At 41.0% G+C, this 260,912-nt stretch overlaps 4 protein-coding genes across 6 annotated transcripts; 1 reads left to right on the top strand and 3 right to left on the bottom strand.

Moving 5' to 3' along the window:
- Nucleotides 1–57,545: 57,545 nt before the first annotated feature.
- On the bottom strand, nucleotides 57,546–57,932 carry LOC138080468 (gem-associated protein 7). The gene has a single exon (XM_068973495.1). The coding sequence runs from the start codon at nucleotides 57,930–57,932 to the stop codon at nucleotides 57,546–57,548; it is 387 nt and encodes a 128-aa protein (XP_068829596.1).
- Nucleotides 57,933–92,101: 34,169 nt separating this feature from the next.
- Nucleotides 92,102–224,479, top strand: ROCK2 (Rho associated coiled-coil containing protein kinase 2). Its single transcript, XM_068981314.1, has 33 exons — nucleotides 92,102–92,242; nucleotides 137,486–137,567; nucleotides 139,534–139,634; nucleotides 153,820–153,957; nucleotides 164,105–164,365; nucleotides 171,407–171,551; nucleotides 174,104–174,242; nucleotides 176,307–176,398; nucleotides 177,239–177,398; nucleotides 178,894–178,954; nucleotides 179,544–179,555; nucleotides 183,623–183,702; nucleotides 183,862–183,910; nucleotides 184,486–184,621; nucleotides 184,715–184,806; nucleotides 185,027–185,273; nucleotides 185,665–185,771; nucleotides 188,756–188,915; nucleotides 190,661–190,821; nucleotides 191,179–191,363; nucleotides 197,943–198,012; nucleotides 198,720–198,823; nucleotides 200,825–201,011; nucleotides 203,427–203,520; nucleotides 203,616–203,710; nucleotides 204,770–204,949; nucleotides 205,463–205,631; nucleotides 208,036–208,106; nucleotides 209,184–209,272; nucleotides 209,945–210,023; nucleotides 211,242–211,503; nucleotides 211,589–211,802; nucleotides 221,203–224,479. Exons 1-33 carry the CDS (start codon nucleotides 92,102–92,104, stop codon nucleotides 221,204–221,206), a joined length of 4,167 nt encoding a protein of 1,388 aa, XP_068837415.1. The 3' UTR covers nucleotides 221,207–224,479.
- A 1,736-nt stretch (nucleotides 224,480–226,215) lies between these two features.
- Nucleotides 226,216–237,944, bottom strand: SLC66A3 (solute carrier family 66 member 3). 2 transcript variants are annotated; one of them, XM_068976911.1, is made up of 7 exons: nucleotides 237,725–237,944; nucleotides 234,805–234,887; nucleotides 234,659–234,728; nucleotides 231,271–231,328; nucleotides 229,691–229,811; nucleotides 228,878–228,919; nucleotides 226,216–227,196 (listed from the first exon to the last, which is right to left on the bottom strand). In XM_068976911.1, exons 1-7 carry the CDS (start codon nucleotides 237,862–237,864, stop codon nucleotides 227,105–227,107), a joined length of 606 nt encoding a protein of 201 aa, XP_068833012.1. In that variant the 5' UTR covers nucleotides 237,865–237,944; the 3' UTR covers nucleotides 226,216–227,104. The 2 variants fall into 2 exon arrangements, with proteins under 2 accessions (XP_068833012.1, XP_068833023.1); XM_068976922.1 differs by lacking the exon at nucleotides 228,878–228,919.
- Nucleotides 237,945–250,689: 12,745 nt separating this feature from the next.
- CIMIP5 (ciliary microtubule inner protein 5) lies at nucleotides 250,690–256,137 on the bottom strand. 2 transcript variants are annotated; one of them, XM_068987951.1, is made up of 3 exons: nucleotides 255,896–256,137; nucleotides 253,523–253,562; nucleotides 250,690–250,881 (listed from the first exon to the last, which is right to left on the bottom strand). In XM_068987951.1, the coding sequence occupies exons 1-3, from the start codon at nucleotides 256,135–256,137 to the stop codon at nucleotides 250,690–250,692; spliced, it is 474 nt and encodes a 157-aa protein (XP_068844052.1). The 2 variants fall into 2 exon arrangements, with proteins under 2 accessions (XP_068844052.1, XP_068844061.1); XM_068987960.1 differs by lacking the exon at nucleotides 253,523–253,562 and having other exon boundaries at nucleotides 250,860–250,881.
- Nucleotides 256,138–260,912: the final 4,775 nt, after the last annotated feature.

The raw sequence follows: 260,912 nt of genomic DNA, 5'->3' as shown, positions 1-260,912 counted from the left end.
TGTGGGTTGCTTCTGAGCAGTAAAGTTTAACTGTCAAATCTGTTCGTTGGCGATTAGCATCATGGGAGTCGAACAGGAATTTGTGTAATGATTGCCACCTAGTGGAGGGTTAACAGTTGTCAGATCTCTTGTTTCCAGTTAAGCAGATACTGCTTGAGAATGAATAGCATTGACTTTAAATTTTCAGAGCCCATTCTTGTTGATACAGTCAATTCATACTATTGCATATTAAGATTTAAATGAAATAACTTGGGAAGAAAGAAGTTACAACTGTTAAGGAATCAGCATTATATGCTAGAGTGTCCTTATTCTCTGTCCTTGCCATAATCTAGTCTGCAGACGTCTTATCTTCACACCTCTCAGAGCATCTCATTGGTCCATGCATTGGATCTATTGAACAGAAAGTAACAAATGCCTTAGATGTTTTCAGTAAGATATATTTGTTCTGAAAATGGTACCACACGCACTTAATACCAAGTATCCTATCAAGCAGGGTCCAGTAGAAAAACCACGGTAGGTATTGCTTCAGAGGGAGTTAATACAAGGAGGCTGAAGTAGCAAAAAGGGATCTCGAGGTAGCCAATAGTAATAGTTCAGGCAGCAGGTGCCACCCCCCAGGATGAAGTAGCATTCCCATAACGTGGGAGCCCACAGAAGAGGTCTTCACATCTCTGGAGGAGATGCCACACCAGTGCTCTGCTGAAGGAGACACCCAGCTAGGGAATGGTGCTCGAGTCTGATCGGGGAAGGACACTGGCGCACACACTATTAATGGGGCTACAGCCACTAGTGCTGGCCCTTCTGAGAGGCCACCATGGCTGGTGCTGGAGTGACCAAAGGCATCTGCAAACGAGCCACACAACGCTCTGTCACTGCAGGGATGCTGACAGGAGCTAGAAAAAGGGAAGTCTCTTCTCTCCTCCTGCCGCCATCCGTTCTCCCACCACTGCCTCCTTCTCAGCACCCAGCCAGTCCTCAGGGAAGGAAGGGCCATGGGGTCTGCAGGACCCAGCCCCAGGGGGGACAGAACAGTGTAGAAGGGTGGGCTTGGATCTAGGAGAGGAAACTTCCTACTGTAATGGCCCCAAGGTGTGGCAGCCCCAGCCCTGCCCTTGGCCAGCTATGGCCTAAGAGAAACCACCCAGTTAATCTCACCTGGAGGCTAACTGTAAAATTCCACCAAACCGTTGACCCTTGAGTAACACAAATCCAGTTACATGTGGATTTTTTCAACAAATACTGCAGGATAACATGATGGCAGGTTGGTCGAACCCACAGATGCAGAACTCACAGGGGAACCACAAACAGGAAAACAGACTATAAAGTTGTATGTGGTGGCTCAGTGGTAGAGAAACTGCCTGCCAAAGCAGGAGACCTGCCAATCAGTTTGATCCCGGATCCAGGAAGGTCCCACATGCCTCTGAGCAACTAAGCCCATTGATATTCAGTTGCTAAGTTGTGTCTGATTCTGCAGCCCCGTGGATTGCAGCACGCCAGGCCTCCCTGTCCTTTATCATCTCCCAGAGCTTGCTCGAATTCATGTCCATTGAATTGGTGATGTCATCCAACCATCTCGTCCTCTGTCGTCCCCTTTTCTTCCTGCCTTTAATCTTTCCCAGCATCAGGGTCTTTTCCAGTGGGTCAGCTGTTTGCATCAGGTGGCCAAAGGATTGGAGCTTCAGCTTCAGCAGCAGTCCTTCCAGTGAATATTCAGGGTTGATTTCCTTTAGGACTGACTGGTTTGATTTCTTTGCTGTCCAAGGGACTCTCAAGAGTCTTTTCCACTAAGCCCATATGCCACAACTCTGAGCCTGTGCTCTAGAGCCTGGGAGCCACCACTACTGAGCCCGTGTGTGGCAACTCCTGAAGCCCGTGAGTCCTAGAGCCGTTCTCCACAACAGCAGAAGTCACTGCAATGAGAAGCCCAAGCACCACGACTAGAGAGTAGCCCCCACTCTCCGCAACTAGAGAAAAGCCCGCACGGCAGTGAAGACCCAGCACAGCCAAAAAGAAAAAGTTATTTTCAACTGCACAGGGTGGGCGTCCCTAAGGCCCCACATTGTTCAAGGGGTTGCTCTAGTTCTCATTGCCTATGATTCTAAATTGATTCCCGAGTCTCAGATGACCTCAGTGACCCTCAGTCCAAGCAAATGGCTGTGATAAGGGTAGTTTCTGGGAGATCTGCATTCTGATGGTGTGTGATGGTAAGAAGGTTTGAACTTGTGTAAAGTACAAGCCAGTCCCATTGGGAGCTGTCATCTCCCTCCTTCATCTCCACTCTCCTTTACTGAGATGAGGACAAGGATTCGCCGCGATGATTCATGGCTCGTCTCCAAGGTTACCTTACTTTCTCTGTTGTCGGTGCAGGAACTGTGGGGAAGGCAGGTAAATACCTAGTTCTCTTCTATTAGCCTGAAACTCTGCTGAGAGGAGGTAAAACCTTACAGTCATTTTAAAACCCGGGATTGGTATCTACAAAGGTGGCCACTTCAGCTGTTTACACTGCCCTGAAGTGTGGGGCCACGAATGCAGCCCACAGGTCTATGCGCTGAGCGTGTTCCAACACAGAGCTACTCTGCTCATGAATGGAGCAGCCATGTGGTTGGGCTGGGAGGCACGGCCCAGCATTTTTGCAGCATTTCAGTCCTGAACCATAGGTGCTGCGTAGGCGAAAAGAAAAGCAAACCATCCACCCCACATTAGACTGGTAACTGATCTTCTTTGCTTATTTTTCTCGAATTTACTCTAGGTGTTCCCAAAGGCAGCTGTTGTAATGGAAAAATAAAGAACAAGCATGAAATTGATGGGGTGGGGGGAATTATTTTCAGATTTAGCCAGAGTTCCGTGAGGCTTCTTACCGTTAAGTGTCTTTTGTTGCCTATAATCAATTTATTTATGAAGAGAGAATTTCAAATCCCAGAGTGCAAGTTTTACTCATCTTTTTGTCCTGCTTTATTCCTCCAGGGTCAATCAGCCTCTTTTTGATCATGGTTTCTTTCTTTTTTAACAACTTAAATTCTTTATTTAAATTGCTCAAACGTTAGGAAGGAGATACACATGCCACAAAAGCTCTCTTAAAAATACACTCTTATCTACTCATCTAATTGCCTTATACTTTTGACTTCTCCTTTTTTATAATTTTTTAAATTTATTTTTAATTGAAGGATACCTGCTTTACAATATTGTGTGTTGGTTTCTGCCATACATCAACGTGAATCAGCTATAGGTATACACATGTCCCCTCCCTCTTGAACCTCCTTCCCACCTCCCACCCCATCCCACCCTCTAGGATGTCACAGAGCACCAGTTTGAGCTCCCTGATCACCATTTCTTTACACTAAAAAGTGAATGGATCTTCTGAAATATGCACCAATGGCATTCTTAATTTAAATGAGGTTCCATCAATATTGCAGCTTCCTTGGTGGCTCAGAAAGTTAAGGATCTGCCTGTAATGTGGAAGACCTGGGTTCAATCCCTGTGTCAGGAATATCCCCCTGAAGAAGGGAATGGCACCCCACTCCAGTATTCTTGCCTGGGAAATCCTGGACAGAGAAACCTACCGGGCTGCAGTCCATGGGGTCACAAAGAGTCAGACACGACTGAGCGACTAACACACTTCCATCAGTACTGGGAGCAGGGGAAAACAAAAAGCTCATTCAAGACAAATCTAAGAATCATAATGGATATGAGTTGTCTTCAAACTTTTCATTATTTTTAAGCATTGGTCACAGAGAAATTATGTTGCTATTAAAAGCTGAATATGACAATAACAGGAAATTATGACATATTAAGAAATAAATGGATGTTCAATAAAGGTGAACTGCAGGCAGGGATCTATAAAAGACTGAACATTTCAGAGTCCTCCTGAGACCAGCTCTGTTACAGGCATTTGAAAGATAAAAACCAACAGGACTTGGTCCCTGCCTTTACCCACAGCACTGGGAGAGAGCTGCAAACAAGTGACCACCACCCAGGAAACAGAGGAAGGGGTGAGCATTAAACAGGTAAGAATTAAACAGGCTGACTTGAAGGACAACTGGAGGTCCCCAGACAGAGCAAGAGGAGGAACATTCCAGATGAGGCAACAATGTGTGCAAAGGCAGACAGAGAGGTCAAAGGACAGCAAGGATGATGTTCAACCTTCAATGCACACACAGATGCTTCCCGGACAACACTTACCTCACTCCCCTGCAATACGCTCTTCCACGGGTTTCATTTTTTTTGAAGAGTTCATCATTCTCAAGCTACAGTTTGAAAAACACTATGATAGAGCCTCCATGATGCTCTAGTCCCTGGAGAATAAAGGGCCGCCATTCCTCACCAATTAGCGGTGAGGTCAGGCTAGGATTTTAGAAAGACAATAGCACAGTAATCCTAGTGAGAGCCCCTTAGAGTCAGGAAGACTGGAATCTGTTTCCATTCCGCAGACATGTGTTGCACATCGTGCAAGTGCTAGATACATGCAGACAACCAGGCAAGGTCTCCACCTTCTAAAAGGGGGATAAAGGGGGCTTGAACCCAGGATCTTCCACTTAATGGCAGAGGCCTATAAGTCCTTTACTTAACCTCTCTGAGTTCAAGGTGATTACTCATTAACATGGTTGGCCTGAGGTGGGGAACATGGCACCTGGCTTAGAATAAGCATTCAGTAACTATCAGGTTGTTAGTTCTAAAAGGTCTTGTAGATCTTCATAGAAACATTCAGTTTCAGCTTCTTCAGCATTGCTGGTCGGGGCATAGGCTTGGATTACCAGTTTGCCTCAGAAACCAACAGAGATCATTCTGTTGTTTTTGAGACTGCATCCAAGTACTACATTTCGGACTCTTTTGTTGACCGTATGGCTACTCCATTTCTTCTAAGGGATTCTTGCCCACAGTAGTAGATAGAATGGTCTAATGCAAAAATGCAAAGAGCTGACTCATTTGAAAAGACTCTGATGCTGGGAAAGATTGAAGACAGGAGGAGAAGGGGACGACAGAGGATGAGATGGGTGGATGGCATCACCGACTCAATGGACATGAGTTTGGGTAAACTCCAGGAGTCGGTGATGGACAGGGAGGCCTGGTGTGCTGCCGTCCATGGGATCACAAAGAGTCAGACATGACTGAGCGACTGAACTGAACTGAAGTGAAGTGAAATACCAGGTTTCTCCCTGCTGGTGCGAAGGGGGCTTGAGGAGAGAAGTGACGACTGGCAAGGAAACAAGATTTTTTTTTTTAATGTGTTTTACTGAAGTACAGTTGATTTACAGTGTTGTATTAAATTCTCCTGTACAGCAAAGTGATTCAGCTATACATATATTTCCTTTTCATATTCTTTTCCATTATGGTTTATCCCAGGATATTGAATATAGTTTCCTTCACTCTACAATAGGACCTTGGTGTTTATCTATTCTATATATAATAGCTTGCATCTGCTTATTCCAAACCCCCCAACCCATCCCTCCCCCTTGGCAACAACAAGTCTGTGCTTTATGTCTGCAAATCCGTTTGTTTCATAGATAAGTTCATTTGTGCCATAGTTTAGATTCCACACGTAAGTTGATCTCATATGGTATTTGTCTTTCCCTGTCCGACTCACTTCACTTAATGAGACAGTCCATCCATGTTGCTACAAATGGTATTATTTAATTCTTTTTAATGACTGAGAAGTATTCCATTGTGTAGATGTACTATGTCTTCTTTATCCATTCATCTGTCGATGGACATTTAGAGTAAAACAAGATTACTTTCATTTTCTTCTTCAGCCATTCTAGAAAATGTATAGGTTATATTGAAGTTATGGACTAGGGTGTTTCGCTTTTAATAACTTTGATAAAATTTCCAGAGAAAGTAAAAGTCGCTCAGTTGTATCCGACTCTTTGTGACCCTATGGACTGCAGCCTGCCAGGGTCCTCTGTCCGTGGAATTCTCCAGGCAAGAATACTGGAGTGGGTAGCCATTTCCTTCTCAAAAGTGGCTTGGAATTGCATTGAAACACACATATTTGTTTAGTCTGGGTTCAAAGTTTGGTCCTAGTAGTCAATAGGAAAGATGAAAAGATGTATCCAAAAAGGACAATAAAAATGTATAGGGTTTTGTATGAGGATTAAATGAGTTAGTGCTTCTACATACTTACTTTTGAAGCATTTGTAATGTACAGAACTGGCACATAGTAAATACTTTATAAGTATTTGATAAATTGAAAAATCTAATGGAAATGAGGTGGATCTGAATTCTGCTTTGAGACAGTAACTGATCAGATATTTAGGTTTGAATCTGTATCAGTCCACCAGAGGGGCTCCTTGCATGGTAGGGGGCACATTGCTGTTTCCAGAGGACCCTTGTCTGATCCATGTGCAGGCATAGTGGTGGATAGAGGAATCCAAAGCATCCCAGCCTTCTAAGATCAGATTATTATTGCAACAAACACTCCAGCCACAGCCAAATGAGTTCTAACTCCCAGAGAAATTGATGGGGATGCACAGATTTTATCTTCCATTAAGAAAGGGAGGCCCTGGAGAAGGAAATGGCAACCCACTCCAGTATGCTTCCCTGGAAAATCCCATGGACAGAGGAGCCTGGCAGGCTGCAGTCCATGGGGTGGCAAAGAGTTGGACACAACTTAGCGACTGAGCACAAGAAAGAGAGAAGTTACAACACTTTCGCTATTCGTTTCCTAAGACGGTCACAGGGTTGTTGTCTTCAGGATTTAGTGTCCAGTGATCCTAGCTGTCCTTGCCTGTGTATCAATTCTGTTAAGAAGTGGAGAGCTTGGAGCTGAGTGTGGGTAATTCACACAGCCAGCTGTGACTATGTTGTCCCCGAGGGCATGTCTTTCCTCTGTGGGCTGAGCCTCCTTACAGTCCTAGAGGCCGCAGTCACGCAGTGTGGAGGCTTCTGATTATGCCCAGGGCTTTCTCAGTCCCATCTACAGTTTACCCGCATGGCCCTCCTGGCCAGCCATCCTCCGGAGCAGGGAGGAGGTTGTGCTGGTTCAGTTGCCTTGGTCCACAAGGCCTGGGCTCCCAGACTTTGAAGTCTTCAGTGGACCGTCTTCAGAAATCTCCAAGGAATTTTGTGCTCCTTTAGGGAAGGAGAACCATTCAGAACAGACCTCTGTCAAGGTGAGCTGATTGCAATGTTCTTGGGTCCAAATGGGAAGCCCATGAGAGGCAGGACAAGTGAGGACCTGAGAGGGCCATTCCTCATCTCACTGTAGCTGACTCGTGCAAGATGGTGGAGGTGCAGACCTGGAAGGCCACGGAGTCCCAGGGAGGTCCGATCTGCAAGCCTATTCACAGAGCAGCAGGGGTGGGGGGCATGGCAGGTAGGGGTTTCATGTCCAAAGGCCTCAAGGTTGCTCTGTCCTCTGGGTAATGGCACAAAGCCAGCCTTTCCGTAAAGCTGTTTCCATGCCCTGGAGTGGAGAATAAGATGGAAAATGTGAGCAGGAGCAGTCAAATTTGATGAAGAAAATGATGAAAGGAAACTTCCCGCCAAGAAAAGATGGTACAACTCTGGGCTCTGAGTAATTTTCAAGAGAAAAACATCCCTTTCCCAATAATATAAGGAGAAGTCATGTTTCAAGTTTTAAAAACAATTACAAGGAAATGAACACCTGACACCAAAACATGTGAATACTTATCCTAGTGATCAAGTTCAGGCTGTTATTACTAGGCTAATAATTTCTTGTGAATACACAGGAGTGAAAGCACTATGAATTACACTGATTCAATTTCTTCTTTTATTTTTTTTTAGATGTAATGAATTTTTTCACATATTTGTCTCTCCGAAATATACATAAAGCTCCTGAAAATAAAATCCTAAATAGAGTGAACTGTACCAAACTTTTCCCATCAATCCCCATCAGTCATTTTATGCCCCCTTGCCTAAAGATAGGACACTGAAAGATGAACTCCCCAGGTCAGTAGGTGCCCAATATGCTGCTGGAGATCAGTGGAGAAATCACTCCAGAAACAATGAAGGGATGGAGCCAAAGCAAAAACAACACCCAGTTGCGGATGTGACTGGTGATAGAAGCAAGGTCTGATGCTATAAAGAGCAATATTGCATAGAAATTTGAAATGTTAGGTTCATGAATCAAGGCAAATTGGAAGTGGTCAAACAGGATGTGGCAAGAGTGAACACTGACATTCTAGGAATCAGTGAACTAAGATGGACTGGAATGGGTGAATTTAACTCAGATGACCATTATATTTACTACTGTGGGCAGGAATCCCTTAGAAGAAATGGAGTAGCCATCATAGTCAACAAAAGAGTCCGAAATGCAGTACTTGGATACAATCTCAAAAACGACAGAATGACCTCTGTTCGTTTCCAAGGCAAACCATTCAATATCACCATTCAAACCAACTCTATGCCCCGACCCATAACGCTGAAGAAGCTGAAGTTGAATGGTTCTATGAAGACCTACAAGACCTTCTAGAATTAACACCCAAAAAAGATGTCCTTTTCATTATAGGGGACTGGAATGCAAAAGTAGGAAGTCAAGAAACACCTGGAGTAACAGGAAAATTGGCCTTGGAATATGGAATGAAGCAGGACAAAGGCTAATAGAGTTTTGCCAAGAGAATGCACCAATCATAGGAAACACTCTCTTCCAACAACACAAGAGAAGACTCTACACATGGACATCACCAGATGGTACACCAAAATCAGATAGATTATATCCTTTGCAGCCAGAGATGGAGAAGCTCTATACAGTCAACAAAAACAAGACTAGAAGCTGACTGTGCCTCAGATCATGAACTCCTTATTGCCAAATTCAGACTTAAATTGAAGAAAATGGAAAAAACCACTAGACCATTCAAGTGTGACCTAAATCAAATCCCTTACGATTATACAATGGAAGTGAGAAATAAGGGCCTAGATTTGATTGATAGAGTGCCTGATGAACTATGGACAGAGGTTCGTGACATTGTACAGGAGACAGGGATCAAGACCATCCCAAAGAAAAAGAAATGCAAAGAAGCAAAATGGCTGTCTGGGGAGGCCTTACAAATAGCTGTGAGAAGAGAAGCAAAAAGCAAAGGAGAAAAGGAAAGATATAACCATTTGAAGGTGGAGTTCCAAAGAATAGCAAGGAGAGATAAGAAAGCCTTTCTCAGCGATCAATGCAAAGAAATAGAGGAAAACAATAGAATGGGAAAGAGTAGAGATCTCTTCAAGAAAATTAGAGATAACAAGGGAATATTTCATGCAAAGATGGTCTCAATAAAGGACAGAAATGGTAGGGACCTAACAGAAACAGAAGATATTAAGAAGAGGTGGCAAGAATACTCAGAAGAACTATCCAAAAAAGATCTTCAAGACCCAGATAATCACAATGATGTCATCACTCACCTAGAGCCAGACATCCTGGAATGTGAAGTCAAGTGGGCCTTAGGAAGCATCACTTTGAACAAATCTAGTGGAGGTGATGGAATTCCAGTTGAGCTATTTCAAATTCTAAAAGATGATGCTGTGAAAGTGCTGCACTCAATATGTCAGCAAATTTGGAAAACTCAGCAGTGGCCACAGGACTGGAAAAGGTCAGTTTTCATTCCAATCCCAAAGAAAGGCAATGCCAAAGAATGTTCAAACTACCACACAATTGCACTCATCTCACACTCTAGTAAAGTAATGCTCAAAATTCTCCAAGCCAGGCACCACCAATATGTGAACCGTGAACTTCCACATGTTCAAGCTGGTTTGAAAAGGCAGAGGAACCAGAAGTTAAATTGTCAACATCCACTGAATCATCGAAAAAGCAAGAGAGTTTCAGAAAAAACATCTATTTCTGCTTTTTGACTATGCCAAAGTCTTTGACTGTGCGGATCACAATAAACTGTGGAAAATTCTGAAAGAGATGGGAACACCCGGCCACCTGACCTGCCTCCTGAGAAACCTGTATGCAGGTCAGAAAGCAGCAGTTAGAACTGGACATGGAACAACAGACTGGTTCCAAATAGGAAAAGGAGTACGTCAAGGCTGTATATTGTCACCCTACTTATTTAACTTCTATGCAGAGTACATCATGAGAAACGCTGGGCTGGAGGAAACGGAAGCTGGAATCAAGATTGCTGGGAGAAATGTCAATAACCTCAGATATGCAGATGACACCACCCTTATGGCAGAAAGTGAAGAGGAACTAAAAAGCCTCTTGATGAAAGTGAAAGTGAGAGTGAAAAACTTGGCTTAAAGCTCAACGTTCAGAAAACGAAGATCATGGCATCTCGCCCCATCACTTCATGGCAAATAGAAGGGGAAGCAATGGAAACAGTGGCTAACTTTATTTTTTGGGCTCCAAAATCACTGCATATGGTGATTGCAGCCATGAAATTAAAAGACGCTTACTCCTTGGAAGGAAAGTTATGACCAAGCTAGACAGCATATTAAAAAGCAGAGACATTATTTTGTCAACAAAAGTCCATCTAGTCAAGGCTATGGCTTTTCCAGTAGTCATTTATGGATGTGAGAGTTGGACTATAAAGAAAGCTGAGTGCCGAAGAATTGATGCTTTTGAACTGTGGTGTTGGAGAAGACTCTTGAGAGTCCGTTGGACTGCAAGGAGATCCACCCAGTCCATCCTAAAGGAGATCAGTCTTGGGTGTTCATTGGAAGGACTGATGTTGAAGCTGAAACTCCAATACTTTAGCCACCTGATGTGAAGAGCTGACTCATTTGAAAAGACCCTGATGCTGGGAAAGCTTGAGGGCAGGAGGAGAAGTGGATAACAGAGGATGAGATGGCTTGATGGCATCACTGACTCTATGGACATGAGTTTGAGTGAACTCCGGGAGATGGTGATGGACAGAGAGGCCTGGCGTGCTGTGATTTTGGGGTCGCAAAGAGTCGGATATGACTGAGCAACTGAACTAAACTGAACTGAACTGCCTTAAAGAATGACCCTTCAATCATTCTACAAAACAGAAACCGTTGTTTACAAAAATGCTTCTCCCATGCAAGTACTAACCAGGCCAGACCCTGCTGAGCTTCCAAGATCAGAGGAAATCGGGAGTGTTCAGGGAACTATGGCCATAGACCAAAAGTACTTCTAATTTCTCAGTGACAATGATCTTAGGAAGGGTAATCAATCAACCATCTCTAAGGCACAGAACAGGAAGCAGAAGGTATTGTCCAAAGTACCAAATGTCTCTGTTCCTTCATATCAGAAAAGGAGTCTGGTCTTGATTGGTCTAATGTGTGCATAAATCACATTAAGATGAAAGCAAGTTAGTCACCATTTTGGTTCTTTGGTTTCAGCAGACCTTGTGTTTCTCATACAGTTATGAATTTCAGTGACAGAAGCTGAATCTCCAATTCATACGGGACCAAAAAATCTTTGTATACAGTGGGAGCTGTCTTTTATCTTGGTTTGAACCTTACTCTTTGAAACTTCGCCACCCAACACAGTAGCCACTGGCCACATGGGGATATTTAAATCTAAATGGTAATTCGTTTAAAATCAAATAAAGGGGAATCAATTCCTGAGTCACACTGGCCACATTTCAAGGGCTTACTGGTCATGTGTGGCTGGTATCTCACACATTTGTTAGCACGGGGAGAGATCATTTCTGTTGCACAGAAAGTTCTAGTAAACAACACTGAAGTAAACTTTTATTAACCTCCAAAAAAAGGGGGGGGGCGCTTAATAGACTGTTACTAAGCTTAAACAATTATATTTGGTATTTAAAATGTTTAATCAAGAAATGTTTCATTGTCAAAGATTAATTATAGTGGTTCTAATAAAAGGCAAAGCTATTAAAGCAGTTAAGCTGATTTATCTCATGGCATAGTTATCAATAAGGCATATTCAGCATTAATTTTAGGGTATCCACAAATGTGGAATGCATGTAAATGAAATATAAACTCAACACCTAGCTTGCCTGAAGCATGATTCATTAGCAGCTGTGAAGCATCAGGGTTTTGAATACCAAGGTCAGGTAAATCCAGTCCCGCAAAAGTGGCATGACCATTTCACTAAACTCACATTGCTTTTTATATCTCACATTGCTTTTTAAATCTCTACTTGTTTTTCCTCAAAAAAAAAAAAAGAGGGAAAAAGAAATTATATGTATTATGAGCTGGAAATAATATATATTAGAATTCTGAGGAATTGAACTTTGCCTCTTCCTGTGAGTATAACAAACCTGGTCAATACTTTCTCTTATCTATAATGGTATCTTTTATCTTTTTCCAGAATGCATCACAGTCCATATAAAAGCACCAAGGGGGCCAATTAGTGTTTAGGTGAGGAGAAACAGAAGTACCACAGCTTATAGACCGTGGGGCCTCTTATATGAGAACACTTACCTGACACTTTGACCAAGGGTCATATAAAGGGATTCAACATGATTATTTTAAAAATACATTTTACTCAAATGTTATTGCTTTATTCTAAGAGCAACATATGGTTGTAGCAAAAAGTTTGGAAAATGCAGAGACACATAAAAAATCATCCACATTTCTCCCTAGTTTTATCTCTATCCATCTATCTTTGTGCATGAAGTCAAAACATTCTAAATAAAATTTTCAGTCAGACTAATGAACTTTCAAACTCAAAAAGTTCAAAATAGAAAAAAAAAGTATCACTTCAATTAAATACTCTTACAAGAAAATGTTTAAAAATTTCATTAAGAAACATTTTTTGAATAAGGTCACCAATATTTTAATTGACATCAGTATCTCATTCTTCCAACATAAGCTGTTTCAGACAGTCACTATTATGTGGGACAATCTAACCTAAGATGATGTAAAATTCCATGTTAATACAATCTAGAGTTTAATAACTTTTTAGCCCTAGGGGAAAAAATGAGAAGACACTGTGGGCCTAAGTGTGAGAATATGGGATCAGTAATTGACTGGAAAGAGATATTCCAAGGAATGTTGGAAACTTTCTGTGGTGACAGAAATGTTCTCTATGTTGGGACTTCCCCGGTGGTCCAGTGACTAAACTCTGCCTTCCAATGCAGAGAGCGAGGGTTCTATCCCTGGTCGGGAAACTAAGGGCTCACAAACTGCTGGATGTGGCCAGATTTGTGTCATGGGGGGTGAAGAACATCCACTCTTTCATCTACAGAAATATTCTCTATGCTGTATTGTTTAGTGGTGACAGTGTATACAATTGCTAAAGCCCATTGAAACTGCACATTTAAGATCTGTTTGTTGTTGTTAATAAAAACAAATTTTTCAAGATTCTTAACCTTTCCACCATTTATGGTTTATTCCAAAGAAAATGAAATACTTGGGTTATATACTTAACAAAATGTGTACAGGTTCTATATGTGGAAAATTACAAAATGCTGATGTGAAAAATCGAAGACCTAAATAAATAAACTTTCAAATGATCTTCCTAAATGGCAGGCTTTGCACCTGGATTCTACCCAAGCCCAAGCAGGGAATCCAGGCAGCTGAGTCAGCCACAGACCACATGGCAGGAGAAAAACCAACCCTGGGAAACAGGCTCATGGTGACTTTCACAGAGTTTGGAATCCATACGTTAAACTGATTTTTCATTTTGTAAGATATCTTTACACTTGTCTATTTATTTTAAAAAATATTTATTTATGGCTGCACTGCATCTTCGTTGCTGTGCACAGGCTTTCTCTAGCTGTGGCATGTAGGGGCTACTCTTCATTGTGGTTCATGGGCTTCTCATTGCAGGGGCTTCTCATTGCAGCGGCTTCTCTTGTTGCAAAGCACGGGCTCTAGAGTGTGGGCTCAGTAATTGTGGCATACACTGGCTTAACTGCCCCGTGGCACGTGGAATCTTCCCAGAGCAGGGACGAAACCCACGTATCCTGCACTGGGAGGTGATTCCTAACCAGTGGATCACCAAGAAGTCCACATTTGTCTGTTTCTTAAACAACTCTGGCTGACGTAAATGGTAGGATAGTTAAAATGTTAGTGTTAGGATAGTTGAAATGTTGATGTTAGGATAGTTAAAGACGTGCTCATACTGGTCAGAATGGCCATCATCAAAAAACTGACAAATACAGGAGAGGGTGTGGAGAAAAGGGAACCTTCCTACACTCTTGGTGGAGATGTAAATTGGTACAACACTATGGAGATTCCTTAAAAAACTAAAAATAGAGCTACCATGTGACCTAGCAGTCCCACTCTTGGGCATAAATCTGGAGAAGACCATAATTAGAAAAGATACATGCACCCCAATGTGCATTGTAGCACTATTTCAATAATCAGGACATAAAAGCAACCTAAATATCCATTGACAGATGAATGAGTAAAATGTGGTACATATAAACAGTGGAATATTACTCAGCTATAAAAAAGAGTGAAATAGTGCCACTTACAGCAACAAGGATGGACCTAGAGATTGTTATACTGAATGAAGTAAGACGGAGAAAGACAAATATCAGGAGATACCACTTATATGTGAACTATTTTAAAATGGTGCAAACAAACCTATTTATAAAACAGAAATAGAATCACAGATGTAAAAAACAAACTTATGGTTACCAAGGGGGGGAAATAGGTGGGAGGGATAAATTGGGAAATTGGGATTGATCTATACACACTACTATATATAAAATAGATAACTAGTAAAGACCTATCGTATAGCATAGGGAACTCTACTCAGTACTCTATAATGACCTTTAAGGGGATAGACTCTGAAAAGGAGTGAATATATATACATATTTAACTGATTCACTTGGCTGTACAGCAGAAACACAACATTTTAAATTAACTACACTCCAATAAAAATTAATTTTAAAATGTATTCATGGTGAAAAACATCAGACTTAGAAGAAAGATAGAAATCTTGCTTAGTTAGAAGCCTTTAAACATTTGTTTCCACTTAACATATGGTGACTTAGTCAATCATGTAATCTGGTGAAGAAAGAAAAGAACGTGACACTCACTTGCTATTTATAACAAGGCAATATATTTCTTAGTACTTGTCAGCTTTTTAAGTAGCTGAACATCATGTCCAGTACTTTGCAAAATTCTTCCAGATCCTCTACTGACAGCTTCAGTAGAAATGTCACCACAAGCCTACTCGGTTGCAGTGAGACAGGTTCTCATTTTGTATTTCACCTTGGAAATATATTTACAATCCTGGCAAAGAATCATTCTTCTCCATCGCACTGCAGGACTTAATTTGGTAAAAAAGGAAAATTGGATTGTAGGTAAATATTGTATGTCATTTCGGCAGTGAATTGTAGCAATTTCAGCTACACCTTGGTCTGTTGTGCTCTTATGAATCATTTTACATTTAAGCAACTGTTATAATTATTATCCATGTATAATAATAACTATGTTTATTGAGTACTTGCCATGTGCCAGTCACTGGAAACAGAGACATAAATAGTTGAATCCTCACATTATCTTGTCAGATAGGTATCATCGCCCTCATTTTAGAGATGAGAGAGAAGGGGCTCAAGAGGGTTAAGTGAATGCCTGCCCAGGGCCACACAGCTAAACATTATGAGAACCAGGACTTGGACCTGAGACAGTGTGATTCACAGTCCCAGGCTCCCTTTAGAGACAGAGTGATCTCCTTGCTGGGTATGTGTTTTGAGGTTCTAGAATTCTTTTGGTTCATGCTATAAGCATGAGAAACTGTCTCAAGTTTTGGATGATGCTTTAGAAGTTGGAGCAAATGTTCACTATCAAACCACTCTAGTATTTGGTTCCATTTGTTCTACTACTGATCAAAGCTCTCTTTTCTTGACCAGTATATATGAGTATGAATATGTACAGTGTAACGATACCACGTAAAAAGAAGCAATCTGACTAAAACAGTAGGCTGTTGTAACATTGGTATTGCAATTCACTAATAAGGCTGTCTTAGCTGGGCAGTAAATCCTTGGAACTGTAGTTGGAAGTCTCTTGTTATATTGTATCAGTTCAGTTCAGTTCAGTCCCTCAGTGGTGTCGGACTCTTTGTGACCCCATGAACCACATACACCGGGCCTCCCTGTCCGTCACCATCTCCTGGAGTCCACTCAAACCCATGCCCATTGTGTCAGTGATGCCATCCAACCATCTCATCCTCTGTCGTCTCCTTCTCCTTCTGCCCTCAATCTTTCCCAGCATCAGGGTCTTTTCAAATGAGTCAGCTCTTCACATCAGCTGGCCAAAGTATTGGAGTTTCAGTTTCAACATCAATCCCTCCAATGAACACCCAAGACTAATCTCCTTTAGGATGGACTGGTTGTATCTCCTTGCAGTCCAAGGGACTCTCAAGAGTCTTCTCCAACACCACAGTTCAAAAGCATCAATTCTTCGGCACTCAGCTTTCTTTATAGTCCAACTCTCACATCCATACGTGACCACTGGAAAAACCATAGCCTTGACTAGACGGACCTTTGTTGGCAAAGTAATGTCTCTGCTTTTTAATATGCTGTCTAGCTTGGTCATAACTTTCCTTCCAAGGAGTAAGCCTCTTTTAATTTCATGGCTGCAATCACCATATGCAGTGATTTTGGAGCTCAGAAAAATAAAGTCAGCCACTGTTTCCACTGTTTCCCCATCTATTTGCCATGAAGTGATAGGACTGGATGCCATGATCTTCGTTTTCTGAATGTTGAGCTTTAAGCCAACTTTTTCACTCTCCACTTTCACTTTCATCAAGAGGCTTTTTAGTTCTTCTTCACTTTCTGCCATAAGGTGTTGTCATCTGCATATTTGAGGTTATTGATATTTCTCCCAGGCAATCTTGATTTCAGCTTCTGCTTCCTCCAGCCCAGCATTTCGCATGATGTACTCTGCATATAAGTTAAATAAGCAGGGTGACAATATACAGCCTTGACATACTCCTTTTCCTATTTGGAACCAGTCTGTTGTTCCATGTCCAGTTCTAACTGTTGCTTCCTGACCTGCATACAGGTTTCTCAAGAGGTAGGTCAGGTGGTCTGGTATTCCCATCTCTGTCAGAATTTCCCACAGTTTATTGTGATCCACACAGTTAAAGGCTTTGGGATAGTCAATAAAGCAGAAACAGATGTTTTTCTGGAACTCTCTTGCTTTTCCCATGATCCAGCAGATGTTGGCAATTTGACCTCTGGTTCCACTGCCTTTTTTAAAACCAGCTTGAACATCTGGAAGTTCACAGTTCATGTATTGCTGAAGCCTGGCTTGGAGAATTTTGAGCACTACTTTACTAGAGTGTGAGATGAGAGCAATTGTGCGGTAGTTTGAGCATTCTTTGGCATTGCCTTTCTTTGGGATTGGAATGAAAACTGACCTTTTCCAGTCCTGTGGCTACTGCTGAGTTTTCCACATTTGCTGGCATATTGAGTGCAGCACTTTCACAGCATCATCTTTTAGAATTTGAAATAGCTCAACTGGAATTCCATCACCTCCACTAGATTTGTTCAAAGTGATGCTTCCTAAGGCCCACTTGACTTCACATTCCAGGATGTCTGGCTCTAGGTGAGTGATGACATCATTGTGATTATCTGGGTCTTGAAGATCTTTTTTGCATAGTTCTTCTGAGTATTCTTGCCACCTCTTCTTAATATCTTCTGCTTCTGTTAGGTCCCTACCATTTCTGTCCTTTATTGAGACCATCTTTGCATGAAATGTTCCCTTGTTATCTGTAATTTTCTTGAAGAGATCTCTACTCTTTCCCATTCTGTTGTTTTCCTCTATTTCTTTGCATTGATCGCTGAGGAAGGCTTTCTTATCTCTCCTTGCTATTCTTTGGAACTCCACCTTCAAATGGTTATATCTTTCCTTTTCTCCTTTGCTTTTCGCTTCCCTTCTTTTCACAGCTACTTGTAAGTCCTCCTCAGACAGCCATTTTGTGTTTTTGCACATTCTTGGGCTTATATTGTATATATACATATAAAATATATGTATGAATAGAAAATTTTGTATCTATACATACAGTGATCTAAACAGTTACTCCAGAATACATATACATAAAAAAATATATATACATGTATATATATGTGTATATGTGTGTATATACATATGTATATGTATGTACATATACATGCATATATATATACAACCAATCCATTCTGAAGAAGATCAGCCCTGGGATTTCTTTGGAAGGAATGATGCTAAAGTTGAAACTCCAGTACTTTGGCCACCTCATGCGAAGAGTTGACTCATTGGAAAAGACTCTGATACTGGGAGGGATTGGAGGCAGGAGGAGAAGGGGACGACAGAGACTGAGGTGGCTGGATGGCATCACTGACTCAATGGATGTGAGTCTGAGTGAACTCTGGGGGTTGGTGATGGACAGGGAGGCCTGGCATGCTGTGATTCATGGGGTCGCAAAGAGTCGGACACGACTGAGCGACTCAACTGAACTGAATACATGCATATGTTATATATACATGTATATGTATGTGTATACACATGTATATATACATGCATATGTGTGTGTATATATACATGTAATATATATATATTTTTAATGTATCTGTATTCTGGGGTAACTAGGTCTTGATTCAGAAATCTAGATATTTATTTTTATATGTCTTATTATATATATATATAAAATGATCTAAACAGAATACATATACATAATATATATACATACATACATATGTTTATATATTCTGAGGTAACTGTTTAGATCATTATATATATAATGAGTGTCTAAATGTATATGTATATACGTGTAAATGTATTCTGTGGTAACTATTTAGGTCTTGATTTCAGAAATCTAGAATATTTATTTTTATATTCAATTTGAGAATTTTATTTGAACTATTTTAAACAGACTTACCTGAAATAATCTGTCATAGAAAATTTAGAAAGCTAGTAATACTTTGAAATATGATCATTTTACTTATTAACTCTTCACATTGTATTAACTTTCCATCTTATAAAAATATGCAATATAGGATTTTTTTTTAATGAGTTAAGGAAACTGGGGCAAAGGATAAATAAGGGTAGAAAAACTGAAATGAAACCAGGAGAGAGGTTAGTACACAGAATACCTGCTATAAAGTGTGTGTCATTCATGGCATCTCATTTTAAAAATAAAACAGTACAGCTCACTTTCCTAAAAATGTGGCTCCTTGATCAAGAATCTCCATCTATTTTTTTTTCAGCAGTGGAATGTCTTGTCCTTTTTTATACTTTGTTCTTTCTACCCTGCCATAGGAAATATTCCACTCGATTTTTGTCCTTTTTTTTTTTGTAATAGGCAAATTTCCACAGCAGTTGAGATAATGAAAAATCATTGGACCTTTTTTAAAAAGTGATCACAAGGAGCATTTGAGGATTCATTTGTCAAGTTAGTTGGAACCTCTTATGTAGGCAAGCTCATGTTTCCAATTTGGGACTCAGAACAAGCCATCAGCTGTGTAGAATTCTCAGATCTGCTTGACGTCAGCCCTGAGACCGCGGTATCTTTAGCAGCTCAACGTGTAGCATGACGCCAGCTGGATGAGCCATCCCCATGGAAAACAGCTCACTTGGCATATGTTTATGGGCCATAGTTTGGCAGCGGTATCAAAACCTTTCTTCTAGAAATTGCTATGACCAGTACACATAGTGGACAGATCTGAAAGAGAGGATTTAAAACTTTCCAATTCTCCCTTTCCTGTGAGGATTATGGGGTATACGCTATTAACACCATGACTTGCAAAGTGAAAGCATTGATAGCATTCTTTACATCAATATTTTAAGTAGATGAGTTGAAAATGATAAAATGAAATGTAAATGCCTCTACATAGAACTTCAAAATGTTTTAGATGAAATGTGAAGTGTGCATTATTTTCACTTTGTGCCATGATAAACATGAAAAAAAAATAATGAATTCTCCCACGTGTCCTGTCTTGTATTTGCCGTGGTATGCCATATGCTCAGTCATTTCAGTCGTGTCTGACTCTCTGGTACCCCATGGACTGTAGCCCACCAGACTCATCTGTCCATGGGATTCTCCAGGCAAGAATACTGGAGGGGGTTGCCATGTCCTCCTCCAGGGGGTCTTCCCGACCCAGGGATAGAACCTGTGTCTCCTGTATTGCAGGCGGATGCTTTACCATTGAGCCACCAGGGATGCCCCAACCAGAAATAAACCCCCTTTTCCGCCTGCAATGTCTCTCTAGTGCCCTCTTCCGATAAAGAGTAATATGGTGCCAGCTGACAATATTTAAAGGGCCCAGATGGGTTTTCACAGAGCAGACAAAAAGGATGATTTTGAAGTTCACTCTGAACAAAATTGCTAGCTCTGCCAGATCCATGAGTAGTCTCAAAGAGCCCTCATCTGTTATACCAGAACCACCCAAGGGGCTTGGGTAATCCCTGGACTCCAGATGGAACTGACAAACTGAATTAGAATGGAGGAAGGGAGACAAGAATCTGTATTTTAAACTTCTATCCCAGATAGCCTTATGTACACTAAAGTTTAAGATCCAGCAGCTCATTGAGGATGGAGATATTTTGATTCACTGATGTTTCCTTGGCTCTAAGCTCAATATCTGTCCTTATTAAGTGTTGCTTTAGACAGCGTGGTTCCTGGGTTTGTTGGTTGGTTGGTTTGTTGAGAGAGTTGACGCAAACTCAGCCAGGTGTAATTGGCCATAAGCCATACCCCCAGCCATACTTTAATGATATTTGGTAATAAGTATGTCCCTTCAGTATTGGTGAAACTCAAAGGTGGCAAATCCTCTCTAGAATGGTAGGTGATTTTTTTCCAAAGATGGCTGCAACAATTCCATCATACACGTTCTCCTACAAGGCAGCCTTGCCAGCCCTCCATCCAGAGGCAGGCTCTTTGTTCCCTGCCCTTGGATCTAGGCAGGCTTGTGACTTGCCTGTAACCAATGGGAAATGAAACTGATGATGTAAGACTTCCAAGGCTAATTTAAAGAGGCAATGCAGCTACTTCTTGTTCTCCAGGACACTCGCTTTTGGAGCCGAGTCTGCACGTAAGAAGTTTCCACACTGTGAGGAAGCCCAAGTCACATGGAAAGGCCACATGTGGATTCTCCAATCAACAGCCCCAGCTGACATCCCACCCACTCAACAGCCAGATGGACCACCAGCCATGTCAGCATCCAGCCCACAGCTGCTGAGTCACTTTCCCAGGCATCATGAGGCTCCAGAGCCATCCCACTGCCTTGTTGGAATGTCTGACCCCAGAATCCATAAGAGTAGTTATTTTAATTTTTTTGGGGGGGGGAGGGGGTGGGGGATCATTTGTCATACAGCAGTAGTAACTGCAACAAATTATAAAGCTCTTCTGGATCCCTGACAATCTTATCCTACAACTCACATGCACTGAAATGCGTGAACTTATATAGGAAGTCTTCCCTCTAATGGTACTGTTTTAGTACTCTTGCCTGGAAAATCTCATGGACGGAGGAGACTGGTAGGCTGCAGTCCATGGGGGTCGCTGAGGGTCAGACACGACTCAGTGACTTCACCTTCACTTTTCACTTTCATGCATCGGAGAAGGAAATGGCAACCCACTCCAGCGTTCTTGCCTGGAGAATCCCAGGGACGGCGGAGCCTGGTGGGCTGCCGTCTATGGGGTCGCACAGTGTTGGACACGACTGAAGTGACTTAGCAGCAGCAGCAATGATCTTCTTTCCCTTCTGCTGGGTATCATTATGGAAAAGAAAGCCCAAAATTTCTAAACTTGCTATATTGGCTAATGGTTTTATTTGAAGTGCTTAAAAAAAAAAACAAACCACTATTTCAGAATTGTGTCACAAGTTTTGTTACTTTATCAATGTAAAGAAAACTTAATAAAGCAGCATGATAAAGTAAAACAAAGTCATTTAAAATTACATTCCAATCTAAAAAAGGAAAGTACTAAATAATTGTGCCATAGTAGTATCAGGAATTGGGTCAAACAATGTTTATCGAGCCTCTCAGTTTGGAAAGTCAAATGAAATCAAGGTAAGAGGAAAGAATTAGGGATCCACAGAGCTTGAGTTCGAAAATAAGTTCATCCCTCTATTGTCTTGGCTGTCTTGAACACGTTACTTAACCTCTCTGACCTTGAGTTTCGTCATCTCTAACGCAAGATTAGATAATAACCTTCCTGGCCCACAGGACTGTTTTGCTGCTCAAGTGAGGGGATAAGAGATGTGACAGCACTTGGTGAAGCAGTGAGACAAAATACAAACCAGTAAGGTTTCCTTCCACTAAGGACTCCTTCAGAGAAAGGAGACAAAAATTAAACTGCAATCTTATCTAGGCAGTGTAGAACAGTAGAGGGGAAAGGAAAGCAAAAAACCAAACCAGCTGTCCTCTCGACATTCTCTTTCTTGAACTGCAATGCCCCTAGCAGGCCCAAGTGTCCATAGCTACAGGTCCTCAGGATAAGGGGCCCAGGGCTCTGACATCAGGGCCACCTCACTGTCCTTCCCCCCAAATCCTCTTTACACTGGATGTGCCACTGCTTGACTCTGAGAAGCTCACCCTCTGGGGCTGAAATGTTTCGTTCCCTCACTTCAGAAACAAGCAGTGGCTTCGGTTGCAAAGACATGTCTCCAATTCTGATTCCTAAGATAAGCTGCCAGTCTCCTCTGAGGCTTAGACCTCTTGCTGCTGTTATGTCCCAACCTCAGCAGCCTCGCCTGAGTTGCTGTTCCCTGAATTCAAAGTTAACGTTTCAAGTTTACACTTGTCTGTCAGAAAGGCCCCTTAGAGACCGACCAACTCTACCACTTCACAAATGAGGAAACCGGGGCCCAGGAGAGGAGTCGGCTCCCAGCCCAGTGTCAGGACATCTTGCAGAACCGAGCTCCTCATTCCAGAAACAGTTTCTTCCGGGTGTTCCTGTGTCGAGCGCGTGTTCCAGACTCGCAACTCCAGCTGCCAGCCTGACGTCTCCAGATGGATGAATAAGAAGTTTCCTCAACTTAACTTGTCCAAGCAAAACTCCTGATTCTGCCCACCCTCTCCAGCGGGTGCTTCCCCTGGTCTATCAAGCTCAGCTGATTGTCCAGATACCCGGACCAAAATCCCAGGAGTCATACTTAATAGCTTTCTTGCTCTCTTTTCCCACAGCCAGCTCACTAGCTAACTCCTAAGGCTTTATCCTCAAAATACATCCAGAATATATCCATTTCTTCCTACTGAGATGACTACCTGCGAGCCTCCATCACCTCTTATTATTAAGCTTCCTGACTAGATTCTCTGCCTCCTTGAGTATTTCTCCTTAAGAAACATGTTCTCCTTGAGCATTTCCTCCACACAGTAGAGTGTGAAATTTTCAAACCATAAATCAGATTGCGTCACTCCCCTACTCTCAGGGCTCCAAAATCTTCTCATTTCATAAAAATTCCACTCCATATTCTAACTCGTTCAGTCGCTGTCGTGTCCTACTTTTTGTGACCGCGTGGACTGCAGCACGTCAGGCTCCCCTGTCCTTCGCTGTCTCCTGGAGTTGGCTCAGATTCATGCCCATTGAGTCAGTAATGCTATCTAACCATCTCATCCTCTGCTGCCTGCTTCTCCTTTTGCCTTCAATCTTTCCCAGCATCAGGGTCTTTTCCAATGAGTCAGCTCTTCTAATCAGGTGGACAAAGAATTGGAGCTTCAGCATCAGTCCTTCCCCTGAATATTCAGTGTTGATTTCCTTTAGGATGGACTGGTTTGATCTCCTTGCAGTCCAAGGGACTCTCAAGAGTCTTCTCCAGCACCACAATTTGAAGGCATCAGTTCTATAAGATCCTACAGAATGGATCTTGCCTACATCCCTACTTCTTGGACCTCATCTCCCATTACTGTGCCCTTAACTCTCTCTGTTCTGGACCCTCCTGCTGTTCCTGGCACACACTGAGCTCATTCCAGCCCCAGGGCATTTGCCTTTGTTGTTTATGCCCCTGAAAGGCTCTCCACCCACATCTTGGGTGAGATTGTTGTCTTACTTTATCCGGGTTCTGACTGAACAGAACTTGACTACTCTCTAAGAAAGAGTAACCACCTACCCCATTACTCCAACCCTGTATCCTGCTTTACTTTTTTAAGTAGTACTATCTCCACCTGAAATTATATTATACAGTTCTTCATGTTCTTGTTTATTGTGTGTCTTCCACATCGGTGCTTACGTTCCACCAGGCCAAGATTAGCCTGTCTTGGTCCTCACTTTATCCAGGTGCCTAAAACAAGACCTGCCACGTATCGGTCACATGTAAGAAGGCCTGCCTATCATAGTATTTATTGAATGGATCAGCAAACTAGCATATACAATTTGAAACACTCCAAAGCTTCTTCAGAAAAAAAATAGCGTGTGAATTTATCACACCGTGAGTACATGTTTGATTTCTTAGCGCAAGGATCTCACAGAAGCAATTTTATCTGTGATGAATCTCCCAAAGGGTCATGATGCTTACAAAGAAAAGAGATAAGAGAATATTTAGAAATGCATTTTGTGCAAGGAACTCACTACCTGGGCCCTGGAATTCCTGTTTGAGACCTTGTTCTCCTGTGGCAGATTTATGTTCTTACAGGCTCAATCCCAGGTGCTTTTCCAGGATGTGCAGTTCCCAGCAGAAGGATGGTCAGTTCCAGCCAGCTGAAGCGTTCCATCTGTGAAACATGAGTAAATCTCTCCAGAATCCATTTTCACAGCAGACCTCCAAGAATTCCCTGGCAGGAAAGACTTAGACCTGCAGGGGGAGCTGATGGCATATGTCCATTCTGGAAAGCCTTGGCAAACTGGGGTTCAGCAAACTGAATCATCCCTGCAAGTGGGATGATGAAAGAGACCATAGAATTTTTTTTTTATAAATATTCAAGATGTTCTCTTACTCCTGCCAGAGTCTGAGAGATTGAAAGATTCTTTAGATTTAAAATGCCAAGTGGTCCAATTGGGTTCATAAAACCCATGCAATGTAAGGTTTTATCTGGACTCTGGGACCACTTCCTCTTTGCACATAGACATCCTTTTCCACTTTGTCCATAAACATGACTAAGGTGATGGCTCCAAATGATGGGTAAGAATTCCCCATAAACACACTTACTAAGATTCTGCCTGGAAAAGCACAAAGACAGCTCTCCTCATAATACAGAAACCGTGTGGGAGAGAATCCCAGAAGTTTGCTTCATGCACCAGGAGAACAAAACAATGTGACCTTCCATGTCAGCGATCTCAAATTACTAAACAAAATGGAAATGATTCTATTAATAGTTTATTTATGACAGTATCACTAGGTCAGAATTAAGTCTCAAATGTTGCTTCTGGTTTCACAGTGGCAACCTCACTTTCACTAAGCTAGTCTTTTTGTGAATTTTTTTAAAATTCATTTTTATCTGACGGATAATTGCAGCACTATTTTGTGTGTGTGTGGATTTTAAAGCCTCCACTTGTTCTCGGACTACAACCCGTCAGGGCAACCCCTGAAAATGAAAACAAGTCTTATCCCCCCTCTTCCCCTGCCTCCCAACAAGGACCATTATAGTCAGAAAGAAAAAGGGTGCAGTTCATCCTGGTCTGGAGCTCTGTGTTAGCTCTGGAATTGTGTCCTCACTCCTCCATGTGCAGGGGCTGGAGGAGGGTTTTGCTAGACAGCCATGGATCATTCCATCTTCCAAAGGCAGATCTTTGAGTCTTCACTGTATGGCTTCATTTTCTTTCATTTCCTGTGCAATTTTGTGAATTCCTGAACTTCTTGCTTAAAGTCTTAAAACCAAAAACGTAGTCCATAAAAAATGAACTTTAAAGATGGTTTATCCCTCAGGACTTCCCTGATGGGTCAGTGGTAAAGAATCTGCCTGCCAATGCAGGGGACATGGGTTCGACCTCTCTCTGGGAAGATCCCTTATGCAGTTGGGCATCTAAGCCCTGCGCCACAACCACCGGAGCCTGCTCGCCTAGAGCCGTGCTCCGCAACAAGAGAAGCCACTTCAGTGAGAAGCCTGTGCACCCCAGCTAGAGAGTAGCTCCCCTGCAACGCAACTAGAGAAAGCCCGAATGCAGCAGGGAAGACCCAGTGTAGCCATAACTAACTAAATAAATAAAATTTAAAAAGGCTTGTTTAATCCCTCCTTCTCTATCCATAGATGACACCATATCTGATGTGTTTGAATCCTGGCAAGCTACAAACTAAGGACATATGTAAATTGTAATGTGTCTTCACCTGTGTCCCCACCTGCCCAAACCAGAAAATCCAAACTCCTTCCCTCACTCCCCTCTTCAAGTTCCATATTTACCTAATATTTTCTTACATGATTAACTGCTCTGAAAGATGTGCCGACAGCTAACATCAAACATTAAAAGACAACCCTTGGGGCATCTCCAGGCCTTGGTCCTCCCTGATGGTCTGATGGCCATCACCTGCCCAGAAGAAGGTTGAGTTCTGCCCAGAATGTTTGTGCTTACCCCATATTCCCCACAGTTGAATTCTTCACACTGCTGCCATCACGCATTGCTGAATCTTAAATTTGGATCTCTAACTCTCATCTAAATTTGTCTTCATAATCTTACATTGCACAGCAGCCTTGAGACAAAAAAGTTATTTATATGCCAAACACTGCCTCTCATGTCCCAATCCATTAAAATGCAATTGAAATCACCAAATCTTTCAGCATGTATCTTAGAGGCTTCTAAGTTAAGCAAGGTTAATGTAGTCAGTTCTTAACTAAAAAGTGATTTTTCCTCAGGCTCCAGAACAAGCATTCATCAAAAGCTCCTGGCTGATTTCCAAGAAAATTGATTTAATTCCAGTAATAGGTCATTCAATTAAGGACTGAAACTGTGAGTTTAACCAAATAGGAAATGTCAATCTAGAATCCCAATATGCTGGTCAATTCCGAAGGTGCTCCCAGGACCAAGGTCACAAGTTCAGGTCTGAAGAGCACACGTTATCTGGATGCTATGCATGCTTGCCAAAAGCAGAAGAGAATTCACAAGAATATTCAGAGTTGGGATATGCTTAAATAAAAATGTTATCTGTTCACTGAAAAGGAAAGTTACATGAAATCAACTGTACACACAAAAAATAAAAACAAAAAAAGAAATCAACTGTACAGATAAATGTATGCTATGCTGTGCTTAGTCACTCAGTCGTGTCTGACTCTTGGCCACCCCATGGACTATAGCCCACCAGGCTCCTCTGTCCATGGGGACTCTCCAGGCAAGAATACTGGAGTGGGTTGCCATGCCCTCCATTAATTTTTCTTCACAGGTGGCACTAGTGGTAAAGAGCCTGCCTGCCAACGCAGGAGACATAAGAGACGCAGGGTGGGCAAGATCGCCTGGAGGAGGAAATGGCAACCCACTCCAGAATTCCTGCCTGCGGAATCCCATGGGCAGAGGAGCCTGGCAGGATACAGTCCATAGGGCTGTAAAGAGTCTGACATGATTGAAGCAACTTGGCATGCACGCATCCATTAATTTTTCTTAAACTTTAGACATCAGCAAGTAGTGGTTCTTTAATCCCCAGAAAGCTGTTATTCAATCAACAGTATATTTTACAACCTCCAACATCTTAGAATGGAAGAAACAAACTTACCAGCCCCCTCCCAATTGCATTCCCTGGTCCATTGAATCAGTTCTCCTCCTCCTTGAGTTTCTTTTACGTTCCCTGACAGATGAGCAGAGAAACACAGGTGCTTGTGCTGAAGACCACAGTGAAAGCCCCATTCATCTCTGCAGCCGGGGGCTTCCTGTCTCCCCTTGACATGCCCACTGCCTTGTCTGGGGCCCCCATGCCCATAGGAACCCAACGAGCTCCAACCTTAACTGTTTAAATACTTGGCCATCCCTTCAGAGTTTGCCTGATGGCTCAACTGGTAAAGAATCTGCCTGCAATCTGGGAGACACAGCAGATGCAGGTTCAATCCCAGGGTTAGGAAGATCCTCTGGAGGAAATGGTAGCCCACTGTGGCCTGAAAAACCCCATGCACAGAGGAGCCTGGGGGTTGCAAAGAGTTGGACGTGTCTGAGTGACTAAGCTCATAGCCCTTTAAGAATTCATTTGGAGAAAAGGATCCACAGCTAAATTTTTAAGAAACCAGCAGACTAATTTGTCTCTCATGTCATTTTCATTCGCATGTTTTCTGACTTGCTAACTATATTCTGCTTTTAATTTGAATTGAAAGAAAAAAAAATTTTTTTTTCTTTATTTCATATGAAGGGACTGAATAGGGGAGCTGGTAGAAGACTTAGCTAGGAATAGAATGCTCCCAGCTCTTTTCCAGTGGCTTGAGCTCCATCTAAGGACAGTTACATCCGAATCCCAGGGGAAAGCTCAGCTCAGATGTGTGTGTGTCAAGTCGCTTAGTCAAGTCTGACTCTTTGTGATCCTGTGGACTGTAGCCAGCCAGGCTCCTCCATCCATGGGATTCTCCAGACAAGAATACCGGAGTGGGTTGCCTTTTTTGCCTCCAGGTAATCTTGCAACCCAAGATCGAACCCGTGTCTTATGTCTCCTGTATTGACAGGCAGAATCTTTACCATTTGCAAAGCCATCGACTCAGATATAGGTATCAATATTTTAAAAAAAGCAAAAACCCACAACTCTCTAAGTGATTCTAGTGTGAATCCAGGCTGAGAACCACTGATTTAGTGGAAAAAAATTAGACTCTGAGTCTAGAGACTCAGAGACCTGGAGTCTAAGTCTCTGTCATTCACTCGAGCAAAGCACTTGCTTCTTTGGGCCCAAGTTTCTTTTTTTAAAAAGAAATTTAGAAATTTCTTAAGAATTTAGAAAGAATTTCTTGGAATTTAGAAAGATGGTAACAATAACCCTGTATGTGAGACAGCAAAAGAGACACAGATGTAAAGAACAGACTTTTAGACTCTGTGGGAGAAGGCGAGGGTGGGATGATTTGAGAAAATAGCGTTGAAACATGTGTATTATCATATGTGAAATAGATCGCCAGTCCAAGTTCGATGCATGAGACAGGGCACTCAGGGCTGGTGCACTGGGATGACCCTAGGGATGGGATGGGGAGAGAGGTGGGAGGAGGGTTCAGGATGGGGGACACATGTACACACATGGCTGATTCATGTCAATGTATGGCGAAAACCACTGCTGCTGTTGCTAAGTCGCTTCAGTCATGTCTGACTCTGTGCAACCCCATAGACGGCAGACCACCAGGTTTCCCTGTCCCTGGGATTCTCCAGGCAAGAACACTGGAGTGGGTTGCCATTTCCTTCTCCAATGCATGAAAGTAGAAAGTGAAAGTGAAGTCACTCAGTCATGTCGGACTCTTAGCAAACCCCTGGACTGCAGCCTACCAGGATTTTTCCAGCCATCCATGGATTTTCCAGGCAAGAGTACTGGAGTGGGATGCCATCGCCTTCTCTGCAAAAACCACCACAATACTGTAAAGTAACTAGCCTCCAATTAAAATAAATAAATTAATTTTAAAAATTAAAAAAAATAAAATGAAAAGATTTTTTATGTTGATTTTTTTAGTCTTTACTGAATTTGTTACAATATTGCTTCTGTTTCCTGTTTTGGTGTTTCAGCTGCAGGAATGTGGGATCTTAGTTCTCCCACCAGGGATCAAACTTGCCTCCCCTGCCTTGGAAGGCAACATCTTAACAACTGCACCACCTGGGAGGTTCTTGGACCCAGTTTTCATATCTGCAAAATAAAGGCTGTGGACTGGAAAATCACTCAGTCCTTGCAGATGTGACACATGCTAATGGCAAGTTTCTGTCATTGTGTACATGGCTGTTTCATTTTAATGCTTATTAGAATCGCACTTCGGACTAAAACCACCAAAGTAAATCACAACCATAAAATGGACCTTACTTCCAAGTGAACCAACCCTTCCTTTCTTCTCCCCAGCATTGCAGCTTTGATGCTGTAGTCCCATCTCCTTTGAATTCCTCCTCCCTAAAGGCATCCATGGCATTGCATTCACTAGAAGGCACAACCCAAATCTTAAGTAAGGGATCAGAGGCACGCTGACCAGAAGTGAAGGAGGGAAATGCAAAGGGACAGAGGCATTACCTTAGAGGAGAATTTCTTTGGGGTAAATGGAAGTACGAGACAAGCGAGGGGTTAGAGTCCTAACATCTCCCAGATGTTCAGCAGCAGATGAAATAGGCATGTAGGGAAGAGAGGTAGTTTGAGCTATGAATGTCATACACCTAGTATTTTGGGTTCCCCTTGTGGCTCAACTTGGAAGAAAAATTATGACCTTGGAAGAAAAGTTATGACCCACCTAGATAGCATATTCAAAAGCAGAGACATTACTTTGCCAACTAAGGTCCGTCTAGTCAAGGCTATGGTTTTTCCTGTGGTCATGTATGGATGTGAGAGTTGGACTGTGAAGAAGGCTGAGCGCCAAAGAATGGATGCTTTTGAAGTGTGGTGTTGGAGAAGACTCTTGAGAGTCCCTTGGACTGCAAGGAGATCCAACCAGTCCATTCTGAAGGAGATCAACCCTGGGATTTCTTTGGAAGGAATGATGCTAAAGCCGAAACTCCAGTACTTTGGCCACCTCATGCAAAGAGTTGACTCATTGGAAAAGACTCTGATGCTGGGAGGGATTGGGGGCAGGAGGAGAAGGGGACGACCGAGGATGAGGTGGCTGGATGGCAACACTGACTCGATGGACGTGAGTCTGAGTAAACTCTGGGAGATGGTGATGGACAGGGAGGCCTGGCGTGCTGTGATTCATGGGGTCGCAAAGAGTCGGACATGACTGAGCGACTGAACTGAACTGAACTGTGGCTCAATGGGTAAAGAATCTGCCTGTAATGTGGGAGACCTGGGTTTTATCCCTGGGTTGGGAAGATCCCCTGGAGAAGGGAGAGGCTACCCACTCCAGTATTCTGGCCTGGAGAATTCCATGGATTATATAGTCCATGGGGTGGCATACAGTCGGACACAACTGGGCAACTTTCACCTTTTCACTTTAGTATTTTGAATCTGTAGAGTTTGAAGCACCAAAGTTTATATTACTGCATCTTGAAAGGTGGGGTCTTAAAGACCTCTGAGATTCTTTGAGATCTTTCACTCATGCTAAAGGCAAACTCTATGATGCTATATGCAGATGTCTGATGACAATGGAAAATTAGATGTGCACTCATGGCAGGGGAGGCGTTATCAGGTTGATGGAATCTCCTCGTGGGCTTTGACTTCCTTGTCAATTCCTTCATCCGCGACACGTTCATTCTTCATCGTTCATCCCCCTTTCCTCTCAGTTTCCAAAACTCTGTATCTGGCGTTGCTTTTTGGCATTTTTTTTCTACCTTGTATTTTTTCTCCAGAGGATGTTAGGTGAATGAATGAAATAAGAAAACGTAAGAGGGAATTCCCTACTGGTCCAGTGGCTAGGACTCCATATTCCCAATGTAGGGGGCCTGTGTTTAATCCTTGGTCAGGGAACTAGATCCCACATGCTGCAACTAAGGGTTCACATGCCACAACTAAAGATCTTGCATGCCACATCTAAGACCCAAATAAATAAATATATAACAATTAAAAAGAAAATAAAGTATTAGAGACACAACTTGTGACAAGTGGCCTCAGTAGGAAGAAATCAGCAGCAAGGACATGATGGGACCACCTTCCAGATTCAAATAGAGAACATAAATAAATTGGATTATGTCCCCCAAAGGGCTTCCCAGGTGATACTAATGGTAAAGAACCCACTTGCCAATGCAGGAGATGTAAGAGACCCGGGTTCAATCCCTGGGTTGGGAAGATCCCCTGGAGGAGGGCATGGCAACCCACTCCAGTATTCTTCCCTGGAGAATCGCATGGACAGAGGAGCCTGGTGGGCTACAGTCCATGGGGTTGCAAAGAGTTGGATATGGCTAAAACAACTTAGCATGCATCCATGCATGTCCTCCAAAAAGGCCTCCCTGTTCGCCCCTGCAACAGTCAGGCCACTGCTCAGCCCAGAAACAAAATGTCCCCAAAGCATCAGTCTCCTGACGACTTACTCCTTTCCAACACTATGCCATTAAAAGCACTTGAAAGTGAAAATCGTCAATTCAGAGGTGAAGCTCAGGGTTTCAAATACACTGTACAGCGAATTTCCTTTTTTCTCCTTTAACTTGGCCATCAGGATAGCTGAGAGTTGGGATAATTCATTAGGGTTTCATGCTGTCCCTTATTTTTGTCCTTCTGAATCAAGAAAGCAGTGTGAGAATAGTTAATCATGTAAGTTTGCAGTCAGAGTGTCTTTACATCCTGGCACAGTACCCTCCTCTCTGAGCAAGTCTCTTTGCTTTTTTTGAGCCGAATCTATACGGCAGGGGCATGGGGGGGTGTGTGTTATAAGGCCTCCCTGCCATGTCCTTCTTTCTGTTATTTTCCTCCCCTGAAGAACTCTGTCCTGTCAGATACCAAGGGGAGTCCCTCCACTTTAAGAGGAGGCTTTTGGTGTAGTATTTCTTTTCGTTTCTTTGACTCCAGGCCATGCAATATTTCTTTTTCTCTTTTTCACTCCAGGCCACACCACTTGGAAGATGCCTGGAGAAGGGAATGGCTACCCACTCCAGTATTCTTACCTGGAGAATTCCATGGACAGAGGAGCCTGGAGGGCTACGGTCCACGGGGTCACAAAGAGTTGGACACGACTGAGCAACTAACACTTTCACTTTCTTTTTCATGCCACTCGGCTTGTGGGATCTTAGTTCCCCAACCAGGGACTGAACCAGAGCCTCAGCAGTGAAAGCACTGAGTCCTAACCACTGGGACACCAGGGAATTCCCTACGGCAGTATTTCTTATATTGAAAGTTCTCAATAAATGAGCTGTTCAAATTTTTAAGGTGGTCACAGCTGAGGAGCTCTCAGGATTGAGGGCCCAGCAATGCCCACAAAGGCCCCAGCACTGCCAACAGGAAAGCTGGAGGAGATGGTTTAACTGGTGTAAGTTGCCTGTGGGTTTTGGTCAGTGGAGTGGGTTGAATAGTGTCTTCCCTCAAAATTCATGCTGTCTGGACCCTCAGAATGTGATCTTATTTGACATTAGAGTCTTTGCAGATATAATTAGTTAGGTATCTCATGATGAAATTATCCTAGATTTAAGAAAGAAAGAAAGTGAAGTCACTCAGTCACGTCTGACTCTTTGCGACCCCATGGACTGTAGCCTACCAGGCTCCTCCATCCATGGGATCTTTCCAGGCAAGCGTACTGGAGTGCGGTGCCATTCCCTTCTCCAGGGGGATATTCCTGACCCAGGGATCGAACCCAGGTCTCCCGCATTGTAGGCAAATGCTTTACCATCTGAGCCACCAGGGAAGTCCTAGATTTAGGAGGGACACTAAATCCAATGACTGGTGTCCTATGAGAGAGACGAGAGGACACAGAGAGGTGGAGGGCAGGAAGCCACGTGGAGACAGAGGCAGAGGTGAGCGTTGTACTGGTACAGCCGAGTAAAGCCTGGAGCCACACGAAGAAGGAAGAGGCAAGAAAGCTTCCTCCCCTAGAACCTCCAGCGGGAGTATGACCCTGTTGACACCTGGATTTAGCACTTCCAGACTATGTGAGAATTAAAATTTTTATTGTTTTAAGCCACCCAGTTTGTGGTATTTTGTTTGACAGTCCTAGGAAACAAGTACAGTCAGTCTCTGCTTCTTCACTGGAGCATTCTGGCTTTGTCTTCCATTTGCTGTAACATTGGACCCATGACCATCTAAACAGCAGATGCTAATGGGTTAAATGAACACCTGGTACCTGAGAAGGGATTTGAGGAAGCAGGGGACAACCTCCCATGTGAAAGTTGCTCAGCTGTGTCCGACTCTTTGCCAGCCCAGGGACTACATAGTCCATGGAATTCTCCAGGCCAGCATATTGCAGGGGGTAAGGCAATGGCAACCCACTCCAGTGCTCTTGCCTGGAAAATTCCATGGATGGAGGAGCCTGGTAGGCTGCAGTCCATGGGGTCGCAAAGAGTCACACACAACTGAGCGGCTTCACTTTCACTTTCCACTTTCACTTTTCACTTTCATGCATTGGAGAAGGAAATGGCAACCCACTCCAGTATTCTTGCCTGGAGAATCCCAGGGACAGCAGAGCCTGGTGGGCTGCCGTCTATGGGGTCGCATAGAATCGGACCCGACTGAAACGACTTAGCAGCAGCAACAGCAGCCTTTCCCTTCTCCAGGGGATCTTCCCAACCCAGGGATCGAAGCCAGGTCTCCTGCATTGCAGGCGGATTCTTTACCAGCTGAGCACAAGGGAAACCTCCCACGACACCCGCACAAACACTGCCTGCAGAATTAGGAGCAAATTTCTTAGCGTGTCCTTCACAACTTGTATGACCCAACACAGACCAATGATCTTTCCAGGGTTGGTTCGGTAGGAATATGGCTCATCCCACATCCAGCTGCCTTGAACTGTTCAGCTACCATAAACGTATCCTCGTCCTTTCCCCTATCATCGATCCAAACCTACACATCCTCAAGTTTTAGGTTATTAGCCACCTCCTCCAGGAAGCACACCTTATTTTATTCTGTATTGGTAAGGATGATTTTGATAGGAAGTTCAAGAGACCCAAGTCAAACTGATGTCAGCAAGAAGAGGAATTTATTGTCTCCTGTGATCAAAACATCCAAAATAAAAATGGTGTTAAGTAAGGGATATTATGATGATTTGGGGACTTGTTTCTCTCCCTTCACTCAACGTCTGCCTTCAACCTCATCTGAAGGCTGACTCACCTGAGGTACAAAACAGCTTTCAGCTGTTTTGGAAGGAAGAAGACCCAGCTTCAACAACAACAAAAAAATGCACCATTTCTAGCTGAAAGTTTGAGCTTCACTCTGATTGGTCTGCCTTAGAGCACATAATTACCCCGAGCCAATCACTGTGCTCAGGAAAATGGAGTGTGCTGATTGGCTAAGCTGGTCCTGCGTTGGACCGCTGAAGCTGGGGGCAAGCATTTACTTGCCTGGAACCACGTGTCTCTGGAAAGAGCAGGAAGAGTGGGTGCTGGGAGACGTTCCAGTGCCCATCACGTGCACCCCCTCTTCTAAGTGCCTAATACATTCGTCAGTAGTTCTGGTAAGGCACTAATCGTCCTTTTCACATATTTTATTCCACTCTCTGTTCCCCCCGGAAAACTCCTTGGGACCAGGGACTGTGTCTTCTTCATCTAATTCATGCATTGGAGAAGGAAATGGCAACCCACCCCAGTGTTCTTGCCTGAAGAATCCCAGGGATGGGGGAGCATGGTGGGCTGCCCTCTGTGGGGTCGCACAGAGTCGGGCACGCCTGAAGCGACTTAGCAGCACCACCACCATCTCTTTAGGTCTCAAGTTTGCTCATTCGCATGGTTGGTGCCCAGTAAAGTTTTGTTGAAGTGAATTACATTTTGAAAAAAAATTTTTTCGGAGTTGTTTTCATACTTTCAGATTCCCAAAGGATCCTGTTACGTTGTTTTCCGCACATTGATTAATCCCTTTTTCAGTAAGCAAGTCTAATGGCAGCCACGTTAAAAGCTCTCACGTGCTGTAACCTGATACATTTAGAACATTTTAGTCATTTTAAAAACTGAAGTCGGATGTCCTCTGCATTTTTTGTGTGTGAATGTGTGGAATAGTTATAAATAGACATGGAAAAACATCAGGGTTGTGTGAAATCAGTGGTGGTGGGGGGGAAGCCCTGGATTCAGACCCCCAAATATAGCCTGCTGACAATTTGCCACACGCATTTTTTTTTTCCACTTAGTTCATCATTTCAAACATTCTGAGCAACCATCCTGAATATTTGTTCAACAGTATATTTTTTTCCACTTTGTCTTTTGGCCAAATGTGTGGCTTTTTCTTTAAACAAGGATGAGAATCTCAGGCGCAGATAAATATATACCCCGGCACTTTGCTATAATAGGGCTCTCTATAGGGGATCCTGTCTCCGGTCCATGGGATTGGTTTAAACCTGGAAGTCTCTAGAAGGCCTCCACCTCATACTCCTGCCCCCATAGTTGCTCCTGAAGAGAGGTCTCAGGGAGTGGACCACAGTGTTTTCTGTTAAATAGAACCAGACAGAGAATTGCTCTTGAAGAGTCTCTCGACAGAGATGAACTCCAGGGTGCCTTCCTTTCCGAGCTGTCTGGTGACTGCCTCAGAATGTCACCTATGCTTCTCTTTCTCTCTCGCTTGCCAAAGCCCACCCAGCTTTCCAAGGCCAGCCTCACTGCTGGATTACAGCTAATGGTTATGTCTGACTATAGTCAACTGGGACATTTCCTGTCCGTGTCCAAAAGGTTCACTGGACCACAGAGTTTGAGATCAAAAAACACTTTCCCATGGTTTGTTCTCTAGTTGCTTAGTCGTGTCTGACTCCTTGCGACCCCATGGACTGTATGTAGCCCACCAGGCTCCTCTGTCCATGGGATTCTCCACCAAGAATACTGGAGTGGGTTGCCATTTCCTTCTCCAGGGCATCTTCCAGACCCAAGGATCGAACACACATCTCCTGCATTGGTAGGTGAGTTCTTTACCACTGAGCCACCTGGGAAGCCCCAAGGGGACCATGTAATTAATGAGGGTTTAGATTCCTAGGCTAGACCATAGAAACCCATGGAACCCAGATGTGCCAGTGATATCATACGTGAAACTTTGGGGTCAGCTTTGCAGAGGAAATAGATGGCTGATTCACTGTTGTTTTTTTCTGTAGCTTCAGGAATACTGACTTCTGATTTCAAATAACGTGGGGCAGAGATCTCTTTATCACACGGAGGCCACTGATTAAGCTTGCTAATCCTTGTGTCCCTCCCTTGTCAGCTGGTGGAGGGGGTGAGCTGGAAAGACAGGACAGTGGAAAGACTTGATGGATGAAGAGGCTGGACAGGGGCAGCAGGAGAAGCCCTCAGGGATGTGCTGCTGTCATGAAATGGGCACAGAAAACCAGCCCCGTGCCCAGTAGGACAATCCTAGCCCACCTGGTCATGCATCCTCCAGTAGCTATTTTCTTTCTGCCAGGAGCGGCCTGAGTCCACACCAGCTATCACTGAGTCAGACCCCATCCACTCTCTCCTCCCTGGAGACAGACCTTGGTGCTCACGTGGCTTCAGCCACAGCCCCGGGCTCTGCTCTCAGCAGACAGCCTAGAGGCTGCAAGGGCCAGGCAGGGTCTGCTGGGGAGAGAAAGCTCCAAGGGGCTGCAGTGCAGCCTTGGGCCCTCTGTGGACATTTGTCAAAATGCGGTGGCAACAGCTCTGTGAATTGTATGTCTCTGGTCACCGAGTCTCATCTTTCAGCAGCACAGAACTTTGTGACAAAGGACACCAGCCTTACCAGAGACTGGACTCAGTCACTGCTCCGGTGCTCGAGAGGAGAGAAAGGGATCAGGAGTTCTCTGGGTAGGAAGAATGTTACTATTATTGTTATGGTGGCGCTACTGGTAAAGAACCCGCCTGCCAGTGCAGAAGACCTAAGAGATGTGGGCTCTATCCCCAGGTCGGGAAGACCCCCTGGAGGAGGAAATGGCAACCCACTCCAGTATTCTTGCCTGGAGAATCCCATGGATAGAGGAGCCTGGAGGTCTACAGCCCATGGGTCATAAATAGTCGGATACCACTGAAGCGACTTAGCATACATGTTACCTTTACTAAATCTAGTAATAGAGTTACTATCATATTTTTTCCCAGAGTATTTTCACCTATATTGACTAATTTAATTCTTACAATATCCTTCTGAAGTAGGAGCTATTATACTCCCATTTAACAGATGGAGAAACTGAGGCTCAGAAAGGATTGCAGACGCCATAGGGTCACACAGGAGATCAGACATATTTCTTAGACTAAAAGGGATGGTATTGTAGGGATAATAGTAACAGCCATATCATCTTGGCTCCCAGCAGGAAACAGATGGCATGCTTCAAAGAGGTGATTCATGGGAGTGTAATAAAGGGACTGTTTACAAAGGTATAAGCAGAGTCATCGAAATCAGGATGGACAAATGAAGATCCTGGGCCAGCAAGAGCAGGAAAGCCCCTGCCACCCATGGGCCTGGAGGGACAGAGGGGGGGATTACTGGATCTCAGTGAGAGCTGTGCCTGCAGGAGTGTGGCCAAGCCTGAGAAATGAATACCCTATCGCTCTGTCCTCTCACCACCTCCCATTTCCTGTGGGTGTCTCCCGTGGCCAAACCCAACTGGAAGCCAGAGAGCAACTACACCCAGGGATGCAGTATATGAGTTCAGCTTCCCACAACTGACAGCCTGTGTCCACGTGCTTGTGTGGGGACAGATGCAGTGCTGTCTCCTGGAAGAGAAGGGGGCAGGCAGTGGGCAGGGGCCAGGAGCAACTTCTGCCTCACAACGTATTCTACTTGAAACTCCTAGGAGTCTGAGAATTCTAAATTTGAACCTGGCCTTGCAGGTTATCATGGGTCTTCCCTGGTGGCTCAGATAGTAAAGAATCTGCCTACAATGCAGGAGACCTGGGTTTGATCCCTGGGTCAGGAAAATCCCCTGGAAAAGGAAATGGCAACCCATTTCAGTGTTCTTGCCTGGGGGAAATCCCATGGACTTAGGAGCCTGGAGGGCTACAGTCCACATGGTCTCAAAGAGTCTGATGTGACTGAGCAACTAACTTTTGAAGGTTATCAAGGTAGCAGGATGAAAGACGAGCCACTCTGTTGGCGTGATTGATAATTTTCAAGTATCTATTTCAAACACAAGAACGTGGACTTGTCCTGGGCTGCAGAAATGTGAGGAGTAAGCCAAGAGACACATTTTGTTCGAGTTCGTGGATATATTAACATGTTTCGAAAACACGTCCTTTCTGGGGAAAAGTGGCTCCCAGGCATCCTCTGAGCATCTGCTGTGTGAATCCCACCGAGACAAGGTTGCAAGGCTAAAAGCTGTACTGTGGAATGAACACATGCTGGCTGCAAGAATGTGGGGCTGCGGAGAAGCAACAAGTCGGAATAAGTCCAGGGGAAACTCTTCCAATCATGAATAGGTAAGATGGCAAGTGGAGAATTTTCTCTTCGTTGACGTCTACTCAAAACTATCCATAATAAAAAACAAACTTGGATCAGCTGTGCTATGGAACCACCTGATTCGATTTTATCATCTCTCTATAGAAAATGTTATTATAAAATACGAAGAGGCGATCCAAGCATATGCAGCCCAAAAAACTAGGAATAAGCAGTATCGAAGCAGATAAGTTAATTAATAAAATATGTTATTGTTCTGGATTTTGTGATGTTTGTAGTGTTGGGTTTTTTTTTTAATTGTCATTTGTTGCAACTTCCTTCTCCTAAGTAAACATTTCCTTTCACATTCAATTTGGGGTTTGTAAATTTGTATTCTTCTTCTTAAAAAGGCCTCTCCCAACTGAATCAGTTGCAGGCCCCACAAAACCTGGACCCCTTCCTGAATGAATATTAAGATCATGAGCCCGCGTTTCATTTCATCCCATCTGTGGAGTGGGCAGGATTGCCCCTGTTTTACAGCAAAGAAGACGCAAGGCCAAGGATGAAGTTGCTTACTCATTCTGCCTCTGAAGGCCTTTCTCTCTGGATTCTGGGATCTTCAGTCTCCTTGACTCTGCCTGTTTGTTGATTTCTCTGACGGTTTCTACCACCCAATTTCCGTGGGGAGAGGCAGAGGGGGACTAAATTGGAAGACAAGGCCTCTCGGAATCACCCTCTGCTTGGAGGGCTCTGCGTGGCCCTGTGACCGAGGGCGGGGAGCTGGGTGCGGCAGGAACTGGACCAAACAAACAGCTTGAGCGGAGGATGAAACACTCCAGACCAGGGCCCCAGGACCTCAGTTAACTGCTGGTGTGGCTTAACCCTGGCATCGCAGAGGCACGGAGGAGGCTGGTGGAGGACCGCCTGTCCGTGCTTCCTCATTTCCTGAAACCGTCCGGCCCTTCACAGAGAGGTCCTTGCTGAGTACAGCCGGGCCTGCCTCGGGTGCAGGCCGCTCAGTGAAACACCTGATTTGGGATTCATCTCTGGCTGTGGGCCCCTGGACACTCTTTTGGACAGTCGGGGTTGTTGAGAGTTACAAAAGCATTGCCTCTTAGAGCAGAAAGAAACTGCAAGGCACAGATTGTGGTGACTCTCGGCTCCAGTCTGATGGAATGGAGAGCCAGTGAGGAAAATAGACTGGCTTCTACCAAAAGCTATTTATTTTTACTTTTTTAGCCCTGCAGCTCTCAGGTTCTTAGTTCCCTGACTGGAGATTGAACCCGTACTCCCTGCAATGGAGGGGCTGGATTCTAAACACTGGACCGCCAAGGAATTCCTCCCAAAGCTAAGTATATCCAACTGAAACACTGTCTTTTGGCTTAGATTGGGTCCTTTTTCCTTTCTTTCTTTCTTTTTACTTCATTTGTTGTTAAAATCTGTATGAAATGATGGCGATCATGATATTTGCCAGCATTTCTTGAGTGTTGCCATTGTGCTGGGTTTTGTGCTAAAAGCTCCCAGGCAGTTTATCTCATTTATCACCACAAGGACCTTAAGAGATAGATGCTATTATATTTTTTATTCCATACATATTTTTATATAACTTTAAATCAATTTTTGCCATTAAAAATTTTTTAAAGCATTTCAAAATATTTTTCCATCCTTTATTTTTCATTGTCCTTGATTTCCTATGACCAAATTTTTATTTGTTGAAGTTGAGTTGATTTACAATGTTGTGTAAATTTCTGCTGTATAACAGTGATTCAGTTATAAAATATCCATTCTTTTTTTAATATTCTTTCCCATTATGATTTATCCTAGGGTGTTGAATATAGTTCTCTGTGCTATAAGGTAGGACCCAGTCGTCTATCCATTCTGTATATGAAAGCTTATATTTGCTAGCCCCAACCTCCTACTCCATCCCTCTCCCAACTCCCTCCTCCTTGGCAACCACAAATCTGTTCTCTATGTCCGTGAGTCATTTTCTATTTCGTAGGTAGGTTCTACTGTGTCATATTTTAGATTCCACATATAAGTTGTATCATATGGTATTTGTCTTTCTCTGTTTGACTTACTTAGTATGATAATCTCCAGGTTGATAATCCATCTTGCTGCAAATGGCATTATTTCATTCCTTTTTATGGCTAAGTAGTATTCCATTGTACACATATACCACATTTTCTTTATCCATTCATCTGTCAATGGACATTTAGGCTGTTTCCATGTCTTGGTATTGTAAATAGTGCTGCTATGAACAAAGGCAAGGGGATGGTGGTGCATGTATCTTTTTGAATTAGAGTTTTGTCTGGATGTATGCCCAGGAGTGGGATTTCTGGGTCATATCGTAATCTTCTTTTTAGTTTTCTGAGGAACCTCCATACTGTTCTCCATAGAGGCTGCACCAGCTTACATTCCCACCAACAGTGCAGGAGAGTTCCCTTCTCTCCACATCCTTTCCATCATTTATTATTTGATGAGTTTTTAATGATGGACATTCTTACCCTTGTGAGGTCACCTTCATTGTAGCTTTGATTTGCATTTCTCTAATAATTAGTAGTATTGGGTAGATAGGTGCTATTATTAATCCAATTATACTCCCAAAGAAACTGAGACGTGGAGATCAAGTCGGCACATGTCCTGCAGGAGGATGTCCTGGGGTTGGGACCTGAGCTTGGTGCTCTGGTTTCATTGCACGCACTTCATCATCACACCATCTTTCCTCTGGAGATGAAACAGAGTTTTTAAATGTTCATGAATCCACCTGCAATGCAAGAGACCCAGGAAACGTGCATTTGATCCCTAGGTCTGGAATATCCCCGGGTCAGGAAGATCCCCTAGAGGAGGGCATGCCAACCGACTCCAATATTCTTGCCTGGAGAATCCCAGGGACATAGGAGCCTGGCAGGTTCATGGGGTCGCAATGAGTCGGACACAACTGAAGCGACTGAGCATGTCCTTATCTTGCAAAACACAAGTCTGGCAGACTAGGTTGGAGCCTCATGTTTTTAAAGAACTTGCAATGATCGGGAAATCTGCACGTTTGAGAGCCTCCGAGCTCGCCCACACACTTTATTTGACAGGTACAAGGGAAACACAGTTGAGTTACCCAATGTCACCCAGCAGGTTGGAAGCAAAATTAGACAAAGAGAAGACCTGGCTGGACAGGTTTTCAACATTTGTGAGACACAAAAAGTTGGGAATTTCCTTTGAACTGGACAATGGCTGACTAAAGGCAAGGCAGCCTCTAGAAATAAATTCAGAAGACTATTCTTGTAACCTGTGCTCCCCAGGGACATCCTGGCTTTGACACTGTATCTCTGTGCAGCTCCAAGAATGCTTCCACATTCCTCAATTCCCAGCTCGGGTTCCTACTGACGTGGCTTCGTAGGCAACAAAGAAGTGTCTGGAGGCATGTTGTCCCCACTCGCTTGTCAGGGACCTCCTGCCACTCTAGCAGCAGCTGTCTCCATGGTGAAGGTGAGAGGAAAGAGAGAGCTTAGATGGTTTCCCTGGCAACAGCAAGGGAGAGCTTGTTTCCTTGGTGATGATGAAGAAGGTGAGGCAGTCAGGCTCAGAGTATCCATCCCCTCCCTAGCTCCCACCCTGCACGGGTCACACCCAGGGCTTCCTGGATTAGGGCCTTGCAGGGCAATTATGACAATCTGATAAATGGTAGGTTGTCCAGGTCAGGCTCTGGGTCCTGACAGACTTGGTTTGGGACCACAAATTATTTCATCCTCTAAGCTCAGTGGCCACATCTGTAAAATGGGGCTAATAATAGGACCAGCTTTCTTTGGGTTGTGAGGAAATAAATCGAAATGCCAGTAAAATTTAACCATTATTTTTACATAGCAACTAATGATTGCCACACACTAATAACCATAATTATTACAATGCAGAGAGGGAGGCAAGTTGGATTTAATGAGGGCATTTTAAAGTTGAGGAGGCTGGAGCTCAAGGAGGAAGAGGGACTCTGCCTGAGTGCCAGTGTGGTTAAGAGTGAAAAGACCCAATGCAATTTCCACTCCCCACCACATCATGTACAGGGGACACACTGACCCCTAGTTTGGCCTGCCCCCCTCCCCTGCCTCAGTCAGAGACCCTGAAATCAAAGCATCCAGGCCCTCTTCCTTCCCCGTGTCCCTCATGGTTTGCACCATAGGTCTGGACCGAGTCAACACAAGCATCTGGATGATTGTCAAAGCAATTAATATGCACAAAACAGGAATAGTAAATTAATTTAGTGAAGTCTTCCCATCCCATAAATTACTGGGAATCAGTCTAGACTAAAGTCTGGACTGCTGATGACTGACGAAATGTTTCAGCGTTTCTTTGAATGGTTTTGGCAAAGCATAGCCCTTAATGGCATTCCTGAATCATACAATGCATGAAATATTAAGGTTTTACTTGTGTAATCTATTAGTTATTTAGACGGTGATACATTGTTCTGGGAAGACTACTGGCTTTAGAATGAACCAGATTTGGAATCAAATTCTAAATTATATTTTTTTAAAAAAGAAACTGAAGAGACCAAAAAAAAAAAAATCTAAATTCTGCTAGTTATGACCCATGCGCTTTTGGAAGACTTAATTAACTTTCTGAAGCATCAGTTTCCTGTTTTTTTTTTTTTAATGGGCATATAGTAATGTCTCCTGATTAAGTTGTGAAATTTAGAGATAATATCTATATAACACCTGGTATATAGCAGTCAGGCTTCCCTGGTGGTAAAGAATCCACCTGCCAGTGTGAGATCCAGATTTGATCCCTGGATTGGGAAGATACCTTGGAGAAGGAAATGGCAACCCATTCCAGTATTCTTGCCTGGGAAACCCCATGGACAGAGAGGAGCCTGGTGGGCTACAATCCATGGGGTTGCAAAGAGTCAGAAACGACTTAGCGACTGAACAACAACAACATACAGCGGTCATTCAACTGCTGATAACCTTCCTTCCTTCCTTCCTTTCTTTTCTTCCTTCCTTTCTTTTCTTCTTTTGAAGAATAGTTGTTCATCTGACAATATTGTATACTTGTTAAATGGCAATGTCGTGTTCATTTCTGCTTACAGCTAAGTGGTTCAGTTATACATATATGTGTTACATATATATGTTTTATATACATTTACCACCAGGGAAGACCTGATGTGAAGAGCTGACTCATTTGAAAAGACCCTGATGCTGGGAAAGATTGAGGGCAGGAGGAAAAGGGGACGACAGAGGATGAGATGGTTGGATGGCATCACTGACTCAATGGACATGAGTTTGGGTAAACTCCGGGAGTTGGTGATGGACAGAGAGGCCTGGCATGCTGTGGTTCATGAGGTCACAAAGAGTCGGACACGACTGAGTGACTGAACTGAACTGATATATATATATATATATGTATAAAACAGCAAAGTGATTCTGTTATATATACATACAAATAGGCTTTACTGGTGGCTCAGATGGTAAAGAATCTGCCTGCAATGCAGGAGACTTTGGTTCGATCCCTGGGTTGGGAAGATCTGCTGGAGAAGGAAATGGCAACCCACTCCAGTATTCTTCCCTGGAGAATTCCATGGACAGAGACGCCTGGCAGGCTACAGTCCATGGGGTTGCAAAGAATCGGACCCAACTGAGTGATTGACATATATATTCTTTTTTATATTCTTTCTCCATATGGTTTATCACAGGATATTGAATATAGCTCCTTGTGCTATACAGTAGGACCTTGCTATATATCCATTGTCTATATATACTAGTTTGCATCTGAGAGCCTTTCTTACTGAACAGAGAGTCCCATCGTATTTCAGTTTGTTGTATGTTCACCTCTCTTGTTAGTCCTCTGTTAGGCTATATGCTCTTGAAGGCAAGACTGTGCCTTAGAGGGTTCTCCACCAAGGTGAGATCAGGAAGGGTTTGCTTGGTTTCCTCAGATGCAATACAGGAGGAATAATGGGGCTTAATGAATATAGCCAGCAGCTTAACCATCATTACCCAGGTCCAATAGCAAAGTGAACTGCCTAGCTATTTAGTCACAGCATGATCTCCAAAGCTGGTTAGGGGTGCCAACTTTTGGGCTGTCAGTCATGTCCATAGGGGTAGGTTTCTACAGTATTTGGTTTGGACTACACAATCCTCCTTGGTGTCCTTGCCTAATTGCATCAGGAGTTAATATTGGACAAAAATCTTCATGTAAAATTGTATCTCCCAGGAATTTGGGATTGGGTCCAGGAGAGTTCAGTTAGCATCATGGTATTAATATCTTGATGTGGTTAAGTAGAAATCCCAGAATGGACAACTGGCAATTTGCCATCATGAGACACTTAATCCAGAATGCACACGTTAACACATATGCAAAAGCATGTGTTTACACACATGTCCACGCACTGATGTGCAGATGCAGAATTCGGGGACATAACAGTCATGCCCCTGATCCCTGTCTGGGTCCTGGCTGTGTTTCTGACCTTAGGTTTGGTGTTTGGTTTCGGTTGTTATCGTTGCTAAACTAGGTCATCATTTCTGCTTCTAGCAACCAGAGAATCCTAAGCAATCCCATTCAGCAAGGACACAATGCTTGGAGGGCAGGGCACGTGCGGTGATACCCTGACGGGTCCAGTTAACCCAGGTCCACTCCTCAGAACTGAATTTAAATTCCCACCTGCTCAGCAAATGGGTCATAAACTTTTTTCATCTTGATCCCCCTCAAGGCAAAAAGACACCAGTTTTTAAGAGCCTCAGCAGTTGACTTCCCTTCGTTATTGTCTTTCCCAGATGCCAGAGAAGCTTGCTCCCTTCTGGGGGCAGAAGAGACTTGGAAAGATGACGTGCAGCCACATGCCTGTGCCCAGGCGAGGTCTGCTAGCTGAATTCATCCCTGTGGAGGTGGTAAGCGATGCTTTCCTCCGTGCCGGAAGCAGTCCAATGACAGCCCCCAAAGCCCACAAAATTGCCCCAGGGAGTGAATTCAGAAGCACTTGAGAGAATCCCAAGGTGGGAAGCCAGGGCCACACTAAAGGTTGTGTGGTTGTATAGCATGGAGAAGACGAGGCTCTGGGATGGGGGCCCTGGGGTGGGTCCCCAGGAAAGCAGACTCCGTGGAGGGTGCAGACGGGAGGTTTGTTGAGAGGTGTTATGGGACCATCCCCTGAGGAGGGAAGGGGAAGGAAGCCAGGCTGGGCAGGGGGAGAAGGTTAGGCCCAGCTACCACCCTGTCAGCCCCACAGGGAGCACGGGAGACAGGGTGGCCTTCACAGTTGTTTCCCATGGGACTGAGCTGACCCAGCCCTTTTACTTTCCCCCATTGAGTGTAGCCACCACGAAAAGGGTATGACCTTGGACTAACCAGCACTGTGCAGCTGAGGTGAACATAGCACCCTCAGCAGCTGGGGAAGCAACTCCTGTGGTGCAAGGCTCTAGGTAGCACATCACGGCATCAGCCGTAGGGACACCCACTGCAGAGGACAGACCAGGAACCAATCAGAGGAAGTGCCTGGAAGCAAGATTCTAGAGCAGCATCCTGTGCTGGGGGCTCAGCTGCTCATCCTCCGAACCCGTATTTATGAAACACCAGGGGGCTCTGAACCCATATTTATGAAGCACCTGCATGTGCAGCCCCGGTCCTTACAGAGCACAGCCTAGCAATGCCAACAGAGACGCAGCATCTTCCTGTGTGACAGGCACTAGCCAAGAGCCGCGTGGGAGCTCAAGGTTTAACTGAACCAAGAAATAAAATTCTAACAAGTAGAACTGTCACTAAGATTGACTAGGCAGCGATGAAACAGGGAAAAGAAAAAATGGACGCTGACCTGGGAGGCAGGAAACCTGGATCCAGGGAAATCCTTGGTGGTCCAGGGGTTAGGACTTGGTGCTCTCAGGGCCGGGGCCTGGGTTCGAACTCTGAGCAGGGGACTAGGATCCTGCAAGGTCAGTGGCACGTATTTGAACCCAGCCTCTGAGCTGTGTGAGCTTGGTGAAGTCTCTAAGCCTCTCTGAGCTAAATCTGAAAATAGCAATCATAGCACCTGCTTTAGAGGGCTGATGCGACATTAAAAAGCTGACACGTGGCTGGCTCTACCCGCGACAAACAGCCAGGATGCAGAGAAGTTTAGCTGGCTGGCCTACTTGCTCTGATAACCACTCAGCCATGATGAATATTGTAAAAGTTATTGTTCCAACCAGAAGGGCCATAAACTGTTTTTTATAACCTAATGAAGGCCAGATGCCAGGCAGAGAACCAGAGAACCAACGTTCAGTCCTGAAACCCTTGGAACACCCCAGTCGCTCACTGTCTGATGATTTCCATTACCCATGTTCCAGGGACAGGAAAGATTTATATACGTTATTTGGGGCTCTGGTTCAAGTCTGGCCATGCTCTACTGGGACTTAGTCATTCTGACACTGGCCAGACAGCATCCCTGTGAATGCGAAATTGGGTAAGCAGCTACTATAAGTAATTCCGACACACACACAGAGAAAGTCTTACAATAGACAGATTTTCACAGATAACCATCTGTAAACCAGCAGAGGCTCAAAAAAAAAAAAAAACCAACAACAACAGCAACAACTCTTCTTGAGGATGAGACAGAACCATCGACAGCCCAGATAATTAGGAGAAGAGAAATCGTCTTTGCCACCCAAGCTTGCAGAGAGTGGGAGGCAGCAGAATATTTTTATTCCTGATGACCTAAAATACAATGTCATAAACAGAACAGTTGGAAGATCCTAGGACTAACAGCCTTATTTTTCCCCCATTTTTTTCTTGTGGTGAAATTTACATAACATAAAATTTACCGTCTTAACTGCTTTTCAGTGTACAGTTCAGTGGTTTTGAATACATGGATAATATTGTGCTATCATCACCACCATCCATCTCCGGAACTCTTTTCATCTTGCCAAGTTTTAACTCTACATATATTAAACAACTCTCCATTCTCTCCTTCCCCTCAGCCCCTGGAAAGTACCATTTAACAGCCTTATTTTACAGCTGTTAAAAGAAGGAAAACAAGGCCCAGAGAGGGTCAGCAACTTGTCAAAGACACACAGGCCATCTGTGGCTGCTTGAGGACTCTACCCAGATTCTGGGCATCTCGGTTCATATATGCTATTGTTGCTCAGTTGCCCAGTCGTGTCTGATTCTTTGTGACCCCATGGATCGCAGCTTGCCAGGCTTCTCTGTCCTCCGCTGTCTCCCAAGTTCTGCTCAGATTCATGTCCATTGAGTTGGTGATGTCATCTCACTGTCTCATCCTCCACCTCCCCCGTCTAGGTTTGTCACAGCTTTCCTTCTGAGTAGCAAGCATCTTTCAGTTCTCTTAGTTCATATCGTGTGCCTGTGTGCTATGTTGCTTCAGTCATGTCCATCCGACTCTTTGTGACTGTATGGACTATGGCCCACCGGGCTCCTCTGTCCATGAGATTCTCCAGGCCAGAATACTGGAGTGGGTTGCCATGCCTTCGGATTTTCCAGACCCAGGGATTGAAACTGCGTCTCTTGGGTCTCCTGCATTGGCATTGGTAGTGGCAGGCAGGTTCTTTACCACTAGTGCCACCTGGGAAGCCCCTTAGTTCATATTACTGCTCTGTATTTTCTCATGGTGGTGGAGCCGAAGGTACAGGGTGTGCTTGGCAGTTGCCAGCAATGCCAAACCTGAAAGCACCCCCATACCCTAACTACCATCCTATGTTATTTCTAGCTTTGTAAGCAGGAAAGAGAGGGTGCTAAATCGCTTCAGTCATGTCTGACTCCTTGCGACCCCGGTCCATGGGATTCTCTAGGCAAGAATACTGGATTGGGTTGTTATGCCCTCCTCCAGGGGAGCTTTCTGACCCAAGGATCAAACCCTTGTGTCTTGTGTCTCCTGCATTGGCAGGTGGGTTCTTTACCACTGGTGCCACCTGGGAAGCCCCAGGGAAGAGAGATGGGGATGAAAAATCTAGAGCAAGAACCAGGATGGCAGCTACCTTAGTTTCTTACAACTGCTATGACAAAGTAACACACGTTGATGGACTTAGACAACAGAAATGTATTGTCTCACAGTTCTGGAGGCTGGAAGCCTAAAATCATTGTATTAGCTGGGCTGGTTCCTTTTCAGAGCTGTGAGGGAGCATCTATTCCAGCTATTTGAGCTCCATCCTCAGTTTACAGGCAGCAATCTTCATCTCCATCAGGTAGCCACCTTGTGAGTCTGCTCCCCAATTTCCTCCTTTCATAAAGACACCGGGCAATTTGGGTTAAGGGCCACTCAACACCAGTATGACCTCATCCTAGTTAATTACATCTGCAATGACCCTATTTCCAAATTCACATTCTGAGATGCTAGGGTGTTAAGGCTTCAGCACATGAACTGGTGGGAAGGGGGCACATAATTCAACTCATAGTAGAGGCCCTCTCCTTTATGAGCTTATCTAGAGAGGCCAGTAGACCCACAAGCTGATGAACTCAGACATAGACTCTCATATATTTGGCAACAGAACTCATGACATCATGAATCAACAAGAAAAGCACGATCTAGTCAATAAATAACCTGAGTAACTAAGCAATTTCACTCCTAGGCATGCACACAAATCTAGTTAGTAAATGTGACACAGAGTTTTATATGAGTGCGTTCATTGCGGCATTGTTCAGAGTGCCCCAGGAGAATGAGTATGTGGGTGGTTGTAACGAGCTGATATGTGGCCCTCAAAGTTCATGTGTTAACATCTTCACCCAGCACCCCAGAATGTGCCTGTATTTGGAGATAGTCCGTAAAGAAGTAGTTAATTTAAAATGAGATCATGAGAGTGGCCCTAGTCCAATGTGACTGGTGTTCTTATAAGAAGGGAATATTTGGACCAATAAAGGGACACCAGGCATGTGCATAAGCAGAAAAAAAGAGGACATAGGGAGGAGACAGCCGTCCACAAACCAAGGAGAGCGGCCTCAGAAGAAACTGACCTTGTCAACATCTTGACCTAGGACTCAGCCTCCAGAACTGTGAGAGGAGAAGTGTCTGTGGTCTAAGCTGCCCAGTCTGCAGTGCTTTGTTATGGAAGCCCCAGCAAACTAATACAGTGGTATAAGTATTAAAATATCACTAGTACTGATAAACACCAAATTCGAGATGGTGATTACCCCGTGAGAAAGGAAGCAGGATGTGAGAGGGAGGAGTACTCAGGAAGCTTGGGCTATCTCTAACCATTTTACAAACTGAATAATTCATTTACAACGTTGTGTTAGTTTCAGCTTCATATTTTATGGATAATATTAATGTGTTAACATATTAACATGTTAATCTTTCATATTCTTTTCCATTATGGGTTATTACAATATATTGACTATAGTTCCCTGTGGTATACAGTAGGTCCTTGCTGTTTATCTATTTTACATATAGTAGTGTGTATCTGTTAATCCCAGACTTCTAGTTTATTCCCTTCCCCCAATCCCTTTCGGTAACCATAAGTTTGTTTCCTATGTCCATGAGCCTGTTTCTGTTTTGTAAATAAGTTCATTTGTATCATTTTGAAGATTCTACACTCAAATTATATCGTATGATGCTTGTCTTTCTCTGTCTGACTTATTGCACTTGGTGTGATAATCCCTAGGTCCATGTATGTGGCTGCGGATGGCATTTTTTCATAGTTTTTAATGGCTGAGTAATACTCCACTGTATACATATATATATATATCTTTATCCACTCATCTGTTGATGGACATCTAGGTTGTTCCCATGTCCTGACTATTGTAAATAGTGCTGCTATGAACATTGGGATACATGTATCTTTTAGAATTAGAGTTTTCCCTGGATAAATGCCCAGAAGTGGAATTGCAGGATTATTTGGTAGTTCTATTTTTACTCTGTTGAGGAACCTCCATATGGTTCTCACCGTAGTGGCTACACCAGTTTACATTCCCACCAACAGTGTCAGAGGATTCCTTTTTCTCCTATCTCCAGCACTTATTATTTGTAGACTTTTTAAAGATGGCCGTTCTGATTAGTGTGAGGTGATTGCAGTGTTTTATTCTTTAAGCTGCATGGTGGGTGCCTGGATGTTGTTATAATATTCTAATTTAATTTATTTAATTTAGTGTTGCATTATTTTAAGTCCACAAGAATAGCAAGTGTGAGAGACAGCTGAGTACTCCCTCATTTCAGAGCAGCCTAGCACACAGAGGACTCAGTGTGTTACCCCAGGGGAGCCTCTTCTCTCTGACCTCAGTTTCTCTACCTGTAAAATTAGAAGAATGAATTAATACAGTGCTTTTCAAAGTGTGTTCCCCAGGATACTAATTCCATGAGGTTTTAAATATGTATTCTATATCACATAAAGGTTACCTGGTCAAATAATTTTAGGAAGGGTTACCAAAGTGTCTACCCACTCCAGTATTCTTGCCTGGAGAATTCCTGGACAGAGGACCCTGGTGGGCTACAGTACATGGGGTCACAAAGAATCGGACATGACTGAGTGAGTAACGTTTTTCAACCAAATATAAAATCACATTATTTTTTTGCAGAAATTTCAATGCTTTTTAATCATGAATAACCAACATGGGCTATGCATACCACGAAGTACCACACTCTTTTCAAAGACTAATGATCAACTGCTTTTCTATTCATTCACCCAAGAAGTGATGTCCACAGTGGGTTCTAAAGGAACAGCAGTCATTTTTTTCATGAGTTATTTTGTGTAAATAAACACATTTGAGAAATTTAAATGATACAATGACAGACCAATAGCTTTGTGCATAACAGACCCTGTTGAGTATGGTCTGGGGCCTCCTTATATACAAAAGAGACTTTCCTGAAAATATGTTTGCTGTGATGAGTAGAAAAATATTTATTTTTAAAACACTAAGCTAAAAAATGAATCAAATGCAAACTAAACCATCTCAAATTAACTATGAGTTTAACTGTACATTTAAAAAGAAATCCATCAAGGTTTTCTTTTTAAGTTTTTACTGTATTACACACACATAAAAGGGCACAAGATAAATGTATGGCTTAGGCAATATCCATCACTCGGGTCAAGAAAGGGAACGTGGCCAGAACCTTGATGGGTCCTTGCAGTAGAGCCACGCTGAGGGCTCTGCTATGGTTCTGGGATGTACAGACAAGGCAATATTTTCAGCTGGTTCTTCCTGTACTTCTAAGACCACAGGTACATCAAAGGCAGAAGTACCTTCCTTAAATTATGATGCTCCCTGTGACCTCTGCCTTCTTGGAAATGGCCTATGACCATCATCGGTTTGAACAGCATCCATGAGTCTTGTGTGATCATGGTGGAAACCATGGTCCATTCCAAAGCCCAGGGTCTCTTTCACAGGGACGCTCAGAGGAAGCTTTAGCAGGAGCTTCATTCCGGGAAAACATCGGGCTCTTGCAAATTAATTTGTATGCATTCTTTTGTCAGGAAAAGAAAACTGTGTAACTCATAACATCCTCCCTTCATTTTAGCTGCCAGGAAATTTAGGCCCAAACTCCTTATAGTAATCAGCTTTTTTATTACTGTCGTTTAGTTGCTAAGTCTTGTCCAACGCCTTGTGACCCCATGGACTGTAGCCCGCCAGACTCCTCTGCCCGTGGGATTTCCCAGGCAAGAATACTGAAGTAGGTTGCCATTTCCTACTTCAAGGGATCTTCTTGACCCAGGGATCGAACCCACGTCACCTGCATTGGCAGGCAGATTCTTTCCCGCTGAGCCACCAGATAAGTCCCCATCAGCGTTTAGGACTGCTGATTTTAGGATTGTTGGTGTCAGAGCCAGGAGGCTGCTTAGAGAGCATGCGGTATCATGCATACAGATGGGGAGGTCAAGTTCCCTACGATGTCACTGAGCTGCTCCCAGGTGACCAGTCCCCCTGCTCCCCTGATAGAGTTTATTCCTAGGTGTGTCACTCTGCATCATTAATCCTGGGAAGCTCCTTTGAATCTGACCAGAAGTACAGGGCTTGCAGTTGTCAGAACTGAACCAAACGAGCACAAAGGTGGTCTTCCCCTACCTAAGATACGGCTGAGCTTTAAAGGAATTTAAATTTCATGCCTCCCCTGACAATTTGACAATTTATTTTCTAATCCCTGCTTCTCAACTACTAGTCTTAGGAGTGAGGGTCAGGGCATACAAATTTTTTTCAATCTAATGCTCGATAAGAATAAGGATGATGTAGTGAGTTCTTCAAGAAGCTAAACTCATTCATTTCTTTCTTTTTTTTGTTTTTAAAATATCTTTTATTTGGCTTCCCTGGTGGCTCAGTGGTAGAGAAGCCACCTGCCAATGCAGGAGGTACAGGTTCAATCCCTGGTCGGGGAAGATCCCACATGCTGCAGGGCAGCTAAGCGCATGGGCCGTAACTACTGAGCCTGTGCTCTAGAGCCTGGGAACCACAACTGCTGAGCCTTTATGCTGCAACTACTGAAGCCCACACACCCTAGAGCTGTACTCTGCAACAAGAGAAGCGACTGCAGTGAGAAGCCACTGCTTGCTGCAGTGGAAGAAAAGCTTGTGCAGCAACAAAGCCCCAACACAGCCAAAAAAAAAAAAAAAAAAAGCAAAAATTTAAAAATGCCTTTTATTTTACGAAATGGTGGCCCTGCAAATTGTTTCCTGGCTCTTTTAAGGCAAAATGAAATGTTGTTAACCTCACATCAGTTCCCTCCTCCTCCATTTTTTAAAAATAATTTTTTGTGATGTGTAAAATTCACAAGTCTGTGAGCCCTTGTTCTAACAGCCCCTGACCAGCTGGACTGCCCACACGTGTCTGGAGGGGAGCCAAGACCTCAAGGCCCGGTGTGAACGCCTCTTTCCCATTTCACTGCGAGGTCTTCCCACTAAACCCTCCATTTTACTCTTGCTGCACTGGGTTACTGTCCACTCCTGTGACGCTCGTAGCCTTGGGACCCCTCTGGGCCTTCAAGATGGAGTTCCTCCTGCCCAGAATATCCTTTTTCCCTCCACCTCCCAGGCCCAGCTTCACGAGATCCCTTGGCGCTGTTAAAAAAGCTATAAATGTTTGCAACCCGGTGGAGAGTGAGGTAACCCCACAGCTTCTGGGGAGCTTTCCTCCCACGGAAACTTTCCAGAAGCTCCTGCTGGATGTCCAGCCTCTTTGCCTCCAGCACACGGCATTTTGTGCTCACCTTGTGCACAGCTGTGTCAGGGTCACACATGTCCTGTGAAGATCTGTGTACTCGAGGGCAGGGACCCTGTCTTACTCTTCTGTATATTCCCTGTGGGCCAGGTCAGTCTCTCGGGCACAGTACACACCCATTGCATGTTTATGGGACAAAAAGGTGAGTGACTTGATGAGCCCAGCCCTGGAAGGAGGCACAGGGCAGGATGGGGGATGGGTGACCTGTCTCTTTGGACTTTCTGCCCAGGGTCAGCGAGGAGAGACAGTACAACAGGCACCTGTGGGTGAGAGGGAACAGGCAACAAGAGCAGACAAGAACCACATCCTTCCCTGCCTGGGTAAGGAGCCTAATGAAAATGGATGATCATTTATAGAAGTCTGATCTGAGCCAAGCACCTTTGATATAGTATTGCATTTGTTCCCCATTTCAACCAAAGTTAGAAATCTGGGACTCAGAAAGATAAAATAACTTGTCCAGGGTTGTGCTGTTAATGAGTGGCTTAATTAGGGGGAGTGGAGAAGGAAATGACAAGCCACTCCAGTATTCTTGCCTGGAAAATCCCATGGACAGAGGACACTGGTAGGCTACAGTCCATGGGGTCACAAAGAGTTGGACATGACAGCAATTTCACTTTAATTAAGGGGAGGAGACAATAGACTGAAGTTTGTGTCACCTCCCGGCCCCCCGCCCCCCGAAAAATGCATATGTTAAAAACCCAGCTCCCAGTGTGACGGTACTTGGAGGTGTAGCCTTTGGGAAGTGACGAAGTCATGAGGGTGGAACTCCCAGGAATGGGATTAGTGCCTAATTCAGAGGTCTTTCCCTGGTGGCTCAGAGGTTAAAGTGTCTGCCTGCAATGCGGGAGACCCAGGTTCGATTCCTGGGTCGGGAAGATCCTCTGGAGAAGGAAATGGCAGCCCACTCCAGTATTCTTGCCTGGAAAATCCCATGGATGGAGGAGCCTGGTAGGCTACAGTCCACGGGGTCGCAAAGAGTTGGACATGACTGAGCGACTTCACTTTCACTTTCAAAGACCCCAGACAGCTCTCTCACCCTTCTGCAATGTCAGGACACAGCAAGATGTTAGCTTTCTGGACTTTCTGGGTGGTGCAGTGAATAAGAATCTGCCCACCAATGCAGGGGACACAGGTTCCATCCCTGGTCTGGGAAGATCCCATGTGCCACGAGGCAACTTAGACTGCATGCCACAATGACAGAGCCCACGTGCTGCAACTGCCAAAGCCCGAGTGCCTAGAGCCCGTACTCTGCAATAAGAGAAGCCGCTCCAGTGAGAAGCCCACTCACCACAATGAAGGGGGGCCCCCAAGTGCCACAGCGAGGGAAAGCCCTTGCAGGAACGAAGATGCAACTGAAAAGTAAGTCGTCGTTATTCAGTCGCTCAGTCGCTTCTGACTCTTTGCGGCCCTATGGACTGCAGCATGCCAGGCCTCCCTATCCCTCACCATGTCCCAGAGCTTGCTCAAACCCATATCCACTAAAAAAAGAAAAATAAAAGATAGTCTTCTTCTAAAAACCAGGAAGCAGATACGCCAGTGCCTTGATCGCAGACTCCTCAGCTTTCAGAACCATAACAAATAAATGTTTGTTGTTTAAATCTCTCAGTCTATGATATTTTTGTTATTGGAGCCCAGACTCACTAAGACACAGAGACTCAATCTGACTGATGTTAAAAGCTGTTCTCATTCCCCCTTTTGCAGGGGAAGAGCTAGCCTGGGACGGTACAGCACCCACGCCTAGGAAACACAGGCCGCACCCGCCTTCTCCCTCCTCAGAGCGCTGACCATTTGGAGGAAGGGACATTTTATCACAGCAGACAATGTCACCGTGTAATAAACACAGTTATTTTGGACACCCCAAGTCTTGGAAAAGTAAAGGGAGGAAGAGAAGCTTAGTTAAGCCTGGGTTTATTTTTGTGAATAGGAGAGTGACAGCCGTAGAAATATTACAGAGAGTTCAGAGAGTCTCAGAAAGGGAAATACTTGGTGCTTTATCACTCGACCCACAAACTCCAGCAGAGTGCTAATCTTTGATGGATTCTGTCTGCTTAACAGGCAAACTAATAGTAAAAGTGTTGTGGGGTGGGGAGCATGTCCACACGTGACACATCAAATGCCCCACCCCTGAGCTGAAGCCCAAGTCTGCATAAGCCCTTTTTGGGTGGCTTCATACATGGAGCGCAGTTAAAGGAGTCACCTGCGTCTGTGGCCCAGCAGCAGAGGAGGGGGATGTACTGTTCTCCAGGAAAGTGGGTAGGCCGGATCTTCATAACCGGCAAGTGAGTTTGGCTTTCAGCAGACCCAGGTTCCTACCTTATGAAGCTTTCTCATCTCCTTAAATGTTCCTTTCTTAATAACTCAAAAAGTGAAAAAAGTCACTCAGTCATATCTGACTCTTTGGAACCCCATGGACTGTAGTCCTCCAGGCTCCCCTGTCCATAGAATTTTCCAGGCAAGAATACTGGAGTGGGTGTCCATTTCCTTCTCTAAAGGATCTTCCGGACCCAGGGATTGAACCTGTGTCTCCCGCACTGCAGGCAGATTCATTGCCTGCTGAGCTATCAGGGAAGTTCCAAAGCATGGGCAATAATCATGCATATTAATATTACTAAGTAAATATTAGTGAGCATCTACTGGGGAAGTCTGGGGCAGAAGTCAACCTCGCAGGTCAGAGGGCCCCTTGCTGTTCTCCTCTGACATTGGTTTCACTTGGGACATGCTAGTCTACCCAAGAGCCCTCCATACCAGGTGGAAAGGGCCCTACTCCCCCCAGCAGTTTTCCAGGTCACTCTTGGAATAGTCTCACCCCTGTAGGTGCCCTGCAGACTAGCTGGTGGGCTGGCTTTGCCAAGTCAGAGTTCCCCTGGGGTTCACCATCTAAGCGAGGCCACTCAGGACCTGCCCTGCCTTGCCCTCTTGTCTTTGTCTCTCCAGATAGCAGCTGGGAGGATTTTCCATTTAAAAAATTTATTTCACAGTTCTAATAGGTCATTATGTTACACAAATTTAAGCCTGGCTGGATGGCATCACTGACTCGATGGATGTGAGTCTGAGTGAACTCTGGGAGTTGGTGATGGACAGGGAGGCCTGGCGTGCTGCGATTCATGGGGTCGCAAAGAGTCGGACACGACTGAGCGACTGAACTGAACTGAACTGAATAGAAAATTCTGTTACAAGAAGAGAGAGGGATATTTCAGAGAACCAAAGGGTCTCAAGAGCGGCTGGAATCAGAAACAAGAAAGCTGTTGGAACTGTCCTTCAGGTGCGGGAGGTGACTGGGGGACAGTTCCATCATGTGCTCTGTGACAAGCATCTTTTTTTTTTTTTTTTCTGAGATAACTGATTCCTTGGCAGGAGGGAAGCATTGGGGAATATTTCCAGGGTGGCTGAACTTTGCACCCTCTTCAACAGACAATTTCCCATTAGGTAATCTGCTATCCTTTATTCCCTCCCTCTGTCCCAAATCTTCAAGAACTGGCATGGGGCCCATATATCTGTAGAGTTGAGAGTTCTGTGAGGTAGAGCATTCCTTTCAACAGGATGTAGAACCCATGGGTTTGCAGAAGTTTACTGACTACACCCTGGATGTCCAGAGATGTCAGAGTTGCTTGGAGCTTGGTGCGAATTTCCAAGGGGGTTCTGAACTCTCTGGGGCCCAGAGGTCCAAGCTCAGGAACATATGGAGGCCTGGGAGACTGTAGCTACGCCCAAGGCAGAAAGATGAACATGATGAAGTCTTTATGGCTTGAAGGTGTATGAGATAATGTCACTACACCAGAGCAGTGCTTCAGCCTGCACGCCTATTGGAGTCTGCAGCTGCGACACGTAGAAATTGGCCACGTCCAGGTCGGTGGCTCCGAAGTGGGCAATCACCTGTACACCCTCGTGCAAAGTGAAGCACACCTGGCGCCCCACCATGGCCAGCAGGCTGCGGAGGTAGCGCTCCCGAAGGGAGGCTCGAGCCTGCTGTTCCCGGAATTCCCGAGATTCTGGAGGCTCCAGGACTTCAGGGACTTCCGGTTTCAGGGGGGCTCTGCGTCCATCGGGAGCAAAGCCTCGGTTTGAGCCATCAGGACCCCGGGGGAGCGGGAGCACAGGCACAGGAGTGGCCAGCGGAGTCTGCATCATCCTGGCATATGTTTGAGAAGGCCCAGGATATCTGCAAAGTGTTAAAAGTACCTCCTCAGAAGATATTCCTTGTAAAGACTTCAGAGTAACTCATACAGAGATGACTGGGATTGTCTTTTTTCTTGTGAGGCTCTTCCTGTCTCGGCAGCTCAACTTTCAGCTCCTTGCAAGAAAGGATCCCCGGGCGCAGGGATGTCTCCGCTGCTGCGTTGGGAGTGCAGTCCCTCCCCGATGCAGGTGTTCGGGGACTAGAACTTCCCAGCAGTCGGTGCTGCCAGCGCGGATCCGCCGCTTCCCGCCGCTCGGGGTCTTACACGCGGGTGGGCGTCCCGTGCTGGGACCATGGAGCCGGATCTTGCTCGCGACCCACCACTCTGAGATTCACGGCGGCTGGCGCCCCTACTTCCGCCGGGGCTCCAGCTGCAGAGGCCCGGGCAGGCCGCTCTGTGACAAGCATCTTATCATTTTTGCATCCGGCTCTCACAGTTGCCTCAGGCCTGTTGTTGTCGGGGCTCCCTTTCAAAGGCCCAGCAGAGGCTGGGCAGCATTTCTGAGTCAAGGTGAAAAACTTAGAATATTCTTCTGGCCCAGCTTGGGTCATTGGTCCGTCTCTAGTCCAGTTAACTGAAGCTTGTGTGAGGCACGGTTATTCCGTGAGCTTCCTGTGAGGCAGGGTGAGTTCTTAGAGTAAAGGGGCTTTGTTGGTGAGGCAGGCACCCCCAAAGGCCGTCCAAACAGCCTGTGACGTTATACAGAAAGGATACGTTGCACCTAGTGCTCGGTTTTAAAATATGGAGTGTAACACCCACCTCTCTGAATTTTTGTGAGAACATGAGTCACACACACCAGGACTCAGTCAAGTCTAAAGGGCTGGTGGAGGCTGGTGAAATCCCATCAGGGAAGTCTCCACGGCCAGCCTGGTGCTGACCCTCCCAGAACCAGTTGTGAGCATCTCAGTGGCCCTGAGCGTGGGGGTGAGGAGTGGGGAGTTCCTCGCAGAGTAGCCCCCGTGAGCCCCTCACACGCTTCTGGCTGAGAGGCAGTATCCAGCCCTGCCAGAGTCAAAGGCGAGTGGTGCCAACCCCACCACATCCACTCCCTTGGAGAGGCTCCAGGCTGTGCCCAGGTTGTCTCTGAAACACCAACCGTCAAGCAGTCCCCTATGGAGATGCGCTCCATGCAGAAGCCCAGCCCAGCATAAATAGGCCTCTTTATTCTCCTGCCTTCACATGAAGAAAAAAAGCCCAGCAGAACTGGGGAAGAAGGACATTCCAGAAATGCCACAGAGAGACCTCTGTGAGCGCTGCGCTGTGTCTGCGGCAGGAAGCACTTCATGGGAGAGGCTGGAGCTACGGGAGGAGCCCGCTCCCCCAGGCTCCCAGGGGGACCCAAGAGCAAGGGCAGGGGGCTCCAGGCCTGTCTGCCTCCCCGCAGGTCATGTTTCCTCTCCTGTGAGACAGTGGAGTTTTGCCATTGCGTGTTGTCCTGAGATCCTAGCGGGGGGGGGAATGGCTGGGATTATGTTTAAACAAACTCGTTCACAGAATCCTCATCCAAGTGTATCAAGAATAAAGTCCTGCAAAACTGAGTCTCGTTGGTGTAAAAACTAGTGATTCGAGATACAGAATAAACTGAATAAAGTTTGTCTTTATTTATTTTTAAAATTTTAATTATTTTCTTAACACCAAAATCATTTTGTATTGGGGTATAGCAGATTAACAACATTGCGATAGTTTCAGGTGAAGGCTTGTCTTTATTTTTACGTAGAAGAAAGTATGAAAGGATAAAGTCTGCCTCTAACTCCAGACTTACTGCTCAGCAGGAAAGGAGAAATTTTTTTGGTTCCACAGCTACTGAGGCCTGCCCTGGTGAAACCCAATTGTAAAAAAGGAGATCCCTCAAGGCAGGTCCACCCTTGGCTGGGCAGTTGTCAAGTCCTCCTGGCTGACTGAAGCTCAAGGTCATGATCTCTTTTGGTTTGAGAAAGTAAAGGCGAAACCTCAGCAAATAAAAATTTTCCAGAATATGGACAAACTAAACACACACACACAGCCCTCAGACACTCTCGATCCTAATGAGCTGTATTTCTTCGGCTTGTTTCTCACCTAATAATTGGCGTGTTGATTTGTACCGACTGACATCATTTAGGTGTGAGGTTCAGGCTGGGAACAGCTGCTCCCGGGGCCACTGCTTTGCTTCCTTCCAATCACAGAAAACAGGGTCGGAAGTTTGGGTTTATTGTTAAGAGGTCGCAGAGGCGGACACACGGTTGTGTGTGCCGGGGCTGCCTATTTCAGGAATGGGATTTCTGAGTCACCAACTGAATTAGACACAGGTGTTCTCGGCATTGCTGGGGGCCCTGTCCCTTCAGGCTCTGCTGTGTGCGGGTCTTAGGGAGGACGAGAACTTGAGAGGGTCTGGACTGGGAGGGAAGCACACAGGCACTCTTTAGATGAGGCCCCCACAAAGCGGCATCTTTGTAAGGAATTAGTTGAGGTCATTCCTTGGCCAGGTCTGGTTTCTCAGCCTGGTCCCAGAAGCTTCTACTCTCTGATATATAAGGTAGCTGACTTATTTCAATGTTGTTGCTGATACAGAGTCCTAGTTCACAAATTGCAAGATTATTATAGAAAAATATTTGCTTCTATTTATTATTCAGATGCGCTGGGTCTTAGTTGTGGTACTCATAGCTGTACAGAGCATCCTTAGTTGCAGCATGTGAACATGTGGGATCTTAGTTCCCTGACCAGGGATTGAACCTGGGTCCCTGCATTGGAAGCTTGGAGTCTCAGCCATTAGACCACCAGGGAAGTCCCTGTGCTCATTTTTGAATTACCCTTTGTGTTAGTTCTCTTTTCTATCCCCAGACCCTCAAGTTAAAGCTTTTAGAGAGCAAGGACAAATTCATCTTTGAAATCCCCAAGTGGCAGGAAGGAGTATGGATGGCCATCACCAAACCTTCATGGGTTAACCTCCCAGAGGCTGGGACTCCAGCTGCCCCACGACCCCTACCTGGACACACACGCCCGTGGAATGTACGAATACTTCCAAACACCCTTTTACACATCATGGTGTTGAGCGGCAGGGTGAGAGACAGGAAGCAGCAGTAGAAATCCAGAAATGCACAGCTTTCTTGAGCTGAAGCATCAAATGTGTCAAGGAGAGGACAGACTGTAGACAGTAGAATTCCAGGAAAGGAGAAAGCCACAGAGGCTCTGAATCTGATTCAACGGGCAGATTCCCCTCAGTGCAAGGCCAGGGGGCGCTGCGGAGTTCTGGGTGCAAATATGGCTGAGGGTGTGGAACGTTAAATGAGTCTTCATTCATTAGGTACTGTGATGGCCTGCTATGTGCCCAGCACTGGGCTAGGTACTGCGAATGTAATGGAGAATGGGGCACAGTCCAAAGCGCTTTTAAACACAGATGAGTTCATTACTAAAGTCTCTAGGGCTGTAGCAGTCAGTGCAAGGTACACATGGAGGTTAGGTTAAGGAGGGGACAGCCCAAGTGGGGTCGAAGGTCAAGCTGGAGGAGGACTGGCCAGAGGAGGAAGGACATTCCAAACATGGAGAACAGCATGCAAAAGGCTGCAAGACCCAGGGCTTGAATGTGGGCCTAGAAGTTTACGAAAGTCTGCCATTACAGGGGCTGGCACTGGGGCCCATCTGCCAGATCGAGCTGTGGGATCCCTGAGACAGTCTCCTGGGTGGGATGCAGAGCATTTTAGGGAGCAGCCTTCCTGGGGTGACAGACACTCTGCACCCAGCCCGGAATGGAGGAGGTGAGTAAGAAATCTCACTGATGAGAGCAGGGAAACCTGGAGGAAAAGCTTCACCCACAGCTAGTCTGAGGACAGACCAGGGACTCTGCCCCTGGTTCTGGAAGTTCAGGCTCGTGAAGGAGGAAGGTGAGCAGGCAGTAGGCTTGTTCCCTTGGCAAATGGAGGCCCAGACACCATAGGACGGTTGCGGATCAGATTCGGTTTCAAAGGTTAACTGCATTACCATATGGCTGGCACTGCCTTCAGACCAGGAATGACTGGGATGCAGGGACAGCCTCCAGCAGTGGGGGGAGATCCCCTCCTTCTTCTGGGACAGCTCCCTGCCATCCTGAGCCTTCAAATACCACCGTCTAAGAGGCCGATGGCTCCGTGGGGCCAACTGCAGGGCCTGGCAGCGGACAACACGCAACAGATGTTTGTACTTGAAAGTGAACGAAGGGCAGAGTACAAGGGCACACCCGTCCGCCCTGTTCTCTCCTGGAACCTGCTCTGGGCAGAAACACAGGGGGCCACAGTGGAGGGAGAACCGGACCAGTGGTAGAAGACCCAGGCCCGGGCCACTAGTTATTTGCATGACCCTCAGCCTGTCACTTTCCCTCCCAGAGTCTGTTTTGTCCGTGACATAGCATGGTTTGACGTCCCTGGTGGCTCAGACGATAAAGTGTCTGCCTACAATGCAGGAGACCCAGGTTCAATCCCTGGGTCGGGAAGATCTCCTGAAGCAGGCAATGACAACCCACTCCAGTATTCTTGCCTGGAAAATCCCATGGACAGAGGAGCATGGTAAGCTACAGTTCATGGGGTCACAAAGAGTCGAACACAGCTGAGCAACTTCACTTTCACTTTAGCATGGTTTGGTATCTGGCTGCCTGGCTCAAGTCATATATGATGTCTAGCTGATACACGACAATGCATATGTATACTTTGTAACCGTAAAGAGAAGGTGGACTCTGTTGAAGGATTTCCAAATATCCACTGTCTCCAGTTCAGGACCGTGGTCACTATCATTGCTGCTGCTAAGTCGCTTCAGTCTGTCCGACTCTGTGTGACCCCATAGACGGCAGCCCACCAGGCTCCCCTGTCCCTGGGATTCTCCAGGCAAGAACACTGGAGTGGTTTGCCATTTCCTTCTCCAATGCATGAAAGTAAAAAGTGAAAGTGAAGTTGCTCAGTTGTGTCTGACTCTTAGCGACCCTATGGACTGCAGCCTACCAGGCTCCTCCATCCATGGGATTTTCCAGGCAAGAGTTCTGGAGTGGGGTGCCATTGCCTTCTCTGGGTCACTGTCATTAGTGGGTGGGAAAGAGCAGGCAGCGTTCTTTCCGGAGAGAAGCAGTGCATGCCCTCCCTGCTGGCCGAGGAAGCTGACTCAAGGCACCAACGAGCATCAGAGAGAAGTCACAGTTGTGAGTCCCTAGAGGGTCATGCTCCCGGCTCTTCCCTACTTATGCAGGTAACCAGAAACCGCATTAAGCCCTGACATCAAGGGCGGAGCTCCCTGGGGTCAAAGTCAGAGAGAAACTTGGAACCCTGGAACGCAAGGACTAGGAGGGACTTTTGGCTCAGATTCAGTCAACATTTGTTCAGTATCACCGATACACACCCGGCACCAGGCCAGGTGATCTATAGCCATTAAATGGTGTCCATGACAACCTGGGATGACGCATCATTGTTATCTCCATTTCATGAGTTCAGCTGAGCTACATGGCTGGTCCAAGTGCCTCTAGCTGCACCTTCTACCCATCTGGATCCTCTTATTGCCTAGGTTTCTTCACAAATGTCAGCTCCTCTGAGACACCTTCTGTGTTTCTTCTCTCCCACAGCACCTGGATCTTATACATCATTACGTACATAATGACTTTGTAACCACACGTTTCTTTGTGTGTTGCTTTTTTTTTTTAACATCTGCCTTTCTAGTTAGACTGTAAACACAGGAACCAGAACTTTACTTTGGGCACCAGGACTGTCATAGAGCTTCAGGGGCATTCATGAAAACACACAAGCTACCAGAATAAACACAGATGTTAACAACTTACACATTGTTTGATTTTTAAAATTCTTTCCTTTGTCATTCTTCACCACTCTTCTTTCTAGATATGAGATGAGAAAAGATATTTTGGGTGGGACTCTTCAGTAAGGCCGTAAAAGTTCCCATTATCTTTCTCATATTGAAACCACTGAGCATCTGGCTGCAAAGTAAGACCAAGGTCTTCCAGCCAATCCCCGGATTCACAACTGTCTCTGCCCATCTCAAATGGGTTTCCCTGGTGGCACAGGGGTAAAGAATCTGCCTGCCAAGCAGGAGAAGCAGGTTCAATCCCTGGGTCAGGAAGATCCCCTGGAGAAAGAAATAGTAACCCACTCCAGTGTTCTTGCCTGGGAAATCCCATGGACAGAGGAGCCTCGAAGGCTACAGTCCCCGGGGTTGCAAAGAATTGAACACAGTTGAGTGACTAAACAACAACAAAAACAATATACCGTCTGAATTTACATATCAACATCTCATAATTTACATGGTCCCCAAAGCCTTGTGGGCACTCAAAGAATTCATCATGACTGTGGAGTAAGCCAATTAAACTTCCTTACCTATGTAAGACACATAGATCATGGCTGTTTCAGCGCTGGTGGAGAAGCTCAGTTTGTCTAGATAAATATTCAACTTGAACAGATTCAGCCAAAGCTCAGACCAGGCTGTCATTAATGTCTTAAATGTGCACTCAGGTTAACTGCACCATTTCCTGGCTGGAAATGCTGTCTTTCCTCTTCTATTCCAACCCCAGTCCTGGGAGTTACCAGAGACAACCACTAAGCTCTGACACGAACTCTGGCACACTAGGAGGCTTAGTACCTGCTGCCTTCCTTCCTTTCTCCATTTGCCAAGGAGGCCTTGGTCCTGGTCTTCTCCACCCAGCCTCCCTGCCCCCAGGTACATCCCATTCTCTGAACTCCCATGTCCCTAACTCCTCCCCCTGCAACTGGCTGGAAGCTCACAAACTCTGAACTGAGTCACTTCTCCTCTGAGAATGTGGGTCTCTAAATCCAGAGAATGAGCTTCTTACAAACAGGGATTCAGACTTGTTATCCTGGTCCCCAAAGAACACTGATTTCTGGACTGGCTTTGCAGGGACTCAGTTCAGTTCAGTTGCTCAGTCATGTCCGACTCCTTGCGACCCCATAAATTGCAGCATGCCAGGCCTCCCTGTCCATCACAAACTCCCGGAGTTCACTCAGACTCACGTCCATCGAGTCAGTGATGCCATCCAGCCATCTCATCCTCTGTCATCCTCTTCTCCTCCTGCCCTCAATCCCTCCCAGCATCAGACTCTTTTCCAATGAGTCAACTCTTCACATGACGTGACCAAAGTATTGGAGCTTCAGCTTTAGCATCATTCCCTCCAAAGAAATCCCAGGGCTGATCTCCTTCAGAGTGGACTGGTTGGATCTCCTTGCAGTACAAGGGACTCTCAAGAGTCTTCTCCAACACCACAGTTCAAAAGCATCCATTCTTCGGTGCTCAGCCTTCTTCACAGTCCAACTCTCAAATCCATACATGACCACAGGAAAAACCATAGCCTTGACTAGACGGAACTTAGTCGGCAAAGTAATGTCTCTGCTTTGGAATATGCTGTCTAGGTTGGTCATAACTTTTCTTCCAAGGAGTAAGCGTCTTTTAATTTCATGGCTGCAGTCACCATCTGCAGTGATTTGGGAGCCCCCCACAATAAAGTCTGACACTGTTTCCACTGTTTCCCCATCTATTTGCCATGAAGCGATGGGACTGGATGCCATGATCTTCATTTTCTGAATGTTGAGCTTTAAGACAACTTTTTCAGTCTCCTCTTTCACTTTCATCAAGAGGCTTTTTAGTTCCTCTTCACTTTCTGCCATAAGGGTGGTGTCATCTGCATATCTGAGGTTTTTGATATTTCTCCCGGCAATCTTGATTCCAGCTTGTGTTTCTTTCAGTCCAGCGTTTCTCATATGTACTCTGCATATAAGTTGAATAATCAGGGTGACAATATACAGCCTTGACGTACTCCTTTTCCTATTTGGAACCAGTCTGTTGTTCCATGTCCAGTTCTAACTGCTGCTTCCTGACCTGCATACAGATTTCTCAGGAGGCAGGTCAGGTGGTCTGGTATTCCCATCTCTGTCAGAATTTCCCACAGTTTATTGTGAGCCACACAGTCAAAGGCTTTGGCATAGTCAATGAAGCAGAAATAGATGTTTTTCTGGAACTCTCTTGGTTTTTCCATGATCCAGCAGATGTTGGCAATTTGATCTCTGGTTCCTCTGCCTTTTCTAAAACCAGCTTGAACATTAGGAAGTTCACAGTTCATGTAATGCTGAAGTCTGGCTTGGAGAACTTTGAGCATTACTTTACTAGCATGTGAGATGAGTGCAATTGTCCAGTAGTTTGAGCATTCTTTGGCATTGCCTTTCTTTGGAATTGGAATGAAAACTGACCTTTTCCAGTCCTGTGGCCACTGCTGAGTTTTCCAAATTTGCTGGCATATTGAGTGCAGCACTTTCATAGCATCATCTTTCAGGATTTGAAATAGCTCACCTGGAATTCCATCACCTCCACTAGCTTTGTTCGTAGTGATGCTTCCTAAGGCCCACTTGACTTCTCATTCCAGGATGTCTGGCTCTAGGTGAGTGATCACACCATCGTGATTATCCGGGTTGTGAAGATCTTTTTTGTACAGTTCTTCTGTGTATTCTTGCCACTTCTTCTTAATATCTTCTGCTTCTGTTAGATCCAGACCATTTCTGTCATTTATCAAGCCCATCTTTGCATGAAATGTTCCCTTGGTATCTCTAATTTTCTTGAAGAGATCTCTAGTCTTCCCATTCTGTTCTGTTCCTCTATTTCTTTGCATTGATTGCTGAAGAAGGCTTTCTTATCTCTTCTTGCTATTCTTTGGAAGTCTGCATTCAGATGCTTATATCTTTCCTTTTCTCCTTTGTTTTTTGTTTCTCTTCTTTTCACAGGTATTTGTAAGGCCTCCCCAGACAGCCATTTTGCTTTTTTGCATTTCTTTTCCATGGGGATGGTCTTGATCCCTGTCTCCTGTACAATGTCACGAACCTCATTCCATAGTTCATCAGGCACTCTATCTATCAGATCTAGGCCCTTAAATCTATTTCTCACTTCCACTGTATAATCATAAGGGATTTGATTTAGGTCATACCTGAATGGTCTAGCAGTGTTCCCTACTTTCTTCAATTTAAGTCTGAATTTGTTAATAAGGAGTTCATGATCTGAGCCGCAGTCAGCTCCTGGTCTTGTTTTTGTCGACTGTATAGAGCTTCTCCATCTTTGGCTGCAAAGAATATAATCAATCAGTGTTGACCATCTGGTGATGTCCATGTGTAGAGTCTTCTCTTGTGTTGTTGGAAGAGGGTGTTTTCTATGACCAGTGCATTTTCTTGGCAAAACTCTATTAGTCTTTGCCCTGCTTCATTCCGCATTCCAAGGCCAAATTTGCCTGTTGCTCCAGGTGTTTCTTGACTTCCTACTTTTGCGTTCCAGTCCCCTATAATGAAAAGGACATCTTTTTGGGGTGTTAGTTCTAAAAGGTCTTGTAGGTCTTCATAGAACCGTTCAACTTCAGCTTCTTCAGCGTTACTGGTTGGGGCATAGACTTGGATAACTGTGATATTGAATGGTTTGCCTTGGAAACGAACAGAGATCATTTTGTCGTTTTTGAGATTGCATCCAAGTACTGCATTTTGGACTCTTGTTGACCATGATGGCTACTCCATTTCTTCTGAGGGATTCCTGCCCGCAGTAGTAGATATAATGGTCATGTGAGTTAAATTCACCCATTCCAGTCCATTTTAGTTTGCTGATTCTTTTGCTTCCTAAATAAGGGCAAGGCCTTAGAGGCTTTTGGAGAAGGGAATGGCAACCCACTCCAGTATTCAGGACAGAGGAGCCTGGCGGGCTGCAGTCTATGGGATCGCAAAGAGTCAGACACGACTGAGCAACTTTCAGTTCAGTTCAGCTAGGGCCTTTTAAAGACCAAGGCAAAATGGATGGAGAACAGGCTAGGAAAGCATGTAAACATGAATCGGTCTTTCCTTCTTCCAGTTCTGAATTGGGTTCTGTGACCCAATCCTTCTAACTCCCAGGCTCCCTTCTAAGGGGACAGCATGGGCCTGTTGGGGAGTGGCGGGAAGTGGGGTGAGATGCTTAGAACTTTATGACTAGAGTTGAATCATGGTGGGAAAATAGCGCCGAAGAATGGATGCTTTTGAACTGTGGTGTTGAAGAAGACTCTTGAGACTCCCTTGGACTGCAAGGAGATCCAACCAGTCCATTCTAAAGGAGATCAGCCCTGGGATTTCTTTGGAAGGAATGATGCTAAAGCTGAAACTCCAGTACTTTGGCCACCTCATGTGAAGAGTTGACTCATTGGAAAAGAGTCTGATGCTGGGAGGGATTGGGGGCAGGAAGAAAAGGGGACGACAGAGGATGAGATGGCTGGATGGCATCACTGACTCGATGGACGTGAGTCTGCGTGAACTCCGGGAGTTGGTGATGGACAGGGAGGCCTGGCATGCTGCGATTCATGGGGTCGCAAAAAGTCGGATATGATTGAGCGACTGAACTGAACTGAACTGGAACAAAAACTAAATTAGGATGTGATGAGAGTTGAAACGGAGAGCAGAATTCTGTCCAAGGGTTTCCTTTCATGAAACCAAAAGTGTTTTTAAAACTCAGAAAGTCAGAAGTCAGTCTCTCACTGAAGTGTTAGACAAGATAGGATAAGAAAAGCAGAAACGACGACTGAGAGAGACTTGTGAGCCTGAAGCTCATTTTTATGGGTGTGGACTTGGGATCTGGGAGGCTCAGCCCACTTTGATGACTGGCAATCTGAGGATGCCCGCAGTAGCCGCCCAGTTTCCCTTGGCTCACTGGTGTCCAGACAAATAAGGAACAAAGCCATGGACAAACAGAGGTACCTATTTCCTGTTTCATGAAAACTGTACAAGTGCCTTTTCTCTCCCAGAATCTCTCTCACAGTCTGTCCAGGGCCCAGCCCCTGGCCCTCGGCCAACTTGCAAGATTCCATTTCAGTCTGGAGTTTGAAATTTGTCATGTGTTGACGTTTTCGGCCAAACGGCTTAGGAGCGCTCATGTCCGGAATCCACCAAGTCTGCATTTTGCAAAACTGCCCTCTCTTCACAAGGTGCTGTCTCAATTTTCGTGGAGAGTAGCTGAACATAGCAAGAAACTTCAAACTAGAAATTACCCGATTTTTCCCTGGGAGCTTCTGCCGGGAGACAGCAGGGCCCAGGCTGCAAACACAGGAACTTATTCATTAATCTCACTCCAAGTCTACAAATTGGTTCCTTTTTCACAACAGGGAGCACATTTCAGTGAGCCCTCTTTTGTCTTTCAAATCAGATATACAAATAAGCTGATAGCAATTTTTAAAAATACAAAAAAGAATCTCCAATTATGAGAGCTCCCTGGGCTTGAGTTCCTGCCTCATTGAGGAAATGGATTTGAAATGCCAGAGAGGAAACAAGGAGGTCAACTTTCATGTCTATTTTAGTTTTCCAGTGAAGTCCCATTTCCTTTTGACTTTGTATAAACAGAAAGAAGACAGTTGTTAGTTTGGTTATTGCAGATAACCCATGTCTTTAAAGGGAATGTAATTTATCTAAATGGGGATCTAATAAATGACTCAACTTTTCCAAAATACAATTTCTCAGCTAATAATGAGGATAATAGCAGGTATCATTTTATTGAGCAGTAACTACGTAACAGACACTTAGCATACATTAGAAATATTGTTGACTGGCTCTACTATTGCTGTTTCACCCAGACTGAAAATCTACTGCAAAGAAATAAAATCGATTTTGCAACAAGTGTGTGTGTGTGTGTGTGTGTGTGTGTGTGTGTGTGTGTGTGTGCTGCAGCTGAAGCAAAGTGAATATCAATAAACATGGGAGCAGATGAATAAAATGTTATTTCCAAATCATGAAAAAATTATGCAGGTATTAAAATGAGACCTTCACCAGATGCCTAGAGTGGATTTCCAGAATATATTGTTGCGTAAGAAAATGATGCATAAAATTGTGTGTAATATGATCCCCTGGAGTAGGAAATGGCAAATAGTATTCTTGCCTGGGAAATCCCATGGACAGAGGAGCCTGGTGTGCTATAGTCCATGGAGTCACAAAGAGTCAGACACGACTAAGAAACTAAACAATGATCTCTTTCTACAAATGACCAAAAACCTTTCACACAAGGACTTATATTCACTCAAGTGTACTTGAAAAGTGAAAGGGAAAGTTGCTAAGTTGTGTCCAACTCTTTGCGACCCCATGGACTATAGCCCGCCAGGTTCCTCTGTCCATGGGATTCTCCAGGCAAGAATACTAGAGTGGGTAGCCATGCCCTTCTCCAGGGGATCTTCCCAACCCGGCGATTGAACCCAGGTCTCCTGCATTACACGTGGATTCTTTACTGTCTGAGCCACCAGGGAAGCCCAGTGTACCTATCAATATGCTTTTATTATTGTATAATCATGAAGAAAAATACAGAGGGTATCTTCCAGGTTGTCAACATAGTGGTGTGTGATGGGCCAATGGCCTGGGTTTGAAGAGGAGCTATGATTTGAGAAGTGCTGAGCCAAGTGGGATTTCTTTGGAAGGAATGATGCTAAAGCTGAAGCTCCAATACTTTGGCCACCTCATGTGAAGAGTTGCCTCATTGGAAAAGACTCTGATGCTGGGAGGGATTGGGGGCAGGAGGAGAAGGGGACGACAGAGGATGAGATGGCTGGATGGCATCACCGACTCGATGGACGTGAGTTTGAGTGAACTCCGGGAGTTGGTGATGGACAGGGAGGCCTGGCGTGCTGCGATTCATGGGGTCGCAAAGAGTCGGATACGACTGAGAGACTGAACTGAACTGAACTGAACTGAGCTAAGTGGGAAGGAGAAGTTAAAACAAAGGAAAAGGAAATAAAGGACTCCACTTTAAGAAAATCCCCCTTTATATTTAATATAATCATGTATATGTATTTACATAAAATTATTCATGTCAGTTATAAGTAATGAAAATATTAGAAAAATAGAAATATTAATAGGATTGAATTTTTCTCAATAATGTTCTGAAATACTGGAGTAGGTAGCCATTCCTTTCTCCAGGGAATCTTCCCAACCCAGGGATTGAACCCAGGTCTTCCCCATTGGAGGCAGATTCTTTACCATCTGAGCCACCAGGGAAGCCCTCTGAAATACTACTTTTCTCATTTTATAGTTGATAAGATGATGATCTGATTTGCCAAACGCGATCTGATACCAAAGCCTAAAATCTTTTCCTGAAAACATGATGCACAGTTAGTGTGGAAAAAAAAAATTCAAATATGATTCTAAAGTAAAATGAAGATGGTAAACTCACTAAAAGCCAGAAACACTGCTGTTATAATTTAGGGAAACAGCTCTCCAGACATTTCTCTGTGCATATCTACCCTTTTAACATATCTCCCCAAATACACCAACATCACTCTCTGTTGAGGTTATGGTGCCAAAGCCCTGAAGGAAATGGACGTTTCCACTGTCAGTCATTCTGGAAAGTGGACCATCCTGGGCAGGAAATAAGGCTGGTCTTGGGCTGAAGGAGGAGGCAACAGGCCCAGGACCTTCTCTGGGAGGCTTGAAGGATGGGGTCTCTGTGGTGGGAACTGCAGGTAGCCAGCCCCCAGCGATATGCATGGTGTTGAGTAGGATGTACCATGGTCTCCACCCTCCAGAAGAGTTGTCCCCACCACCGCCCTGCACCCACGCCCCCACAGCAGTGAAAGAAATTAGGAATGACATTTTGGATGGGAGGAGGATGGTTCCCCACCTTGAGGTCAGGGAGGATGCTGTCCCTAGGCAGAGCAGACAGCTGGCATTCGAGTCATTCCCAACATGGCCCCACCAGTCCTTGGTCACACCTCCTGAGACGTAATCTTCTGCTAACGTGTATAGAAGGGGCTGATCCGCAAGAGCTGGCACAATGGTCGCCTCGTGGCTGCGGGAGGCCTCTTCCGGAAGTGACAGGGGCAGGAGAGTGCCCCCACTCCCTTTGCTCCTGGGGAGACACTGAGATGAAAGAGCAGACCACCATGGAGGCAGCGAGTAGGGTCCAGAAGACATGCAGCTGCTGCAGAAGGGACCCTGGTGCTTCCCCCAGCTGCCCAGGGATGGTCACTGATCTAGAAAGACATGGACCCCCTGTGTTGGCCACTGCGGCGAGACCACCCTGGTGGCCGTATGCAGAAGTCAGTCGTTCCCTGAGAAGGGGCGCGGCCTCAAAGGACACAGTCAAGTTCATGCTCTTTGGGAGGTGGCAGCAAGGACATGCCTGTGAGGACTGACTCACTCACCAGGGACAGGTCTTGAGAGATATTTGGGTCAGTTATACATGGAATCTAAAAACGCTGAACTCATAGAAATAGAGAGTAGAATGGTGGTTACCAGGGGCTGGGGGTGGGATGACCAGGGAGATGCTGGTCAAAGGATAGAAACTTGGAGTTAGAAGATGGGTAAGTTCTGAGGACTTGACGCATATATGGCCATCATTGCTACCTAGACTGTATTAGATACTTGAAAGCTACTAAAAGACCAGATCTTAAATGTTCTTATCACAAAAAACAAAGGACAATCATGTGAGGTGATGGAGGTGTCAACTAACTCTAGGGAGGTAATCACATTGTAATAACAAGTATATCAAATCAACACGGTGTACCTTAAATGTACACAGTATTATATACCAATTTAAAAAAAGGAAATATATTGAGACATGAATCTCAAAGATAGAATCTTTCTTTTAATCTGGGCGGGTGGAGGCCCCTAGCCATTAACATTTGAATTTTCAGGAAGGGTAACATCTTTGTATACCAAGCTGGTGAAGTGGGAAATGTCAATTGCACAGATACTGATATACACATCAGTATATCACACACTGCCCTACCTAAAATCCACCGGTGAGTGACTTCCCTTGGGACAAAGCCCAAATTGTGCAATGCAGACTCTGCCACAGGCTCACTGATGTCTCCTAGCTCCTTCCTTAGGTCTCCAGACCTTCACACATGCTTCTGCTTCTGTTTGAACCACTTCCCACTCCAACCACCTAAATAGTTTCTATTCACCTTTCGAGAGTCAGCTTAAAAATGTCACCTCCCCTGGGAAGCCCTCCTTCAGCCATCCTCTCAGATTAGATTCAGTCCTCCTGTTTGCGGTTCTTATAATCAGAGCATTTATCACTCTTTATGGACATGTTTCACTCCAGTAGAGATTCTGTCCTATTTGTTATTGCATCCCATGGTTTCGTATACTAGTTTTGTCGTTCAGTTGCTAAGTCGTGTCTGCCTCTTTGTGACCCCATGGATGGCAGCAGGCTATCTGGTGAATGTTTGAATGATGAAGGTAAACAATTTTACACAAAGGGATCATGTTCTGTTATTGTCCTGCTTACATTCAGTGATGCTGTAAGTCTGTCCTGAGCATGGCATTCAAGCCTTTTATTGTACTTACTAACCCTCGTCAGCTTTATCCTATCTTGCTTTCCATTCCCTGAATATTCTTCCCTCTACAGTGCTCAGCACACATTAGGTACACAATCAGTGCTTATTAAACTGCCCAAGTGAGGTGCTTTTGGACCTTTTCACAGTCTTTCCTGTTTTAATGACATGTCTTTCTACAACCCCTGCCTGGCTACCCCTCACCTGCCCTCTGACATTCGGCTGACATACATCTCGGCTTGAAACTGTCTCCATTGCTTCCAGAGTAAATCAGACTTCATTCTGTGATCCCTCACACCCTGCTCCTGTCTCCTCATGGCTCTCAATATGGACAACAAAGATGTGTTTATGAAACTGGTTTGCCAACTCGGCTCGGATCACTGATGGTCCTGACGCCATGTCCTTGACCAACTTCCCTCTCCAGCATCTCACACCGTGTTTGCCACATAAGTTGAGCAAGCATTTGTTGAAGGAATGAATGAATGAATGGAGAAAATGGATAGTTTTGCATTTAGAAAACTACCAGGTTAGACTGCACGATCGATTGGAACCCATCCCAATTTACTGCTACAGATTTGCAGAGCCTGTCAGTTGTGATCAGAATCAGAGAAATCATCCCAGCCTGCTAGAGTTGGGTAGAATCCTTTTTTGGTACATGATGAAATTGAGTCCTGAAATGTGAAGGTCATACAGAAAATTACATAAGAAGTAAAGTGGCCAAGGTATGGAGATTGATACCTGTGCATTTCAAGAGATCTGATGTCACCTCTACTGCTAGTGACAGGTAATGCACATTTTACTTCTTAATAAAATAATGATTATTTTAAAAACTGAATGGTGCTTTACGGCTTACCAAGTCCTGTTCAAAAAAAAAAAAAAAAAAACCTCTGAGTGAGGTATTTGTGGTTAAATAACTTGCCAAGATCATTCAGCTCTTCAGCAATGGATCCAGGGCTTGCACTCAAATTTCCTGGCTCTACGTCCAGTACACTTTCCAGGATACAATCAATCTGCCTCCAACATCACAATAAATGGTGGTTAAATATTGATTCTAGACTCACTCATGGGAAACACTAGCATTCTTAATCAATACCATCACTTCCTACTTCTAAGAATTTTCTGAAGGAGGCACAGAACAGACTTGTCAAATCTTTACACAAGACAGCTGGTAAAATCTAAGGTAGGCTACCAGAAGAACCAGAATGCTGCGTGTGTGTGTGTGTGCGTGTGCGTGTGTGCGTGCGTGCTTGTAAGTATGTGTATAGGAGCGCACATGTGTCTCACAAGCATGTCAGTGACTCTGCATGCGGAATACTTGGTATTTAGGGCACTGAAAATTGTGAACATGAACAAAATAAGCAAATCCCCAATATATAATGTCTGCATAGAGTATGACCTTAATAAATACTTGCCGATTAATTAATGTGCCTATGTTGATAAATTCTCATATAATTTTTCTGCATTTAGCCAGTATTTTTATAGAATGACTTTTTAAAATTTAAATGTGTTTTCCAAATAACTAAGTCTGCTCATTTATGCTTTCATTCAATAAAGAATGAATGCCTACTAGGTGCCAGACACGTGGTCCATCCACAGCAAGGCAGTGAAACAGACAAACCCTTACTCTTGTGGAGTTTACCTTCTTGTGGGACAGGAGAGAAGGCTCATAACCAAACAGTATTATTATATACTACATTAAGTGACAGCCAGTATGAAGAAAACTATGCTAAGAAAAGGAATTCAGGCGTGCCAGGGGTGAGTGGGCTGCAATTGAAACTAAGGTTCAGGAAAGTGACAATTGAACAAAGCCCCAAGAACAAGAGGAATAAACTGTGAGGATCTCTTGGGGGAAACTCTTAAATTTTTGAACAGATAATTATAATTTTGCAAGGAATTTTTTCCCCCAAATAGCTTACACTTCACTCTTCTAAGAGAAGATAGAGCAGATCACCTGTGCGTGTGTGTGCGCGCGCATGCGTGGGTGTGATAATTCAGCAGTTCTGTGACTATCAGTTCCGGACGATCATGTAACAAAGTCCAGAGAGGCTGAGACTTGACATTCAGAGGACTCTTTGCCCCTCCACCCAATGGCCCCAAGTCTGTTTCTCTTTCACACTGATTCTCTGTCACCCAGTCAGCTTTTGCATTCTGCTGACTCAGGCAGTCTCTCTACATCACCACCCCCAACATTTCATCTGCTGTTTCTAAGCTGTTTGCTTGTGAGGGTTGGTTCCAGAAGAAAAAGACTTGAGCAGAAGCTTAACGTTTAATGTTGGCGCTTTATGACATCTGCTCTGCCTGTTCCCATGGGACCTGTTGTGCCGACTTCTTTGCTCTCAATTTCCTCTCTGACTGTCTCAGTGCCAGAGAATTAAACTCCTCATTTGAGAAATACTGCTCATTAAGGCCTCATTTTCTTTCTGTTTAGAGCTCAGAACCGTTTTCTTTCTGATTTCAACAGATTATCTTAATATGAGGGAAGATGTAGCCAAGACAGACTCAGATGGAGCCATGTCTGCGGGGAAGATTCCCAGGAAATGATCTCAAAGGTGGAGACCCAGAGTCATGCAGGACAGGAGCTGTTTTCATTCCTGGTGGCTCAGTGGTAAAGAATCTACCTGCCAATGCAGGAGATACAGGAGACAAATTTGATTTCTGGATTGGGAAGACCCCCACTCCAGTACTCTTGCCTGGAAAATCCCATGGACAGAGGAGCCTGGCAGGCTAGAGTCCCTGGGGTCACAAAGAGTTGGACATGACTGAGTGACTAAGCATACATTCAAGCCTCTTGTACACAACTGGCGATACTGTTTGAAAAATTAATTACTGGCACATAGCTTCTTATACATAGCTATCAAGAAAAGTCCTTCAAGAGAAATTCATGAAAAGTCCTGTGAGTAATAAATTACACAGAGTATGAGTAATAAATTCTTAGTATGGACCTTGGGGAGTGTCTTTAAAAGAGATGGCATTTGAATAAAGCTCTGAAAGATGAGAAGATTCTCAAGGTAAATAAAGGGAGAAGGTTTTCCAGATTGAGGGAACAGCATGGACAAAGTCATGGGTGGGGGAGGGGGATGCATAGTTTATGGACCAAAAAATGAGAGGATAATTAGTCAAATTTACCTTTCCAAGAGCTTTTAAGCTGAAACCTATCCTTCAGAAAATTCCTGCTGAAGATGCTGGGTTTTTTTCCCCTATTCTTTCTCCAAGTTTATACTTTTGCAACATTCATGTACACAAAAATCATCAACTATAAATTAATAATTCATTGGCCCTGGACTTTAGAGTAGACAGAGGAGATGTAGGAAGTGGGGCTGAGAGTTACCGGGGACCAGACGGGGTCTTGAACGGGTCTCTCTCCTTGGGGACATCCTGGAGCCCTGGGAGTCTGCAGGAGGCAGCGAGACACACCAGACTGCCTTCTCTAGACTCAGGTAATGCGGCCTGGGTTTCCAAGGACTGCCTTGCAGGATGGGGGCCTCTTGGGGATACACTACTGCTACTCAATAAGGGGGTGTCACCAATGCCTTTGAGCTGGAGAATAACCTCAACCACGGAGGAGCCCCCTGTGAGCCTCATCGTATGGGCAATGGCCACAAGGCCACCCCAAGGATCACCTACCAGACGTGATGAGCCCTGCTCCCAGCAGTGGCAGTGAGACAGGCCCATGACCCATTCACAGAGGCCCAGTCTGACTGCAGGCTGGTGCTCTTGGTCTCCTGCAAAACCCATGCAGGGTTCAGAGTTGGGCAGCTGTCATAGCTTCGAAGCTCCAGGGGGCCACACAGGGGTAAGAGGTCAGGTAACCAGAAACCAAAGTGGTACAAGTACCCTTGTGCCCTCCCAGGAATGCTGTTCTCAACAGAGGGGAAAGAGAGCTGGGGGTTCAGGGCCTGCCTGGGCAGGAGAGACTTCGAGAACCCACCTTTGCATCTATATGACATGTAGGGAGACTGAGATCACAGAATGAAGAGCCACGCCCAAACTCCCACGGCTGGCCACATTTTCAAATAACTCCATTTATTTTATGGTAGTTTTGGATTGTTATTCTTGTCAGTTTTCATAAGTTTTTCCAGGCGTTTTGACTTCATGTCTAGGATCCCTCAAGGTAATATTCTTGCTCAAGGTCCAATACATTTTTTTTTTTCTGGATTTTGACACTTCTTCAATAATTTTAAAAAGTCACTGTCTTTTGATTATCTTGACTTCAACTTTCCTAACAGATTTTTAAATGAAAGTAGCAGTCATGGAATTAAAAGACACTTGCTCCTTAGAAGGAAAGCTATGACAAACCTAGACAGCACTTAATAAGAGACATCACTTTGCCGACAAAGGTCTGTATAGTCAAAGCTATGGTTTTTCCAGTAGCCATGTATGGATGTAAGAGTTGGACCATTAAGAAGACTGAGCACCAAAGAATTGATGTTTTCGAATTGTGGTGCTGGAGAAGACTCTTGAGAGTCTCTTGGACTGCAAGGAGATCAAACCAGTCAATCCTAAAGGAAATCAACCCTGAATATTCACTGGAAGGACTAATGCTTAAGCAGAAGCTCCAATACTTTGGCCACCTGATGTGAAGAGCCTACTCACTGGAAAAATTGAGGGCAAGAGGGGAAGCGGGTGACAGAGGTTGAGAGTATTGGATGGCATCACCCGACTCAGTGGACATGAGTTTGGGCAAACTCTGGGAGATAGTGAAGGACAAGGAAACCTGGTATGCTGTAGTCAATGGGGTTGCAAAGAGTCGGAACAACTTAGTGATTGAACAACAACAACAAGGATAATAACAGGAATGAAATTTTTGCCAAGATATGAACAGTGCCAGAAATATCCCTTACAAATGGTTTCCTCATCTAACACATTTTTCCTCAAAGAAAGGAATCACGAAAGGGAGAAGATAGCTGCCATCAGGAGATGAAGACAAGGTCGCTGGCTGATGGCAGTTGAGAGGCTTGAGAGGAGGAAACTAGGATCCTAGTTCTCTTCTGGCTTCAGGGGCCTTGAGGAAGTCAGAATCCTTCCTTTTACAGTGTTAGTTCCTCAGCCTGATGTCCCAGGACCCTTATGACCCCACGAGCAACTTCTGTTCCAGTCACGTGTTTATTTTGGCCATCAGAACTGATCGACCTCTCTCCTTATAATCCCCTCTAGTCTCTGCTCATTTCGCTGTGTCCTTCTGCTGCTCCAGTTCTTACTATACTGTTCAGGTCCCTGCATCTGCCCTGGGTGCTTCCTTAATTTCTTCAATTCAAATTGTCACATGTTTGTCTGGAATGCTTAGTATCGATAGGATATTCAAGTTGGATGGCCCCTTAGAAGTTATGAACACAATTCTTTTGTTTCATAGGAGAGGAAATAGAGGCATGGCATGGGGAAATAATTTTCCTGTGATCACACAATTAGCAAATGGAAAAATTGATTCAGTTTTTCTGATTCTTGACTTATGTCCATTGTATGATAACACAAGAGTTAATACTATCTATTACATTCATTTGCCCTTTAATAAGAATTATAATCAATATTTTATAGCTAATACATTAGCATCTTGTCATTAATTCTCATAGGTATTCATCTATTCATTCATCCATCCATCCATCCACCCATCCATCCATCCATCCATCCATCCATCCATTCATTTTTTCAAGTAGCCAGCATTTATTGAGAGCCCATGTTCAAGTATGGTACTAGATACTGAAAGTGAAAGTGTTAGTCACTCAGTCCTATCTGACTCTTTGTGACCCCATAGACTATGTAGCTCACCAGGCTTCTCTGCCCATGGAATTCTCCAGGCAAGAATACTGGACAAGGTTGCCATTTCCTTCCCCAAGGGATCTTCCTGACCTAGGGATTGAACCCATGTCTCCCACATTGCAGGCAGACTCTTTACCAACTGAGCCAACAGGGAAGTACTAAGTATTATTATTATTTTCATTTCAGAGGGGAAGACTCTGATGCTCTAAGAAGTTCCATGTCATGTTCTAATTTTCTGAATGAGTTGAGTCTCAACAGGAAACAGAATTGTTTCAAGTTGTTTCTAGGAAGGAACTCTCTCCAGAGGCGTAGATAGGATTAAAGGAAGGCAAGGCATACTGCGGCTCCCAGGTATGAGCAACACTGAGAAGCTAGGGCCCCAGGGCAGGGAGAGGACCCAGTGTTTCTGGATCCCAGTGAGAAGGGGATGTAGTGTTTGGGAGATGGGGCTGCAGGTGTCAGGTGTGGAGCTGCTGCCAGAGGACATGTCAGTGAGAAGGGGAAGAAACCTTGTCCTTCATTTCAATCTCTTCCCAGTGATGCCTTTTGATCAAACCCAACCTGAAGAAAGACAACAGGGGAGCCCAAGGGAGGTGGTCCTTAGAGGTCAGGCCCTGGAGCACAGAGCAGGGTGAACAAGCGAGGCATCCAGCCTAATAACCATGTGGAAAGTGGGTGAGCTGGAATGTCAGCTCTGCCTTCAGATGTCAGATCCTGTGCTTTCTTCTGTACCATAGGCTTGCTTGCATTTATGCCCTTGTGTGTTCATTCATCAGTCAACCCTTTGTTCAGGTAATAAACAAGCTGAGAGCTTACTCCTTAATAAACCATATGTGTATGTCCCATTTCCCTCCAAATCACTTCCTGTCAAGCTTCCCAGTCATAGTCCATGAGGCACAGTAGGCATTCCACCCATTTTGTTGATGAATAAAGAGCTCCACTAAGGACCATTGAAGAAGGCAATGGCACCCCACTCCAGTACTCTTGCCTGGAAAATCCCATGGATGGAGGAGCCTGGTAGGCTGCAGTCCATGGGGTCGCTAAGAGTCGGACACGACTGAGCGACTTCACTTCACTTAAGAACAGTAATGAACCGCACTAAAGGATGGTGCCCCAGAGTAAGCCTTAAGCCCACTCTCATTCTCTGAGGCATGGGGAGGGGATGCTGATGCACTCATCATATCGTCTTGGAATGAGAAGGTGGATTGTATTTGAGAGCTAATGCTTCTGATGCTCTGGGAATTCGCACCCCTTCTGACAACACAAAGTTGCAATGCCCGTGTCTTGCTGTCAAAGCATCTCCACTTTGCTGAGCTCCTCCCAGCTCTCAGCTCTGGCTGTGAAATCTCAGCACTGCTTCTTCGAGGGTTGTGGTGAAGCAGATGAAAGCAGAGCTTGCCCTCCCTTCAGACTTGTGGCTCACACCTCTTGGTTGGGGTGATCCGGTGATATATGTCAAGGTTTGAACGGCTTCCCCTTACAGGTCCTGTTGGGCTGCAGCGAACAGTGAACATGTGTAAACAGCCCAGCCCTGTTTAAACACTGTCAGTGAGAATGTCAACAAGAGATGGAAAGATCTGAAGACTGTGGTCATTGGCATTCGGCTTCTGGTAGTTGCCATTATATATATATATATATATTTTTTTTTTTTTTTTTCTGGAAAAGTGCAAAAGAATCACAAAGGATGATCCTATCACTTGCTTATGTTTTTTTTCAAATTCATCTACCTTTATGTACTTTAAGGTAAATTTAAAGTGCTTAGATGCAATAATTAATCTTGGTTACTTCCTTGGAGGAGCCTAGTAAAATCTGGAGGTCATCCTTGATACCTCTCTTTCTCTCCTCGTCCACACCCAGAGTGCAAGCCGGGAATATCTCAGGATATAAGAGAACAGAGTTTGGATGTGTATTAGGATCACATTTGTAGAGTCCCCTCACATACATTGTTTTCCACTGGACTCAACTCTGTGGAGTAGCTTTGACAGATGAGGAAGCGGAGTTCAGCAAGTTTGAGTGATTTGTCCAAGATCACATAACCCATAGATGGTGGTGCTAAGCCCTGAGCCCAGGACTCGTGAGTACAACTTCAGCTTCTCCCACGGGCTCTGCTGTTCAAGATAAGGGAGAAAAATTGGCCCTCTTTCCAACGGTGATCAGAACAAGGATCGATCTGACCAGGTGCTTTTAGATTCATCTGCTTTCAAGAATTACTACCAAAACTACTTAGAAAAATGGCCACAAAGAACCCTGCAAACACTGAAAGTGGACAGGTAGAAGAAAACTCTTGAAACCTGAGTGGGCTAAATTTCAGGGTTCTGCACAAGTAAGTGCTTCCTCTCTACCCACTGTGGGCCTGTGACCTTCCTCGTGTCACTTTTAATGAACCACACTGCTGGTGGCTTAACTATGGGCCTGGCTGTCATGAAATGCTTTTATTTGTTAAATAGAAAGAGACTTTTCTCCTTGACCCTCTTCTTCTCAGCCCAGTTTTCCCCAGCTCTAATTACTTTTAGACTTCATTAAAATTATTTCTTTCTCATGAACTTTCTCTGATCCCCATCTGGACTAGGCTCTCCTGCTTGTTATAATTCTCTTCACACTTTACAGTTTTTCTTTGTAGCACTTATCACATTTGCAATTGCTTGTTCATTTGCATTGCCATTTGTATCCTATCCATCCCTTCTATTAGATCATAAACCTAATAAAGGCCCACAGGGAATATTTCTCTGCTGATTACTATTGTGTAACCAGCACATAAATGTCTTCATTGAATGAATAAATTAATCAGTGAAAGAAATAATGCCTGACATCCAGTCAGTTCTGATGGGTGGGAAAGAATCAGTCTTTCAGGATGCTGAATGGTGTGGGAGCCTTATTTGTTCCCCATAGGAGAGAAACTGAAGCTCAAAGAGGTAAGTTAATTTGTCTGAGGTCACACAGCTAGAAAGGGACAGAGTTTGGTCTGGGATAAGGTTTCTCCAACTCTACTGCAGGTCCCAACCATTCATTGCCTGTCTGAAGATGTAGCTTTGAGCTGTTTGTGCTTCCAGCCACACAGTTCTGACTCCTTGTGGGCCCACTTCCTCTGGGTTCACTTCACAAAGGCCCCAAATTCATCTGGAGGCCAAAGCAGCAAACGGAATATTTCAAGGGCAACTTAGACATCAAAGTGCCACTCTAAAGGCCAGGAAGTTTAAAGTGGTTCCTTATTTCACAGTAAGACTGGCTTTTATGAAAGCTAAGTGTTATCCCTGTATTCTAAAAACTGATCACTTTAACTACAGTTTTCTCCTTTGTATGCTTTGTGAGTTTTTAATTACTCATGATCATAAACCACTTAATTACAAATGGTGGCCTGTGGATTATGAAACAGCTCTCAGACGGGCCTCCTTCCACTTTGCTTTATCATATTGTTGCTGAGTCCCAAGTCTCTCCCCCATCATACCCATAATTGCTGAAAAGACCCCTAATGCCCATCACAGAGGGCCACAGATCCAGGGGATGGCACCTTGTGCCAGCATCTTCAATGACAGCAAGTCCTGGAGGACAGTAGTGGTATATGTGGCATTGCACAGCACATTAGTACAGACTCTAGGCCTTCAGGGAAGCCAAGGAAAAAGAGATCTCTGCTCTCTTTCTCACCACTCATACCTCTGCTCTCTGTCATTACTTGCTTTCTCATTTATTGATCTCACACTTAATCACACAAGTTCCTGTTTTGTTTGGAGGACTGTCCTCTTTTTCTATTTACAAACCCTAATGAACCTTGAGGACCCAGGTCACAAGCAACCTACATGTCCTGACCCCCTTGCTAGAAGATATCTCTTGCTCCAAGATCCTCTGTATTCTGTTAGCATATTATCGGTGAATATTTTCAGTCACTAATCTTTCTTGAATTACAATTATCTGTGGGGTTTTTTTTTTAATGGATACATTCGTTTAGTCATTTGGTCATTAAACACTGAGTACCAGTTCAATCACTAGTTCTTTATTTCTTTGGCTGTACTGGGTCTTAGCTGCAGCATGCAGGATCTTCCATCTTTGTTGCAGCATGTGAGATCTTTAGCTGTGGCATGTGGGATCCAGTTCCCTGACCAGGGATTGAACCCAGGCCCTCTGCATTGGGAGCGTAGAGTCTTAGCCACTGAACCACCAGAGAAGTCCCTCAGTGACTGATTCTCAAATGCAAACTCTACATAGGAAGAATCCATACTCAGTTCCTTTTTGTATCTGACAAAGAACCAGCACAATACTCCAGTTACATTTAGGAGAAAACAGGACATAGGAAGGTGGACTGGGAGGAAAAGGAAGGGAAGCTGCCATCCAGGGTGGCAGTGATGGGAAAGAAAAAAAAAAAAGACTGGGAAGTAGAGGATAGGGCAGGTGGAACGGCAAGAGCAGAACTCAGAAGTGGGGATGCAATGGTGACTTCTGTGAACAACACATCCCATATGGTTTATAGTTTGCTGGATCAAAGTGTTTGGAGAATGAAATGGTAGGAAAGCAGTCTTCATATGGTGGATGGTAAATGATGAGAAATCACCAATATACTTTGGACACAAAAAAGACCCATTTGGTGGGGTGGTGGGGTGTTAAAAACACTGAAAAAGAAATAGACATATTGTTCTTTTCATGTATGTGAAACAAGCACTTTGCTAAATATTTTGTTAAAAGCCACAGGGGACCCAGAGCTCAGGAAGAGTTAAGCTCTTCATTCAAGGAACAGAAGGGCTTAGTGAAGGATGGTTGGAAGCTTGGTGGGTGGAGAAAGGAAGGAAGAATGACATTCCGCCTGAATGGAAACTGGCTTACCCAAAGAGCGAAGAGAGGAGTCAGAATGTTCAGTCTGAGAAGAAGAGAAACCATAGGAGACAAGTCTGGCAGGGAACGTTGTGGACAACTTGCACAAAGACCTGGGTTTCAGACTGAGGATTTCATGCATAATCATGGAGGATCCAATGAAGGTTTGGGAAGGGAAATCACATAAAACACCCTAGGGATGCAGAGAATGGGGTGGCCAAATGTGACATCAAATTCTCCTGCCAAACTGGAATCCAAGCTGAGCTTTCCAGGATCCCAGATATTTCTTGAAACCACTCTTTTCAAACATATATATTTGTGTCTACGTGACTTATGTCTGTGTGACTCAAGTATACCTTCGAGCTGTGACCAGCTTGTTCTCCTCTGAGAATTTTTCATAGTTTACTGCTGAATAATAATCTGTCCTGGACGCATCTAATATCTTTCATCTGGAGATCTTAAGGAGACTTAATGACAACCAAGCTTCATTATTTCTGTTTCGCTTATGAGGAGACTGACTCACAGAGGAGTACTGCAATTTTCTCATTCACACTGGGAGTTACGACCAGAACTATGAATGAAACTTAGGATGAAACCCTGTTTTATAAACCATTAAACCCTGCATCCTTTATAGGAATGGAGTTTGCAAAAATAATGATACCTTTGTATCAAGAGTTCATCCCTTTATTCTGTTATTAAATCTTGGCTTATGTGAGGCAGAAGCATCTAGCTACAATGCCAGCTTGTGTACTGTACATGCTGTTGTTCTGACATGAAGCAGGACAGGAAAGGGATGTGTTTTGGTGACGCCTAGACCATTGAGAGCTCATTGTTTTCATTTATCTATTCACTTATAACTTCACTTATTCATTCCATTATCATATATCTGAGTTCCTATTACATCACCTGGAAAACGAGCGTAGTAATACAATCATTAGCGAAAGGCTGTTTTGAGAAGTAAGATAATTTCTACAAAGCACATTGCGTAGTACATAGTAAGCCCTTATACATAATGATAATTACTCTCATTAAACAAGTAATTGCAAGTGCCACATGGAAAGACAAAACACACACACACACACACACACACACAACATCCTTTTACAATCCTATTTATCTGTGGAGAGAGGAAGGTTGCATCTAAAGGGTGGCTTAATTCCTGGGGAAGAGATGGCCTCAAATTAAAAACAGAGCAGATGGGTCTCAGATCGACCCAAGGAGACATGTTCACTCAGTCTGGAATGTGAAGTATCAGACGAGCTAGGAAGTCATTGCTGGGTAGTGGAGGTTAAATTCTACTGTTAACCCAACCACTTAAGAGATGGGCTAGGAATGAAGAGACAGAGAGAGAAACACAGACAAAATTCATATGAAAGAGAGGGGAGCAAGGCCTACAGATCAAGCTAGCTGTGGCAGCTTATTCAAAAAGCCTTATACCATAAGGCTTATACCAATGCCTTATTTACAAACAGGTCAGCCCTAGAGTCTCTGTGTTTACTCTCCTATTATCCTTCCTTCTTCTTCTTCTAAGTCACTTCAGTCGTGTCCGACTTTGTGCGACCCAATAGACAGCAGCCCACCAGGCTCTGCCGTCCCTGGGATTCTCCAGGCAAAAATATTGTAGTGGGTTGCCATTTCCTTCTCCAATGCATGAAAGTGAAAAGTGAAAGGGAAGTCACTCAGTCATGTCTGACTCTTAGCGACCCCATGGACTGCAGCCTACCAGGCTCCTCCATCCATGGGATTTTCCAGGCAAGAGTATTGGAGTGGGGTGCCATTGCCTTCTCTGATTATCCTTCCTTAGTACTGCATTAAAGTTTTTGTCTCACCTGTGTTCAGGGCACATCCAAGAGAGCATTAAAAAGGAAGCAGTCAAGGTGGGACAGAGTCACAGAGCAGCAAAAATCTCTCCGAGAAGAGCAAGCCCAAGGAGACCCTCTTTCTGTGGATCATTTGGAACGTGATGAGTTTGATATTATTAGGAAACTGCCATTTCCTTATAGTTATTACAATTTCAGGCCTCTGTGTGCCCTAAAAGTTGGAATTAAAAATCTTTCCCAATCCAGACACAAAACCCAGGAGCTGTAGAGAAAAATATTGGTAGATGTGACTTCATAAAAGGTAAACATTTAATGAGACAAAAAACACCAACATCAAAACTGAATAACAGGCAACAGACTGGAAGAAAATAATTGCAAACTGTAATTTTAACATATTTTAACATTATAACAGGAGGAATATCTATAAAGCATAAAAGCTCCTATAAATCAGTAAGAAAAAGACAAATCCAAAGGACAAAGGATATAAATAGGTAATTTCAGAAGAACTAGAAAGACAAAATGCTCATCTTCAGTAGTAATTCTATGCCATCCGTGTTCCTGCTCAGTTATGTCGGACTTTTTTTGACCCCATGGACTGTAGCCCGTCAGGCTCCTCTGAATATGGGATTGTCCACGCAATAATACTGAAGTGGATTGCCGTTTCCTCCTCCAGGGGATCTTCCCAACCCAAGGACTGAACCTGCGTCAGTAGTAATTCAGTTCAGTCAGTTCAGTTGCTCAGTCATGTCCAACTCTCTGCGACCCCAAGGACTGCAGCATGCCAGGGTTCCCAGTCCATCACCAACTCCTAGAGCTTGCTCAAACTTATGTCCATTGAGTCAGTGATGCCATCCAACCATCTCATCCTCTGTCATCCCCTTCTCCTCCTGCCCTCAATCTTTCCCAGCATCAAGGTCTTTTCAAATGAGTCAGTTCTTTGCATCAGGTGGCCAAAGTTGTGGAGTTTCAGCTTCAACATCAGTCCTTCCAATGAACGCCCAAGACTGATCTCCTTTAGGATGGACTGGTTGGATCTCCTTGGAGTCCAACGGACTCTCAAGAGTCTTCTCCAACACCACAGTTCAAAAGCATAATTCTTCGGTGCTCAGGTTTCTTTATAGTCCAATTTTCACATCCATACATGGCCACTGGAAAAACCATAGCCTTGACAAGATGGACCTTTGTTGGCAAAGTAATGTATTTGCTTTTTAATATGCTGTCTAGGTTGGTCATAACTTTCCTTCCAAGGAGTAAGCATCTTTTAGTTTCATGGCTGCAATCACCATCTGCAGTGATTTTGGAGCCCAGAAAAATAAACTCAGCCACTGTTTCCACTCTTTTCTCCTCTATTTCCCATGAAGTGATGGGACTGGATGCCATGATCTTCGTTTTCTGAATGTTGAGCTTTAAGCCAACTTTTTCACTCTCCTCTTTCACTTTCATCAAGAGGCTCTTTAGTTCTTCTTCACTTTCTGCCATCAGGGTGGTGTCATCTGCATATCTGAGGTTATTGATATTTCTCCTGGCAATCTTGATGCCAGCTTGTGCTTCCTCCAGATCAGTGTTTCTCATGATGTACTCTGCACATAAGTTAAATAAGTAGGGTGGCAATATACAGCCTTGACGTACTCCTTTTCCTATTTGGAACCAGTCTGTTTTTCCATGAGTGGTTCTAACTGTTGCTTCCTGACCTGCATACAGATTTCTCAGGAGGCAGGTCAGGTGGTCTGGTATTCCCATCTCTTTCAGAATTTCCCACAGTTTATTGTGAGCCACACAGTCAAAGGCTTTGGCATAGTTAATAAAGCAGAAATAGATGTTTTTTCTGGAACTCTCTTGCTTTTTTGATGATCCAGTGGATGTTGGTACTATTTATAGTATGCCTACCCCTTCATACAATTTCACTTTCAGGAATCTATGCTATTTAAATATGTCTACATCAAGGCAAAAATAGAAGGATGTTCACTGCAACAATGTTTGTGACACTGAGAAAACACTAATCAACTCTCACATTTTGGGGGGCCAGCATTATTCTAAGTGTTTCATAGCAAACATGATGAGGAAACTGAGACACAGCTAGTGTGTGGTAGTGGCAGCACCCAAGCAATCTGTTTCTAGAGTCTGTTCTTAACCCTTATGCCCTCTTTGTTGTTGTTTAGTCACTAAGTCATGTCTGACATTTTGTGACCGCATGGACTGCAGCACACCAGGCTTCCCTGTCCTTCACTAACTCCCAGAGTTTGCTCAAACTCATGTCCATTGAGTCAGTGATGCTATACAACCATCTCTTCTTCTGTCACCCCTCTCTCCCATCCTCAATCTTTCCCAGCGTCAGGGTCTTTTCCAATGAGTCGGCTCTTTGCATCAGGCGGCCAAAATGTTGGAAAGTGTTGGAACTTCAGCTTCAACGTCAGTCCTCCCAATGAGTATTCAGGGTAGACTTCCTCTAGGATTGACTGATTTGATCTCCTTGTAGTCCAAGGGACTCTCAAGAGTCTTCTCCAACACCACAATTCGAAAGCATCAATTCTTTGGCGATCAGCCTTCTTTTTGGTTCAACTCTCACATCCATACATGACTACAGGAAAAATCATAACTTTGAGGACGTGGACTTTTGTTGGCAAAGTGACGTCTCTGCTTTTTAGGTTTGTCATAGTTTTCCTTCCAAGGAGCAAGTGTCTTTTAATTTCATGGCTGCAGTCACCATCTGCAGTGATTCAGCAGCCTAAGAAATGAAAATCTTTCACTACTTTCACATTTTCCCCTTCTATTTGCCATGAAGTGATGGGACTGGATGCCATAATCTTAGTTTTTTGAATGTTGAGTTTTAAGTCAGCTTTTTCACTCCCCTCTTTCACCCTTATCAACAGACTCTTTAGTTCCTCTTCACTTTCTGCCATTAGAGTAGTATCATCTGTATATCTGAGGTGGTTGATTTTTCTCCTGGCAATCTTGATTCCAGCTTTTGATTTATCCAGCTTGGCATTTCTCATGATGTACTCTGTATGTAAGTTAAATAAGCTGGGTGACAATATACAGCCTTGATGTACTTCTTTTCCAATTTTGAACTAGTATGTTGTCCCAGTCTGGTTTTAACTGTTGCTTCTTGACCCGCATACAGGTTTTTCAGGAGACAGGTAACTGCTGCTAAGTCGCTTCAGTCGTGTCCGACTCTGTGCAACCCCATAGATGGCAGCCCACGAGGCTCCCCTGTCCCTGGGATTCTCCAGGCAAGGATACTGGAGTGGGTTGCCATTTTCTTCTTGTATTCCCTTTTCTTTAAGAATTTTCCAGTTTGTTGTGATCTACAGAGTCAAAGGCTTTAGCGTAGTCAATGAAGCAGAAGTAGACTTTTTCTGAATTCCCTTGCATATGCCCTCTCATCCACACTACGGAACACAGAATAGCTAGTTAAACAGAACCAGGCCAACCTCTGTGACAGATCTGAAGATGTCTCTAGGACATACGACTAAAGGGAAAATATCAATGGCAAAACACTGTGATATGGTGTAATACCGTATACATGGGCAAGACATACACATAGGTATATACAAATACGTATGTATGAGAATGGATTAAGGCCTGGAATAATAAGAGAATGTGTGTAGAGAGATTTGGGAGTGTCATTTTTCAAGATATGTTCTATCTAGTTGTGGTTTGTGTGAACTTTTACAAGAATGTATTTGTGCTCTCTTGGTAAAATAATTATTGTACTGAAATAAACAAATAAGAAATAAAGAAATAAAAAAGATTTAATTCCTATCAAGGGATTAGTCTTTTCTTCCACATAGACAATGGTAGAGGTAGTGGATAAAAATCTTCTATACTGTGGCTTTTTCTAGTCTATGTAAATGACCCTATGTAAAAGGTGCCTCTTCTCTATATCTTGTTGATCATTATGTTTTTCTTTTTAAGTAAGGTTTTCATGCCTGGTATTTGGGGTCACGGCTTTCTGTTAGTCCACCAAGTGTCATAAAAATATATGGCCAGTCACTGAAAAATTAACTTGAAAATTGAGAACCATATGGTGTTCCTTCTGCTTTGCCTATTCTATTGTGATCAGGTAAAAGGATTGGTAATCAAGGATTATCTCATTATTTTGCTTCAGTGCAAAAGCAGGTGGAGTGTCCAGCTCACTCTGACCTCTTGGTGTGGTCTGTGGAGGTATAAATGAGTCACTTAGCATACACAGTGAAAGGACTGACCTTTGACCAGAAGTCAGTGTTATTATCTGACAGGAAAAAGCTGTATTGGATCCTCCAGGATCTCTTCCTGCCTCATCCAGGTGAGGGTGGCTTTAACACAGAAGGAAAGATGACGCTCCTAGAAAACTCACTGACTTAAAATGCTTTTACAAGGTTAGGCCTTTAGAACTAGGTTGCTCTTCTCTGGGCTTCTGACATGCCAATGAGAGAGGTTCTTAAAATTCTTACTATTTATCAGATATCAGAGTGCAGATTTTTGGAGTGGCCCCTGTATCCTAGTATAGTTTTTCAATTTTTGAAATTTAAATGTTCTCTTAAGCATCTTTTAGAAAGGAAAAAAGATCGCATTTACTTAAAAACAACTGTATTCACCTCCTCTTCATAAGGCTGCTCATTTTAGTTTTGAGTGGTGTGTACAAATTATTTTTTTAACTTCGTTGTTTTATTTAACCTTATTTCCAATACATCTTTTCATGTACTTGCCAAAATTTGACGTGCTTGACTTGAATCCTGTATACCTGCCAGGATTCCTTCTGTTAATGTGACAGAGCTTGTTTGGATTATTCCCCAAGCGTTGGACAACTGGGTCCCTTCCCAGGTTTTGGTCATTATGGACATTCTGAACAGCCCTGCTGTAAACATCTTTATGCAAGTTCTCCCCCCACCCTCCTTGGGATCATTTCCTTAGAAATGGACTTCCTTAAATGGGTTTACTGGGTCAAAGGGGCTCAATGAACAGCTTTACAGCTCTTGGCACATATTTTTCAGATTGCGCCCTGGGTGGATCTGACCAATGGCTCAGGCCGGAGAAGGCAGGAATGTGGACAAGCGGCGGCCCCTCTGACCGCCCCTCTTCCGCCACACCCCCACCCCCCACCCCCCGCAAAAAGCCCAAGAGCTCGAGGTCTGCGGATGGAAAGCAGTTTTTCTATGGCCCCTCTCGTTCTTTTCGTGGTCGGGTGTTCAAGCCCAGCTGGGGAGAACGACAATTAAGGGAGGCGCAGCGAGGTGTTGGGCAGTCCCGGGACGCCTGCCCTAGGGCGGGGGGGTGGAAACAAGAAGCGCTTCCAGGCCCTCCTGCCGCAGGACTCGCATTCCACCCGCCCGTTCCTCGTCCCGTTTTCGAGTCCTAGGCACGCCCTCCCAGCCCTTCCACTACCATCCCCGTGGCCCAGGCGGGCCCCTCGCGAGCGCGGAGCTCCACACGCGAGGGCAGCCACCGAGCGGCCGCTATTATTCCGGCGCGGGTGATGCAAGGCAGCGCATAGCTGCGCGCTGAGTCAGCTGAGCCAGGCGGGGGCGGGGGCGGGGGGCGCCGAGCCGCCCATCCCCCCAACCCCCACCCCGGCCTCTGGGCCCCGCGTCGGGCGCAGGCGGGTGACCTCGGGGCGCCGGTGGGGGTGGGTGCGGTGGGCCTCCGAGTACGCGGGGTCGGTCGCCCGGGCAGGGACCGGCGGGAGCTGAGGGAGCGGGCGCCGGTAGGGTGCACCCTCCCCTCCCCTCAGCTGGAGCTCGCGGGTCCAGCAAGGCGGTGACCGCGCGCCGCCCGACCGTTTACCCTGTGAAAATCAACAAGGGGAGGGGGACACAGAAAAGGAAGGAGGCTGAAAAAGGAGAAATGCGAAGCCAAGCAGACAGGAGGAAACGATAAAAAAAAAAAACCCACACGAGGAAACGGGCGTGAGGAGGCGGAGGCCGGCGGGCGGCGGCGGCGGCGCGCGGGGGGCGGGGCCGGGAGCGCGCGGGGCGGGGCGGGGCGAGCGCGGGGGCGCGCCGCCAGCCGCGGCCCGAGGGGCTTGTGGGTAGTGGCTGCGCGCGGCCGGAGACGGGCGCCGCGCGGGAGTGTGTGAGGGGCACGGGCGTGTGGGGCGCGGGCGGCCGCCGGCGGTCATGGGAGCCGGCTGGCCGCGGCCGTAGTTGTCTGGAACCGGGGCTTCACCTTCCCGGAGACCCCAGAGGGCGGGACAGCCCCCGGGGGGCCCGGTGGTGGCGGCGCCACTTCCCCGCTCCCGCCCTCGGAGTCCTGAGGGAGCTCGCGGCGGAGGAGTGGACCGGGCGGCGCGAATCTGACTGAGGGGCGGGGACGCCGTCTGCTCCGCGCTGCTCCCGGGGCCGGGCGGGCCTCCCACAGCCCCAAGGCCCCGGGGCGCTGAGCTCCAGGCGCGCGGTGGGCCCGGGCGGAGCCCCGGCCGGAGCCGGTGGTTCGAGGGCGGCGGTAGGCCCCGAGGCCAGCCGGGCCGGAGCGCGGGGAGCCGAGTGCGGGCCTGGCGGCGGCATGAGCCGGCCCCCGCCGACGGGGAAGATGCCCGGCGCCCCCGAGGCCGTGTCGGGGGACGGCGCGGGCGCGAGCCGCCAGAGGAAGCTGGAGGCGCTGATCCGAGACCCTCGCTCGCCCATTAACGTGGAGAGCTTGCTGGTATGTGGCCGGGGGCCCGGGAGCCCTCCCTGATGACCGCTCGAACCGTAGATTGCCCCGACTGCCCACCCCTCTGTGCCCACCCAGCAGTGGCGGCGGGCGGCGGGGGGGAGGTCTCGCCCCACCCTGCCCAGCTTCCCGGCAGCTGGGCCCCGGGTTGGGGAGACCAGACAGTTCTGCGACCGAGTTCCGGGAGTAGAGAGACCCACCTTGGATTCTTCCCTTCTGCCTCCTGGAGCTGGTGTCACCCGCGGCTGCCCGGGTCTTGGAGCGCTGGGAGGAAGCACCCCTCTTTTTCTTCCCCCCTGCCCTGTGGGTCTGGGGTCGGGGGTCGGGTGGGGAGACCTGCTGTCCATCAGACCTCAGGCTAGCCCATCTGAAAGAGCGTCATGCTGCCTGGGGACGCGCGTCAGAGCAAGAGAAACCCGGTGGCTGTCCCTACGGGAAGTCCCTACCTGGGGTACATGACAAAGAGTTCAGTCTGAAATCTGGTAACACACAGCCTGAAGTTTCCATGTTTTCAGTTGTCTATGAACATTAATCGTTACAATTCAGTGCATTTCAATTTCTGTAAGTTTAATTTCCGCGATTATTGCCCAGGAGCTGTAGAATTCACTTGAATTGTAGTGTACTATCAGTCTCTCCTTTTCATTGTTTCTTTTTCCTGAGATGGCCTTGGAGATCCTAATTAATAGCCACGTAAAGCCTGCCAGTTGGCTTTGTTTAAGAAAGGAACAAGATTGATCAGAAATGCACTGTAGAATGCTTATTTATTTCTTGCTTTTGTTAGGATAGACTGTTGTATTTTACAGACTCTTTGATTAGTATGCAATAGAGATGCATTTATGGGAAAAGGTAGGGGGTGTAGGTTTTTACCTTGGGGAGCAGAAGAAAGTGAAAAAGATGTGCTGGATGTTAAATTAACTCTGGACAACTAGAATTCCGGTAGGTGATCCTTGGATCCTTTAGGTATTTTCTTCCAGAATGCCTGTTATACTCCCTGACAGGAGAAATCTATTGACTATATGATGAGAAAAACTCTCTTCCCTTTCCAGTGACTGACTGACTTTCCTTCAGAAGCTGTTATCCTTTGAGGTTTCTGGAATCATTTGCGGAGTGACTCAGTACCCTTTGGCCAAAGTGCAGGAACTGACTAAAGAGTGTCTTTCTGTACAGTGCACAGAATGCAGTGATGTACTGTGTCAGACGTGTTTGACATTTTCTTTTACTGATTTTCCTGTCAGTGTGTTGTTCATGTTTTCATGGGAGCATGACACTCTCATAGTGTTTCAAAGTCTTCGATTGGGGATAGGGTTGGTTGCATGAAGGGCATAGCTTTTCCCAGACCAGAGCAGAGACTCTGGGCTTCACTCCCAGCATTTTCACTTTGGTATTTTGCTAGCAAAACTCTGACCTAAGGCCAGAAAGTTCAGTTAAAAATAGTACAGCAAATCTCAAGTATTCATCAGGTTCATATTCAACCTCAGATAGAAATTTTTTGCACTTTCATCTCTTAGGCTTTACTGATGTTAATTATTAGGGTCATTATGAGCTTGAGCCTAAGCTATTTATGATCATACATTCTTTTTTTATTAAAGTGTTTTCTAAATTATTAAAATGAAGGCTGCTTTTTAAAAAATGAAGCATTACACAGGCTCAGTAAACTGCCTGGTCCATTCATTTATTGAGTGCCTAGGTCAGCCAAGACACTTTACACCTTTATTAAGGTAACATACTGCTAGTAGGACATCACATGCTGCTGACTGGACAGATTTCATCTTAGCTGTTTTTAGCTGATTAACTGTTATGGTTCTGGGTTGCAGTAAATCTTATCAGGCCCAAAATTGTCCTTTACTCTTTGAGGTTGCTGGTGTTTCTACTGTAGAACGACAAGCTGAAGATTTTTTTTAAAAAAACCATGTTATTTACAGTGTTAGCTTTAAACATGTATATTTAATTATATCAAATAGTAGAATGAATTGATTTTTTAAAAATGTGGTAATGCAGGAGACATGGGTTTGAAGATTCCCTGAAGTAGGAAATGGCAACCTACTCCAGTATTCTTGCCTGGAAAATTCCGTGGACAGTCCATGGGTAGAAAAGAGTCGAACACAATTGAGTGCCTGATTGCGCACACAGCCTGTCCATAACATAAAATTGACTGTTTTAACCATTTTAAATGTACACTTCAGTGGCATTACATTCACATTATTGTGCAAATATCACCACTGTCCATCTCTAGGACTTTTTCTTCTTTCCAAACAAATTCCATGAGTTAATTTTTTTTTAAGTGTTATAAAAACATATTTCCTAAAATCATGGTAAGGGTCACTTTAAAGATTTAAAACCTTACTGTAAACCTACTGTGAATGGCATTTCTTTTGATTTTATTATAGAAGATATTAATATTTTTTCTAAAACAGAGACAATTTAATATGATAAAAACACAGCCACAAATCTTAGTTACTTATTTTGGAGCTTAGAAAGTACCATTTAAAATTATATACTGCCTAAGGTGACAAAACTAAGAGGTGAAGTATACCAGAAGTTACTATTATAATAGTTACTATTACTATTATAGGTACGGTAGGCTAGGCCTTGAAGTTAAAACTGTTTGTTGGAGAAAGTATTCTGTGAGATAACATGTAAAAGTGCTTAGCTCAGTGCTTGGTACATAGTAGTGCTTATTAAATTTAGCTCACTTCTCTGCATTTAGAATATTTTTAGGTAAGTGTTTTTAATTCCTTTGAAAAGGAAAATGGTTCTATTGGCAGCTGTTTCTTGCTATAAAATTTTGAATGAATGACGTTATGTTTTGAATTTGCCATCAGAAAAGTGCTAACAGTCACGAAGCATAGATAGATCTGAATTCTAAGACTGTCAGTATAGAGACTAAAGTGTCTTTTTTCTCTGCTGCGGCTCGTTTTAAAGAGGCTTTATGTGGATCCTTCAGATTAATCTGAAGAGCATATATCCCTTTTGTGGTTGCAGATTGTAAGTTGCTAGGTATTACTTAAAAACAGAGTTTTGAGAGAGATTTGCTTCTGTAGTATTCCCCACCCCCTCTCCCCCCGAGGTTAGGATCTTCAGTAGTATACTTTTTCATCGTTTGAAACTTTTGAGTATATACCCATGTTTTGTTGTTAAGACTAAGCTTCCCATACTGCTTACCCAAATATTACGGTAAAAAGAATTGTCCTTTACTGTTGTGCTGGAGAGATGTCTTTCTAACGGTTTGTGCTTTGATTTATTATTTTAAAGAGTAAATGTTTATTGTAACCCCTGGGATTCAGGCCTGGGTAAAGTGTTCTATTAGGCTTGTGTTGATGGGAAAAGGTGATTAAAAACCTAGGATTTTCAGTAACTTAGAATACAAAACACTTCATTTGATTCATTTTTATTAAATCTGTAAACTATGTGAAAATATTTTTTATCAAAGTGGTTTTTGCTAAAGCTTATTTGATGTAACATCTGTCCTGATCTGATGTTAAGTATTTTAGGCGGTTTATCTCTCTTGGCGTAAATAATAATAGCTTCCTCTGGAGAAATATTGGAGTTTCCCAGGTGGCTCAGTGGTAAAGAATCCGGCTGCCAATGAGGCACGGACTCAATCCTTGGGTCTGCAAAAGCCCCTGGAGGAGGAAATGGCAACCCACTCCAGTAATCTTGCCTGGAGAATCCCATGGACAGAGGAGCCTGGTGGGCTACAATCCATGGGATCACAAAGAGTCGGACACGACTGAGCTACTGAGCACAAGAGAAATAATAGCGTTTGATTTCAGGATGCTACCCCAGACTCCCCAGAGTTTTGGGGACTATACTGTACATAGTATATTTACTTTATTACTATTTTAAAATCCAAATATTCTGAATTTGGAAACATCTTGCTCCAAGGTAAGGCTAGCACAGACTAAATAAGGAAGTACTGACTTAACACACACCTTATAAAGTTGTAAAGAAATAGTGGATAATTATCTTAAAGCCTAAGCTGTTGTCCGTTGTTTGGTTGAGTCCTGATCAGATAGTTCTCTTTGGCAATTTCAAATTCTGAAGTATTCTAAGCATACTAAGAGAATATAGCATCCAGAATGGTGCTAAAGATTACGTTTGCCTTTTCTAGAACTTTATATAAGTGGAATCCATAGCTCAGTTCAGTTCAGTCGCTCAGTCAAGGCTATGGTTTTTCCTGTGGTCATGTATGGATGTGAGAGTTGGACTGTGAAGAAGGCTGAGCGCCGAAGAATTGATGCTTTTGAACTGTGATGTTGGAGAAGACTCTTGAGAGTCCCTTGGACTGCAAGGAGATTCAACCAATCCATTCTGAAGGAGATCAGTCCTGGGTGTTCTTTAAAAGGAATGATGCTAAAGCTGAAACTCTAGCACTTTGGGCACCTCATGTGAAGAGTTGACTCATTGGAAAAGACTCTGATGCTGGGAGGGATTGGGGGCAGGAGGAGAAGGGGACGACAGAAGATGAGATGGTTGGATGGCATCACTGACTCCATGGACGTGAGTCTGAGTGAACTCCGGGAGTTGGTGATGGCCAGGGAGGCCTGGTGTGCTGCAATTCATGGGGTTGCAAAGAGTCAGACACGACTGATGTACTCTTATATCTGGCTTCTTTAGTTCAGGATAGTTTTTGAGATTCATCCATGTTATTTTGTGTATCAGCAGTTTGTTCCTTTTTTTATTGCTAACTAGCATTCTGTTTGGAGAAGGAAATGGCAACCCACTCCAGTGTTCTTGCCTGGAGAATCCCAGGGACGGGGGAGCCTGGTGGGCTGCCGTCTATGGGGTCGCACAGAGTCGGACACGACTGAAGTGACTTAGCAGCAGCATTCTGTTGTCGGAGAAGGCAATGGCACCCCACTCCAGTATTCTTGCCTGGAAAATCGCATGGACGGAGGAGCCTGGTAGGCTGCAGTCCATGGGGTCTTGAAGAGTCAGACATGACTGAGCGACTTCACTTTCACTTTTCACTGTCATTCTTTGGAGAAGGAAATGGCAACCCACTCCAGTGTTCTTGCCTGGAGAATCCCAGGGACGGGGGAGCCTGGTGGGCTGCTGTCCCTGGGGTTGCACAGAGTCGGACACGACTGAAGCGACTTAGCAGTAGCAGCAGCAGCATTCTATTGTATGTATAGTGCACAATTTGTTAGGCATCTCCTGTTGATGGATGCCTGGGTTGTTTTCAGTTTTGGGCTATTTTGTATAATATACTTTAGCTTTTAATAAAGCTTACTGTAAGCAATCTAGGAATAAGTCTTTATGAGGACACATTTTCATTTCTCTTGAGTTAAATACCTAGTAGTGGCATTACTAGGCCATAGGGTAAGTGTATCTTTAGTTTTTTTTTTTTTTTATGTAACTGTCAGATCTTTTCCTAAAGTGGTCATACCGTTTTACATTCACACAGCAACCTGGGAGAGTTCCAGTTCCTTCCCAACACTGAATCTTAAAGTTTAGCCGTTCTGTGGGTGGGTAGTGGTATCTCATTGTGACTTTTGTTTGCATTTTTCTGATGACTAATGATGTACTTTTTTATGCACATAACTGGACATTTGTATATCTTCTTCTGTGAAGCATCTGTTCAAATCTTTCATCCATTTATTCCGCCAAATTAATATTCTTTATTTTTGAGTTACACGAGCTGTTTATATATCCTGTGTATCAGTTTTTTTGTCAAATATATGGCAAAAAAGGAAGTATTGAGATTCACTTTGGGTTCATTATTGGTAAACTTTTGCGGAATGTTTCTAACTAAGTCCAAGAATCTTTATATGGTTTGTTATTCCATTCTGGTAAGGTATGGGTTGTTTAGGTCTGCCATCTAGAGTGCTCTGTAGGTTTTTTTTGGTTAAGAACTGATCACTTAGTGCTCAACATCTAATTTCCTTTATTCTCTAAAAGAGTTTCAGATTTTTAAGTTATAAAGCAGTTGATAGAGATTTTCAAGAGATGATAGACTTGGAACTAAATTTTAACACTTCATTGTTGGGGTTATTTTTAAGCCAGGGAAATGAGTAGCGGAACCTGCTAATACTTTAGATAGAAATGGAGCAGATCCTGTTTGCCGTTACCTTAATTACTTGGATGTTTGTGATGAGTGACTAAGTATTGTCATATGTGCTTCTTAGTTTTTGGCTTTATTTGATGGATAGAATACAAGCTCTTTTAGGATATGGGTCATTTTTTTCTTCCTCTTGCTGTGTCCTCTAATATTTGTTGAATAACAAATAATGCTTGTTTAAGTAATGGAAGTGATAACCTGTAGAAATAGATCCCTGCTTGAAGAGATATTAAAGTATTCCCCAAGTAAAAGTTTTGATATTAATATATGTTCTTGTCACTTATTTCTTATCTATCTATAGGAAGGAAGATAAGTGAACATGTATATATGCAGAGGGGTTGCGTTTGGGTGGTAGAATTAATTGGAAGTCAAGCAGGAGAAGTGAGTTGTGATTTGAATATTTTCTGAATTGTGCTTAGGCAGTTTGTCTTGGAGAGTATTTAAGCTGATTTTATTCAGTGTTTTAGGTAAGATAAAAACAGCTTCTGAGGGCTGAACGGCCTTTATCATGTTCTCCTACTTTTTAACTTTTCTTCTGATTAAACATATCCAGTTCCTTCTTATGTACCTAGGTGATGCCTGTGTTTGAAACAGCCTTTCATGAGTTAGGGCAGATAAAATGCTAGTGATGTGTTCACAGGGTGAAATTCCTTAAAGTGGCATATTGGGTGTTATTAACAGTAAGGCAACATTTGTTAGCAGAATTAAAAACAAAGCCAAAGGGCATGAGAGATTTTGATCAGGATTTAAGAGTGTTATTACAAGTCACTTTGAATGACTATTTTGAAAAACTTTCAGATAGTATTAAGCATTCTGATTACTAGCCCCAGCCAGCCACTGATTCTGTTCTGTTTCTATGAAGTTTTCTTTTCCAGAAATTCCATACAGACAGAGTCACACAGTATGGAGACTTTGTTCTGGTTTCTTTCACCTGGTGGTGTTGAAGAGACCCCAGGGATTATACAGTCCATGGAATTCTCCATGCCAGATTACTGGAGTGGGTAGCCTTTACCTTCTCCAGGGGATCTTCCCAACCCAGGGATCGAACTCAGGTCTCCTGCATTGCAGCCGGATTCTTTACCAGCTGAGCCACAAGGGAAGGCTTTCTTTCACCTAGCATAATGTTTTTGAGCTTCATTTGTGTTGTAGCATTTATCAATATCTTGTTCTTTTAAATTGCTGAATAGTATTCCATATACCACATTTTACTTAGGAATTCATCCTAATGTTTTTATTTCTCTTGACTAGATTTCAAGAAGTAGGATTGCTGGGTCATGTGGTAAGCTTATGCTTAACTTCTAAGGAGTGAACAAAATGTTTTCCAAATTGGCTGCACGATTTTTCTTCCCACCAGCAATATATAAGGGGTCCCAGTTTCTCTGCATTCTCAGAGAACACTTGGTGTGGGGTTTGTGTTTATAGCAGCTGTAGTGCGTTTTACTAATGACAAGTGATGGCTGAGCTCTATTTCATGTGCTTGCTAATTTTGCTTGTTCTTTTGATATTTTACTAATGTATCATGAGAATGGTATAGTAAACAAAATTTAACTTTGTTCACCGCACGTGGATTCTAGTGTTGAAAAATAGAATGCAGATAAATACAGAACAGAGCCCTTTGTAGGTGAAATTATCCTACTGTGTCTCACCTGAAAGGCCTATTTAATACAAGGCTTGCAGGTGATAAAGTGTCTGCCTACAACAAGACTTGCAGGTGGTAAAGTGTCTGCCTACAATGTGAGAGACCCGGGTTTGATCCCTGTGTCGTCGAGATCCTCTGGAGAAGGAAATGGCAACCCACTCCAGTACTCCTGCCTGGAAAAGCCCATGGAAGGAGGAACCTGGTAGTCTACAATCCATGGGGTCGCAAAAAGTTGGACATAACTGAGTGACTAAACTTTCACTTTCACTTTCTTTTCTTAAAAAAAAAAAACAACCAAACCTTGTTATTATACTTTTTCTTCCAAGTAATGAATGAGCCTTGTTGAACTGTGTAGGCCCTGTGATGGCAGTAGAGTCTCTCCTAGTTGGGTCTAAAGTTGAAGTACTTCTGACATAACATATGGCTTTTAAATGGTTCTCCTTTCCGCTCTGTGCTCATCTTTTCTTTTTTGATTATTTTGAGCATCTTGAAGTAAGCTTATAAGCATATTTCTCTCTTGTTGGACCCAACATTCATCTTTATACATTTCTGTTTTACATAAAGATTAGGAAACAATTCTTAGTATCAATTTAGTAACTTGGTTCCTATGAGGGAAGGATAACTATTGATGTTTTAAACACTGTATATTATGCTTACCTTTGTTTTTTACTTTGAGTACTCATCTGAATTTAACAACAGATACAAATGTTGCCTTTTCCTGTTTTTAAGTGGCATTGGGTTGGGTATTGATTTTGGGGGTTACATTATGTGCAGTTTTGGACCTTAATCAAAATAGTGTTCTTTCTTTTCAGATATAATAGTAACTGCCTTATTTGTGCATTCTGTATCAGGATATGACCCTGCTGTTTTGCCTTGCTTTTCAGTATGATTCCTTTAGAAGTCATAAAAATATGCTTATTGAAATTAAAGTTTTCCTTTTAGCTTTAGTTTAGATGATTGTGTTTTTTTTTTTTTTTTTTTTTGAGTTTGTTTCAAGGATAACTGCACATAGGACTTCTGAGCAGTGAAGGGAAATTTTAGGAAGGTATTCTTTTAATCTTTAAGATGCTTTAATATATTAAAGATGAATTTAAAAAATTTTGGTTTAGTATTTATTTTTCTAAAAGAAAAGTGCATTAGCACAGTTGTGAACTTTGAGGCCTGTAAAGTGTAGTGAAATGTGTTTTTGCATGTTGAAACCCTGTAAAAATATTTAAAGTATTAAATGTCTAAACAGTATGATTTTGAAAAATGCTTCACTTTTTGGGGATAACTTATTATAGAGTTACCGTTTGTGACACCTTATTGTGTTACATAGTGGATAAAGTGCAGGTTGAAATTAAATGGTTAAAAATGGTGTGTTTATGGTTGATTAGTTTGCCTTTGTTAAAAGAGTCAAGATTTAAAAATTGTTCTTTATGAACCATTAGATTTCATCAAGTGATGGTAACAGGTTGTATAATATAACCAGCATCAATGGGAATTAGTAAAGAATAGAGGGAAATATATCAAAATCATGATTTTCTTTCAGGTAAGTGAGATACCAAGTCAGAAATTGGAAGAAGATAATGCAAAATGTAGTGTTTAATGTTAATGACAATATTCCATCTATTCTAAATTTAGGAAAATTTGCTTGGAGTTAACAGAATATTTGGAGTGCTTTTAAATATCTAAAGCACAAATTTTGAATTTTTGTATTGGCTTTTCCATGATTTCCAAAAGTATAATCACTGAAACTAGTATGCAAATGAAATAACATTTTTCTGCATGATATGATCCTATATTAGTTGCATTCAGCATGAAACAATTTTTTTGTTGTTGTTTTACATTCTCTCAAAAAGATATTGTTAAGCTTTAATCCAGTGCATTGAAGAAAAATTCTTACTGGATTAAAATAAAAATGAAAATATATACATATATCTGGCAATTTAAAAACTTAATTTAATACCAGCAAAGTGTATTTAGTTAAGATTTTTCTAATCTGTGTCTGCTAAAGCCAATAGCTAAGGCAGTGGTCTCCAAACCTTGTTACACATAGGACTCTACTAGAGAATTTTGCAAATATTGATGCCCAGATTCCACCTCCACACATTCTAATATAATTGGTATGTGATGTGACCTTCGGATCAGGAGATTTAAAAGTTCCACATCTGGTTTTCAAATACAGGAAAGTGAGCTGAGAGGTGCAATATTCAAAGATTGGCAGAGGGGCCACTGGGTCCAAAATGTATCTCAGAAAAGGAGAATTTTGTTTCTTCTTTTATATCTGTGGCTCAGAGAGGTTTCAGTGAAGCCAGAAAGTCAGAATTATCTGATGAAAGTCAGAGTCAAAGCTAAGGTGGCTTGAATGAAGCCAGAAAGTCAGAATTATCTGATGAAAGTCAGAAACACTGTTAAGGTGCTTGGTGGAAATGGTGTCAGATCTTCTGATGTAGATGACCTGTAGTGAGGCCAGGAACTTGCATTAAAACAAGCATATCAGTTGATTCTGATGCAGGTAATCTGCCGGTCAAAGTTTGAGAAACATTGCAGTGTTGCTTCTTATAATGATGGGAAAAAAGCAAAAACCAATGGTTGAGATCTCTGGCACACAGAATTGTATATGTGGAAAATTCTGGCATATGGAGAGATGCCACATTTTCTGAAATACGAGTCATCACATTTTAAGTGTATTTTTTTTCTTTAGAGCTCCATAGGAATCAGACCAATGTTTTTCTTTTTCTCAAAGAAAAAAATTTAATTTGCTGAGATTTTCTGAAGGGAGAGTCAGATAAGATACACCAAATAGAAATGATTAAAAAAAAAGATTGTGATAAAATATACACAATACAAATTTCAATGTGGAAATGTTACCATTACGTCTTACCCTTCAGTGGGAAATATAGTTTCCAGAGATTTACTGTCCTAGAAATATATAATTCTGATGTTTTACATTTAACAAGTGATGATGGGAAAATAGGGACAGTCTTTTTATTCCTTGATTTAATTTAGGAAGAAAAATTTCACTAGAAATGTATGGTCTTTCAGAGAATGGCACCTGAAGCAGGATAGCATATGTCTGTGACTGTATCTATGTTGAAAAAATTGTAAAATCATTCAAAAATTTTGTTTACAAGAAAGCAAAAAAAAATTGTATAATATTCAAGCCTTTATGTTAAACTTTTGAAATTTTGCTTTCAAAGTGGCCTTCAAAGTTATTGGTTACATTAATAGTCAATAACATGTTACAATTTAGATTTTTAAAAATATACTTTATTTGCAATTATTTCTCTTCACTTCGTTTAAAATTAGAGAAATCCACATGATTCATAGACAGTGGATAAGGTGGCCATATTTTTCATTCACTTAAATATTTGTATATCAGATTTCCTGCTCTTAGGCCATTTTAATTTTGGTGGTTAAGGGGTGTATACCTGTTTCAAATTAAAATTTGCTTGTGTTGATTCTTGTGATAATAGTAAAGCTATTAGAGGTATAGCAGTTACAATTTTTTAAATCTTTTTTTCATATTTGAAATCCTTGGCAACTCACTTTTTGTAGATTTTATCTTGTGGCTAGAAAACTGCATCATTGTGGCCAAAGATACAATTAATTATTATTTGTGAGTCTAGGGTGATACATAAGTATCTTTAAAGCCTGAAATTTTATAACAGTTTATCTTTTAAAATATATCCATTCTTTGCAAATAATTACTGAATAGACAGATAACTATAAACCTGAAACAAATCTGGAATTGGGTGACTCTTCTTTCACTGCCTAAATATATCAGTACTTCTGCAGTTATCATTGGAAGTTTGTTACATATGATTTAGTAACCTTTCATTGGAAGTGGTTTTTGGATTTAGAAACATTTTACGACTAGTGGTTAGAATCCCTGTTCCATAACACCTCAGTATTGTATTGCTTCCTAGCATTTCTAAATACTTGACAAAATGCAGTTTGAGACTTCATGATTCTTTATTCCATATTTATGCCAAAAATTTCTAGGTTGTTATTTCTGACTGTAGCTTAAATGGAATGTATAATTCATGATTGCAAAATTTAAAATTAGCATATGAATGTGTTTTGTTAATGTTGCTTTCAGGCTAGTGAAAAAATGTCACTAAAGCAAGATATAACATTATAGAATAATTAGAGAACTGAACTAGAGGATTTTCTGGTAGTTCTGAAAAACAATTTCTGCTGCAAGCATATATTCTGTATAAAAGAGGAAGCTGTAAAATTACAAATTTTGAAGACATTGCTGAAAACAGTTTTGTTTTCCACATTTAAGACATTTCCATAATAGGAAAACAACAGATGATACAAATAAAACCAAATTTAGACCTAATAAGAAACTAGTAAAAAAATCAGCTAAAATTGGCTTATGAAATTTCCTTCAGAGGGAAGTAATAAAGTGAAACACTTAAGCTTTTAAGTACTGATTTGAGGAGGGGGGAATTGTGGAGAGGGGATTTTAAATTTTAGGAGAAGGAAGTTTTGTCTTTCCGGATGATATGGAGAATGTAAGTCCCTGGCATAGTGTTTTACTTTACTTCTTGTTCTCACTTATAAACAAGATTTTTCAGTTTGGTTCAAGTTTAATTTGTGAAATAAAAATTTTAAAAATTTAAACAGTGACTTGGTTATTTCAAATTATTTTATGTAGGTAAAATTCCACTAAAATAAGTCCATAAAATGAAACCTGTTTATCCTGTATTCATAATATGAAAGTACAGATGAACTTTTTCCTTAAGAATTTTTTCTGGTCTAAGGTGGTAAAGATGGAAAAAAATGAAATGGCTTGATTATTTTCATGCGTATTTTTAGAAGAGAACAGAGTAGTGTAATGGAAAGAACACTGGATTTAGAGTCAGAAGACTGATGTTAATAAATTAGGTGTTTTGTTAATTATCTTTCTGTCCATGAATGATAAAATTTATGTCTCCATCCATCTGCCTCAAGGAGATGTGAAGATTAAATCCAGTGAGAAACTATATGTGCTAGTGTTCTGTAAACTGGACAGAACTTTAGCTTCTTTACCGGCAGTTGAAGAACTATGTGTAAAACTGCCTGTTTGTATATGTCTCTGTCTTCAAAAGGGTATGTATGTACATACAGAATCAGTCTCTCGATGTTAGTTAGCCAGCTTTTCCCACAAAGGTAACACATTAATTTACACATACTCAATTCTCTGAAGTATTAAGTCTATGAATGAAAAGCATTTTTATTTTTTAATTTACTGAGGATAATTAATTTACTTGGGTGAATATTTGCTTATATTCATTTTTTTATTACTTTATTGCACTGCAGTTGTCACTTTTCCTAACTAATGTTTATTCTTTTTCAGTAGGTATGATACTGAACATCAAAACAGAGTCAGGTGTTTTTATGTAAAATTTTAGAAATCCTGACATAAGTATATAAGGAAGAGTCATGACAGAATTTTTAAACCATTGCATTATTCACTTGCAAAAATGTTAATTATACTTTATATAAGGTATAGAGGAGCATTTGGGTTGTACCAACAGTTCTTAACTATGGCTTGAATTTAGCAACTTTTGGCCTGCATTTCTTAACAGAAGTTAAGTTTAGGAACAGGTGTGAAGTTGCAGATTGCCAGTGTTCTGCCGTGTTCCCTCTGATACAGATTCTGGTCTTTAGGCATACCAGGGTAATTATTAATTTATCATGTAGAAAAATATACACCGGTAGTGTAAGAGGATATGCTCATTCTGTGTTCATGGCCACTGTAATCAGTAACTGATTTTCTTGGCTCCTGTAATTTCAAAGCTGATTTTGGGATTTAGGATCTGTTAACAGAGCTGGGTCTTATTACATAAGTCCATTGTCAACCATTTAACAACCTCATGAAATTGGAATTTGTATTTCTACAGGCTAGCAAATCGGAATTGGTATCCAGGCAAAATTGAAATGAATATGGGGAGAGTTCTGTTGGTAGCCACTGTTACGGTGATAAATTATACATTTTCTCTGTTGTGGCATTTATGAATTAGAAAGTGGATTTTATCTTTTTAAATTTTTTAAAATTCAGTATTTTTTTTAGAAGTCTTCAGCATAGACTTTTAAATATTGTGGTTGGTCTCTTTGCTCAGGTGCTTATCTGTCTGTCTCCATAATAGTCAGGCAAGGTCTTGAGGTTTATGGCTCACAGATGGTGGGCTTCAGGGAATAGAGGCTTAATTGCAGAGATGTGAAAAGGAAGAGAGTGAGCAGGACCAGTCATCCTTTCAGCAGTAACTGAATATGTCATGTTCTTTTATACTCCTAGCTTTTTTTTCTACCTGGAATGAGCTCTCTCCTTCTCTGCTTTGTCAGTTTACAAAAAAACAAAATAAACTTCATTTTTTAACTTCAGAAGTAATACATGTTTGTGTAAAAAATTAAAAATGATAGAAGTAAATGTACGTTTTTTTCTTAGCCCTGTGTTTTTTTCAACCACTTTATAACACATCAGTGTATCACTTTCCCTTTTTCTGTGCATGTATCATCATATTGATATTTCATTTTTCCCCCCTTACATTAAAAATATACAAATATTTACTATTTTTTAAAAACCAAAATGCAGCTATCCTATGTCTGTTTTCTGTATTTGCTTTCTTTTCATTTGTTTTGGAGGTTGTCCAGTCACGTAGTTCTTTTCAAGAGGTGTAGAGTATTCCATTATCTGCATTTGATAAAATTTATTTTACTATTCCAATATTGATAGACATTTAGGTGGCTTTCTTCCATTATAAAAAATGCTGCAGTGGACATTATTGTAAATATTTTTGTGCATGTGTGTGAATATTTTTGTAGATTTCTAAAACTGGAATTGTTAATGTGTGTGCAGTTCAAAATTCCAAAATAATCTTTATTGCCTAGCAAATTGAATCCTTCCAATAGCAATGAGAATACATATACTCCCATGTCTTTGGTAGGCTGAATATTGTCAGCCTTTTATGTTATTTGCCAATTTTATAGGCAAAAAAAGCCATTATCACCCTTTTAAAAATATGTATTTATTTGATTACTAATGAGAGAAAAAAGTGAAAGTGTTAGTTGCTCTTTGGTGTCCAATTCTTTGTGACCCCGTGGACTGTAGCCCACCAGGCTCCTCTGTCCATGGAATTCTCCAGACAAGAATACTGAAGTGGGTAGCCATGTCCTCCTCAAGGGAATCTTCCCACAATATCTGCTGTTAATCACTCCTGGGTTTTAATTCTCCTTTAAGATCCACCTTACATTTTTTTTCATCTTAAATTTATTTTTATTTCTCTAATTCCTTACTTGTGCTGTGCTGTACTAAGTTGCTTCAGTTGTGTCCGACTCTTTGCAACTCCATAGACTATAGCCTGTCAGGCTTCTCTGTCCATGGGATTTCCCAGGCAAGAATACTGGAGTGGATTGCCATTTCCTCTTCCAGGGGAGCTTCCTGACTGTCTCCTGGGTTGGCAGGTGGATTCTTTACTGCTGAGCCACCTGGGAGGCCCTAGTTTTGATGGTAATGAGGGCGTAAGTGCTTTAAAGATAATTTCATTTTTGCCTTTCATTTTTATTGACATGTGGTCGACCTGCAGTACTGTATATGTTTCAGGTGTGCCACATAATGTCTTGACTTAAATGCATTGCAAACAGATACCAGAGTAAGTTTAGTTAACATTCATCACCTTATATAGTTATATAGTATTCATTTTTATGTCTTTCCTCAGTATCTAGCACAGAGCCTGTAGTACTTAGCATGTGTTTAGGAGGCTTTATCAAATGGTTAGTCTGACTCCCAACTGGTAGTTTATATGTGAGGTTTGCTGCCTCCTTTTGCGGGGGAGAGAGAGGGTTGGTGCTTAACTTAATGGTAGTGGTTCTAGTTCAACCCCTTCATTTTACAAATGAGGAATCAAGTATAAAGGAGGGGTGCCTTATTTAGTAATGAGGTGTTTTTATTTCTTTATCACATTCTACTGGGTATTGTGAAACATAGCAAAGCTCCAAGCTGGGGCTTATCTGTAGTCAAGGACAAATGTTGATTTCTAAAATCTGAGATAGACTGTGTGCTTTTCTCAATTAACAGGCAGAGTTAATGAGGCTTTTGCCTGATGGTCTTAGCCTGTAGCCTTAAGCCAATACAATTCATCCAAATTTCATTTGGCTCTTTTCAGAGAAGTCTTTAAGTCTTCACATGCTCTAGAAACAGACTTTCCTATTAAAAATTGCAGTTGTTCCAGGCACTGGCAATTTCCTGAGAGGTTTGATGTCTTTTCTTCCAGAGAATTCTTGAAGCCTGTCCTCTTAGCTATCTTCTTGTGAAGTGACTCCACCAAATCTCATTTCATTGTTGCCTTTACCTGCCCAAAGATATTAGCGCTTATACACACACATCTCTTTTCATTCCCCTACCTATCCCCTCCACCCTTTTAAAAACTTTCTAACTCTTCTTCTAATGTTAACATAATGATTTGCATCTTCAAATTCTTTCCTGAATGTTACTTTTTAATTTGCTTAAATAACACCTGTCTTTCTCTGGAGGGAAAAGAGAAACTTTTCCCCTGTTTTCCGGAACTTGTGCCTTCTTTGCCTCTCTACATGACCTTCATGTAGGAAAGGGTAGGAGGGGTTTCCTTCGTTATGCTGCTGTGCCTATAAAACCCTTTCTGGTAAAATTCCTGTTGTTGAGTCTTAGATATTTGGGTTAATGCATCTTTTCTTGCTTGTTGAAAACTTCTGGATTACATTCTTTCATTTCTTGTGAGGTTGTGCCACCATTCCAGTGTTATGTGAGCAGAGCACCCAGGGTCCTGGCTTCCCTGGCGGCTCAGGTGGTAAAGAATCTTCCTGCAATGCAGAAGACCTGGGTTCAATCCCGGGGTTGGGAAGACCCCTTAAGAGAAGGAAATGGCAACCCACTCCAGTATTCTTGCCTGGAGATTTCCTTAGACAGAGGAGCCTCGTGGGCCACAGTCCATGGGATCACAAAGGGTTGGACAAGACTGAGAGACTAATACTTTTGCTTTTCTTTCATAAAGCTATCTCACTGTTACTGGACATTAGCATCACCTTTGAGGTCATTAATTTAAACATCCTTCTCCTACCACTAATCCCTTATCCTTTTTACTCTGTTGCTTTTGTGATCTACATTTCCTTGACACCCTTTTCTGTCAAATGCTTCCTATATAAGCAAGCAGAAATCCATTGTCCATCACTTCAAAATGCTAGCTAGAATTTTCAGTTTCTTTGCTTTGTTGAATTACTATCATATGCATCTGGTAAAACCTAAATTTTGGGTCATTTTGTCTCTGTGGCTTATACAAAAGGTGTTTGTTGAGTACTCATGGAGAAAAATCACAGACTGCCCTGGTGAGTGTACTAGGGGTCCATAGTCTCTGCAGGAGTCCCTGCAGTAGTTGTCAGGTCTGCAGAGCAATTCGTTCATTCCCCATACAGGCTATTTTAAACATTTTTATTTTCTTTCTTTAAACTTAAGAAACAAAGTATTCTCCACAGATGGTCTTCCTACTTCGTGAGAAAACAGAAGCCATCAAAAGGTGATCCCTTAAATTTCCTGTTATTTGACTCATTAGTTTATCTCTTCTGTATCATTTGTTCTTTTCCTTCAGTTTCAGTGGATGAGATGTCCATCATTATGTCTCAGCTTGATTCTCCAGAGTGCTTTGAATCTCTTTCTCTCCTTCCTGCTGATTAACTGTTTTGCCTTTTAATCTTTTTTTTTTTTCCTTTCTCTTAATTCTGATTCTTTCTTATCTTGCTAAACTTCTACTATCTCACCTCAGTTCAGTTCAGTTGCTCAGTCGTGTCTGACTGTTTGTGACCCCATGGACTGCAGCACGCCAGGCTTCCCTGTCCATCACCAACTCCTGGAGCTTGCTCAAACTCATGCCCATCGAGTTGGTGATGCCATCCAACCATCTCATCCTCTGTCGTCCCCTTCTCCTGCCTTCAGTCTTTCCCAGCATCACAGTCTTTTCCAATGTGCTTAACATTTCTTTAATACTGTCTTTTCTTGGCTTCTGTGACAGTTATTCAGAGTATCTCTTAACTCTTTCATTTCAGACTCCTTTGCTGTCTCTTCTCCCTCTCTGAATGAGAACCCTTTCCCTCTTTTAATGTATTCTTTCCTTTTTAAGCTTGTATCAGTTTTAGGACTTTCTTTATCATTTGTATGTTGATGACTTTCATTTTTCCACATGAGACTTGCCTCTGGGCTTCAGGCTCACACTTCACCCAGTTACTAGGCAGCTCCACTTGGATACCATAGACTCTTCAAGATCAACATGTCTGCAGCTGTATTCTCTCTTGCTCTCATATCTTCATTTTCTCTAATCAGGAATCAGTGACTGTTTCCACTCTCCTAGCCTGGATAAAGCCAGAAATTTGGCTGGCTGCATCCTTAGTCTGACATCCAGTCAGTCACCAGGTCCTGTCAGTGTTATCTCCTACAAAGCAGCCATGTCTCTCATCCTACTGCTGCTTTCTTATTGCAAGTGGTCATGGTTTTTCTAGATTGTTATGGTATTTTCTCCCTTGGTATTCTTTCGTCCCATGTTTCTAAGCCTTCTTTTTCTACTCTGAAGCCAACTATGTATTATAAGATGAAAGTCTAATCATATTATCCCAAATTAATTACTTAAATGACTGATTGTCCAATTCATTCAGGGAAAAGTTCAAAATGCTCATTATTTCTTGCACAGTTGTTACGATCTCACTTCTGCTGACTTCTTCAGCCTTATTTCTTTTTACTTCTCTTCTTCCTAGATTTTACTTCTCTTCCTCTTAGATCTACCATTTCACTTGAAATGGCTTCCTTCCTGTCTCCAAGGTTTTTTTTTAAATAGGCAGATCCCTTTGCAAAGGAAAAAATGCTGACTCTGGAAATATTACTGATATGCTGCATGTGGAAACACTTCTGCATTAGTTTGGTTTGAACTCTGATTCTAAATGGAGAGGACAAGTTTGTATTTACAGTGATATTTTTCAGAAAGTGACCTAGTTATGTTAATTATAATGTACAGTTGGTTTATAGAACTCAAAAGAGAATTTCCTTAAGAGAAGTGTTCCAGGTGGAGGTTGGTAATGTGAACTCATACTTCTTATGAGCATTTCTATCATGAGAGGTGTATATAAAACACTGCTCATGGAAAGTGATAATATAAATGCTGACATAAATTTCCTTTAGACTATAGAAAATAGGTAAGTGAGTTCTTGATAAAAACTTGAAACAGCATATTGAATAGAGGCTTTTAAAAATCGTCTATCATTAAGATTATTGTCGGCAATAATAATGATAGTTAATTATAATGATCAGTAATAACAATAATAATAATATTAGTAAGACGTATTTTTCCTGTGTGCCAAGTACTGTTCTAAAAAGTGCATTTTTAATTTGTTAGCGTTCTGTTTCATTTTTTCAGGAGCATCAAAGTGACATGTTCTTTAAAAATGTTGTCTTCACAACATAAACAGATGGAGAGATATTCCATGTTCCTGGGTAGAAAGAATCAATACTCTGAAAATGACTGTATGACCAAATGCAGTCTACAAATTGAATGCGATCCCTGTCAAATTACCAATGGCATTTTTCACAGAACTAGAACAAAAAATTTCACAATTCATATGGAAACAGAAAAGACCCCAAACAGCCAAAGCAGTCTTGCGAAAGAAGGATGGAGCTGGAGGAATCAACCTTCCTGACTTCAGATTATACTACAAAGCTGCAGTCATCAAGACAGTATGGTACTGGCACAAAAACAGAAATATAGACCAATGGAACAAGGTAGAAAGCCCAGAAATAAACCCATGCACCTATGGGTATCTTATTTTTGGCAGAGGAGGAAAGAACATATAATGGGGCAGAGACAGCCTCTTCAATAAATGGTGCTGGGAAAACTGGACAGCTACATGTAAAAGAATGAAATTGGAACACTCCCTAACACCATACACAAAGGTAAACTCAAAATGGATTAAAGACCTAAATGTAAGACCAGAAACTATAAAACTCTTAAAGGAAAACATAGGCAGAACACTTGATGACATAAAGCAAGATCCTCTATGACCCACCTCCTAGAGTAATGGAAATAAAAACATAAGTAAACAAATGGGACCTGATTAAACTTAAAAGCTTTTGCACAGCAAAGGAAACTATAAGCAAGGTGAAAAGACAACCCTCAGAATGGGAGAGAATAATAGCAAATGAAACGACTGACGAAGGATTAATTTCCAGAATATACAAGTAGCTTCATACAGGTCAATACCAGAAAAACAACCCAATCAAAAAGTGGGAAAAAGACCTAAACAGACATTTCTCCAAAGAAGACATACAGATGGCTGACAAACACATGAAAAGATGCTCAACATCTCTCATTATTAGAGAAATGCAAATCAAAACTATAATGACATATTACCTCACACTGGTCAGAATTGCCATCATCAAAAAGTCTACGAAGAATAAATGCTGGAGAGGGTGTAGAGAAAAGGGAACCCTCTTGCACTGTTGGTGGGAATGGAAGATGATATGGAGATTCCTTAAAAAACTAGAAATAAAACCACCATATGACCCAGCAGTCCCACTCCTAGGCATATACCCTGAGGAAACTAAAACTGCAAAAGACACGTGTATCCAATTGTTCATTGCAGCACTATCTACAATAGCTAGAACATCAAAGCAACCTAGATGTCCTTCGACAGATGAATGGATAAAGAAGTGGTATGTATACACAGTGGGCTATACTCAGCCGTAAAAAGGAACACTTTTGAGTCAATTCTAATGAGGTGGATGAACCTAGAGCCTATTATACAGAGTAAAGTAAGTCAGAAAGAGAAATATTGTAAACATATGTGCAGAATCTAGAAAGATGGTACTGAAGAATTTATTTGCAGGGCAGAAATGGAGAAACAGACATAGAAAACAGACTTACGGACATGAGAAGAGTAGAGGACAGGGTGAGATGTATGGAGAGAGTGCCATGGAAACTTACGTTACCATATGTAAAATAGACAGCCAATGGGAATTTGCTGTTTGTCTCAGGAAATTCAAACAGGGGCTCTGTAACACAATCTAGAGGGTTGGGATGGGGAGGGAGGTTCAAGAGGGAGGGAAAATAATGTATACCTATGGCTGATTCATGTTGATGTTTGACAGAAAACAAATTTCTGTAAAGCAATTATCCTTCAATTAAAAAATAAAGAAAAAATGTCTTCAGGAATATTTATAAATTCAAATATGGTTTCAGATATTTCTAAAAAATTATGACCCTTCTCGGTAGAACAAAGTTAGTTGCCTACTTTTTGCAAACATAGTGAAAATCTGTTACCTGTCTGTATTAAAGTCAAAAAGTCAGGGTAGCATACTATCTATTAGTATAATCTCACCAGTTCTTTCAGTGAAGGTTTTACTTATTCTGTAGCTAAAGGATTTAGTGGTTTTTAGATATAATATTTACTGAGCACCTTTGTATGATGTCTCATTTGAGGTAACAATCTGTGAAATACGTGGGCAGACGATGTTATTCATATTTTCTGGAGTAGTGAGGAAGCAAATTTGGAGAGGTTTAAGTAATTTTAATTTGTTCAAAGAAATGCAGCTACTAAACGGTAGAGCTGGAAAAGAATCTGTTTTTAGAGTTCTGAGGTAGTGTTCTTAAGTAAAACTTAAAGCTCTGTATAAGAAATTAGTAGCTGTTATTTTTAGACAAGCTGGATATCTAGAAAAATAATATTCATGTTAAATGTCTTAACATTAAAAGGATTTAAAATTTCAGAATATTTAGAAATCAGTGATGGTTAACTTACTCACTCTAAAGTCCCCTTTGGTTTGGATTGATCTTTTTCAAAAGAGTAGTCAGTTTGGTTTTTTGTCTGTAAGTGGAGAGCACACTTAATTCTGTATGATCCACACTTCCTGGAGGGCTACAGTAGGATGGATAATTCCAGAACAGTGAATTATCTAATGATCACTTGTTATTTATACACCTTTTAAAGGTTTTCTGGAACACTTAAATATGGATATGTGTAGAATTCTGCGTATTAATAAATCTTAAGATTGCAAAGGTTTACTGTAAGGAGGACTATTGTTACTCTCTATAATTGGTTTGCTGTCAGACTTCAGGGTCCTAAATGGTGTATTTCAATTGAGATAGCCTTAAATTTTCTGTTATAGGTCTGACTGGGATACAGATGAAAATGGTAATGATGTCTTTAAAGGAGGTGATTGAAGAGTCTGTCTTTTATTTATGTTTGGATAGCAAAATTAAGGAGAGGTGATAATGATTAAGAAATTACAATATTTTAAAACCTGCTAGTGTTGTTATTGTAGATATTGTCCCCTGATCATTTGACCAAGCTAGGAAGGAAATGGAATGCATAGCTCAGGAGAGAGGAAAGGAGCTCTTCACAACTGTGGTATCCTATAATGATAAAATTAGCAGTTAAAAAGTTTTTTTCTATCTCACATAAGATACTGTTTCAGACACAGACCAGGTAATTCCCAAGAAGTTAGAGTATTATTTGTGAAGATAAAGCTTATTGTCCAATGGAAAGTTAAATGATCATTTGAAGAACAGTAAATGTAATAATATAAAATAGTGCCTTACTTGCTATTTTGAACAGCAAACAGTGAACACCATGAATTAAGAAAGGGTAGCAGTCACTGGCGAAGAAGGCAATGGCAACCCACTCCAGTACTCTTGCCTGGAAAATCCCATGGACGGAGGAGCCTGGTAGGCTGCAGTCCATGGGGTCACTAAGAGTCGGGAATGACTGAGCAACTTCACTTTGACTTTTCACTTCCATGCATTGGAGAACACTCCAGTGTTCTTGCCTGGAGAATCCCAGGGATGGTGGAGCCTGGTGGGCTGCCGTCTGTGGGGTTGCACAGAGTCGGACATGACTGAAGCGACTTAGCAGCAGCAGCAGTCACTGGACTTTGGAAATAGTAGAAAAGCTTTATGAAGAAAGAGGGACTTGATCTGCATGTTGCAAGATGATAATGATAGTGACCATAACATTGGTGATAGTAAGAATAGCATATGCTTAAGGTATACATGATCCCTGCCACTTTTATGTGTATTAACTCAATTTGGTCCTCCCTACAGCTCTGTGAAACAAATAATGTGATTTTTTTGATCTTAGTGATGAGGACACTGAAGGAGGGAAGGGTTAAATAACTTGTCTGAGACCGCACTGCTTTTAAGTAGGGGAGTTGGGATTCTGCCGAATGGCTCCAGATTCTTTGGTTGGGCTACAAGGCATCTCACACCATAGGATTGCTATAGACTGGGAGGATAATATTCCTCTTCCTTAAGTGGTAGTGGGTAATGTGTGTAGGCCTTTGGAATGGCAGTATTATATTTCTGAATGAAAAATAAGCACTTAGCCAGGGCACAAAGCTTTGGCTTGTGAAGTTTGGCTAAAATCTTTTTCTTCCAAGATAAAATGTGTTTCAGTGAGGAAATTTAAAAAGCCAACATAGCAGATATTTTTAAATAAAAAAGAAAGCACGTTTTAACCTTTTTGAGTGGGATTTCCCTCCCCCTGCCGACCTATATCGTTTTCATTATATTGTATTAGGATATTTGAGTAAAACTGTCTAATTCTCAATGTATAACAGACTTTCACATATAAAGATAGTTGGTACTGTGTAAGTTAATTAGGAAATTAAAATTTTGAAGAGAGGATTGTTGGAAGATTGTTTAAAAAAAAGTGACATTGGGTTAAGCAAATCAAAAGACCTAGTCATATCTTTGTGTATGTGTGTGTAAAAATTTATAAGGCCACCAAAATGAGTGGTCTTTTATGTAAACAACTAAAAATATCGATGATATGTATTTTAGAGGCATTGTTGCATAACAGCCAACATGTAGTGAAATACTTAATATTGTTTGGAATATAAACATGGAAGTGTTCCATTGTGTATATAATCTTAAATTTAAAAGTATCATGCTTTGTTGTCAAAGCACACAAACTCTTTTAGCCAGGAGCTCTCCCCTGTATATTTATTATGAATGTTTCTTTTGAAAACACTTCCTTCGTAAATGTGATAGGCATTTAACAAAGGCAGTATAACATAGTATTTAGGGAGTCAGGCTCTGGAGTCCTATTTGGGTCTATTTCTTGTCTTTGCTGTATTGCCTTATGAGTTACTTAACTTTTAAACTTAGTTTCCTCTCAGTAAAATGGGGAATAATAATACTACTGTATTAAGTTGTAAGTTTAAATGAAGGAATCAAAAGCAAATAATGACAGACATGTCAGCCTTCAACGAATACCAGGTTTGTTTATTTACTATTGTAAAAAAAAATGCATAGCATACAATCTAACATTTTGACTATTTCTAAATATACAGTTCAGTAGTGTTAAGCTCATTCTCATTGATTTGCAACCAAGATCCATAACTTTTTTCATCTTGCAAAACTGAAACTCCATACTCTTTAAAAAACAATTCCCTATTTCCTCCCCTTAGCCTCTGGCACCCACCCTTCTACTTTCTGTCTCTATAAATTTGACTGTTCTAGGTACCTGATATAAGTAGAATTGTGTTTTTTGTGACTGGTTAATTTCACTTAGCATTATACTCTCAAGGTTTGTTCATGCTTTAGCATATGTTAGAATTTCCTTTTTCAAGGCTGAATAATACTCCATTATGTATACACTGCATTTTGTTTATCCATTCATATGTATTGATAGTTGGAAACTTGGGTTGCTTCTACTTCTCAGTTACGGTGAATAATGCTGCTATGAACAGTGGTATACAGATACCTCTTGGAGACCCTGCTTTCAGTTCTTTTCAGTAAAATGCAGAAGTAAAATTGCTGGATCATATAGTATGATGATTCTAGTCTTTATTTTTTTTGAGAAACGTTCATACTGTTTTCCATAGTGGCCATACCATTTTACATTCCCACCAACAGTGAACAAGGATTCCAGTGTCTCCACATCCTGCCAACATTTAATTGTTTTGTGGTTTTTTGATAGTAGCCATCCTAATGAATGTGAGAGTCTTCTCTGCTTTTTATTTTCTTCTGCTTGTAGGCTTAAATTGTTCTTCTTTCTCTAGTTTTCCTAAGGAACCTTAAGTTACTGAATTTAGATATTTTCTTGACCAAAATTTTCATTTACTGGTATAAATTTCTCTTTAAATACCGCTTTTACTGCCAAATGAAGTTTGATAAATTATATTTTCATTTTTTCAAGTGACATCTTAATTCTTGCTATGTGTTGTATTCCTAGGTTGATACCTTTTTGTTTTGGTAACTTAGAAATGCTGCTCTGCTGTCTTCTGACTTACACTGTTCCTCTGTTCATAATGTATTAGGGTTCCTCCTGAAAAGATAAAAAAGTTTCAATTAATCTGATCATGATATGCCTAGCGGTAGTTTTTTGTTTTTGTTTTTGGCTGCACTGGGAGGCATGTGGGATTTAGGTGCTCGACCAGTAATTGAACTCTCGCTTCCTGCACTGGAAACACAGATTCTTAACTGCTAGACCACCAGGAAAGTCCCTGAAGTTTTCTTTATGTTTCTTGCTTTTGTCTTGATCCGTTACAGTTTTTGGTTTTCATCAAATACAGAGAATTTCCAGCCTTTGAAGAATTTTTTCACATATTTTCCCTCCCGTCTCTTCTTTTTCCTTCTCTGATGTATAGTAAGTGTATCTTAAGGTTACTTCATGCTGACCCACAACTTATCGATAGTCTATTTTTTTTAAAATCTCTTTTCCCTTCTGAGTCTCATTTTGGATAATTTCTGTGGCTGTGTCTTCAGGTTCCCTTGTCATTTATTCTGCAATTTAGGATCTCCTGTTAGTCCTATTCAATGTATTTTTCATCTCACACATGGTATTTTTTACCTCTGGATTTTTGATTTATGTCTTTTTAATACTTTACATGTGCCTGGCTCTAATCTCAAACCAAGGTGGCTGCTAAACTCAGCTTTGGTTCTTTCTCCAGAATTGGGCAACCAGTAACTGTCTTTAGGTAGTAGACTGTAACTGTCTTGTTGTTATTGTTCAGTCCTGAAGCTGTGTCCAGCTCTTCACAGTGCCATAAACTAGCATGCCAGGCTTCCCTGTCTCAAACTCGTGTCCATAGAGTTGGTGGTACCATCCAACCATCTCATCTTCTGTCACCACTTCTCTTCCTGCCCGCAATCTTTCCCAGCATCAGGGTCTTTCCCAGTGAATCGGCTCTTTGTATCAGGTGGCCAAAGTATTGGAGCTTCAGCTTCCGCATCAGTTCTTCCAGTGAATATTCAGGGTTGATCTCCTTGATGTTCAGGGGACTCTCAAGAATCTTCTCCAGCACCACAGTTTGAAAGCATCAATTCTTTGGCGCTCAGCCTTCTTTATGGTCCACCTCTCACATCCGTACATGACTACTGGAAAAACCATAGCTTTTGACTGTATCCTGGACATTGTCAGCAAAGTGATGTCTTACAATTAATATGCTGTCTAGGTTTGTCATAGCTTTTCTTCTAAGGAGCACATGTCTAATATCGTGGATACAGTCACCGTCCACAGTGATTCTGGAGCCCAAGAAAATGATATCTGTCACTGTTTCCACTTTCCCTCAATCTTCTGCATCCATCTTAGAGCTCACTTGATTTCATCCTTCTCAGGGATCACTGTCCTTTATTTTTATCCAGTGCCTTGAAAATTGTTATTTCACTATTTTTCCTGGTTCTTTAGGTGAGTGGTAGGGTAGGTGGGTAATTCCATCTTGGCTAAAAGTAAAGGTTGTAGATATTTTAACTTAATCCCCTAAATGTTAGATAAAAATCCATTATCAGACTATGGTAAGACCTGTATGATATAAATTTTATGATATATCATAGTTTATGTAAAGAGTTATCACAGTGCTTGCATATGGCAGAACTGTTTCTGTTGTTTTCCTCATTATCTCATCAGAGATTTAATGTTGTTTTTCTTTAAATGTTAATTATTTAAGATGAGATTTAATCCGATTAATTATAATTGCACCATGAGAGAGTGCTATTGAAGGAACTTGGTGTGGTGGTAAAGAATATTAAAAAAGTAGATAAGTTATGGCAGAGACTCTTATTGGCCCAAATATCTATTATATTCTGCTTCTGTGTTGGGAAAAACCCCTGAGATTTACTTGGTTTGAACTGAATGAAATAAAGACTATATATGTGTACACACATCTACATACACCTATGTATATTTTAACATATATATGTCCTAAAAATATATATCTCAAAAAATATATATATTTAGCAGTTTTGGTTGCGGTGTGTGATTGGCTGCATAAGTGGAGGCTTTCAGAATGTGAGCATAAGGGATTTGTGAGTTGTATTAAGAAAGAATCCTTACAGGGAGCTGTTTATGTATCCTTTTCTTGTCATTTGTTTTTAATGACTCATGTTGGTGCTTGCTATCCCCCATCATGATGTGGAAGCCGTGTATTGAGGTTGATGGTAACAAAGCAGAGAAACCTGGGTCCCTGGTAATCATTGACCTGTAACTGCTTTGAGGCAGAAAGGATGGCACTAAGGGGAGTTTTCTATCACTTGCAGCTGAGCCCAATTCGAACTGATAACATACTTAAAACTTCCCATCATTTCCTTAATATTGCCAAGGAAATAAATTTCCTTGCTTCTGAATTGCTTAGAAATGTGTAGGGAAGAGCAGTTTGATTGGTTTTTAAAAAATTAATAGTTACTCCTTGTTAGAGTTCCTTTTATGTATGTGTCTTATGTTTTACAGACATTTCTTTCATTTCCTTCATGTCTTTTTCACAACAGTGCTGCAGTATTCATTACCTTTTTGTCTATGCTATTGAGTTTTAGAGAAGTTATATAAGTTGGTAGTAGTTTTAGAGTTCATATTTCATTTCAAGTCTGTCTGGCTCCAAAATCACACTTTTTTTCAGTGAGCTATGCTTTTTCTAGCACCTTTGTTTTAAATCTTTATTTTTGAGGCAACTTCTGGCTGGTAGATTACTCTCTTAACTTTGGGGGTATCACTGTTGTTTGTTTATTAATGAAGAATTGGAAATTAAACTCTGCTGAATCTGTAAAGATGAAAACTATCTCAAATCCTTATTGTTGTTTCTATTCTTTGCAAAACCGTGGACTTTAGCCTGCCAGGCTCCTCTGTCTGTGGGATTTCCCAGGCAAGAATACTGGAGTGAGTTGCCATTTCCTTCTCCAGGGGATCTTCCTGACCCAAGGATTGAACTCACATCTCCTACATTGCCGGTTTATTCTTTACCACTGAGCCAGTAGTGGTAATTCAACCTTAAGGCTTGTATCATAGATGATGATTAATCTGAAGATCTTAACCTAGCCTTTGCCTAAATTGTTTGACTATTCTAGTATTCTTTATCAGTTGAAGATTTAGTTTTAGGCAGGGTTAGCCTTAAATTGCCGAAAACTAAATCTTTAACTGATAAAGAACGTTGCAGAGAAGGCAGTGGCAACCCACTCCAGTACTCTTGCCTGAAAAATCCCGTGGACGGAGGAGCCTGGTAGGCTGCAGTCTGTGGGGTCTTGAAGAGTCAGACATGACTGAGCGACTTCACTTTCACTTTTCACTTTCATGCATTGGAGAAGGAAATGGCAGCCCACTCCAGTGTTCTTGCCTGGACAATCCCAGGGATGGTGGAGCCTGGTGGGCTGCCGCCTATGGGGTTGCACAGAGTCGGACACCTGAAGCAACTTAGCAGCAGCCTTAAATTGGGCTTGTCTTGTTCAGTGATAAAGAATCCGCCTGTAATGCGAGAGACCTGGGTTCAATCCCTGGGTTGGGAAGATCCCCTGGAGAAGGGAAAGGCTACCCACTCCAGTATTCTGGCCAGGAGAAGTCCATGGACTGTATAGTCTATGGGATCGCAGAGTTGGACACGACTTTCACTCTACTTCACTTCAGCCTTAAATTAGGGCTTCCCTGGTGGCTCACCTGTAAAAATCTGCCTGCAATGCAGGAGACCAGGATTCGATGCCTAGGTTGGGAAGATCCCCTGGAGGAGGGCATGGCAACCCACTCCAGTACTCTTGCCTACAGAATTCCATGGACAGAGGAGCCTGGTGGGCTGTAATCCATGGGGTCACATAGAGTTGGACACAACTGAAGCGACTAAGCAGCAGCAGCCTTAAATTAGTTAAGATTGACTCTTCTAGTTTATTCTTAATCTCTTAGCTTGAGAAATTTCTATGCATTTTTGGTTTTCATTCTCTTAGCCTTGTCTGTTCAATGATGAAATGAAAGCAGTCACGGGACAAACATCATATTCTAGGAGTGTAAGAGTGCCAAGAATTACTTAAAATACATGATCACAGACAACATTTACTTCTTAAATTTAACTTTTGGAATCTATTATGAAACATATTTTTAAAGCCTGAGTATTCTAGAACTTGGTTTACTTGTTATCTCTTAAGTGAAATAAAGGTTGATTGTATACCTGAAAAAGACTGGTGGAAGAGACAGATGCCAGACCTATTGAGAATAAGTGCTTGTTTGTATAACCTTTTCGTTTGTTGAGTCTTTCCTTTTTTGGAGTACAGGAAATTAAAAAGTATGGAAGAATTTGCCATTCCCAGCTGGTCACATGTTCACCATTCTGTAGACGTTCTTAATGCTGCTTTTATTATTTTATGAATCTGGCATAATTTTTCTCTTTAGTAGTTGATGAAGTGTGGATATAAATTTAATAAGGAAAATTGTTTAAGATTGATAATATTATGTATGCAAATGTTGTGTATATTTCATTTGCCCTCTGCTTTCACCAACCTCTGATATTGGATATGTGTAAGTTGTTGTTTTTCTTTTTTTCCTTCTCTCTTCTTTTGTGATAAAGTACTTATCTATTTTTCCAGCTTTTCAAGTTTGAGTGCTAACAGCTGAGGGTAATTGTAATTTTAAGAGCGCTGCCTTAGAATTGTGTCCAAATATGCCTCTGCCCAATAGAGTAGCCACTAGCCACATGTGACTAAGTTAATTAAATTAATTAAAATAAGTTCCTCAGTTGCATTAGCCCCATTTCAAGTGCTCAGTGGTCACATGTGGCTAGGGGCTACGTATTGGACAGCACAGAAGTAGAACCTCTGTTGAGCATCTGAAATGCTGATAATGAGATTGTCACCTGAACAAGGTACTTGTGTGATTCTTATTATTTTAGATATATGTCATTTAATAATGTAATTATTCATTTGGATTTTTAGCAGAGGTTGTTTAGAAAAGTCAGATCATTCACCTCTACATATTAGCCTTCCTATATTTTGATGGAATTTTTCTCTCTCTACTTTGAGGACATTTTCAGAAGTCGTTATATAGTGTTGCCTAGTTTGCAGATAGAACTTTGTTCCTATGGTGATTTTGAAGGTTGTGTTAAGTTTCTGGATTTTTGTGGATCTGATTTTAAAAAATATTTCTCAGTTTTATGATAGTTTATCTTCTTGTATAACTCCTAATGCTTGACTGACTGCTGGACATTGTGTATAAACATCTGCTTAGATAATTAGATAGTGTTATCTTTCTTCAGAGGGGATTTTGTTTTTTCCTGTTGGTCAGTTAGGATTGAGGCAGATCACTTTAATCTATTTAGTGATTGAACTGAGAAAGATTTTCAATCTTTCGAGGGTTGCTTTTTTTCTGCCTTTTTTTCCCCCCCTTATTTATTTCTGGGATACTTATTTCCTTATTTATTTCTAGGTTGGGCTTCTTATTCTTTGTGAGTCTAAAATTTTAATTTCTGTTTCCAATCCCATGAGAGCGCTGGAAGCTCTCTTCAGCTTTTTAACTTTTGAGTTACAGCTTTGTAACTCAAATTTAGGCTCACCCCTCCTTGTGCCTCCTTCTCTTCTCTGCATTGTTAGTCTCAGTGGTAGGACTGGCTTAAAATGTTAAGTCTATAGTTGGTGGAGGTAGAAATCTCCCTGTTACATTGTCTACAAATTACATGTTTCCTTAAAGAGTCTCCCTTCAGTGTACCATATATTGGAATTTTAGGGGTTTGATATGTTACAGTTATTCAGAGCTAGTTGAGAAATGAGTAAGTTATTATAGATAGGGATCTAAATTTATTTATTGTTGATCTAAATTTATTGTTAACTCTAAGGTACAGTTTCAGATATGGGACAAAATAGATTCATTGTCCTGAGTATATTTGGACTCTTCCAACAGATAGGTCTCCCTCATAGAGGTAGAATCCTCCTTTCTGTGTTTATGCCAAAAACAAGAGTAGATGAGATTTAGTGTGTATCAATTATGTGGATCAAGATTCTAGAAAAGTAATTTTGTTGTTGTTGAGTCACTAAGTCATGTCTGACTGTTTGCGATCCCATGAACTGCAGCATGCCAGGCTTCCCTGCCCTCCACTGTCTCCCAGAGTTTGCTCAAGCTTCTGTGCATTGAGTTGGTAATGCCATCTAACCATCTTATCCTCTGTTGTGCCCTCTTCCTGCCCTCAATCTTTCCTAGCATCAGGGTCTTTTCCAGTGAGTAGTGTAACTTAAAATAATTGTCAGTAGAACTTGTGATCATTCTCTCTGTTATATACAACCTATAATTCTTGCTTCAGTAGAACTTATATTTTTACCAATTTGGCCATAAAGCATGGATTTATAGTAAGTTGGAATGTTGACTGTGTAAAGATACAAAACATTGTTTTGTATTGTTAAGAATACAAAATGGAATATTTTACGGTAATCATGCTGGCAGTATGATGACCTTTATACAGCCTTTTGAATTGAGAATTTATCTAGGAATCAGTGACTTGCGCGTGCTCAGTATTCTCTCAGTGTTGCATATACTACAGTAATGTTGCCAGTTACGAAGTCTGAACCATATGACTGAGCACAATAAGTACGGGACTCTTTCTTAAAATGTCCTTAACTTTTGATTCCAAATCCGACTTTAACCTTAAAATTTTTTTATAATAAATAAGACTTTATGGTAACGGCCAAACTCGTATTTAATATTTCCTGAAGGTTGCAGTCAGTGAAAACACAAGGTAGCACCAATGTAGTAACGCTGCTGCTGCTGCTAAGTTGCTTCAGTGGTGTCCGACTCTGCGACCCTATAGACGGCAGCCCGCCAGGCTCCCCAGTCCCTGGGATTCTCTAGGCAAGAACACTGGAGTGGGTTGCCATTTCCTTCTCCAATGCATGAAAGTGAAAAGTGAAAGTGACGACACTCAGTCGTGTCCGACCCTCAGTGACCCCATGGACTGCAGCCCACCAGGCTCCTCCGTCCATGAGATTTTCCAGGCAAGAGTACTGGAGTGGGGTGCCACTGCCTTCTCCGTAGTAACGCTACATCCCTTAAAAAAAACCTCCCCAGATTTTGTGATCAGATTAACATAATAGACATGACTGAGCACACACCACACACACACACACACACACACATACACACATAGATACTAAGTTAGAAGAAGTAAAACATACCAATACTTGTTAGTTTGACTTTTGTTTTATTTAGTTCTGCCCATTCATAAAATACCTCAAAAAATATTGACACAGCTTTAATACTAAATGATTGGTTTCATACTTAGTAATGTTAAGCTACTTTTTTGTGTTTACATTTTATTATTATTGTTTTTTGGCAGTTGGTAAGGAGAAGGATTGAAATAGGTTTTGGGTAGAGAACCCTAATTTGTAATACTGTTTCTGTTGGAAATTAGAATTGGATTTATATGTTTGGATTTCATCCACTGTTTATAAGGTGAATGAGGGTCATGTATGTAGCTCATTTAATGATTATCAAACCATATTTATGAATACATGTTTATGTTACGTGCACATGTTGTTTTATATGTGCATACAGTTTTGTATGTGTTTCATTTTTAGAAGTGTTGGGTTAGATTCAGATATGTTTAAGATAATATTGTCTGTCATTTTTTTGACAATTATTCAAGAAAGGAAGGTCAGCTATGTTACCTTGGCATAGGAGATAAAAGCATTTATAAAATGAGATGTTACTGATTTGACCACTTTGTATATAGAAACCATAAGATCATTTTGTAGATTTTTGGATTGTATTTTTTCTTAAATCACAAATGATTTAGAATGTTTTATAATACTCTAAACTAATTGAGATCATTGTGGTTAGCTTAATTATAGTCTTGATAAGTTTTCAAGGAAATATGATAATAAAATATCAGAGACCTTTTCTTATATGTCTCTTACTTCCCACCATTGACCTTCTTTGAATATGAGTTCACTGTCTGTCTTTCTCCTAAGAGAAAACTTGATTTCTCTATGTAGCTGTATTTTCCAGTCATCTGATAGTTAATTCTTATCTGTCAGCATTTGGATTGTTTATACTGTACATTATGCATGCTATTAGCAGATAATTTCTTGCTGTATTAGCTCACGGCAGTATTACCGCTTTGCTTTCTGATGGAAATAGGTTTGCTCACTGAGCTCCTTAGAGCAGGGACATTATTTCATTCATTTATACTGTAGACATATTTTTTGAAAGGATATCCCAGAACTATCAAAATTAACAGTGGAGTTCGTTTTGCCTGTTTTAGTATTCCTTTGCTAAGATTGTGAAAGTGAACTTATTTTGTAATTATATCTTATTAAGTCTTTTGTGTTTCAGGGACTTTGTGTACATTCCGTCATTGACTAAATATTTATTTGCAACTGTTAGTACTACATGTCAAGCCCTGGTTTAGGCCTGGAATGTAACAGTGAACAAAATAGATAAAAACTCCCTGCTATCAGTTTACATTTAAGATAATTGTATGTAAGCTACTGATTTATGTTAAGGGGAGAAAGGTAAAATAGGAGGGAGATATGAATATACAGGGTGTTGATAATTTCAGCGGTGCCTTTTAAGTACCCGATGGAAGTAGGAGAGCTGGGCATGGGCAAACGTGGATGTGAGCATTCCAGACACAAGGAAATAGCAGATCCAAAGCCAGGAGTCAGGAACATGCCTTGATGTGATTTAAAAAAATCAAATTTTATTTGGAAACAAACTACTGCAAAGTTTAAAAAACAAAACAAAACTGTATACGCTTTGCTCAGAGACCTCATTCAAGTTTTGTTAATTGCTCAGATAATGTTCTTGAGAGAAAGAGGGTCTAATCCAGGCCCGTGCATTGGATCCAGCTCTCATGTCTCTCCAGTCTCCTCAGTTTGGAACAGTTCCTCAGTCTCTCTTGCTTTTCATTCTGTTCACATACTGAAGATTATAAGCTACTCATTTTGTAAACTGTCCTTCAATTTGGGTTGTCTAATGTTTCCTGATGACTTGACCCAGGATACGTATTTTGGCTGCAGTTTCACAGAAGTGATGTTGTTTTCTTGATGAATCCTTTTTCGTGGCATACAGTTAGTTTTTATCCCATTCGGTAGTGTTAACTTTGACCACTAGATTAATGATGTTGTCTATCAAGTTTGTGGTCCATGTAATTAATAAGTATTTTGTGGGGAGATACTTTGAAACCACATAAAATCACATTTCATTCCCACTTTGGTCTACTAGTTTTAGCATCACTAATGTTTTTCACCTAAATTAATTTTTACCATGGTGGTTGCCAAAGGGTGATATTCTGGTTCAAGTAGTCCTTCTAGAGGTGGTGGTAGTATAGTAGTTAGCATAACTGTCTTCTGCGTATTCCTCCTCCTTTTATTAGTTGGCATTTTACTGTAAGGAAGAGAATTAATTAATATCTAAACTTATACAGTGATATATCTATTAATTAATATCTATTTACACTATTTTTTGGCCATGCTGTATGGCATGTGGGATCTTAGTTTCCCTACCAGAGAGCCCAAGCTCTCTGCAGTGGAAGCATGGAGTTCTACCTGTTGGATTGCCAGAGAATTTTCTTAACTTTTTAAAAAAACTTTAATCTTGAAGTAATTAGAAATTCACAGGAAGTTGCAAAAATAGTACAGAATGGTCCTGTGTACCCTTCACCTAATTTCCTCAAATGTTTATATCTTAGATAACTGTAGTACATTAACAAAATCAGGATATTTGCTCAATACAATGCATAGGTATAGATCTATGCAGTTTTATCACCTGTGCGTCTTTTTACTTTTGGCACAAGGTTCTATAGGCTCATCTAAAAATTTTCCTGCTCTAGTCCTGGGATCAGCCATTTCTTTGAGGAGCCCTAATTATTTTTTTTTTTTTTTTTTTTTAGTGGAGAAGAGTGTTTCAGGACTCTGGGTGGTAGGTGGGGTCATGGCTGTTGAGATGGCTCATGGCTACTGCACTCAGACCTTTGCAATGGGCAGGTCAAGCATCAACATATATATATTTTCATATGTCTTTATATATTGAAAATCATGAATTTACACTGATGCGTCCAGTTCTCTCAACACCATGTTTTCTTTCTAACTCTTCCCCCGTTCCATATTTGCACCTCTTCTCCCAAAATTAAAAGCTGGCTCCTATTACTATATAGTTATTAGTTTGCTCTTTCTTTTGTATGTAGCCAGCTTATCACCTCCACAGAACTGTGATGTTGCTTAGGTTTGCCTTCTTGTGAAGGCCCTGACAGCTGCTGAACTGCCTCCCTGCTCTGTTTCCACTTCTTCCTTATTCGGGGCCCCTGCTGTAATTTTAGAAACCTTCAGAAGGCCAGTCTGGCTGGAGTAGAATGAATAAGAATGGAAGTAATAGGAGGTGAGGCTTGAGAGTTAACCAATTAAGTGGGTGAAGTATGATTATAAAGAGCCTCATAGCTTATAGCAGGGAATCTGTGCTTTCATCTCAATGAGATGGAAGTCCTTGGAGGTTCTAAGTGAGAGTGATGGGATAAGACTGGGGAGGATGAAAGACAGTGGAAAATGATAGGATCTGGATTGAAGGTCCCTCTTGAGTCACAAGGTTGTTGAAGTATTAGAAAAAACTGGTAGTCAGTGAGTACTGCTGCTGCTAAGTCGCTTCAGTCTTGAGTAGGATGTTTAAAATTGAAATTATGAGATGTTGCAGTTACTGATAATGATTAGGTTAAGGAGACCATAGGAATCAATAGGTGTTAGGATATCTAGTAGTATAATGACATCACCAAGAATTTTGACAGGATTAGAGAGTGTTAGAGAGTCTGACAGTCAGCAAGGAGCTAAAATCTTTAGAGACTGAGGGTTAGTGATAGTGGGCAGGGATGCTCACAAGAAGGGGTGGTGGGTGGCTGATGATGTGGTTCAAAGCTCAGAGTTTGCAGAAAGAGGAAGAGTGATGTAAGATTGACTGCTTGGACCAAAGAGGACACTTATCCCACCTCCAGGCTTCTACTATTTGGGAAGGTTGTTATGGTAGGTAGTGTCATCAAGGGAACAAAAAAGGTTTCAACTAGAGTAGGAAGGTAAAAGAAATTGGTCATAAAAAGAAGTTCAGTAATTGAATTGCATATCTATATGCAGTTCAATAATTGAATTGTGTGAATTGTGTAAATTGTGTAAATAATACATGCATACCTGCTTTCTTGTTTTAGTAAGTGTAACTTATGTAATATCAGGTAATTGTATCACCAGTCCTCTTGTCTGATATCTGATTTAATGTTTGAGAACATATTCTATCTATGTAAAATTTTATGGTAGAAACATTAGAGGAATCAAATGAATTTGACAAATTCTGTACTTAAAGAATTTACAGCTAATAGATGTGATAAGCAGTGTATAGAAAAATATTTTAAGTAAAAAGTGACGTGTTCATTGAAGAACATGTGATGTGTCAATTTTGGAAGATGGAAAATTGTTATCCTGGCATATCAAGGAAGAAAGCTTCATGGAAATAAGTACCGTTTGAACCGGTCTTGAAGCAGAGATAAGATTTGGCAAATAGAGATGATCATGCAGAACATTTTCTTATGCTTAGCACTCAGTCATGGTACATGGTTGACAAGTTATTAGGAAGTTTTGAATGTTCTGTGGTGAAAGACTGATATAAGCAAACTTATGAGGGTAGAAAGATCAGTGTGAAAACTTTGTTGGTCCAGGTGATGTTATCAAATAGAGATAATGTGAACCAAATATAAAATTTAAGTTTTACTAGTGGTGGTGGTGGTTTAGTCACCAAGTTGTGTCCAGTTCTTGCGACCCCATGGACTGTAGCCTGTCAGGCTCCTCTGTCCATGAGATTCTCCAGGCAAGAATACTGGAGTGGGTTGCCATTTCCTTCTCCAGGGGATCTTCCCAACCCAGGAATATAACCTAGGTCTCCTGCATTACAGGCAGATTCTTTCCCAACTGAGCTATAAGGTAAGCCCAAATTTTACTGGTAGCCATATTTTAAAAATAGAAAGATTAAATTAATGTTAATAATATATTTATTCCAGTATAACCCAAATATAATTTTAGCATGTAATCAATATTAAAAATTACTAATGAGATACTTTACATTCTCTTTTTGGTACTAAGTCTTTGAAATCCAGTTTGTATTTTATATTTACAGCATATCTCAATTTAGGCTATCACATTTCAAGTGCTCAGTGGCCATGCATAGCCAGTGGCTTCTACATTGGACAGTACAAATCTAGAGCAAATAAGAATGAAAAGTAGTAGAATAATGGGAAATAAGATTGGAGAAGGTTAGTGGGCCCAGATGACAAAGAATTTTTTATGCTAATTAAAAGGTTTTAGACTTTTTTCTAAGCATTTGTAAGCTGTCAAATAATTTTAAGGAGGGCGTGAAAGGTACAGATTTAAATTTCAGAAAGACTGACTGCTCAGTAGTAGATTGGAGAGGGGCAGGAGCAGTGGATGATTAAAGGCAAGGAAACTAATTAGCAGGTAATAAATCAGAATCTGAGCAAAACAACAGTGGGGAATGGAACGGAGAAGGGAGCGCCTGTGAGACCTTAAAGCTAGTAGTATCAGCCATACAGACGGAATGACCTGATGTGAGGGAGCAAGAAAAGAATTTCTGAATCAGACTTACATAAAATGGCACTGCTTATTAGAAACAGAGTAGATGACATTTGAGCGAGAAAATATGAATTGTTTTGGATATGTTAAAATGTTTAAGAATAATAGAAAAATCCTGACATTTAAGAAATTTGTCATCTCTAAATTTTAATCTTGTGTTCCTTCAGTAGAATAGTTTTGAAATATTTTCAGGTATTCTTTCTTTATAATTTGTGTACGTGTTTTAAGATACTGTGTACATTATAAAATACACATAAAATGAGTTCAAAAGTAAAAGCTAAATATGTAAACATATTTGTGAGATAATTTTATAACACCGCAAAAAGTTTTCTCACTAAGTTAAAAGTGTTTAATTGCATTAAAAAAATTTTGGCTTCATGTTGGTACAGTGAATTGATGATTGGGTTTGAAGTTCAATTTATTTTGCTACTGGGTTTTTAAGGACTATGACAGGATATTTTAAATTTCACAAAGATATATGGATACAAATAGAAGAAGCACAACGCATTAGTGGCTGCAGTTATTAAGTCACAATACTCATTTTCCGCTTTTGCCTACCAGTTACACTACTCATTGATTGTTGGAATGTGGTTAGTAAATTTCTGTTTTCTCTGATTGATAGGAGGCTAGTTGTTGAAAACAAATTAGAAATAATTTATTTTTATATTTAAACACATGGCTGAACATTTTTAACTGGGTCAGAAAATTATGTTTGCAAGTTTTAAAAACATAGATGTGAAAGTTGAAAAAAAAATTTTAATAGGCCAAGCATCTTATTTGTAAAATTCACATATGGATGGAACCATTTCCAGACATATCCTTTTCAAAAACACTCCTTTCCATAGCAAGAATTTCTTCCAGAAAGTTTTTCTTCTTTTCTCACTTTCTCTCAAGAAAATAGATTTTAGTGTTGTTTTTTTTTTTAACCATATTTTCATACATTTCAGCCATTAAAAAATTCCAGGGTTTCCCAGTGGTGTCTGAATTAAAAAAAAAAAAATTTTTTTTCTGATGTGAAAGAAACTAACAAAGTTATTTTTTATTTTAGTAAAAAAGTTAGAAATAATAATAATTTTTAAAACTAAATACAGGAGACTTTCAAACATTTATCATTAAGTTTAATGAAAATTGGTTAAGTGCTGGGTAGAACACAGGTAAATATTATGCAAGTAATTATAGAGATTTTTTTTCATGTTCCTGTTGTTTAGGTTTTAAATTGGGGTGGCTTTGCTTTTGTCATTAACATGGAAATATGAATTCTTGAAAAGCTTTGTGTTCTGCAGAAACCATGTACCGTAACTAACAAGGCTTATTAGAATAATAGAGTAGGAACAGACTGTGTAGAACCTATACAAATTTTAATTAAAATGCCACCAAAAATATTTCAAATAGCAATAATCAACAGTCACAGATATTTGAGTATCTGCAGCCTTAAACCCTGAGGCTTGAGCTTTTTTCTTTGAGATTTATGTCTTCTCAGCTTTTTCATCTGGACTTGTAAACTTACTAGATAGCTTAATGTCATGAGTGTAAGAGTTTTTGAAGCTGCTATTTATTCATACTTCAGTAAGGCATTTCTACATGATTTTTTTGGCTTTTTTCTTAATGTCATCCTGTATTGCTAAGGCTTTCGGTTTTAATTTGAGAAAGCTTGCTTATCATTTAAAAACATTACCAACCTGGAAAAAAATCACATATTTTACTTAGTATTTGAATTATTTCCTTATTTTCCACTTGCATTTGGGATAATTTGTGTTACAGAAATTCAGATGATAGCAGTACGTATTATTCATCATTAATGATTATGGATGTAGCACCATATTTCAAATAGCCTTTAGATAATTTTTAACTTTGTGGGTGGTGATATGATTAGCTTGCATTGTTTTTAGCCTCATAATTTGGGCAGTAAGAGCTTATATAAGGAGTAGGTGAGTTATTAAACTGCCATTTTTTTTCCAGTTTGTACAAATTGCATTTTGGTATTATCTTAAATCTATAATTATATCCATTATAGTCATTTTAAAAAGTTTTATTAAGGTGTAATTGATATATAATAATTGTACATAATTAAATTGTACAATTTGACTTTGGCATATCATTCCACCCCAAAGTGGAATGGTTTTTAATCTGCTTGGTAACCTTTCTACCAGTAAATTAAAAAAAAAAAAAATCTGGGTACATGTAAGCTGTAGTATGTCACAATTCAATGAAAGTTAACAAGAATGAGATGTTGCTGAAAACCCCCTTGTTAAAAACATTTTAAGGTTAAATATGCAAAATTGTAACATTTTTTTCTTGGACTTCAGTGGATCATCTTATTCCCACTGAGTACATTTACTCAACTTGGGAGATTTCTGAGGTCTATTGGATATTTGGTGGGTCCTTGCATATATAATTCTGGGTCTCGGGGTAGAAGTAGATAGAGGTATTGGCCATGGAAAATGGTTCTCAGGATAAAGTTCGGATATGTGTTTGTTTCATTAACTTCTCCCATTGAATGTGGTGGTGTGGTTTAGTCACTAAGTCGTGTCCAACTCTTGCAGTCTCATGGACTGTAACCTGCCAGGCTCCTCTGTCTATAGGATTCTCCAGGCAAGAATACTGGAGTGGGTTGCCATTTCCTTCTCCAGGGGATCTTCCTGATCCAGGAATCAAACCCAGGTCACCTGCATTGCAGGCAGATTCTTTACCAACTGAGCTATGAGGGAAGCCCCCCACTGAGTGTAGGAGAAATTATGGCTGTTTGTGCGTTCCAGTTAAGGATGATTTTATGTTCAGTATTTTTAAGTAATTTTCGTTTTCTTTTTAAACCAGTGATACTAGTGTGTCTAAATTGATTGACAAGAGATTCTTATTCCTGCTTGCTGTTGTCCAGTCACTCAGTCGTGTCTGACTCTCTGTGACTCCATGGACAGAAGCACACCAGACTAACTCTGTCCTTCATCATCTCCTGGAGTTTGCTCAAACTCATGCCCATTGAATCAGTGGTGCCATCCAACCATCTCCCCCTCTGTTGCCTCTTTCTCCTGCCCTCAATCTTTCCCAGCATCAGTGTCTTTACCAGTGAGTCAGCTCTTGGCATCGGGTGGGCAAAGTATTGGAGCTTAGCTTCCTCATCAGTCCTTCCAATGAATAGTCAGGGTTGATTTCCTTTAGGATTGATCTCCTTGCTGTCCAGGGGACCCTCAAGAGTCTACTCCAGCACCATAGTTTGAAAGCATCAGTTTTTGGTCACTCAGCCTTCTTTACGGTCCAGCTCTCACATCTGTACATGACTACTGGAAAAACCACAGCTTTGACTATACAGACCTTTGTCAGTCAAGTGGTGTCTCTGCTTTTTAATTATGCTATCTAGGTTTGTCATAGCCTTCCTTCTAAGGAGCAAGCATCTTTTAATTTCATGGCAGCAGTCACTGTCCACAGTGATTTTGGAGCCCAGGAAAATAAAGTCTCTCACTGTTTGCATTGTTTCCCCATCTATTTGCCATGAAGTGATGGGACCTGATGCCATGACCTTAGTTTTTTGAATGTTGAGTTTTAAGCCAGCCTTTTCACTCTCCTCTTTCCCTTTCATCAAGAGGCTCTTTAGTTCCTCTTTGCTTTCTGCAGTAAGGATGGTGTCATCTGCATATCTGAGGTTATTGATATTTCTCCCGGCAATCTTGATTCCAGCTTGTGCTTCATCCAGCCCGGCATACTCTGCATAAAAGTTAAATAAGCAGGGTGACAATATGTAGCCTTATCATACTCCTTTCCCAATTTGGAACCCGTCCGTTTTTCCATGTCTGATTCTAACTGTTGCTTCTTGACCTGCATACAGGTTTCTCAGGAGGCAGGTCAGGTGGTCTGGTATTCCCATCTCTTTCAGAGTTTTCCACAGTTTATTGTGATCCACACAGTCAAAGGCTTCAGCGTAGTCAGTGAAGGAGAAGTAGATGTTTTTCTGGAATTCCCTTGCTTTTTCTATGATCCACTGGGTGTTGGCAATTTGATCTCTGGTTTCAACTTGTACATCTAGAAGTTCTCAGTTCATGTACTGTTGAAGCTTAGCTTGAGGGATTTTGAGCATTACCTTGCTAGAATGTGAGATGAGTGCAATTGTGCGGTAGTTTGAACATTCTTTGGCATTGCTTTTCCTTGGGATTGAAATGAAAACTGACCTTTTCTAGTCCTATGGCCACTGCTGAGTTTTCCACATTTATTGATATATCGAGTGCAGCACATAAACAGCATCATCTGTTAGGATTTTAAGTAGCTCAGCTAGAATTCCATCACCTCCACTGTTTTTGTTTGTAGTAATGCTTCCTAAGGCCCACTTGACTTCATACTCCAGGATGTCTGGCTCTAGGTGAGTAACCACACCATTGTGGTTATCTAGGTCATTAAGATCTTTTTAGTACAGTTCTTCTGTGTATTCTTGCCACTTCTTAATCTCGTCTGCTTCTGTTATGTCTTTACTGTTTCTGTCCTTTATTGTGCCCATCTTCACATGAAATGTTCCCTTGGTATCTCTAATTTTCTTGAAGAGATCTCTAGTCTTTCCCATTCTATTATTTGTGTTCAGGAAAAGTTAGGAAAATAGGTCGTTTTATACATATATTTTTTTCTGCCATAATAATTGTAATGAGAAAGATTGGATGTTGACTTGTATCTATTTATTCAGAAAGACAATAAGATAAATCACTTTTCTCTCTTGCCTTCTTCTGTTGCTAACTTTCTGCATGCAGACAATTTAAGTCAGTACTGGAGCTGATTCCCATATTTATAACTAAAGATATTAGAAATGTGGGAAATCTGGGAAGTGGGCAAGCTCTGAGGGCTTAGTTTAAGATTTATTTGAAAGCTGTGTCTGAACTTCCTCCTTATGCAGTTTCATATAAAAGTTAGGCAGTAAGATTTTTTTTTTTTTAATGTCTTTTAGTAGCTGGAGCTGGGGTTTTTCACTGCAGCTACTGTTTTCCCAGTAATCGATCTTGGGGAAACATTTTGTCCATTAGGTTCTTTTAATTTTCAGTCTTTGGTCTTACTGCTCTCAGCACTGAAATCCAGTAGATCTTTGCAACTTTAGCTTCTACTCATTGCTTGGCATTTTTCCTTCTTATTCTTGAATATTTTGTGGTGATGGTGGTTTTTTTTTTCCCTTTCAGTGGGGCTATAACTTTTAAATCTCTCCTGTCATTTCTGTGCATTTGAAAGTAGGGAAAGAGACAAATAGTGTTAATTTTCTTCATTGCTTTGAAGTTTTGGTTGTAGGCTTTTCTTTAATATGTTTTATATTTTAAAGTTTCTTTATCTCAGTTTTAGTATCACTTTCTAAGAATTAGTGTTGAAATAAAAAAAAATTACCTCCTAAGGTTTATATGAAACTGCTTAATGAGGATGGTCATAGAAATAGGGTTTTAATCAAGTCTTGAGCTAATCCAGCAACTTGATCTCAGCATCAGTTTCGTATACTGAAAATACTGGTATCTTTTAATAATTCAGTATTTGTTTTTTAAAAATAGTACTAAATAGAATAAGTTTCAAGTTTAGAAATTTGTAAATATAGAAGTATAAATGTAAACATTTACCTCTGCATTATCTTCTGATGTAAATTATTAGCAAATTAACCTATTAGTATTATTCAAAAATAAATGCTACCCAAAAAAACCCTTAATGTACAAATGAAATAGTATATGATCTTTAAAATATGGTTTACAAAAACAAAATAGTATTACCATTGAGTTGAGCCACTGCTCAAGTATTCCAACTGCTGAAAAAGCTCTGTCTCTACACTAGTGGAAGATATTATGGGGAAATATTTATAAACTATTTCTAGTTTTTTTTCTGTTTATTTATTCTTTATGGAACTCCATCTGTCTGTGATGACTTTTGGGGAGGCTGTAAAGTAAGCAAGGATTCAGTCCTTTTACTGATGTCAAGCTGTAGTTTTGTTTCAAAGAAAGCTTTCTTTGTCTTCATTATATGGACATGGAAACAGTATGAAGTGTACAAATGATGTTTCTTGGGAAAGTCTGAACTAGAGGAGAATATTCTTATTAATAAAAGCTTCTGCCTGTCAATTTAAATGTTTTCTCCTTTGTGGAGATTTATGGAGGTCCTATAGTAGAGAACCTTTCAAATGAATGTACCCTTTTTGATTTGAAATGTTAACACAGAGTATAAATCTGGATATATCTAAAAATATGTGATTCAGATTCTGTATTTTAAACTTACTAAAATATCAAAATTATACCAACAAAGATATATTGATGTTTTGGTACTTATAAATAGCCTAGTATGCTAAAATGCTAGTATGAAAAGTAGTTCAGCTATCCTTGAGAGGGAATTTGTGGGATGAGGATGGAGGAAGGGTGTCAAAATGTGAATGTAACAGTCTCAACTTGACTGGAAGTTGTATATTAATTTTTAATGTATTTTTTTCTTTCAGTTGAAGAGAATCACTCGTTTCAGTGTATCTGCATTAATGATATCAGTGGGGTGTAGATAACGTTCATTGTGATTAAAAATATTTATAGCTTACTGTTAACACCTCTACACCATTCTCTATAGAATATTTTCACAAAGTGTTGACGTGTTTCTTAACAGAAATTGAAAATATGAAATATTACTTATAAATAAACATTATACGTGCAGTTTTTCTAAAATTAGTAAAGTAAAAATCCAAGTTTCCTTTCTAAGTTTTGCATGTGATTGTCCCCACATTTTCTTCCTACCCAGATCCTTAAAATCTCTCTTTATTACTGTTTCGTTTCCTGCAATCCTTTAGCTTCCTTCTTTACGCTTGCAAGCTTCCACTGGTGGTTGAGATGAGGGAGATGATTTTAAGTATATTGAACCTTAAAAACTTAGGAAGTATTTTGCTACCTCATTTTCTAATAGCAAGGCCTTGGGCATGCCAAAGTGGCTTAATCTTTCTAAACTTTGTCTCTTTTTTAAATGAGAATATGTCTTTTTCTGCCTTCCTCAGAGTTCCTCCCAGATGAAGCAATATATGCACTGGTGTTTTAGAAATACTGTTTCACCTTCATAAGCATATTCCCTCCCTTGAGTAATTTGAGACTTGGTTTGTTTCTTAGTTTTTTTAACTGCCACCAAAATACATATATGTACTTTTTCCTATTTTGCTTATAAATTTAATACATGCTTATAGAAAGTCTAGAAAATACAGAAAACTTAAAAAAATAGAAACCTGAATATGCCTCATCCTGTTTTCATGTTTTTAAGGGAAATTTAGTTTTGAACTTCACTTTCCTGAGGGTAAGGATAGTTAGTGTCTCTTATTTTTAGATTTTCTATTCTTTCCATGTACTAGGCACACAATTAATGCTTGTTGAATGAATGGGAACTAAAACTTACTCTAGGTATATTTCTTAAAGTCAAAAGCTTTGTAAAACTTTACCAGACATTCGAAGAGAGAAAAAACATCTGACTCACAAGAAATAATAGTGGATGCACATTTTAAAATGACCTTTTTCTATTGGCTAAAAGTACAGTGGAAAATATGATAGGATCAACCCTAATATTCTCTGGCAGAAGTTAGGAAACTATTTAAAGCTATTGGACTGGGAAATTTCATATCAGAGTGGATTGACATTTATTAATAGTGAGAGTAACGCAGTAAAATTTAAAGGCTTTTTGTCTTGAATGCTTGAAAATTGTAATAACTTTTCTTTCCTCTATTTTTTGTTAAACAGGATGGCTTAAATTCTTTGGTCCTTGATTTGGATTTTCCAGCTTTGAGGAAAAACAAAAATATAGATAATTTCTTAAATAGATGTAAGTATGTGTAAACTTCATATGTGATCACATAACTCTACTTTTGATGAGAGATTTATGTTTAATATCATTACAGTCCACAAACTTCTAAATTATTAAACAAATATTTTTAGTTTGCAATTTGATGTATTTAAATACTAATATTTTTTATTTTCAAACCAAAATTGGAAAACCAATTAAAGTATGTGAAATAGATAAAGTTCAAAATTTTATATAAATTAAGGCTATTTAAGAGATGGGAATACCAGACCACCTGACCTGCCTCCTGAGAAACCTGTATACAGGTCAGGAAGCAACAGTTAGAACTGTACATGGAACAACAGACTGGTTCCAAATAGGAAAAGGAGTACATCAAGGCTGTATATGGTCACTCTACTTATTTAACTTACATGCAGAGTACATCATGAGAAATGCTGGGCTGGAGGAAGCACAAGCTGGAATCAAGATTGCCTGGGAGAAATATCAGTAACCTCAGATATGCAGATGACACCACCCTTATGGCAGAAAGTGAAGAGGAACTAAAAAGCCTCTTGATGAAAGTGAAAGAGGAGAGTGAAAAAGTTGGCTTAAAGCTCAACATTCAGAAAACTAAGATCCTGGCATCAGGTCCCATCACTTCATGGGAAATAGATGGGAAAACAATGGAAAGAGGGACAGACTTTATTTTCTTGGGCTCCAAAATTGCTGCAGATGGTGACTGCAGCCATAAAATTAAAAGATGGTTGCTCCTTGGAAGAAAAGCTATGACCAACCTAGATAGCATATTAAAAAGCAGAGACATTACTTTGCAAGAATGGTCCATCTAGTCCAAGCTGTGGTTTTTCTAGTCATCATGTATGGATGTGAGAGTTAGGCCATAAAGAAAGCTGAGCACTGAAGAATTGATGCTTTTGAACTGTGGTGTTGGAGAAGACTCTTGAAAGTCCCTTGGACAGCAAGGAGATCCAGCCAGTCAATCCCAAAGGAAATCAGTCCTGAATATTCATTGGAAGGACTGATGTTGAAGCTGTAGCTCCAATCCTTTGGCCACCTGATGCGAAGAACTGACTCATTGGAAAAGACCCTAATGCTGTGAAAGACTGAAGGCAGGAGGAGAAGAGGATGACAGAGAATGAGATGGTTGATGGCATCACTGACTCAGTGGTCATGAGTTTGAGCAAGCTCCAGGAATTTTTGAAGGACAGGGAAGCCTGGTGTGCTGTAATCCATGGGGTTGCAGTCAGACATGACTGAGACTGAACTAAACTGAAGACTTAGCTTTACGTTACCCAGAAGACTTAATGAGCTTTATGTTTGTATAAATGTAGACATTTCAGTCTAGTCAAAGATAATGTGATAACAATTATTGCCATAAATGTGGTAACTTTTAATAACTTTTAATATTTACCAGTATTGATGTTGCAGTGAAGTTGTGAATGAATTGAATTCTGAGAATTAGAAATTCTCAAAATAATTGTGTATACTTTATGTGAACACAGTAAGCTTTTAAATTTGGAATTATCAGAGTCTGGGCTATTTTCCTAATTGAAAACTTACATATAGCTATCAAATCTACAGTACGTAATTAATGTTTTTCAAAGAAATAGGTTACCAGAATTCATTATGAAGACTAACCTTGTATAACTTCATAGCAACTTTCTGCCATGATTAAGAGTGTACTCCAGGATTGCTCGGGTCATCACAGTTTCAGCTGTCATCTAACTTGCTACACAATAGACTTAGAAACAGCATTGCTTAAATACTGCTTTTTTGATGGTCTTATACGTGTTAAGCCATAGAGTTTTCATCCTTTGACATAAAGTTTATGTGTGTTTAGATTTTTAACAACAGCATTTAAAAGCTGATAGTTTTAGCAGAAAACTAAACCCAGTCTTTGAAATACAGATTTGTTTACCAACATGGTAATTATTTTAAAATGTTGTTTATGAATATGGTGATTGATATTATGCTGATCTTTTTATTGTAGATGAGAAAATTGTGAAAAAGATTAGAGGTTTACAGATGAAGGCAGAAGACTACGATGTTGTAAAAGTTATCGGAAGAGGTGCTTTTGGTGAAGTCCAGTTGGTAAGAATTTGTTTTGTTCTTTTTATTATTTATTTTGATGACATGGTTTTGTGAAACATTTGTCAGTGGCCCTAGAGTGAATCTTATTTTTGTGTCCAGCCATGCCAGAAAATTAGCATTATGAGTTTCATCATTTCATCTCTTAAGTGCATCAGTGTCTTCATCTATGAAAGGAGATAATTATACTCTAAATACCAGCTCTTTTACAGCTCTAAAACATTGGGATTTAGAATAAGGCCAGGTTGGCTTCACACATGATCTGCTTAGCAGTTAATATTCTTTCAGAACTACTGTGTTTTTATTATGTTCAGATTCATAACATCTCTGCCTAATTAACTGACATTTAATATGAAAAACCCAACAAAGGCATTTTAATATTTGAAAGAAAATGTAAAATTTGCCTTTGCAGGGCAAAATGATAGCACTAGAAATACTTATAAATGTTTGCAGACATTTCAGACACTTTTTATATATGAGGAACAGTAATGTAATAATTTCTTTTTTCATCACTTGAATATAGGACTTCTCCTTTCTTTTTTTATAGTTAAACTATAAGGGTCAAGTTATTTTTTTAACTTACAGTCCTTTATTCTCCTTGATGGAGCACCGAGAAAAACTGTGTGCTAGCTTAGGTTTCTCTAGGAATAAGTCATGACAGAGTAACCTCTGTCTTTTTCTTTCATTCCTTGTCTCATTGATAGACTTACTGAATTTGTAGATCAAGATAGTGCAATAGATGTAGTATATATCTATAAGATATTTGAAAAGTCTGACATACTTGTGAATATGTGGAGAAATATCAATGAATAAGCATATGGGTAGAGAGCTTTAAAACTAAGTTAATAACTGTTGTAGGCATAAATGGTTCCTCGGACACAGATCCCCAAGGACAGTTTTTAGAATTCTTTCCTGTCCTATTAAACATTTTATTAATGACTTATATTGAGGCAGTGGTGACAGGTTGAATTACTTTGTAGATGAGTTAAAACTGGAGTATGAGGGTGATTTTAGAAGATGAGCCAAACCCTAGAAATCATCAACTGGGGAGATAATTAGCCAAGTAGAATAAATGAAATTTAATTACTCCTTGGAAGAAAAGTTATGACCAACCTAGATAGTATATTCAAAAGCAGAGACATTACTTTGCTGACTAAGGTCCGTCTAGTCAAGACTATGGTTTTTCCTGTGGTCATGTATGGATGTGAGAGATGGACTATGAAGAAGGCTGAGCGCCAAAGAATTGATACGTTTGAACTGTGGTCTTGGAGAAGACTCTTGAGGGTCCCTTGGACTGCAAGGAGATCCAACCAGTCCATTCTGAAGGAGATCAACCCTGGGATTTCTTTGGAAGGAATGATGCTAAAGCTGAAGCCACCTCATGCGAAGAGTTGACTCATTGGAAAAGACTCTGATTCTGGGAGGGATTGGGGGCAGGAGGAGAAGGGGACAGCAGAGGATGAGATGGCTGGATGGCATCACGGACTCGATGGACGTGAGTCTGAGTGAACTCCGGGAGTTGGTGATGGACAGGCAAGCCTGGCGTGCTGCGATTCATGGGGTCGCAAATAGTCAGACATGACTGAGCGACTGAACTGAACTGAACCAGAATAATTACCTGTACTTGGATATGAAGAATTCAAGGAATAGATTGCTAAACAGTATATTGAAGAATGATTATTCTTGAATGTAAATGAGGCAAAAACCATTGGTGATATGGCTACCCAAAATAGTAAAGTTTGGACTTCTTTAATAAATTTCTAAGATAATACAGATAGGTTTTCTCTAATTTGAGGTGATTGGGCCATACCTGAATATTTCGTCCATTCTAGATGCCCTGTTGCCTTGTTTTAAAAGACATGTTGATGGAGAGTATCAAGGAACAAATAGTGCTCAGGGACTTGAAATAATGCCACCTAGGGTATTATTGAAGGAATTGAGATGTTGATTTGGAGTAGATTTTAAGAATGGGCTGCCTTGGAAAGTAAAGAGGTTTTTTTTTATTTTTTTGTTCTTAGCGGAAGTCCTGAAGCTTCAGCTAGCAGAATGCTCTAGTGGGTAGGGTGGGAGATTAAGTTACACGACAGTTCATATGAAAGTTTCTAGAAGAGAGGGAAGTTATAAAGTCGTTGAATCTTAGCTCTACTGTGGCCTAACTCAGAAGACCATGAGTACAGGCAGATTTCTCAATCACTCTGAATTCCAATCTGTAGAATGCTGATAGTAATACCTGTGTCATGGAGGTTGCTATAGGAAAACTAAGTGCATTTAAAAAGTAAGCCTGGTTGTAGTATTCTCTGAGTGTTAACCATTGTCATTATTTGCTATTTGATATAGAAGTCATTCCACATGTATTTGAAATAGGCACATTGTTTCTTCATGCTATATGATTATGGAAGAGACCCTAGAATTTGACGTTGTATTTTTGGGGAGAAATAGGACAGACCTTGACTTGTCATGTTTTTGTGACAGGGTGGTCATTGTTCTGTGTTAGGTTAACGCGATCATTAAAATTTAATTGGTTAAAGAAGTCTTCTATTTTGTTGTTAATTCCAATCTTATATTTCATTTGGCCACAAAATATGCAGAAACAAAGTTAAATGTTTTTAAAAATGAAAATTATTTTAACATTCCATTAATCTGATGACCTGACCTGAGAGCTTGTACATGTTTGTTGTGGATTTAGTTCTTGGTTGTTACCTTAAGCAGGGACTCTTCAAAAGAAGGGTGAGAATAAAAAGGAAAAGTCGAGGTGCTTTCCCCATTGCCTTTTAAAGTTGATTTGTATGTTGTTTTAAATTAGGCAGATGTGTAGGGAATGTCCCATGTTTGGCATATTTTTATGATTATGTTTTTCTGTCATCTGAAGAAAGTTTTATAGTAGTGGGTGCAACTGTGTCTTCCCTTATGAAATGCTTTTTCTGATCAAGTTAAAAATGCATTATCACAGAGGATGTACCATTCAGTTTCTACAAAGATTCTCATTGTAAAAGTAACTCTGGTATGTCACAGCAGCTATTCCATAGTGTAAGAGCTAGAGTCAGGCTGTTTAAAGTTGAATTCTGACTCTTTTGCTGACTAGCTGTGACGTCAGACAAATTACTTAATCTCTCCATGCCTTAAATTTCTAATCTGTTAATGAAGATAACAATAGCATCTGTGCCTCATGGGATTACATGGCAGTAGTAAATGTGACAATATATATAAAGCATTTGGAACAGTTCCTGGATTATAGTAAATACTTAGTAAACATTAGCAGTTAATTATTAGATATAAAATGGCACATTTATCTGTATCTATCATTGAAATATTTAATCAGGATCTGTTATGTCCCAGGAGCTGTGCTAGCCTCTAAAGATATAATAGAATAACCGCTCAATCATGTCCAACTACTTGCGACCCCATGGACAGGGTCCTCTGTCTATGGAATTTTCCAGGCAAGAATACTAGAGTGGGTAGCCGTTCCCTTTTCCAGGGTATCTTCCAGACCCAGGTATCGAACCCATGTCTCTCACACTGCAGGCAGATTCTTCGTGGTCTGAGCCACCAGGGAAGCCCCCTTGCCATCTGAGCCACCAGCGAAGCCCCAAAGATACAGTAAGATAGCCTCTTGCAAAGAGTTGGAAGCGACTGAAGCGACTTAGAGTGTGTGCGTGTGTGCACACAGACACACACGCGCGCGCACACAAAATTTTGCTGAGAGTGGTAGTTTTGTGCAAGAGATGAAGAATTTTACTTTAAACAGGTAAAGTATTTTTAGATTATGATAAACACTATGAAGGAAAAGATCTGTATGCTGTGAAAGAGAATAATGGCGGAATGTGCCTTATTCACATTGGGAAGTTGGGAATGCCCTTGCTGTGAGAAAGTGACAAGTTAAAGGGCTTGGCCACGTGGAGAAGTGTGGATGGAATAGGAGTCAAAATACATAGGGAGTACTTGTGAAAGTGGCATAAATCAGGAAAGTGACAAGTCATTTAACTTACTTGGGTGTAGATTTCCTCATCAGAAGAGGCATTTTTTTTTGTGAGTTGAAAAGTTCTATAATCCCAGCAAGGCAGAATTTGTTTATCTTGTTGTCTTATGGTTTTTTTTTCCCCTGTCTACCAAGATGTACATTTAGCTTCTGTTTTTATATCATGAAAAGTTGGTAACAATATATGATTTTATGTATAAAATCCTTATTGTTTTTAGATTATATTCTTTTGGAATATTTTATCACATCTAACTTTTGTGGAACATAATATGATTCAGTATAGTATATTGATTAAGAGGATGGACTCTGGAGTGAGACCTCTCAACTACCCATCCTCTTTGTGACTTAGTATTCTCAGTTGTAAAAAGAAGACAATAATAGTTCGTTATTTATAGAGTGCTATGAGTGTTAAATGAGCTAATATATGGAAAAGATCTAGAATAGTGTCTGACACATAGTAAATAGGTAATAGGTTGTAGGATAAAATTGGAGCCTTCCTGGAAAAGCAGTTAAGTTCCTTTTGAAGACTCATACACTCATTTCTTTTTAAAAATTGGTTAATTTTTGGCTGTTCTGGGTCTTTGTTGCTCTGTGTGCTTTTCTCTAGTTGTGGTGAGCAGGAGCTACTTTCTAGGGGTAGTCCTCAGGCTTCTCATTTTGGTGGCTTCTTTTATTGTGGAGCATGGGCTCTAGGGCTTGATTCCCAGGCTCTAGAGAGCACAGGCTCAGTAGTTGCAGTGCATGGGCTTAGGTGCTCTGACATGTGAAATCTTTACTGGATCAGGGATTGAACCCATGTCCTCTGCATTGGCAGTTAGATTCTTTACCACTGAACCATCAGGGAAGTCCTACTCATTTGACATATTGGCTTAACAAAACATGCTTTTGTAATTAAGGTAGTTTAATGTTCAATTTTAATAGATATTTTTGCAGAAAGTACTCTGGTACTGTGGAAAAAAGAGTCAAGTTCATCCACTTCTGTTTTAATTCTATGGTACTTAGGTTTCCTGTCATCAGAGCTTTCATTTCTTTTATCTTCGAGTGGCACTAATAATAGGACTTTTATAAGATTTTTTTGTGAGTACTAAATTATATTATACATATGTGGTACTTATCCAGTAAATATCAGCTGTTGTCATTATTGTGACTTCTCCATGAAGATGTATCACAGACATCTAATACGTGAATTAGAACACTTGATTCCTTCTCTAACTTTGCTCTTCCTCACCAAATCTGTTCCTTCTTTTACTTTCCCATCTTAATAAATAAATGGCTTTAGCATCAACCCAGTTGATGCTCAAACCCCAAAATTAGGGGTCATTATTGATTTCTCTTCCCCTTATTTCTTATATTTAATTTTTCAGTAAGTCCTGCTCGTGATATTTCTCTAGTCTATCCACTTCTGGGGAATATTCACCTTTCTCCAAGATACCTCGTCAAGTATTAGGGCCTGCTTTGTTCCTGCTTTGTTTTTGGCTTTTGCTAATAGTTTCACTGTTGTGCTGTTGATATTGGATTGGTAAGTGCTGATGGAGAGAATACCAAGACTATGCTTATTAAATCTTCTGCAAATTCATGCCACCTAAGCTCGGCTGAACCCTTGCGACTCTTTGGCAGACTGTTTTCCCCACATTTCATATCATTGTATTTTCACATACCACTCTCTCCCCCAACTTGGGTATAATAGAATCAGCTGTAGGGCTTTTCTAACATACATGTTTTGCTTCATTCTGTTTTCTTTATTTCCCCCCTTCTCCATGATGAGGTATATGAAAAATAGGAAGTATAGATCTGTCTAATACGAGCTGATGCTAAATTGATCCTTCTAAAATGTATTCATTGTACATATCTTGGTATTTTATGGCTCTCTTGTCTACTGAATGAAGCAAGAAGTGTTCATCCTGGCTATCTAGGCTCTCTTTTAAGACATCAGTTAATCTTTTTTACTCTTATTTTCCATTATGCTGTTCAATCTGTCCACTCAAGGCTGATATGAGATGAGGATTTTTTTTTTTTTTAATCTCCTACTGACTTGCTTTTAATTTAAATGATTTTAAACTAAACTTTTAATGTGGAACCAACCAGAAAGAAAGAGCATATGGGAAATGATTCTGTAATACTTGACAGATTTTTTAGTCTTTTTTGGGAATAAAACAGTCTCCTCTCTAGTTATATGGTTATTTCGGATTTGTTAAAATTTTATCTCCCTCCTTCCATCTACAATGGAAACCTCGGCGGCACAGAGTAACTATTCCAGATCTGTCAAATAGATGCATTGAGTCTTATTGTAAAAATAATCTTAAGTTTTACATTAGAAATCAGTGATAAAGCCTCAAATGGGAAATTGTGGTTAGAATGATTTTCAGAAGTTTTTTTTCCATAAGTGTTTTAGGACCTCAAGGTCCATTTTAGGATTTTTCCAAGCATGTCTCTAGCTACACTTAAGAATGTTTCATCTACTTAAAGTTTTTTTTAAAAAGTATATATTAGCTATGGAAAACATAATTATAAGAAAATAAAAATCTCTCAGAATTCTATCAGCCGAAATAAAACTGTTAACTGTTTTGACCCTTGTTATCTTATTTTTTAACTTTTTTTCCCTCTATTTAATAGAGTCATTGCACTAATCCACTTTTAAAATTAGAAGTAAGGAATATAGTATTCTTTTTACTAACAAATAGAAACATTGGAAGAAAAGCGACATTTTTGTCCTTTAGGTAACCATAGATTAGTGACATAGGGGAGACATATGTAAAGCTTCATAATAGAATGAACTGAGTTCCATTTGGCTATAGTGGAATTAGTTAACGTTTTTGTGGACTGTGTTCTGTGTGCTATGTGTTTATATTCATTATCTTATTTTATCTTTGCAACAATTCTATGAGATTCTTAAGTAGATGAATTCACTGAACTTTAGAGAAGTTAAGTGAGTTGGCCATATCGTTCATGAATAGCTGGGACTTTTGCCCAGGTTTGTTGACATCTGTGTCCATGCTTTTAAGCAGTACTCTCTGTACAGTGTGATAATGAATCACCAGTGTATCTGACTATTTATCTATCCATATGGAATAAAGGAGAAAGCTAGAGAACAAAGGGGAATATACAGAGTTGCTAAGGGAGATTATAATAGAATCATTCAGAAGGAGATATCCTCACAAGGAAGGTCAATGGAAACCAGCTCTCCTAAAATAACAATGCGTTATTGTAGTACTTTGTAATACTAGTACCAATGTATTTTAAGGTATGAGGCAGACATTTGGCATGAATACAACTACTGCCTCTTAATGTTTGTCCTGTAGATCAAGTCAAAGTCTGCAAGCCACTGGTTTCTGTCTTATGTGCTGTGAGCCTGTAAAGTGTCCTAAAGTATCCTTAGAGGAAATTCAGGCCTCATTAACTAGTGTCTAACCAAGTTTTCTTTATTTATTAAAAGTTTTATAGGTCTTATATAGCTATAATTTTGTTGAATTGGATAATTCCAACATTGTGCTAACCATTTGGCAGCCTCACAAATGAAAGTTTGTATTCTGTTCTTAAAGGAACTTATGAAGCAGGCATATACATAACTAATTATGATATTAGATTATTGGAGTGGGTAGTATTTCCCTTCTCCAGGAGATCTTCCCAACCCAGGGATCGAACCCAGGTCTTTCTGGTTGCAGGCAGATTCTTTACCAGCTGAGCCACAAGGGAAGCCCAACAATACTGGAGTGGGTAGCCTATCCCTTCTCCAGGATATCTTCCCAACCCAGGAATCAAACTGGGGTCTCTTGCATTGCAGTTAGATTCTTTACCAACTGAACTATCACGGAAGCCTTATATAGCTATAATTTTGTTAAGTTTGTTGAATTGGATAATTCAACATTGTGCTAACCACTTGGCAGCCTCACAAATGAAAGTCTGTATTCTGTTCTTAAAGGAACTTATGAAACATACTACTAATTTTGATATTAGATTATCATGAGCATTTTGGAAGCAGAGAAAGGGAAACGGTTTTGCATAATCACCAAGAGTGAAGTCAACAAGTATTTTTCACATGTTCAGAAAATCATCTTAAGTCTGTATTCTTGTTTATTTGAATGAATGGCTCCTTCTTCTAGGTTTCTTTTTGTTTGTTTAATTAATTCATATATAAACAATTGAGCGTAAATAAATGTTTAACTATTTCCTAGTAGCTAACAGATATCTAGTTTCTGTTCATTGTTGTTGTTCAGTCACTCAGTTGTGTCCGACTCTTTGTGACCTGATGGATTGCAGCACTTCAGATTCCCTGTCCTTCACAATCTCTGCTCAGCCTCTTACCCATTGAGTCGATGATGCCATCCAACCATCTCATCCTCTGTCCTCTTCTCCTGCCCTCAATCTTTCCCAGCATCAGGTCTTTTCCATTGAGTCGGCTCTTCACATCAGGTGGCCAAAGTATTGGAGCTTCAGCTTTCTCATCACTCCTTCCTGTGAATATTCACAGTTTATTTCCTTCAAGATTGACTGGTTTGATCTCCTTGCTGTCCAAGGGACTCTCAAGAGTCTTCTCCAACACCACAGGTCAAAAGCATCAGTTCTTTGGTGCTCAGCCTTCATTATGATTCAACTCACATCTGTACATGACTACTGGAGAAACCATAGCTTGGACTAGATGGACCTTTGTTGGCAAGATGATGCCTCTGCTTTATAATATGCTGTCTAGGTTTGTCATAGCTTTTCTTCTAAGGAGCAAGCATCTTTTAATTTTGTGGCTGCAGTCACTGTCCATAGTGATTTTGGAACCCAAGAAAATAAAGTCTGTCCCTCTTTCCATTTTTTCCCCATCTATTTGTCATGAAGCGATGGGACTGGATGCTATGATCTTAGTTTTCTGAATGTTGAGTTTTAAGCCAACTTTTTCACTCTCCTCTTTCACCTTCATCCAGAGGCTCTTTAGTTCCTCTTTGCTTTCTGCCATTAGGGTGGTGTCATCTGCATATCTGAGGTTATTGATATTTTTCCTGACCATCTTGATTCCAGCTTGTGCTTCATCCAGCCCAGCATTTCTCACGATGCACTCTGCATATAATTTAAATAAGCAGGGTGACTGTATATAACCTTGACATACTCCTTACCCAATTTGGAACCAATCTATTGTTCCATGTCCTGTTCTTGTTACTTCTTGACCTACATTCAAGTTTCTCAGGATGCAGGTAAGGTGGTCTGGTATTCTCATCTCTAAGAATTTTCTAGTTTGTTGTGATCCACAAGTCAAAGGTTTTAGTGTAGTCAGTGAAGCAGATGTTTTTCTGGAGTTATCTTGCCTTTTTTATGATTCAGTGGATGCTGGCAGTTTGATCTTTGGTTCCTCTGCCTTTTTCTAAATCCAGCTTATACATCTGGAAGTTCTTGGTTCATGTGCTGTTGAAGCCTGCTTGAAGGATTTTGAGCATTACCTTGGTAGCATGTGAAATGAGCACAATTGTGTAGTAGTTTGAACATTCTTTGGCATTCCTGTTCTTTATAGCATGATTCTTAAAACTCTTGTCATGGTCTGGACCAGGCATAAATAATATTAGGGTATAAATTAATTGGTTATTACTGTTGTATGATTGCTTTCTCTAATGAAGTTAAGCAGCATTCAAAATCTAATTTGCTCTTAGAATAAGTGAACGTTTGAAGAATGGCATAAGTACAGAAGAGAGAGTACCTTAGCTGTCTCTTTTTAATAACGTAAACTAAAAAAAAGGAACTTTTATTAAAAGCTCTACTGGCATGAGCATTTGCTTTGCTATAATTTGCTAAGTAAAAATCTTGTCTGTTCTGGGGAAGGGAATGGACTAAGATCATTCATTCCCTAATCCCACACTCTCACAGTCATGTTTTTGTATTGCTTTCCCGTATATTTATTTCCATCATTCTGTAAAAGGCATAGCACCATACAAATAGAATGAATTGTTATTTCAGGTTAATAGTTTGATATAGAAAATGGATATAATCTATGACCCTCATCATAATTTATTTGGCCCTTTGCATATAGGATTCTTTTCATGTAAACTGATGTCAAAATACTTTAAGAGTGATATAACCCATTGATATAAAATCCTTTGTAATTATAATATGATTGAGCAGTTTTTATCCTGGGCTGTATTTTCTTTCGATCCATATTGGTTTTATTTATTTGTTATATGAAGTACTGAAAAGGGATATTAAAATTTCCAGCTGAAATTAGAATTTGCCTGCTTCTTTCTTTAGTTCTGTCGATTTTTGCTTCATGAAGTTTTAAGCTTGTTTATTAGATGCAAGCATATTTAGAATTTTTAATGTCTTCCTGATGAATTATACTTCTTTTTTTCTGAATTATCTTATCTCTTCTTTATCTCTTGTTGTCTATTTTGTCTATTATTAATATTGTTTTACTTTCTCATCCTTGCTGTTTGGATGGTTTATCCTTTTCTTTTTATTTTTAATGTGTTTGATGTTATATTTAAAATATATGAAGCTATGTTTTGCTTTTTAATTAATTCTGGAAGCCAACTATGCTCACCACTGTACCACCAATGCTGCTTTTTAATTAATTGATAATTTCTGCCTATGCATTGTATGTTTAACCCATTTATATTTGCACATACTTTAGACTTTAAAATTGTCTTATAGGCCCCTAAGTCTGTATATATTTTCATTTATTCATTTTTCTCTCTATTCTTCAGATTGATTTGTGTTAGGTTCACTGAATATTCTTTTTTAAAAAAATTTATCTATTTTTAATTGGAGGACAATTGTTTTACCATATTGTTGGTTCCTGCCATACATCAGCATGAATCAGCCAAAGACTATCCCTTCCCTCTTGAACCTCCCTCACCTACTGAATATCCTTTTGTCTCCAGTCTCTGTTAAGCCCATCCAAAGAATTTTCTTAGTTATTGTTCAGTTATAGAATTTCCAATTGGTTCTTTTTTTTTTTAATAGTTTCCATTTTTCTGTTGGTTTTCCTTCTGTTCATTCATTAAAACTATTTTTTCCTTTTTTCCTTTAACATACTTTCTTTTTGGCTTTTGAGCAGATTTGAAAGAGATATTTAATGTGTTTGTTAGATAAATCCAGTGTCTTTGGGACTGTTTTCTGTTGACTGCTTTTTCTTGATAATGAGTCACATTTTTATTTTTGCCTTTCAGGTAGTTTTTTTTTTTTCTTTTTTTTTTTGCCTTTCAGGTAATTTTTAAATTATGTACTGGTCCTTTTGGATATATGATAGAGACTCTGGATTTTATTTTTCTTTGACAAGTGTTGATCTTCATTTTTATAAGCTGTCCAGTTACTTGTTGATAACCTTTTAACTTTGGAGCCTCAGTTTTTTACTTTGTAAATGTAGATGTGTTTAAAGACCAAGTTGTTCCCAAGTCCTTTTAAGGACTGTACCTCCAAACTCTACTCCCTTTTTGATCTTTTAGGGTTTGGTATTATAAAACTTTATTAGGTGGTGCTAGAGTAGGCCTTGCTTTAGAGCATGGTTCTTTCTCCTAAGATGTCTTGTCTGGATGCCCAGGAAACCATCAGGGTTTCTTCACTCTCTTTTTTGTTGGCTAGAAATTGAATGAGTCCCATATTAGAATGTAAGCTCAACAAAGGTAGGGATTATTCAAAGAGGAAATACCAGTGGTATACCAGAGAGCAACTGCTATGCAGCTGATAACAAAACAGGGACACCAGATCTTAAACAGTATTACAGAGACAGACAATACAAGGAAGCAAAAATTGCAAGTTATGATGTCTTCTTAGAAGAAAACAAATTGAGTTCTCGGGTAGAGAACAATGAGGTTATTTCCACCACATCTGTAGTTAACTTCCTTCACTGAGTCTTGAACTCCTCAAAGTCAGCGGTGAGGGTTGGAATTAACTTCTTCTGAACTCCTGTTAGTGTTGATATTTTGACCTTTTCCCATGAATCACAAATGTTCTTCATGGTATCTAGAGTGATGACTGCTTTCCAGGTTTTTAGTTGACTTTGCCTGGATCCATCAGCTGAATCACTATCTACAGCAGCTATAGCCTTACAAAATGTTTTTCTTAAATAGTAAGACTTGAAAGTTGAAATAACTCTTTGATCCATGGGCTGCAGAATGGATGTTGTGTTAGCAGGAATGAAAATAACATTAGTATGATCGTACATCTCCATCAGAGCTCTCGGGTGACCAGGTACATTGTTGATGAACAGTAATAATTTGAAAGGAATCTTTTTCTTTGAGCATAGATCTCACCAGTGGGCTTAAAATATTCAGTAAACCATGTTGTCAACAGATAAGCTGACATCTAGATTTTGTTGTTCCATTTATAGAGCACCATCAGTAGATTTGGCATAATTCTTACAGGCTCTGGAATTTTGGGAATGGTTATCTCAGCTAGATCCTTTGGAGAACTTGCAGCAGCTCCTATATTAGCACTTGCTGTGTCACCCTGCTCTTTGATACTATGAGGAAAGTTCATGGGCAGCCAACTTCTGCTATCTTCCGACATCTCTTCTATAGCTTCCTTATCTCTCTCAGCCTTCGCAGAACTGAAGACAGTTAGAGCCTTGCTCTGGATTAGGCTTTGGTTTATGGGAATGTTGTTGCTGGTTTGATCTTTTATTCAGACCACCAAAACTTCATCCATATCAACAATAAGGCTGTTTCGCTTTCTTATCATTTATGTGTTCATGGGAGTAGCACTTTTAATTTCCTTCAAGAACTTTTTCTTTGCATTCGCAACTTGGCTCACTGGTGCAAGAGGCCTAGCTTTCAACCTGCCTCAGCTTTCATCATGCCTATCTTACTGAGCCTAATCCTTTCTAGCTTTCGCTTGAAAATAAGAGATGCGCAACCCTTCCCTTCATCTGAGCACCCACAGGCCATTGTAGGATTATTAATTGGCTTAATTTCAATATTGTTGTTTCTCAGAGAATAAGGAGGCCCAACGTGAGGGAAAGAGGGGAATTAGTAGGTCAGTGGAACAGTCTGAGCACACACAGCATTTAAGTTTACTGTCTTATATGAACATGGTTTTTGGCACCCCAGAACAATTGCTGATCCCAGATCACCGTAACAAATATAATACAATGAGAAAGTCTGAAATATTGTGAGAATTACCAGAATATGACACAGAGACATCAACTGAGGAATGCTATTGGAAAAATGGCACCAGCAGATTTGCTCAACACAGTGTTGCCACAAACCTTCAGTCTGTAAAAAAAAAAAAGAATGATGTAATATATACAAAGTACAGTAAATCAAAGTGCAGTAAAACAAGGTATTCTTGCAAAAACTGTCAGACCAGAGTGGTATCAGTGGAGATAGTTAGAAATGGTTGGTTTTGGAGACTGAAGGTAGGACTGATGTGATTTGCTGATGAGCTTTATGAGCTGTATGAGAAAAAGGGGAGCCAGAGGTTTTTAGCCAGAGCAGTTAGGAGAATGAATATGCCATTTACTGAAATAGAAACTATGGGAGGAATAAATTGAGGGGTGAAGATGTGGAGTTCGGTTTTGGACATCCTATTAGGTAATTCAAACGTAAATGTTAGCAGTTAACTATTTATTATTGATTATCCAATAGATGTCAACTATTATAAATATTCATTAAATATTTATTGTTTCAGTGGTAGAGTTTGCTATGTTATATTCTAGGATTAAAATGATGGTCAAAAATAGACGTTGTCCTTGCCCTTATGGAATTAGCAGTCTAATGAGAAAAGTAAGAACTGATCAAATAACCATATTATTGGTGGTTCTCCCCCTTTTTTAAAAAAAAAATAACCTTTTAAATAAGATACCTAAAAAGAAGTAAGGATGACTTAACAAAATCACAAATAACCCTTGGTATCTAAATTTATTAGGTTCTTATGTTCAAATGGTGTTGGATACATGTACATATCCTACAGTTTTTTCATTTAACAATGTCTTATTCTTTAAATTGGTTAGCTTACTTAATATGAAGGAATGAAGCTTCATGAATTCGGTTTTATTTAGATGAAATGAGGTAGTTTTATAGTGAGTTTGGCATTTAAAGGTATAGTATATTTCATGAAAAATTTAGGCTTTTTAGAATTTTCTCCTCATTAAAAATGTTATGTTTTTGCATTTTGTTAGTTAAAGGTCATTTTTTGTTGTTGTTGTGGTAAACTAAATCTTGAAGAATAGCATTATAGTATGATCTATTGTTCACCATTTTCTCATAAAATTAAAGTATTAATTCTTGTGTTAAAAATCAACAGGTTCGTCATAAGGCATCACAGAAAGTTTATGCTATGAAGCTTCTTAGTAAGTTTGAAATGATAAAAAGATCAGATTCTGCTTTTTTCTGGGAGGAAAGAGATATTATGGCCTTTGCCAACAGTCCCTGGGTGGTTCAGGTAAGCAGACTTTTTATATGTTTATTTCCCTTTTTTATAAGTGCTTATTATTAGTTAGAATTGATTTTGCATTCTGAAAGTCCTATATCTCATTCACATGACAGTGTAGTTATTTTTAATAAGATCTGATTCATTACACTTGTTTAATCTTCTAAAGCAGTATGTTATTTAGACATGATAGATATGACGTAAATTGTACACAAACAAGTACTACTTGCAACTTTGTCTTTTCAAATTCCTTTTTAAAGAATTGAGTTACCAGTATGCCATTGTCCCCCACTTACTCTTTCTCTTGATTTGTATGATTGTATAAGAACAATAGTTTATCTTGAAAAGGAGAAAAAATTCTACATTAAAACGTTTGAAAATTCTCTTTCAGTCCTTTATGTGTTACCTGTAGTGTAAGACAGTATTGGGATTCCTAATTCAGCCTGTTATTTGACTGTGAAGTAAGTTTATTTTGCCCTTTTTTCAGTTATATTCCTCACTGGCTTTAGTTTTCTAAATTTTTTTTGTGTGCTAATAGCTAATTCTGCAGACATTTTTGGTCAGATGTCATGAGTAAACTTAGATATATATCAGAGCATGTTCAGTATGCTTAAATGATCCACAAGTTTGATACCATGTTTGTGGAAGGCTATTTGGAAATAAAAGATTTGCTTCATTGATGACCATGTATTTTAAAAACTCATTACCACTGCTTTTTTTGTGTGATGTTGAATTTCACCCTTCCTCCTCACTTTATTTTTTAAATGTAGCCAGTAGCTAGAAATTCTGGATATGTTTAGTTAATACTAAATATTTTGTAGCAAATTATGTATCATGGTAATCTACTTGATTAAGAAGTGATGCTAGCAAAGTATTAATCCACTTTTAGCTTTAAATTGCTTTCATAGTAACAGATTAATTGCCAGTTCTAGTTGCATTTTGTAAATTTATATCTTGGATTTTAATTCTGCAGAGTAGACCTATAAAAACTGTCTACTGAGATAGTTAATGAATTTGTGGAAGCATATCAATAGTGAAACATTGCACAGTTGAAAAAGTAATAGATTATAATCCTGGTGATCATTTGTTTATCTCTGATAAAGCACATTTCATGTACCATCATATTTACATGTATGAAATGTGTGACTTTTGGGAAAACTTGTCAAAATAACTGACTTACTTCTATTTATTTAGTTAGTTTTCAGTAATTTCAGTGTATTTATGGAGTTGTGCAGTCAGTCATTCAGTTCAGTTCAGTCGCTCAGTCGTGTCCGACTCTTTGTGACCCTACGAATTGCAGCACGCCAGGCCTCTCTGTCTATCACCAACTCCCAGAGCTCACCCAAACTGATGTCCATCAAGTCAGTGATGCCATCCAGCCATCTCATCCTCTGTCGTCCCCTTCTCCTCCTGCCCCCAATCCCTCCCAGCATCAGAGCCTTTTCCAATGAGGCAACTCTTCACATGAGGTGGCCAAAGTACTGGAGTTTCAGCTTCAGCATCAGTCCTTCCAAAGAACACCCAGGACTGATCTCCTTTAGAATGGACTGGTTGGATCTCCTTGCAGTCCAAGGGACTCTCAAGAGTCTTCTCCAACACCACAGTTCAAAAGCATTAATTCTTTGGCGCTCATCTTTCTTTATAGTCCACCTCTCACATCCATACATGACCACAGGAAAAACCATAGCCTTGACTAGATTGACCTTTGTTGGCAAAGTAATGTCTCTGCTTTTTAATTTGCTGTCCAGGTTGGTCATAACTTTCCTTCCAAGGAGTAAGCTTCTTTTAATTTCATGGCTGCAGTCACCATCTGCAGTGATTTTGGAGCCCAGAAAAATAAAGTCAGCCACTGTTTCCACTGTTTCCCCATCTATTTCCCATGAAGTGATGGAACCAGATGCCATGATCTTAGTTTTCTGAATGTTGAGCTTTAAGCCAACTTTTTCACTCTTCTCTTTCACTTTCATTGAGAGGCTTTTTAGTTCCTCTTCACTCTGCCGTAAGGGTGGTGTCATCTGCATATCTGAGATTATTGATATTTCTCCCAGCAATCTTGATTCCAGCTTGTGCTTCTTCCAGCCCAGTGTTACCTAATTATAGAACAGTTTATCACAAAACTTCCCTGGTGGCTCAGACAGTAAAGTGTCTATCTACAATATGAGAGACCTGGGTTTGATCCCTGGGTTGGGAAGATTCCCCAGAGAAGGAAATGGCTATCCAGTCCAGTACTTCTTGCCTTGAAAATCCCATGGACGGAGGAGCTTGGTGCAGGCTACTATCCATGGCTTCGCAAAAGAGTCGGGCACAACTGAGCGACTTCACTTTCACTTTATCACAAAAAGAAACCTTGAACCAGTTAGCAGTTACTCGGAGTCTTCCCTGCCCAGTGGCAACCACTCATCTGCTTTCTGTGTTGTAGATTTTCCTATTCTGAACATTTTGTGAAAATGTGATCATACAGTATGTGGTATTTTGTGACATCTTTTTTTATTTAGTATAATATTTTCAGCATGCTTAGGTTGAACATATTTCAACATATTTTCATGTTACAGCTTGCACTTGATTCTTTTTATTATGGGTGAATAATATTCTGTTGTATGGATCCACCACATTTTATTTATTTTTCAATTCATGGATACCTGGGTTGTTTCTGCCTTTTGGCTATTATGAATAAAGTGAAAGTGGAAAAGTTAAGTCACTCAGTCGTGTCCAACTCTTTGCAACCCCATGGACTGTAGCCTACCAGGCTCCTCAGTCCATGAAATTTTCCAGGCAAGAGTACTGGAATGGGTCGCCATTTCCTTCTCCAATTATGAATAATGTTGTGCTCAATTTTCTTTCATATGAATTTTTGGCATATATGTTCCCACATTTCTGTTAGGGATCTATCTACCTTGCAGTGAAAATAATGGGTCATAAATAAACCTATAATCAATTTTAGTTGATTAGCAAACAGTATTCCAAATATTAGCCCCCCTTTTTTTAGCCCCTTTTGTTTATGGTTATTAAGTGCTTAATTGTATGAAGGCCCCCATAATTTATTCCTATACCCTTTTAACTTCTTTTATATAGATTATGGTATAATATAAATCTTTGACCTATCTGTATTTTTTAGAGCTATATTCTTAGTGTACTTTAAATTTAATAGATGAATATTACACATTAAAAATAATATTTTTGCTGAAAGAAAAATATTTTTCTTTTTTAATCCACCTATATATCAAGTTTGCTGGGTTCTCTGGGTGCTTTCTAGTGTCCTTTCTTTTATAGTAAACACTTATCTGCTTTCCTTTATAGTTTCATACATCCAAGTAAGTATATTCCTAAACACTTTACTTTTAGCTTGTTTTCTCTTGTGCCACTTGGTGAAGAAACCTGGTTTTTGCTGATTTCATCCTGTGGTGTAGTTTTAACATGTTCCTCTCATTTATGTTTTTGTTAGTTGGTGATTAAATATAAAGGCTTGATCACAATCAGGTGTGATGGGGAGCGTGGCAGGACAGCTTCATGGGTAATGTTTTCTTCTTTCAGGAGGCTAATGTCTGGCTATCTCTTACTCTTGTTATTTTACCAGATGTCTGTGCTTTGTTGAGATCATTAATTTTGTAAAGATTGCAAAATGGTAATATTCCAATTGAGTTATTTCTTCTTGAGTAGAATACTTCTACAAAGAGAAATAATCTCCCACTTGGTTATCTAGTAGTTCAGGTCACAGGCCACACACTTCACTGAAATCTGATTTTTAGAACAGCTTCATCATCCCCAAATGATCACTTATACCTAAAGTCATTTCCCATTCCCCTCCTGCCCCAGGCAACCACAGGTATGCTTCCTATCTCTGTAGATTTGCCTTGCCTGGACATTTCAGGTAAATGGAATCATAGAACATGTTGTCTGTCTTTTGGATCTGGTCCGTGTCCCTTATCATACTGATTTTGAAGTTCATGAACATTGTTGGATGTCTTGTACTTCATTTCTTTTTAGTACTAAGTAGCATAGCACATTATATGTGGTTTAATCAAGAGTCTTTGTTCCTTGTTCTTAGCACAGAGCTTCAAAAGCTCTTCAATTTCCTGTGTGTTATGCTAATGAGGCAATTCCTGTTGGCATTTTGATAACTTTTGGAGGAGATAGACATGAGTTTGAGTAAACTCCAGGAGTTGGTAATGGACAGGGAAGCCTGGTGTGCTGCAGTCCATGGGGTCACAAAGAGTTGGACATGACTGAGTGACTGAACTGACTGAACTGGATGAGATGGGAGCTGATCATTAGAAAGAAATGAGCACATGATTAGAGGGTTAGAACTCTCAGCCTTTCAAGTTAGGAGTACTAGAAGGAGGTTGGAAATTGAGTTTAATCACATGCCCAGTGATATAGTTAATTGTACCTATATAATGAAATCCTAATAAAAGCTGCAGACATTGACACTCAGTGGAGCTTCTTGGTTGGTAAAGACATTGATGTACTGGGATGGTGATTCACCCTGATTCCACAAGGAGGAGATGCAGAAGCTCTGTTGCCTCCCAGACCTCATCTTATGTGTATCCTTTACAGTAAAGTGTGGTCAAAAAGTATGGTGCTTTCCTGAATTCTGTGGGTTAACCCAGTAAATTATTGAACCTGAGTCATGGAAACTCTAGAATTTGTAGTTAACCAGAATGCTGGTGGCTTGGGGACTCTCAAGGTACAGAAGTACAGCTAATGTCTAAAGTGAGGGCAGTCATGTGAAAGACTGGGCTCGTAACTTGTGGTGTCTGACGCTAATTCTAAGTACTTGGCATCAGAGTTGTATTGCAGAATACCCAGTTGAGGGGGAAGGAGTTATGTGGATATTCCATTTTTGTCCATTTACCATTTAATGTGTATTTGAATTGCTTCCACTTTAAACTGTTATAAATAGTGAATATGTTGTTGTGAACATTTGCATAAAAGTCTTTTGTGGACATACTTCATTTCTCTTGGATATATACCTAGGAATGGAGTCTTAGTTGTGTGCTAAATTTGTGTTTAACTTTTAAAGAAGTTGCCATACTATTACCCAAACTGGCTGTGCCATTTTACATTTTTATCAGAATCTATGAGGTTCCAGTTTCTCCATATTCTTGCCAACACTTGATATTCTTTCTTCTTATTATTATTATAGTCATTCTGGTGTGTGTAAAGTGAGGTCTCACTGTGGTTTTAACTTTGACTAATGACTGATGATAGTGAGCACCTTTTCATGTGCTTATTGACCACTCTTGTGTCTTCTTTGGTGAAATGTCTGTTCAGACTTTTACCCTTTAAAAGATTATGTTGCTTATACTCCTGTTGAGTTGTAGGAGTCTTTTGCATACTCTAGATACTTTATCATATATATCACTTGTTAGTATTTCTTTTCAGTCTGTGGTTTGTCTTTTCCTCTTCTCATATGATTTTCTGAAGCCAGAATATGTTAATTTTGATAAAATCTTACACCAGTTTTTCATTTTGCCAATTTTTTTATATTAGAAGAAATTTTTGCCTAGTCTAAGGTGATAAATATTTTTCCTTTGTTCTTTCATAAGATTTTTATAGTTTCAGCTCATAAATTTAGTCCTGTGATCTATTTTGAGTTAATTTTTGAGTATGATGTGAAGTAGGGGCCTAAAAATGTTCATATTTTTGCCTGTGAATATCCGGTTATTCAGACACCATTCATTAGGAAGACTGTACTTTTCCAACTAATTTGCTCTGACACCTTTGTATGTATGTGTGTATATATATACATATATATTATATATATATATTTTTGACCTATAAATATAAAGGCTATTTCTAGACTGTCACTTCTGTTCCACTGATTTGTATATCTATCATTATACCATACCAGTACTGTTTTGATACAGTAGTTTTGTATTGAGGTTTGAGATTGTGATGCTTTGTTCTGTTATAAGATAGTTTTGGCTCTTCTGGGTTATTTGCATTTCCATGTAAATTTTATTATCAGTTTGTTGATTCCTAGGAAATAACTTGCTGGGATATAGAGTTTGTATTGAGTCTGTTATCAATTTGAAGAGAATTGTCATCTTTATGATACAGACTTTCTCTCCAGAAACATGAGTGTCTCTCCATTTATATCCATCTTTCCTTTTGCCATTTAGCATTAATAGCATCACACACACACACACACACACACACACACACACACACACACGCACACCCTTCTCAATTTGGTAACCACACACACACCCTTCTCAATTTGGTAAACACACACACACACACACACACCCTTCTCAATTTGGTAACCACACACACACCCTTCTCAATTTGGTAAACACACACACACACACACCCCCCCTTCCTTCTCAATTTGGTAACCAGCCTTATAATGTCTTTTTTGTCCCTCTCTTCTCTGCATCTTACCACCTTCCATTTAAAAATTATTCTAATTTTGACTTGACTCTCTCAAAGTGTTTAATTTTGTATCAGTAATTACATTTAATAAACTTTTCTTGATTATTTTATTTGTCCCCTTTTCTTATGCCTCATATAATTCTCTTACTTGGATTTATTCATTTTGTCAAACCATTTTCCTTGAGCAGTTCTTTCAGAAGTGGTTTGTTATCAGATTTCTAAGAATATGAATGATGTAATACATATTTATTTTGCCATTTTATTGGGTTTTTTTTTAGACTGCCATATTCTGGAATCGAAATTTTTTTCCTTCACATTTTTAAAGCTATATCTCTGTTCTTTGTATTCTGTATTGGCTGAAATGTTTGTTAACAATATGATTTGGGTTTTGTACATAAGATACGTTTTGTCTTTGTTGGGTTTCTGAGAGTTTAGCACTATCTGTTTCTCTTTGTTTCATTTGCAGTCCTTTCAATCTAGATTTTTGATTTGATTCACTTCTGGAAGTTTTTGTTTGCTATTTATTTTTTCTTTTTCTTCTGGTCTGTGTTCTCTCTTCCAGGCTGCATTTAGCTAGATGTTGGAACCTTGCTAACTTTGCTCTGTTTTTCATCTCTGAATCCTTCAGTGACTTCAGAGAGAGAAAGTTACTTTGCTCAATTTTCTTGCTTTCTAATTTGTTTTTCTCTTATCATTACTTGTATATTTAATGCCAAAGCTTCAGACTTTTTCCCATATCATCCTGTTGTTTACTTGATGTAACTTGTTACTCTTTTGAGGCTATTGGTTTTCATATTTTTAGGGCTGTTCTTAATTTGTCCTATTTAAGCAACTCCTTGACTGTTAACTTTCTACTTCTTCAATTGCTTTGCTTCTGTTTCATGATACTGGTTTTTCTCAACTGTTGATTCTTGTTGTTGTTCATTTGCCCAGTCCTGTCCAACTCTTTGTGACCCCATGCAGCACGCCAGATCTCCCTGTCCCTCACCATCTCCCGGAGTTTGCCCAAGTTCATGTTCATTGCATCAGTGATGCCATCCAGCCATCTGATCCTCTGATGCCCTCTTCTCCTTCTGCCCTTGATCTTTCCCAGCATCTTTCCCACTCATCAGATAACTAATGAGTTATCTGTTCACATCAGATGACCAAAATAGTGGAGCTTCAGCATCAGCCCTTCCAGTGAATATTCAGGGTTGATCTCCCTTAAGATTGACTGGTTTGATCTCCTTGCTGTCCAAAGGACGTTCGGGAGTCTTCTCCAGCACCAGAGTTCAAAGGCATCAATTCTTTAGCATTCTGCCTTCTTCACATTCCAGCTTCTTACAACCGTACCTGACCACTGGGAAGACCATAGCCTTGACTACATGGACCTTTTTTGGCAGTGTAATGTTTCTGCTTTTCAAAGCACTGTCTAGGTTTGTCATCGCTTTTCTGCCAAGAAACAACCGTCTTCTGATTTCATGGCTGCAGTCACCGTCCGCAATGATTTTAGAGCTCAAGAAGAGGAAGTCTGTCACTACTTCTGTCTTTTCCCCTTCTGTCTGTATGCCATGATCTTAGTTTTTTGAATGTTGAGTTTTAAACCAGCTTTTTCACTCTGCTCTTTCACCCTCATTAAGAGGCTCTTTAGTTCCTCTTTACTTTCTGCCATTAGAGTGGTATCATCCACATATCTGAGGTTGTTAATGTTTCTCCTGCCTATCTTGATTCCATCTTGCAACTTATCCAGCCTGGCATTTCTCATGATGTGCTCAGCCTGTACGTTAAACAAACAGGGTGACAGCAAACAGCCCTGTTGTACTCCTTTCTCGATCCTGAACCAGTCAGTTGTTCCATACAGGGTTCTAACTGTTGCTTCATGACCTGCATACAGGTTTCTCAGAAGACAGGTAAGATGATCTGGTATTCCCATCTCTCTAAGAGCTTCCCACAGTTTGTCATGATCCATACAGTCAAAGGCTTTAGTGTAGTTGATGGAAACAGATATTTTCCTGAAATTCCCTTGCTATCTCTATAATACAGCGAATGCTGGCTAGAAATTTTAATTTCTAGTTCCTCTTCCTTTTCTAAACCCAGTTTGGATATCTGGAAGTTCTTGGTTCGTGTAATACTGAAGCCTAGCATGCAAGATTTTAAGCATGACCTTACTGGCATGGGAGATGAGTGCAATTGTCTGATGTTTGGCACAGTCTTTGGTACTACCCTTCTTGGGAATTGGGATGAGGATTTTCCAGTCCTGTGACCACTGCTGGGTCTTCCAGATTTGCTGACATAATGAATGAAAAACCTTGGTGGCATCTTCCTTTAGGGATTTGAATAGTTCTGATGGAATTTCATCACATCCACTAGCTATATTATTAACAGCAATATATCCTAAGGCCCACTTGACTTCGCACTCCGTAATGTCTGGTTCTGGGTGACTAACCACACCATCATAGTAATCCAGTTCATTAATATCTTTTTTTATACAGTTCTGTATATTCTTTCCATCTCTTCTTGATCTCTTCAGTGTCTACTAGGTCTCTACCACCTTTATCCTTTATTGTGCCCATCTTTGGGTGGAATGCTTGCTTGATGTTTCCAATTTTCCTGAAGAGATCTCTAGTCTTTCACCTTTTGTTGTTTTTGTCTTATTAAGCATTGTTCATCGAAGACCTTCTTGTCTCTTCTAGCTATTTTTTGGAACTCTTTGTTTAATTGAATATACCTTTCCCTGTCTCTCTTGCTTTTTGCTTCTCCTCATTCTTCTGCTATTTGTAAAACCTAGATTCTTGTTTTTGTTCTTTTTCCTGTTTGTGGAAATCTTTTCTGTTTATGTTGTATGCTTTCAGGAAGGGGTGGGACATATTGTTGGGTGGAATGTACAGATACCTTTCCTTCTGAATTTGTGGTTTCTTGTCTCTCCTGGGGGTTAGGACCTATCTTAGGTGCTAATAATAATAGACCTATTCTCACCTGATTTATTAGGAGACCCTGATAACTGTGCCCCAGCAACTCCCCTAGCTTGGTGTCCTTTTTCTCAGGTCCCAGTGCCACTGCTTTAGTCTGAGTGCATTAGCACTGTCAGTTGCTATTGATTATGAACAAGATGATGGGGAAAGGAAGGGAGAAAGCCCTGTCCCATATGTGGCTATGAATTACTCTTCCCAGTGGTATGGGACTTATTCCCTCTTCTGGTATGTATTGAATCTGGTATCTTAGGTGTTTCTGTCTATTCAGCTCTCTGCTTTGTGAGTTATGTGCAGGAATTTGTTTGCAGAAAGTTGGGCTATTTTGTTATGGATTCTTTTGTCATCACCTTTTATATTCCTCTTTCTTATTCTGTTTCTCTTTTAAAATATGTCTATTTAAATAGATTCCTGTATTCTCCAAGAGGGAAAATGATATGTTTATGCATATTTTGTTAGTTAAGCATGAAGAAGATATCCATATAATAGTTTTATCTGATAACTGGTTCTCCATTAAAGATATCCAGATCTAAAGTCAAAGATTTCATAAAGTTTAACTCTGTGTTGGTTTTATAGTAATTTGTCTTTTTCAATAGCAGTATTGATTTTGGGATTTTTTTCTGTTAACAGTTCTAGTTTTCTTTCTTTCTTTTTTTTAAATATTTTTATTTATTTGGCTGCACTGGGTCTTAGTTGTGGCATGTGGGATCTAGTTCCCTGACCAGAGATCGAACCCAGGCTCTCTGTACTGGGAGTGCAGAGTCTGAGCCACTGGACCACCAGGGAAGTCCCTCTTCTTTTTTTAAACTTTTTTTCCTTCTTGTTTTGTTTTCCAGCTCTTTTGTGCCTTTCAAGATGATAAGTATCTGTACATGGTAATGGAGTACATGCCTGGTGGAGACCTTGTAAACCTTATGAGTAACTATGATGTACCTGAAAAATGGGCCAAATTTTATACTGCTGAAGTTGTTCTTGCTTTGGATGCCATACACTCCATGGGTTTAATTCACAGAGATGTGAAGCCTGACAACATGCTCTTGGATAAACATGGGCATCTAAAATTAGCAGATTTTGGCACATGTATGAAGATGGATGAAGTAAGTAACAAGCGAGTTTTTTTTTTAATGCTAGTTTTTTAAGAGACAAAAAGAAAACAACATATCTAGACTTCATAATGAAAAAAAAAATAGAAATTTAGTTTTACTATGTAATGACTCAAACAAGGTAATAAAATATCTAAATCAAAACATTTCCTTTACTAAATCATTCATCTAGTTGTAGAATACTTCGTAGATTTGGTGAATTCAAGAGTAATAAGAACTCAGATAAATAATTATCTTCCTCATAGCATTTTGACAAACATTTGCTACCAGTCAAAACTAGTTCATGTTTATAATGATCTCTCTGTAAGTGTGCTATAATTCCTGGCGGTAATTCCTGATTGGGAGAGATCATGTTTTATTTCTATGTATTCTTGTTAATTATCTTGTCAAGACTTATTTTGAATTAAGCTGATTTTTTTTTCCTCTTCTCAAATTATTTATGCCACCTATTTGATATTCACTTTTATTGATTGTCATCAGTGATCCATATTCTTCAAGCTCAGTTCTGATTTTTTTAGCATAGTTGATGAAGCAGATGTTTTTCTGAAATTCCCTTGCTTTCTCTATGATCTAATGAATGTTGGCAATTTGATCTCTGGTTCCTCTGCCTTTTCTAAACTCAGCCTATATATCTAGAGGGCTTCCCTGGTGGCTCAGATGGTAAAGAATCTGCCTGCAATGCAGGAGACTCTGGTTCAATCCCTGGGTTGGGAATATCCGCTGGAGAAGAGAATGGCAACCCACTTCAGTATTCTTGCCTAGAGAATTCCCTGGACAGAGGAGCAGGGAAAACTTTTCCACCTCATGTGGAAAGTTTTCTTTGATAATGCTAACGTGACCGATCACTCTCTGTCATAATGTCCATAATGTTACTCACTTAGAATTCATGCTGTACTTCACAGGCCACTTTTTTCTATCTAGGTTTGTATGCCCTGTCTACCCAGCTAAAATGTAACATCTCTTGGGTTCTCTGGTCTTCTTCATAGAGTATTACTATGTTTGTGTTCTGCATACCATTAATCAGTGTTTAGTAGGTGGACCAAAGCTCCCTCTTGTGGTGTTTATGTAGTATAAAGTGATTACCAGTGAAAATTAATGAAAATGAAATAATTTTCTAATAGAATACTAAACTTTTTAATGTCTGTTATACATAACAGATGATATTTATGTGTTGCACTTCCACAAGTGTGCTCTGATTTTCATTAAACCAAGAACCTTTGGGAGGGTACCAAAAAATCACACCTTGTGTTTTAGGATGGGTAAAGGTGGTTAAGGAAAGAAAGATGTTGAATATGCAAGTGTGGAACAGGTCAGAATATGGTGTTTATGAAATTATTTTACAAGCATGTAAGTAAATACTAAATTCAGCTGTTTAAATATCTTAAATTGTCTCTCTATAGGGCAAAATAAAAGATGGTATATATAATTTTGTTTACTATTTTTAATTCAGGTACATGTAGTTAATTATGTTCCTTGGCTCACAACTTATTGTATTAGTTATCCACACAAAGACCTCATTTGGTTTTTTTTTAAATTATGCTTTCCCCCTTTCAGTTGTTTTTGTTTTATTCTCTTTCCCTAATACATAGCCATTGTAATGTGTTTACTATAAGCTCTTACAGGCTATAAGTAAGTAAGAGGTAACAAGAATACACAGAATAACTATACCAAAAAGATCTTAATGACTAGGATAACCATGATGGTGTGGTCACTCACCTAGAGCCAGGCATCCTGGGGTGTGAAGTCAAGCAGGCCTTAGGAAGCTCTACTACAAACTAGTGGAGGTGATGAATTCCAGCTGAGGTATTTAAAATCCTGAAAGATGTTGCTGTTAAAGTGCTGCACTCAGTATGTCAGCAAATTTGAAAGACTCAGCAGTGGCTGCAGGACTGGAAAAGGTCAGTTTTCATTCCAATCCCAAAGAAGGACAATGCCAAGGAATGTTCAAACTGCCAGAAAATTGCACTCATTTCATATGCTAGCAAGGTTATGCTCAAAATCCTGCAAGCTAGCCTTTAGCAGTGTGTAAACCAAGAGCTTCCAGATGTGAAAGTTGCTCAGTCGTGTCTGATTCTTTGCGACCCCATGGACTGTAGCCCACCAGGCTCCTCTGTCCAGGGAATTCTCTAGGCAAAAATACTGAAGTGGGTTGCCATTCTCTTCTCCAGCAGATCTTCCCAACCCAGGGATTGAACCAGAGTCTCCTGCATTGCAGGCAGATTCTTTACCATCTGAGCCACCAGGGAAGCCCTCTAGATATATAGGCTGAGTTTAGAAAAGGCAGAGGAACCAGAGATCAAATTGCCAACATTCATTAGATCATAGAGAAAGCAAGGGAATTTCAGAAAAACATCTGCTTCATCAACTATGCTAAATCCTCTGACCATTTTTTGTTTACAGTAAATCTTTCGATTTATGACATTTTTTGGTCAGTTATGAAACACTAGATGTATTCAGCAAGCACACATTATCTGATCCATATAAGATAAAGTACTTCTGAAGAAGCTTTTGAAAATGCATACCTGTTTATGTTTCTCTCAAGCTTGAAACCCTTTAGTAGATTTCTGTCACTTATTAAATAAAGTTGGAACTCCTTACTTAGTTACCTGAAGCCTCCTGTTAAGGTGATATAATCCCTACCTAGTGTTTTACCTTCATTCTCTGTCATTTGTTCTCTTATGCCTTGTGTTTCAGAGGTCTTAAATAGTTTCTTTTTTACCCATGGTATTTCATGATTCCTGGCTTTTATATAAGGTTGGTGCAAAAGCAATTGCCATTTTGCTTTGTTAAACTTTGCCAGTTGATACTGGAATACATAAATAAATGTGGTTGTGTTATACATCATTTTAATGCTCATTTCTCGCTTTATGTATTTTTTAATGACTTATTACTAGCTGTGTATTTTGTATTTATTTTAAACTATGGAAATGAAGTTAGACCAAAAGCAAATTCAAGTGATTTTCTTATTTGAGTTTAAAATGGGTTGTAAAGCAGTGGAGACAATTCGCAACATCAACAACACATTTGGGCCAGGAGCTGCTAACAGACATAGTGCAGTGGTGGTTCAAGAAATTTTGAAAGGAGACAAGTGCCTTGAAGATGAGGAGCACAGTGGCCAGCCATTGGAAGTTGACAACGACCAATTGAGAGCCATCATTGAAGCTGATCTACTTTAACAACTACTACACAAGAAGTTGCTGAAGAGCAATGTCAACTATTCTACCATCGTTTGACACTTGAAGCAAATTGGAAAGGTGAAAAGCTCGATAAGTGTGTGCCTTGAAAGTTGACCACAAATCAGAAAAAATTGTCATTTTGAAGTGTCATCTCTTATTCTACACAACTACAACAAACCATTTCTCAATCGGATTATGACATGCAATGAAAAATGGATTTTGTATGACAGTCAGCAATGACCACATCAGTCGTTGGACTGAGAAGCTCCAGTGCACTCCCCAAGGCCAAACTTGCACCCAAAAAAGGTCGTGCTCACTGTTTGGTGGTCTTCTGCCTGTCTGACCCACTAGAGCTTTTTGAATCCTGGTAAAACCATTACAGCTGAGAAATACGCTCAGCAGATCAATGAGATACACTGAAAACTGCAATACCCGCAGCCAGCATTGGTCAACAGAAAGGGCCCAATTCTTCTCTACAACAGTGCCCAGTTGCACGTCACACAACCAATGCTTCAAAAGTTGGCAAATTGAACTACGAAGTTTTGCCTCATCCACCGCATTCACCTGACCTTTCGACAACTAACTACCACTTCTTTAAGCATCTTGAAACTTTTTGTAGAGAAAATGCTTCCACAATCAGCAGGAGGCAGAAAATGCTTTCCAAGAGATCATTGATTCACAAGGCATGCATTTTTACGCTACAGGAATAAACAAACTTAATTCTCACTGGCAAGAATGTGTTGATTATAATGCGTCCTATTTTGATTAATAAAGATGTGTTTGAGCCTAGTTATGATGCTTTAAAATTCATGATCCAAAACTGCAACTACATTTACACCAGTCTAATACATGCTATTGAATACACTGTACTTGGCAAGTTCCCACTCACACTTTGAAACTCAGTTCAAAGTTTGCTTATCTTGTGAAGTCTTTTAAGTTGGCTCCTCTAGCTTTTTAACATGTATCCTCTGGGGAGCATTTTCTTTTCTTTTTCTTTCTTTATACTGTAAGTAGTTGAACACTATTTTGTATTTTCTGTGTCCCAGCCCTGAAAACAAATACTTCTCGAAAAAGCTCTAATTCCTTTTATTCAAGAATGGTATTTAAAAATGAGTATTTGGGTGTTAGATGTATTCATTGCTTTTGGAGTGTCATTACTTCTAGACCCTGTTAGTGGACATGTGTATGTTGTATATACTATACTAACTCACGTGCGCATACATGTTCATATTTAATTCTGTACTTACCAGTCTGTATATGAAGTATATTAAAAATTATGAGTTCATATGATACTTCTGATTCTAGTTTTACAGCACAGGATTCATTCTAGTCTTCCTCCTTTCTTTTTTGTATTTACTTTTTTGGATAGTGAGAAACCTGGCTCTCATTGTATACACTACAACTGTTTTCCAAGGTAACCTAGGTCGGTTGCTTTCCTCTCTACCTTCTTGGGTGCGGTTATGTTATTAATTTATGAAACAGGTCCATTTCTTACTGTTTGTGTTCCATACATCCAGTTGATTTTAATTATTTATTTTTTGGATATGTGAAGCATTCCTCTGGTGTAAGAGTCGGAACTATAAAAATTACATCCTCAGAGAAGGATCACCCCGTCCTTATCCCACCACCCCATCCCTGTCCTGTACTATATTGTTTCTTTCTACCCTTTTCCCACTCACCCCCTGTAGGTAAACCAGTCTCTTAGTTTGTAGTTTGTTCTTCCTGTATTTCTTTAGAAGAGAATCAGAGATTTGTTGTAAATATAAAGTTTATATTTATGTGATTTGAGAACTTGCCCCATGAGATAGTTTTTAAATGCATGTGTGCTTAGTCCCTTCACTCATGTCCAGCTCTTTGCAACGCCATGGACTGTAGCCCACCAGGCTCCTCTGTCCATGGGATTTCCCAGGCAAGAGTACTGGAGTGGGTAGTGATTTCCTACTCCAGGATCTTCCTGATCCAGGGATCTAACTCGCCTTTGTGTTGGCAGGTGGGTTCTTTACCACTAGTGCCACCGTCTTTCCCAAATGTTTATTTAAAAAAATTTTTTTTAACCCTCAATATGCTTGCCAAAGATGGTGGTTGAAATATTAAAATTTGGAAAACAGGGTACCAGTAACATAGTTTACCATGTAAAAATTATTTAGTCCTACCAGAGTGTTTCTTTTCTACAAATAAGCAGTTATTCAAACTGATCTCCATCTTTCCTTTTCCAGCTTCATCATGTGAAGTTTTACATTTAGCTGATTGGACTTTACTGCATTTCTTGAACTTTATGTAAAGTCATTCTTGTCCCTTTGTTTTTGCTCTTTTTTTCTAAGCTGCCATACCAACTCTCATTCCTTTGAAGCCTAACTTGTTCGCCAGTTCTTTTCTTATCCTTTTCTTCCTCTGAACCTTTGAATGCTAAACAATTTTTCTTTTAGTGGCACTTTTGTGTCTGACCAGGTTTTAGCTATTTAAGTGTCACGAGATTCATTTTTTGGAAGTCTGACTTACATGGATACATGTGAAATGAAGAGATTTTATTTACCTTAGGAAGTCTTTATGAATTTTTTCTTTGGTAGAAGTCAAATATAAGGTAGTTAATGATAAAAATTAATTTTATGTCCTTCTTTTTGTAGTCAGGCACTGTCATCTTCATTTTTTATCCTAAATAGTAACCCATGCAGAATATTGCCATCATAATTTGCTCAATTATTTCCAAATTTTTTATTTTATTTATATTCAACTCAAATGACCTCTGTTTGCTGTATACTTGGGAAAATAAAGTCATTGAGTTATTTTTGTTGATTTTTAAGGAATGAAAAGATTGCTTTTGAAATTAATTTCCCATATATAGTATTTTATTGCATTTAAATAAAAACATTTAAGTAAGTCATGTTTATAAAATACACTGAACTTCTGTTTTCCAAGGTGGTCATAGTACTTAGTAGTTTGCTAGTTTATATAGCTTATTTATTAGGAATGTAGGTGACACACTTTTTAAATTAGGTAGTTAGAGAAAATGAAGGGCATTTAACTTAATCTGTGAAGTTTTTGCATGTTTGTACATAGCTGGAAGTAAATGGGTATTAGTTAGCACCACACTACTATATACTGTTGTGATTTAATCTTGGAGCATATACCCACAGACAGACAACCCTAATAAACATACACATAGGTATTATCTACAGTGGTTCTTGTCAGAAAGACATCAGATAGGAATTTTCTTATTACCCATGGAAACTAAACACAGAAAAGAGTGTTTTTATCATTTTGCCAAATACCTTGATGCTGCAGCTCCACTTCTAAACGTGCAGCTTGGAGGTATAGCTTTCAAACAATTAAGATCTTTTGATTTAAACAGTTGGTCTGTTTCTTCCATTTTTTCTAGGTATAATAGGAACCATTTCTTCATCCAGCCTCCAAAGCTGGGGCCTTTGCAGTTTTAATCACTGCAGTTTCTTTGGAAATATTAAAGCTTCCTTTCATGATTCTTTTCTTTTCCCCAGTCAGGTGCATTAAGACCACATTTTGTACTTCTCTTGTTAACTCCTTAATAGGGTAAGAAAGAGAAGATGTTGATTTGCATGGAATCCCGGTGAAGTTAACCACCTTTTCCTTCTTTCATTGATGAAGCCTCTAATATTTTAGAGTTGGAAAATTATCACTGATCTCCCATAATCCATACATTTTTATGCATTTCATAATGCGTCTATCCTCTGTCCTCCCAAAACCATGTCAGCAGTGAATGTCTGTTGGTAGCAGTGGGTAGTCACTATATAAATAATAATAAATGGATTAGTTTTGCTTATATGTGGGTGTGTTTACTCACATTTTATATACATCTTTTTTCCTCTCTCTGCACTTTACCTAGACAGGCATGGTGCATTGTGATACAGCAGTTGGAACACCCGATTATATATCACCTGAGGTCCTGAAATCACAAGGGGGTGATGGTTACTATGGGCGAGAATGTGATTGGTGGTCTGTGGGTGTTTTCCTGTTTGAGATGCTGGTGGGTAAGTAAACTCGGATTGTTTTTTTAAAACCTATCTCACAACACTTTAGTTCTAAGTCAAGAATGTGAGACTGTAAAAAAATTTAATTGCTTGTGTTCTAAGGAGAAAGTAGAATTTCTTTAAACCTTTGAATTGGTAGTGTCTGATATGACAGATTGTTGATTGGAAAATTGAAACCTCATGCTGGTACAATAATTGAGTAGACTATGAAAGGAATTGAAAGTTTACTGCTAGGAAATATTCTTTCCATAGACCTTTTTGATTAAGAAAATACTAGAACAAGAAGCAAATTTACAGCTGCAGTGGGCCTTCATTCTAATATTTTCTTAATCAGTAGTATTTTGTTGTAAATAAGGAACTGAAAATATTCAGTTTATGTAATTATGTAATTAGTTTTTGTAAACTATGTTTCTTATATTTGCTACTTGTATATATATTTGGTTTGTAATTCCAGACAATTGACCATTTGACTATCAAGATAAATATATTTTATAATAGTGTTTCCATCTCAGAAAACTCAGAGACAAATTAAATAATTTTTTTACTTTGGCCACATCAAAATTTGAAATGCTCAGATATTTCAGAATTTTTCTTTACACCATAGATTTCATTTTTAAAATTTCTTCTTCCTAAGTACTAGAGTCACAAAAATATCTTCTGGCCAAGGAAAGCAATGGCTTTAGGGTGAGGGGTGAAAGTGAAAGTTGCTCAGCCGTGTCCAACTCTTTGAGACTCGATGGACTATACAGTCCATGGAATTCTCCAAGCCAGAATACTGGAGTCTGTACCCTTTCCCTTCCCCAGGGGATCTTCCCAACTCAGGGATCAAACCCAGGTCTCCCTCATTGCAGGTGGATTCTTTACCAGCTGAACCACAAGGGAAACCCAAGAATACTGGAGTGGGTAGCCTTTCCCTTCTCCAGCAGATCTTGGCAACCCAGGAATCGAACCGGTGTCTTCTGCATTGCAGGCGGATTCTTTACAAACTGAGCTATGAGGGCAGCCTAGGGGAGATGTAGCAAAATCTACTTTATGAGGCAAATGTGTGAAGGCAAATAACATAAGAATTTAGAGTGAATTAATGTTAGAACTTGGAGAATTTCTTTTCTGTGACTCTGAAAGAAATTGGTAGTGGAAATCTATAAAATCTGTATAATGATTGAATATGGCTATTGCTTAAAAAAAAAAAATCTCAGTACAAAATTAGGTAACCCTTGGTCCTAGAACTTTTTGTAGTTAAAATGCTTTCTCTTGATGACCATATGTGTACATGTACTGTTGGCCTTGCTGTGCTAAGTCTCATGTCCTACTGTGACTTGCTTTGTTCTGGGCCTTTGTCATTGCAGTGGGTCTCTTTGTACACACTGTATTCTCTTAGCTAGCTGTCTGTTCTCCCCATGTCTGGGCCCTGTTTGATGGTTTATTAGGTGCGTCTTGTAGGATTTTCAAAGTGGAATATATTCCATCATTTGCCTAGACTCTCCCAGAGTTTTAAAAAATAATATACTTTGGGGGAAATCACCTGGGTTATTTGAAGAGACCATTTATACACCTGCTAGCATTTTCAGCTCTGAAAGCTCAATGAGTTTGAGTGCCACTGATTTGCAGTGTTCTGAGCATACTCTGGTGCTCACTCATCAGGTTCGTTGGCACTAGACTTCACTTCAAAGAGTCTACTGCAGTGAAAAATCACACGAGAAAAATCTTGAATTCAAAACTCTCCTCTACTACCCTTGGAAAACAAAAACTATCTGAGCACTTCTTTTTTACTGATTTGGGGAAGTCTGGTTTGTACTAAGGTGATTTGAAGCCCACTGGCAGGGCCTTTAACTCTTAGACTTTGAGTACTGGCCAAAATGATGCTATGAACTTTTTTGAAAGTCTTTACACTCGTTTCAGTGCCTCTTTATCACAGTCATCAGTTGGCAGGAACACTGTATTTGGAGACTGATTTTGGCGTTTTCAGCTCTAGCTGTGTGTCCTCGTAGGCAAATCACATGTCATCTATCTGGGTGAGAGATGCATTGTCCAGGCTATTGTGATGAAAGTGGCTTATGTCTGCACCATTTAGTATGGTGGGGACCTGCCATGTTGGGCTTTTGAAATACAGCTAATGTGACTAGGGAAATGAATTTTTAAATTTTATTTCATTTTAATTAATTTAAAGTGCCACTTGTGGTTGGTGACTGCTGTATTGTATAACAAAAGGTTTGATTTAGCTGAAACATTAAAAGGCTCTAACTGATCTGATTGCACTTAGTAATCTTTTAAATTATCCAGTAAATTGATTTGTTTCTCATTATGTATTACCCAACACATTGTACAGTTAGTATTGATTTTATTTTGATCTTAAAAGTTATTGGCCTATTTGGTATGGTTAAAATTCAAATATATTCTTGGTGTGTGCATGTTTGTTTTGACTGAGATTCCTGTCCCATAGACATTTCCTTCTTACATGCATGTGATAAATCTAAATGTATTTAAATATTAGGTAAAAAATGTTTAATTTGCATTCTCTGTTACACTCTGTGTCTTCTTTCTTGGTACTTTAGGGGATACTCCATTTTATGCAGATTCACTTGTAGGAACATACAGCAAAATTATGGATCATAAAAACTCACTATGTTTCCCTGAAGATGCAGAAATTTCTAAACATGCGAAGAATCTCATCTGTGCCTTCTTAACAGATAGGTAATATACATTAAGTTTCTTTATAGAGATTTCTTTGTAGAGAATCCTTTCAGCTTTTAGATTTGTAGAAGTGAAAGCTTACCAAACTGTTAAAATATAAAATCAGTCTTTTTATCCAACTTGCATTTAGTTCTGGTTTAGCCTTTTCCTGCTGCTTAGCCTGGAATTGGGTTACCCTTGTCATTTTGTATGTGCAGCCTGATGGTAATCCAACTCTGATCTTAACCCTCATATCTAAAAAGAAAACTTGGTAAAATAATGCATCTGAGAGAAAAGAAAACTTCTGTATTTTTCACATTTTATCCTTTAAAATGATTGAGCCACATTGCTCTTGACTGTACAACATTTGAGAGAAGAACATTTTGTGCAGATAAATACTCAAAAGTTAATAATCTTAAAAACTGTGTTTGACTTTGCAGTGCCTCCTTCCCAGCCCCTTTAAATTTGCATTTGAATATAAGCAAGTCCATCCTGAAAATTCTATATTTCTTAAAATAGATGAACATTATTGTGAAACCTGCCTTAAAAAAAGAGAAGCCTGGAAAGCTCCTTAAAGTGTCTCCCTTGCCCTGTCTAGTCTTTTCTGGTTTCCCACTTTACGTTTGTGATAGGAGTCATCCTGTCAAAGGGCCAGCGCATACACGTTGGTGCTTCCACCTCGGACCAGACTTAACTCACTAGCTTTATGATTTTAGGGAAATTATTTTACTTTCTGGGGAAACAATTTTACTCATTCTAAATATGATGGGATCAGATTTAGGTGATAACTGAGGACATTTCTTGCTCTGTGATGCTGTCTTCCTGAGCACGCCTTATTGTTTGTTTGCCAGTTGCTGTTACAAGCAGTACTATAGTGACCATTCTCATACATTTCTCTTTGAATACTTTTTGTAGGATAAAATCTTAAAGATGGATTTCTGGGCTATACATTTTAAAGTTGACCTACTTGAGTTGCAAATTTGACCCCCAGAAATGTCACATGGGGTATATTTCCATTATTCAGAATTGTTTCCTTCATTTTTGTCAAACTAAGTACTATGAATTATTTATTTTCCATACAAAGCAGAAAATTATATTTTTCCTCATTATTTTAATCTTTTTCATTTATCAATCATTTGTAAAGTAAAACTTTGTTAATTACATAATTAATGAACAATTCATGGTGATAAACTCAAAATAAATATTATGTAATGTTTGCTTTGAGGACTAGGTGGAGTTGATAGGAATGATTATAATTTGTGCTGAAAGGTAAAATATAAAACAGGATATATAGCATGTGTTAATGAAAGGGGTACCGTTCATGAAAGACTAGCCTTAGTGATTTATGGTTGGTGGTAGTTGCAATCTAAAGAATGATTGTAGGTGGAGAAAAGATAGTTTGAAAAGAATTTAATGCCTTTAGTGTGGCTAGGAGTACTTCCTTCTATAAACTTTACAGGTTTTCTTGTTTTTGTTAAACTTAGCTCCAGGGGCACAATTGCTTATTATTTCCACATAGTCTTCACTGAAGACTCAAAAAGTCAAAGAATGAAATTATTAGCAACATTTTTCTTGTATTCAGATTGACAGTTTTAATATAAATGCAATACATATTTATATTTAACTTATATTTAATATAGATGTAGGTCTATCCAGAGTGAATATGGATAGCTTCAAGCACAATATGTGAGTTCTTTTTAAAAGAAGGGGGGAGGATTTTTTAAATAACATTTTTATTATAGAGGTTTTAAAAAAATTCTTCTGTGCCAGAAGTTAGATCTCCATTCATTTTATGCCCTAAAATTGGTCATATGATTTTGGCACAGGCCAGTGACTTTTTTATTTGAAAGCCTCCTGTACTTTCATTTGACACAAAGTGCAAGTAGAAACATAATTTCTTTTCCATGACATTCATTATTTAGAGAGATCACATGCTGTAAAATTAGATTGCTTATTTTTGAGCAGTATTTAAGCTGAAGCTTTTCAACTTTTTAAAACTCATTTCTGAACTTCATTGAGATAAAAGTATTTTTGTATTTTTATAATCTTACTCTTTATAATAGAATGTTTAACTGCATTATTTAGGGAGGTACGCCTTGGAAGAAATGGAGTAGAAGAAATCAAACAACATCCTTTCTTTAAGAATGATCAGTGGAATTGGGATAACATAAGAGAGAGTAAGTCAATAAATTTAAATATTTTCATTTCATCACATTTTAAATCTCATAAATTGAATCCTCTTCTGACTTAAAAAGCATGTCTGGTACTCTTAATAGTAATTTTTAAATTGAGAGGTTGTATTTCAATTCATTTTGAAGCTGTGTAACTAAATCTTATTTCAGTATCTTAGCAAACTAGTATGTCTTTATTTCCCAGTGCTTTTATGATAAACATTATAGGTTTCTTAATTTGCCATGCTAAGTTTTATGGATCTCAATAATTTTCAGAATTGGGGAAATATAATTCTTTAATTCATTTTTGAATTAATAAATCAATAATTAGTTGCTTATGGAGAGTACTCTGGTGAAGACTAGGGTAAGCATAGGAGTTCATTTAAACTGCATGTGTATTTACATTAATTCATTTTAAGAGTAAGAAATATTTCTTCTTAAAGATGTAGTAGAAAACTTCTGAAAACTAAAGAATGTATGTGCAAGTTATTGCTGTTTGGAAGTTTAATACCTAGAATAATATCATACTGCCTTGCATAGACTAATTCATCTATGTTTAAAACCAATTATCATTATCTAATATAATGATAAAACACAGAACTTCAGTTCTTCGAAATGATAAAACAGTAAATCTGTCACTGAAATTTTCTATAGTAAATTGTGACAATATAGTATTGTTTGCTAATCAAATATCAATATGTAATGTATTTAATATTTATGTAGTGTGCTAATATCAATATAACATTAATAATCTATAATAACTAATATAAACAGAACAGGGGTGGTTTCTGTCTTTTTAAATCGTATATATTATTATTAAACAATGTGTTTCTTTTCTTTTAATAGCTGCTGCTCCTGTGGTACCTGAACTCAGCAGTGACATAGACAGCAGCAATTTTGATGACATTGAAGATGATAAAGGAGATGTAGAAACCTTCCCAATTCCTAAGGCTTTTGTGGGAAATCAGCTACCTTTTATAGGATTTACCTACTATAGAGAAAATTTGTATGTGATTTGTTTGTTATATTTTTATTGTTTTCAACATCTAGCTGTAAAGAGTTGTCTTACTTCAGGACTCTGAATTATAGAAGATAAAGTGTTAATTTGTTTCAAACAGATTTTTTTTCAAAGAATATTATATATAATATTCATTTACAAATGAATGTAAGGCAGTGTTGTGTGTTTGAAGACCAAACACCTGCTTTTGAGGGAGTCTGTCAACTATTAAGGGACATAGGAGAATTATATAGTCATAATGAAGGGTAGAATGTGATATGAGCCTTAAGAAAGGTACCAGGAAGATCTGAGAATCATAATTCTTCTAATTTCAGAAGAAAAATAAAAGCCAGATCTCTTTGGGGCTAGTGTAGGGGGAAGTCAGGTAAGACCTCAAGAAAGAGATAGCATTTTAACCAAGTTTAAAGATAAAAAAGGGTTTTGAGTAGCTGAGATGTAGGGAGGTTAGGTGAATGTGGTGGGGAGGTGAATAGTGGAAGCAAAACTTTGGAATTTAAGCATACACTGGGAGCAGAGCAATATAGTCCAGTAGGTTTCAAACATGGTATGTATCGGTGTATTATAACCATTTGGAGAATTTAATGGAACTGTTATTTTCTTGCCTGTAATACCTTCATCTAGTGCAGAGCCTGGCATAAGATCATTCAATAAATATTGCTCAACTGGAACGAATGTTGGGTATAAGATTAGAAAATAGACTGGAGTTAGAGTGTGAGGGAAGCATAATGGAACAGATGATTGTTATGTATTGTGCTAAGGGACTTTTTACTTTGGCAGGAAGTGAGGAGCTGCTGAAAACTGTTAAGTAGTTAAATGAAATGTTAAAGACGTTTGAGAAATTTTTGATACTTCCATGTTCGTAATGCTTGGGGTGATCAACTGTTATGGTTTGCCCGGGACCAAGAGGTTTCCAAGGATGTGCTATGGGACTTTCATGCTAAAATTAGGAAAATCAGTGCAAACCAAGATGAGTTGTTCATCCTATTAAAGATAAGGTTCTGAAAACTGCTGTAATGCTGACAAAAGTGAAGACAGGAGAAATCCAGGCATGTTCATACACAGCAAGGAACGACCCAGTTAAGAGAGAAACTGACAGTTAAATAGAAGTGATGATTTATGTATTAAGACCAGGAGATCAGAGATGTTGTATTTGAAAAAGAGCAGAGATGTCTCCTTTCAGAATATTTCTAGAAAAGAAGAATAAAATAGGAACTCAAAATGAGGTGAAGAGGGGGAAAAATATGGTTCTGTTTAGTGACTCCAGTCTCAACAGTGTTAAAGACTAAAACATTGGCTTAAGAGTGAGAAGCAAGAAATAGCATTTTTAATTATTGGAAATGGTATAAACGTCAAGAGGGGGAAATAGTACTCCACTTAAAATATGTTGAAAGTGAAAAGAAAGAGAATTTAATTCTGAGGCTAACTTGATATCAGAAAATGAGTTAAAATGGCATGCAAAAGAATTTCCTGCCTTTCCTTCTAGGTTACTAAGTGATTCTCCATCTTGTAAAGAAAATGACTCAATACAATCAAGGAAGAATGAAGTATGTGTAAATTTTTACTACTCTACTTTAATCACATGTTCAAATACTTTAGTAATATCCATGTATTTTAAAAGTTCACTTGAGGTTACTTTCAGATGGCATTCCTTGTTGCAATCCAGTTCAGTATAACACTGAAATGATTCATTTATTTGATGAGTATTATGGTATAAGATCCAGTGGCTAGTAAAAAGATGAGTTACATGACTTTAGGCTTAGTTTCATTACAAAAGTGATAGAATATGTTTATAAACAGCTGTATTTCCTACCAGTTAGAATATTTTGTAATCTTAGCACTATATATGAGTATAGATAGTAAGCTATAAGAATACAGAAATAGTGGATGGATTTAAATTTTGAGTATTTAGCAATGAATTGATATAAAGGATAATTTTATCAAGATGTTACAGTATTTTGTGACCTCCATACAAAGCTAAATCATGTAGACACATAAATAAGGATGCTAAATATTTTTCTCTTCAAAACTTATAGAAACTAAAAAATTGAGTAATTTTGATACAATTTGTGTTTTAGGAATTTAACAAAGCATAGCAAGCATTTTAATTTTTTGTTTTTGTTTTGTTTTAAATAGGAGAGTCAAGAGGTATGTTGATGTCAAATATGTTGAAAAACAGGAAAATCTCATCACTCTAGCGATGTTTTGATATAACCATATTCTACCTAGTATTTGGAGTACTACACCTACCCAAGAGAGAAGTTCCCAACCTTTTTTTCTGCCAAGTATTCTTTTCATTATTGCTCCTATGGATCTGTTGTTCAAAATATATATTATGTACTTTTCTTGGTTTTGTTTATTAAGGATGTGTAACTAGCAGCAAGAATTTTTGATTAACATGTGATAACTAATCAGCATGTGATCAAGTTATACCAATGTAGTAGCAGCCAAAAGCTGTTGAACTTCATGAATTCGTTGGCCTATATTTCCTTACTAGGGAAATATACAGTTTTTCTTAAGATACATGAAATATTTAAGAAATCATGGTGAACCTAATCACTAGAAAAAATAGTGGAAAAAACATTGTCCATGGAATCTAATAGGTCTTTGAGGGCACTGCCACTTATTAGCTGGCTGTCTTGGCCCAGTTGTTCACCTTTTTAGGATTTCTGTTTCTTTATTGAATAAATGTATTACTACCCATCTTTTTATGGCTTTTGTTAGGATTAAAGACACAATAAATGTAAAGTGCATACCATTATACCTAAAATACAAAAGTAACTCAGAAAGTTAAATCCTTTAGAAAGGCAGTAATGCTCCCCAAATAGATTATTTAGTACTTTCTATAATTTTAGTTTTTTTTAAAGACTGATAAATTTGGTCTATAAGAAGATTTAAAGAATGGCAAGATGACTTGTAATTAATTAGCCATCATTAATCCAAAAGAGTTATTGATGATAAAACTTTTCACAGTATTGTGCCTGGCACAGTATAGGAAATTATAAAGAGGTTGTGTGTGTGTGTGTGTGCACGCCTTTTTTTGAGGTAAAATTGATCAGTCGCACAGTTATGTCCAACTCTTTGTGACCCCATGAACCGAAGCATACCAGGCTTTCCTGTCCAGTACCAACTCCTGGAGCTTGCTCAAACTCATGTCCATCAAGTTGGTGATGCCATCCAACCATCTCATCCTCTGTCATCCCCTTCTCCTCCTGCCTTCAGTCTTTCCCAGCATCAGGGTCTTTTCCAGTGAGTCAGCTCTTCGCATCAGGTGCCCAAAGGATTGGAGTTTCAGCTTCAGCATCAGTCCTTCCAATGAACACCCAGGACTGATCTCCTTCAGGATAGACTGGTTGGATCTCCTTGCAGGACAAGGACTCTTCAAGAGTCTTCTCCAACACCACAGTTCAAAAGCATCAGTTCTTCGGCACTTAGCTTTCTTTATAGTCCAACTCTCACATCCACACATGACTACTGGAAAAACCATAGCTTTGACTAGACTAACCTTTGTTGGCAAAGTAATGTCTCTGCTTTTTACTATGCTGTCTAGGGTGATCATAGCTTTTCTTCCAAGGAGCAAGCATCGTTTAATTTCATAGCTACAGTCACCATCTGCAGTGATTTTGGAGCCCAAGAAAATTAAGTCTGTCACTGTTTCCCCAATATTTGCCATGAAGTGATGGGACCGGATGCCATGATCTTCGTTTTCTGAATGTTGAGTTTTAAGCCAACTTTTTCACTCTTCTCTTTCACTTTCATCAAGAAGCTCTTTAGTTCCTTTTCACTTTCTGCCATTAGAGTGATATCATCTGCATATCTGAGGTTAATGATATTTCTCCTGGAAATTTTGATTCCAGCTTGTGCTTCATCCAGCCCGGCATTTCACATGATGTACTCTGTATATAAGTAAAATAAGCAAGGTGACAATATACAGCCTTGACATACTTCTTTCCCTATTTGGAACCAGTCTGTTGTTCCAAGTCCAGTCCTAACTGTTGCTTCTTGACCTGCATACAGATTTCTCAGGAGGCAGGTCAGGTGGTCTGATATTCCCATCTCTTTAAGACTTTTCTACAAACAAACTGACTGATCCACACAGTCAAAGGCTTTGGCGAAGTCAATAAAGCAGAAGTAGATATTTTCCTGGAACTCTCTTCCTTTTTCGGTGATCCAACAGATGTTGGCCATTTGATCTCTGGTTCCTCTGCCTTTTTTAAATCCAGCTTGAACATCTGGAAGTTCATGGTTCATGTACTGTTCAAGCCTGGCTTGGAGAATTTTGAGCATTACTTTGCTAGCGTGTGAGATGAGTGCAGTGTGCAGTAGTTTGAACCTTCTTTGGTATTGCCTTTCTTTGGGATTGGAATGAAAACTGACCTTTTCCAGTCCTGTGGCCGCTGCTGAATTTCCCAAATTTGCTGGCGTATTGAGTGCAGCGCTTTCACAGCATCATCTTTTAGGGTTTGAAATAGCCTAACTGGAATTCCATCACCTCCACTAGCTTTGTTTGTAGTGATGCTTCCTAAGGCCCACTTGACTTCACATTCCAGGATGTCTGTCTGGCTCTAGGTGAATGATCACACCATCATGGTTATCTGGGTCATGAAGATCCTTTTTGTACAGTTCTTCTGAGTATTCTTGCCACCTCTTAATATCTTCTGCCTCTGTTAAGTCTATACCGTTTCTGTCCTTTATTGTGCCCATCTTTGCATGAAATGTTCCCTTGGAATCTCTCATTTTCTTGAAGAGATCTCGTCTTTCCCATTCTGTTGTTTTCCTCTGTTTGCATTGATCACTTAGGAAGGCTTTCTTGTCTCTCCTTGCTCTTCTTTGGAAGTCTACATTCAGATGGATATATCTTTCCTTTTCTCCTTTGCCTTTCACTTTTGATACTGATATGTAACATTTTGAAATTGATATGTAACATTATATAAGTTTCAAGTATACAACATAATGATTTTACTTCTGTGTTCATTGCAAAGTGATCATTAAGAGTGTAATAATCAACCATCACCATACACTTGACCCCATTCACTCATTTCATCTACCCCAGCCTCCTTTCCTCTGGTAATGACCAGTCTGTTCTGTCTTTTGAGTTTGTTTTTGTTTTGTTTATTTTTTCCCTTTTTTTGGTTTGTTTCCATATGAGTGATACCGTATGATTTTTGTCTTTCACTTTCTGACTTGCATTCTAATACCCTCAAGGTTCATCCATGTTGCAAATAGCTAGATTGCACTCCCCCCACGCTTTTTTTAAAATGGCTGAGTGGTTCCCAGTCTGTGTATATATATATATATATATCACATCTTATTCATCCATTTATCTTCCAGTGGATACTTAGGTTGTTTCTATATCTTGGGAGCATATATCTTTTTGAATTAGTGTTTTCATGTTCTTCAGATAAAAACCCATAAGTGGAATAGCTGGATTATATGGTAATTCTGTCCTTAACTTTTGAAGAATCTTTGTATTGTTTTCCATACTGGCCTCACCAGTTTACATTCCCATCAACAGTGCGTGAAGGTTCCCTTTTCTCTACATGCTCTCCAGTATTTGATATTTTTGTCTTATTGATGATAGCCATTCTAACAGGTGTAAGGTGATACTTCATTGTGATTTTCATTCATTTCCCTAATAATTAATGATGTTGAATGTATTTTCTTAGATCTGTTGGTTATCTGCATGCTTTCTTTGGGAAAATTGAAAGAAATTTTATTCTTATTTTTAAGAAAAGTAATGTATTTTTGAGCATATTCAGTCAAATATTCCAAATATTTGTTTCAGATTTGTTTTATCTTTATCTCTTTAGCACAAATGGTAACAATATTTTCATATAAATCTACAAAAGAAAAGTAGAGGATATCAATTTTTTAAAAATTTATTTATAATGAATAAGAAACTTGCTATGATAGAATTCTGCGAAGATTGGAGCTTCTCATTCTTATGTTTACATAATGTGTTCATATATACACACATGTGCTGTTATATAAAGCAAGAGATGGAGGATTTTTTCTGTCAGTAAAAATCACATTAAGAAGGTACAAATGCTGTACCTATATTAAAGTCAAAAGAAAAGAGAAGAAAATTATCATTGTTTTCTTTTTTTTTTTTTTATGGTCCAAACTCCTCATTTTATTTTTCATTGTTTTCTTTAAGCCTCTTGCCTTTTAAATGTGATCACACTTTATAATTATAGTTTTTAATTTTCTGACAGATTCAGAGAAAACTGTACACATTAGAAGAACACCTTAGCACTGAGATTCAAGCCAAAGAGGAACTAGAACAGAAGTGCAGGTATGTTCTGTGGATAATTAAATGTTATATTTTAAAATGTAAATTTAAACATTTTACTAAAAAGAGCTACAAAGTAATTCTATGATTATTTTACAATTTATGGTAAATGTCTTTATTGTAAGAATTATTTTATTTACTGTTGCCTTTGAAATTCTTCAGATCTGTTACTACTCGCTTAGAGAAAGTGGCAAAGGAGTTAGAAGAAGAGGTAAAGTTTCTCTATGCTTTTATTTACATTTTTGTTCGTAAAAAGTTTTGATGCCTGACTTACCTATAGAGTTCACTCAGTACCATATTAATACAAATCTTGTTATATAGTAAAATATATGTTGTAGCATTGGTGAGGACTGAGACTACAGAGTAAACCATGATAATAGGCTTCATTTTGTTACTTTTTTGCAAATGAATTAATTTAGTATGTGTAGATATTTCAAGGAAAAATAATTTCAGTCATATTAATGACATGGCTTAAAAATAGAAATTGACAATTTTTTTTTATTATTCAGACCTGTAGTTTATATTAAGTAAAGGTGTTCAAAGGTGATGAAATGTTACAGAAATTTTGGCTCACAATAGTAAACAAAATACTTATGTTCTTGATTATTTAAAAATAATATGCTATTTTTAAAATATGGAAACCATTTGTAATTTTAATAAAATGGCTTTTGTTAGTTATTAGCTTTTTTAAAGGTCTCTTCTGTTTGATGTAACTGAAGTATTTTTTATTTTCATTTGATTTTTCTACATACTTTCCTCTGATAATAACTTCAAGCATTATTTCAGATTACCTTAAGGAAAAATGTAGAATCAACATTAAGACAATTAGAAAGAGAAAAAGCACTTCTTCAGCACAAAAATGCAGAATATCAGCGGAAAGCTGATCATGAAGCAGACAAGAAGCGAAATTTGGAGAATGATGGTTTGTAGTTTAGAATACTAAATAGTTACTAAGAATAAAAGTTTGTATGTGTGTGTTGTGTTGAAGCTTACTACTTAATGCTTTTTATCATAGTTAACAGTTTAAAAGATCAGCTTGAAGATTTGAAAAAAAGAAATCAGAACTCTCAGATATCCACTGAGAAAGTGAATCAACTCCAGAGACAAGTAGGTTGATCCCAATTTATTTACAATAAGGATTTTGAATTTTATTTATGACTGTTAGCATTTCTTTTAATTGGTAATGTTACAAAAGGGAAATCATTAAAAAGATATTTTTAGGGTTTTGCTTATTTTAAATAGTTTGCAATGGGGTAATAAAGTATTTTTATCATATATAGCTGTGTTTATTTGTTTGTTTTTTGTTTGGTTTTGAATGAAATAACAGCTGGATGAAACCAATGCTTTGCTGCGAACAGAATCTGATACTGCAGCCCGGTTAAGGAAAACACAGGCAGAAAGTTCAAAACAGATTCAGCAATTGGAATCTAACAATAGAGATCTACAAGACAAAAATTGCCTGCTGGAGACCGCCAAGTTAAAACTTGAAAAGGAATTTATCAATCTTCAGTCAGTTCTAGAATCTGAAAGGAGGGACCGAACCCATGGATCAGAGATTATTAATGATTTACAAGGTATTAAAGTAAAGTGGAGATTGCACTTAAGTTCATCTTAAAGATCTGTGATTTAGAGATAACCTTAGATAGTGGATAGTGTGCTGGAGTAGTAGGTGTATGGATATACTACTCTGTTCTATAAAGTTAAGGTGTTAGATACACTGTTATAAAATTTTATGAATGAAGGATTTACTTTCAAATAGTATGAAGTATTTTAAGTAACAAGCCACTTCTGAAAGCAGTAGATTGGATTCCAGTTGAATTAACTCTGAAGCACTATACCAACAATTATAAAATTTCTGCTCATAAATAACAGCTTTAAGGTATGAGGTGAATTCTGAATTTTTTACTCTAAATTTAATTTGTATTATATATGAATTTATTGTTTTTTAAAATGTTGCAATTTTAGGTAGAATATCTGGCCTGGAAGAAGATGTCAAGAATGGTAAAATCTTACTAGCAAAAGTAGAGCTGGAGAAGAGACAACTACAGGAGAGATTTACTGATTTGGAAAAGGTAAAACATGTTAAGTTTTATATTTGTGTAAGAAGATGGCTGTAGAGTTTTGAGTTGAAAAACTTATTCTAAAATAAGGAAAATGAGTAACTGAGATATTTCCAGCAGTCATGTACTTTCTTATATTGTTACATACATTGAGGATACTTTAAGGCTGACCATAACACCACACAAGCAGCCCTTAGCATGTCAGTTGCTTATGAAGGGAGAACTCTCTTAGGGTGTGTTATGACGATGCTTCTCCCTAGACATCCCAGGAAAACTCAAATTTTTATGTACATTATACCTTCAAAATGGTGTAAAATTATCATGACTTTTCATGTAGAAGTTTACCAAAAAGTGCTATAAGCAGGGATAATTTCTAAGCTCTGTGTAGATAATATTTTGTTTTCATTCATTTAAGTATTTAGTGTATCGTATGTGTTAGAAATATCAGGATGCAGTTCTTCCCCTTAACAACCTCGCATCTAGTAGGTAATTTCTAAAGTAAAGTACACAGATAATTCTAATGCAGTGTGGTGGACTGCAAGGAGATCCAACCAGTCCATTCTAAAGGAGATCAGTCCTGGGTGTTCTTTGGAAGGACTGATGCTGAAGCTGAAACTCCAGTACTTTGGCCATCTGATGTGAAGAGCTGACTCATTGGAAAAGACTCTGATGCTGGGAGGGATTGGGGGCAGGAGGAGAAGGGGATGACAGAGGATGAGATGGCTGGATGACATCACGGACTCGATGGATGTGAGTCTGAGTGAATTCCGGGAGTTGGTGATGGACAGGGAGGCCTGGCGTGCTGCGATTCATGGGGTCGCAAAGAGTCGGACACGACTGAGCGACTGAACTGAACTGACTGAAGTAGAATGATAGAGATACAGGCAGGGTACCTTGGGTACACAGAATGAATCCCTAATCTGACAAGGCAGCATTGGCTGATAAAGTAAAGGTGCGTTATGATCTGGGGAGGACGTCACGAGCGAAGGCACAGAGGATAGAAAATAAAAAAGTCATAGTTTAGAAATGAAGAGTAAAGGTCAAGAAATTTTAATCTTTTAAGGGGAAGACAGTGAATATTTTTAAAGTTGCAGGCCATATGGTCTCTACTTCAGTAAAGGAAATGGGCATGGCTATGATCTAATGAAATTTTACAAAAACAGACATCAGGCTAAAATTGGCCATGCAAAATGTTGAATACTCTATTAAGAAACTTAGTTGCTCTAAGAAATGGACTAACCACTGAAGGGCTTTTAAGTTGGGTGATTTTATTAGTGATTCATTTAAGATATATTATTACGTACCATGTGAAAACTAGGTTTGAGGAAGATTAAGAGGTAGGTAGATTAATCAGAGGCTTTTTCAGATAAAGTAACTCAGATAATGGAGACTTATCTTGAACTACTAGTACAGTAGTTCAAAGGATGGAAAATAGGAATGAATCAGAAATATTTGAAGGAGGAGTATTTGGGAACACTTAGTGATTGATTAAATGTAGCATGTGAATAGTACTTAAGAGTGAGTTTTGAGTTCCTAGTTTGTGACAAAAATCTATAGTGGTGCCTTTAATTAATAAAGAATAAAGGGGAAATAGAGAAGACAGTGATAAATCCATTTTAGTCTTGAGGTGCTGGTGAGACAACCAAATTAGGTTGTCTACAGAGAAGTAAGCTATGGTAGTAGCAGCTAGAAATATTTGATCATCATTGATATTGAAGTAGCTCAAACTATGCAAATGAAAGAACCCATCTGGAAAGAGATTGCTTAGACCTGTGGTTTTTCAAAGCAGAGTAAACTACTTTGTTGATAGATTGTGTAGTTTGAAAAAAATTATTTTCATTATTGAAAAAAAGGTCTGTATTTATGATATAAACTATAGGAAACAAAGAATTAGAAAATCTCTTGAGGATATATAGAAAATTAACTTCTATTAATGGTTCTCAACTTAAAACATGTTTTCCATGTGGAAAATAAAGATGAGTAGTAGAGGATCCTGAGTTTTATTTCCCCCCGCCCAAAGGTCTAGCAAAGGAAAATGTTCAGTTCAGTTCAGTCGCTCAGTCGTGTCTGACTCTTTGCGACCCCCATGAATCGCAGCACGCCAGGCCTCCCTGTCCATCACCAACTCCCGGAGTTCACTCAGACTCACGTCCATCGAGTTGGTGATGCCATCCAGCCATCTCATCCTCTGTCGTCCCCTTCCCCTCCTGCCCCCAATCCCTTCCAGCATCAGAGTCTTTTCCAATGAGTCAACTCTTCGCATGAGGTGGCCAAAGTACTGAAGTTTCAACTTTAGCATCATTCCTTCCAAAGAAATTCCAAGGCTGATCTCCTTCAGAGTGGACTGGTTGGATCTCCTTGCAGTCCAAGGGACTTTCAAGTGTCTTCTCCAACACCACAGTTCAAAAGCATAAATTCTTCGGTGCTCAGCTTTCTTCACAGTCCAACTCTCACATCCATACATGACCACAGGAAAAACCATAGCCCTGACTAGATGGACCTTAGTCGGCAAAGTAATAGGTATGGTTTAAAAGTTTGAGAAATAATACAGAGGAGGAGAAGCATTATGGCTAAAGAATGCTACCTACAGAGAATACCCAATATTTAAGAGGTGGCTGGGAGAAAACGTCACACACAGCAGAAAAGATGAGAGAAGGGTGGGGAAAGCCAAGTGAGGTCAAGTATATCAAGGAAATAGTTTCAAGGGCAACAGTGAGTTCAAATGAAAAATGATTGAAAGGGTTGTTGAATTTGATAATTGAGGTATCATACATTCATCACTTTACTGAGTTCAAGTAATCACAGTGAAGATCTCGAAACAGTAGTGGGGATATGGGCGATAAGTACATTGGGAAGCAAACAGGTGGAACAGCACATAGGGTACTTTCACAAGATTGGAGGGAACATGTTAAACATTGTTAGTAAACCTGTAAAGAAATTTTTGAAATTGTGAGCCAGTCTGTTTGGTTGATGGCTGCCATTTAAATCTTTAATAGGAAAAGAACAACATGGAAATAGATATGACGTACCAACTAAAAGTTATACAGCAAAGTTTAGAACAAGAAGAAACTGAACATAAGGCTACAAAAGCACGGCTTGCAGACAAAAACAAAATTTATGAATCCATTGAAGAAGCCAAATCAGAAGCCATGAAAGGTACACATTTTCATAAGAGGATTTTCAGCAATATTTTACAGAATTGATTCTGTATTCAATTCTGATTTTGGAAAATATTTTTTAAAACTATTAGGAAAGCTTTACATATATATATTTATGTGTGTGTGTGTATATATATATATATATATATATATATTTTTTTTTTTTTCCTTTAAGGCCATGACCATTTCTAGGATAGTAAGGCTAAAATGCAAAATTGCTCAACCACATTTTTAGATCAGAGAGAAATGAATATTTCAGTGGTATCAATAGTGGCAGGCATATAGTGTGTAGTTCTAGATATATCTGTTCAGATTTGGGGGATATGCTCTTTTTATAATTAGTTTGACATTTCAGCAGCTCATGTTACAAAATTCTTTCCTAAAGTTGATTGAGTATTTTGAAATTTGGCATGATGAAGATACTAGCTATATTTGGTCAGGGCCACAGAAAGCTAATAAGTGTAGGGTAAGATAACAAAGTTGACTTTTCCACAAACCAAGCCTGTTACCTTGGAATTGTCTTTTAGGTTATATCTTGTTTTCCAAACTGACTGTTTATATATGATGGATTTGAAGTTGCAAAAGAAATCAATAAAGTATTCTTGTCAAAGATTGTAAAACTCTTAAAGAGAAATTTCATTTCATATTAAACCATAACATTTATTGATAACTGCAAAAAAACAGCCTTTTAATTATTGAGTGTAGTTAAAATTGGAGAGTTTTTTTTGGTCAAAAGCAGTTTAGTTTAAGACATTGATTTAAGATAATAAAAGATGAAATGAGTGCTATATTTAGAAAGACTTAGTAAGAAGAAAGTTAGTGGGACAAGACAAGAGTTGAATTTCTTTTGAGATCATAATTTAGGTGCTATAGATGCAAACATTTTTCACATTTGTAACACACATGTAATTACCACCCAAGACAAGATAGAGAATCTATATTTTCCTCATCTCAATGAGTTCACTCATGCCTCTTTCTGTTCTCTAGACCCACATTCCAGTGATTAGTTTTTTAAATGAGTACATTTGTTTATAAGTTGTTCTCAGAACTGATGAAAATGAACCAATTTAGCGTAGTAACAACTGTCTTTTTTTTTCAAATTTCTTTTTACAACTCTAACATACAGATGACTTTCATATTTTGCATGATTGCACACAACTTAAATTTTGTTTGGTCTTTCTACTGCATGTCATTGCTTCCTTTGAGTAAGAGTGTGGCTTACCAGTGAATTACTAGCTATGTGATCTTGTCTAGTTACTTACCCTTTCATGCCTAGTTTCCTGTAAAGGGACAGTTCCCGTATTTGGTTGTGAAAAACAGGTGCATTGATACATGAAAAGTGCCTAGAAATGCTAGCTGTTTTTAGTAATATATGAAAAATGTTTCTTTTTTCCATACTTTTGAAGCTAGTTCATTGAAAACTGAAAGTTCATAATGTTTAAATTTTACCTAATATAACTTTGCAGTAAGTGATAAAGGCAGAATTATTTTGCTTTCATTAAAATGAATATAATATTACAGAGTGTGGTAGATTTTTACACCCTGCAAATATAACACTTAATTTTTAAGCATGAAATTGTTGATATTTCAGTTGTGTTAAGAGGAGTAATGAAAATGTTAAATTGGAAATTAAAAAAGTTTTTGAGGCAGCATCATTTATTGCAGTTTTTATTAGCATTGTGTCATGTATTTGATACGCTTTTTTTGTTTGGTTCATGATTATGTCTATTTTTGTGGCAATAGAAATGGAGAAAAAGCTCTTGGAGGAAAGAACTTTAAAACAGAAAGTAGAGAACTTGTTGCTGGAGGCTGAGAAAAGATGCTCTATATTAGACTGTGACCTCAAACAGTCACAGCAGAAAATAAATGAACTCCTCAAACAGAAAGATGTGCTAAATGAGGATGTAAGTGTGCAGCTTACTGTGTAATAACCTATTTAATTAATTAATAATAAACTAGGTTTATTTGTAGAGGTTCAATGATGGTTTTACAATTAAAAATTTTTTCTTGTAAAATAATATTCTGTACTTTTTAAATTGTACCAGATTTGGGTGATATACTAAATGAATCATAATTAAAATTTCTTTGAAGACTATGTTTTATTTAAAAAATATATTATTATGGAAAATCCAAAAAATACTGTGAAATGAATTAACTGTTTAAGGGGGAAAAGTCTGTTTTATGTCATTTTATTTACTGCCAGCTTCATTGATGAAAAAATCAAAATAATTTGCCTACATACCAATAACACTGTTTTTTAGGTTAGAAACTTGACATTAAAAATAGAACAGGAAACTCAGAAGCGCTGCCTTACACAAAATGACTTGAAGATGCAAACACAGCAAGTTAATACACTAAAAATGTCAGAAAAGCAGTTAAAGCAAGAGAATAATCATCTCCTAGAAATGAAAATGAGCTTGGAAAAACAGAATGCTGAACTTCGAAAGTAAGTTAATTGTTTGAGACAAAGACTTATTAATATGCAGAGCTATCTCCATGTATATTATCTTAATTTTTACTTATCTGGGAATTTTCTTCTGACTCCTTTGTTTTCTTGAACACATTTTTCTCTTCTTTCTGTTTAAATGATGTGTTGAGTGCCACTGTTGTCATTCAAAAAGATTTTATTTGCTTCCTCAACAATTTTCACTACTGCCACATTATGATATAATGCTATATTGTTTGTGCTGAAGAAGAAAAGGTCTGGGGTTTGCACTCCACGCTCTTAAGATTCCTCCTGAGGACTGTCTCGCAAACAAAAGTGTCTTTTGTTTGTTCCTTCAGTTTCTGGGACTTGGAAATGTTTGACTGTTAAGCAAACACCATATAAATTTTTAAATCATTTTTTAGGATACACTCTTATGCTATATCTCTGAGTCAGGAAGATCCCCTAGAGTAGGAAATGGCAACCCAGTCCAGTATTCTTGCCTGGAGAATTCTATGGACAGAGGAGCCTGGCAGACTACAATCTGTGAGGGTCACAAAGAGTCAGACACGACTGAGCAACACACTTTCTCTAGTGCAATATTTAATTTACTTAGAAAACATTGTTAAAATACTTTAAATTAAAGTATATAGTAAATATACTGTTAAAAATTGCCCCATTTAGTCATTAGTAGTATGATTAGTACTGATCAAAGATTCTAGGAAATACCACTTCCGTTAAACATGAACCTGACGTAAAAAGGAAAGACAGAATAGGAAGGAGCTCTTGAAGGTTAAAAATTGTTGCCAATGTAAATTTATTAGAAGAATTTGAAGAAAAAAATTTTTTTTTAATTTCACAAAATATAGAACAAGAAGAAATGACATACAATATATGAGAGAAAAGCTAAGACACACACCAGCTTATTCTAAGAGTTCTAGCACCAGACAAGGGATTCCAGAGAATCTTAGGGAAGGAAGTTACTAAAGAAATAATAGAAAAGAATTTCTCATAGCTGGAAAAGAAGTCTTTATATTGAAAAGACCAGCAAAGATACTTGAGAAAAGACTCACATTTAGACATGTTCTTATGAAATCTCAAAAATAAAAGAGAATGGAATTGTTGCAGTTCTTATCTCCAGCTGGGGAGGTTGTGGTTTGTGGTTGATGCAATAGGAAATGAATGGAGGCTTGATTATGTCACTTAGACCAGTGATATAACTGTGTTAGGGGTTGGGGAGAGGTTAGGGGTGGTAAGAGCTAAATTCTCACATATGGCAGCAGGGAATTGGTAAATAATTAAAACGTATGTCAAGGAATAAGCTGAGATGTGGTGGGAACCGCAAAAGAACAACAAAAGGAAATGAAACAAAGTGATTTCCTCTAGGGAAATAGGATTGTCATGTGGATGGTTATGGATAAGGAGACTGACATTTCATAATTTTTTTCTGTGCTAATCTGTACTATCTAACTGTAACCATGTGCATATTATATAATTACTTTCTGAAAAATAGTTTTTATTAAATACCTAATGTTGGGTTTTAAAAGTTACATATAATGAACAGTAGCTCTTCAAAAAGATCATGATATTAATATTACACTGGAATTTGCTGCACGTGAGCCTAGCTAGTAATGATTTAAAATTTTTAAAACTTGCTGTTTCGTATGTTATTAGCATCTTTCACATCTTTGGCTCAGAGAAATAAGAATCATACTTTTTAAAATAATACACTGATTAATAATAAAATACAGAATTAACACAGTGAATTGACATCTGGTGATAATTTCCTATTTATCCAGAAGTTGAAGGACCAGTGAGTAAACAAAGTGATCAGATTATATTAAATTAGAATAAGGATGAAAGTTCTCTAAATAATATTAAATTGAAATTGAAGTGGTGTGATTAAATCAATTAATCTCTCTGAGTTTTTCTTGCTTTAAACACTTTTATTTATGGATTTATTTGGCCATTCAGCCTGTGGGATCTTAGTTTCCCGACCAGCAATAGAACCCATGCCCCCTGCAGTGAAAGTGCGGAGTCTCAATCACTGAACTGCCAGGGTAGTCCACCTATATACATTTTTAAAATATCCAACTGATAGTAAAATATTTTCTCATTTTAAAATATTTAGATCTATATTAAAAAATAAAGAGCAAACAAATATAAGGTCTCCTTTATGAACAGTATGAAAAGGCAAAAAGATAGGACACTGAAAGATGAACTCCCCAGGTCGGTAGGTGCCCAATATGCTACTGGAGATAAGTGGAGAAATAACTCCAGAACGAATGAAGGGATGGAGGCAAAGCAAAAACAATACCCAGTTGTGAATGGGACTGGTGATGGAAGCAGAGTTCAATGCTATAGAGAGCAATATTGAATAGGAACCTGGAATGTTAGGTCCATGAATCAAGGCAAATTGGAAGTGGCCAAACAGGAGATGGCAAGAGTGAACATCAACATTCTGGGAATCAGCAAACTAAAATGGACTGGAATTGGTGAATTTAACTCAGATGACCATTATATCTACTATTGTGGGCAGGAAGCCCTTAGAAGAAATGGAGTAGCCATCATAGTCAACAAAAGAGTCCAAAATGCAATACTTGGATGCAGTCTCAAAAATGACAGAATGATCTCTGTTTGTTTCCAAGGCAAACCATTCAATATCACAGTAATCCAAGCCTATGCCCCGACCAGTAACACTGAAGAAGCTGAAGTTGAACAGGTCCATGAAGACCTATAAGACCTTCTAGAACTAACACCCAAAAAAGATGTCCTTTTCATTATAGGGGACTGGAATGCAAAAGTAGGAAGTCAAGAAACACCTGGAGTAACAGGCAAATTTGGCCTTGGGGTACAGAATGAAGCAAGGCAAAGGCTAAAAGAGTTCTGCCAAGAGAACGCACTGGTCATAGCAAACACCCTCTTCCAACAATACAAGAGAAGACTCTACACATGGACATCAACAGATGGTCAACACCGAAATCCGATTGATTCTATTCTTTGCAGCCAAAGATGGAGCACCTCTATACAGTCAACAAAAACAAGATGGGGAGCTGACTGTGGCTCAGATCATGAATTCCTTATTGTCAAATGCAGACTAAAATTGAAGAAAGTGGAGAAAACCACTAGACTATTCAGGTATGACCTAAATCAAATCCCTTATGACTATACAGTGGAAGTGAGAAATAGATTTAAGGGACTAGATCTGATAGACAGTGCCTGATGAACTATGCATGGAGGTCTGTGACATTGTACAGGAAACAGGAATCAAGACCATACCCAAGAAAAGCAAAATGGTTGTCTGAGGAGGCCTTACAAATATCTGTGAAAAGAAGGGAAAGTGAAGTCACTCAATCGTGTCCGACTCTTTGTGACCCCATGGTCTGTAGCCTACCAGGCTCCTCTGTCCATGGGATTTTCCAGGCAATAGTACTAGAGTGGATTGCCATTTCCTTCTCCAGGGGATCTTCCCGACCCAGGGATCGAACCCGGGTCTCCTGCATTGTAGACAGACGCTTTACCGTCTGAGCCACCAGGGAAGTCACTGAAAAGAAGGGAAGTGAAAAGCAAAGGAGAAAAGGAAAGGTATACCCATTTGAATGCAGAGTTCCAAAGAATAGCAAAGCGAGATAAGAAAGCCTTCCTCAGTAACCAGTGCAAAGAAATAGAGGAAAACAATAGAATGGGAAAGACTAGAGATCTCTTCAAGAAAATTAGAGATACCAAGGGAACATTTCATGCAAAGATGGGCTCAATAAAGGACGGAAATGGTAGGGACCTAACAGAAGCAGAAGATATTAAGAAGAGGTGGCAAGAATACCCAGAAGAACTATACAAAAAAGATCTTTAAGACCCAGATAATCATGATGGTGTGATTACTAAACTAGAGCCAGACATCCTGGAATGTAAAGTCAAGTGGGCCTTAGGAAGCATCACTACGAACAAAGCTAGTGGAGGTGATGGAATTCCAGGTGAGCTATTTCAAATCCTGAAAGATGATGCTATGAAAGTGCTGCACTCCATATGCCAGCAAATTTGGAAAACTCAGCAGTGGCCTCAGGACTGGAAAAGGTCAGTTTTCATTCCAATCCCAAAGAAAGGCAGTGCCAAAGAATGCTCAAACTATTGCACAATGGCAGTCATCTCACACACTAGTAATGTAATGCTTAAAATTCTCCAAGCCAGGCTTCGGCAATACATGAACTGTGAACTTCCAGATGTTCAAGCTGGTTTTAGAAAAGGCAGAGGAACCAGAGATAAAATTGCCAACGTCTGCTGAATCATCAAAAACCAAGAGAGTTCCAGAAAAACATCTATTTCTGCTTTGTTGACTATGCCAAAGCCTTTGACTGTGTGGATCACAATGAACTGTGGAAAATTCTGAAAGAGATGGGAATACCAGCCCACCTGACCTGCCTTTTGAGAAACCTGTATGCAGGTCAGGAAGCAACAGTTAGAACTGGACATGGAACAACAGACTGTTTCCAAATAGGAAAAGGAGTCCGTCAAGGCTGTATATTGTCACCCTGCTTATTTAACTTCTATGCAGAGTACATCATGAGAAACACTGGGCTGGAGGAAACACAAGCTGGAATCAAGACTGCCAGGAGAAATATCAATAACCTCAGATATGCAGATGACACCACCCTTATGGCAGAAAGTGAAGAAGAACTAAAGAGCCTCTTGATGAAAGTGAAAGAGGAGAGTGAAAAAGTTGGCTTAAAGCTCATCATTCAGAAAACTAAGATCATGGGATCTGGTCCCATCACTTCGTGGCAAATAGATGGGGAAACAGTGGAAACAGTGGCTGACTTTATTTTTTGGGCTCCAAAATCACTGCTGATGGTGATTGCAGCCATGAAATTAAAAGACGCTTTTCCTTTGAAGGAAAGTTATGACCAACCTAGACAGCATAGAAAAAAGCAGAGATATTACTTTGCCAACAAAGGTCAATCTAGTCAAGGTTATGGTTTTTCCACTGGTCATGTATGGATGTGAGAGTTGGACTGTGAAGAAAGCTGAGTGCTGAAGAATTGATGCTTTTGAACTGTGGTGTTGGAGAAGACTCTTGAGAGTCCCTTGGACTGCAAGGAGATCCAACCAGTCCGTTCTAAAGGAGATCAGTCCTAGGTGTTGGTTGGAAGGACTGATGTTGAAGCTGAAACTCCAGTCCTTTGGCCACCTCATTCGAAGAGCTGACTCATTTGAAAAGACCCTGATGCTGGGAAAGATTGAGGGCAGAAGGAGAAGGGGACGACAGAGGATGAGATGGTTAGATGGCATCACCGACTTGATGGACATGGTTTTGGGTGGACTCCGGAAGTTGGTGATGGACAGAGAGGCCTGGGATGCTTCAGTTCATGGGGCCGCAAAGAGTCAGACATGACTGAGTGACTGAACTGTACTGAACTTATAAATACAGACATGGTTAATCTCTCAAGAAGTAATATATCTTAATAGTCTTAATATATCCTTCCATACCTTTTTCTGTGCCTGTACCTGTACATGTGTACTATATTTATAGGGTTGAGTTTTGTAGAATTTTGCTTGTTTTTTTTTGTTTTTTAATTGTATCATGTGTTGTTCTCCAACTTGTTTTCTCTCTTCTTAGCTTTGACTTGAAATAACTATTATATATATATATATGATTTTGTTTTTTTGACAAGCCTAGACTTTTATTTCAGCCCAACATCTTAAAAGTGTTACTAGGTTTGTTTTTTATTTAACTTTTCTCTTTACTGAGGGTTAAGATAGATATAGAAAAAGTATACAAATGATAAATGTAGAACTCTGAATTTTTACAGTGTTCAAATCTGTTCAGTTACCATTTTGTTGTTGTTTGCTAAGTCGTGTCCAACTCTTTCGCAACCCATGGACTGTAGCCCATCAGGCTCCTCTGTTCATGGGATTTTCCAAGCAAGAATAACTGGAATGGGTTGCCATTTCCTTCTCCAGGGGATCTTCCCAAGCCAGGGATCGAACTCATGTTTCCTGCATTACCGATGGATTCTTTACCACTGAGCCACCAGAAATCTGTGCAGTTACTATTTACATTTAGATATAAAAACCTGTACTCTTAACCTCCCTGCAGGGTCCCTCCCAGTCATTTCTACACTCATTCTAAGAAAATCGATTTTCAGGTGATCTTTAATTGTACTACGTGGTTGGCATAAATGGCTGATCACAATGCATGTCTGCGAATATAATTCAGTGTTATTAGTTTAATATAGCACTATTTGGTCTCTGAATCCCTTATACTCTTAAAAAAATTATTGAAAGAGTTTTTGTTTATGTGAATTTTATCTAATGTTGTTTATTGTGTTGGAAATGGAAACTGAGAAAATCTAAAAACACCAGGAGCATACATGCACACGTTTCATTAGCTGTTGGAATAATAAAATCCTCATATGTCATGCAGCCTCATGAAAGTGTATATATGTGGAAAGAATTAAAGCTTTAAAAATAGCCCTGATTCTTAGTATTATGAAAATAATTTTACCTCTTGGATTTTCTGAAAAGGTCTTAGGTACTCCCAGAGGTTTCCTAGACCACATTTCAAGAATTGCTGGCTTAATGTGTGTCTAACCAATGTCTCCACAGAGAACGTCAAGATGCAGATGGACAAATGAAAGAGCTCCAGGATCAGCTTGAAGCAGAGCAGTATTTCTCAGTAAGTCCAGACATGTTACGTTGAAAAGTATTGTACTTGTAGAATTATTAAAAAAATTTTTTGCTGAGAAACCAGGAGACTGATTCTTTAAATTCTTATAGCAAACTTCAGAGAGAATTTTGTTGAATGTTTTGTACCACACATCTGCAAAAAGGAATACCGGGGCAAGAGACTGTAGATAGTCTAACAGAAATCCATTATCATTTCAAAAAAAAATAGTTCTAAGTACCTACCCACACCATATGAAGTTCATTTTAAAAAGCATTGATTTTTGAGGAAGAATATATTTTTATAATGAAAGAAATAAGATTGTCATTGTAACATTTGCCCTTTTTTGAGTTTTAAAATATGAAATAGTAACTGTCACCTCTGTTTCATTGATTATTAAGCCAGCAAAATTTTCTTGAATAAATTGATAATATTTTTCTTTGCCTCTTCATCTTACCAATATGACATTTAGTGAGAAATTTCACTAGGATATCCAGTTGAAAATCACAGTTGTAAATTATTAGCTGAAGTTTTATTAGTTAATTGGGTTGATTACCAGAAAATAGAAAAGCTCATTGAACTATCACTTTGCTCATGGGCTCAACATTACTCAGTTTTATGAGCCTATTACATTGTGATCAGCTGAACTTTTTGTCTGGATAGCTTTTGAATATTTAGAACAATGATGATACATGTTTCTATTCTGTTTTGCTATTTAGACCCTCTATAAAACACAGGTTAGGGAACTTAAGGAAGAATGTGAAGAAAAGACCAAACTTTGTAAAGAATTACAGCAGAAGAAGCAGGAATTACAGGATGAAAGGTAAGGATAAGATCCTTGTCTCTGTTCATAGACATGTACCCTACTCCTAGAAAGTACCTGTGTGTGTGTTAGTCACTTAGTCATGCCCAACTCTTTGCAACCCCATTGATTGTAGCCTTCCAGGCTCCTCTGGCCAAGGAATTCTCCAGGCAAGAATACTGGAGTGGGTTGCCATTCCCTTCTCCAGAGGATCTTCCCGATCTGAACCCAGGTCTCCTGTACTGGCCAGCCGATTCTTTACTATCTGAACCACCAGGGAACTCCAGGTAAAATTTATTGATGCAGTTAATAAAAAGCAGATGATATTAAGAAGAGGTGGCAAAAATACACAGAAGAACTACACATAAAAGATCTTCATGACTCAGATAAGCACTATGGTATGATCACTCAACTTGAGCCAGACATCCTGGAATGCAAAATCAAGTGGGCCTTAGGAAGCATCACTATGAACAAAGCTAGGGGAGGCGATGAAATTCCAGCTGAGCTTTTTCAGACCCTAAAAGATGATGCTGTAAGTGCTGCACTCCATATGCCAGCAAATTTGGAAAACTCAGCAGTGGCCTCAGGACTGGAAAAGGTCAGTTTTCATTCCAATCCCAAAGGCAATGCCAAAGAATGTTCAAACTACCGCACAATTGCACTCATCTCACACGCTAGCAAAGTAATGCTCAAAATTATCCACGCCAGGCTTTAACAGTACGTGAGCCGTGAACTTCTAGATGTTCAAGCTGGATTTAGAAAAGCCAGAGGAACCAGAGATCAAATTGCCAACATCCGCTGTGTCATCAAAAATGCCAGAGAGCTCCAGAAAAACATCTATTTCTGGAACATTTATTGACTATGTCAAAGCCTTTGACTTTGTGGATCACACAGTCAGTTTGTGGGAAATTCTTAAAGAGATGGGAATACCAGACCACCTTATCTGCCTCCTGAGAAACCCATATGAAGGTTAAGCAGCAACAGTTAGAACCGGACATGGAACAACAAGAGTGGTTCCAAATCAGAAAGGAGTCCGTCAAGGCTGTATATTGTCGCCCTGCTTATTTAACTTCTATGCAGAGTACATCATGAGAAACACTGGGCTGGAGGAAACACAAGCTGGAATCAAGACTGCCAGGAGAAATATCAATAACCTCAGATATGCAGATGACACCACCCTTATGGCAGAAAGTGAAGAAGAACTAAAGAGCCTCTTGATGAAAGTAAAAAAGGAGAGTGAAAAAGTTGGCTCAAAGTTCAACATTCAGAAAACGAAGATCATGGGATCCGGTCCCATCACTTCATGGCAAATAGATGGGGAAAAAATGGAAACAGTGACAGACTTTATTGTTTGAAGCTCCAAAATCACTGCAGATGGTGACTGCAGCCATGAAATTTAAAAACACTTGCTCCTTGGAAGGAAAGCTATGACCAACCTAGACAGCATATTAAAAAGCAGAGACATTACTTTGCCAACAGAGGTCCATCTAGTCAAGGCTGTGGGTTTTCGACTAGTCGTGTATGGATGTGAGAGTTGGACTATAAAGAAAGCTGAGCGCAGAAGTGAGGCTTTTGAACTGTGGTGTCGTAGGAGACTCTTGAGGGTCCCTTGGACTGCAGGGAGATCCAAGCAGTCAATCCTCAAGGAAATCAGTCCTGAATATTCATTGGAAGGACGGATGCTGAAGATGTAGCTCCAATACTTTGGCCACCTGGTGTGAAGAATTGACTCATTGGTTAAGACCCTGATGCTAGAAAAGATTAAAGGCAGGAATAGAGCGGGATGACAGAGGATGCAATGGCTGGATGGCATCACCAGCTCGATGGACTTGAGTTTGAGTAAGCTTGAAGAGTTGGTGATGGACAGAGAGGCCTGGCGTGCTACAGTCCATGGGGTCGCAAAGAGTAGGACACAACTGAGCGACTGAACTGAACTGACTGATCTGATGAAGTTAATTAGAGAAAAACTTCAGCTTTGTAATAAAAAATTGAATGTTAAAATTTTATTTCTCTTAAATATAGGGACTCCTTGGCTGCTCAACTGGAGATTACCTTAACCAAAGCAGATTCTGAGCAATTGGCTCGTTCAATTGCTGAGGAACAGTATTCTGATTTGGAAAAAGAGAAGATCATGAAAGAGCTGGAGATCAAAGAGATGATGGCTCGGCACAAACAGGAACTCACCGAAAAAGATGCTACTATTGCATCTGTAAGTAAAGTCCTTGGTTCATTTTTGGCTGTAATTAAATTGTTATAAATCTCACTTTAGAAATACTAGGAAAGTAACATAAATCTAAATGAAAAATTGTATGTTTTGGCTACAAGATATTTGAGCTAGTGAACCATCAACTTCTCATTGTTGTTTGGCAGAGAGAGGGTCCCCCAAAACACAACTTCCAATGGCTTCATCTATTGGTAAATTTAGAGTTAAGGACTAAAGTTAAAAGAAAACACCAAAAGTACAAAACAGTTTAAGTCTTTTTTTTCTTGTTAAACCAATTGTAGTTTAAAAGAATTTGAAGTTAATCATGAAGATTAGTTTAATCATGAAGCTAGCCATAATGTAGGTTGAAAATAATTGTAATAAAAATTTCAGATAGAAGTAAAATATCAAGTATTGAGTTAGCCTTATCAATTGTTCAGATCTATGAAAAATGTTACAGTAATTTTAAAGCATGGCATTAGAACAGGGATATTTAATCCTGTTCAGTGAAAGTGAGTAGGGAGACCAGAAATAGACTGATGCACATAGGAGAACTTGGCATATGACGTCAGTGGCAACACACAAATCAGTGGGAGAGGATACAGATTTATGGTTTTGAAATGACTATGTTTTTATGTGGAAAGGAATAAAATTAGATTTTTATTATCATTTACCGTGAAAGTGAAGTCGCTCAGTTGTGTCCGACTCTTTACGACCCCATGGACAGTAACCTACCAGGCTCCGCGGTCCATGGGGTTTTCCAGGCAAGAATACTAGAGTGGGCTGCCATTTCCTTCTCCAGGGGATCTACCCAACCCAGGGATCGAACCCAGCTCTTCTGCATTGCAGACAGACACTATATAACAGTAAATTCTAGCTATCTTAAGAACCTAAATATGTAAAATAAAAATTTTTAAATATTGGAATGAAACTTAAAATTTACTTGTAACGGAAAAAAGCAACTGGGAAAAATACTTGTATTTATTAAACAAGTGATTAGTGTCTAGAATATAAGTGGAACTCCTACTATTCACTAAGAAAAACCTAAATAATCCAAAGGAAAAATTGGCCAAAAGAGAAAACCTAAAAATATGAGCAAATGTTTAACTTCACTATTATTTAGGAAAAGGCTAGCTAAAATAATTTTGTATCACAATTTCGTAGCCATCATGTTGGCAAAAACTCAGTGTCTGACTACTTTGAAATGTTTGAAAGATGTGTGGAAAATGATGTTTTTCTTACTAATATCCAGAATATAAATTTAATATAGCATACTGCTGCTGCTGTTGCTAAATTGCTTCAGTCGTGTCCGACTCTATGCGACCCCATAGACGGCAGCCCACCCGGCTCCCCCATCCCTGGGATTCTCCAGGCAAGAATACTGGAGTGGGTTGCCATTTCCTTCTCCAGTGCATGAAAGTGAAAAGTGAAAGTGAAGTCACTCAGTTGTGTACGACTCGTCGCGACCCCATGGACTGCAGCCTACCAGGCTCCTCCGTCCATGGGATTTTCCAGGCAAGAGTACTGGAGTGGGGTGCCATCACCTTCTCTGAATATAGCATACTACAGTATAGGAAATAATATTGCAAGTTCCAGTAAATTTTAAATATTCATATAATCCAAACAAAGTTCATAATAAGATAAATGTGCTAGAGAAATTAGACACACTACTCCTAGCAGCATAAATGTTTATAATAGCAAAAATTCAAATATATTAATAGATGAGTAAATCGATAAATGAAATGCGGTAGAAGATAGAACTACTACATCAGTTAAAATTAATTATATATATCGACAATTTCATTCTTAATATAATGAGTGAAAGCAATTACAAAAAAATAAATACAGCATCATGCTACTTATATACAGTTTAAAATCACATAAAACTGCATTATATTGTTTCACATGTGTGTAATGAAAGTGTACAATCATGGATGGGAAGGATGAACACATAATTCACAATAAAATTTCCTTCAGGAAGGAAGAAGAATAGGCTTTGGCAAGAATACCAAATGTCAGCTTCTTTAGTAAAATTGTGTTTTCTGTTTTAAACACTGTTTTATAAACTATAGTTTTAAATTTTATTTATTCTGCATGCTGGAATGCAGAGCTTTGTTATAGCATTTGCTTTTTTTTTACTTTACTAAATGTTACTTCCATTTAAAATACTACTAAAGATTTTTGAAAGGGGGCAAATTTTTGGCTTCCAGGGGTACAGATGAAGTGTGTCACGTTTTATAAATTTTCATCAGTTTTGAAGTTTGATAAGATAGGACAAAGGCAAGAACTGTAGAGATAGAAGTACTTAGAAAAACAAGAGTTTTAGCAACATTCTAGGATATTTTCATTTTGAATTACTACTTTATAACTTAAAATTTTATAAATTAAGATATAAATTTTTTTTCCATTTTCATTTCTTAGCTTGAAGAAACTAATAGGACACTAACTAGTGATGTTGCCAATCTTGCAAATGAGAAAGAAGAATTAAATAACAAATTGAAAGAAGCCCAAGAGCGTATGTATTAACAAAGAATAAAGTTTATTTTCAGTACGCCTAATGTTTACCAGTTGCTAAACTGTTAATATAATTTTTACATTTTTCTGTTTTAGAACTATCAAGGTTGAAAGATGAAGAAATAAGTGCAGCAGCTATTAAAGCACAATTTGAGAAGCAGCTGTTAACAGAGAGGACACTCAAAACTCAAGTGTGTATATAATCTCTAAATATGATTTTGAAATTTTTCTTAGTTTATCTTTCTTGCATTTTACTTCTAACATTACAGATTGGCTGTAGCAGTCATTGATGGTACCAGTATTTGTGAACAGTCAGGATTATCCAGTTTTTTACCACATTGAGAGAAAGTAGATTTGATTAACATTGTTGAATTCAATGTTTATTAAGTTTCTCTTGATTTTTCCATATGGAATCATAATCCCTCCTAATTTTTTTATTGTAATCTGGTAAATTTTTCTGCCCTCAAGAAATGGTAGAGAAGGACCATTTCCTGACAGCCTAAAAAAGGGTCACTCTGAAAAGGCATCATGATTATTAACTACCCTTTTCTCAGCTCTCAGATTGTATATACAGCATGAGTCCTGGTGGGTCCAAGACACTCCGCTCTGTGGTTGGACATGTATTTTATCAGTACAATGCCAGTGCAAAAGTCTCTTCTAGAATAAAAGAAGATCTGCCTCCCAAGTGGTAGAAAATGACATTCAGTTCAGTTCAGTCCAGTCGCTCAGTCGTGTCCGACTCTTTGCGACCCCATGAATTGCAGCACGCCAGGCCTCCCTGTCCATCACCAACTCCCAGAGTTCACTTAGACTCACGTCCATCAAGTCAGTGATGCCATCCAGCCATCTCATCCTCTGTTGTCCCCTTCTCCTCCTGCCCCCAATCCCTCCCAGCATCAGAGTCTTTTCCAATGAGTCAACTCTTCACATGAGGTGGCCAAAGTACTGGAGTTTCAGCTTTAGCATCATTCCTTCCAAAGAAATCCCAGGGCTGATCTCCTTCAGAATGGATTGGTTGACATTAGAATGAACCTATAAACATTTTAAATTATAGTTCTCAGAGTACATGAGAGTGTTGGTTGGAAAAGGATGATGAATAATGATGAAGGTATATTTTTTTTTAGTATAAAAGGTATTTCTTTGTGGCCCTGTGTGTAGGGAAGATTTTGTAATGTGCTATTGGTGAGTTACCAAGAAATTATCAACATAATTTATTTACTTATTTGCATCCTTATTTTTATGTTTTTAAGGCTGTGAACAAGTTGGCTGAGATCATGAATCGAAAGGAACCTGTTAAGCGTGGTAATGACACAGATGTGCGGAGAAAAGAAAAGGAGAATAGAAAGCTACATATGGAACTTAAATCTGAACGTGAAAAACTGACCCAGCAGATGATCAAGTATCAGAAAGAACTGAATGAAATGCAGGCTGTAAGAATACTTTTTGAAGACTTCTTTTTAAGAATTAGAATTATTTTCATATCTGCATATATTTTGTAGGTTATGGAACATTTCTGTTAATTACAGTAACAGTAGTCTCCCCTTATGCAAGTGGACTATGTTCCAGGATCCCCAGTGAATGCCTGAAGCCAGATACTACTGAACTCTATACCTGCTGTATATTTTCCTGTACTGTAAGGAGTGGAGTCGCATATACAGTGTGAATGAACTGGACAAAGGGATGATTAATATCCTGGGCAAGTAGAACCAAGCAATGTGAGAGTTCATCATACTACTTAGAACAGCACATGATTCAAAACTTAAGAGACTGCTTATTTCTGAAATTTTCCATTTAATATTTTCAGACTGCAGTTGACCTTGGATACTTGAAAACACAGAAAGTGAAACCTTGGATAAGGAGAGACTGCCATATTACTGAACTAGGAAGCAAAATTATAAGATGTATGACATTCAATTAATTTAATGTAATTCAATTTCTTGTAGCAAATAGCTGAAGAGAGTCAGATTCGAATTGAACTACAGATGACACTGGACAGTAAGGACAGTGACATTGAGCAGCTGCGCTCCCAGCTCCAGGCCTTGCACATTGGTTTGGATAGTTCCAGTATAGGCAGTGGACCAGGGGATACTGAAGCTGATGATGGGTTTCCAGGTATAGATTCGTTCAGCCTTTACATTTACTTTTGTCTTAAATATAAATCAGTTGATGGTTTTAAGTCCTGTAACTGACTTTGCTCTTGAGGAAAGATATTTGTTATTTCTTTAAGGGAACACCTACTCCTTAGAGTAGGGGTTTAGATGACAGTTTAAATTATTTTGTTTATTGATTTTCTACAAAACTTCTTATTAAAAAATGCAAGTGTAAATTTCACATATTTAGTTATTTAAATTAACTCTGTATATTATTCACAGCTCTCCTTTTAAGCTTTCATTTTTATTTTTTCTTCTTTCTGCATTCTTACTTCCTTTTATGTTGGGTGTGTAGTTCATATCACTCAGTCACACACTATGGAATCCATGTCATTCACCTACCAACGTTCCTCCACTTCTCTCAATATTGCCACTAAGCCTTCCAGTTCTCATATGCTTCTTGACTCTGATTCTGACTCAGAAGAAGAATCTGTTCCTTACTTACCTATTTCATCGGAACCTAATGGTACAGGTGACATCCTGAAAATCTTTGATCTCTGGGTTTTTTTTCCCCACTTCCCATAATTTTAGTCCTTTTGAAAATTTTTGTAATAATAACTAATATTCACTAACAAGTTGCTCCATTAACAAGTCTCAGTTAAAAAGAAACTGCTGCATGAACAAAGATTTTGTTTTTTAAGGAATTTCACATCGCATTGCTGATACAATTGATAGAATTTATTTTGTCAGCTTATAAGAAATGGAGTAGTGCTTTATATCGTTTAAGAACATATGGTTTCACTGTCTGTTTCTTCCATTTTTAACCAAGAAGAAATTCTTTCTGAAGTTTCATATCAAGAACGATGGTACAGAAAAAGCCTGTGTAGACCGTTTTAGAGGGTATATTTAGTTTTCCCTTGAGTGCTTACTTAGTCCACATTGTGAAAGTGATAAGTGTTAATTGCTTAGTTGTGTCAGACCCTTTTTGACCCCGTGGACTGTAGCCCTCTAGGCTCGTTTCATGGGATTCCCCAGGCAAGAATACTGGAGTGAGTTTCCCTTCCCTTCTCTAGGGGATCTTCCCCACTGAGCAATCAAACCTGGATCTCCTGCATTGCAGGGAGATTCTTTACCTTCTGAGCCACCAGGAAGACCAGCCAACATTGTACTTGGCCTTAAAAAAAAGTATAAGACAATTTGACCTGATCCTTGTCCTGAAAGGAATTACAGTTTAAATGAAGAAACCTGTTGGAAAACCCCCAAAATTGTTATGTTTAATACAAAGTTAGTGTAAGTACAAAAAACTTTTAAACACCACAGGAAATTAGTGCATAAACAGTTGGATGTAAAATAAAATTTAATCTATCAGTTGAATTCAAAGTAAATTTGCTATATTTGTTTACATTGTCATCACACTTTCCAGGTATATATTAGTATAAATCATAAGTGATTATATTGAAGTTGTTCCAGATCTTAGCAATAAAATTATTTGTCTTACCCATCTTGTTAGAGATCATCTGATTAATCCCTTAAATTGGTGTAGGGCCATGTCCAAACATTCAAGTATATAGCTATTTTTAATGACATCATTTCTGTTCATGGGGTCTGGAAGGTTATTAATGTGAGAGAGAGGGGGATTGAGTATAAGCACTGGATCAGAGATGTGTCCCTGTGTGACCTTCTGTGGGATTGTTCTGACAGTTGAAGAAAATATATGTAAGGTGTCTAGCACAGTATAGACACAAAGTAGGTGATAGCTACTTTTATTATTAGCATAATCTCCAAAAATGCTTACTTCATGTAATTATTTCACTAAAGTAAACTGATCAGATACCATTAGAACAGATTCTAAGGATGCAGAGTTTTATTGGCTGAACTAGAATTTTACAGATTTTAACTATTTTATAATTTAGGAATCTTTTGGCTTACTGCTACTTATTAGCCAGATTTGATCTGTAATTTATACAGTTTCATTTCATTTTATTTAAAACCATTCTAACAGTCCATTTTCTCTGAACATTTAATTACTCACAGAAAATATTTTGTCTTCAAAGTTGTGTACTATATCTGTAGTTTGGCCTTCTTCCAAAGGAAAGATAGAGGATTCTGATACAGGTGTACCAATGAGAATAGACAGCTGCTTTTCATTTTTGCAACTTTTCTGCGGAACTTTGCAAATGCATGAATTTAATTAATGGGGCATTTGACGTTATAAACTACAGGATATATATTTCCAATGTGATATAACCTGGGTTTCGTTTTGCGTTGTATAACTTGCTTATACTGATCCTACATTATTATTATATGTTAGATGATGTATAAATTCTGAAGGGCATATTTGCTTGTGACTTTCATATTAAAATTTTTTAAGTTCCTCATTTGGTTAAGAGATTTGTTGTACTTACACTCATATCTTGTGCTTATAGAATCAAGACTAGAAGGATGGCTTTCATTGCCTGTGCGAAACAACACTAAGAAATTTGGATGGGTTAAAAAGGTAATTGATACTTTTGAATCACTACTTGATTTTGAGTTAATACCTTGAATACTTTTGAATCAGTACCTTAATACATTTGAATCAAGGTCTTCTGTTTTACTTTTGGTTTAGCTATAACCATTTCACTTTTGTCATTGTAAGATATAGATAACCAGAACTTTTAGACATATAAAACTTGTTTGTACTTTGTGATTTGAAATAGTTAATTGTATATATCTTTGTTTAAAAAAAGAAACTTTTTATCATTAATATGTTGTTAATAATAAAGCAGATTTTGGTTTTAGGAAAATAGAAGGCTGTATTGACTTTGGTGCCTTTGCTGTTTCCAGGAAGACAACTCTAGATATGACAGAAAGTCCCAGATATTTCTTTTCCTCTGTTTCTATGATTATTGATATTATGTTCATATTCAGTAAGTGTCTTAGCTTTAGGGCTGCTATAACAAAATACCACAGACAGAGTAGCTTATGAACAACAAAGATTTATTTCTCACGGTTTTGGAGGCTGTAAGTCCAGGATAAGGAATCAGCCAGCATGATTGGGTTCTGGTAAAGATCTTTTCCCAGGTTGCAGACTTCTTGCTCTATCCTCATGGTTTAAGGGGTAGGAATTTCTCTGGAATCCCCTTTATAAGGGCACTAATCCCCTTCATGAGGTCTCTAGTGTCATGACCTAGTCACCTTCCCAAGACCCCACTTCCTAATATCATCACATTGGGTTATGACGTAAATTCATTAACATATGACTTTGGGAGAATATAACCATTCAAACCATAGCAATAAAGTTGCTTACACTTTTGGATCTTAGAGCCAAATCAGTCCAAAAAGAAGTTGAATTTATCCCCGCCCACCCCCTGCCCACCCCCTGCCCCGGAATTTGGTTACTTAAAATGTATACAAACAGATCTGTTCTTATTTTAAGGAAGACTTTTTTAAAGGATACATTAAGATAGCTTTTTAGGTATTTAACATATATTTTATATGATTTTTATTGCTAATATAGAATTTCTTTTCAAAGAAGAACAAGATATATATTAACTTTAATCATTGTTTTAATTCCTTTCCTCCTTTTTAACAGTATGTGATTGTAAGCAGTAAGAAGATCCTTTTCTATGACAGTGAACAAGATAAAGAACAATCTAATCCTTACATGGTTTTAGATATAGAGTAAGTATTTTTATTAGAATATTTGTTATTGTTGTTCAGTCGCTAAGTCATGTCTGACTTTTTGCGACCCCCGTGGACTGCAGCACACTAGGCTTTCCTGTCCTTCACCATCTCCCAGAGTTGGCTCGTGCTCATGTCTGTTGAGTCGGTGATGCCATCCAACCATGAGAATATTTTGTAACTTTATCTTTTAAAGTTTAAGAGAGTAGTGTGACCTTTTGTCAAGTTAGTGTAATTTATTAGTCATATAGTACATGTATATACTCATATAGTATAAGTGCTACTATACTGTTGTTAGATTTTCTTATATTTGCTTCATACAGATGAAAGTTTGGCATATAGAGTTGGCTAAAATGTCTCTTAAAATTTCATGAGTCTTCAATATGTTGTTTTCTGAAACTAATTAGAAAATTGCTGACTTATTGAAAATTTCTCAAAATCTCAAGGAGTGATTGAATTTATAGAGCTCCAACATTCTAATAAGAGTCAGTTGTTCAGTTGCTCAGTCATGTCCAACTCTTTGCAACCCCATGAGCTGCAGCACACCAGGCTTCCCTGTCTTCGCCATTTCCCACAGAGTAGTCAGTTTTAATTTCTGACATGAGTATAAGAAAACTGATATAATCTGATCCTTTGGTAATACTTTACTCTTTTATTAAATATCTTTTATAGCAAGTTATTTCATGTCCGACCAGTTACACAGACAGATGTATATAGAGCAGATGCTAAAGAAATTCCAAGGATATTCCAGGTAAATGGTTTTATTTTGTGATTTGTTTATTTTTTTGTTTTGTTCTTTTCACCTTTATACATTGTCAGCATGACATGACATAATGAATTTCTTTATTCTTGGGCCCTTTTCAGATTATCTTTCTTCAGTTTTTGTCTCATTTAAAGGTGATTTGTTCATTTGTGACTTTCAAGCTTATCCTGTTGGATACATCTTAAATTCTCTCCATCTTACTAAAGTCTGTAGTCTGTAGTGTATTTATATCATGTTTCTAGCCTTTGCTCTCCTTTTGTTCAAGGTTGGTTATGACTTTGTTTTAAAATTTTTATTTTTAATTGGAGAATAATTATTTACTATATTGTGATGATTTCTGCCATACATCAACAAGAATCAATCATAGGTATACATATGTCCCCTCCCTCTTGAATCTCACTCCCCATCCCACCCCTCTCAGTCGTCACAGAGTACCGGCTTTGGGATCCCTGTCGGTTACAACATTTTTTGAGCATGAATGTTCTGTTTTGGGTTTATGCTCAGTGCTCTAGAAAGTTTAAAAAGTTGCTTGTGAAGTTAAATTATGCACCCAAGAACCCTTTTACTTCTGATTTAAGGTGAAGCCAAATTCTTCTGTTTTTTTCTTCCATTTTTAAATTTGTCACAGCAACCATGAATCCCTTCTGGTAAAAGCTGTAGTGCTTGGTGTACTGTAGGGAAGCTGGCAGCTTATTTTCTGGGTACTTAGCAAGTTTGTTTGAAATATCTTATACATCCTTTCCTCTTTTCCTTTTTTCCTCCATTCTCCAAATACAAATCTTTACAATTAAAACTGTATTTGCAGTTATCACTGAGTGGCCTGTTTTTGAGAATTATAGAGCCACAGTTCATCTCTTCAGGTGATTGTTTTGAAAATTCCCTCCAAGAAAAGCTTTCTAACACTAATCAAGTGAAGATTTATCTTTGGCTAGCCTATTGTGAAAAATTTGCTGAAACATAGGAAGATAACATAGAGAAAATTAGGAGGCATCATTTGAACAGGATTGATTCTTTCGAGATGTGAACCACAGTGACTGGCTAGTGACTTTACTCATCTGAGCTCTTGATTGCGGCCTACCACCATTTGAACAACTAATGCATTTTTGTCTCATTGAATAGTTTAATTTTATTAATACTATAAGAATTATTACTACGTTAAAATAGCTAACGTTTGAAGATACTCATTTTTCTTTATGGTGTTTGTAGATTCTGTATGCCAACGAAGGAGAAAGTAAGAAGGAACAAGAATTTCCAGTGGAGCCAGTGGGAGAAAAATCAAATTATATTTGCCACAAGGGACATGAATTTATTCCTACTCTCTATCATTTCCCAACCAACTGTGAGGCATGTATGAAGCCATTGTGGCACATGTTTAAACCCCCTCCTGCTTTAGAGTGCCGTCGCTGTCATATTAAATGTCATAAAGACCACATGGACAAAAAGGAGGAAATTATAGCGCCTTGCAAAGGTAAATAATAAATCACTTGATCAATTAATGTTACTTATGTTCAGATCATTTGAAACATTAAATTTTCTCATATATTTCTTTATAGTGTATTATGATATTTCATCGGCAAAGAATCTATTGTTATTAGCAAATTCTACAGAAGAGCAGCAAAAGTGGGTTAGTCGGTTAGTGAAAAAGATACCTAAAAAGCCTCCAGCTCCAGACCCTTTTGCACGGTCGTCTCCTAGAACATCAATGAAAATACAACAAAACCAGTCTATTCGACGGCCAAGTCGACAACTTGCTCCAAACAAACCAAGGTAGTAAATTAAAATGTGGCAGAAATTAAAGCATTAAAAAAATATTTTACTATTTGTGCTCAAATTACAAACTTCACTAATTAGATTTTCTTTGCTTGGTATTTTCACGATGTGTGGAATACCAAAAGTTTGAATTTCATTGCTATTCAAACTGTTTCAAAACTATTTCATTTATTGGTTCAGCTGGATGTAATAAATTTACTTACTAAATCACAAACATATATTCAACCAAAAATATATAAAAGGCTAAATTTTGTCATGTGTATGTGTATAGTCATAATATTTTGATTTTATAAACACGTTGACTTAATTTATTGCTTTACCAGACAGGATGCACACCTAGACCTTTAAGTGTCATGTATTCACATTTTGTTTTTATTATTGCAAACCTCTTTAACCTCCTTTATATTAGATGACTTAGCGGGTAGGACTGAAATCTTAACTCTTAATTCAAGCAATCAGATTTAACAGGTAATATAGATCAGCTTTTAAAATGCAAATATTAACTAATGAATATAGTGGGCATTTCTTGTAGTTGGGGTGAAGTTGGGGATATGGTGTAAGGTTAGAGATGATTATTGCACAAAAGCATTATGATGGAGCCATTTTCATTAGCTACATTATAGTGATTTTTCACACAAAGTAATCATTTCTTGGTTACTAGCTAATACAGTATTTATAAATAAATACTGCTCTTCACTGAAATGAACATGATGATTTGGTTAGCTGAAGGATAAAGTATACACTTGCATCATGTATCTGATTCCAGTTATCCTTTTAAACACAGAAACTTCTGTATTTGAATAGTGATGTGCATTGGCTGTAATATCAGAAATATTTTCATTCTAGCCAAACATTGTATATGAAACTTTTCTTGAAGCTAATATCACAAGGAAATAATTTAGAATGGAAAAGGTAGATTGGTGTTTCATTTCAGTGAAAATGTTGAATTTTTGTGTGAGGTATCAGTCAGTCAGTCCGTTCAGTTGCTCAGTCATGTCCGACTCTTTGCGACCCCATGAACTGCAGCACACCAGGCCTCCCTGTCCATCACCAACTCCCAGAGTTTACCCAAACTCATGTCCATTGAGTCGGTGATGCCATCTAACCATCTCATCCTCTGTTGTCCCCTTCTCCTCCTGCCTTCAATCTTCCCAGCATCAGGGTCTTTTCAGATGAGTCAGCTCTTCGCATCAGATGGCCAAAATGTTGGAGTTTCAGCTTCAACATCAGTCCTTCCAGTGAACACCCAGGACTGATTTCCTTTAGGATGGACTGGTTGGATCTCCTTGCAGTCCAAGGGACTCTCAAGAGTCTTCTCCAACACCACAATTCAAAAGCATCAATTCCTCAGCGCTCAGCCTTCTTCACAGTCCAACTCTCACATCCATACATGACCAGTGGAAAAACCATAGCCTTGACTAGATGAACCTTTGTTGGCAAAGTAATGTCTCAGCTTTTTAATATGCTATCTAGGTTGGTCATAACTTTGCTTACAAGTAGTAAGTGTCTTTTAATTTCATGGCTGCAGTCATAATCTACAGTGATTTTGGAGGTCAGAAAAGTAAAGTCAGCCACTGTTTCCACTGTTTCCCCATCTATTTGCCATGAAGTGATGGAATCGGATCCCATGATCTTAGTTTTCTGAATGTTAAGCTTTAAGCCAACTTTTTCACTCTCCTCTTTCACTTTCATCAAGAGGCTCTTTAGTTCTTCACTTTCTGCCATAAGGTGGTATCATCTGCATATCTGAGGTTATTGATATTTCTCCCATCAGTCTTGATTTCAGCTTGTACTTCCTCCAGCCCAGCATTTCTCATGATGTACTCTGCATAGAAGTTAAATAAGCAGGGTGACAATATACAGCCTTGACGGACTCCTTTTCCTATTTGGAACCAGTCTGTTGTTCCATGTCCATTTCTAACTGTTGCTTCCTGACCTGCATACAGGTTTCTCAAGAGGCAGGTCAGATGGTCTGGTATTCTCATCTCTTTCAGAATTTTCCACACTTTATTGTGATCCACACAGTCAAAGGCTTTGGCATAGTCAACAAAGCAGAAATAGATGTTTTTCTGGAACTCTCTTGCTTTTTTGATGATCCAGCAGACGTTGGCAATTTGATCTCTGGTTCTGACTTTTCTAAAACCAGCTTGAACTTCTGGAAGTCACAGTTCATGTACTGTTGAAGCCTGTCTTGGAGAATTTTGAGCATTACTTTAGTAGCGTGTGAGATGAGTGCAATTGTGTGGTAGTTTGAGCATTCTTTGGCATTGCCTTTCTTTGGGATTGGAATGAAAACTGACTTTTCCAGTTGTGGCCACTGCTGAGTTTTCCAAATTTGCTGACATACTAAATGCAGCACTTTCACAGCATCATCTTTCAGGCTTTGAAATAGCTCATCTGGAATTCTGTCACCTCTACTAGCATTGTTAGTAGTGATACTTCCTAAGGCCCACTTAACTTCACATTCCAGGATGTCTGGCTCTAGTTTAGTGATCACACCATCGTGATTGTCTGGGTCTTGAAGATCTTTTTTGTATAGTTCTGAGTATTCTTGCCACCTCTTCTTAATATCTTCTGCTTCTGTTAGGTCCCTACCATTTCTGTCCTTTATTGAGCCCATCTTTGCATGAAATGTTCCCTTGGTCTCTCTAATTTTCTTGAAGAGATCTCCAGTCTTTCCTATTCTATTGTTTTCCTCTATTTCTTTGTATTGATGGCTAAGGAAGGCTTTCTTATCTCTCCTTGCTATTCTTTGGAACTCTGCATTCAAATGGGTATATCTTTCCTTTTCTCCTTTGCTTTTCGCTTCTCTTCTTTTCACAGCTATTTTTATGTGAGAAAAGAGATATGGTATGGTAAAGCTAAATATTGTTGAATTAGTGATTATATGATAGTAATTGACCTGAATAAACTCAAAGAATTCAGAGACACTGAAGATCATTCCATGTACCTAGTGCAAAACATCTAAAAATTAAATTTCTATTATTGTAGAACCATCAATGCATAAATACCAAGCTATTTTAATATTTTACAATATATAGTACTTCCAACATGCTTCTATATCCTATTCTCTTTTAACTTCCTATGTATTCTATCATTTGATCTTTAAAATACTCGTGGAGTAGAATAGGTGCTTTTTTTTTTTCAGACTCTAGGAAGGCAGATAATTTGGTTAGATTCAGGACTATTAAGAACTCCAGTTTTTTTAGTATATTTTATTCTTTTGTGCTATTTTACAAGTTAATGATTTCACTACATATGATAACACATAGTTTATGAAGCAGTTTTCAGATTGAGTGAGACATGTTTCAGTTACATAAATTTTCATGTTCACCAACTGCTAATTTTCTTGCCTCCCCCACTTCAGCATTACAGTTCATTTGAAAGCACATTTACTTTTAATTTTTGTTACCTTTTTTTTAGTTCTGGCCCTGCCCTTCGAATCATTCTTCATTGATTTTTTAAAAATACATTTTGCATAGCAACAGTAAGTAATAGGGATTTCTTTTTTCACAACTATGCATGTAGATAAAACTAATACCAAAACTGACTGTAAAATATATAGGGATTTTTTTTTTTGGACATTTTAAAATCTAATATGCTCTTTGAAATTTTAGATGAAAAGATGGGCAAATTTATAATTTTGCATTTTATTATGCCTCTGCAACATTATTTCCATTGCTTTTAACATCTATGCCTCCATTGCTTCATTAACTCATAAAATTGTATCTGTGTCTGTCCTTATGTGAATAACCCTGCATTTTGCATTCCATTTTGGGTGTCACATTTTAGGAGTGGCATATATAAATTGGAGGGTATACAGAAGGGAATTACTGAGGGAGTAGTGGGTCATTTTATGGTGTTACACATGTAGCAAGTGAATGAACTGTAAGTCTTCTGAGGAGGTGATCTGAAAGAATAGGAGATCATAAATAACAGTAAGTAAAGACTTAAAGGATTTTTCCTTGAAAGAACCAAGCAGAGAGGCACATTCTAAATTAGCAGGGAAAGCTATGAAGCAATCAGATGTGCAAAACTGAAAGAATTGGCTTCCTCTAGAATGGTGAGTGCCCTGTCACCACAGGTGTGCACCTGGTTTAGCTGACCGGCTGGCAGAACTGTGAGGGAACAGTGCTCTTCCTTCTGTCCTGTGTATGCAGTGATGTCAAGTAGCATGGCTCGAGAGGGGAGTCAAGCTTTGGACCAGATGATCTTTAATACCTGCTAATTTATAACGTATTCCTACAGACAAATGGGTAGAACTTTAAAGCACTATCCAAGAAAACATAGGAACAGAATATCTGGTTTGTATTAACAGTGATTTAATATGTAGTTCTTCATTTGTGCTCATTTAATATTAGCAGTCTAGTTTCCAGTTGAGTTCAGTCGCTCAGTTGTGTCCGACTCTTTGCGACCCCATGAACTGCAGCATGCCAGGCCTCCCTGTCCATCACCAAATCCCGGAGTCTAGCTTTAGTTGAATCAATTAATTCACATGGTATCTTTCTTAAAACAAATGTTTGGCTTCGTTAGACATCATCACATATGTACATTCCTAAACACACTAAAACATAGCACCCATAAATGTTCATCTAGTCTTTTTTTTTTTTAAGTTTACCTTTGTTAACAACTGCATCATTGCATTTTTTTCCTTTGGCTTCTGTCATGTTCTTGTTCTGAGTCTCCTTTTACATCTCTTTGCAGTGCGTCCCTTTTTCTGTAGTTCTGAAGTGCTTGAAGTAATTTGTGTTAGCTACTATTATTATATACAATAACATTTCTGAGAGCATATTATATTATGCCAGGCTCTCTTCTGAGAACTTTAACTGTACTAACTTATTCATCTTCGTAACCACCCTGTGATTTAGCGGTTCTGTTTTACAGATGAGGAAACTAAGACACCGGAATGTTGTGTGCCCAGTGTAACACAGCTTACGAGCAGCAGGGTCACGAGTTTAGATCCAGATAAGCTAGTTCCAGATCCTGCGTGCTCAGCTATTTCACACTTCTCTGCCTCATGGTGATTCAAGGAGACTTGAATTAATTGGCAGTTTATAAAACATAATGTATAGAATGCTATTGTAGAAGAAAGTTATTTTTCTTTAATTTGAATTAAAATACTATGCTAGAAAAGTAAGAAATTTGTGACTAAAATGCTGACTTTTGATGAAGATAGTTTGGAGAGATCCTCATTTGTTCCAGTGCAAGACACAAAATGTTGGTCCCTGCTGAGGGCTTTTCTCTTTAATTTTCTATAAAGATTTTTTTTTTAAGCCATGCAGAAAAATATAGAGCAGAAATGCAACAAATACTTGTTTTAAAAAATAAAGCATTACCAGTACATTTAAAACTGAAGGGTAGGAGAATCTAGTATTTTATCATTATTTCATCTTTATTCTTTTCCAGTTTTAAATATTAGAACATTAATAGACTAATTGGGAAAAGATAATAAAAGTTATATACAACTTGACATATCAAAAATAAATTAATAAATGAAGTAGAAGAAAATAGGGAATATGTATCTGATCTTGGATTAGAAAGGAACTTACTAATAAAAGCAAAGAAAGAACGTAAAAGATTGACTAACCAAAAATTAAAGACTTGTAGATTTAAAAAATGCCACACATTTTACAACACACATGAGAAAGATGAGTTAGTGTCTTTATGCATGGAGTTCTTAGATAAGTCCTTTAGAAAAAAGAGATTGACTTTTCCCAATATAAAAATTAGGAACATATAGGTATTACCATAAATATGAAAAAGTTATCAACCTGATAACTGATTATTAAGCAAAGAAATTAAAATTAAAACTATATTGTAAAACTGTTCTCACCTGTCAAAATGATAAAGATTAAGAAACTTAGTATTGGTAAGATGTAAAGAAATGGACCCACTTATATGCTGCTAGTAGAACTCAAAACTCAGTGCACCTCCTTCTGCAGCAGTCTTTGGCAATAAGTTTCATAGCCCTGAAGTGTATAGCCATTGATCAGTTAACATGTTGTTTATTATGGAGGTATGAACAAGAGTTTTGGGAGAACAAAGGAAATCATGGAGAATTCTGCCATTAAACCATCAAGAAAAGTCTCAGAAAGATGGAGGATTAGTAATTTTCCAGGCAAAGAAGTAAGAGAAAAGAAAGTTTTAGGCAAAATATTATATGCAGAGGCACTGGTTGTCAGGGTTATATGTGTGTTTGCAGTGTTGTATGGGGTTACGGTCGGGAGAGGGTCAGAATAGGAAGGGGAAGAAGGTGACACTGGAGAGAAAGCTCTGGGCCAGATTGAAAAGGACTGAGTTCATCACTATGCTAGAGGAGTCTTGATTTTGTTCTAATAGGAGGCTTTCAACAAGAGATTAGTATGTTTTGACTTAATGAGATCCTGAACTAAAATACTGACAGTAAAAATGGAGAGAAGAAATCAAGTTAAAGACAGATTTTTTAAGTTGAAATGACAAGAATTAGATGACTGACTGGGAGCGGTTGAGGCAGAGGTTTTAAGGATAGTCTTATCATGCATTCCCTGGGCCTCCCTGGTGGCTCAGCTGGTAAAGAATCTGTCTGCAATGCTGGAGACCTGGGTTCGATCCCTGGGTTGGGAAAATCCCCTGGAGAAGGGAAAGGCTACCCACTCCTTACTCTGACCTGGAGAATTCCATGGACTGACTGTGCAGTCCATGGGTCGCAAACAGTCAAATACTACTGAACGACTTTTGCTTTCACTCATCATGCGTTAAACTGATAGCCTAGTGATGAGACTTTTAAAATCTGAAGATTGTGACCTGGGCACATACTTCACACATTCTTCAGAGGTTTTGGAAGGATATGAGATGGGTATTTTTTCATAAAAGTATACTAAAACAGGGGCTTGGATACACAGGAAGAACTGATCTCAGTCTCCCAAGTAATAGAATTGAAACCATAGCTATACATGTAAGGCTAAATAAATGAGTATATACTTGGCTGTGATACGTTTTAAGGGAATAAATAATAAAATCTGAGTTTCTGTGCTTATATTTTGTATTTAGTGCCTATTGAAGTAGAGTAATTTGAGTTGATTTACTTTTAAATTAGGGTAATAATCATCCATCAACCTACCCTGTCAGTGATTCTCAAAGTCAACCAGCTGTATCAGAATCCATCTCAAAATTCATCTTAAAAATGCAAATACTTCCCACCCACCTTACCCCCGATTTAATTATATCAGAATCTCTTGAGATGAAGCCTGGGAATGTGCATTATACATAGCATTGGGTAAATCATATACACTAAAGTTTAAGAACCAATTGCATAGTAACCATAGATGAGTTTGGGGGACCAGGTGAGTTCCTTGGCACAAATGTATTCATGGGTGTCACAGTTACAAACAATGAGAAAGTTACTTCTGTTTTTAAAAATAAAAATGATTGCAATATTAGGTGATTGCATTGAATTGGAAAGGAAAGATTGCATATACCCCTGTTCTAAGTCTTAATTTATTTGGCCAAGATAAGTTGCTAATGCTGCTTATCTACCTTTGGTTTTTCCCTTATCTGTAGTTTTATGGAAGGCTTAACCTTTGGTGACCCATTGAACAAGTAAGGTCATGCTGGAATTGAGAAAGCTACATTCTTAGAATTAATCGTCTTTCATACTAGGGTTTATGGTACAACTCTGGGAAAATGTGAGCTGACAATCTGGGTACTTCTGTGAAGGGAACATTGACGCATGTTGAGCTTTCATAATTCTTAAATGGAGCATCAGGGTGGTTACATTTTTATGTCGGCCCAGTGGAAAGAAGATTGTGTCTTACCCCTGAATATTATCTGTGTCCTCTGTTCTGTGATGGTTTGGAAGGCATACCTGGTCAACATGATTATGTGCATTTGCATATAAAGAGAAAGACTTCTCTGAGTGCTTCCATCTCAATTTTAATCATGTTGTTATCAGTGAAGGGAAAGTTAAAATGTTTACAGCATAATGTGATTTTTCGATCATAGGATATTAAGCCGTTGTTTTCTAAAGAGTGTTAGAGTATAAACTTGCAAACCTCCTATTGCAGATTGCTTGATTTGGCATTTAAAGACTGGGATTGGTCATTTGATGATGTTGATGGTGGTGATGATGATGACGATGTTTTTGATTTCTGAAGAAGTTAAATGGGGTAAATCAAAAAATGAGAAATGAGTTGTTTTAGTTTTTCCAAATAGTGCATGTGGCTTGCACTTGGGTTTTCATTCTTTTTTTTACCAGTTTGAAAGTTTATTGAGTTGTTTTTGATAGTATATATTTGAAAAGTAGTCTTCAGACAAGTTTCTAACTGAAATTTCCATGTTAAGTATGAAAGCAAAATGCTATGTTCAGATTCCTTATTGGCTATATATTTTCAATACAGTTGGAATTGTAATTTTTTATCTTAGGAATGAAACATGTAGAAATAACAAATGGAACTAATTCTGATACTTTCTGTTCATTCCAAATAAGTCATATGCAGAGAAGTAAAATTTACGGTGTTTTCAAGTTCTTACAGCTGTATTAGTTTGTGAACATAGCATGGGATTCCTTCTCCCTCCATCCCTCTCTTCTTCCCCCCGCCCCTTTCCCTCTTTCTAACTTGCAAGAATTGAAACCATAAAAACTTTGATAAATGCTGTGAACTAGCTGTTTCTGATTTTGCTTTTTTTTGTGATATGAAATGTTTACTTTTTGAAAATTTAATGTTACTTTTGCTGAAGAATGCTAATGGTATGCTGTGAAAGCTCTTATGCTTTTAGAAAATGTCATTTGGTTAATAGAGGCTAACAGAAATCTGAATGAAAACTGAACCTCATGAGTTAAACCTTTTATATGGAATGAATATAAAAGAAATAATGTCTATCTTAACCTAAGTAACATGTTGCAAAGTACATACTTAATCACACATTATTTGGATCTGTTTATAACCAGGATTTACAGAGTATTTTTTACATATATTTACTATAACAGTGTGTTTGTTCCCATTTCATAGATTTTTAAAATGTGGCATAGGGTGAAAAAGCCAAATAGAGCCTAGTCCTTCAGTCCACTCTTCTTTCACCCACACGAGGAAGCTAACAGTTAAACCTCAAATCAAACAGATTCACTTGAGTTATTCATTGACATACCATCTCACCCTAATAGCCAGTTAACCATATTAAAACTTGTGTGTCATGTTTGTGGCCAATATGAGAAAATATGAGGAAGAATATAATTGCATGTACCTTGAAATAAGAAAAGTAAGACAGTAAATATGCTATATGCATGATTTAGGTGTGAAAAGTATAGTAGTTGGAAGACTGTAGAGTTTGATGTAAATGGAATGCCTTCTCAAAGAACTGATGACAATCTCTTAAATTATTTCACTGTATCAACTGACTTTAGTTTCTTTTTCTTTTCCAGCTAACTGCCTTCTGTGAATGCAGTCATCATTCAAGGTGATCATATTCTTCCAGTTGAAACAAGACTGAAATATGATGGCCCGAAATTTATTAAAAAGTTATATTTTCCTGAGAGACTAATACACATATATATTCCCTCTATTCCTGCAATATAAATTCTAAATCTTGGATAGGTTTTCTGGGCTCCTTTGGAGCAACAAGTTGAACCAACAGTGATTGGTTAATAGAATAAGAATATCATGTGCAACTCTTCCAGACTTGTTCTGTAAAGCTCTCCTAACATCACTCACACTACATTGCATAAAGGATTTAGAAGAGTTACAGAAATCATCTTTGCAGCTTCAACAGAGAGATTTCACCAGCACATTTGCCAGAAGAATCTGGGAATGAATGGATTCCACTACAGTGATAGAGACTGCATCTTTAAGAAGTAACCATTGTATTGTGTGTGTGAAAACACACACATGCATACATACACACACACACACATAGTACTGTAATACTGCAAGAGGGTTTTTTAACTTCCCACTTTATTTTTTTATAAACATTAGTCAGATATCATTACTTACTGCAGTTGCAACTATGCACTTGTATAAAGCCATAATGGAGTTTATATCACTCATTGTATGTACCTGCTGGAAGCTGCATGTTCATGTTTAAGCAATTATTGTAACAAGAAATTTGAAGTTAATTATATCAGTTTCTTAATGCTTCGTAATAGGCAACTTTACCCATTTTGAATGCCTTAATTTAATTTTTTTTCAAGATATCCACCCTTTCCTGTATTTAAAACAAAAAGTATTTACCAGCTCTTAGGATGCAAATTTGCTTTGCAGAAGAAAATTAGTGCACTATTTTTACACATAGTAGTTATCATTGTCGGCCTATTTTGATTGTATAACAGAATTTTGTTTTAAGTATTGGTGATAGAAACAGTAATGGGTAGTATTGGAACTAATATATCTTTTATGTATATCTATTACTCATCAAACCCCTTTTACAGACCTCAGTATTAGTGTGTGACTATGAAACATTTTCTTTGCTTTTAATTTGCTGGCTACTCTAGGTGTGTTTTTATTTCTGATAAAGACATTTGTGACTTTTTATATTTTCACACTCAAGATTCAAAAAATTATCTCAAATACAAAGAAAACTAAGACATACTGTAGATATATTTTAAGTATTTAAGTGTGATCCCGTAAACACATGACTGTGTATGGCAGCATTTCATTATTGTGGCTGGGAAGCAGTGGCCTCAAAGGCACTTCAATTTGTATTTTTTTAAATGCTATTCAAGTTACATACAGTTTATGCAGGACTATTCCTGCTTTATTTCTCATTATCCCAGAAAAGTATATGTTTTGTACTGCTACAGTATACATCAGTGGTAAGAATCAAGTAAAGAAAAACTCTGTGGTCTTCTATCATCCTCTCTGTGTATATACATGTGCACAGTTTGGCATAATACCGAGATACACCATCCAATATTTCTATGAAGGAAGTAGACATTTTTCATTGATTCCGTCTGGGGTCAGTGTTGAGGTGTTTAAAGAGTTAGATCCCCAATTATAGATACTATTGTGGAAATTGAAGAGTGGCCTTTGGCTGCTGATGTACTGAAACTGAATCTTGTTATTACGTTATCCAGGCTGCACTCTTCCATGCTGTCTGTGCTAAAACTAGATATGCATGCCATTTCCCTTGCAGGTATGTTCTGGTTCGGGGGCACAGCTTTTTTTTTTTAAGTAAGATTAAAAAATGAAAAATATATAAAATTTATATAGAATAAATATTTCCATTCATTAGACTTGTTAAAAGGAGACTGAATTAATATTTTATATAGAGATTTTGTTACACTATGGGAGGTTCTATCATATTATTCTGAATTGGAGAGTATATATATATATTTTTAATAAACTTTATTAAGGTGAAATAATTTGAAGTTTACACATGAGTAACTGAAATATTTGAGTAAAAATGGCAAAAGTTTAAATTTTGAATGCTGTATATATATTAGAGAATATGGAGAATCATGGTGTGATGCAACTATACAAGGAAAATTAATGTGAAGTTTTCTGGGGGGGCAAAGAGATCCTAAGGGGCAGAAAAAAAAATCTCTCCATGAAGATTCTTTTTATTATATGGTTTGACATAAGGATTTATAAGGTCATTTGTCCAGCCAATGGAAATGTGCTTAATAAAAAATTCTGACCTTGGGTAAGAATTCGCTTTATACCCTGTTGCTGGTTTCATGTACATACATGAGTGCATGCCCCCATCCAAATGTTTTCTTCCCAACACTCATTAAATATGACATTGACTTGGTCTAACAACCTGCTTTTGTGCCAGCTTCTTTTTCTTGAGGCTCAAGAACCTCCAAGATAAAAGTTAAGACCAAAAGTTGCTTGTTTCCTCACACCTGATTTCTCCTAGAGCCACAAATACCTCCTTTTGAGAACTAAGAAGTAGTGAATACTGGGATTTTCTTAGCTGCGGTGTTTTTTGCTTTTTTACTTTTGTGGGAATACTGAGGCAAAGCAGAAGGAAAACTGGTGCCAGGGTTACTGCTGAGGATGACTGTCCAGTTCATGTTGAAAAGTATTAATAAAAAAAAATGCTATCTAGAAGCAAACTTAAAAAAAAAAAAAAAGTTTAAAATACTCTGGAGCTAACTAAAGGATAGTATATCAATAAATCTAAAATAAAGGTGAGTTTTTTTTTAAGATTAACCTGTGCTAGAGTTACACCATTCTGGCTCTGAAGGCTCTCCTTTATCCCAGTTTATCTGTAGGTACTGTAGGTTGCCAAACCACAATTTGAGAAGCTATGCTGCTGCTGTTAATCTATTACAGGATTTGGGTGGTAAAATAGAGAAACTGGACACTATATTACCTTATGGAAACATGCTTTAAATAACATGTTTTTAAAACCCAGTGAGAGCAAGTCACTTCTGAGTTTCTTGATCTCTGTTGACACTGCTACTGACTCACCTCTCCTCCCCTGGAATAAGATGTCAGTTTCCCTATATTGTGAAGATACCATAGTTGGTTTGTAAAGCACTTTGAAGAATAAGCACTGTGTGACAGTGCTAGATATTATGTTTGGGGGGCTCTCTCCTTGATTCCCTTCCCCATAATAGTTTTGTTTGGGGTTGTAATAAGTTATGAATTGCATGGTTTAGATAATCATAAATATCTGATCAGCTGTCCCCTTGAACAAAAATCGTGGCGCTCCCCCCCCAGTTTTTTTTAAATTTTGTTGCATCTCTGTAGTATTGTAATTGTATTTTATGCCTGCTTTTTATATTAAAAATTAAATAAAAGAAATTAAGACATAAGCATTTTCCTACTTTTCCTGTGAAATACTCTTGCAACCTTCTAAAATTTACCCCCCAAAATTACCTTCCTTAAAAGATGGGTATAGCAAAGAAATCTTAATTGAGGTTACACACTTGGGGATCTTCAGCCCTATCACTTAATCCATGGAGAAATACAAAATCAAGTTTCAACTAGGAGTTTGTATCTAACATCAGTATTTTAAGGAACATGCAAACTTGAGAATCTCATGAGTGTCAAGGATAAGGAAAAGAAGCAGTCTGTTTTGGTAGAATAGTGCGCTGACAAGTGGTTTTCTAGAAAGAACTTTTTGGTAATCAGTGGGGTCTTTTCTAGGATACTTGCTGGCTGTCTGATCTGGGACAGATTATTCAGTATGGACTTCAGTATATTCATCTGTAAAATGGAGACTGTTTACTTACAGGATTCTTGTGGGATTAATGATGTGTACAAAATATCTGGGGTGGCTCTAATGTATGTTCCTTTCACTTCCAAAGGGGAAAAATGGAGAACTCTCCAGCTACGATACTATATTTTCTCTAAGGAGGTGCTTTCAGTTCAGTTCAGTCGTTCAGTCGTGTCCGACTCTTTGCAACCCCATGAATCGCAGCACGCCAGGCCTCCCTGTCCATCACCATCTCCCGGAGTTCACTCAGACCCACGTCCATCGAGTCTGTGATGCCATCCAGCCATCTCATCTTTGGTCGTCCCCTTCTCCTCCTGCCCCCAATCCCTCCCAGCATCAGAGTCTTTTCCAATGACTCAACTCTTTGCATGAGGTGGCCAAAGTACTGGAGTTTCAGCTTTAGCATCATTCCTTCCAAAGAAATCCCAGGGTTGATCTTCAGAATGGACTGGTTGGATCTCCTTGCAGTCCAAGGGACTCTCAAGAGTCTTCTCCAACACCACAGTTCAAAAGCATCAATTCTTCGGCGCTCAGCCTTCTTCACAGTCCAACTCTCACATCCATACATGACCACAGGAAAAACCATAGCCTTGACTAGATGGACCTTAGTCGGCAAAGTAATGTCTCTGCTTTTGAATATGCTATCTAGGTTGGTCATAACTTTTCTTCCAAGGAGTAAGCGTCTTTTAATTTCATGGCTGCAGTCACCATCTGCAGTGAGCCCCCAAAAATAAAGTCTGACACTGTTTCCACTGTTTCCCCATCTGTTTGCCATGAAGTGAAGGGGTCAGATGCCATGATCTTTGTTTTCTGAATGATGAGCTTTAAGCCAACTTTTTCACTCTCCTCTTTCACTTTCATCAAGAGGCTTTAAGCATTGATAAAGCATATCTAAATAAAATATTTGTTGGACTAAAAAAATCAGTTTATACTACTAGTCAGATGATAACTGGATATGAGAAAAGATTTACTTGGACTTTTTAAAAAATGTTAACTATGATTTTTGAAACTATAGAATGACTGATTTGTTTTTTTATTTTTAGATGCCGTGTTTCTTTTCCTGTTGGTCCCAAGCAGTAGTTCTAAAAGGATTAGTCAGTTTATATTTTTAAAACTGCCCTTTACCTAACTTAAAGCTAATCACATTAAAACAACTGAGTTTTAAGACTCAGAAGAGTTCAAAATAAGTTTATTTTACACAGGAAACACTTTCTAATAAACATCATTTACTTACTGCATATAATACAATAATGCTACTCAATTATTAGGTGAATGTTTTTAAATGTTAGGTTTTATAAGCTTTTATAGGAAAATACAGTGGATAATCTTAACAGCATGTTTAAAGTATGATACTATAATGAGAATTAAATCCATGAGAGCTTGGCAGAACCCAGCAATACCCTTTGCTGCATATATTTTCAGTAGGCAAACCCTGGTTGAGGTTGGCTGTATTTTGTACCAAATTCCAGTAACAGTTAATTGTGCAGGTGTAATCCTTTTAAAAATGGCAGCACTGTGCTTGAATCTTGAAGTATATTGGGATTGCCTCTTCATAAGTAGAGATTGCTGGTATCTTTTGTTATGAAATGCTTAAAGGTACAGTATGAAGTTAAAGAGCTACTTTGGTATATGCATTCAAACCAGTTACATTTTTGCTTCCTTGATATCTTTGCTATAGCCAAGGAGGTATTTTATGATAATATGATACAATAAGGCCATCCTATTATGTCTGTATTACAATTAAACATTCGTCCCAGGAAGTGAACCCTGGTAAGTTATTAAAATTTCCAAAATCCCACTCCATTCATGTGCATTTGTGTTTTGGAGACCATGTATTTCTTAAAAGATTTTAAAAGTTGAGAAGTAGATGTAATCAGTTCCCAGAATAAGGGTCAAAGCTGCCTCATCAGAAAGGGCTTTTTGGAAGACTTCCATCCATCACCAGCTTTCTCAGAATTGCAGATGTCTGAAGTCCTACCTTAACCTAATAAAGTGGGGGCAGAGGATTTTTAAAAATCAGCATTTTCAAACAAGTGTTTAACTGGGCTTTTTCAAGTCTAAAGTATCTTTGGCACGGTTGACTAAACTTATGATTTAGCAGTGAGCTTTTTTTTCCTTTGGTTCCGTTATTCAGAATCCACTTTGTGTATAGGAATAATCCATCATTCAGACTTTATATCGGTCTTCCGGTAGTGAAGTACTGTAGCAGTTACCCATATGTTTAAGGCCAGCATGATCATGAAACGTGTAAGAACTGAAATCAGTCAAAAAAGAAAAGTGTATATTAAAAAATACTGTTTTCACATAAAATCACCACCTTCTCTAAGTAGAAGCCTAAATAAGCCTAACGTCCCCTACCCCCCACCCAAAAGGAAACAGAACTATGGGTCATGTAAACGTTGGTGCAACTGTGGTTCCAAATATTTCTGGGGGGAAAATGGTCTTATCATTACTACCTCTGGCCACTTGGCCTGACTTCATGAATAATTTCATCTTAAATGCTTAATTTGGAGGAATCTGACTGGTTGGTAAATGCTACAACTTTTTAAAAGCCTATTATCATTTTTTAAGTCTTAAGGGTGGTGGTATCTTAGAAAATTCCATGTTAATTAAGCAAAAAGTGGTACACTGCAGTCACCTAAGATAATTCTGAAAAAAGTCAAGGTATGTTTTATATTAAAGTAACCATGAAAATGTGGCTTTTTATTATAAAGGAAAAAATAATCTCAATGACTTGATGAACACTCCTGATAAATAAGGTTTATGAGACTTAATGTGTCTTTGGGGTTATAAAACACTTTTAAGATAGATGAACTGTTTTTAAGAGATTATTCTCAGATATACTGGTCACTTTCATGAACAGCAGTCACCTCAGATACAAAACAAATCACAATTAGAAGATTCTCGACCTTTTAAAATTAATTTTTAATATGAAATTTGTTTTGTTGTTCAATTATGGTTTGACTCTCTTTTGCAAGCAGAGAATTCATGTCCTGTAGGGAAGCTTCAGGTTTCTCCCTTCCCCACTTGACCCAGGTATACACTCTGGCCAGACACTTTTCAACCCTTCTCTCAGAGCTAATGTAAAGTACTTGAGCCAAAGATAAAACCCTGGGATGGAACTAGCAAATGCATCCTGCTGCTTTGTGGCACTATGTTTCAGATAATAATGAACTTATTTAAAAGGTCTACACACCAAGGACACATTTCTAGTCTTCATAGAATAAGTCACCCTACCTGTTTTAATCATTTTCCAAACATTTATATGCTTGAAAATTCAGCCTAAGGAATGAACGACATTCTCTTTAAGTTAACCCAAGTTTGTTTTCTCCTCCACCACGGTAACCCTTTAAAAATAACAGAACAAGGACATGGAGTAAAATGATTGTGTCACTCCCCATCCTGCTGCCTGTGCGCAGTTCTCTGAGGCTCCCTGCCACCACCTTCCCTCTCATTAGACTCAACTCAGGGCTCTCCCGCCAGCCCTGCTGGTGTTCCTCCATCCTCCTTGCTCACAACCTCCATATGTGCTGCTCCTTGTAACAGTCTCTTTCCTCATCCCTCTCCCCTTCAAATTAATCTTCCCGGCTCCCTCCAACTACGTCAGGCTTCCTTGTTAGGTGCTCATCCTGTCCTCTTTTGAAACACTTTACAGTATTTTTCAAATATTGTGTGATGACCTCACTCTTCATTTCCACTGCTAGAGTGGAAGCTTTACGAAGATAGGAATCGACTATCTTGTGCATATTCTATCCTGGATACGGCAAGAGGGTGCTTAACACTATGCATGGAGACTGATGAGGACCTGCAGTATATTGCAGCTAGCCTCCAGTGGGGCTAAACTGGCTGTGTTAAACCCCAAGATAATTTACAAGTGAAGGAGGCAGATGGCATAAAGTTCAAAGAGGACGTGGGCAGAAAAATATTTTGCTTACTTGTAAGATCATTGGTGGTCATTAAAGTTGTCATTATTCTTGCTGTAAAAGAAAAATTTCAGCAATAAATATCAACTTCTCAGACATTTCAGTACTTAGCAAATATCTTTCCATTTTAAATACAGGAATACATGCTAACTGTTCTTGAAAGATCTGAATAGAAGAGAACCCTGGATGAAGAAGCCGGTAGTTTAAGATTTTAGAAGAAACATGAAAAAGTATAATTCAAATATCAACAATTAGGAAATCTAGTGAATGTAATAGCTCTGGATATTTTTAAAATGTTCCTACCTAAATAGAGTACATATTCATTTTAGGTAGTTCCTGCAAGAATCCAAATGAACAATGGAAATTCTAAAGTTGAGACTAAACACACTATGGCTCCAGGAAAACTCCACTGCTGCAAATTATGTTCATTCACAAAAGTCAATGTATGAGTCTCATCTCTTCAATTTATTACATCATAAACATTCATATGTTTAAAACAAGTGAATGGATTTAATATAATCTGCTTCTTGATGCTTTGCAAACAACAAGAGAAGACTGTTAATAATAGGTCATATTTTTGGAGAAAAGTGTCCTTTTACATTTTTTTAGCAACTGGAATACAGATCTTGCAGAAAATGGAGAGTGGTGTGCACAAAATCAGTCTTATAAATAAGGATACACTAGAGATTCAAGAGTTAACATGCAAAGGATTTAAGCTCAAGGGATTATGACCCTTGGACATCAAGTTAGCCCACCCCTCTAGGTAGACACCCCACACACACACACCAACAGGGGACACCCCATCAATTAGACTTGTGTTCTTACCTGCACAAGTATAAGAAGCGAGGCTCCACGTCAGAGCGCTTGCGGCTCCTGAGTCCCTGCTCTTCCACAGGTACTGGAGCTGTGCAAACTTACTGGCTGCACTGATCAAAGTGCATAAGTTCTGTTTGAAGATAAAACAGGAGGAAGGACTCCCTTAGTTTCAAATGCAGAAGAGCACCAGATACTGAAAGCCCCTTTGAGGGGAGAAGGGGGGTTATGCTTTTCGGGATTCCCCAACCAGGGATTGAATCTGGACCACCAGAGTCCTAGCCACTGGACCACCAGGGAATTCCCTGAAAGCACTTTTGAAACCAAGCTTTCATGTCAAGTAATAACCAACAAGGACAAACGCCAAGTTTCATGATAAAGAATGGAGGCAGCAGCAGCATACTTAGGTCTAACCTACCAACCCCTTCAGGTGAGTAACCAATGTGCAGCAGCAGGTAGGACGTAACCGAGGGTAAAAATCTGCAACGGCCACAAAGGCTTATCTGTCACCACCTGCCAATAATAAATTGATGTATAGATACTACAGTAGGGGATGGGGGGACCATACTGCTTTGCACTGAGATTTATAAACTCAAAGCAGCAAGCTGGGGCGCATCAGCTCTGAGTTTCCGGCTGTTCTGATGAGCCACGTGAGACTCCGGCCCTGTGCTCCCTGACCTCTGCTCCCCAATGAGGTTAAGAGTACAGCACCCTCCACCCTGAGCCAGGCCCAGGCTCCCATGGTAACCCTACATATCTGCTCTCCGTATGTCACAAGGCTAAGAGCCAAGTCCACTTTCCAACAAGATGCTGGAGGTAGAATGGGTTGAAATCCAGGAGTTCGGGTGTGGCCGGCAGTGACCACCAATTAGTTCTGCTCCTTTTCCCATGAGGTAGAAAAGTTCATGTCAACCACCATTTGATCTTTGGTCAAATGCTTCCTGACCTGCTACCACAATCCTATTCTTACAGCAGGGAATTTCTGGCCCTTAACCAAGGAAGGGAAAAGAATACAGCACTTACCTTTTCCCAAGGAAGAAAAAAAATTGTATCAATATGTAATTACTAACCTGATAATATGGCACTAGCGGCAAAGAACCCACCGGCCAATGCAGGAAATGTAAGAGACGTGGGTTCCATCCCTGGGCTGGGAGGAGGAAATGGCAACCCACTCTGGTATTCTTGCTTGGAGAATCCCCATGGACAGAGGAGCCTGACGGGCTACAGTCCATTGGGTCACAAAGAGTCGGACACAACTAAGTGACCTAGCACCCAACCTGAAACTCTTCACTTCATGCTCAGTTCTTCATTTGACTACTGACTCCACAATCTGGTTCTCCAGGGCTCCCCCCGCCAAATGAAGTAAAAATATTGTGCCATACATTTAAGTGAGAATAATGTATTTTTAATATTTGGATAGCACTGGGCTTTCATCCCAGCATGCTTTGGTACAGCTGCAAAGCACAGGGGTGCTTTCGATACAGTGGGTTGAACATCCAATCTATAAAACTGTCTGCAGGGCAGGTGTCACAAGGAAAAGAGGGAAGACAGACTCTGTGAACACACGTTCTTCTCTGGGGCAGTCTACTCACCATGGCCAGATCTAGGATCCACTGCTGCAGAGTGAGGATGAACCAAGCAGACACGCAGCTTACCACATGCTAAGGGACACAGCAATAGCTTGTTGGCTGGTAGCTCCACCACCCGCCCGTGGAAACAAACCGAGAATACAGAGGTTACACGTCTAAGCCGAGTGTGGACTGGAACAACTGCTAGAACTTGTCAGTTTGGAAAAGAGAAAAGTGGTCCAGGTGAACACTTGCTAAGGAGTTCAAAAGCACAGAAGCAGAATTCTGGAAGAAAATTACAAAGAACCCTGTGTTCTCGGACCCGTCCTAGAGCTGGGAACGTTCCAGATGATCTTAACTGCCCATTTCATTCTTGACCACATAGACCTCTCCAACATAATGTCAACAGTTAACGCACCTTTGATGTAAGATGTAACACAATTTATGTTTATTATTTTAAAACATGAAATTGTGGGATCAGAAGCCTCCAGGGTCTAGCCATATCAGTCTGATTAAAAGCCAAAATAATCACAGTAGTTCAGAAAGTGAAAGTGGCTCAGTTGTGTCTGACTCTTTGTGACCCCATGGACTGTATAGTCCATGGAATTCTCCAGGCCAGAATACTGGAGTGGGTAGCCTTTTCCTTCTTCAGGGGATCTTCCCAACCCAGGGATCGAACCCAGGTCTCCCACATTGCAGGCAGATTCTTTAACAGCTGAGCCACCAGGGAAGCCCAAGAATACTGGAGTGGGTAGCCATTCCCTTCTCCAGTGGATCTTCCCAACCGAGGAATCAAACTGGGGTCTCTTGCATTGCAGGCGGATTCTTTACCAACTGAACTATCAGGGAAGGATCCTCATTTGCTATCATCTCTCCCAGAATCATTCCATTCCAGACACAATGGTATTGCTATTCCTTGAACATTTTCAAGGGTACTTCATCTGAGCCCTCATATACTTACCTGTTTATCCTCTTCTTAGGAAACTTTTTCACCTGGTATCTTTATGGCTTGTTGGCCCACTTCCTTCAAATGCTAACTCGTATATTACTTTTTCAATAAGTAGCTCCGTGTCCACCCTATGTAAAACTGAGATACCTCCTATTACCTGTCCGTGCTTCATTTTGCTCTGTAACTCATACCATGCAATATTCAATATATTTAGGTTATTAAGTATGGTTTTCTTTCCCACATACCTTTTGTGAGCACAAAAAGACTATGCATAGAACAAGACTGGCTCATAATGCATGTTCAAGGATCGACTAAAAAACTAGTTAAACACTTAGGATGCCTGATACAGGAGACGTCTTCTGCAAAATTGTTGTCACATGAAACTGTTTACTGGTTTTCTCTTTCCTGCTAACTCCAGTGTAGAAATGACACAGTTGGGTAGAGCAATGCTAGGAGACAGGAGAAATGATACCTGAGTGCCATCAAGTTCAGTGATGCTGCAGGAAGACAGCCTGGCTAGAGAAGCAGAAACAAACACAGAAGGCGGTGGCCAGGCCAGGGCGGGGACGGCCAGGAGCCTCTGCCGTGACCACAGGCAAGTCATCTTGCTTCTCTCAGCCCTAGTTTGCCTATCTGCAAACTGGGACTTAATATTCCTTACCCTACTCATCTCCTCACTGCTTTGTGGCATATTGTAGGGACTCAAGAGGCTGCCAGGGTTACAATTGATAACATTGTTTAAATGAAGGGCTTTGAAACAGACAATCTCTGTGCTCAGGTCAGTGGAACGAAATACCAGTTGATACCAGAAAAGGCAACCTGAGCCTAGGAGGGAATTTTGTTTTTCAACACTCTCTAATTTGAATTTTAAACTACTGTTGCCCAATTTTGTACCATTGCACCTCATTCCATTCATTCCAGATACACATTTTATAAAACTTAAGCAGCTGTTGCAGCAACTGAGATCCTAGAGATGACTTATTTGTAGGGTGGCCAGACAGAGCAAATTAAAATACAAGACATCCAGTTAAACTGGAATCTCAGATCAACAAGTGATTTTTTAGCATAAGCATGTCCTGAATAGTATCTGGGACCTACTATTACCTACCGCCCCCCCTTTCCTCTATCCTGAAGCTCAGATCATGTCACTGATGTGGCAGGACTGATTGCCACTCAAAAAGGCTCTCGGCCTCTTAAGAAGAGTGAAGTTCAACAAGAGAATAACGGGAGTTTTGACAAGCAGAATGAAAATGGAAGGCGGGCCCACGTGCACAGAAAATGCTCTGTGACCTGAGAGGGGACAGGTCTGTGTGATGACCGGAGTCCAGGGAGATCTGAACCAGCTGTCAGGAGCCCAGACCCGCCCACTAATAAGCAGTAAGAAGCCAAGCTGACCAGGTATCTTAGCGGCATCGTGTTACAGACCAGACATGCCTGTCATATGGGTACATTTGGGGGGAAGGAAGAAATATCTCCTTTCCCCTAAAGAAGACACGTGGACAATGTGGCTGTTAGCAGAGGTGCTCCTGCAGCCCAGCCTTGCAGTCCTAAGTCTAAATCCCCCCACCTGGTGGGTCAGGGCACCGTGGAGGCACCCTGGTCTCAGAGGGGAGACCCCAGGCAGAGACATCTAGGGAATCTCTGGGCTGTGGAGACACACTAGCCCACAAGGAATCTTACTTTGGGGATTGTTTTTTCTTAATTTAACCAAAAGAATAAATATCTGGTAAAGGATCCTGCTTTAACAGGGCTTCCATGGTAAAGAATACACCTGCAATGTGGGAGACCTGGGTTCGATCCCTAGGTTGGGAAGATCCCTTGGAGAAGGGCATGGCAACCCACTCTAGCATTCTTGCCTGAAGAATCCCATGGACAGAGGAGCCTGACGGGCTCCAGTCCATGGGGTCACAAAGAGTCAGACACGACTGTAGCACAGCACAGCACAGAACCCAGCGTAATAACATCCTATTAGCAAAACGGGTGGATGTAAGAGTTGGACTATAAAGAAAGCTGAGCACCGAAGAATTGATGCTTTTGAACTCTGGTGTTGGAAAAGACTCTTAAGAGTCCCTTGGACTGCAAGGAGATCCAACCAGTGTATCCTAAATGAAATCAGTCCTGAATATTCATTGGAAGGACTGATGCTGAAGCTCCAATCCTTTGGCTACCTGATGCGAAGAGCTGACTCATATGAAAAGACCCTGATGCTGGGAAAGATTGAAGGCAGGAAGAGAAGGGGACGACAGAGGATGAGATGGTTGGATGGAATCACTGACTAAACGGACATGAGTTTGAGCAAACTCTGGGAGTTGGTGATGGACAGGGAGGCCTGGCGTGCTGCAGTCCATGGAGTTGCAAAGAGTCGGACACCACCAAGCCACTGAACTGAACTGATTTGCAAAACTAAACACACCCCGCCGCCCCACCCGTCCCAGCTCCGATTCTCAGATGGTGAAAGGATACACGATGATGTACGGCGCTGCCCGTCTCACATCCCCATTGAAGTGGAAGACACACAGCAGCAAGATGAGATCTGGAAAGAAAAGGCTCTGAGCTGTGGGGGTAGGTGCTGAGCACCGAGGCTGGGCAGGGGGATGGGGGTCGGTTACCTTGTGCGATGAGGATGGGGTACTCCAGGTATGTCAGCAGCGGGTACTCATAGTAACACTGGTACCGGAGGAAGACCAGGAACCTTGGGAGAGGGAGGACACTCCTGAGGTCTGACTCACCCGACCCCCACAGCAGGCAGGCCTGGCCCCCACCCAGGAGCCTAGGTTTGTGCACAGAACCTGAGAACTGGAGCTGAGCATCAGCAAATGGTAAGGAGGAAGGTACAGAACAAGGGCTTCCCTCATAGCTCAGATGGTAAAGAATCTGCCTGCAATGCAGGAGACCCGGGTTCGATTCCTGGGTCAGGAAGATCCCCTGGAGGAGGAAATCGAAGATCCCCTGGAGGAGGAAATGGCAACCCACTCCAGTATCCTCGCCTGGAGAATCCCATGGACAGAGGAAACTGGCAGGCTATACAGTCCATGGGGTGGCAAAAGTTGGACACGACTGAGCGACTAAACCACAAACCACCACAAAACAAGGAGGATGAAATATCAACCAAATCGTCTCCTCGACTTCTGGAGCTGGGGCACTGGGGTCTGCCAAGCTGCTTCGGATGGTCAGTTAGAGACAGATCTGACCGGGAGGAGGAAGAGACCAGGCTTCCGGACCCAGGCCTGCCTGTCTCTAAGACTGGGCACTTCCGAGGCCCCAGGCAGCTGCCTCAGGACACGCTCAAGAAGCTCAAGAGGCCAGGAAGGACCTCTGAGGGGGGCTGAGAGGCATCCTGGGCGGGCATCCCGGGCAATGGGCATATGAGGGCCCAGCAGCAGGCCTGTCTGTGTTTTGAAGAGGAGGAACATCCCACAATGATTCCAGTGGCCTCCAGAGTGCTGTGGGGCGGGGGACAGGGAGGTGGGGGGCAAGACAGGGGGACTCTTTAGTTTCTGTAAGAAAATTCTAGCCCTGGAGAGGCTGTGAAGACACCCCCCCAGGCCCCGTGTCCCCCCCAGGGTGAGCCAGAGCCTCCACAGACAAAGCAGACTTAATAGTTTACAGCTCCCAAGCCAGGAAGAGGTGTGACCACAGCCCCACACCCTCACCTGGGGCCACGCTATGACACTGGCCAGCACTTAGCGCTCTGGCTACCTGCTGAGCCACCTTCCTGAGACCACCTGGACTCCTCCCTCCAGCATCACCTGCTGAGGGTGGAGCCCCAAGGGGAGCGCAGACTCCGGGACTTGGGTACTCGGCTCACAATCCCCAGCAGTTACTAACCTCTGGGGCCTCGGCTTCCCTATCTGTAAAATGGGGACAAGAGCACACCTACCTCATTCCCTGTATCTGCACAGATGCTTTAACCCTAAGACCATGTCTTCAGCATCTTTCTCTGGCCTCACTGCCTCCAATCCAGCTGGTGAGCTTCTGTTTACAAGGCTCCCTGCCTGGAGGGCCTCCTTCTCCAGGTGGCTACCTTTTCTGGTCCCTGAAAGGATGCCCAGGGGTTCCCCTGCCCTGGAGCAGACCGAGGCATCCCCCGCCCTGAATGATGAACTTCTCAGTTCAGTTCAGTTGCTCAGTCCTGTCCGACTCTTTGCGACCCCAAGGACTGCAGCACGCCAGCCTCCCTGTCCATCACCAACTCCAAAGCCTACTCAAACTCACGTCCATCACGTCGGTGATGCCATCCAACCATCTCATCCTCTGTCGTCCCCTTCTCCTCCCGCCTTCAATCAAAGGGTATGGCAATCCACTCCAGCATTCTTGCCTAGAGAATTCCACTGAGAGAGGAGCCTGGAGGGCTACAGCCAATGGGCTCACAAAGAGTCAGGCTCAACTGAACTTCTCAGGAATTATCTATTCTCCCCCAGAGAAATGCGGAGCACTGAGGCAGGGAGCACTTCCCCAGGGAGCCCCCAAACCGATGGAGGTCACATACCCTAGGGTTGGCCCCTCTGATGGCGGTGTCCCTGGAGGGACCCCACAAGTCCCAGGGTGGCCCCTCACGCCTTGTGCTCTAGAGGTCTCCTCTTTCTCCCACCCTCTCCCCTACCTCCCTTTTGGCGGGAGAAACCGGGTCCCACCAAGAGGGCTGCCCCCACCCAGAAGTGCTTGCCCACGACCCGCCCTGAGTTGCCCGGTGGTAACTGGAGTCTGCCAGCTGGCGCTGGCGCTGGCACGGGGCAGCCGGGAGGGCTGGGCCTCACGGGGAGAGGAGCTAGACTGCTGGGTTCGGTCTTTCCCACCAAGTTTACAACTCTGCTTTTCGCCGTTCAGGTCTTTATGATTATTACTTTGCTTATTCAGAATATTACTACTTTTTCTGTAGACTGATGTATAACTGATATATATTATATTAGTTTCAGGTGTACAGCATAATTCAGTATTTGTATATATTGTGAAATGATCACTGCAACAAGTCTGGCTACCATCCATCACGTTCAGATCTTTAAACACCGAGTCAGGGCACCCACTCCTGACTTTTAAGGATAAACCAGCTCTTGCAACAGTATTCAAGTGCCGACTGGAGCGCCAGCTGAAGTCCAACTCCACAACTCAAATTCCCCTCTACCTCCAAAAAGTTCTACCTTCTCTGACACCCGTGCACCCCCTCCCCCCGAAAGGTGTAACTTTTAAAAGCCAGAGGGTCCAACCCCTCATTTTATAAGTGAGGAAACCGAGACCCAAGACAGGGGGAGGGTGGGTTTAGAGAGAATGCACACACGAGTCTCGAGGGCCCAGTGGTCTTGCTCAAAGCGGGATGACCGGTTTTGTCACTAATCGGTGGAGTGACGATTTCTCGGAGTGTCGGTTTCCTTATCTATAAAATGAGCGTGCGCCCACTTTGGTTTCGGAGCAGCAAGTACGGAAAGGAAGTGAGCGGCCCGGGCAGGCGCTACTCCCCGCGGCCGGGGCTTTTGGGCTCGGTTCCCCGCGCGCCTGCTTTAGCAGAGCCGGGGCGCTCCCGGGCTTACTCACCCCGCCAGCTCCAGCAGCAGGCTCGGGAGGCTGATGCCCCGCGAGCTGCGCGCCCCCAGCACGGCCGAGATCTGCGGCAGCTTGAGCGCCGCGCACACGCCCAGCGTGCTCCAGTTGCAGAACCACAGCAGCGTCTCCATGGCGCCCGCTGGGCTGGGACTCGGGGGGTTCCTCCGGCCCGGCCGCCTGGCGAGGGGAGCCGTTCAGCTCTCGGCCGCCGGGTCCACCGGTCCGGTCCTTCCGCCTTTCCTGGCCCCCGCCTTCGGGGCCGCCCCGTCGAGGGCCGCCCCTCCGCCTCCCCGCCCCCGATCTCCGCCCTCCGCCCCGCTCAGGGGCTCCCTCTCCCTCTGTTCACTCCGGCCTCGGCTGGTCCCGACTCCTCCCCCGGTTCGCCCCCACCCTGGACCCGCTCCGCCGGAGCCGGGGGCGGGGAGGCTAGCCTCTTGGGTCTTTGCTGTCGGTCCGCGCCCCATATCGCCCCGCCGGCCCCTCCCCGGGTCCTGTCCCTCCGCCCCCAGGCCCGCCTCGTGTCCTTTGCGTGCTGTGCCCGCTGCTGATTCACTTTCCCGCGATGTGAAAAACAGACTGGAGCAGTTCTGAGCCTCCGGGCAACGCCCCAGAAGGGGCCGCTTTCCCACGGGTCGGGGGTTGGGGGCCAGAGCTTGAACCCCGGAGGGCGAACGGGCACCTCTCGCGGGGGCCAGGGACCATTTTGTTAAGAGTTTATTATTTTTGAAACGTGTGTTTTGTTTCGTTTTTCTCACTAAAAATTTCAGAGATAGACTTTTTAAAAAACAGCCCAGCTTAGTTTCTGTGCGACCTCCGCAATTTAGACGCGGAGACAGGGCCCAGGTCCGGCCAGCCTTTCCTCCTGCTGAGAGCGGAGGAAGCCCCATCCCTGCACTGCAGGAAGCCTCTTTCCTGGGGGCTTGCTCCTCTACCCTGAAGACTGCTCCGCCAGAGCCTTGCACTTCAGCGCTTGAGTGAGATTTTTTTTTTCCTTAAGGAGGTAAAAATAGATTTCTATTGACAAAAGAAGGAACTTAGACTGAGGGGTCGGGGCGGGGTGTGTGTGCATTTTCCAAGTTTTCGAAATGGTATAGGTACCGAGTCAAGATTAAAAAACAGAAAGAAAGAAAAAAGTCGCATAAATGCACTGCCAGAAAGCAAGGTAAAGAAGAACACTGCCTGCACTTGCCCACCTCCCGTCTGTCCTGAGAGGAATTCAAGAGGGAGGAGGCCAGGAAGCTTTCTGTGCCGGGGTTTACTGGCTAGCAAATCATCCCCTGGAGAAGGAAATGGCAATCCACTCTAGTATTCTTGCCTGGAGAATTCCAAGGGCGGAGGAGCCTGGCCGGCTGCAATCCATGGGGTCAAAGAGTCAGAGGGAACTGAGCTACTAAGGGGGCACGCGTGCGGGGGACTGCTATGCTAGACTCTACTTCTGCATAGGTTTGACACGGTCCGTATGAAAACCAAGTTTAGAAACAGAAGGAAGAATGGTCATGAGGTCCTGTGACGCTCATTTTAAGGTGAGGATTCTGAACTCCAGAAAGGTGAGGGAACCTAGGTCTCGGGACCAGATTTAGTCCTGGTGTTATTAATCTGGGCTTTTGAACACTTTGCTCAACAGAAATCAATAAGAAGGCAGAGGAGACATTCACACAAGGCTTTCCTGGGTCTTGGGTTGAGCCTGAGTGGTGGCTTAGGTGGTCTGCCCACCCCGTTGGTATTGCTGTGGGCAGGGATTGGGCATGGTACCTGCTTTTGCTCCCAGCACCTCAGAAGTGGCAGTTGAATTTTGGCCTTGTTGTATCTAATTACTCATACTTTGCCCCAGCTGCCCAAGTATGCAATTATTTTTAGTCCCTTATCGTTTCTTTGTATTCTGTTGCTGCAGGAGACATTTGTCCTGGTGGAACTACTGAGGTAAAGAGTCCCAGGTCCAGCCTGTCTCACTAGGACTAGATATGCTTATTGCTCTTGAGATGTCCTTGCCTCTGCCCTCTCAGGAGTGTGTGTGTGTGTGTGTGTGTGTGTGTGTGTGTGTGTGTGTGTGTTGTATTTGTCTGCTTGGACAGCATTAACAAACCTGGGAGGGTTAAACAACACACACTTGGGAGGGTTAAACAACAAGAAATTATTTTTTCACACTTTAGAGGCTGGAAGTCCAAGATCAAGTTACCAGCAGGATTGGTTTCTGAGGATGCCTCTCTCCTTGGGTTGTAGACAACTGCCTTCTCTTTCCTCTGTATGCACATCCCTGGTGTCTCTTCTTATAAGGATACCAGTCCTATTGGCTTCGGGCTCCACCCTTAGGACCTCACTTAACCTGGATTACCTCTTTAAATGTCTTATCTCCAAATTTTATGACAGTGTGGGTTGGGACTTCAACACGTGAGTTTTGAGAGAACACAGTTCAGTCCATGATAGAAACATATAGATGTTCACACTCGCTCTGCATATACCCACATACATTTTATTGATATGTATGTTACATGTATATGTTACCGAGTCCGAGCTTACTCTGCTCACTGTGGGATAGGCCAGTCAATCCGAGATCAAGTGTTGGGATGAGGAGGGGACTTTATTCGGGAGCCAGCTGACCAAGATGGCGGCCTGAAGTGAAAGTCATGTTTGACTTTTTGTGACCCTGTGAACTCTACAGTCCATGGAATTCTCCAGGCCGGAACAGTGGAGTGGATAGCTGTTCCCTTCTCCAGGGGATCTTCCCAACCCAGGGATCGAACCTAGGTCTCCTGCGTTGCAGGCATTCTTTATCAGTGAGCCACAGGAAAGCCCAAGAATACTGGAGTGGGTAGTCGATCCCTTCTCCAGGGAATCTGGTAGCAAATTCAAATGAGTCCCATGAGCCACCAAGACAGGCTCCTGGGAGATGACAGAACTTTGGAATTTTGTAACTTCTGGAACTTTGGAGGGTCCAGAAGTTCTCTGCCAAGAAGAGCGTGTGAGTGAGGGCTCGACTGCAGCCCACAGAATCTGCCTGTTAGTAGTAGCAGCAGTGTGAGTCGTTCAGCTGTGCCCAGCTCTTTGAGACCCCGTGTACTGGAGCCCACCAGGCTCCTCTGTCCATGGGATTCTCCAGGCAAGAATACAGAGTGGATAGCCATTTGCCCCTCCAGGGGACAGAATTTGCCTCCTTCAGTTCAGTCGCTCAGTCCTGTCCGACTCTTCGCGGCCCCATTGACTGCAGCACATCAGGCCTCCCTGTCCATCACCAACTCCCAGAGTTTGCGCAAACTCATGTCTGTTTAGTCAGTGATGCCATCCAACCATCTCATCGTCTGTCGTCCCCTTCTCCTCCTGCCTTCAATCTTTCCCAGCATCAGGGTCTTTTCCAGTGAGTCAGCTCTTTGCATCAGGTGGCCAAAGGATTGGAGTTTCAGCTTCAGCATCAGTCCTTCCAATGAACACCCAGGACTGATCTCCTTTAGGATGGACTGGTTGGATCTCCTTGGAGTCCAAGGGACTCTCAAGAGTCTTCTCCAACACCACAGTTCAAAAGCATCAATTCTTCAGTGCTCTGCCTCTGCCTCCTTAGTGAGCTAATTAGTGTTTCGAGGTGCTAAGCAGAGTGTGGAGTCACTGGGAGGGTGAGCAGGTATGAGGAGGCCCTCAGAAACAGCTTCCAGAATGTCACAGCCCTGGGAGGGGAGTGGCTGCGGCCACCTCCACAGCTGTCCTGTGACCAGGAGGGCCGCCCAGTCAGGGCGCCGGGGACTGACCCCCAAAAGCAGCCGGCCCAGCTGACCCTGAAGGACCCGCCACTGCATCTCTGAGCTTCCAGAAGGGTCCTGGGCTTTGCGTTCTGCCCTCCCACTGCTCTGGAGAAGCCTGACGGCCAGGGTGTCACATCCAGCCCCCTTCCTGACTGGCAGTCACGGTCAGGGTCTTAGCCTGCACAACAGTGACCACTGGGCAGTGCCACCAGGACCTCGGGGGCCTTGGACAAAAGACAGTTTCTGTTTGTTATTCCTAGTGGGTGCTGGGGAGCAGTGGGAATTACGGAGGGCAAATTTAGTCGAAGCTGTTTGTTGTCTGATGTGTTTAGGTATCAAAGCTGGAGGTCGAGGGCTGAGGTCCCCAAGGGCTCAGGGGACTTCCATCTGAAGTCCTGGCCGGGTCGGTCCTGGCTTCTCGTCTCCTTCCTGTGGGCTCTCGGGGCTCTGGTGCTCCAAACAGACTGCAGGGCTCCCAGGGCTGAGGGGGTGGCCGGAAAGCAGACAGGGGCAGCTGGAGAGGGCCCGGGACACGGGGTGTGGGCAAGAGAGGGTGAAGGGCTGGCCCTGGGGACCAAGCACAGGAAGTGTGGCGGAGACAGCCAGGCGTAGCCCGCCGTCACCTCACGATGCTGTCGTTAATCATCTCAGGGCCAAGAGCGCTCCCTGCTCTCCATAACCTCACTCTCTGTGTTCTTCTGAAATCCTCTGCTGCTCTGAACACCAGAAACTGGCTGTACTTGGCCACGGAGCTGCAGTTCTTCAGTTCTGGGCTGTCTCCTGTGAGCAGCTGAGGGCAGCGGAGGAAAGAGGGCATAAGGGTGCCCTGTCACGGGGCAGGGAGGAGAAGCCGGCTCTGGAGGAGAGAGAGGCGGCGGGGAGGAGGGGCACGCCAGCTCACCCTGGATCCCGGATGGAGTCTCAGTTATGGTGAGGTATACTTTCAGGTTTCACTTGCACAGAGAATCTAGACAGTTGACTAAGTGTCCCCCATGGTTTCAATAAACCCAGCTCATGCTCAGATCCCATGCTTTTAGTGCGAGCGGTTCCTGCTTTGGCACGTGCCACGGGGATGGCCCTGGCCTCCACCCTGGTTAGACTGTTAGTCAGTGGACGGTTACATCATGTAGGAAGAGTAACATAGGGAAGCAAAGAAATTCCTTTTAAAAAAATCTTATTGAATGGAGAACAATGTGGAGATTCCCTAAAAAAACTGGAAATAGAACTGCCATATGACCCAGCAATCCCACTGGTGGGCATACACACTGATGAAACCAGAATTGAAAGAGACACGTGTACCCCAATGTTCATCGCAGCACTGTTTATAATAGCCAGGATATGGAAGCAACCTAGATGTCTATTGGCAGACAAATGGACGAGAAAGCTGTGGTACATATACACAATGGAATGTTACTCAGCTATTAAAAAGAGCACATTTAAATGAGTTCTAATGAGGTGGATGAAACAAGCCTATTATACAGAGTGAAGTAAGTCAGAAAGAAAAGCACCAATGCAGTATATTAACGCACATATATGGAATTTAGACAGATGGTAACAATGACCCTATATGTGAGACAGCAAAAGAGACACAGATATAAAGAACAGACTTTTGGACTCTGTGGGAAAAGGTGAGGGTGGGATGATTTGAGAGACTAGCATTGAACCATGTGTATTACCACATGTGAAACAGATGACCAGTCCAAGTTCAATGCATGAAACGGCACTCGCAGCCGGTGCCCTGGGACAACCCAGAGGGATGGGATGGGGAGGGAGGCGGCAGGGGAATTCGGGATGGGGGACACATGTGCACCCATGGCTGATTCATGTCAATGTATGGCAAAGACCCACCACAATATTGTAAAGTAATTGGCCTCGAATTAAAATAAATTAATTAATTAAAAAATCTTATTGAAGTATAGTTGACTTACAATATTGTATTAGTTTCAGGGGCATAGCAAAGTGATTCATATACAAATATTTTTTTTATTTTCCATTAAAAATGATAAATTACTGAATATAGTTCCCTGTGTTATATAGTAATTCTTTACTGTTTATCTATTTCACATGTGATACTGTCTTCTTCTTAATCCCATACTCTTAAAGTATCCCTCCCTCCCATCCTTCCCCTTAGGGAACCATAGTTTTTTCCCCTATGTTTGTGAGTCTGTTTTTGTTTTGTAAATAAGTTCATTTATACCCTTTTTTAGATTCCACACATTAGTAATATCATAAAATATTTGTCTTTGGCTGTCTGACTTAATTCATCTAGTATGATCATCTCCATGTCCATCCATGTTGCTGCAGTTGGCATCATTTCATTCTTCTTTATGGCTGAGTAATATCCCATTATATATATATGTATCTCACGTCTCCTTTATCCACTCATCTGCCAATGGACATTTAGGTTGCTTCCCTGTCTTTGCTGTTGTAAATAGTGCTGCCTTGAACATGTGCATGTATCTTTTCAAATTAGAGTTTTCATCTTTTCCAGATGAATGCCCAGAAGTAGGATATATTTTAGTTTTTGAGTCCCTAATGTTCTCCATAGTGGCTGTACAAATTTACATTCCCACCAACAATGTAAAAGGGTTCCATTTTCTCCACACCTTCACTAGCATTTATTATTTGTAAAGTTTTTGATGATGATCATTCTTATCGGTGTTGAAATGACTGTAGTTTTGATTTGCATTTCTCCAATACTGTAATTAGCAATGTTGACCACATTTTCATGTCCTTTTTTGACCACCTGTGTGTCTTCTTTGAAGAAATGTCTATTTAGGGCTTTGGCCCATGTATTTTGATTGAGTGGTTTGGGTTTTTTTGATGCTGAGTTGTATGAGCTATTTGCATGTTTTGGAAGTTAAGCCTTGTCAGTCGCATCATTTGCAAACATTTTCTCCCAATCAGTAGGTTGTCTTTTTGTTTTGTTGTGATTTCCTTCACTGTTCCAAAGCTTATAAAGTTTGATTAGGTCCCATTTGTTTATTTTGAAGTGAAGAGCTTTCCTGCAAGCATCAAAGGCTGATGATCAACAGCAGCAGTGACAACGATGGATGTGTCTGGAATCTGTTGAGTGCCTGCTGTGTGCCCAGGTGCTTGACTTTCATTAAGTCATTCCATTTATCCCTTGAAGCAAGGAGGCTGTTCCCATTTTGAAGTGGTCTTGGCTGGGAGTTCCTGCCCTGGCACGTGGCTCTAGCTCCTTCTTTTCCCTCCCTCTATCTTAGACTCTGTTTGTCATTTTGCCCCAGGACCAGCCATAGGAGAGCTGCTCCAACCTGGGGCCTAGCCTATCCCTGCTGTTCTGTGAGTGCTGGCTGCCCCAGGGACATCTTTGGAACCTGGGATGTGCGAGATAGGACTTAGGTGTTTTGTCAGCCTCCACTGTCCTCACAGCCTGGCCTTTACAGGCTGTATGATCTTGGGCCAGCCCTTGATTTTCCTTGGTCTCAATTTCTTCATTTTAAAATGGGGATCACCATACCCGAGGGCTTCCCAGTAGCTCAGTAGTAAAGAACCTACCTGCCAATGCAGGAGACGCAGGACACAAAGGTTCAATCCCTGGGTCGGGAAGATCCCTTGGAGAAGGAAACGGCAACCCACTCCAGTGTTCTTGCCTGGAAAATCTCAGAGACCGAGGAGCCTGGTGAGTTACAGTCCATGGGGTTGTAAAAGAATTGGACACAAGTTAGCGACTGAAACAACATCAACAGAAACAACCATACCTGCCTTGTAAGGTTATTGAGAGGGACACAGTTGGCACTCAAAATATGGTAGTTCCCTACCATGTGCAAACTAGCAAAATGTTTTGGGGATTGTGGACACTGGCTTTGCTCCTGGAGCTGTGGGTGAGGGTGGTCCTGGGTGGAGTCAGGTGTGAGTCCTGGAGGCCACACATCCCAGCTGGGACATCCCACGGGCATGATGGCTGATCTTTGGGGCTTCTCTGTGTCCTCAGGCGGGTGTGGGGGGTGTTATTCCATGCACACTCACTGGGATATCTCTGCAGCCCATAATAGTGTCCCCATCTGGAAGAAGTCTGCTCTTCCCTGTCTGCACAGTTACCTAGCCTGTCATGTGAACCTGACCCCACTTCCCGGGCCACAGCTGAGCGGAGCCAGGCAGCTCCCTGACTGCAGCTGGCTGGAAATACCTTCCAGGGAACATTGGCATCAAGCACTGAGTGACTCTGTTCTCAGTCCGTCTCATCAGTAGGCGAACCATCAGCTCAGGGGCCATTCTTCTCATACGTGCATTTAGAATGTCCCCAAGCCTGTAGAAAGCTTGCAAGAATAGTTCAGTGAACACCCATATGCTCTTAAGTTTATCAGTTGTTACCATTTTTATCCACCTTTGCTTTATCCATCACTCGCCTACAGACCACCCACATTTTTGTTGTTATTGTTAAACCATTTACAAGTTAGTTACAGACATGACGCTTCATAACTTTGTCAACAAATGTCCGTCTCGTCAAAGCTATGGTTTTTCCAGTAGTCATGTATGGATATGAGAGTTGGACTATAAAGAAAACTGAGTGCCGAAGAATTGATGCTGTGAACTGTGGTGTTGGAGAAGACCCTTGAGAGTCCCTTGGACTGCAAGGAGATCCAACCAGTCCATCCTAAAGGAGATCAGTCCTGGGTGTTCATTGGAAGGACTGATGCTGAAGCTGAAACTCCAATACTTTGGCCACCTGATGTGAAGAACTGACTCATTTGAAAAGACCCTGATGCTGGGAAAGATTGAAGGCAGGAGAAGGGGATGACAGAGGATGAGATGGTTGGATGGCATCACTGACTCAATGGACATGAGTTTGAGTAAACTCCAGGAGTTTGTAATGGACAGGGAGGCCTGGTGTTTTGTAGTCCATGGGGTCACAAAGAGTCGGTCACAACTGAGCGACTGAATTGAACTGATGATGCTTTACCCCTAAATAACATATATCTTGTAAGAAGAAGGATGTTCATTTACATATCCAGGTATAATTAATGTGCAAATTTAAGCTGATATCTAATCTTTAGTCCCTATTATCTGACATTTAGTCCATTATCTAATACTTAGTCTCAAGGTGTCCTTTAGAGCTGCTTATGTTTAATTCGGGAGCTGGTCACCTTGACCTGGGTTATGTCCTCAGACTTCCTTTGTCTTGTATGACCTTGACGTCTTGAAGGGAGCCTGGTGTTTCTCCAGTTCCCCTCAGGTTATGAGGCAGGTGGGAGTGCTCCCTGGGTGAGCCTCCGCCCCCATGGGGCCCATGATGTCAGTTCCATGTGGACCTGTGAGCAAGAAACGGGCTGGTGTATCCCCCTGCATTGCTGTACCAACTCTGTAAAGGTCCCCTGGAAGCTGGGAGATTCAGGGCTCACAGAAGGCTCAGAGCTCAGAGAAGCCCTGAGCTGGGGACGTCCTAGGAATCTGTCCCCCCACCCTACCCCACCTCCCTACTGAGTCGTGCAGAGGAGGATGCTGCATGGTGTAGGACTGGGCCAGGGTGAATAAAGTCCTTGGTTTAATTTCCAAATTGGTAGAGGATGGCAACAATACTTACAAAGGAGATGGTTTGGTTAACGGGCCAGGCACAAACTCTGTGCTCAATACACCTCACTTCTGTCAATGACTGTGCTCCAAGGAAGTGGTGAAGCAGGGTGAGCCCCAGCCCCCACCCCACCCCCTGCCCAGGGCAGACAGAGAAACTCCCCTAGGGTCCCTCCAGGCTGCAGGGGCTCAATCACCTACATTCTATTTAACCTTGATTACTCTCATGTCCTGGGAGTTCCCAGAATGCCTCTTTCTTTGACATACTCTCTCTAATGGAAATAGCTTTTTTGTTTTTGTTTTCTGGGCATAAATGTAAAATGGAGCTTGCTTATAGCAAAAATGCAGATTGAGCCTTTAAGGAGCCACCGGCAGCTGTCTTTGACCAGCCCAGTCCCGGTTGGGTACTTGGCTGTCCTGTGATGCTACTTTGATGTGACCTTGACCCTGACTGTACTGACCTCTGACTTTTGTCCAGGCTGTTGACCTCACATTGGACAGGGAACACAGTTTTGTCTCAGATTCTGAAAAAGAGGGCTGCAGCCTCCAAGTCCAAGTGCAGAGGGCTGTGTCCTGTTGTGAGTAACCTTGTCTCATTCCAGAATCAGGCCTGGTTTGTTCCATTACACTCTGCAGGGGTCAAGGGTTGGCAGTGAAGTGGGTGTCCTGAGTAACCCCTGATAACACCGAAGACCTATTCTTGGTGGTAATGGAGGGTCCTGCAGGTTGGGAAACAGTTCCCCTTTTCCAAGGATCCAAAGCCTGTCCTTGAGCAGAAGAGGTCTAAATTTTGCTAAATACTGGGGACTCAAGTTTTGGAGGATTACGGAGGTCCAGTACTGTACAGTGACTGAGTGTAGTCTCAGGCCTATAGTCAGTCTTTGGAAGTAGGCAGCCGTGCGCTGTTGGGCAAGTGACTTAACCTCTCTGTACCTCAGTTTTCTCCACCTTAGGGCATAATGATACTGAAGTTTGCTGAGAGGAGTAAAGGACTCCAAACACATAAATGACAGTGACATTTAAGGTTAGCTGTGAAACTGAAAAAAGCCCACGAAAGTGTCAGAAAAAGTGGCCATTCTCTCCCCTGGTCCATTTTCCTCTCTCTTCAGGAGGCGGTAGCTGGGCTCCTGCAAAAGACACAGTGGAAAGCCCAGAGACTTGGGCTTTGTCTCCAGAGTTTCAGGATTTTAGCCTCTCGTGAATATAACCTCCCTATCTGCTAACTTTTGGGGGTTGTTATGAGAAGCAAAGTCTGCCCTGGTGGCTCTTGCAGTGCAGAAGACCTGGATTCCATCTCTGGGTAGGGAAGATCCTCTGGAGGAGAGCATGGCAACCCACTCCAGTATTCTTGCCTGGAGAATCCCATGGCCAGAGGAGCCTGGCGGGCGACAGTCCATAGGGTTGCACAGAGTCAGACAAGACTGAAGCGACTTAGCACACACACAAAAGGAAGAAACAAGGGAATAAAATTTAAATGCTTCCCACTGGAAATGTGGGTGATGGCTGTTTCTGTTTGTTTACCTGTGCCACACACACACACACACACACACATGTCCCTCACAGGCTCCTCCCACCTGTGCACCCCCTCTCGCCTCCTCCAAATCCTCTCCCCTCCTCAGCTGTGGAGACAAGACCACTGGCTGTTTTGCTCCTGGGCCACAGCTTTGTCTCAAGGCTGCACCTGCACCGCGAGGGAAAGTCCAGCCCAGCTGCATGAGGCAGAGGAAGAGCAGGACTAACCCACTGGCTTGTTTGCTTAAAATATACCTTTGTTAGTTTATATTTTTGGCTGCACTGTGTGGCATGTGGAATCTTAGTTCCCCAGAGATCAAACTCATGTCCCAGGCAATGGAAGCTTAGCGTCTTAATCACTGGACCACCAGGGAAGTCCTTAAACCATTGTTTTCTAACCAAAAAGAGGGAAGAAGCCCTAACTGCAATTTTTGCCTGGACGTGAGTGGCCCAGACCGTCCTTCATAAAGGGGACACGGGCCACTGACACCACGCTTGGGAGGCAAAGGAGATCAGCACTCAGGGAGTGTCCCCTCCTTCCAGACCCTGGGCCAGCCCTGCTCACGTGAGCATCGCCTGGACCCCAGGCATCCTGCTCCCTTTTCTGGCCTGAGCCCAGGTCAGGTGCCTCCCTGTCTGCCCCGCGGCACAGAGGATGGATCCTGGTCACGGGCTCCCTGGGGCGGCCGGCACTGTCTCAACTAGGACCCGCTGCAGGCAGGCTCCCCTCACTCCAGCTTCACCCTGACGGCCCCGCCCATGACATGGGTAGCGAAAGAGATGGAGACCCTGACTGGAAAGCTGACCCTCTCGGCAGCTTCTGTTTGAGGACCCATGTCTTCCCTGGGTGACGGTATTAGGACGGTGCTCACCCTCCCTAGAGGGGGGCATCCACGGCAAATACACCCTCCCGTTACAGGCACTGCTGTAAACAATCACACAGGGTAACTCATTTAACGCTCCCAACAACCGGACAAAATCGACCATTTTGTCCCTATGTGTGGTGCAGAAAACTGGCTCCCCAAAGACGCCCATGTCCTACACCCTGGGACCCTGCATGCAAAAGGGATTTTGCAGGTGTGATTAAATTAAGGACTGTGGGCTGGAGAGATTGTCCCAGACGTTTGGGGTGGGTCAGTGTAGTCACAGGGTCCTTAAAAGATAGGGGAGGGAGGCAGAGAGAGAGAGAGATTTGAAGATACCGTTGCTGTCCTTCTCCAGGAGAAGACTCTTGAGAGTCCCTTGGACTGCAAGGAGATAAAACCAGTCAATCGGAGATAAAACCATTCAATCCTAAAAGAAATCAACCCTGGATGTTCGCTGGAAGGACCAACGCTGAAGCTGAAGCTCCAAAACTTCGGCCACGTTGGTGTGAAGAGCCAACTCATTGGAAATGACCCCGATACTGGGAAGGATGGAGGGCAGGAAGAGAAGGCGGTGACAGAGGATGAATGAGATGGTTGGATGGCATCACTGACTCAAAAGACATGACTTTGAACAAACTCCGGGAAGTGGTGAAGGACAGGGAAGCCTGGTATGCCACAATCCGTGGGGTCGCAAACAGTTAGACATGACAAGCAACTGAAAAACAACAACAACATTTCTGCCCTTGAGGGTGAAGGAGCCAAGGGCCAAGGAGTTTGAACAGCTTCCAGAAGCTGGAAGAGGTGAGGCGTCAGATTCCTCCAGCCTCCAGAAAGGAATGTGGCCCTACCAACGCCTTCAGTTTAGTTAGTCCAGCAAGAGCTGCTTTGGATTTCTCTCTTCAGGATTGCAAGATAACATGCATGTGTGGTTTTGAGACCCTCAGTTTGTGGTCACCTGTTACAGCAGCGATGGAAACACCACGTCACATATGGGGAAACGGCCCGGAGGCTGCAGTGATCTGCCCAAGGCTGCAGGTGCCTAGAGCCAGGAGCAGGATCCCGACTCAGCGGTCAGCGCTCCTGACCATGTGCATGGCCCCCTCTCGTGGGCCCTGACCCCTAGGGAAGCCCCACCATTGCCGGTTACATGGCCTTGGGCAAGCCCTCAAATCCTGTCCTTCTCAGGTGTGACGATGAGCCAGGAACCCTCTTGACCTCATGTGGGGCTCAGAGATACTGACCCCCAGCTTGTGTGGGATGCTGTCTGAGGCTCTGGTGATGGCTCCCCAGTAGCATCCGCCCAGCCCTCCTCCTAGATGGGCTGCAGCTCCTCTTCCAGCTTCTTCTTCCGGGCTCCTTCCACGAAGAAGAAGTCAAGGCTGATGAGGGTTTTCCCCAGAGGTGTGTCCACCCGGCTGCCCACAGCCCGGTTTGTGGAATTGGGGACAGTGTCAGAGAAGCGAGGCACGTAGTCTGGCAGCTTCACGGGCTCCTTCTTGTTGCCCTGAGGACGAGGGGACAGTGAGAGTCATCTGCTGGGGGAAAGACAACTGGAGAGGCCTGAGCAGGGAGGAGAAGGGGGAGGGGGGCAGGTGGCCTCTGCAGGAAGCATCCTCTGGGGGCCTGACCCCAGACCCCGCTCTGGATCCAAACTCAACTTTCCAGCCCAGACACCCTCTTCATCCTTCTCACCCCAAGGGCTGCCTACCCAGCGGCTTCCCTTCCCAGACTCCTTCACTGGGTTGCTTGACCTGCAATGGCCAAGGGAGGGACCACATTTAACTCTTTCTCCATCGCCCTGGCTAAAGACGCTGCCCCACTCATAATGGGAGCACCATGGGGTTGGTTTTATTTCTTTGGTCAATTTTTACTTTAAGTCTAACACACACATTACATTTATATTTAAAGTCACTCAGTCGTGTCTCTTTGCAACCCCATGGACTATACAGTCCATGGACTTCTCCAGGCTAGAATACTGGAGTGGGTAAGTCTTTCCCTTCTCCAGGGGATCTTCCCAACCCAGGGATAGAACCCAGGTCTCCTGCATTGCAGGAGGATTCTTTACCACCTGAGCCACAGGGAAGCCCAAGATTACCGGAGTGGGTAGCCTATCTATTCTCTAGCGGATCTTCCCCACCAAGGAATCGAACCACTGCGTTGCCAGTGGATTCTTTACCAACTGAGCTATCAGGGAAGCCAAAAATCTGATGCTTGTAGTCTGTTTCCTCCTTTTGGAGACCCCTAGCCCTCCTGCCTGTTACCCTCTCATTCCCCCCTTTTCTTTTAGGAGAATTATGTTGTGTCACCAATTTAGGGACAACACCCCTTATCACCTTGGAAGCAGTTATCGAATGAAAACGACCCCCCTTCCCCTGGGCAACACACACACAAGTACCCAAGTCCCAGCTCAACCCAGCCCCCCAACTCCCCCCCGCCCCCCGACCAGGAAACAGAACCCCATCCGCCTCAGAAGCCAACATTTAACCCTCAGTCACTGTCTCCACCTCCAAGGGGACCGGGTCTCGACCTCTTAACACCAGGAGCTGGCTTGCCTGGTTCTGAACTTTACCGCAAAGGGATCCTGTCTCTGCCCTCCGGCCCCTTTCTCTCACTGTGTGATGTGAGATTCCCCCGTGTTCCTGTGTGTGGCTGTGGCTCCTTCGTTCTCCCTGTTACACGGTATTCTGTGGTGTGGTTGTGTGAATCCTCCACAGGTCACTTCTCTATTCTGCCACGGGGGCATTTGGGCTTGTTTCCAGTTTGAAGGGGGGTCTTAAGGAGGGGTGCTGCCCTGAACATGCTACCTGGTGCCTTCTGTAAACTGAGGATACGTTGAGTAAATGTCTGGATTATGACTAATCTGATAAGCCTTCCCTGTCCTTGTTTATGGTTAACTTTGTGCTGCTCTGTGTCAAATCGAAGTGACAGGACCAGTTTTTAAGAAACAGGATCCTGGCTCTCACCTGGGAAAGTCTGTGCAGAGGTGGCCCCACGGTGTGGGCTTTCTGGGCGGGACGCGGGTCTCAGGGGTCAGGTTACTGATACACAGCCCTGGGCAGGGAGAGACCCTGAAGCCTGGGAGCCCGGATCAGGGGCTCAGGGTTGGAATTCAGATCCTGTGAGCTAAATCTTCCATCTAAGGACCAGCAGCAGCCCCACAAGGCTAGTCTTACAGATGTCACACCATCCCTAAAACCCACAGGGGCCGTGCCAGTGCGGCCACCACCTTGGTTGGCTGGTTACATTGTTCAGTTTGCAGTTTGGTTCTCTGACCATGCTTTTAACAGCCAGATCATTCTTCATTTGCTCATTGCTCTAACATGAACTGAGTGCGAAATAGTTACTGGGTGCTGGGGGGTAAAGACTAGCTGGAGGTGTGTGTTCAGCAATGAAGTCATCTTTGTCCTTTCTCCGAGGAGGCCCATGGCCAGGTAAGATTGTTCATTGCACGTGCCCAAGGAATGGGTGAGATGTCCTGGGGAGTGAAGAATATGGTGATCTCGCCATGCTTGCCAGGAAGAGGCCTCTTGGGTGGGGCCTTGAAGGATGATTAGGAGGCCATTAGGCTAAGTGGGAAGAGCATAAGAGAGAGTGCATCGGTCAGTGTGGAGCGAGCAAGGAGCGGGAGGAGGCAGGGCTGGATCATGGGAAGTGCTGCAAACCGTCCTGGAAAATGCAGATTTATGGAAGGATTTTAAACCAGGGAGAGAGAGAGAGAGTTTTGCAGTTTAGAAAGGTTACTCTGGTAGCCACGTGGAGGATGGATTGGGGCTGGTGATATTAGATGCAGGGAATTTGTTTACAAGTGTGTTCACTCAGACTCATCCTCTATGTGGGGCCAACCTCACCTCACTCTATCTTGCTGATACCGTCGGACCGGGAGAAACGTGTTAGCAGCTGGTACTTAGCAGTTCCAGCGAGTTCATCTCACTGCAGTCAAGGAACACTGGGGAAAATTCATTTCTAAATGCTCTACAGAAGTATTTTATTTCCCATCAAATCCAGAGTTTCTGGAAACAAGGTTGCATTTTATTCATCTCTGTCCATTCCAGCATCTAGCACCCAGCAGGTCCTCAATAAACAAGAGATGAATGAATAAACACTCCAAGTGCAAGCATTTCAGATGGGAACATGGTTTGTCTTACCATGGGGTCATAGTCTTTCAGGAAACTCCAGTTCTGAGCCCTGGAAAGGAAAGCATGATGACAGTGTGATCCTCCCTATGGCGTTTTTACTTTCATTTTAACAGGGTCACTCAGATGGTAAAGAATCTGCCTGCAATGCAGGAGGCCTGGGTCCTATCCCTGAGTCAGGAAGATCCCCCGGAGGAGGAAATGGCAACCCACTCCAGGATTCTTGCCTGGAGAATCCCATGGACGGAGGAGCCTTATGGGCTACAGTCCATGGGGTCTCAGAGTCGGACACGACTACATGACTAACACTTTTACTCTATTTCAAGGGAATAAGTTGCGGCCACAAATGCGTGTATTACATCATGCAGGAACTACAATCATTAAGTGGGACAAACTCCAAGGATCAACATTTCAATAGAGAGGAACGTCTGATTGCAGGGGGTGTGGCAGGTGGATCAGGAAACCGGAAGCCATTTCACCCCAAGCGTCTGCCGCGGTGGGGTCGGGTGTGTGGGGGCCGGGGCGGGTGTATGGGGGCGGGGTCGGGTGTGTGGGGGTGGGGTCGGGTGTGTGTGTGTGGGAGTGGGGTCGGGTGTGCGGGGGGTGGGTCGGGTGTGCGTGGGCGGGGGGTCGGGTGTGCGGGGGGCGGGGTCGGGTGTGTGTGTGGGAGTGGGGTCGGGTGTGCGGGGAGGGGGTCGGGTGTGCGGGGGGCGGGGTAGGGTGTGTGTGTGGGGGCGGGGTCGGGTGTGTGGGGGTGGGGTCGGGCGTGTGTTTGGGGGTGGGGTCGGGTGTGTGTGGGGGTGGGGTCAGGTTGCGGGGGGCGGGGTGGGGTGTGCGGGGGCGCGGTGGGGTGTGCGGGGGGCGGAGTCGGGTGTGTGTGTGGGGCGGGGTGGGGTGTGCGGGGGCGCGGTCGGGTTGCGGGGGGCGGGGTCGGGTGTGCTGGGGGGTGGAGGGGGTGGGGGGGGTGGGGGGGGTGGGGGGGTGGGGGGGGTGGGGGGTTGGTCTCCCAGTCTTTGGTGAAGAAAAGCCGGCTTTCATCTTCACAAAGCTTGGTAACCTTCCAGGGCGTGCGGCAGAGGAAGGTGGGTGGTGCTGGGGAAGTGATACTGAGAAGAATGGTGTTATCTGTGCTGGCAGTTTCATTTTTAATCTATTTTTAAAAAGTCAAATAATTCTCCAAGACTTAGAAGAAAAAAAAAGTTTCTCTGCCCCAATCCGCACAGACCACAAACACCATGACCTAGAGTCATGGCACCAGGGGGACCCTGTCTTTGTAAATGTCCCCTGTACCCCAACACACACACACACTCCATCTCTCCGACTCCAGTCCATCCATCAGCAATTCTAATTCTACCACTAAAACCTCCCTTGAATTCTCCTACCGGTCCCCAGCTCAGGCCACCATGGCAGCTCTGCTGTCACTTTAAATGTCACTTTGCCCTGTCCCCTCCACCTCACCAGGCACAGCAGCCAGACTGGTCATTTAAACTGTAAACTAAAAAAACAAATAAATAAATAAACTGTAAACTATCCCCAGTCAGCCTCTTGCTTAAGACCCTCCAGGGTGTCCCATGACATTTGAAAAAAAGTTATTGGGACTTGAGAAACTGCCCAGCTGCCTCCTCCTACTCCCCTCACTGAGGCTCTTGTCCCCTTCCTGACCACCCCAGCCACACGTGTAGTCTTTATATTGTGGCTTTTTTTAATACACCAAACTCTTCCATGGCCCTTCTCATACTCGGGTCCCAGCCTGAATGCCACCTCCCCAGACAGGCCTCCGTGAGCCCCCAGAAAAGCAAGACGCCAGTCTGCTCCGTCGGTTCCCTCCTGACACCAGCTGCACGTTGCTCTTGCCTGTGTCTCTGTTGCTTTTTGGCTCCTCGTCCTGAGAGTGAGGACTCCGCGGAGATGGGCCTGGGCCCGTCTTGTCCCCTGTGGCAGCCTGGCACGGCGGCGGCTCTTCTAGGGACTTCTGGACTGAATGATGCCTGAAGGGACACCCTTTGCTGGGTCAGAGGGCCGGCGCCCCTCCCCAGGCTGCTGCCACCCCACGCCTCCCCAGGCTTCCTGACCTCCCCACGCTCCCACCCTCGCAGTTCATCCTTTGAGTTCCAGCTGGAAGGATTATTGCAAAGGGAAGCCGGGCTTCCAGAATGCACATGGTGGAGTCTCACCTCCCGCCTACCTGCCCCTACTCTGTGGGCCCATGCTGGGCTCCCTCACCTCCCCTGGTCCAGGCTCTCGCTCCTTGGCCCAGCACTTTTCTATCAGTGTCCTTCACCTGGCTTACTCCCTCTCACTCCCAGGTCTCGCTTTCTCCGGAAGCTTCCTAGACCCTGAGCTAGGCTGGGGGGCCCTGGGGAGAGGACAGGGCAGGACACTCACCAACGCTGCTGGCTCCTCCTCTCAGCCTCCAGCAGCTCCCTCCACAGCTGGTCCCGCTGCACACCGTCAGCCCCTGGGGCTGACCGCTTGGCCTTCAGGGCCTGGGGGCCACCCGCGGGACCCCTGCCCACCGCAGGGCCTCCTGGGGCAGTGGATGGGACTGAGGCTGGAGGCCTGGTTGAACGCAGTCGGTACTCAGCTGATGTAGTTCTCTGGAGCCCAGGAGTGGGGCGGCTTCCCATGGATGCAAGTGTGTAAGACTCTGTGTGTGTGTGTGTGTGTGTGTGTGTGTGTGAGAGAGAGAGAGAGAGAGACTCTTGCCTGAGCTCAGAGAGCTTTCCCGCATTTATACCAGGAGAGCTGTGCAGAGGTTCTCTTTGGCCCCCCGGATCCTGAGCTCAGAGTGGCCGATGGGGACCAGGCCCTCCAGGCTGCAGAGAGCATTGGAGCCCAGTTGTGTCTGAGCTTCTGTCTGTGTTGACTGCTGCCCTGGGAACGGGCAGCTCCCTAGTGTGCTAAGGAGGGGAGGGCCTTGTGTGTCTATGTGTGTGTGTGTGTGTGTGTGTGTGTGTGTATGTGTGTGTGGGAGAGAGAGAGAAAGAGAGAAAGAGAGAGAGAGAGAGAGAGAGAGAGACATCTGAGCCCCAGGCTTGGGTGGAGAGAGTTCCTGGTCTGAGCCAAGCCAGCTCGGCTGCCCTCAGCTCTGCCCCTCTGCCCCCCTGGCTGGAGACCTCAGTAGAACCTGGGGGAGAGAAGCAGTAAGAAGAGACATGGGTGGGAATCTGCCCCAGGTGGGTGCCGTGGGACTCACAGGAGAAGGTGGATGGGCAGTTCTTTGTGAACGAGAGTGTGGTGCTTTGCGTACATGCCAGGCGAGGGAAGATCAGTGATGCTGCACAATTAACATCTGCTCTTCTGCAGAGAACTGGAGGGTTTGCAAAGTGCTGCCCTTGATCTTGCTTGACTCCCGTAGTCATGCAAGGCAGGCATCTCCAAGCCCACTGTACAGGTGAGGAAATGGAGGCCCTCACCAGCACAATAAGTAGCTGCCCAGGGCCACTCAGGTGCCAATTGTAGCCGGGCCTTGAGTTCACATCCTCAGAAGGAAACAGTGAGAGCCCCCAGGGTGGGGATTCCTGTTCTGAACCTTTGGCTCTGTTTCTGCTCTGACCCACACAGCCCAGTTCCCTTGTGGCCCCAGGCCCCTCCTGCTCTGCTCAGCTGGCATCCTCAGATATCTTCCCCTTTGGTTTGTGTCCCCGGCCCGTTGCACTTCCCGGGCTCTTGACTCCTTCTTACTCCCCGTGTGTGTTGGCAAAGTCATGGATCTGTGGGATGACCCGCTGGGCATGGTGCTCCTGCCTCTGCAAGGCTGGGAAGCAGACACACGAGCAGATGGCTACACACATACACACACGAACACACGTGCACACACACGCCAAGTCCTGCTATGTGGACGGTGCACAAGGCACCCCAGGGTGTTCACACAGGTGTAGCCAACACACCAGCTGTTTGCCCACCCTGGGAGCATCTTTTGGATTCAGTTTTCATGAAGGAGGCCCCAAGAACTTGGGTCTTATGGGTGCCTAGCATTTCCAGGTCGAAAAATTGGGGCAAATGTGAAAGCTTGCCAGGTGGCTCAGTGGGTGAAGAACCTGCCTGCCAGTGCAGGAGATGCAAGAGACTCGGCTTCTATCCTTGGCTGGGGAAGACCCCTGGAGGAGGAAATGGCAACCCACTCCAGTATTCTTGCCTGGAGAATCCCATGAATGGAGGAGTCCGGTGGGCTACGGTCCCTGGGGTTGTAAAGACTTGGACACACAACTGAGCTACTGACTGATTGAGTGCAAAAGCTTGGACACAGGAGAGAACAGGTATTTGAGCTCGGTCATTGGGTTGCAGGGAGGGGTCCAAGCCCTGGGCTGTTTGGAGCTATGTGGGGAGCTTGTGCACGGAGCTTGTGCACAAGGGAGCATTCCTGCCCTTGAGCCACAGGGCAAAGAAGACCAGGGAAGGACACGCAGGTGAGGGGACGTGGCCGTGGTCCAGGTGAGAGGACGTGGCCGTGGTCCAGGTGAGAGGAGGTGGTGAAGCCCCCGCTGGCCTTGGCTGAGGACTGGAGGGAGGAGACGGGGTGAGAGCTGCCAGACTGCCGAGAGCTGCCCGCACTTGTCTAAGGAAGGGGCTGAGTGAGTGTGACCTGCTGGGATGTCTGTCTAAAACCTGGGGCTGCGGGACTGGGCCTCTGTCTCTCCAGAGCCAAGATGAGAACTGCTGGCCATTGGAAGCCTCAGGGCTCAGAAGCAGGGTTCCCTGGCTGTCGCTCTCTCTTAGGTGTTTGTGGCCGCAAGCAGAGCCAGAACAGGTCCCTGCAGTGCCTAAGAAGTGGCAGCTTTGATCTCCTTCAGCCTCTGGAAGGGGTCTCATCAGTGTGTTCACAGAGCCCAGTGCCTGCTGCTGCAACACCACGCACAAGGCCGACTGCAGCCAGTGGCACAGAGTAGCCTGGAACAGCCTTGCAGTCTGCTCAGATACCCTGGCCCAGGTTTCCTGGTCACCTGCTCCAGAGATAAAGGACAGGACCAAAAAGGCCAGCCAGGGCAATCCTGGATGGCCGAGCATCCAATGTATGTAGATGCTGAATGTTTCCATGTGGACTGGTTTTTAAAAATTAAAATGTATTTAGAAATTATTTTCTAAATCAGTCCTAAAGGAAATCAATCCTGAATATTCATTGAAAGGACTGTTGCTGAAGCTGAAACTCCAATCCTTTGGCCACCTGTTGCGAAGAGCTGACTCATTTGAAAAGACCCTGATGCTGGCAAAGATTGAAGGTGGGAGAAGGGGACGACAGAGGATGAGATGGTTAGATGGCATCACCGTCTCAATGGACATGAGTTTGAGTAAACTCCGGGAGTTGGTGATGGACAGGGAAGTCTGACGTGCTGTAGTCCATGGGGTCGCAAAAGTCAGACATGACTGAGTGACTGAACTGACTGAGAAACTATTTCAGACTGATAGTAGAGGGATGAGTATATATGTGACAAGCATACACAATAGGATGTTCCTTATAAAATCTAGGGGATGGTTAGATGGGTATTCACTGTACCATTCTTCTGACGTTTCTGTGTATTTGGACATCTCCAATATAAAATACTGGTGGGAAAAAGAGACTGCACCTGCCAGTCTAGCTTGAACACATTTCTTTCCGCAATCACTGATCTGGAAAAAGTGTCCATATTCACTCTGGGTAGGTCTCATTAACCCCACCCCCATCCCTCCAACCCTGGGGAATCAGGGGGTTGCCCTTTGCACACCTCACATCCCATAATATAACTTTCTGTATAACTTTCTAATAAAAGGGAAAATCCATGGATTTGGGAGGTTGCTGGAGTTGTGTTTCTCTTCCTGAAATCCAGAGTCCCAGACAGCAGCAAAAGGCCAGCCTTATAAGCAGGCCTTTTGAGGACAGTGGTCTCAGGACTGTTGTGTTAACTCTTCTGTGCTTGTGCCACATGGCTGACTTAACAGCTGACTATCCCGCTTTCCCCAGGAACATCCTTGATGTGCAATGCATGTGTGTGCGTGTGAGTGTGTGGGCACGTGCTCAGTTGTGTCAGACTCTTTGCGACCCCATGGACTGTAGCCCACCAGGCTCCTCCGTCCATGGGATTCTCCAGGCAAGAATACTGGAGTGGGTTATCATTTCCTCCTCCAGGGGATCTTCCCGACCCAGGTTTCAAACGTGCTTCTCTTGCATCTCCTGCATTGGCAGGCAGGTTCTTTATCAGCTGAGCTGCTGTGGAAGCCCAGAGGTCTTGATAATTTCCAGGAATTAGGTACACTACATTTTCAACACCAATCTCGGCTCTGAGAGATCACTTAAATATTCCCTGATAATTACATTAAAAATAGCATTTGTATAGCACTTCAGGATGGAGAGTGTGCTCACCTGCATTTCTGCCTGAAGCATCATGGTGGCCTCGTGAAAGGGGGCTGGATATTTCTGAATTTGAGTGCAGAGCCTGGGAGCTCAGGAGAGTGACTGCCCTCACCGCTCACATGGGCAGAAAATGCAGTGTCAGAACTGCAGCCTCTCCTGACTGCCATGGTCTCTTCTTAAATTGTTATTTGAAGAGAAAAAGCAGCCCTCATAAACGGTTTTACTTTGTGCAAAATATAAATTCACTGGTAGATATTCTGGAGACTCAGGCTTCCCTGGTGGCTCAACTGGTAAAGATTCTGCCTGCAATGCAGGAGACTGCAGTTCGATTCCTGGGTTGGGAAGATCTGCTGGAGAAGGGATAGGCTACCCACTCCAGCATTCTTGGGCTTCTCTGGTGGCTCAGCTGGTAAAGAATCCGCCAGCAATGTAGGAGACCTGGGTTCGATCCCGGGGTCGGGAAGACCCCTGGAGAAGGGATAAGCTACCTACTCCAGTATTCTTGGGCTTCCCTGGCAGCTCAGTGGGTAAAGAATCCACCTACAATGCAGAAGACATGGGTTCGATCCTTGAGTTGGGAAGATCTGCTGGAGAAGGGAACAGCTACCCACTCCAGGATTCTGGCCTGGAGAATTCCGTGGACTGTGTAGTCCATGGGGTCGTAAAGAGTCGGACAGGACTGAGCGACTTTCACTCACTGGATTCCTGGGAATTAGGAGTGCTGGAAAAATACGCTGGGCCATTTATTTTCTTTATTCTGTAACTTCTCACTAATGGCAGGTGAGTGGAGAAAAGGGGAAATTGAATTGGGAGTGATTGCAATACTGAACTGGGGCAGCAGGGGGCAGCCTGTAGCTTTGCATCCTCTGTGGGGCCCTGAACCACCAGTTACCTCTCCTACAGTCCTCCCAGCACCCCCTCAAGGAAGCTGGGCGTCTTTAAGATTGGAGGCACTTTGAGAATGAGTGTGACGTCCAGAGAAAGTGTCCGTGAAGGAACCCCGTGCAGCAGGCTTCCAGGAAGACGTGCGGGACACACAGCCCTCGGTGAAGAGTCTCCAAGCAGCAGTGATGC

Source organism: Capricornis sumatraensis, chromosome 1 (assembly GCF_032405125.1).
Source record: "Capricornis sumatraensis isolate serow.1 chromosome 1, serow.2, whole genome shotgun sequence".
Classification (NCBI taxonomy): domain Eukaryota; kingdom Metazoa; phylum Chordata; class Mammalia; order Artiodactyla; family Bovidae; genus Capricornis; species Capricornis sumatraensis.
The sequence above is the reverse complement of the archived record's forward strand: the minus strand, read 5'-3'. Positions and strand labels throughout refer to the sequence as shown.

Excerpts from the sequence above, each read along its gene's own strand:
- CIMIP5 (XM_068987951.1), bottom strand. The coding sequence starts at position 256,137 with ATGGGAAGCCGCCCCACTCCTGGGCTCCAGAGAACTACATCAGCTGAG. Across the intron at positions 253,563-255,895 it reads AGGAGGAGCCAGCAGCGTTG|GGCTCAGAACTGGAGTTTCC; the intron begins GTGAGTGTCCTG and ends TTTCCTTTCCAG. Across the intron at positions 250,882-253,522 it reads TGAAAGACTATGACCCCATG|GGCAACAAGAAGGAGCCCGT; the intron begins GTAAGACAAACC and ends CCTCGTCCTCAG.
- ROCK2 (XM_068981314.1), top strand. The coding sequence starts at position 92,102 with ATGAGCCGGCCCCCGCCGACGGGGAAGATGCCCGGCGCCCCCGAGGCC. Across the intron at positions 139,635-153,819 it reads CTTTTGGTGAAGTCCAGTTG|GTTCGTCATAAGGCATCACA; the intron begins GTAAGAATTTGT and ends AAAAATCAACAG. Across the intron at positions 188,916-190,660 it reads CAAATCAGAAGCCATGAAAG|AAATGGAGAAAAAGCTCTTG; the intron begins GTACACATTTTC and ends TTGTGGCAATAG.
- SLC66A3 (XM_068976911.1), bottom strand. The coding sequence starts at position 237,864 with ATGGAGACGCTGCTGTGGTTCTGCAACTGGAGCACGCTGGGCGTGTGC. Across the intron at positions 234,729-234,804 it reads CCCCATCCTCATCGCACAAG|ATCTCATCTTGCTGCTGTGT; the intron begins GTAACCGACCCC and ends TTTTCTTTCCAG. Across the intron at positions 229,812-231,270 it reads GGATCCTAGATCTGGCCATG|AACTTATGCACTTTGATCAG; the intron begins GTGAGTAGACTG and ends ATCTTCAAACAG.
- LOC138080468 (XM_068973495.1), bottom strand. The coding sequence starts at position 57,932 with ATGCAGACTCCGCTGGCCACTCCTGTGCCTGTGCTCCCGCTCCCCCGG.